Below are 213,795 nucleotides of genomic sequence, written 5' to 3'. Positions count from 1 at the left end.
AAGCTGTTTGTCACCCTTTGAAGTCAGCAGAGCGGTGGGGGTGATGGGCTGAGCCCCCCCAGCAGCCCCTGGCTCCCTGGGGCTCTCCCCCTGCGCCGTGCTGGGGGCGCGGGAATGCACATCAAAGCAGGCTGGGGAAAGCAGCCAACACTGCTCCTGCAACAGCTGAGAGCAGAGCCCAGCAGCCCCCGCTCTGGAGCACCCCACAGCCTCTTGGAGTGTTTTTTCCCTGCCATTTGGCCTCCTGCAGCTGTGCAACCTCGGCATTCAGGACAGGGGTCCCCTTCCTCCAGGGAGCTCCGATTTACCCCAATAGGCGCCACATGGGTGCTCCTGTTTACCCACACGTGCCGGCTCCTGCAAGGTGAGGCGAGGAATGGGGCACGGGTCTGATGCTGCATCCTCTGAGCCCAAGGCCTGGGCTCCCGCTCTCTGAAGTCTAGCAAGCACAGGGCTCAGCACAGCAACCACAGTCACGCCGGGAAGGATAAAACCACCCTTTAGTTTGGCTTAAAGCTCAACCAGCCTCCGGCCAAGGCTGGTTTCCCCGCTGCAGCAGGGCTCACACAGCTCTGCACCCAGCCATGCTGTGGTCACACTCAGCCCCTGCTCGAGTCAAAGCTGCGTCCCAGGATGGGGCATGCTCGGGCTGACAGCTCCTGATGACCGTCTGCCCACACACCCCGAGGCAGGAGCTCTGCCCTGTCCCAGGCAGCCGAGCATCGGCATGATCCAGATGAGATTTGGCCAAAGCAGTTGGCTCCTGCCTGTGCTCTCCACGAATCTGGACCTACTGCCTCCGCGCACAGCCAAACCTGAAATACACTGGCAGGGGGTGCAGCCATCCTGGACAAACCTGCTGCTGGAGAGCTGCTCTCCCAGGACACTGCTGGCCGGGATCCCCCGCACACCCGGCAGCTCTGCGGTAAAGCCGAGCACCCACCCGCCTTCCCAAGAAGCCAAGCCAAGGGCTTTGTTCATCCCTCCCTTTCCTGGTGAGGAGGGACGACTATAAATCTCTCACCTGCAGCAGCCACATGGCTGGGCTCAGCCTGCCTCTCTGTGCTGGGCTTGGCCATAGCAAAGCTGTGCCCTAAAAGCACCCAAGTCTTCTCCAGGACACCCCTTCTGGAGCAGTAAAGGGGAGAAGCTGGAGGCAGGCCGGCCTCCCCGGCCATTGTGCCTGGCTCTCAGCTCCCAGCACAGCCCCGCAGCGAGCAGGGGGGCTGCGGAGTCCCTCCTTGCCCTTTCCCAGCTCGAGCCTCCAGCACACACGCCTGGCCAGCCAGCTCCCATAGCAAGGAGCGACCCACGGAGGTATTTGCCCCACTGGCACTTACTGTTTACTTAGTTTCCTGGAGAAGGAGAAACCTTGGGATATTTTTCTCCTCCTTGCTTCTCACCTTCGGCATAGTGGGAACAGGAACAGAGGGCTTACAGGAGCTCCCCGAGCTCTTCATTAGGAGCTCCGGCACCTGAACCGAAGCAGTTTTACACACTGAATTTAACAGAAGCAAACATAAGTCATAAACATTGGAGGAAGTATTAAACATCAATTTTAAAAGCCTGGTTACAGCTTCCTTCCCTGGCCTGGATCAGCTGCATAGAGCCCAGCCGCGGAGCTGGGCTGGGAGCAGGCAGTGCAGGGTGCAGCACAGACAGCAACAGTCCAAGGGGACGGATCCTGCCCCAGGAAAGAGGGGGTGTCCGCTCCAGACAACAGCAGACAGCCCTTCTGCACGGGGCTGGAGCTCTGCTGAGCACAGATCCCCATTCCAGTGGCAGGGAGACAACTGCCCGACCGGCTCAACCCACAGGAGGCTGCCAGGCGAGAAATAACACGACACATGCAGGCTGCGACAGCGGGGGAGGGCTTTTATTGATATAAAAGTGTATATAAATAATTCTGTCCCTTTCTTAGAACAGGCGAGGAAGCAGTTCATCTCCAGCACAACCTCTGTGGGGGTCCCTGTGCCTCAGCCCCACTGCAGGTTAGGGGGGGCTGGCCACCCTCCAGGTGGGGGGGCCTGCAGGGATGGGGGCAGATCCTGCACTGGCGGCCAGCCTGGCGGGTACTGGAAAGGTGCTGGCTTCTCAGGCAGAGCACTGCGGAGGTGGGGAGATGGAAGGGGCAGAGGTGAGACAGGGCCCTCTCAGTTTGATAGCAAGGCCCTGCTTAGGGGCTGAGCTTCCCCGTGCCCCCTCCGCTAGCACCCAAAAGAGGAGGGGTCCAGCAGAGGAGGGTTTTGGTTATCAACAAGTAGGTATATTCACTGCCTCCCACCAAATCCAACAGCAGAAGTGCTGTGTAGCCACCCCCCCAGCCCATTCAAGCTTACTGTTACGTGCTTGCTAACGTAGCGCACGCCACTGAACAGTAAGGTGGGAGCAGTGAGGTAAGGGGGGGGGCAGGCGCAGCCCCCTGAGAGGGGCAGCAGCACCAGCTCCAGGAACAGCTGCTGGCAGGAGAGGCCTGGTGCTGGGAGCACAGCTGGCCCCGTCCCCTCCTACCCCCAGCTGCTCTCGACTCTTCACACAGCTGAGTTTTGAGAAGAACAAACAAAATTAGCAGATGTTTCTTTCCGAGAGGCCTGAATCCCAAGCCAGCTGTGTACTTCCCAAAGGACAAGGACCCCTCAGAAACGGAGAAACTGCCAAAATGATGGGGTGTTTTCACAGAAGTACCCTTCAGCAGAGGGAACAGGCTTCCTCCTCCAACTCACAGCCTGGGAAACCCTTTTTCTCTGTCTCTCTCCTTCAAGTTTACTAGTTGAGGCTGCTGCAAACAACACACCTGACTGAACAAGTGCAAAAGCAAGAAGCATTGCTCCCTTGTCTCCAGCTGAAGAAAGTGCTGGGCCAGGGCAGGTTTAAATTCATGGGAAACATACCTTTTCCATTAATTCTTGAGTGCAGGAAACTCATTTGTTCTTTAGCACAAGCCCTGACAGCAGCCTTCCAGCTTCTCAGGCCTCTACCTCCGATCCTGATGAATCTTTTTAATTGTTACGCCAGAAGAAATCTAATCAAACTCCTTTACATAATGCTCCAGAGAAGCAGCACCCTCCTCTCCCTGCAGGGCCGACGATGTGGTTGGAAGCCAGCTACAGAAGTTGAGTGCAGTGTTTTCTAGGCAACTAACACAGAACAAAGTCATTTGGTCTAATGCTTAGCTCCTTGATGGGGATTCTTCAGAGCCGAGGATGAGACAAGACTGCTAGGACACACACCAAGCCCCTCTCAGGCAGGAATATTTTTTGTTACATCCAGGCACTATTGCTCACGCAGGCAGGGGAGCCCCTGCAGCAGCAGTACAGTGGGGTGGGGAGCAGGACAAGGCATGCTGCAAGGTGGAACAGCACAGCTATCAACTGAGCTGTTCTGTGAGCAGCAGAACTAATCAATAGGGAAGATGCTGTCTGGGTACTCAGTTCCCTGGGGTCTCATAAGATACAAGTGCTATCAAAGGTTTACCTAAAGCTGGAGCATTCAGAATGGCTGTCCTGTGTGGATTCTCCAGTCTCTAGCAAGGGTCAAGAGTATTTCCTTTCTGAAGGCATTAATGGGATCCCTCTCCTCTACCCACTTCCACATTCATGAAACCTGTAGTATCTCAGTATCTTTGAGGCCTCAGACCCCTTTCTGATGGAAATCAACAAGTGGGCTCCGCAGCAGTTATGGCAGAAGCACACACTCACGTGCACTGACATGCTCTGTATCCTTTGGAAATCAGGTTAAAAATCAATCACACCCTGGCAGAGCTCCACTGCTAAGAGAACTACAGGAACTCCATCCAACTCTACCCCAGCTCTCCAGAAAGCAATGGCATGGAGTGAGTTTGAAAATACGCATCAGGTGGAGGCTTCCAAATGAAGATTGTCCCCTTGAGCCCAGCCAGGCTGGGAGAGAGGCTGCACGAACAACGGGTGCAAGGCAGCGTGGCAACTCTCCACCCATGGGGCTAATCTAGGTGACAGTCAGAAATGGTGCTCAAGGTACTGCCTTTAAGAAAGTGCTACCCTTCAGCCAAGGCAGTACCTGGCCACAAGGCCACTTCTAGTCCAGTGCGGCGTTTTCTTTGCACTGCGCCATACTTGGAGACCGTGCAAGGCAGTAGCTCCACCTGTGACTGCCTGCCAGGTGTCCTGCTAGAAAACCCCCAGCAAGGCAGAGACAGAAACTCAGCTACACTCACAGCCTGAGTCTTGACACAGCGACAGCTTCCTATCACACTCCGGGAGATCATGCTTCCAAGACCTCTTCCATCCCAGCTTGAATCCTTCCTACTCAGTGCTGCCAGAGAAGACAGAGGTGGAGCTGGGTCTCTAGCATCTCCTTTTGGAGATGACTGCCCTCGAGAGCACTTTCTCTACTGTTTTGTGCAGACTAATGGTCTTTACTGACATCACCAGCCAGGCAAGGAAGCCCCTAGGCACATTATCATCTAAAACCACAAATTCCCCAAAGCAGCGTTAGACCCTGCCAGAGATTCTGACACATTTCAGGGACCTCAAGGACTGCAGAAGGAGAGGGAGTTCCTTGACCTTAAAAGCATTTTCAGGAGGAACACTGACTCCCCAGGCACCAGAAGCACAGGGATCTGCCTAAAACAGGCCCTCTTCCCTGGCAGTGCAAAACAACTTCTCTGGCGGACAAAGCAAAACACACAGTTGCTCAGAAGGGCAATGCAGGGGCTGGAGAGCACAAGAGGAGAAGAGAAATGACAGGGACAGGCATTGGCAAGGCCAGATAGAGGAAGAGAAGCTTTGAATAGCTGGTGTTTCATTCCTGTAGTAGATGGTTTCTGAGCCTGCAGGGACAGAGAGGCTGGGTAGAAAGCAACAACCCTAGAAATCCCAGGTCTTGTGCATCTTTGGAGGCAACAGGGACCAAGTAGTTAGGAAGGTCTGGAAATTCCTCTAGGTATAGCGATGGCTATCTTCTGTAAGAGATGATCTACCCCAAGATCAAGGGATTCACTGGCAGGACAAGCAAAATGGGGCAAGTGAAGTGTACGGGGGGTAGGAAGGTTACGGCTGTCAGTGAGCACCACTGCAAGGCTAGGGGCAGCCAAGCTGATGGATGGAGCGAGCAGAAAGCAACAAGCCCAGACAAGCACCAGCAGGAAGATCCTGCCCAGACCAAACAAGAGAGAGGACAGGAGCAAACAGAAAAAGAACAAAAGAGAGATTTGGCACCTGCCCAAATGTCATCCAATTAAGCCTGCGGCACAGTCAGGTGAGCAAGGAAACAGCAGGCACCGGCAGGCACCCGAATCTGAATGAATGCCATGAGGAGGAGCTAATTCCACCCTCTCACTGGCAGGGACAGGCAGAGATGTGCAGACAGGGCAGGCAGAGGATGGGGAAGCTGTCAACAGATGAGACCAGGCTCCTGCCACTGACCTCTGGGCATTAATAACTGGGCACTGCGGTGGCACTGTCCTTCCAGGCATGTCTGTGCACTCTGGAAAGAGCACAGGAGTACCCCTCTGCTTGCCTTCCCCAGGGAAGCAGCCACAGGCAGCAAGGCCTGGCTTGTCCCCCAGGCACATGGGGAGACAGGTACATGCAACTTTGATGATCATGTATGATGCATGCAAGACTGGATCCATACGTGTCTGTAGCGTGTGCTAAGAGCAGGCATGCAGTGCTGGCAGGCCAAGTAATAAATGATAGCTTAGGGGGTCCCATCAAGTTGGGGCCTCTGATCACCTGCGCCTTCTCCTATCCCACTCAGACCCCTCTTGTGGGATCCCCCCTCTGCATCATGCAGGCCAGAAGCAGCAGCCAGCCCTCACACGGATGCTCCCCAGCCACCAGTACCTGTTACTCTGAGCCATGCTCAGTCTCTTTGCTCTCTTCTCCAGCCAGTCCTCAATGGTGCCAGGCGGGACATCTGCTCCCTCCTGCCGCAGCTCCTTCGATCTCTGCTCCCCTGGTTGAGAAAGAGAAGGCTATCAGATGCTCGCACTGCAGTCCTTTCACTCCATTAAACCCGCTGCTCATTACCCTGCACAGGTTCTTATGGTGGAGAGTTTGCAATTTGCCTGTGGCGGCCCCTCCTCCTCCTCCTCCACTGTCCACCTGCCATCTGATGCTTGGCTTCCTCACTGGTGACAGCTCCAGCCAGACAGAGCCGGGAACAACTAAGCCAGCGAGCACGGCGGCAGTTCGGGCACTTAACTGAGGGGAGTCTGACATCTCCCCCCAGGGTAGATCGTCCTCATCCTCGCCTGAAACAGCCTCTGCTGGCCCTGAGCCCTGAGCTGTTTCCAAAGACATGTACCTCCAACTGGCAGGAGGGACTTTGCCACCTCTGCCCAGTTAGGGCGGAGTGACAGGGACGTCTGTCCGGATCAATACAGACTTGGCAGGCCGCGAGAGTCTGAAAGGTTCAGAGTGTGCGTACAACCAGAAGACGGGATTTCAGAGATGCTGTCAGGTCTGTTTAAGGTGCACGCTGCGTGATGCATCCCCAGCCCCTGCAGAGACAGGGCGGGAGGCTGTTGCCCAGCCCTGCTCAGCCTAGGTGCAAAATCAGAGCAGAGCACAGCGGAGGGAGAGAGGGGAACAAGTTCCTGCATTTTCTCATGCAAGTTAGGAATGAGCAAGGAAACCAGTAGAAAACCTCTGCTGTCTACCAAGAGACAGGACAGCCTGAGGTCCTTTCAAGCTTTCAACCCCTCCATCACCCCGGGGGGTTGTGTGGGGCAGATGCCTGCAGGCACCCTGTCCTGCAGCACTGTCCTCTCCGGGCAGAAGGGCACAGAGCCAGCAGGACAGCCCAGCACTCACCAGTCCCTCCCACTGGGCAGAAATCCGCAGCTGCCCAGTTAGCAAAGCTCCCCGGTCCCCCCTTAGCACCAGTGACAAAGCAGGAAGGGATCCTAGCGGAGAACAGGGTCTAGCACAAGCCCTTGACACAAACGACACAGTCATGCTCCTGACAGCACGTCAGGCGGAGCAGGCTGAGGAGATGCTCAGAGATATTAGATCTCCAGCCTAGTGGAAAGTTCCCACCTAACAGAAAAGGGAATGTGATACTTTGAAAAACAAACAGTGATATTAATAAAAAGGAAGCCAAGGCAGCTGTGTGTCATTCCACTTTGCCCCACTCATCAAACGCTCTGGGGACAAGCACTCTGGGGGAGCCCTGATCCCATTTAGAGATCAACCTGCCAGCAGTCCCACCCCAGTGGCAGCCACCTGCAGCCGTGCCCACCAAGAGCCTCCTCCACACCTACCTGCCGTATGTCACACGTTTAAGGAAAATATTATACGTTTCCAGACAGGGTGTGAAATTAATATTGCTTGGGCAGAGTGAAGGATCACTTCATCCTAGTGGTGGCAACCAATTATTCATCTGCCTGTTGAATATTAATAAGGATGGCAGAAATGTGCTACACAATGAGCAGCCAGAGATGGATAATTTGTCATCCAGCCTTTTCATCTGCTGCTGCTGGAGGGGTGACGATGTACTCACTGCCACCACAAAGACAGCCTGCTGTGGTCCTGATGTCGAGGTGCTGCTCTGCAACCGGGCTATAAGGATACGGTTGGAGACAGGGCTGTTCAAGTCTCCTACAGTTGTTCCCAAGGAGCAAAGCCCCAGCAGAGCTATTTGGGGTCAACCCAACAGCCTGGACAGGTGAGGGCACTGGGGAGGCAAGAAGCTTAGTCTGCTGAGCTGGGCACTGCTCAGACTTAGGATATCTGAATTCAGCTCCCAAGTTAGATTTCCCTGGCAACCTTGACCACAGCCACCTTATTTCCCTTTATTCCAGGTTCCTCCACCTAGCGAGCACCTGGGCACATCCCACCTCAGCAAGGGGGCAAGCAGTGGTTGTGAGAGGCTTTGATAAGGCAGGTAAGAAAATCACAGAGAGAAACCTCTCCCGCCTCTATGTACCGCAAGATTTCCTTTTCAGCCCACTCCAAGCCCCAACACAGAACATACCAAAACCTGCCAAAGCCTCTCTTTTTACACCAGGGAGCCCCAAGGCCACTGCCCCAAAGTGCCACACCAGGAAATGGTGGGAGCCCACTCGATCAGCCATAACTCACTGTCTCAACCAGAAAAGCTCACCGGCTGCACTGGAACGACTCCAGCCTCACATTGGCCTAAATGAGGCCCCAGGTGTCCAGATTAGAAAGGTATCCAGCTGGCTCCCCATTCACGCAGCTCCACAAGTTACTACTGCTCCAAACCACTCCAACCCTTGGGCTGAGAAGTAAGGCAGCAGGTATGGGCAACTGTCTGGCTCTGTCCACCTTGATACACACCCATCAAAAAGGCAAATCTTTCATCTCATCTTCCTCTGAAGCACACATGTCCCATCCAGGGACCACCAATACTACCATGAGATTGGAAATACCCCCTGAATGTCAACAGGTATTCCAAGATGTAACAGAAACACAATTACCAGCACTTACTCCTCCTACATGGTAGTGCATCCAGCCAGACTGCAGCAGCATGACAGGCATGAAGGTGCTTCCCCCCTCTTTCTCACTGGGCTATTTGCTTCTAAGTCTAATTACAGCCAATTAACAGAGTGTCTGTAGTCATGAAGTGCCTCTCTAATGATGTCAGAGTGGGAGTCCAGATTTATCTTCTCTTCCCATGCAACTTCTACCATGAGTTTTCTTCCTGAATGAGACACCACCATATGCAAGATGCAACCACCAGCACCGAGCAGGTCACCCAGCAAAGAGATTTACATGTAATCCTTCACCTCCCGCCCTGGGCAGGAAGATGTGGCAGCCCAAACTCCTCCAGAGCACATGAACAGCGGCAGACTGCAGCTGAGAGATGAGGTTGATGACGCCCTGCAATGAGCAGCTTAAGAAGTTACTGCCCTGCAGCCAAGAAGTGACAGCCGACTGCGAGAGCACATCTTCTCCTGCTCATCGCTAAGTTAAACTGGTTGGCTACAGCCACCCCCAGCAGGGTCACGCATATTCTTTCAATCACACAGATACATTGCAAACACTCACCCAACTGTGCCCTTACCCTCCCCTCGCAGCTCCAGCTAGCTGGAGCTCACCAAAGAGGCTGGGTTGTGTCAATACTACCAGCAGAAGTGACGCAGATTAGTGGGGAGCCAATAACTTTAAGCAAGAAGATGGCAATTTGACAGTGACTTTCCTGACATGACTGTACTTAAAATGACAGCCTGGAAGTGTCTTGCTGATGAATGATGCAGCAGATGCAGAAGGCTAATGCTTTGATGCGGTAACAGCTGGGAATATGCCTCCCTCCCTGCTGAAGGTGGAAACTGTTGCTTCTTGATGAGTATATTCTACGGGGTGCAGAAATGCTGAAGCCAAACTAGGACACGCTCTAAGCTGATATAGAACAGCGAATCGTCCAGAAATTTTCCTACTTAACTCACAAGACTAACACAAACAACAGGGTGAATTCCCTGCATTAAAAAGGCCAAATGTTAAGATTAAGAATAATGTAATGTTTCCTTTGGCTGTAATAAAAATGCACCATTAGCAAGGGGAGCTCACCGACACAGAACTACCAACACCACTTAACAACGATTCAGGACAGGTTCAGTATTTATATGACAAAGAAAGTGCCATCACAGTTTAGCATCATTAAAAAAGGTCAGAAAAGTCTTTGCCGTGGTTTAGGATGCAAGCCCACCCCTGAACAATGGGTTAGTGGGCTACACTTCACTACAGGATTTCTTTGCACCTTTTTCTGAAGCATCCACCCCTGGACAAGGGGAGATGAGTTCAATGCAGTCTGACAGCTCCTCTGCTTCTATGCCCATGCACCAGAGCTGAGGAAAGCAGAGTTAAACAGCACTGTGGACCCACCAAGAGACCATCCACTTTTACCCCACCAGAGGCAGAGCGTGGTCATCTCCAGCATAGTCACACAAGGCTCTGCACAAAATGGTGACAGGGCTCTGGAGCTTCTAGCCTCTCAGCTCATCTCAAATCCCTGACCACTCCAGGCTGCGAGCATGTCAAAATCTCTCTGACGCTGTGGGTTCAGACGGGAAATCTATGAGGACACTGACAATTCAGTGAGAGGCAGTCTGATCCAGACCAATGCTCTAACCTGTACTGTATCATTTCACTGGCAGTGGCCTGTGATGCCTCACAGCACAGAAACACCGTGACTAGCTGCTAATGCATATAGGGACATTACTGACAGGCGCCTGATGGACATACTATGAGGATCAGGTCTCCCACATGACTAATGCAACCTGCAGTCCAACCTGCCATCACACAAGCTTGACTTAAACTCTGCCCTAAGCCTCACCACTGATGCTTCAGTAGCCTAAGGAGTGGCAAAATGCCCCCATGACACACTGAATGGCGGCTTGGCTTTTGCAGCTGTTCCTTCCATCCAGTCTACTGTGTTATGGGCTGCGCCTCTTCTCCACCAAGTCCTGCTGAGCTCTTCCCTCCATCAAATCCCTCCAAGCTCTCTGCAGGCTCAACTGATCAGATTTAGAGGTCTGTGTGATGCTCCGCCTGCTCGCTCAGTTCACACAGGATTTCCATGGAGCAACACCACAAGAGAGGTGAGCAGGATTTAACTCTACAACCAGGCATTCGTGTTAGAGCAGCACAGCCAAGGATAAGGCACCCTGCCAACCCCTGACCATCGCTCCTTCAAGTCTAATTGTTTAATTAAATGTTTGACTCAGTAATACAAATGCAAGGTTTCCAAGTAATCTCCCGGGAATCAGCTCTTTCACTAGCCAATTCTCCACTTACACCTGACCCATTTGACAGAAGTCAATATTCAATAACAAGCGTAATTGGCAAAGAAACCTGCCCAAGCGCAGAGGAGCTTGCCAGCCTTCCCCTGCAGTTCCACTCTGCTCCAAAGAGCTTTCACTTCTCCTGCAATAAACAGCCTTCAATGACTGGAAATGCTACAGGTTCCTGCAAACAGGCTGACATCCTATGCCACTTCTCAGGAGCCCAGCACTTAAACCCCGCAGCAGAGAAGGGTCGGGGAGAGGTTCTGGGCTAGCAGCGGGGAAGAGGAATGTGGCTGCCAGCCCGGCACTGCCACTCTGAGAAGGGCTGGCTGGAGTGCTCCATCTCCCGTGCAGCCCAACAAGATGGGTTTTATTGACTGCCAGCATTGTTCAGTGATTGATTCACAGAGTCGCCTCAGGGACTCGCAGACTGACTCAGCAACGGCAAGGACTGGAATAGCTCTGTAGTGCCTGCCTTCCTCCTGCTCCCCCAGGCTTACCAGAGCCCTGCCTCCTCAAATCTGATCCCTCGGAAGGCCAGGAGAGAGTCTCTACCCCACGCACACCCCAAACCTCATATGTATGCATACACATACACACACACACTTTCAACACTTAAGCCTGCTTTTGCCAGACTATTGGCAAAACAACAGTTGGCTTCAGCTAGCAGTGTGGGCACAAGATCTGCTCAGAAGTTGGGCTGCACTAGGAAAAGCATTGCCAGCAGATCGAGGAAGTGATCCTTCCTCTCTGCTCTGCACTGGTGAAGCCATGTCTGGGTGCTGTGTCTAGCGCGGGGCTCCCCAGTACCACAGAGACAGGGACATACTGGAGGGACTCCAGCAAAGGCAAGAGACAATGGGCACAAACCAAAATACAGGAATTTTCATTTCAATATTTAAAAAAAAAAAAAATTATTGCAAACGTGGTCAAACACTGGAACAGGTTGCCCACAGAGGTTGTAGAGTCTCCAGCCTTGGAGATATTCAAAAGACAACTGGACAGCCAGTCCTGAGCAGCCTGCTCTAGTTTACCGTGCTTTGAGCAAGGTAGGGTTGGGACTAGACAATCGTCAGTGGGGACCTCAACCATTCTGTAAGTTCTCACCAATGCCTCACTTTTTCTCTAACCACCAAAGTAATGAATCCTATAGAGAAAACAGAGCTGCCATGCCTTTTAGGGCAAGCAGGTGGTACTCCCAGAATGAAAAAGTTCAAAAGTGCTCTGGAGACTCACAGCAGGGAAGCAGCTGCCATTCATCCTCTGCCCAAACTTCAGTTCCACCCAAAGCCACATGAGCAGAGGCCATTTCTGCATCCAGGACCCCATGTCCTCTCCTCAGGACAACCCAACTGACAGCAGGCTAGCTCTTCCCAAGAGTGGAAGCAGCAACTCCCTGGTAATAGCAGAGAGGTGGGGGGAAATCAAATCCATAAATTTAAGGGGAAGTGATGTACCAGTGCCCTCTGCTGCTGACAGTTTTTATTCCCTGACTGAACAAAACCCGGAGGGCCCAGAAAGCCTACTCTCTGCTTCAGATATTTGCTGCTATGTAGTAACAGCATTGCTCAGCTCTAGGTTTGTGTCTGTGCCAGCAGATCAAGAGCAGAGAGCATATGAAAAACTGCAGCACTTACAGCCACGCTACAGGCTCACGTATCACTGAGAGGCAGGTGGGAAGGACCCAGGCTTGGCTTGCTGCACACAGGCAACACGGGACCACAGGCTCTCACTGCACAACCCCTCACGCGCCCCTTTGCAGCCCACACTCCCTGCAGCAACTCCTCCTCCTCAGAGAACCCTGGACATTTCCTTGTTCGAGGACTCACCTTGAACCTGGGCACTCAGCTTCTCCAGGTCCTGCTCTGTCATGTGGGAAAATCTGCAGTTGGACCCAAAATCACACTGTCCTGGAACAAAAGTCACAGAGCTCCATGACAGCCGCACACACAAGGCCTCCCCTCGTAAATGTGCGTGCAAACCCAAGATCCATTACACGTGCATGGTGCACACACAGGCCCAAGCCCTTCGCTCCCTCCAAGACAAGCACACATACCAGGGCTCTCCAGAACAGCCTTGGTCTGGCTCGCGAAGGAGCTGCCGGAGCTCAGGCAGTTACTTCTACCTCAGAAGAACTCACCTGTTTGTAGAAATTTCCGACAAGGTTTCTTGGTTTGCTCCTCTTGCAGGATAGCGGCAGCATCTAGGGGAGACAAGGGACAAAACAGGGTAAAGATCTCTTGCACAGCAATACCCCATCATATCATGGTCCCAAACAGGTCAGTTGCCTAGTGCAAAGCCATTTTACATGACAACCATTAACTTAAGCCACGGACAAATTGACAATTAACAGCCCCTATCGGTACCCCTGGCTTCAGCTTTTCACTGGCTTGCAAATAGCACCTTCTTTGCTTTCTGCTTCATGTTTTCTCCCCATGCCAGTAGGGGAAAAAAAAGCATGATAGAAAAGCAAGGACTCTGCAGCACTTCTGTGCAGCAGAGAAAGACCAGGCAGACTCACAGAGTTCTCAGAAAAGCTCTGTGCAAGGCCCCACAGAACCCTGTGCCGAGTCTCCAGTGAACACCACTGAAATGGTCCTTCACCTCCCGGAGACATCCCGGGGAAAGTGAGCCCCAAAGACACAGCAGCTCCCATAGACTGCAGAAGAACTTGCACTGGCTGATGCCAGGCCACAGAGTCTGGAGACAAGACGAGATAAACCCCCTAATCAGGGATGGGATGAGGAATTTTATCAATCAGAGGGAAATCAAGAGTTGCAGCCTGGTGAGAAGAAAAGTGCTAGGTAATCTGCCTCACCATCACTAACCCAGCTAGAACTGAGCTGGGCTGGGACTGCTGGTTGTCCACACTTGAGAGCCTTTCCAACTTCCACGTATGGTTAAGCAGACAGCAGAGCCACCCAGAGCTCCGCAGGGTATTCCTCACCTAGCTAGCCAGGAGACAAACACAGCCTGCAACTCCTGATCCTGAGGAAGCAGACGAACATACAGGCAATGGTTTCACAATCAGATGAACCCAAACTAAGTCTTTGCTGCTGTCAAAATACACAGTCCTGCTCTCAGGACCCTGGACGCACATTCCCACCGTATTCCACGGGCTGGTACTAAAACACACGTAACTGCATGGCGAGCCAAGTCAGAGTGCAGAGCTGAATGAAGAGTCAGTTAAACAGGCAGAGGACACAGGGCTTTCCTCCAGCGCATCCTGACACAGCCTCCAGCCCCAGAACTCCAATCCCTCCTCTGCCAAAGCCCCAGCGCATCTAGCCCTCCTGCTCTGCTCCCCGGCTTGGCTAAGATAGGTTTGAGCATACTGTGCTTTGAGCTGCTTCCCCAAACCTCTCACCCTTCTGGGGTCTCCAGTCAAGCAGCTGCATCCTCATGCTTCCTCCCACAGCCACCCTCAGAACCAACATCTCCACCCAGTGCACGGAACTGCTGCCAGCTTCCCGCCGGTTCATGCAACATGTGTGTACAGCCTGCCTTCCAGCCTGCTTTCTCTATCGACACACATACATGCCCATATCCCTTGCTCCTCGCATCTCAGAGATCAACTCTGGATTGCAGAAGGCACCTAACTCACCTTCAGAACCGATAACTTCCTTTGTTCACTCAGGTTTCCTGTCTCAGATTTGCCCATGATGCCAAGAGAGCTTTATCTGCAACTCCTGTTCTCAGAAACAACCTCCCTATTTCTTCCACCTCATTTCAAGTCCCAGCTGACATCTACAACTTCCCCTTCCCACATCCAGACACATGAGGGTTTTGCCTCTGAGACTGCTTGACAGCAACAGCATCAAGTCCACAGTTTACTGGCACAGACGATCTGAATATAAATCATCACTGCTGATTTATTTCATCTATTCCCCCAACACACACCTCATCCATCACCTCCCCAGTCCCAGAAAGGGAGTGGCAGACAGTTGGTAGTACCCACCTCGGAATAAGTCATACCAGACTCTTTTAGCCCTGAGATGCTGCACTCCATTAAGGTGTTTCTTCCTGTTGTGAAGGTTGTCCTGAAAGGACCTGTCACAATAGTCACAGAAGTATCTTTTCCCCATCTCTCTTCTGGCAGAGCAGCATCAGCGCGGCCTGGGAACCATCAGACAGATCCTCGGCGCCCAGCCATGCCCGCCCTGGGAACGGAGGATCCAAGATTTACAGCACCTGCTTCCAAAGGAGAACAACTCAAATCATTTAGGGTTGGCAGACAGAGAAAGAGGTGAGACCCAATAGTATATATTCTTGTCCATCAGAGACTGGCAAGGCAGCATCTGCTGCATGTACATGGGAGAGCAGGCTCGGATCTGCATTTCTTACCTCTGTTACCCAAAGCAACAATGACTCTGCTGAAAGAATTCTCCTTCCCCGAGTGTGCTGGAGTTCAGATCGCACAAAGCAGAGACCCCCAGAGAGCCAACAGCTCCCAGCCACCACCTGCACCAGGGAAGGTGCAGCAGAAACCATCCAATGTACAAACAGGAGGAGCTAGACATCCATGCCATAGCCTCCACCCGGGGCCTCGAGATTTTAATCCCAGACCACAGACAACCTCCACAAGCTGCCATGCAAGAGGAAGGAAATTCCCCCATGTCCATCTCTACAAGGTAAGGAAGAAACTCAGCAACTCCTCAAAGATGAAAAAAAAGCCGATCTCACCTGTACTGCAAGTGGGAAGCTGCATCACAAACACTAAAGGACCTAACATTTTGTTCAGTTCACCTAGCCACCTATTTACTCCTGTACATCAAGGACTGCTGTCCTTATCCTCCCCAGCCTATGGCAGCAAGATGAGTCTGCTTCACTGAATATAGCACTTGCAATAACTAAGATCACAACAGCCTCATAGCTAGGAGGAAAGAACCCCCAACTCCATGGCCACCAAAAGCAACCTGAAGGTGCCTGGTCCTTCTCGTCCCACAGGGGAGAGGGGCTTATCACACACGTATTTGTAGTCTGGAGGCTCTGTGTGGAGTATCAAGAAGTTAACAGGACAGAATTTGGGTGCTCTCATCTGTGCTGGGCCTGGAGCAGCCCAGACCCTGGCAGGGCAGATGGGGTTTGTGATTAAGTGCAGCCCTGTCCCCATTGGCTGTCCTTGCTGGAGGTGCAACAGATACCCCGAAGGAGCTATAAGTTCTCTCCAGAGTGATATAAAGGTACCTGATAAATGCCAAAGATGGATGGACTGGGAGATAAACTCCAAAAGCAATTCTCCAGTTTTTGACACTTTGACAGCCAAATGCGTTTAAAAAATAGCACGGAGACCAGTGCAAGAAATAAAGATCTTATAAATAAAACAGGGTCAGAATCAATCACAGCCTCCCCAACAATTCCTCAGAATCAGCAGGAAGAGCAGCAGCAACAGGCAATCCCTCAGAGCTGTGCACGCTGAGCTAAGGCAGTTCTGCCAAGCCCTCCTGCCAGCCATCCATCCTGGCACTTCATGAGCAACTGCGCCAAACTCCCTTCCTTCCCTGACTCCTGAGAACTGCTGCTTCAAAATCACATCCCTGGAAATCTCTCAGGCCTCACACCACAAGTTAAAATGTAGTCTCTTCCATCTGCATCCAGTTGCATTCAATGGAAAGATCTTCCATTTTTTTGAACGGGCTTGCAAACTGCTTCACCTGCAAACACAGTCAGACCTGGCTCCTGCTTGGAAGGTGCAACTGAGTTCTGTAGGGCTTGGGGTCTGAAATTGTCCTACTCCAGCCCAAGAAAACAAAACCAAATGCTGCTTAATGAACATTAAGCCATAATTACCCCCCATCCTTTACTAGATCGTCCCAGAGTTTTGCAGCCAGCCTGCCAGCCAGCTCTGCTGCACGAGTTTTGCAGCCAGCCCTGCCAGCCAGCTTTGCTGCACTGTGGTGGGAAACCACAGTGGAAACCACATCCAGAGGGAACGCTCTTACCCTCAGCTTCTGGCCCACTGGCAGGGTCTGCTGTGGCTTTTGAGTACTGAAAAATCCCCCTTCTGCATCTTATGCCATAGTCTCCCAAAGTTTCTGTAACATAAAAGCCTCCTGGTTCAGCTGCTGGCTCCTGCACTCCATCTCTGCAGAAGCAGCTGCTGTGAACGGGGAAAACAAATGAGATTCTGCAGCGGTCCCACATAACTTTCCACAGATCTCAATGGGAATTCTGTCTGCAGAAGCCCAGCAGCAGCCAGCCTTTGAAATCGTATTTCAAACTTTTCCTTTCATCACCCCGACAGCAATAATTGCAGAAGCTTGTTCCCCCTCCTTCCCCAACAACAAGGGCAGAAAGCTCCTACAGATTTTAGGTAGCCAGATCCCATACCCCAGAGGTGCCGGCTCCCAAATTCTCCTAGCAATTCCTGTTGCAGAGGAAGAACGGAATAAAAAAAGCAGTTAGAGGAGCATCAGATTCTCCCAGAGATCGCCCCCTCCAAAGATTACACTGAACACTTATTTCCATCTTTTTAAGAATTCAATTGCATGGATTATCTTGGCTGGATTCTGACAACTCTCTGCAGTAGCAGCATCCACAGTGCTTTGTGCTGAACTAATACGTAGGAATAAAAGCTGCTTGTGAGCAACACTGGCTAACCTATTTCCATTTTCCCAAATGGCTCAAACAGTAAACAAAGAGCATTATTCAGTTGAAAACAGAGATGTTTTCTAATTAAATCCATCTTAGCCATTATGAAATAAAGAAAATGTAGCTGCTTTATAAAGAACTGCTTCAGCTTGGCCATTTCCTCTTAACATTTCTAGACCTTAATTTGCAATTGAATTCAGGCAAATAGACCCCTGGACCCACAGGCAGCCATAAACGATTTCAGACAGGCTTTGTTTGAGCTTAAATGTCTTTCTCAATAAATCCAAATACAAAAAAACCCAGGGCTTTGTCTTGTATCTCGATGCTTAAAAGTATTAACAAAAAAATCCTCCGCTGTAAGCCTCTTGGAGCAATGTTTTATAAGAAATAGCATGTTCTAAGACACCTAGCAGGTGTTTCACTCAACCAGCTGAGGTGCTTGGTAAAACTCCAGGCAAGATCTCATGTGCATTATCCTACATTTTCCCTTCTCAAATTGCTTCCAAAACACTCCACATTGCACTCTACTAGCTACAGATTTTATTTAGGACTCTCCAGGGGTTCTTTCACCAATTTCCCTGAGATGTGGACAGAGGGAAGAAGGTGACCCAGAAACGGGCATATGGCAGACTTGTTTTTGTCTGGGTGTAACTGCTTTTCTCCACGCTGAACCCTGAGAATTGCTGCTGGGCCTTGACCTCAATTTCCTGCTTTCTTATAGCCCAGGCTCGGGGCCCTTTCAGCCACTTTGGATATCCAGACAGATGTGAAGTCAATTAAATCCAAGTGTCAAGCTTATGATACTCAGCTGCCAATTTAAATGTGCTCATATCTCTGTGGGAAGACGCAAAATGCTGGCAGAGTCTGCCAACACCTTCACAATGACAGAGGGACAGATTCTTATTTCCATTACACCCGGAGTAAATCCAGAGCCACCAGCTCGATTCAGGATTAACATCAACCTGTCTGTTACACAAACCCATCCTAGTGGTGGCAGTTTATAGGCTACCAGGGAGATTTATCTTAGAGACAGTTAACTTCAAAAAATCATAACTGATCTTTTCAATGGGCTGGCTTAAGGAATAACACTATACATGGGGCATGGGAATACATTAGGCACCTCACAGCCTCTGTATGGGCTTCCAGCACAAGCAGAGGTTTTGCCCTACCCCAGAAATCACACAGTAGCTACATGCAGGGAACCAAACATAAATAGAAATGACTATGCAGCCAGACTATATGCTCATCCTGAGTGGCCAAGACAAATGAAATGACAGAGTGAGTGTCACTTGAGGATCTGTTCTGAAATTTGATGTAGACGCTCATTTAACAACAATCCTGCTGCAGGATGATTTCAATTTCAAGATACCCCACCCCCATTGTCTGTCCCCACTTTCCAAACCCAAATCTATCTCACGTTCCCACCGGTGCTGAAGCCACCCCGGGGCTCCTCTGCCCTCACTGAGGTTAAACAGAAAGAAAAACACAAAGTGAGATGGTGGCAAACAGGAATATTTCCACTTCAGTTATGCCGCATGGGGCCATGACATGCTTTTCCCGAGGCCTCTGGAGCAGCCGTCTGAGCGTCCTCCAGCTTTTAGGAGCCACAGCATCCATCTCCTGCTCGGACTATGCTGATGACGCTTACTGCCCTCCGCAGCGGGCCCAAACAAGAAGAAACCACCCAAATTACCCCCGCCCTCCCCGAGGAGGTGAACAGAAGAGGACATTAACACAACCCCCTTTTTCTCCTCCTTTCCCCCCTGGCAGGGGGTGCCTCCTGCCCCCCAGCAAGACCCGCTGCCCCCGCGGCCCCACAGCCGGCGTTAGGCCCGTCCTGCGGCCGGGGAGGGCTCACCCAGCACGCCTTATTTTGCTGTGGCAAAAATGAGGACTTTAGCCCGCCGGCCTGCGCTAACTCTACTGATTTCACCTCAGAAAGCCACAAAATAAAGACTCGGGTTGCCTAGCGGAAGCCGCTGAAGAGAAGAGGTGCCAGGAGGGGATAGTGGTTCGACCCGCAGCCTGACCAAGGCCCTCAAACCGCCTCCTCTGGAGCCGAGCCCCCGCCCGCCGGGCCCGGCGGCACTCACCTCCCGCCGGGCCTGAGGCCTAGGCAGCGCAGTGCCTGCCGGGAGCGGCGCCTACACCTCCCAGAAGGCCCAGCGGCGGGCGGGGCCCGGCGCCTACATCCCCCAGGAGGCTCCGCGCCGCTGCGCTACCAGTGCCGTTCCGGCGGCGCATGTGCAGAGCGCGCGGGCAAGATGGCGCTGCTGCGGCAGGCGTACAGCGCGCTGTTCCGCCGCACCTCCACCTTCGCCCTCACCATCGTCCTGGGCGCCGTCCTCTTCGAGCGCGCCTTCGACCAGGGCGCCGACGCCATCTTCGAGCACCTCAACGAGGGGGTAAGGAAGGGCGGCGACGCGCCGCGAGCCCACCTGGGCACAGGCCCGGCCCTGAAGGTCAGGCCGGCCCCGCCTGGGCCCGGCCCCGGGGCCTGCACCTCGAGCTGTCCCCAGCTTCCCGGGCCCGCGGCTTGGCCCCTCGGCGTGCGGCAGGCGCTCCCCCGGCTGAATTCGGACCGTGGTTTCCCCAAGGAGGCCCCGACCGCCAAGGCCGCGGGCACGGCGGCCCTGGGGCCGCAGTTCAGCGCTGCCCTGCGGCAGCTGCCCCGTCTGTGGAGGCTTTGCTGGTGTCGTGGCGCTTGGTAGTCAGGGCTTCAGTGTGTTCTTGGGCTTCTCTGGCTGCGAAGGCCGCTGGGGAAAAGCTGTCAAAGATGGTGAGATGCAGGAAGGTTAAAATGGATTGAGCTTGCTTTGCGCTCCGTGGGTAGCACTCTACCTTTCATGATCTGCCCTTGGCAGAGAGAGGGGATAAGGGCTGGTGAACGTGCAGTGCTGTCGAGTTGTGGCTGGGACATGCAGTGCTGTACAGGGCAGCAGAGTCTGCTGTCCTGGGCGTGGCGTGAACGTTAGATGAGATGGGTCAAGTCATCCTTATATTTCAAAGTAGAGTTGTGATAGAATAATAATTGCCTGGACGCTGAGTCACATGGTCAGGACATAAAACAGTGTCCTGGACAGGATGAGATCATGCAATGCATGCCATAAGAAAAGGTGCTGTTATTTCCATCTTGCACTAAGTAAAAAAAAAACTAAAACAAAAAAAAAAACACCAAAAACTTAGTCTGTTGCACATTCTCTGTTGCACAGTGGTCCTTTTCCCTGTCTTGCAGTGCTGACGTGCCTCAGGTCTCTCGGAGCATCGAGGGCACAGTTTCCCAGGATAGCCAGGTCATCTTGATGGCCCTGGTGCTGGGAAGAGCTGCCCTGCGCCTTCCCTGACAGCATGATGTCTGTTCTTTGGCCTCGTGAACCAGGTCATGAAACCAGCTGAAAACTGGTACCACACAAAGTGACATCTTCACTGTCCTGAAGTAACTCACCAGGGGTTGGGTGAGCTGAGGAAATAAAGTAAGAGCAAGACCAGGGTCCATGTCTCCTCCTTTTTAGCAAGTCATTTGTTAAAAGCTGACATAAAATCACATCTGAATTTCAGCTTTGCACTCAACTCCTTTTTTTTTTTTTTTAATTGTAGCATTAATTTTCTACATGCTAGTGTTTTCTCAAGGAGGGTTTGAAAACAAATCATCAATAAAGTTAACTTTTTTTGAAAATCTGAAGCATTTTCTACAACAAACAACAAAGCACGGCACGCGCCTTGCCCTTGTGCAGCGGTTCCCTCAGTCCCCATTGTGCCAGCAGATTTCAGTGCCTGGAATAGGATTCTTCTGTGCGTCCTGTATCTCTGGGAGCAAAAATACCTTGTCCAGTCTGAGTGGGAAGCCAAGGCAATGCGACTGGAATGCTCATAATCTCTGGCTCACAGAGTAGAACAGGGGAAGTGGGATGTCTGCAGATTCCTTCCTATCTAGTCTAAAAGCCGTGGAGCCCGCTGTGTGCCTTCCCTGTCCCACAGACCTGGGTACAGGACTCCATCTGCTGCCTTCTCCAGGGGCAGCATGAGTGTGAGAAGCTGAGGCATGGCAGCATCAGTGGGTGCTGTTCTCACTAAGCCCTGAAAGAAGGGTAGGAAGGTGGAGGGGGACAGACAAAGCAGTAAGAGGACAAACTGTTCCACCATGTCCATTCCACAGCAGAAAGCAGCTTCTTGCCTCCAGAGTGGGCTCATGGCTTCTCAGCTGCCACCTAGCTGCTCCTCCTGAAACCTTTGCGTGGAACTGTTGCTGTCGTGGAGCAGGGCATGCCTCTGCTTAGCAGGGAAACGCAGGATGATAGTACCCATGCTGTTGTACCCTGGTGATACTTGTGAATGTGTTTTTGTACAATCTCTTCTTTCCTCTCTTGCTGCTGCCTGTTGAGGATGTAGGTTTCATGATAACTTGCATTTTAAAGTTAAACTTTATCCCATGATCACTGAAAAGCTGGCTAAGATTACCATTTAGGTGTTTTTTTGTTTGTTTGTTTTACATACAGAAACTGTGGAAACACATCAAGCACAAGTATGAGAAAAGTGAAGATTGAAATGCTCGGCAGCAGCATCCAGCTTGGAGTGGTAAAAGACACTGCAGAGAAGGATTTGGTCTCCTGAAACTGGTTGTGTCAAAATGGAAATGGATTCCTGATTGAACAACTCTGAGCTAGATTATGTCAGCCACCTACTGATATGCTGTAAACTAAGATGGACTCAAGGAATTCTGCTGTTGTACTCAAACTTACTGTGTTAAAATAAAAAAGTCTTCATCTATGTCTCATGCCTGTGTGTTCACCTGACATCCTTTGGCCTCCTTTAACTTCTCCTTATCTAGGAGATGGAGAATGCTTAAAAGTGTCCCTCCACCTTAGTTTCAAGACACTGTAAGGAATCACAATATCCTAAAAACGGTTCGAAAGACTTTATATATAAAAAGCATTTATACAACTGTGGTCTACTGACACTACCCTTGGCTTCTGCCTGATGAGAACTTTGAGAGGGGTAAGGAGCTGTCTGTTCTCTTCTAGTCTTGTTCAAAGAAAAGTGACTTAAAATCATTTACATGCTCTTTTGTAAATCATTTACATCTTTGATGCAGGACTGTGCTGGTTCTTGGCCCATCATCCTTTCACAGCTGCAGCAGATGCTGCTGCCACCCCTGCCTTAACCAGTGAGAAACCTGCCTCACCACTGGCCCTTTGAGCCTCTGAGCCACTGCAGGCAAGTGCTGGTGTGTGCCCATCAGCCTGCCGGGCTGAAAGTGGGGAGTGTGTGTTAACTTTTAGCTTGTCCAAAACCTACTGAAATGGGATGTAGGTCTCTTTCTTAGCTATTTCTGTGCCTTCTGGCTCTTCAAGCAGCTTGAGGAGCAGAACTATCTTGTCAGGCTTGTGTAGTACACTACAAGCCTGCCTCTGTCCTGACTGATCAAAGGGGAGCTGCTGAGAAGGGAGGGGAATCACTTATCTCTGCAAGGAGCTTTCAGCCCTACGCTCCAGCAGCTGGCTGTCGGAGGGGAAGGAGTAATTCTTTTCTCAGCAACTTCACTGAAGAGTCCACCCCTGTTGTTCTCAGTGGCTATTTCAAACACATCTTTCTTCACTGGGAAGGGCTATTCAGGTACTGTTTGGGGGTAATGATTCAATTAATTACTCTGGGCACTCAGGTGGCTGTAGGAAGATCTGGCTGAGTAACTCCTGCTCTTCCCACTTTCCCACTATACCAGCCCTGAAGCCACATCTCTCCCTCCTCACTATATTTTCACTAATAAGGAAGAATTTCAGCAATGGATGAGGCCGAGCAAATTAGAGCCAGTGCTAATGAAAGAAGCTTTATTGGGTTTGCAAATAGGTGTCAGGAGTAAAACATTTACTCTAAGAACGAAGAGGACTTAAAAAACATTGTGCTTGTGTTTTCTGAGCAAAACACAACTACAGCTTTCACAGTCCCAGCTGTGCTTTTATAGAGATGCTTAAGAGGAACAGTTTAAGCCTTTTTTGGATAATTTTATACAGTATAAGACTGCCTGCTTTACTACCAGCTCTGTCTGCAGTGCTGATAGCTTCATGCTATGCTGAGCAGGTGATAGAGATTTGCAGCTTCTTAGAAGCAAGAACTAAAGATGAATACAGTATTAGGAAGGGGGAGACAGCATTGTAGCGGACTGGCAGAGAGTAAATGAAGCTATTAGTCCAGAGAACAGTAGCTACAGAAGAGTAGAGAGTTAGTTATTCTAGCAGGTGATTTTCCTTGACAGTGGATTTGGGGAAGTTGGTAAATCTAATTCCCTTTTTTCTATGCCTTGTCATTAGGGGGTTTGGGCAGCACTGACATGCAAAGAAAAATCTTGTCCTCAGAGCGCTCAGGACTTCATCTTATTTGCACAATGGTGACAGCCATTTCTACACTTTCTGAAAACAGCCCCAGCACAGTAGTGTTTGGCAGCAGCACCGATCACACAGCCCTGTAGTCCACATCCTCTGTGTAAAACTAGGCAGCAACATACATGCCTACAGAGCTTATTACCAAAGTGCTCCTTCTACAGCATTTGGAAGCGGGAAGGCAGCACTAGGTTTACCCTGGAATGGTAGCTCTAACACTACATAACCCACTGCTAATTTACTCAGTATGTGGATGACAACCACAGGCACCTTTGCAGTACTAGAAAAAACAGTGTGGTGGTGGGGAGGTGGCCCTTGGAGCAGATTAACCAGGCAAAGCCTAATTGTTTACCTGAAAGTTCGTCTCCGTGATGGGGACAGTACTCCAAAAACACGCTAATGCTCTGTGACAACAGCGATTGGAACAGTTTTATCACCAGCTGCTGGCAGATACTCCAGACTCACCTAGGCACAGTGTAGCAGCCATTGCCATGCCATTTGAGCACCTTACAAACAGGTTACAAAGTAAACTCAGAAATTTGTGTATCTCCCTGTATAGGGAAAGTCCTTTCAGCAACTACAAACTGCTGTTTACTATTGGCTCCCAGCCTGCCCAACAGCAAACGTGACGATCAAGGGCAGTTCTCCTTCACAGTGTGACAAGTATTTATTGAGGAAGCAGCTCCCCAGGGACTCTGACCCTGCTGCCTTCAACTCTGATTTCCGTACTACAGTCATCTTGCTTAGGATGCCTTGATCCCGATTTTCAAGTATCTTTAATCTCAGTGGCTGCGGCTAGATCTCATTTCACTAAACCAACACAAAACAGCAACTGAATTTCACTGCCTGCAGATACAGCACATTAAAAGGCTTGTTGACATTCCTCCAAGTTAAAGATCAATACGATTTGTAAGAGCTTAAAACACCAACTAAAAGATTTAAATCATTTATTTGCACATTCTGTTTTCACATGCCTCACTCGAGGGACAGAAATTTATGATAAGGTCTTATTCACCTGAACTCCTGTGCGTCTGTTGGCAACGGGAATAGCCTGAGCGTTTTCCTGTCAACTTTCAAGTTGTACTTCAGGATAAGGCATTTCAGTGGAGCAGAAAGCTGTGAGAGCTGTTCCAGGGAAGCCTTGCTCTCAGAGCTGCCCGCTGCATGGCCTGGAAGCCTGCTTGAGTTGCAGAGATGGTGCAAGGAGCCAGTATGAAAATAAAATTCTCAGAATTATAAATAGTACTGAACGAAATGAATGGCTGGTGCAGCCTGTCCGATGCGCATCGTGGTGCAGCCCACTGTCATACACACGTCTCTCTGTAAACTGAAGAGCAGTCAGGGTCTGCCTGCAGGGCAGTTCCTTTCTGTGAAGAGGCAGCCCTCCCACAGGGCGTGCAATTCCTCATGAGCTGAAGTGCCAGGATTTGAACCACGACATCCAGTCCCCTGAGCAAAGCAAGTGCCGAGGGAATGGAACACAACTGCCTCCTCCTAAGCAGAGGGCTGCGGATGATGCAATACCTGCGCTAAGAGTCTTTCAGGAAGGAATCATGCCTTTATTCCGCTTTCTGTCAGCCATGACTCGTCGATTATGGTTAGCTCTTGTGCTTTTGTTTGCTTCCTTCTTCCTTCGTTCCTGTACTGTTTCCCGGTTCTGCCCATGGCCCTTCACATTCCCAACAACAGCAGAGCTGTCATGCTTGTGCCTGAAGTACACAGAGAAAGGACATCACAAAGAGCACACTGCACACTTGGGGGACAAAATATACTGATCCCAAGAAACAACTGGGTGTGAGGAGTTCAGCTGTCAGGCCTCGAGCCTCAGCTTACCCCAGCTCTGCAGGGCTTCTGCAATAGCTGAGTATGAGCATTAGCCACAGACTGACTGCATCCTCCTACACATTGAGTCTGTCAGCTAAAGCCAGCTATTAAGCTGTCCTGAAATCCCTGTGGGAGCTGTTCAAGCTCTGGGAAGCTATGCTCTCCAAGATCCTATCTTGCACAGGGTTCTGCTGCTTATGATAAAGGGACATGCCAACTCATTTGATGGGTTAGAACAACCAGCAGTGAAGTAAAAGTTGGGTGAGGAAGTCAACACCAGTGTGGTAGTGACCCTGACGTACAGGAATGTTAAGGAATAGGTATGCCCTCAACAATTCCAGTCAGCAGCAAAACACCTGCTGACTGCAGAGCCATGTTTTCATCCTGCAGAGGGAGATGCTTACTTACCCCTTCCTCGCAAGGTAAGCCTGCCGCCTGGCTTCAGCTCTCTCCCGCAGTACAGCTGGGTCCTGCACAAAATGGTCCTACCATGGGAAGGAAGGAAAGAGGTCAGTAAACTCATCAGCATCATGCAAAAGGCGAGAGCAGGAGGTGATTCTGTTGGACGATGGAACAGAGTCAATTCATTGTTCATTATCTCTTCCAGCTGAGCCAGCAGGATTGGTGTCAGCAACTCTAAACAGAAAACCTGGCAGAAAACCTGCCTGAGACTTCTTCCCCCATCCTACCTCTGCCAGCAACACCATCAACATCACTATTTCCAGTATATCCATGACAACAGAGCGTAAGTGACCCTCAAAGTGTTCTGCTGCATCGTCTATCTATAGAACAGAGGAGATTAAACCTCTCCACGGAGTAAGTGTCATTGCTCCAGTATGGTTAGCCTAGGAAGCAGTGGATAGCTGTGCTCAGGGGACATTTCACAGTCCAGCAGACCACAGAAGTGGCCACTCTGAAAAGCAGCTTAGACTCCATGCTACTGTTAAAAGATTCACTCTCTGAAAGAGGAAATCTGCTCCGCATCACTCTGCGGGTGAAGCAGATAAGACATGGTAAATCTTAATGCAACTCCAACCACAAACTAAACGTCACCTTTGTTCTTTCCTTTTCAGCTTCCTCCTCCTCCTCTTCATCGTCGTCTTCTTCCTCAGGTCCTTCCTCCTGTCCTTTAGGTCTCAAGACCTGAGGAATTGTGAATGGCCTGAGAATTAAAGACACAAAGAGTCAGCAATGAAGACAATACAGCCACAAACATTTTCACTGAACATCATATCCTTTTTGGTTTGCATCATATCTTTCAAAAATGAGAATCCACAAATTTAATGGACTTGCTTCTTTTTTTTGGGGGGGGAACGGACAACACGGGACACACGGACTGGGACACACAACACGGGGACAACAGGACGGATGGACGACAGACATGGGACAGGACCCAGTAGCTAATGACACATTTATTATGGGCAATTAACAAACACATGTTCTTCGCTGGGGAATGTTCACTATGAAGTTGTTGCTGAAAATAATAGTAGTTAAAAAAAAGGAGCAGGTCAGGAAAAACCTGAAACTTCACAAGGAATTTCTCCAAGGAAACAACTGCTTCCTCTGGGAGAAGGGGATCCAGGCACAGCCACAAGGCATTAGTAAGGAGTATAGTTTGCTAGGGTATAGCTCACCAGTCAGGGAGCATCTATTGTACAAAGACAAACCCTCAAACCTTAAGCTCAAACTCAGAGAGAAACATTAATGTTCAGAAAGTGCTGTGCTCTAAAACCTCTATGACTGGTCAGTGGTTATCCACGCAGCCCCAATTTCATTGCTGTGCCCCAGTTTCATAGAGGGGGAAATACTTAGAGAAATCCATCAAGCTTTATGAATCACCCTGAACACGCAGGGCAGCAAAGGGCCTGGGGGGGGTGGAGGCAGAATTTACCACATGCCTATAGCTCTTCTTTAATCTATATATATGTGTGCGTGTGCTTAAATTCTATTGGAATTCAGATCCATCATTCCACTGTCAAAGAAATAAATGTAAAACCAGAAAAGCCTTTGTTACTTCAGACCTGTAGATCTAGTTTTCAGCAGTAACATCCACTAATTGTTCCTACTGCCTCTCTAGGAGCAGTGAGCACTGAGCACCTGAAATAAGGGAAAAGACCCGAGTGCCACACTGTTACAGGCAAACCACAAAAAGGATTTAAATTGAAGCCTCGCCATGCTTTGGGGTGGGGTGGGGGGAAGCAAAAGGGACAAAGGAACCCCAAAGATGCATTTTGGTTTGAGGTTAGAAATGGTGACATCTTCATAATACATCACAATTTAAAAGGCCACTTTCAGAAATGTTAAGTCAGCTTTTAAAACACGTCTTCTATCTCTAGCTCTTACTTCTAAAATAAATATTCTACAGCCCCCATCCCAAACTAACCCTTGGCTTCCTAAAAGCTAACTGTCTCCAGCTGTCACTCATTGTGGACAGTGCTGTGCAGTCCATCAAGGACTGAATTTCAGGTCTCAGCACTCTGAGATGTCGGAGGGGACTGGCAAGGAGAAGAAGTCTGGCTGTACAGTTTTCCAAATTCTGAAGTTTTCTTTTGCTCACCAGCCATTTTATGTTGCACAGCTACACTCAATCCTGATTATTCAAGATAGCCCATTTTCCTCCACTGCAGGACAGTTTTCTATAAGCAGAAGCACTGGTGAGTACAAGTTTCAACACAATGGCAAACTCCCCTCTTAGATTTGTTGATTAGTTGAGGCAATGGCTGAGTCCTGCAGACACAGAAAGTGGAAGCCTGAGAATGTCTTGGGTGCATGCCACGGCAACACTCCCTACCAACAGGAGAAGAGAGACCCAAATCTCCGAATCTCCCTCCTTGCATGTTACAGAGAAAGCAGCAGCAGCAGAGAAAGGGGTGGTTTGAAGCATGCACGTCCTCATTGAGAAACAGAGCCAAAACCCAGTGTTGAACAGGTTTGTGCGAGCCAGACAACTCTAGGTGGCGATTCCCATCAGCCTCCCATTCACTGAAGCCACAGCACCTACCTCCTACTGATCAGCTCATCGTCTGAGTCAGCATCATTTGCCCCCACTTGGTTTCCATCGTAAGTGTCATCGTACTCATCTTCATAGTCCTCCTTGTAGAGTTGAGCTTCTCCCTGCTGCACAGGAATCTCCTCTACAATCACACTGTACTGGCTGTAGCGCTCTTTCTGCTCAGCAACCAGGCGTTTGTCATTCAGCAAACTCCTGGTCGTGTCCTTCTCCCTCCTGCACTCCACAGCATGGAAACAGAGAGGCACACACAGAAAAGCAGGGTAAAGATCTTCTCTATAAGTTACTTTTTTTCCTGTTAGTAAGTGGAAGCTGAAGCAACAGAAGTATCATCTCAAACTCCACAAGCACTACTTAAGCCTACCTATTTCCCTTCTGATTTATAACAGTGCTGTTTGTCCAGCTACTAAAACCAGCTACCCCTAGCTTGGAACAAAGTCATTTTTAAACAGAAGCCCAGCAAGATTATACAGCAGATAAAAACAGGAATTGGAGACTGCCACTGTCATTTGAGACAGAAAGGAAGTTTTTACAGGAGGTCAAATGCAATTATACTCAAGCTGAAATTTGGCCAAGATCCGAATAACACAAGTAGTCCCATGAATCTCAAAAGGCAAGCTGTTAGAGCTAAGACTCCAGTCTATGAGACAGCTCTGCAAGGCCCAGAGTGCCCTCTAACACCGTGCTGCAGTATTGTCTCACTGCAGTAGCACGCACAGCTGCAAATCACGGACCAGGGCTGCGTTAGAGTAGCTGCTGCATGGACATGTATGTTCCTGTAGTCAAGAACCTCAGCTTACAAATGTGAGATGCAAAATATGACTGTAGATGGGGAGAGACAAAAATTACCAGTGTAGCAAGTAAGGATTAGAATAAGCACAACTAACAATGGAAAGAACAAAACAGAGTAGACTAATGATTCTGATTAAACCTATCTCAAAAGCACTCCATGTAGTTTTTTTAAAAATTTAGGAGGCAAGTAAATTATAGTCATTTTAAAGAAGGGAAGACCAAGAAACAGAATTTTGACAGCTGTATTAAAAAGCAGCCACTGAGATGCTCTGTCTCAAGCTGCACAAGCATAAACTCTTTGAAGCCCCATTTTTCAGACCAGCCAAGTACACGCTTGCAGCAAAGAAACAAGGGATTCCACTGTCAAGTATTCACAGGACAGTCTGCATCCCTTGAAGTCTAGGAGGAACACACATCAGTGGTCTATTCGGCATCTGAATATTATCAGAGAAAGAACCCGTCCAAGGCAGACTGTCAGTGACTCAAGAATGGATAGACTTATGTGACATACTAGCAAGCAGTGGGGAAATGATCTAAGCAGCCTGATTTTCATTAAGGATCTCAAAACAAAGTAACATTACAGATAGATGTGGTTCCCCTCTCTTCCATGACTCACTCTGTTACATGCCTGCATTTAGCTGCAAAATGCCCTACAAAGCATGTGGTTAGTTCACACATACCTAGGCTGGGATAACATCTTCTGTTGGTATTCAGCATGAGACTGAACTAAGTATTTGATAATTGTTTCCTGTTGAGCTGGTCTGATGACTGCAGAAGAGCTGTGATGAAATGTTTCAGACACCTATTCCAGGAAAAACAGTGGGATAACTCCTCTAGTCCCATGGTGTTCAGGACATGCTCTGACTTCAAGAGGCAGATTCAACTAGCAATTATGACTGGACAGGCAGAGGCAGGTGAGATCACTTTTCAGGATCAGCAAAGAATCACATATATGCTAGTATGTTCATTTCCTCATGCTTGTTTCTCTCCTCATCCTGGTGTGGCTTTCTCTTTCACATTAACAGTCCCTGCCCCAAACTGCTTACGCTTATCTGCATAGCAGCTAGTGCAATGGGACCCAACCTGATCTGGCTCTTGAAGCACTATTGCTACATCATGCTTAGGCAGCAACAGCACTCTAAACACAAGCAGAATTTGGTGAGCAAAAGATTTTATGAAGGAGAAAGGGAAAAAACAACCCCAAAAAACCAAACTATTGATATTCGAATCCAAAGCAGATCTCAAACTAGGCTAGGAGAACCCTGTTACCGCAACGCTTGGGTAAAGCATCAGGCTTCTTGTTGTGGAACAAGGACCAAGGAAGTTGCACTTTTAGTGCTGAAAGGACATTTTTCATATTCACGGAGTTCTGAACATTAAATCTAGAGAGCAAGGTGCTATAGCTTATCCTTTGATTTAGCTAGAGATGGTCAAATTTGGGCATAGGGTGTACATTGTTGATCCCTCCCAGTTTTCAAAACCACTCAAAACAAATAACGTGTCTGGAGTCCCGCAGAGAGAGTGTTCTCAGTGTACGAAGAACTGTTTTGAAATGAAGACATAGCCTGAGGGAGGCCAAGAGACACCAGGAACAGCAGCAGTAAGAGGATAATCCCAAAAGGTCACCTAACAGTACAGAAGAGATGGCAACTTTCTCAAGGAGTGATGTTACCATTGGAGAGTTGACACAGCCTCCCTGGCAGAAGTCAGAAGGGCAATGACATGGGAGCAGGGTCCCACAACCCAGCTCAAGGATGACTTGCAACCTTCAAAGCTCTCTAAGTGATCTGCAGAGGGAGGTCCCAGCAGGATTATTCCATATGCTGGATGCACTGTGTTGAACGCAAGACAGTGCTCCCTGGCTTTGTCCAGCTGCTTCAGCAGCCACCCACATGTGCAAGACTTCGGGGAGATGGGAGATAACCAAGTACACCTGTGCACAAGGCTCCTGCTCACCAGGTGCCTGCCTGCCTGCACTCTGAGCAAGGCAACACGATGAGAAGAAAGGAGAGATTGTGTCTGTGAATTCTTAGCTACAGACACTTCAAAAGGCATTGCCTTGGCCAGAGAGAAAAGAAATTATTTTCTTGCCTAGCCAAGCCAGTATAGACACTATAGCACTGCTGCTGAGAAGCTGTTTGACTGGACTTTGGGATACAAGTGGTTTTCTCCTGAGAGTCTGATGCAGCTTTGCAACCAAAACCTTAATCAGGAGCCAGACTTTTATTTATGTTCTGTGTAAATACCAACATAAAGATCACAGCTGGCTGGTTAGAGAAAGTGTTTAAAAAGAATCTGAAACAAGTCAGCCATATTATAGAGATACAGTTGACATCAATGGGAGCCAGAAGGGCAATGCCTTAACCTAAATTTGCATGGAGCATGGCACAGCACAAGACACCAAACTAGGCAGAAAGCATAGTAAATGCCCTTCTGCAGGAAGCTTACCGCAGCAGGAACAGCAAAAAAAGTAGTCTAAGCTACTGGGTGTTATCAGACTTTGAAGTAGATGGATATTGAAGCTTCACTTGGATCTAAACCAAATCATTATTTATTCTCAGCTCCGAGTCACAATCCCAGGCTCATAGAGATGTTGCTTTTCGAGGTTTGCTGTTCAGTACAAGTTTAACGTTAAGACCAAGAGGCAAGAGCCTGACATTACAAATGAGCTTGGCAGAGCAATCTCTAGCAGCATACAGAGGAAAGCCCTTTAGGAAAAACACTAACTGAAACCAACCCCCTAATAATATTTTGTTTTATTTTCCCAGAGAAACAGAAGAAACAGGTGGGAAACATTTTTGATAGGTCTTACCCCCTGCCAACAAATTCCTGCAGGAGGTTTGTACAAGAAATAAATTTGCAGGTTCACAGATATTTATTCCTCCTGACAGACAAGGTTAATTAACGGTGCACAATACTCACCGCTTGCCTTTTTGTATCCGAGAAACATCCACTGAATCCCTACTGAAAACATCAAACTCATCATTCTGGAAAACATTATAGCGAGAAGTGACTAAAGGAGTAGGGTCTGGCTTCAGCTGTCTGTTAACAAAAAAAGACAGAGAGAATAAAAACAAAGGTGAACTGAGGAAGACCAAGTCCTCTCCTTCCTAAGACCTTGGTTTATTCTTTGACAGTCTCAAAGTCATCCACAGCATGCCCAGATCCTCTTTGTGGTGCTGGCTGACTGGGTCACAGATTGCTATTCCTTTACTTCACAGCCACACTATAGCACGTACATGACCACTACATGGCACTGGTCTAGGTCTAAGATAAAAGGCACAGTTTTCAAAGCTTATCTTTGTTGGGAAACTAAAGCAACTTACAGAAAGCAAAAAGAAAATTTGTCTATTCATTTAATTAAAACTGTACAGGAGCTTGGAATATTTAACAGACTGCCTGGTCTCAAAACAGTGACTCAGTAAAGCCAAACACTAAGTATGATGAATTACATACTGGAAAAAAATTCCAATAATTTACCGCTGTTGATTTCAGGATATTTATCTCCCTATGGTTCCTTCTTAATTCTTTCTCAGGGTTCCAGGGTTTACGTTTCTTCAACTTATAAGTCAAAAGACCATTATTTTTACATTGATCTTGTTGGTGCTGTTAGCTCAGCTGGGCATCTGAAAACGCTGCTATGCTCACTTTTAAAATCAGCAGTGATCAAAATTCTACATTTACTACTGAACTGACAGTTTTGCTTCAAGATGCAAAAGGTAGGGGGGAAATCCAGCCCTATCTTCTGTAATTGCTGGCTTTGCAGAAAAAAACCAACCCTTCTAAAATCCCACCCCACATCATTTGTGCCAAAGTCAGCAGATCTGACTGTGAGGGCATGAAGATTGTTGCAAAAGTAAGATTTTTTTAACATAATTTTTCTGATAAAGATGCTTTCCTTTTTTAATGCAACAATGAGACAGTCTGCCCATTCCTCCATGAAATGTGAACAAACAGCACATTCACATCTTGACACTCAGTCAGAAACTGCTGTTGCAGCACAAACACATGCTAGCAGCTGCAGACAAACTAAAACAACTCAATTCCACTGCCAGCTATAAACCCTACATTCCATGTACAACCCAGAGAAGCAAGCAAAAGCCTGGCAAGTTTGTCAAAGGGTAGATAAAAATGGATCTAAATTGTCATTTGCAATCTCTCTCTGGTTTATCTTCAATCGCAAAACAGTAGCCTTTCAAATACTGTACTTGACCCTGCAGGTTGAATTTCAGCTGAATTAGTTCCTTTGAAGATACCCTTTCCTGCAGGACAGCTGGGATTTTAATACCTATGACCCTGTCCTCTGCCAGCAAAATAACTTTTGAAGGCAACACATTCTATTGCCCAGCCCAGGCTAAGCCCATGTCCCCATGATGGACTTTTAAAGGTTCTTATTTGAATGTTTAACGTACAAGTATTTTTGCCCCCCATCACAAAACATGACCAAGCATCTGCTCTATGGAAATTCTGAACAGTGAATGTTCTAGTCCTCTGCAGGGACACAATGACGGCAGAAAGCTAGTGGCAGTTGGCAATAAGAAGCTCTCACTGCAGCTATCTACCCCAAGAAAAAGCACATGCAACTTCTCAGAGCTCTACAAATGTCTAACCTTCAATAAGAATGATGCTAAATGATAACCCACAAACAAAAAAACAAAAGGCATCAAAGCTGTGCCAGAAGTTGTCCCACACCTTTGCATTGTTCGGTCCAGCTTATCCAAGTATGGCACCAGTTTATCTTCTAGAATGTTGTTGATCACTTGCTCTGCATTGTAACTGTACTCTTCCAGGCAGGCCAGGATGAAGCCCTCACCAAGGTCTGGCAGCAGGTCTTTCACTTGAGAGATCAGAGAGTCCAGCTCCACCCCTGACACCTTGACAATGGGCGCAGCAGCTGCACCTGCACACTACATATACCAGACAGAATTGGTGGCATTACGGGAAAGAGACAGCAGCTGAGGGATGGCAGGTATGCACATTAAGAAAGGGAAAGGAGCAGTCTGGGTTATCAGAATTTAAACACAAAGAAGTCAAAGACTGAAGTCAAAAGAAGAGAAATCAGCTAAGTTGTTTATACTACACAAGCTCTATGACACAGACTTGGGCACACAACTACTTCTGTCTGTCCCTGAGTCAGCAAGGATACTCTGGAGAATCCCTTCCTCAAATAACATACAAGCTGTGCATTTAAAAAATATGCACATGAACTACAGTGATGCGGCACAGTATTTAAATAAGCCACAGCAAGAGGAAACTCAGGCCAATGGAGTTAGAAGCAATTTGCTCAAAGATAAAGCCAGGATTGAGATGTAGCTTTGTTTCTCATTTCCCAAGGCACATTGGACTGCACTAAAATCTAGCAAAGGTAAGAAATGAGACTAAATCTCATGTGATCCCCACAACTGAGCAGACCAATCCTCTCTTCACAGACAAATGAAGTAAGGACAGAAAGAGCAGAACCCAGTCCTATCCATACAACTCTACTCACCTCATCCTCTGATGCATATGCAGCCCCAAGCTCTTCCATGTCCTCAGCAGTGCTCTCCACTACTGCTGATGCTCCGTTAGATGCTGCTGGTGGTGTTGGATCTTTAATGACTTGTGCTTTTTTCCTGTCTACCCCTTCCCATGCGCTTTCCACTGCTTGGAGGATATAGGCTGTCCTGGTCTCATCTCTAAGAGGACAGCATTAAGGACATTTCTAGATGCACGTATTCAAACCTCACCTTGAAGCAACTATGCAGTTTTCAGTGACTCCCAAGCCTGTGCCTACATTAACATTCCTCCCTTTCTTTTTTTAAGAGAAAACTTTTCATCACTCTGCCAGTCATGCAGATTAACCAGAGGCAGCAACGCTGGAAATGCCACTGGCGTGAAGGAATCTAAGAGCAGCCAGGTCTGCAAAACCCCAAGATGACAAAGGATACAGTGTGGAGGATGCTTGCTGAAGCAGACTGACATCATCCTCAACAGGAAACAGCTCATCATAGTCACGGAGAAATCTGAAAATGCAGAAGTAAGTTTAATCAGTTGAACTCAAGAATAAATTACCAGCAGACACACCACATCCCTGCTATGCCACTTTGACTTCCTTCCTTGCTCAGGTAGGAACATGTACAACCTCTCAGCCAATACTGAATTCCAGCATGGGTTGCCATGTCTGATTTTGCTCCCATTATACTGCAGCAACACTTCCCAAGCCATAAGAGCCAGCTGCAACACTCCTCATGATGTTGAGACCTGTAACCCAGTGCCACATTACAGAGAAAATATGGTTTATGACTTGAACATGATCAGAATGACAGCATTGTCATGAAGACAAGATCAAATTCCCAGTTCTGCCACTTACTCACTTTGCATCTTCAGCATTAGCACTTAATATCTTTCTGGTCTGGTCACCCCAGTTGAAAAGCACAGATTAGTAATAATAGCCTAACTTGCCAAGGTAGCTAATGGCTAAATTGCTATCCTCCACTTTGAAAGCCTGGATTAAAGAGAGTGAAGAATAACATTCTCCAGTGTCATCAACATCCTCCTCACCTTTACAATAATGTCTGTACTGCAGTCTGAAACCCTCTCACAGCAGTTCTCCCAACTAGTTAAAATGATTTCTAACTCCCAAATGCATCGTAATGCCTCATAATAATGTCTCGGGCAACTCTGTTGTAAAGAATGGAAGAGGAAGGCAAGCTGACCCTCCCTTCAGGCCTCTTTCAGCCAGACTCACCTCCTTTCCTGAAGCACAGAAGTGAAGATCTGTAGAAATTCCTCAATAAAAGGCTGAATATTCTCACAGCTGCAGAAAACAACGGCATAATAGAGTGAAAAACTCAGTGGTAAGCCTACCGCATTGCACAATCTCCACATTCTGCCTCACTAGCCAAACTAGTCATATTCATACATCAAGGGAAAAATCCCATTTGAAAACAGATTTTAGTCCACTTTTTGGGTTTCACAGGACCAAAGGGTCAAATGGAAACAACTTTATTTTATGGCTTCAGCAAACATTTCAGCCAGCTAGATCTAAAGCTGTATGACAGTTAGAATTACAGGACTTCTGACAGACTTTACAAATCATAGTTTGATGTGTCAAACTTGCAATAAACAGAAAAGGGTGTGTAGGGCTTTTGTAATTGCACTCTTATTATATGTCTTGGGATTATACCAGTGAACCTCCCAGAAAATATGTGCTCACCTATATAAGAACACATGCCAAGCAAACTCCTATTGCAACCTTTCTGTTATAACACCTAAACCTCACATTGCTGCTGATGCATCAAGCCTCACAGCAAGACAGAATACCCTCTGCAGTAGATCAGTGTTAAGAAAAAGGTACTTCCCTAGAAGTTGGACATACTGTTTTCACAGTAGTCTCAGCTCTCGTCAAACTGGCAATGAGTGTCTGGAGCTGTCCTTTACTACCTCTGAAGTAGACATAGTTCTTAACACTGTGGAATCTGAACGCATTACACTCTTTGGTTCCTTTATACTTTCAATATTCTGGTGGGTACTGAAAGGCAATACTCAGGTAAGCAAGGGTAAGGCAAGGCTACTATTGCTCCTTTAAGGATTGGATTCATAGCACAGACAGATTGGGTGATTTAGTCCAGGTCACAGAGGAAGTCAAGGAAGCAAATCCAGGTGTCTCATAAGGAATTCCACCAAAAGACACCCCCCCCCATCTTCTTGGACAACTCTCCTGATATCAAATCAGGGAAAATATTCAAGCAGAACAGGAGCCACAGAGACCAGCCATCTAAGAAACCTGTAACGAGTACAGGCAAAGAGAGACTAGCCCAAGACAGCACTGGCCTTCCAATCAAGATCCAGGTTCTTGGTTCTGTCCCCAATATGCAGCATGATTTTGGGTCATTTCACTTCATTTCTCTATTTTAAAATGAGGATAGTTATACTTGCCCTCATTTTCAGATTACTCACAGAGCTACCAGTTAACAAGTTTCACAATAGGAGTGGGGGTAGGACTAAGCAAAGGCACCAGTATCTAGATTTTAAATTACTGTTTTCAGTGATCTAACACTGCATCACTTTTACTGTGGTGTCTCAGTCAAGGTGTCTATACGCAGCATTAGAATTTGCAACTTAGCCATAAACTGGGGTTAGAATGCTTGTTGGACCACAGCCTTATCCCACTTTAGTGGGGTCAATACACAGCTCAGCACACCAATTCTAGATCATATAGCTTCATCTGGGATATTCCTGTTACGCAGGACAACAGACTTCTGATCTTAGCCAAAGTCTTTGGCTACGACCCCAAAACAGATAGCAGTATCTGTTCATTTTCTCCAATAAATCTGAAAACGAGGAAGCAATCTCCCCCACAATGCCAATCAAATAACCGGCTAGTACCACAGAGCTCAAGTGCCAATACCTGCTTTCTAAGATGGGCTGCAGACAGACTTGGTTTATTAGGATGTGAAAAGCTTCTATCATCTTCTTCCTGGAATGTGAAATTCTCCTCCACAAATCAGCAAAAACACTTCAGAGAGAATAAAAGAACACACTGTTGGTGTCAGCACAAGAAATCCAAATCTAACACACCTTTACTACAGAGTTATCCCTCCAGAGGGGGGATTTCATTAGCAGAATCATTTCTTTGCTGCAAGGACCAGAGATTAGAGCCATTTCATACCCATTAAGGAAAAATCCATGCTTTAAACAAAGTTGGTCTCAATCACCAATTGTCCCAACAGCTAGACACGATACCTCAACTGTACCAGCATAGTCTGCACCTTAAAATGAGACCAATCTATACATAGAGATAGCATTCATGTTTTCACACTTTGTTACAATTTGAATGCATCTCCCATCGAGCTGCTTCTTAGACAGCAGTGAAAGAAATCATTAGTCACCTCACTGCCCAGGAAAATTTGGAATTAGAAAAGCCATCTCTTCACAGTTCTTTGAAACAGCATTAAAAAAAGATAGAAAGACTCTGCAGAAGTGGGTAAAGCAACATGAAGTGAATTTTTAAGTAAGCCCTGGGAGACTTTTATCGAAAAGAAAGTGCAAGCCTTTGCAGATATTTTCACCTTTTATCCTCATAATGCCTCTTCTTAATTGCAGATTCCAGCTCAGGAATTGCCAATTCATAAAATGAAGCTAGTCTGTAGAAAGGGGCAACAAAACAGTATCTGTCAACTGAGGTTTCAAAAATCATTTGCTAAAAGCCAAATCAAATGGTTAATTTCATTAAATTCTCCTCACTAGCAGTACTCATTAGCATGACCCCATTTTGTTATTTGTTCCCTGAAACACAAGCAAGCAAATACGCAATAGACAAAGAGCAGTGCTCTAAGGAAACCATCAAGGTGTCTTTGAAGACATAGGCAAAGAAACACATTTGAAAAGCATCATGCTACTGAACAGAATAACAATCTGCCTAACCAAAAAACATCACAAACACAAATTTGCAGTCTGCAAAGAGCTGATATGCTTGAGTCCATCCCAAAACACTGCCTCCCACTCCAATATCCTTATGGCCCTATCTTGCTGTATGCTAAAAACTGGATATGAAACAGGATGTTTCCAATAAAGTCTTACTGGTCTTGCTATTCAGCTGTGCTCTAGATGGGCATTTAGATAAGGTATCCAATATGCAGAAAGCCTAAGAGGATGTTTCAATAGGATGGGACAGGGAGGAAACAAAGTTAGTTTGGTCCGGTTCCACAGTTTACGTGCCAGGCAGCCCACACAGATGCTTTCCTTCAGGGACAGAGCACCAAGAGATGTGGAGAAACACCCTCACAGAGTAACAGCCAGTACTGCCTCATCAGTAGCTAGATGTTACAAATAATGGTTTACAGCACTTTGCACAAAAGCCAAGCCTGCTGAACTGAGGAGCAGAGGCTCCATTAGGAACATTATGTCCACATCTGATATTAAGAGCCAAACATGTTAAATGAATATCCTTGAGGCAAATGTAGCTGAAGCTGGTTGATACTTAGTCAGGGAGAGAAATTAGCAAGCGCCAGCAGATTGATTCAGACTCACAGAGGTTCCAAAAAGATGACACGTAAATCAGTTTTCCCTCCCCACATGCCAAAGACCCAGTCATTAGTCCATATTGAGAAGTAATGAAAATGTTGCTGTTGTCCCACTGCACAGAGATCAAGACTATTTTAGCACATCTCTGACATCAACAGTACAATTAAAAGCAAAAGGCTTTCTTCCTATGAGTAACCAAGCATGTAAGTGGTGCTGCTTGCCAATCCAAATAGCCACCAGCAATCCACCAATCTGCTCTTCTTTCAATAACCAACTCAACAACAACATCCAAAGACGACAGAAACCTACACACACCAGAGCAGCATTACTCAACCTGTGGTCCATAAACCACTGGCAGCTGTAAGCCTTCAGAGGCCTGCAACATGATTGGAAACAAAAGCAAAACACAAATGTGCATTCATTCACACTAACAAGCAAACAAAATGGGAAATAAGGACAATAAATTAACACTTCACTTGGTCCGAAACAAAGGCTGTTATGGCAAGACTCTACAAGACGATCGGGTGGGCTTAAAACAGCTGGAACAAGTCAGGTAAGTGCCACTCAAGGACTTGCAGCCTCTGTGGGAACACACTCTGCTGTCTGGTCCTTGACACCATCCTGACTCATCGCCACTGTGACCCAGAGTTGGACAGGGAATTAGCTGTCAGCCCAACTGTGATAGTGCTGGCTTGTCATCCTCTCCCAGGCACTCAGCTTTTGCCAAACCTCAATAATATTCTCCAACACAAAACTTAGGCAGAACATCAAACAAAAAAATTTATTTTCAGACCTTGATGGACTATCACTCTGAAATACTTTCTACCTCCCTTGCTTCGGGTCCTATGGCAAGAGGTATTTTTGTCCACAACTCTTTTCCGCTTGTCCTTCTCCACCCTTTCCAAAGCACACCGAGTACTGTTTAGCTGGGTTTTGAAATTGTCATGATTGCCTGGCTCTAGGATCACTCATAGATAATAATGAAGGTGAACACAGACTCTAGACATCCCTATATTCATTTATTATTCTTTATTCCTGTCCATGTGAACCTAGCAGTCTCTTGTTGCGTTAACTCTGTCTACTCTTAAAGATGAAGGGACTGGGTCAGGACACAGCAGCACATTCAGTATTTTTACTTTGCCAAGACAAGCTCTGTCTGCAGTCCAAGATGTACCTGTAACAAAACTCATGTTTTTGGAAGGTCTGGCAAGCCAATGGGAAGACATCAAGAAACGCCCAGAGTGTCGTGCAAGTGTCGCATAAGTACAGCACAATATCCTTCAGCTCCTGAGAGAGAGAGAGCAATTACTGAGAGAAAAGCCAGACAAGTTTTCCTAGGAACATAGTATAACTCACTAACAGGGACACATCATGTTCAGACCAAGCCTTTTTCCTGACTGCACACTCTGTTATCAATCATAAACACACTACATGTTACTGGGTCTAGAGGCAGAAACGACATCTCCACTAAAACTTCTACCCTTTAAAGATCTGTAATGCAACCCCAACTGCTCACTCTCATTAAAGATTTTGTGAAGTTACGAGAATCCTCATCATGTCCCATTTTGGACAGTGGCTTTGTCCTCAATATATCCTCCACATATAGTAGCCTTCCCCATGCAGCTGGAAGCACTGCACAGCAGTAATACAGGAATTAAAGGGATGATTTCAGCAGTCCATTTCAATGCAAGATGCATTTCCAGGGTAGCTGTAACAACTCCCAGACACAAACTGTATAACTAAGATTTTGTAGAAGACCATGCTCACTGACATAGGACCTTTGTACAGCACCCAGCACAAAAAAAATCCCCTCTTAATTAACTGAAGTACACTGTTGTTAAACAAACTTTTCTGAAAAAGGAAAAAAAAAAAAATCATCAACTCTGGTCACTGTCAGGGTTACATGGAGACTTCTGTCAGATACTCTCTTACACTACTTACAAGCTGGTTAAGAGAAAAAGATGCCAGGTTTAAAAAGAACCCACGATACAATGGATATAATTGAAAGGCACACAAGCAAAGCAACCAACTCATGGTGGAAAGGCTTTATCATCAAGTCATATGACAAACAGTGAGACAATGACATGGAACCATGTGCTGTATGAGCCACCAATATGTGGGAACAGGATGACCCACTGTGGTCCTACTGCTCCGTGGACTGTTCAGTCTGTGAGACTACAAACAGTGAAGGGCAAGGAGCAACAGTTCTACCTGGAGGGGCATGTTCCCTGGAGTCACGTTTACTTTTTCTTCCAATTTCTGGGGCTCAGCAGAGGCTCCTTCGCACTGCAAACCACACTTATGCAAAATATTGTTGAACACCTAAATCAAGATAACAGAACAGTGTTAAAACAGACAGGAGAAAGCAGTGGGACATGCTTTATCTTGTAAACAATCGCTGCTATGATCACATACGCAATATGGGACTATTTCCATACAGCATGGAGCTGTGTAAGATGAAAGCTGCGACAGACTCTTGCAGGCTACAGCAGGAAGGGCTAACACTGCACTTCTGAAACTCCATGCAACTTGCAAGCAATTTCAGTGCAGCTGCATATGGTTGTGGTGCTGAGACAGGGATTGCAGCTAATCCAAATCCTTAGCTGTGTGAGAAAAATCAGCCAGCAAGGCCAATACCGGGAGGCCACCCGGGATCCCTATTTGCAAGGGAGTAGTAGGACAACTGGGAAGTTAACGCCACCTCCTGCTTCTGAGCTAGTCCTAAAGCCTTCCTGCCCTCTCCCCTGAGGTTAGCAGGACAGATTTTGTGGCTCTTGGTTATAAACAAAGAGTCTGGGGAGAAGCTGATATAATTAGGTTCTGGCTTGCTAACCACCTTTGGTGTAGGACCAACTTAAAAACAACTCCTCTACATTTGCACCTCGAGAGATTTGTCAAACCCTCCACCCAGAGACATGTGAATGGGTGGCTAAAGGTACTGAAGTTCCATACTTGGGGTTAATACTACTATTCTACATGGCATGTAGGCTCCTAAACCTGCACGGGTATCAACTCCTTTCAGTGGCACAGTTTTATGGATCAGTAATGACACATCTTTGAGCTGTTACATCCATACACTTGAGATACACTGGCAGCACCCTGCAATGGTTACCAAAACACACAGTAAAGAAACCAGTGTTCTGCAGAGAAACTGCTCTGACATGGTACAAAACAAAAAGCAAATGGAATCTCTGCTGTCCTCCCCAGTAATTCATTTGAAGGTTTGGTCTTGCATCCAAGAATATTTTTTAAACATAATATCACCTCTGAGATTTACCTCTAACAGTTTCTTAACACACAGGAAAAAAAAGAAGAATGTGGGCTTTCAAAAAGTCAACTGACATTATAGGTGTCTTGGGGTAAACAGTATCTTGGGTTTGTTTACTTTTGTGCATAGGTGAGCTTTTTGAGGACAAAACATGACATCTTCAGGGTACAAAGATGTCAAGGCACCTTGATTTCCACCTCAGGTTAAACGTGAATCCTGCTTACTGAGTCTGGGGAATATAAAGGCTGGTTATAAAAATAAAAGCTTAGACATGGAGAGGTGCTAAATACCTTTTGTATGGCAACAATGCATCCCTTCCAGATTTTAATTTATTCCTGAGAACCTGCAGTGTTAACACTAGCCCATTCTACTATACCAAGTCTTAGCTACCTCTCATGGTCTCCATTTTGTTCGTTTCAGTTTCAATGCTTCCCCCACTTGGGGGCAGGGGATAAAAATACTTTTAGAACTGCTCAATGAAAATTCCTTGAGATTAACTGCAGAGATGGCCAGAAGCTGAAGGAAGGTAATAGGAAACGGTCATCACGTAACAGTTTTAGATAAAGGTTCAAAACCTACCTGACACACGTGAGCATAAACTAGAGAAAAGTAAGCAACAGCAAATACAATCTGCCTGCCTATGACCACATAACGCTCCCTTCCACCCTCTGAGCTGTGCCTCATTTCCAGATGAAATCTGAGCCCTGGGCCAAGCAGGAAAGCAGTACCTGGAGGACAGTGGGCACAGTTTCATCTAGGTCACCGAAGTAACTTGGTTGCTGAGTGAAGATATTTTCTGAGAAGAGAGGGAGAAAGAGACCGTTTCCCGTTAATTCAGACATTCATGCCAACAAGCAAATTTGCACCAGAAGATGTACTTGTATTATTACCAAACACCCCCCCCCCCCCAATACAGCTAATAATCATTTAGGACATGGGCACAGGCTCACTTCTCAACTCATGCACAGGGCCTACTCCTATAAAGCTGGCCCATCAACTCTTCAGTGCAACTGGAGAACTGGTAATGAGAATATGCTCATCGGAGCAGAGCAAACGAGATGTTAGATGATTCACACCCCAGAGGCTGAATCAATGAATAATGCAAATACTATCGCTAAACATTCCTAGTTCGTTATTTGACAACTGGAGTTGACTTTTAATTACTGATAACAGTTCAGCATACACCGGAAAATGTTCTGCAGAATATTTCTTAAAGGTAATGAGGCTTTAGTAATACCTGCTATTATATTACTAGGACTTCATTATCTTTACAAAATACTCCACTGAGTAATGGCGTACCATAAATCCTCACCAAGTAAGCACAGAGGCTGCCTATTTTCCTGTGAATTACTGTTCAGACGATGAAAATTAACAGAGTTCTCCAACAAGGACAGAGCATGGGTAAGAGTTATGAGACAGGTTTCAGAAAAATGTATACCCTGAGAAGAACCTGAAGTTTATCAAGTTAAGACTTACACAGCAGAACTGCTCATGCCATTACTGTCACAACATAATGCAAATAATCAGGTGAGCAAATCATTGGTCACTTGCGTGAAGCATTACTGCATTGCACTCCAGAGCATATGTATAATTCAAATGAGGTTTCATACACTTAGGTCTTCTTTGGAATATTTCAGGACCCAGATAATCTAAGCTTCACATCTGAAAGAAAATGATCTATCTTGTCATGCCTTCCTTCCAACTCTGAGGCTTGACATGTGAATGTAGAGTGGAAGTAACTGAAAAAGGATAAAGGGATTAAAAAATGCAAAGGTTTATCTAAGCTTTTCTGGTCTGGAAATTTGGCTGCATCACATGATCTCTAACACTTCTCACATTAGTCAACTTGGAAATGAGACAAAAATAACTACTAAAGAAAGAAAAAAGTTTCATTACATGAACTGCAGACAAAGTGGGTTAGAATTGAGGAAGAGCTCACTTAATCCAAGGTTAGGTACTCTTCCATCTGTGCTCAGGTGGATGTTAGGTTCCCTTCTGAGGGGAGCACAGGATAAATACAGAAGCTAAACCAATATTCCCTGTCTTCATTACGCAGGTTCTAGCATCCAAGGCTGAGATGTTACTTAATATGCACTTGCCACTAAGACTGTCTGTACAGATACAGAGAAATCTAGGGATAAGCACAGCTTGAGCAATGCTCTGAAGTGCTTTGTGGTTTGAAGGCACTGTGTAAATCAATGTCTGCACTGAAATTTCAAGTTCTCCCACTTCATAGACCAGTGATTACCTCATGTTGCACGCTTCACTTGGCTCCCAACTCTGGGAACAAAAGCACTCATATGAGCAGTTGGACTGTGCCCCATCTTCTAACCCTCCCCCACTCCCTGCCCAGGAATTGAGTTGTTTGCCCCTTCCCATCTCTACCCTCATGGTCCTCTTACAGTGGGTGAGGACACACTTAATTGGCATGGGAAACAACCGCTGAGGCATAACTGAGCCCTGGTTCATGCCTAACGCCATGAGCCCAGCTCAGGACAGCTAGGCAGCAGGCTACAATGCTTTCCTTGACATAAATGAAGTTCACAAGAAAAAAGAAAAAAGTAACCTGATCTAGAAATAGATCTAGAATATAGATTCTAGTTGCTACCAAACAATTCATTTTCAGAGCAGTAACACTGGTATAAAACCCCACTTGTCACTTGCCATTATACAAATAAGCAAAAGCCTAAATGCAAGAAGTTGTTCCTTGGCTTTAACTAACCAATCATCTTCTGGAGCAGGAGACCATTTCCCTTCCCAAAAAGCACACAGAGATCCAGAATCTTAGGGATGTCGAACAGGAAGTTATTGTAAATAATTTCTCCAAAGACAGAGGGAGTGATAAAATGATCCTGCAAAGGGGAAGAAAAAATAAAAAGTATTTTCAAGGATAATCCATATCTTAGTCTTTAAGAACTCCAGCATTATAATGACACCTGTAAAAACGTCTCTTAAAGGTGTATTAAGGATTTTGTTTCATAGAAGGCAGCAACTCTGCTTACACCAGCTTCTGCAGAGCCCTCCATCTCCATGTTCCCAGCTGCTCGTCACTGCCACTACACCATCCACCCCACTGGCCTCACACCACTCACGGGGCCAGGCTGCACTATGAAGTGAACCAATCAACCTAAAAGTTAGAACAAAAACCTACCTACAGTTCGTTCAGTTCCCAGACCTGGCTCGTGACATGACCAAACAAACAGCTGAGCTGACACAAGAATGGCTCAGCTCAGGAGTAGGAATGAGTAACCAGGCATAGGAAAAGCTTAACTGGCACTGACACTGAAAAAAATACATGTGAGATCACAGCCTGAGATTATTTGTACCCTGGAAGAGTAGAATCAAGGCACCAAAGACAACTGCATCAGTGACAAGTAGGAAGAAAACCCAGGAACTGCAGCTCTATACCCTGTCTGCTAGAATACCGTGTCAAAAACAGGCAACTCATAACATTGAAGGAATTTCTTCTAAAATTCCAGGTAACAAAAATTCCATCGTCTTTGACACTGAGAAACAGGCAAGCTAAAATGTGATTTCAGATTTTTAGAAGACAAATTTGCCTATGATAGCAAATGTTTTCAATCACAGTGAAAGGTAGTACACACATTTTCCCTGCTAAAGCAGAGGGACAGGGCTTTATGCTGGCTAGGTTCAATTTCTAGAACTCCTGCTGACTACCTGCATGACAACAGACTATTCATTCTCTTCAAATTACTCAACTATAAAATGGTTTCAAATGCTTGTCTGCCTCATTGGAATGGTAAGATTTAATCAGATCCTGGAATGAAAGACACCATAGAGGTGTCAAGTACTTTTGCTGAAGTGGTGCCAGCTGCAGGCTCCAGCATTCCTTCTACCTGTTCCCACCCCAGTCCTCCAACTCCCACTGCAATAACTTTCCTCAAAATGTCCTGAATGTCACCATTGTGATAATCAAGAGAATCAGTACATCACTAAATAACACATCATGAACCAATGAGGATATCAAGGGAGTAACTGCTAAAACACAAGGTGCCTTACTCATCCTGCCCAAAGGCCTTACGAAAATTCCACGGCTGCTCGTGCGAGCTGCACTCACACAATTAGGGCTGAGTATGTCTTTCTATTATGATGCCAAGAAAACAGTAATTTAGAGCAATTTCACTGTGTGTCCAAAACTTGGGGAAAGTTCAAAGAGCAAAGTATTAGCACAGATTACGTGACACTGCACAGCACAGAGGAAGTGGCGCTGAGGGAGCAAACACTCAGCTACTGGTGGCCTGAAAAGCCTCTGTTCCATGCAGCCGTACAAAGGCCAACTTGCTCTTTTTTCTCTTACAGCGATGTATCATAACACCACACGTAGCTAACCTGCTATTACTTAGTTGATTGCCTGGATCTCCTTCCTAAGAAGTCATTGCATAGTTCGGATAACCACTCAGAGCTGAAGTATCATCTCCATACAGAGAAACAGACTGATAAAAATAACCAGGGAGAGGAACGCAATTGAACATGCAAGTAAGAAACATTTGATTTCTCCAATTGTCTTTGTCCCTACGCTATACAGCCTGGAGCACCTGCAAAGCAAAGAAATATTTACCTTGGACTCCTTGTGAGTGGACATTCTGAGGAAAGTCAGGAAGACACTCCGATGAAGACATTTCTGCATGTCATTCACCTCTGGATGGCAATCCAATAACGCATCAAACTTGCGAGGGGCATAGCACAGGTAGGAATCCAGACATTTCTGAAGCGTCTCATCAAATATTACCTTGCACAATGACATACAAGAAAATGGAAAGGAGAGAATGTCACACATTCATAGGTTGCATTCATGGGCAGCCCAGTTAAATTTAAAAGCAAGCTAAAACATTCAAGAGCACTAAAAGAATTCACATATGCATCAAATAGAAGCAACCTCTTAAAATCCACAATGAAAAATCTATACGGGAATACTACTTTCTTTGCAGTAATTAAAATTAAAATGCTTGAGAAATGACATAATGAGCATACACAAGTCTTCATGAAAACAATTTAAAGTTTGTGGCTTTTACAAGCACTTAGATTGTTCACGCTTTTTCTCAGTGTCCACAAAACAGCTATTACCTGGCACCAAAATTTGTCATGAGGCAAAGCCAGAAGCCAGTTCAGGTCATCTGCAATGAATTTTGCTCGCTCCAAGAATTCTTCCACTAAAGCAGGGTCTCTGACAACAGGTGGTGGTCTGTATAGCACAAAAGACCGATCTGCTTTTATTTCTGGGTGCTGCAGAAAGCCAAAACACTGTTATTAGAAACACAGATCAAGTGACAGGAATGCCCAGTTACCATTTTCACCGCTCACTGAATTTTAGGAAACCAACACAAAATTACACTTTAATACAATTTGACATTCAGTTCCCTGGTGACTTCCCTTTTTCTAATCTTTCAAGGCAGCAGATCAGTGGGTTTGCATCCTTATTTATCAGCAATATTTTCAGACCTTCGTAATTTGGTAGATGTTGCTCCTTGCATTCTATTAACGAAAAGCCTTGCAAAGCAATCCTCCCACACCTTCAAAACAAACAGCAAGAGCTTAATGTCATGCCTTTGAAATGTGGCCTGCACTCTCTTTTTCCTCTGAGCTGGTTCTTGCACAACATTCCATGAAGTCAAACTGACATGACCACCAAATACAGAGAAGAAACATTTCACTACCCTTCCCAAGGGTTACTGAACAGGTTTTGCCCAAATACTCCCATCCTAGAATGAGAATCATATTCAGTAGCAAGCAGCAGCTTCAAGCTCTGCCTCAACCCACACATATGCCCAGGGTAAACCTCCTCACAAGCAAGCAGCATTAACGGCAGGTCCTGCTTCTGCAACATGCCCAGAAGGCTCTCTCCACACCTTCTTATTTCGGGGAGAAAAATGTAACCGTGGATTTAATTTTCTGATTTCACCAAGCTGAAGCCACAGGGTGGGAGGTCACGGATACAGTAAGTGGACAGACTTATCCCAGCGCTATAGCTCAGAGGTAAACTTCAAGAAGAGTTTGCAAAAGCTCCCAAAGCATTCTCTCTATTGCAGCAAAGTTTACATTGCTAATCGGGCTGTTCCTCAAAAGAATAAGGAGTTCCCGGAGAACACAGTTTACTACAGATGTTGAACACAGTAAGTTTTCATTTACCCATCACTGAAATAAAATTCTCAACTATCTGAAGGCACTAAAACACAAAGAAAACAATTTCTTTAACATGGAAGCTGACCAAATTTCATCATATACTGGACCAAGGGCTAGTTTTGCCCAGGTCTGAATATATGAAAATTATTTGCTAAAGATCTTATTTGGCTTTCAGGAAAAACACAGCTCACCAGTGCTGGTAAAGTTCTCAGCTTCCCTGTCTTGGGATCCTTTTCTGTCAGCTGGAGTTCGTCCAGAGGCAACACTGGCATCATGATAACTTGTTCCTGTCTTCAGCAAACAGAAAAACAAAAGCAGCATAGGATGCATTTCACAAGGTCAATCAACCAAAAGCATAACAAAAGAGGCTACAGCCTTACTGGAACACATACACACACAGTGGCTGGAATTATATTTCTGCAACAAAATTTATACACCACCCAAATGCCAAACCTCAAGGGAACACCCAAGATCCAGCTGCACGTGCCTCAGAAGAAACCCGTAACGTGGTGCTATACTTTCATCCCTGTTCCTTACCGAGAGGCCATATATATCTTCCAGAACAACAAAAAGCATTTTGGGACATTGTTTAATATGGGAGCTTGATATTTAAATCTGGTTCCTGAAGAGTTGGGCTGAACTCTGCTTTTGCAGTCTCTTTTAATGCTTACAGTCTATCTCTTGACATTACAAACTCGAGAGGCAATCAAAAGACATCCTGCCAACATACTATTAAGAGAATATTTTTGGCGCTTATGTGGCAGAATCATTCAGTACTCATCCAGATAAGGCACACAGGGCAAGCCTACAAAACACAGCCTTCCTTTCCCTGGCCAATTTCCCACGTGCTCACCTTTTATTCTACAACAGCATTTTTAAGCTCAGAAATATTTCAATTAATTTTCGGGAATTAACTGTAAGTCACACCTTAGAGTAATTTGAAAGAAATTATTATTATGTGCACTGTTTAAGAAGTTCAGATATTAACAAAAAAATGAAAACTGCAGGTTAGCAGAGCTTTTTGTTTCTTGGGGTTTTATAGTATTATGATTTCTGTGAAATAGTACTAAAAAGTTATGTTCTTGTTAAGATCCAAGATCACAAGTCTCCTTATATGCACATTTAATTGCCTGGGCAAATAACAATTAAAACCAGAGAAGTGTCCCTACAGCTGAACAATACTGATTCAGGAACAAGATCACAGTTTAGACAGCAAATGAGAGAGTAACATTTTTGGTTCCAGAGAATGTCACCTATGGACTTCAGCAAAAACTGTGTCACCTAACATGCAATGCCAATATACTGGGCAGCTTAGAAAACTTAAAATAATTACGTCTTTCCAAGAGATTTTAAAGATTAGAATACTGACAAGAGTGTTTTCAATTTTTATGAAAAGCAGTTTCTTTGAAAAACACCCTTTTCAGTGGAATACTCCAAAGTGTTTTTCAGTTCTTGTCATATGTTTAATTTGGCTCTTAGAGTTTCTGGAGTCATTCTGAAAACTGCACATAGAAGCGTGTGTTGTTAACAAGGAAAAAAAGGTCAAGTGTCTCATTTCAAGCCTGCCAAGCATCAAACTCTCCAGTCCAAATCAAAAATATCTTGGGAAGAGACAAGCCCCCTGACAAAAAGCTTATTCATCAGGAGAAGAGAATAAACCTGCGTATGGAATATCCTCAACACAGAGAATCACCGCCGATCACTGTCATATGCTTTTACCCCAAGAGCTTTGGCCTGCACTGCAAGGACACAATTAATTTGTGGTAGCCTGTGATTTCAGGCACGCAGCGTAAAAGCCCAACAGCCCCGACAAAGGACACAACAAAGCAGACTTTTGCCAGGGAAACTTGTTTTCACAGCATCAGTCAGGAACGTCCCCTGCCCCGCACTTCCCACCGCGTAGGCAGCCACGGGGCCAGCCGGGGCGAGGTGCGGGCGCTGGGGCCCGGGCAGCCGGCGCAGCGCGGCTGGGGCAGGACGGGTGCCACGCTGCAGCCTCACGGGCAGCAGCGGCGGGCGTCGCACGGACTGCCGGAGAGCCGGCCGCAGCCCGGGCAGCCCTCTCCCCTTTGTCCGCTTTGAAGTCGCCAGCCCCGATTTCCCCCTTCTGCTGCACCTCAAGGGCCTCCGGCCGGCCGACACCAGGCACCCCCCCGCTCCCCACCTGTGCCCAGGCCAGGCACCGAACCGAGCTCTGCCTACTCTCCCCGCACACCCTCCTCCCGTGTGCCACCGCGGCCACCCCCTCCAGGCCCAGCCGCTCTCCTGTAGCCCCAGACACTCCCTCCAGCCACCGCCACCAGCCCCAAGCCCCGTCACCCCACCCCCTGCCCCAGCACCCCGCCGGCCGCTGCCACCGGCGCCAGGCCCCGCCGGCCCCTCCGGCCCCGCCGGCCCGGCGCTGCCAGTCCTACCACACGCCCCTGCCGCTGTCTCTCTCGCCAAGCCCCGTCGCTCCACGCACCCCTTGGAGTCGCTGCCGCCGCCCCGCCCCCGAGCCACGTCCCCCTGCCCCGCCACCCCCACCCCGGGCCGGGCCCGGTCACCCTGCCCAGCCGCAGCCACGCACCCACTTCCAGGCCCTATCCCAGCCACCTCCACACGGCACCCCAGCCCCGTTACCGGGCAGCCCCGTCCCGCCGCCGACACGCGCTTCCGCAGCCGAGGGGCCCTTCCGGTGCCGAGCGGAAGTGCCCGGGGTGGGCGGAGCCTGGCGCGCCCCCGCCCCCGCCCCGCCCCGCCGGCACGCGCCGCCGGAGCCGCCGAGCCGCTGCCCGCCCGCCCGCCGGGCCCCGCCCGCCGGCCCTCCGCGCTGCGCCTGCGAGGCGGCTTCGCCCTCGGCCGGAGCCGGCCCCGAGGGGCTCGGCGCCGGCCCCGGGTCTGAGGGACAGAGGCAAGAGCCGCGGGCCGCGTTTCAGCCGAAAGGGCCGCGCTGCAGGCAGCGAACGGGCGGGTTTGCACCCGAATGCCGCGCCTGCCGTCCCGGCCAGGTTCCGGCTCGGTTGTGTAATGACAGCTACAGTCCGTAACGTTGTCCTGTGAGGGGAAGAAAGCCTCCATCTGCGAGGCAGTTGCTTGTCCTCGGAAAGACAACCAGCTAGTTAAAGAAGTCACCTTTTTTATAAGGGAGACCTTCTTAACTTAATTGTGCTGGCCCATGCAGTGCCGCAGACGGGAGGGAGACCCGGGAGGGGGTCCCCGCGGGGACAGCGGGGTGGCCGGAGCTGGGAACCCGCACAACCCCCTCGCCCGTTCCCTCAGCTTTGGCTTCTTGATGGTTGTTAGGGAGATCACTCTGTATTACCTTTGATGCTGCAGAACAAGCGTAACTCTTGTTACAAGCACAATTGATATTACGAGCAAGTTAGGTTAGTCACGCTTATACCGCACTGAAACCCCGGGAATCGGGCATTCCCAGCCTGTGGGAGGACAGAGGGATACGGGGGGGTGGACACATCCAACTGTCACTAATTTAGGTGCTCTGAAGCGTCTTGGTTCCCTCCCTTGACCGCAGGGAACTCCTAGACCTAGACCAGAGTCCAGGTTTAGATGGTAAAGTAGCCTAAAATAGAAACCATGCCATGCCCTCTGTAGTGTAGCTAATTAGGAATGGGACTGTAACGAGGTTCCAGCTCCCGATCCCCCAACCCAGGCCCTCGCAGGCTATGGCTGATCGGTGTTTCGACGTCCCGCCTTCCAGCTGTGTGCACTGGCATTGGGGTGCCAGTGGCCCCGCAGCAGGGGAGAGGGGAGCGGGCCGCACAGCGAAAGGTCTCCCGCAGCTCCGCGGAGGAAGCCGGCTGCTGGCTGCTGCTCCCCAGCGCTGTCCTGGCCAGCGCTGACGTGTTCTCCCTAGCAGGAGGCCAACACGGATAGGCTGTGCTGCTTTCACGTTTGGTCGGGTACTATTGATTTGCACTTTAAATGTCATGACGGGTTGCCTGGAACCTGCCATTTTCACCATTCTTTTGCCATACCTTTTGAATTATTCATTTTAAAATGAATTATTTATTATTTCTATTTCTCAAACATCACCTACACAAATCAGGCCCTCGGACTGGAGCCCCAGCACCAGCACGCTGTGCAAAACAACCTACCAGAACAAAACTCTAGTAATCATGCCAGCTCCAAGGTTTGCTCCGATTGTTTAGCAGAGGATAACATTTGGCAACTGAAACATGATTCCTTTGCAAAGGCGTCTGTTTATCTCCCCTTCTTTGCCAACCTTCCTCCAGAGCAGCAGTGGCAAGACTCCCAAGTGACTCAGTGGGCTTCGAATCTGTCATCAAGCTGTTTTGAAGCACTATTCCTCTTTTTGGTTTTTTTTTTGTTACCTTACCAATTGTGCGTTTGATTTCCTGAAGACTGTGAACTATTGGAGCCTCTGCCCAAAATATTGGTGATATTAATTATGTATGTATACCTCAGTTATGCAATTATATGTGTATGCATACAAATTAAATTTAATCTGGCAAATGAATAGAAATTAAACAAGTCAACCAAAAAGTGCATCCGTTCACTTGTGTACAACATGCCGGAGACCTTCACAACAGTAAAAGTCAAATCCGAAATCTTAATGCAAATCACAACTTTTTGATCCCAGCCGCGCAGGGTAACTGCTGACCCCTCTTGCACAGGTAAGGCAACGCATTAAAAACAGCTTGCAGGCTGCTGAGCTCTGCTGAAAAATCCCGCTTTCAAGGTTTGATCCAGAGCCATATGAAGTTCCTGGGCAAGCAGGCTTCGGATCAGATCCGAAGTGGAGAACTTCTCCAGACAAAAGCTTCTGGAAAAGGAACTTTTATTAAAAGGATCCTTCTTCGGTGTGATTGATGGATGGGAAAGTTGTTCAGTGCTGAATGTAACCATGCAGATTATCAGATGTCACAAGTCAAAGGCTGGGAAGAACGCCCTGGTTCCGGTAGCACTGTCAGTGTTTTGGCAGATATACAACCATAATCTCCTTGACACTGTTTGTGTCGTAAGGACGCTTCTGACTTGGCTAGTGATAAGACACAAAAGCAGCCTTTTGATTTCAAGCAGTGCAAAAAGCACAAAGAGGAGGATTGAAATGCTGGAGCGACCCCAGAAACGTGCTATTGGAGCTCAGTCTGTTTTCTTTGTTGCTGCAATACGGCATTCTGCTTCCTGAACCGCACCAAGGTTTCCACAGTTCCTGCATTTTTTCAAATTCCATCTCGAAGTCCCAAATGACAGCCTGGGGGCTGGTTAGAATATCTGCTTCACTTCTGCACAGTCACAGAAGATAGCTGTATTTCCCCTACTTGCACAGTAGTGTCAGTGGTCAGTGGGCCAAGTGACCTTTTTCCCCGCATGCAAACCAGGCGAGGCATGCCTGCTGTCCCCTCTTTTTTTCCCAAAAGGACATCACAGAGGGTTAAAGGCAGCAGCCTGCCTGTGCGCTGTTTACACGCAGGACTGAGGGCGCAGGAACCCTGAAGGACCATCGCTTCTAAACACATTTAAAAAATAGAAATAAAATGAAGGAGTTATGAAATGACCAGAGGAAAATGTCAGTGTAACCTGAAAAAAGACATAACCATAGCATTACATTGAAAAGTTGTGGAAATTGACCGTTATCTTTTCTAAGCAGCTGAAATACAATTACAGTAATAATGATGAATCGATATAGCCCTGGGCTTTGCAATTTTTCAACCCAGCTCTACTTTTTCCTTTTTTACATTTTACCTTAATGATATATACACTAGCTTATCAAGGACTAATGGAAGTTGTAAGCCTTCCACAGCATGTTCTTTGTAGTCATAGAGACAGAGGTATTATCATTAAACTATTGACCTGATGGATCCTACAATAATTTATTAAATGTTTTCCATTTTCCATCATTCTCCAATTAACTACCTCTAAGTATATTCTCAGCATAAAGCCTCATCAGTGGATATTTTTTATCAAAAGACACCAGTGATACTTCTTAGCTCATTCTCTGCACAGCATTGCATCTGCACAGGGGCAGAACACCAGTTTCCTCTTTTCTCTGAGAGGCTGCCGGCACAGCGTTCGCCTGGCCAGTGGAACGAAGGAGTTGCTCAACTTCTGAGAGCTTTAATGGTGCAAGTTCCTGTGGGTGGGAACTCCCTCCTCTGACACCTGCGCACCACAGTGGGCACAGTCCTGAGTGGGTTACCAGCATGCTCCTACAGTATAAAGAATTATCAGTTAAGATAATGAGTTAAAATAATATAATTTTCTGAAGCTGCTCCTCTGATCAGCCAGCCTCTTGGCCTCTGGCTGCCTTGTGTTTCTCTTTTATACAATAGGATAATAACTGTCTAACTTCAGGAGGAAGGATCTTAAGTGTGCTTCTTAAGAAAAATAAGTATGTGCTTTATTATTATTAATAATAAAATAATAAAGAAAAATATATATGCTTTATGATTAAAAGCGTTTTTCAGGCAGCATTGTTGTAGCAACATAGTACACGACAGCTTAAAGTTGTGTCAGTTAACTTTTCCAAAGAAAAGACATGTTCAGTATAAAATACTTTGAACATTTTACTTATTTTAGCTCAGTAGGCAAACATATGGATTATTAGTCTCTTAAGTGTAAGAAAATAATATAAGCGGACATAAAACAAGACTTCCAAACACTCTGCCTACACTGAACTGGTGGCATATCTTCAATATTGATGTCTTCAGCTTTTACTTCCAGGTACAGAAATGCCTTGCACAAACAAGGTGTCATCCATCATCTGCAGAGCAATGCTCTGTGCTCATGAACCTGAGCAGAACCAGTATGTTCCATGTAAATTCTATAATGAAGTGCTGTCCTGCCCTTCACCGTCGGGCATAGTATGTCTCCGGCTGATCTGCTGGATGGAGCTGGGTTCTCACGTTCCAGCCAGCTCACGCGTCCTTGCAGAGCCAGGCTCAGACAGCTGTGCGCCTACCTGGAAACACTGTCCCCAAAGCCGTTTTCAGTATTTGCTCAAAAATGTTGTAGCTGTTCCACTGAAGTTTTCAGAGTCCTCCAAAACTTTGTATTTGATTAATTCTGTAATAATCATCTTGATGTGTAGCTGTAGCCAAGACAGCTTTGTTGTGCTAGCTTCCCTTCAGCAAAGTGTCGCTAATAGTACATCTTGTTTTAAAACAGGGTTATTACAAGACAAAAAATCCTAAAATGAGACTGTTGGAAAATGTTCTGACAAAAATGATACGTACGTAATAAAAATCTCACTATTTTCAAATTATTCATCCACTTTTCAAGGGAATGAGTCAGAGCATCCATTTTTTGGGCCTCATCAGGATGACTGACAGAGTGGGTGCCTCTCACCTGGGATATTTTAATCAGGGATGGCCTCACGCTGTGCTGACCCTGATGTCCTCACTGCCTGCCATTTGGATTAAAGGAACAATGAAATAACTGCTTGTCTGATGGGAGCAGAAAGAATGAAAGTGCCTACACAATGAGGAACACAGTATAAATACAGTGGTCAGAGACAGGTCTGAGCACAGCATTCTGTTCAGGCATTCGTAAAAAAAAAAGGAGAGTAAAATGAGTAAAACATCAAAGTACAGTAAAAGATGAAAAAACAAAATGGGAGAGAAAGGATGAAGAAAGCTGCTTTTGGGTAGAAAACTGGCCAAAGAAGCCAGTTTGGAGTCCTGAGAAAGGAAACTACCCTGCGTTTCATGATCTGACTGTTCTTACAGAATCAGGACTTGGTGTGTTGTTTGTTTTTTTTAAGACATATCTGATCTTACCATCAGTTTTTCATCATAACAGAAACAGCCCACAGAGTCTGAGGTTGGCTGTTTGGATCACAAGAATGAAGTGTATTAAAGGTTACTGGATGGCAACAGGGGCAGGAAAGCGCCTGACACACATTTGGTTTTGCCATTTCTCACTGCGCCAGGTGCAGATTGCTGCAGGACTGCATCTCATGTACAGGATGAGCACAAGAGCCGGCCTCTGTGGAATGATGATCTGAGGGACCAGGCTGGGATGATCCAGAACATGATGCTGTCAGCCTCCACCACGACCACATGCAGATTTTAAACGTGCCCTTAATGAATACACCCAGTAACTAAAATGACATTTGGGTTGCGACTGCAGCCCAAAGAGTATCTTTCCACATCAGGTATCTCTTTTCGTAAGAAGCCAACTAGTAACTGAGTGGCTGTGTCTGAAGTGGTAAGAGAGGTTTGGAAAGGACCTGTTGGGCCTTTAGGGTCAGTTCGCAGCTGTTGGTGGCAACTGCATCAGTGTAAGGCAGCTCTGGGAAGGATGACCCAGAGCCTCAGGACTTGAGCTGTTGGAAGCTCTGGTGTTCTCATGTTTCAGCCCAGACTTTTCATGGCCATCGGATACTTGTTTTCTCTTACACTAACATTACCCTTGCTCTTAAGGGAGATGTGTTTACTTCTGTGTTTACTCCCTGAAGTTTCATAAAGAACAACTGTATCCCTTCTCAGCATTCAGTTTTTTTGGCTAAACAAATTATTTCAAGATCCTTACACAAGAAAAAAATCAGGATTACCCTGTAATTATTCTCCAGTCACATTTTAAGTTCGTTTTCCTTGATTAAAAGTGACCAGAGCTGCATGCATCATTCCAGAGAAGGTTGCAGCAGAGCCTTGGATAATGGTATTATCATTTTCCCCTTCTCCTGGAAATATCTCTATTGATATATGCTTTTCGTCAGAGCTGCTTCATATTGGGAGTTGTCAGTCATCTTGAAATCAACAAATACACCCAGATTTTTCTCTTCTTCTGTCATTTCCAACTGATGAGCTCCCAGCTTGCAGCAGAGATTCTTGTTAGTAATTCCCAAGTGCATGACCTTGTACTTTCCACTATTAATTTCATCCCATTTCCAGTGTGCCAGCACTCAGTGTTACCCAACTCTTACAGCAATACAGATATTCCCTCCGTAGCACTGATGCCTCCCAACTTTGTGCCATCAGCAAATGTCATCACCTCACTCCTACCTTTTGTTCCAAGGCCTGACTGAAAAATATTGTGCAAGATCAAAAGAACGTAAGACATGCCTCTCTGGGTCAGCCTGTGGTCCCTGTGGTCTAGCACTCTGAGAGGGGCAGTCAGCGATGCTGTTCAGGGAGAGCGCTGGAGCCCAGCCACTTTCTGCTGTCTCTTCCCTTTGCACTCCCTGCGCATCCGCAGGTGGTGTATGTTTGAGGTGACTTCCCTGCCTTTTCGATGTAGCTATTTTTTAATGGACCTGCCCTCCATTAATTTGTTGAATAAATTTTTCAACCTGCTGATAGTCTCCAAGCCAGCTCTTAAGGAGCTCACCTCTACCCTCAGTGTCTACCATTCCACCCAGAACTATTGTCATCTGTCTGTAGCTAGCTTCTTAGCTGCCAAATAGCTCCCCAGATAAATTATACATCTGCCATGTAGCATTGTATTTAATATCCTATTAAATCCAGTTAGATTAAATCTATTGTATATACACTGTCTAGAAAACAATTATCAAAGGTATAATCTTCATTAAATGCAATCTATCTTTAGAAAAGCTATGTCGCGTTTTACTTTATTTTCCATTTACTTGTCTGTCCCCAACTACTTTTTCCTTTACATTTTTTTCTAAGCTTTTAATGTTCTTGAGGTCAGATTAACAGGTGTCTAAATGACTGAATTGCTTTTCTTCTTCCTGCTTAAAACCAGATAGTGCTTCGGTAGTTCCTTGGTAATTCATTATCACCCTCAACCTGACAAATTAAAAACTTTGTTCTGGATGAGTGAGGATGTGTTCCAGGTCCGTCAGAACTGCGGGCTTGGGAGCACCGCATTCCCTGAGTTGTGTGTCAGGTCCTCACAGGCCTTGCTCTCCCTTTGGGTACAGTAATTTCCATTTCCATAAAATAATTCTCATTAGCTATCATCCTTTGCCCTGATCATCATAGAAAATAGAGGCAAAAGTAATTTAACATGGGGCCATACCTAACATTTATTAAAAAATAGACTGGAACACAAGCAATTGGGAGACTCGGAACACAAGACATGGAAAGTCTCTGTGCAATGTGTTTCAATCAGTTTCAATCAATCAGTAAAGATATGCCAAAGAAGATAATTTGTGTCACCGAAATAAGCAGCTGGAAGTGCGTAGCTTTTCCTGTCACAGTGATGGCACTCCAGTTAGTTCCCCCTCTTTAAAAAACAGAAGGAGCAACCAGCAGGTTCTGCTGTACAAAAGCCCTGGGTCTCCAGGATTCAGCTTCCTGAAGTAGGTCACATTTGATCTCTGTCCAGGCATACTGCAAAAGGCAACCATTTAACAGGGTGGTTTTCAAAATTCGTATTCTGCTTCCTAATGCTGTCAACACACATCCTTTTCAGATACAGCTAAATCGGCTGAACATTTTTTCATTGCTTTTGGGTATAAACAGGCCAGGAATCCTGTTTTTCCCTTGAGTTACCTGTATTTCTTCCCAAGTTCCTCTGAAGGTACATATTGACATTCAGATCACATTTGCATTCAGATGATGGCTTGTTGTTGGAAAAAATCCCTTTAGAGGGGCTGATTAACTTCCTTTCAAATGTTTACTGCCCCTGACCAAGGGAGCAAAACTAGAAAACAACTCACTGCGTGGCTTATATCCGAGTTTAAAGACATGGGATCCTGTATTTTGTATTGTTCTCTCTGAACATTAACACTAGTCCTAGCTTAAACGTGACTTAATGACAGACTGAAGTCCATCTGTTAGAATGACTAGCCTTGGACTCAGAGGGAGAGTCCTGTGGATAATTTAGGAGTGCATTTTATAGTTACTTGCAAGCAAGAATTTCATTTCAGATCAAGGCAAACATGAGGAGCAGGTGGAACTATCTCTCAAAAGTACAACCTGACCTACATACAATATTGTAAATTAAAGATATGTATAAAAATAAAGCATTAATGATCCATCACACTTGCAACAAAACCCAGATATAAATCTTGCTGCTGAAAAGGAACTCCATTGCACAAGGCTTACTTAAAAGCTTCATTCTGGAAACTGCAGCGCTTCCTGCCAACCATACCCTGCTACCTCTGACACTGCTGCCATTTGCCTCTCAAGCTTTCTCATGCCTTTCTGTTGCTTAACGCTCATTTCCCTTTTGCTTTATCACTTGTCTCTCAATTTCCATGTATTTTTTGGCTCTCATGCCTTGCGTTGGCTCCCTGCTCTCCATTACCTCATGCTCTAGGAGCTGCAGGCTGCTCAGGGTGGCTCGGACAGTGCGTCTACTGATGGCGTGGGGCCACACATGTTCTTACAGCTGAGCTGAATGTCACAAAAGCAAAGGAGGAAAGCATTGGCCAGAAGGCCTTGTGTGCAACAGCAGCTTTTATAGTCAGACAGGGTGCTTCTCCAAGGGACGCACGGGCTTTGGAGGACTGCTAAGGAGAATCCCAGACTGCAGGCCCTGCTGCCAGCCGGTGCTGTGGGGCATGGGCAGACCTCCGCTCGCGGAGCTCCTCGGCTCCTGCAGCTCCCCTCAGCACCCAACTCCAGCCCCCCTCCACCTGCCCCGCAGGTTGGCCAAGGCGGCCGCAAGACCTTCTGGGACACTGCCTCTGCCACCGCATCGCACCTCCCGCCTCAGTGCGGCTCTGGGCTGCCGAGGGGCCAGCTGCGGGCGGTTAGGCACCCTCACGGGGTTATAAAAGGAGGAAGGGGCAAGCCAGCTTCACCTGCTGAGGGAGAGCAGCTGCTGGGCTCTGGGGATGGCCGCGGCTCTGGCCGGCCGCCTCCTGAGCGGACGGGGACCGGGACCCCGCGGCGCTGCCTGCCGCCGCCTCCCCTTCGGAGCGGGGGGGGCCGGACCCCCCTGGGCCGCGGAGGGCGGGGACGGCGCGCGCCCGGCCCCGCCCCGCGGAGGAGAGGAGGCGGTGGCGGGAGCGCGCCCGGCCCCGTCGTGCCCGCGTCCCGTGCGGCCGCCATGTTGTTGTGGCTGTGAGAGGCGGCGGAGGCAGCCAGGAGCCCAGCGACCCCGGCCCAGGCGGGAGGCCGCGCCCCGGGAGGGGGTGTGGGGGCTCCGCGCCATGCCCTGCCCCGCGGTAAGGAGCCGGCGGGGGCGTCCGGGTTCGCCCGGCGTCTTGCGGGGGGGTTGGCCGGCCTGCCGGGCCGGGGCCTGGAGGAGGGCGGCCGGGCTGTCAGCTGCGGGGCCGCGGCCCGGCACGCCCCCTCGGCCTGCGGGGTGAGGGCCAGCGGCGGGGACCCGGCGCCGGCTCCCTCTGCTCAGCTCCGCTCGGCCGGGGCCGCCGCGGGAGGAGGGTGGCGGGCTGAGGCGCTCGCCCGGCACCGCGGCCGGGGGTGGCGGCGGCCTCCTCCGCGGGCAGGCAGCGATGCCGTCCCGGGCGGCGGCGCGTCCGCGGCCTGCCGCGGGGTGATGGCGCGTCCCTTCGCTGTGGGGCTTGGGCTGCCGGGCGGCGCGGACGGGGGAAGGTGGGCTCCCCCCTGGGCGCTGCTGGTGTCCGTGGCCTGTGGGCCTCACCTGGCGCCAGCCGCCTCCCTGCCCGTCCCGCGGGGGTGGCTGTCTCCCTATTGCCAGTGTAGCCGAGCTGAGGGATCGCCTCATGCCGGTGGCAGCCGTGGTCCAGTGCTCGACTTCTCCTGCTGCTTTGGCCGTGCTATCGGTTGTGTTCAACTGTCTTTATGCTTGGGGAAAAATTCCGGTTCCCAAGTGGGACTTGTTAAGGCTTTTTATTTAGATAGTTTTGGGGCTTTAATTGTGCCTCTCCCCCATATTCCTCTTAGCAGTCCTATTCGTCTGATGGGATCTGAGCAGATGTTGCCCTTCTCTGGTAAGTAGTGTTCTGTGTGTCCCTCCCTTCTCCCCCTGCTCCCCCTAACATGGAGTTTAAGTTTTTTGCATTGCAGTTGTTCCCTCTTCTGTTCATTCTTTTAAGGAATGTTGTTTTATCAACAGATGAGACCTCATGTTCCTTCGTATCTCTCTGTACAGGAAACTGATTTCTTTCCTTCTCATGTATACTTCCCTGACTTGGGGGAAGGCTGGGTATGAGCTTGTAACTCTTGCAGACTCCAAGTCTGATAGGCAGTCTTCTCCTGTGTGCTTCATCTGTTTGTTTTCTTGTGTGATGAACCCATGTAACCATGTGCAATAAGGCTTTCTTTTAGAAGAGAGCTTGTCTAGTGAATCATGTCAGGTAGTGCTGAGTGTAGAGGTACAGCTTGGCTTTATGGTGAATATAAAGGTATATTTAAATGCCTAGGTGAGTCCATTGGGAAGGGATGGTAGTGTGACTGAAGGAACTATGGCAGGTTTCTTGTAATACCTGTCATGCTGTAAGCTTTAGATAAAGAGCTGAGGTGCCTTTTATCTGTTATTAAAGCATGTGCTGTAGTATTTTAAAATTAACTTTTTTGGTGGAGGTGAAGGTTTTTATGAAGGAGTGCTTGTAATAACTTGAGGGGAGGAGGCTGATATCTGCATTGCTTCAGCTGTTTCTGATCACAGTGGTTTTGGAGGATAGAAAAAGTGCTTTCTTTCATAGGACAGGAAATATTATGAACTGTAAGTGTTGAAACTTTCTGCAGATAAGCAAAGGCAGGGCATGGGACTTTAAAATGCTCCAGTGACAAGTGTGCCTGCTTTGGAGTTTGGGGAGGGGCAAATGTGCAGAAAGAGTAATGTTGAGCAGTAGTGTGTTTTTTGAGCAATTGCACTAAAAGGTGATCTTGTCCTGCTTCAAATTGTAGGTGTGATATATTGAGAATCAAGCTTAGTTCTCTTGCTGGCAGTGTTATAGGTACCTATATAGGATACTGTTAATATCTATTACAATAGTTGTCTGTGTTAGAAATTATTAAAATATCAATCTTAGCCTGCTGAAGTAATATGCTATGCAACCCACAAATGATACCAGGTATGTGGAATAGGTCAGCTTGATAAGCTCTTATGGTTTTTTTTATAAAAACAGCCATCCACAGCTGGAAGACATGGAAGTAGAGCATGCCCAAGCTTCTGAAGACAGAGGATACAGTATTTTATCTCAGATCTCATTCCACCTACATGCAACCCAGGATGGTGGAGAGAAGTATGTTTGTCAGCCCTTCAAGAGTAGGAGAAATGTGGCTATGCAGTGCTTTGCTGGCAATTAACCCGTAAAAAAGGAGTAACTTGAGGAGGGAGGGTATTGTTAGGCTGCTGGAGTAATGGGCAGAAGCCTGACAAGCCTGCAGTAGCAAGGAAGAAGGAATTGTCTCCATGGAGTGAGTTGGAGGAACTGGGTTAGCATCCAGCACAAAGTTTGGGATCTTTTCACTTGCAGAGATCAAAGGGATGTGATGGCTGTTCCTGCTCTGATAGCTTCCTACTGGGATGTGTAACTGGATATAATAAGGTAGGACTCTTGTATGTGATACCAGTGGTGTCTTCCAGAGCATGTGACTTCAGATAGTGCATAGTGCTTATCAAATGTTGTAAACTAGAATGAAAAGTACAGATACTTAAATATGTACTTGTTTCATAGTTGCTTTCATTGGCTGAATCAAAGTAATATAAGTTATGTTTCTTTCAAAATAAGCTTCTAAGTACTAAACTGTCTAAGCCGTAATGTGCAACTGCTCTGCATTTGTCTCTAGCTTGAGTAGCTGGTGGTGTAAAGATCTGCCTGTTAGATCCCATATGGGTTTTAATTCTCTGAGAAATGAGCTTCATGATTTGTAATTCCACCCCTCTTCTAGATATTGGTGCCATAACTTCCCAGTGCTGTCAGGAAAACTTTAAGAATATGCCTAGCACTCAATTAATGCTGTAATTCTTGTGAATTAACTGGATTGTTAAAAGATAACTATATCTTTGTGGACCTTCAAAATTTCAGGGTGATTAAGTGGCTTGCGTGAAGGACCGAAAAGTGAAGTTAGTGCTAATTTGAAATACTGACTTTTTACTGGGGCTTATTATGCCCAGTAAAGAACAAAGACCTCAACTTTTAATGCATTACAACTTCCACCTTGGATGCTTTAATCCTGAATGGTGCAGGATTGCTGTATCCAGGCTGGTGTACTCACTTGCATGCATGTCAGCTTCTTGTGCCTGCTGCTTGTGGGATGGGCAAAGGTTACAAACTACAGCATCATTTGGTGTCAGCTGTCCTTATTCAGAATGTAGTTGATAATGGAAACAGCCAAGACTTTGTCCCCTTGCTTTGGGGTGAACAGTTGAAGGACTGACAGAATATACGTGGTATCATAGAATCTAATTGTAAGCTAGAGTGTGAGTAGCCCAGACCTGTTCTTCCCCTTGTCTGTTTAATAGTTTCTGGTAGTGGTGTAAAGGAGGGGAATGCCAACTGGCTGCTGTGATTCTGGGAGGTAATGCTTTATCCCATGAGGAAGGCCTAAGGTCAGTCTTTGATCAGAATTGGAGGGAAGAGCAGCCTGTAGTAGCAGGGCAAAGTGTGGCATTTTGTTGAAACCAGTGGTATCTTCCATCTTTAGTCTGTTATGAAGCATCTGGATTGTGTTGCCCTGAGCTAAAGGTGCTCTGTTCACCTTCAGTAAGTAGCAATATGCACCTAGAAGTGTGTTGGAACTGCAGCTCCATACCATGCAAAGTGAGCTAGGGAAGAAGAGCACAGCAGAAGGCTTTCCGGAATGTTAAGTGAAATGGATAAGCTATTTTTGGAGTCATTGATGTCCATCAAAGAGCACTTTTTTTATAGGCTTAACTTAAAATACAGTTGCTGATACCTAACTTTGGTTCATCTTCTGAAACACTTGTGACTGAGAATCTTAATCTAAAGTTTAGAAAGCAGCAGTTGGTTGGACATGTGAATGTGACTGCAAGTTAAGCTGTTAACTGGAAGTATGCCCTGTAGGTCTTACTGGGGGGCAGCTGAATACTTCCAAGGCATTGTTTCTCTTCGTGGGTGTTAATGCTGGTTGGTATAGTTGCAACAAAGTAAGCTTGGTATGATCCAGTTTGAAGTTCTTCTGAAATTTGTGTGTATGTATATATATGCATGAGTAAAGCGACTAATGACATTGTAGTAGCTATGATGTAGCTGGTGGAACCCTTCCAAGCTCTGATAAGGAAAAAAATAGACCAAACCCTGAACACGACTGCCTAAATAGTGGTTCTTGCCCTTCCTTGGGAGAGTTGGATTTCAGAAGACTTGAAGCTGGATGGCCTTTGTTAAGTGATATTGCAAGTAAACTTGTGCAAGCTGCTGTGCTGAAGTATTACCATGTCTGGAAAAGTTAATACTTTGAACAAGATTCTAGTGGAACTTAATTTTAGAGAACTTAGTCTGTTATTTTTCCTCTTGACTAGGAATGAAGTGAAAAGCTGTAAAGCAGCATTGGCTTGGGGGCAGGCTGTTGTACTAGCTACGAGTCATGTCAGTAATGGAATGATAGCTTAAATAGTTTCCTTAGTAACACATGCTGCTAGATCTTAAGTAGTATTAAAAGCCTTTTTTTAGAGAAATGAAACAAAAATTATTGAATTGCAAATACTTTAAAATATAACTTTGCAGTTCAGTGTTAGTTGAAAGTAGACAGAACATCAAAGAAAACAAGCCTTAGAGAAAGCAAGGCAAGTTGTCTTTTGCCTTGCTCAGCTGATCTCACTGTCATTTTCCATGTTCGTTTTGATGGACTAACTAGCTACAATGAAAATGAAGTTGGCTATGCTGCTGATGGCTTTCATCTGAGATGTTGATCTAGCTGATGCTTTTACTGACTTTGTGACATCAGTTCTTCATAGAATTATTCTCCAGTGTATGAATAGCATGGTAGTAGTGGTCAACTTCAGGATTCTCAGCTATTTTGTATCTTGTGAAGCATTAGAACTAGTACTAGCTGTGAAGCCTGAGCTTAGCATGGAAAACAATCCTGTCAGCTATGGAATTAGCTTGAAGCTAGAATGAGATCAGAAACTTGGTGTCAGTCTGTGGTTCCTTCGGAAGAGCTGGCTGTTTGGAAGGGCAGTCAGAACAGAGAACCACCCCGACTGGGGTGTGTTCTTTGTAGTGAGAGCTGTAGCAGGGAATGTTCAAATGTTTGAACTTCTGAGGCTGGATGGCAAGGCAGGCTGCTATGGGCCTCTGAACTTCCAGAACATGGTGTAGAAGACCATGAATATCCATGTAGGAAAGAGTTGTTCTGATAATTGAACTTTGGTATTTTTTAACTGTTGTCTTCCTGTTTTGTATATTGATCTCAAGCTGTATGTTCTGTGCTCCCCTCCATTTGATTTTAGTCCAGTCACTCCTGCGTCTTCTGCAGAGTGACAGTTTCCATAGGCTTGGATAGGGCTTCTCTGCAGAATCTCCACTAGTGTGGAGGCTGGTGTGTACTTCTAGGGAGAATATGTGGAAGCCTCCAGTGTGAGGGGAGCTAGAAAGCTCTACTGCTTCATGGGCAAGCAGATGAATGTTAAAGCTCTTATAGTATTGTCTTTTTTTATCTTCTGGCAGAGCTTTAAAATAAGAAGCTGTGATTGCATTTTAACTTGGTTATAGGAAGAATCAATTTAAATGTGCTTTTCTGCCTGATGGATTAGGTCCCTGAGAAGGCTTGGGCTGATCAGCATACCTATTACATCCTGTGAGGTAGAAGCAGGATTTAGGTACTTGGTTGCTTGAGCTGGGGCAGTTCTGCAGACATGTAGTAAACTCAAGGGTGAACATACTTGGGGAATGTTGGGTATCTCAAGCTGGTTTTTTTTGTATTGGTTTAATTTCAGGATTAAAGTTATTCTTGACTGGTGCTATGTCTAGCAGATGTGCAGGATCTACCCTCTCAGGTCCTACTTTGTTTAGCTGTTAGTGGGACAAAGAATTGGAAAATGCTTTTCACTTTAATCTTAGCTTCCAACTTTTCAAGGAAACATCATTGTCAAAATAACTTACTACCTGTAGGTACTTCTCCCATGCTGTGAGTACACTATCCCCAAGGATGAGACTTCTACTAAAGGCTCTCTTGTTTGTGGTCTTTCTTACCCTATTTTAAGTGTGTGGAAAGGTTTTCATCAGGGAAAACCAGTGACAAGCTATGCATCATGCTTTAAGTGAGACTTCTGAAAACAAAATAGCTTGAAATGGAGATCTCTAACTCGAGTGCCTGTCTGTAGGATGAGTTCTCTTGTGCATGCAAGTCTAATAGTCTCTAAGTATTTTTGATTGTTCTGGTACTCTACAAGCTTTAGTTCCTAGAATATATAGTCAGTATGGGGGGGGAGTAATATACTTTGAGTTGAATTTGTGGAGGAAGACTGCTGCATTCCCATAATTAAGTCTTTGTAGTTTTTCTTTCTAATACCAGAGACTTATGCACTGGCATAGACATTATTTATAGAAACACTGTTAGAACAGTTTTCTGTTGCCCTTTTGTGGGCCTCACTTGCTTTTCCAACTTTGGGACTAAAACCAGGACTATAATCAAAGCATTAATTCTGTAGTGTTACCTGAAAGGACAGAGCTTCAGGAAGAAATAAAAATAGTTTCCCTTTCCCTATGCCTTTAAAAGGTTTTGACTCCTGTATCAACTAGGAAAAGGCAGACTCTTGGCAGAATGAAACTGTTCTCTCTAGAGCTGCCTTCTGGAAGTGCCTGTGGGAAACTGTTCCCAGCCACCTGTGTGAGGAGAGGACAAAAATGCCTGTCTGCGTGCTGGAAGGTGTAGGTAGAAAAGAGTCTGTGAAGACAAGATGCACTTGGTTGGCTTTCTGACTGCCCTTGGAGAGCGGAGCGAAGGCAGCGCTTGGCCTGCAGGGCATGTTGCATTTGCTATCTCGCCAGCTCACCCTGTGAGCAGCCTTATATGTAGGGGTGATGTGGATCACAAGTCTTCCAAGTCCTGTGAGTGAGTCCTCAGTTTCTCTGTGGTTTGACTGTTCTGCAGAAGTAGGATTCTTATTTTTTGGTGTTTCTGTACAGCTGGTGGCAGGATTTCAGGAAACAGATGGAAAATCAGAGCTTTCCTTGAGTCTTTCTGTCATGTAGAGTTTAGCACCTCAGGTCAAGGGTAGACTACTAGAGTTTTGATTTCAGTTTAGTTGCTAGAAACTGTAGTTGAAACTGTTGAAGAGTTGAGTGAAACTGAAGGCTGAATTAAAGAAATAGTAAAAAAAAAAAACTGAGCATGCAGAGAGATTAGGAACAATTTATTTGCACCTACTGTAACACTGGAACTGCTTATGGCTATGGAATCTTAATACCTTTAATGTCTTACAGCAGATCTTACATGAGTAAGATAACTTCCAGTAGTTCTGAAATTAAGCCTCAATTTTGTTGTACAAAGATGTTAGAATGATCAAGTCTACTAGTTGATCTAGTATTAAGCTCTGTCGTATCATTCTTATACGACCACTGGGTGCTTTCAAAATGAGTTTAAGTCCTAAGCTGCTCATGAAAGTGCTTGCAGCTAGGTTTGGAATTGGTGGAAAGCGTTTCCCTGGAATTTCCTATCTGGTAGTTAGAAGGGGACCTGCAGCCTGGCTCCTCTTGTTTTCTCTGCAAGTAGATCAGGAAAGGGAGTAAACTAGTTGCTGTGGCTGTCTGATTTCATCTCTTGTAGCTGTAATTGACCTAAATGTATGCCTGTGAAAGCTTTACTTACTGCATTGCTATCTGTAAGCTTGTAATTGCTATCATTGAAACTTAACCCTGAGATAAAATGAGATGCTGTGAAGTTCTGCTGTTTGTAATTATACTGTTTGTTGCATCCTTGATAGGCTGTTTGCTTTGAGACCTTTTCAGACCTAGTTCTGGATTTGGTGCAGCTGAAAACTGTCCTTTTTTACTTACCTCCAGCCTTCAGTGTCTTCTAACTTTCAGAACCACTGTTATCAAAGCTGACTTTTACTGTTCTGTGGGTTCTCTGCAAGTTCAGGCTTTTAAAATACTTGTCTATCTCCTGACAAAGAGCAGATGATCCAAAATGAGAAGTTATGAGAAGAAAGCTCACCTGCCATATTGCAGAGCAACTTTTGCTTGAAAATTAATGTGAGGACATTGCTGTATCCATTCTGCAGTCAAGAAAGCTTGCTACAGTCTGACTAGAGTAGAAACACGTTCTCTAAGTGTTGTGAGCTGATAGCTTTGCTTTTATTGTTCTGTTTGAGTTTTTCTTATTTCCTTTTTTCACTTCTGAGAACAAATAAGTTAGTGCAGTGTAGGCATTGTTGAACTTTTGATCCAAGAAACCTGACTAAGCAGACTGCATTTCCAGGTTATTTTTATTATTTTCCTTTAATAAATAAAAGCTGAAAGCAAGTAAAGTATACTTCATGTAAACTTGCAAGTTTATTGCCTCTGCCTGCAGACCTTTTACTTCTTTCTGTCTAAGCACTGTGCATTTTTTTGAGTGGGTAAGCTTTTAATCAAATTAATGACTAATCCTTATTAAACAAGTGTTCATCTTTACAATTAAGTGTTCCTGTTCTTTAATTGTATGGTGATTGGTGGACATACTAGTCATGAGTACATTTAGGAATTCAGATTCTTAATTTTCTCCCATTGCTGGTAGCAGGAATTTGCTGTGAACAGAGCAATATATTCTGGTTGGATAGCCATTGTAATTAAATGATCATCTTTGTTTATGTTCAGTGAACCTTTCTTTGAGTAACTTCCAAAAGAATGCACCTTTTTGCACTTTGGGAAAATCTGAATGCTGAGGAAAAAGGAGGAAGATGGAAGAAGGTAAATATTTTGAGGTCTGCTAGGCTTTCCTTGTAGGTTTGGCTAATGGATTATGGTCCAGGCATAGTTGTTTTCCAATGCAGAATACAATAGCTTGCTTGTTTTCTTTTACTTTGGACTGGAATCTCTTAAGCCCTTCAGACTCAAGCATGAATATCACATGACTTGGAGGTGTTTGGTTAGTGTACTTCACTGCTGCAGAGCATCCCTGTACGTACCAGATGAGTAAATTGGGGCTGTAGAGGGAAGCCATATGGAAATTTTCAGTTTTGGAGATTCATGTCTAAGTGTTTAGTATTTTGTTTCTGGGTTGTGTTCTGGTAAAACCAAGGGGAAGCATCTGGTCAGTTAGACTTCCAAGTAAGGAGATCAGATTTCTGCTCTAAACCTCCTAGTTAATGATAAAAAGGACTACAAGATGAGTATGTTGTCAGTGTTTTCTAAACTAGAATAGGATTCCCTAAAATGCTGAAATATGGTAATGAACTGAGGATGGTAAAAAAACTCCAGTGATTTAGAAGATGCTGATCTTGACTCTTGGTGCTGCTTTTGCAGAATTTGGTATGTTAAGCACAAGGTCACCATCGCTTTGCTTAGAGTAGCTTCAGTAGCTGATTCTACCAGCAGCTGAAGCCTGCTTCTTCCCAAGCTGTTTCACTTGCATCGAAAGAAATGCAAAAATAATTGGGGAGCTCTAGTCCTGGTCGCTCTATACTTAGCTCATTACTCCAGGCAAATTATCTTTTGCTTCTCAAGTGTTGACTGGTAGGCTGGTTTAAGAGCTGTCTAGCTTTCAATTGCTAGGTCATTCTAACTCCTCTGCAATATTTTTATCACATAGGAACTTCTTCCTATGAACTCTTGAAAGGCTGGTTAACCTAACAGAGGAAGGGTCTAAGGATGGGAATTCTTTAGTAATTCACTGAGAGAAAATGCCAAACCTGTTGTAATCAACTTGGGGTAGGAAGCAATCTTTAAACTTGCTTGATATGATGCTTACCTGCAGAGGGTAGTTAGGTTCATTACTGTCACTGCACTGGCTGATGCCTGAACTGCATGGGTGTGGTGTTCACGTGGAGGACTCAGCCTGGGGAGTTGTGGACAAAAGGATGAATGGATTTTCCTTGATTTTACAAGTGTAAGATTGATATAACAAGGACAATAAGAGCTATTTCTTGCTTTCATTTAAGACTGTTTTTAATAAGCTCTTTGTATAAGGTACAAGTTTAGGTGCTCCTGTTGTTTGAGGGTCACACCCAGAGAGCAGTCCTATTAAAATTAATAGTGCTATTGCATCATTCCTTAGACCGCCATGTTCTCATTCAGCACTAAGGTATGAAGACTTTTCCTCTTGCATAAGAAAACTTGATTTGTTCTGGTTGGGGAGGAAACAGTTTGGTAGCTCACTAAAGAGTAAGTTGCATGCTGCTGTGCCCTGTAGCTTATTTTTCTAAACATTACTAATTCAAGTTATTGTCTAACTTTCTAAACTGCCTTAGCAGTATGTACAACTGCCTGAGACTAGACCACTGTTCATGCAGAGGTACTGATTATCTGGCCAGCCCTTGCGCAATGCAGTTCCTTTACTGCTCCTAGCATACTTCTTGTTCCTAGACCCAAATTGTTTGGCATTCAGATTAGGGGCCTAGTAGGACAAAGCCTCATGTACTTGAACATATTTCAAGGGCCCCGAAATTGCAATGTGACTTAATCTACCTTGTCTCAATTTCTAAATGTATATAACTTACTGGTTTTTCTGGTTCTTCTAACAAAATACAGTTTTTGGTCTCATAAACACTTGCTACCATGTGCCAATCCTAGCAGACCAAGCAGTGTACTGGTTAGGAAATAATTTTTCTGAAAATACTCTGGAGATTCAATAACATTTGTTATTGAGCTAAACAGACTTTGCTTACCAAAGGCAAGGAGTGATAATTTAAAACATGCCTTGTCAAAAGAAGTCAGTCTTAAGTGACTTGTATGATAAGGGCAAGAAGGGACTTAAGTTTTTTGTGCAAGAGTTACCATATTAGAAGCAAGCAGGTGGGCTGGGGAGAATCTAGTTAAGCTTACAGTTTAAATAAAGGCCTAATAGCAAAAAACCCCTCCAAAACAGAGTTTGTGCTTAAACTCTACAATTTTTATATTGACTCTTGCCAAGACAAAGAATTCCTAGAGCTAGTTTGAATTTCCAGACTGGGTTTGGAGTGCAGTAGCTGCTTCTGCAGGTGCAGAGAATACTGAAGTCTGTTCAGGTAGGTTGAGTCTTGATGGTTTTATTGCTGGAAAGATTTTTAGGAGTCTGAAGATGTTGCTGTGAAGCACATTCGTGGTCCAGTTGCAGATGTAGCCAACTGGGTGTTTTACTGCTTGTAAAAGGTCAGCTTTTGAACTTTCATGAATTGTTGAACAGTAAACTTTAAACTGGTGGTGTAGCACCTGTTTTCTAGAACTTCAAGCCTCCTGTTTGACTCTGGAAAACTTAGGAGGAAGAGTAGGGTCCCTGTGTGGGGCTGGTGTTCTTAAGATCTGCTTACTGTAGCTAGCTAAAATGCAAAAGTTGAAGGAATACCCTAGGGCCAATTCAGAGAAGGCTTGTTCAGCTGAATGAAGATTAATTGTGGTAAAACAACTCAGTGCATCTATCATGTTTGCAAAAGAAAACACAATCAGTGCCATATTTCAATAGCAATTAGTCAGGTTTTGCCATTATATTTTCCCCTAGGTGACTTTATGCTAAGTATTGTTGAAAGATTTGACTGAGCAGAGTTTGTACATGTTGAAGCAAGTATGATGGCTTGAAACTTGTCTGAAGAATCTGCTGCTTGTTAGCTTACTTCTGAAGAGCTGCTTTACCTGTAACCCCTCAAAAGTCATGCTGATGACTTGGTTACTTTGATTTTTTTTTTATGACACTTTAACCAGAACTCAAAGTTTAAACAACATACTTACAGTTTATTGCATATAAGAATGTGGAAAAGAAAGTTGTGAATCTTTCTGTGAAGCTGGGAATCCATAGATCATGCTGTGTGAGTGACAGCCCAGCCTCTGCATGGAATTCAGTGCATCTTTGCCATGTTATAAAAAGCTTGTTGCCTGGTGCTGATCTGTTCCTCCAACATAGAGCTTTTTGTAACCTTTAAACTTTGGGTATAGAATAGGAATTTATCCTGTTAAAACCTGCATTTGTTTGAAGAGTTAGCTCCTACTTAGTCACCTATGTCCTACATTTCTACATCTCAGTTATTTAAATACCAAGGTGTGTGTCACTCTAAACTTACTGGGTAGGTAAGTTTTTCTTTTAACAGAAAGAAGTAGATGCGACCTGTAGCAAACAGCTGTGCCTGTCTTACACCTTTTTCATTCTTCAGTTTTGTTTACATAGTGTTGAACTTCTAAATTAGGATTTAGGAGTTGGTCTGCCAGTGAGTTTTTGCCTGTGAAATCCTGGAGATTTGTCCAAATACTTCTGAGATGAAGAGTGTCTAACTTCAGCTTTATCTTGGAAGTGATGTATTCTATGTTGTATCTGATGTCAATTTCATGGGCTTTCTTTTTGGGGAGGAATGGGAAAAAGACTGTACTAATGTCCCATTGAAACAAAATGGGCTGGGTGAATACTATAACATACACTGGGTATGTGGAATATCTTAAAAATGAAGTGCTTGATGATGAAGTAGGTTGAATGGAAGGGTCCAAAGGCTTCAATTCTGAAGTAAGGAGTATGTCTTCTAATTAGTCTAGTTAGGTTTGCCCTACTTTCAAGCCTCACTGAATTTTCAAAGGGAGAAGTAGCAGATTTTTTGTGTAAGATAGTAGGCTTGAATTCTATCCTTTCTTAGTATTCTGAGGTAGCTTGGTATAAAGTTTTCACAGAAACATTGCTCATACTGAGCTGGTGGGATAGGAGTTAAGGTGAGTTAAGTTAATCACAACTCAAATGTGGTTCTTTCTCTTACTTCCAGTATTTTAACTCTTTGTCACAAGTGACACAGCCTTCCTTGCAGACAGATTTGAGGTAGAAATCTGCAACTTAATGTTTGTTTCGGTGTTGCTTCAGCCCATTGCATCTTCTGAATTTAACTTGCAGTCTTAGTGCCTGTTCAACATGACTAGACTGATACACTCTGAAGGTGGATTTTTTTAATACAATGCTTCTAGACCAAGGCTGCTGCAAATAAAGTATTTAACAAATGCTTTATCTTGCTTCTGTAGGTAAAATGGTCCTTATTCTAAAGTAAAATTGCTGGTTTACAGTAGCCCTTGCTAGGTAGAGCGCTGCTAGTGTGCTGTAGTCTAGGATAGGTGCAGAATAATAGGGCTGCTTTGCAGATCATGCAACTCTGGAGCTAAGAATGCAAGTTGCCTTATGGCACTGCGATGTTGGGCAGAACTTCTGGTACAGGAAAGCTTAAATACTGAAAGGGTAGCAATTACTACTGATTTCAAATTATCCCTCAAAAATGCAACTCCTGAAACTGTTCTGTATCTCAAACTGAGTTTGAAAGTGTCACCTGGAGAACATACAGCTTGCCTAGGGTTTGCTGTATGGCACTGGGTTGTGTACCTGTGGTGCTACTTGAGTTGTACTCGAGATTTATGCAGGAAGTAGAAACAGATGCATTCCTTTTTCTCAGAACTATTTTATTAATTGTTAACTGAAACAGTTGAATTGCTGGCTTCTGTTTAGTATTTGTGGTAGGATTTGGTATGTTACTTGATAAATGCTCATGTGTTTTCCACAGATAAAATGTGCTTAGTCCTTGTGGGTTATGGAGTAGTGGTTTATTGGATTTGTGGATGTTAAGGTGGCTATATATTCAGTAGCAAGAACTAATGCACTGAAATGTCATACTGGAAAGTTATTCAGTAACTCTGTTTTGGTCTCTGAGCTGCAAAAATAATGCTGGTGAAGTAAAATGTACAAAACACAAATGCATGTATTTTGGAGCCTGTTCCTAGAGGTAATAAAGCCCTTGTGGGTAACTTTACCCACATAGATATTCCTCCTGGCTTTAACAAGACTAAAAGTGTTATTCATGCTGTTTAATACCTGTACAGTTAGGACCTCTAGCTCTTATTTCTGAGGTTTTATTTTACCTTGACTGTAAGCAAAATGATTACCTGTCAGCTTACTGTAATACCAAAAAGGCATGACTTGCTTCAAACTTCTTACAAGGCAAATAGAACATATGCATTGCTGTGTTTGCTCTGGTGTAAGTTACTTCAGAGTATTGGCAGATCTCTTCTGTGAGATCATGTATCAGTCTGTGAGGTAGAAGCTAGTCTGCTAGCACATTTAATCTATTTTTGATTTGTCAAGATCTCAAGGGTGGAAACAAAAAGCACTTTGTCCTGGCTAGTCTCATGAAGACTGACACTTGAATCGCTCTTTCTAGTTGTCTATTCACTTATTTTCTTAGCATGCTGCTCTTGCTGGGTGAAACTCATTGTTTTGTAGAAGTCACTTCCACTGTCTTAAGTTCAAAGGCTTTCATCTATAGGTTGAACATCTCATACTAGCACTTTCAAATGAGGTACTTGTTTGAACAGTTTTGAGTTCAACCTTGTCAGCATGAGTTAGTGAAACTTCTCTGGCAACTGGTAGCCCTTCTGTAAAATAAGGCTGTGCCAGGGCTGAATCTTACTGCTGCCTTCCATTAAATCCTTGATGTTGCATCTCCTTTCCCTCAATTGAATGAGAGAAGAGTATGACTGAAGGTACTTTTTGATTTGTGTGGAAGAAGCTCTAGGGAACCAGTATCTCTGGGGTTTTGGTGGACTCTCCAGAGAATCATTTATGCTTCTTTAAGCTTTATTGCTGAGAGAATTGAAGCCTGACAGAATATCCTGGAAATATTGCATCCAGGTCCTAGTTCTTTTTTTATATATTACAATAAATCTTTCTTCATTGCTAATCCCAAGTGTCTAGATACATAAAGTCTGAGTCTTTACCTTGCTGTATAATTTTCATGCAGCCATTTTCTGAAGCTCTAATCATCAGGGCTTTAAATTTCTCATGTATATTAGAGCTGTGTGAGAATTTCCCTGATGGTTGCAGGCGATCATGAAGTATTCAGTTTATCTTTAAGTAGTTGAGCTTGGTTTCCTGCTGTTTTTCATGCTTTTCAGGTTTCTGTTTGCATTTATGTTAGTTAAGCAATAATAATTAACTCAAAGCATTGAACTGATTGAGTTATATTGGGAGAACAAACCAATAACCACAATGCAATAAGCATTATTGCAAGTTCCTGGTAATGAAAATTCCAGTAGTGGAATAATTGATTTAATTTTTAAGCTTTGAGAAAGTAGTGGTGGTGATAGAACAACTTTATAACTGACTCTCACTTAGGCAGCTACTTAATGCTAGCAAAAAGCTTGGGGTGTGTAGGAAGAATTGTAGTAGCTTTACAGCTGTTGAGCTGTTTGTTAATATAGGGAATGTCTGAGCTGCTTGTTCTTTGCATTTGAACACCAAAGGATGTGGTGTGCATGTATTTTTTTAATTACTGAGGCTTCCACAGACACTGTGGATGACACTGTTTACTTCCTTCTAGTGATTCTGTCTAGATGTGTTTAGGCTGGAAACTGCAGAGTTAAGGACACTTGGATATTGCTGTCCTGTCCTCCCACCAAGCCACACAGTTGAATCAAGCATGTATCTGTCTCCTGAAGTGGGTGTCCAAAATAGGTAAGAACTAATTACTAGGTGATAGAATGTGGGCTTCTTTTAAAAAGCCAAGGTCAGACACAAAATCTGGCTTTAGGTGAAAAGAATCTGACTTAAGGTCTCTAGGGCAGTGTTTGTGTACAGCTGGTGTGGATATGACACTAAGGATGCTTCCAGTAGAGATTAATGTCTTTTGGCTGCAGATAGCTTTGGCAGTTTTCTTGGCATGAAAACTTGGTTAACTGACCCTGCTATAGAAATAGTATAGGTACAGCCTCTTTAAGACCCTACTGAAAAGCTCTGAAGAACTTTGTCTTGTGTAAGGACAGCTCTGTCTCAGTGGGGAATGTAAGCATGTGATTAAACTTATAGTAGTACCACTGTACAAGTCAGAATTGTTAAGGCTTCCAGCCTCACAAGTGAGGGTATCAGTCTATCCCATTACACTCTTAAATTGCATACCATCTCAGACTTGTTTCTTACCTCACTCTGTATTATTGTGCTTACCTTTAGGCACTGATTTCCAGCTATGTAGGCTGAAGCACAGCTGTATGCTCTGCTGATCAGCTGATAGGTGGATGGGCACTAACTGCTGGGTAAGCATCTCAAGACACTGCTTGGCAGTAAATGTCTGTATGGAGATGACAACTCAACGGCTCAGGCAGTGTCTGCACACGGATGCTCTTCACATGCAGGGAGATGCTGTTCACTGGCAGAGCTGCGAGTAGGTGCTGTTCCATACCAGTTCAGAAGCTTCTAGTATAATAGAAACTTGCCCCAAAGCCAGCTTTTGATAGTTTATCTTACTGAATTTTCTATCAATTTTACAGATACTGCCATGGGAGTAGTTTGTATCTTAAATATAGGTATATTGAGCAGTTATTGAAGAATTTAAGATGAATGCTTATAGCACAATAGTGGTTTTAGTCTAGGATACCTTAATGGCATTATGGAAGCTAGCTGTTGTATTAACAGAACCATTCTAAATATACTTCAGCATTGCATTCTTGATAGAGTAATTATGATACCAGGACTTGAATACAAATACATCTTACATGTGCATGCTCATGTGAGAATGATAGAACAGCACATGCTAGGCTTGAAGATTGGTCCCCAGGTGTAAGAAATCAAGCAAGGAAGGGAAGAGACCAGCATGGCTGAGTCAAGACCTGCTGGTCAAACTAAAGATCAAGAGGGAACTGCACAGGCAGTGGAAGCAGGGACAGGTGTCCTGGGAAGAGTACAGGGAAACTGACTGGTTGTGTAGGGATGGGGTCTGGAAGGCCAAGGCAAGGATGGAGCTGAATTTGGCAAGGGATGTAAAGAATAACAAGAAGGGCTTCTACAGGTATATCAACCAAAAAGGAAGGTTAAAGAAGGCGTACCCCCACCCCGATGAACAAGAATGCTGACCTAGAATCAGCAGATGAGGAGAAGGCTCAGTACTCAACAACTTTTTTGCCTCAGTGTTCACCTGCAACCTCTCTCCTCACCCCTCCCAAATTGATGGACTGCAAGATGGGGATCAGGGGGGTAAAGCCCCTCCCACTGTAAGGGAAGATCAGGTTCGAGACCACCTGAGGAACCTGAATGTACATAAGTCTCTGGGACCTGATGAGATGTATCCGAGAGTCCTGAGGGAATTGACTGATGTAGTTGCCAAGCCACTCTCCATGATATTTGAAAAGTCATGGCAGTCAGGTGAAGTCCCTGGTGACTGGAAGCAGGGGAATGTTGTGCCCATTTTTAAAAAGGGAAGAAAGGAGGACCCTGGTAACTACTGACCTGTCAGCCTCACCTCTGTGCCTGGGAAGATCATGGAGCAGATCCTCCTAGAAGCTATGCTCAAGCACACAGAGGACAGGGAGGTGATTTGAGACAGCCAGCATGGATTCACCAATGGCAAATCCTGCCTGACTAACCTAGTGGCTTTCTATGAAGGAGTGACTGCATCAGTGGACAAGGGAAAAGCAACAGATGTCATCTACCTGGACTTCTGTAAACCCTTTGACACAGTCCCCCACAACATCCTTCTCTCTAAATTGGGGAGATATGGATTTGATGGACGGACTGTTTGGTGGATAAAGAATTGGTTGGATGGTTACATCCAGAGGGTAGTGGTCAACAGCAAAATCTCCACATGGAGACCGGTGACAAGTGGGGGTCCCTCAGGGGTATGTACTGGGACCAGTGCTGTTTAATATCATCATCAATGACATAGACAGTGGGATCAAGTGCACCCTCAGCAAGTTTGCAGACGACACCAAGCTGAGTGGTGCAGTTGACATGCCAGGAGGATGAGATGTCATCCAAAGGGACCTGGACAAGTGGGAGAGGTGGGCCTGTGTGAACCTCATGAGGTTCAACAAGGCCAAGTGCAAGGTCCTGCATCTGGGACAGGGCAACCCCCAATATCAATATAGGCTGGGGGATGAAAGGATTGAGAGCAGCCCTGTGGAGAAGGACTTGGGGGTACTGGTGGATGAAAAGTTGGACATGAGCTGGCAATGTGCACTTGCAGCCCAGAAAGCCAACTGTATCCTGGTTTGCATCAAAAGAAGCGTGGCCAGCAGGTTGAGGGAGGTGATTCTGCCCCTCTGCTCTGCTCTGGTGAGACCTCACCTGGAGTACTGCATCCAGCTCTGGGGCCCTCAGCACCAGAAGGACATGGACCTGTTGGAGCGGGTCCAGAGGAGGGCCACAAAAATGATCCGAGGGCTGGAGCATGTCTCCTATGAGGCCAGGCTGAGAGAGTTGGGGTTGCTCAGCCTGTGAGGAGACCTTATTGCGGCCTTTCAGTACCTGAAGGGGGCCTGTAGGAAGGATGTGGAGAATCTTTTTAGCAAGGCCTGTTGTGACAGAGCAAGGAGTAATGGATTTAAACTGAAAAAGAATAGATTTAGACTAGACATAAGAAAAATTTTTTTACAATGAGGGTGGTGAAGCACTGGAACAGGTTGCCCAGAGAGGTAGTGGAGGCCCCATCCCTGGAAACATTCAAGGTCAGGTTGGATGGGGCTCTGAGCAACCTGATCTAGTTGAAACTGTCCCTGCTCCCTGCAGGGGGGTTGGGCTAGGTGACCTCTAAAGGTCCCTTCCAACCCAAAGCATTCTATGATTCTTTCAGTACGATTTGGAGTATGGTATGATTACCCTTTGCTTTTGACATGTTATGCAAATGCTATAATGCATGGCTGTTCAGAAGTGACTGCAAGCTGCAGGTTATGTGAAAATCCGACTCCTTCGATAGAGAATGCATCTCAGTTTCTGCAGCCCATGTAGAGAAAATGGCCTGCAAAGCTTGTGTTGGGCTCTTACATTGGGAATGATGTTTCAGGAAGATGGTTCTGTCTCCATTTGCATGAGAAGTCTGTCTTCTAGCTTTGGTCTACCAGGCTTTCTGAGTTTTTCCTCTTAGGTTTTTAGCTTGCTTGTGTACTAGTTTATTCCTTATCAGTCAAGTTGTTAGAGGGGAATACCTGGTAAGTAATACTTGCAAGCTTCTGTAATGGGTTGGTATGAAGTGTTCAAATGTCTGCTGCTTTCTTGTCTCTGACCTTGCTCCTCACTGCATAATTTAAAGGAAGTATGGGAGTGTTCTGGACAGGAAAGAACATGTATCCCAAGAGTCAAACTATCTGAAGGGCACTGCCTAGCATAGCTGTCCTGATATCGGTGAGGATGGACTTTCATGGTTATGAAATCAGTAAAGTATCATCTCTCTAAACATGGTCTTAAACTGCCTGGTCTCCTTGGCAGAACTGGACACTTTCAAACATACAAAAATCTTCAGGCAATCTAAAGCTGTTTGGTTTTTATTGCAGGCAAATGTCTTTGTGACCTGAAGGAGGACTTAGGCTGAGGAGGTCTTTCTTGCAGTTGTCTTCCTTGCTACCCATACTAGCAGGAGATGGGTGTGTCTTTCACAGGGGAGCAAACATCTACTTGAAGTCATAAGGCATCAGGTTCTATAGTGAAAAGCATTAGTTTAACTAAGAGTGGAAGTGAGGTAGCCTTGAATGCCAGAAGACAGGATTGCCAATGACTGATGAAGGGTCTACACCTCACTTTAGACTTCCTTTTAAGTGTCTTGGGTTTCTGATGGAGTTCAATAGACAGGCTGACTTAGGTAGTACCAGAGACGGGTGGTAACTTGGAGTGGGATTGAGACTCTGTAAAAGTGGAGGTAAGACAAGAGGAAAATGTGAAGAGCTGACATGCTATTACTGCATTGATTTCCATACCTTTGCAAGGTCTATATATTAAATGTATGCTGCTAAAAACCTCCCCCTCCTGTCCTCTGTTCTGTGGAGGTAAAATGACAGGCTTCAATTCCTCACTCTTGCTGCTTTAATTCTTCCTAAGGATGCTATCAGAGTAGCTTTGCTTCATGCTGTGGCAGTCTTGCTTAAGCTGTTCATGCAGTCTGCAAGCCTTTCACTCTGAACACCACTGGTGTAGCAGTTGAGCAGTGGAAGCCTGAATAAGCATCACTGACTGGTTCAAGTCTGACATAATATCCAAGAATTAGATGGTGCTCTCACCATGGGGATAATGAAGTAATTCCTACTGTGTTATTCATTAACTCACATTTCATTCAATGGCTCCTTCAAGGGTAATGAGTATGTTAGAGGTGAACTTGCATAAGACTTCTGACATCCTTTTGATAAGATAAACCAGAGTTAAAGCTATGGCGATCAAGTTTAAGCGTGGCAGTGAGGCTTCACTGAGGCAGGTGACATGTGGTGTATCACATGTACTGACTTTAAAACTAATTTAATGTCTTTTTCTTTAATGGTTTAAAGAAAATAGCCTGCTTCTAAAGTTAACTAGAGCTCAAAGCCAGAGGAAGGTCTTCCTTAGTGTGGAGGCTATACAGAAAGGTGATGTTCAGCCCAGCACTGCAGTGCTTCAGGGCAGGTGTGGGAGCCCAACAAATAAATTGGGGGATGTGCAACAATGAAAGCATATGGAGGGAAAAGCATCTTGATGAAGGCCAGCTGCTCCTGATTTGTATAAAAATTTTGGTACAAGAACCTGTTGAACCTTGTTGGGTTTCTGGTTTTAGCATTAATGTAGCTTGAGCATGTGTAAAAATTTGAGTATCCCTTAAATGTTGGTGTCATGCACTCCTGCCCCTCATGTATGCAGTTTTGTCAACTTAAACTGCTGTGTGCTACTCTGCAGGAGAACTTTAAAGGGGAGAAAGGTTACCTAATTTGCTAAGGGATTTTCACTAACATTATGTTCAAAAATAATAAAACTGGACAATTCCACCCCTAGCTAGGGCTGACCATTTTAAAGGAGGCTATGGGAATTAGGTATATTGACTCATTTTGTCTTCAGTGTGAGTCCTTGATGACCTGGGCTTCCTGATAAATATGGCTGTGGCTGTTGATCAAGCTACCATATCAAATGTGAGTACTGTTCTATTCTGAAGACTTGCTAGGGAATTCATCTCCCTCCAAAAGAAGTTTCTGTGCTGTGCAATTGAGCTAATAAACTAGTATGATCAGATTAGGCTGTTTGTGGGAGGAATAATGATTGCATGTTCAAATGCATTAACAAACTGTTTGATCTTTTGACTTTGAGTGCACTGGCATCAGTAGTTCATCCCCACAGGTAATAAGTGAGATCCTGTTAAGGAGAGGCTGCAGTAGTCTTGGACATCTGAAGAAATCCAGAACTGCCAGCTGGCCCAGTAAGATCTTAAATTGCCTGGTATTTGTGAAGCACTGGGTGAGGGAATAGCAACTTTATCTGGGAGGAAGTTCTACGTGGTGGTCTGGTGAGTCAGGTGGTTGCCAGTGTGGGGAACTGGATGTGTCCCTGCCCTGTTGTGGGTTGTGGTGTTGGCTAATAAGTTACTGGAAACGTCTACAGGTGTGTGTAGAGTTACAGTTTTGGTGTTAAATACACAACTCCAGGCCTGAGTGCTCATCTCTGCAGCTCAACTCCCAGCTAGTGGAGTTGTATTTTCCAAATACAGAGCAGAATGCTACAAAAATTGGGAGTATTTGAAGAACTGTACTTTAGACATCTGTTCTGGGTACCAAAACTAGAAGATCCTTCTGATACCTTGAACTCTTACTATACTTAAGTTTTTCAACCTTTTAAAAACCCATTGCTACCACTTCACCATATGGGACAGTGTGAAAACTGTGGTAAGCACTATGGATCTTTAGCAGGAGAGGTGCTGTAAATTGAGCAGTGTAGAAAAGATTGACTTGATTCAGAACTCCACACTGACTGCAAGGTTTAAGAAAAATGAATATGTTGAAAAGTTCTGGGTTCAGGGAGTATTGTCCACCTAGTTCACTGCGTGAGGATGGGGGTTTATGGGAAGGAAAGGATGGAGAAGGAAATTAGGGATCATACATATTCCAAGAGAAGCTGAACTAAAGCTTCACAGGTGATCATAGTGCTTTTATTTCTTAATGTGTAATTCTTCACTCCATGCTTTTTATATATAGACATTTTAAGATGCAATTACAAGTTGATTTCCATGGCATGTATGAGTAGTGAAAATATCTGCTGTGTCATTAATAATGGGTTTCAGGCTGTCAGCTTTGCCTCCCTTGTTTACTTTATTGTGCAACTACCTGTAACAACCTTAACTCCTAGTCCAAAAATCCATCACTAAAGCATGCCTGCCCTGTCAAGGATCTCTTCACTTACAGCAGCATTTACACACCAGTGCTCTGGCTTCTTGAGCTGTTGTATGTAAAGTAGTAAAATACCACAACAGGCCATTGTTTCTTACCTGTCCTGGGAAGATCTGTTTTTCAGCACCCGTGGTAATGGTAACTGGAAAAAAGAACATGATTGGTTTATGTCAAGCTTTAAGTAGTTCAGAACTGAACAAAGAAGTTTGGCTCTAAGTGCTGCTTCATGGATTTCACTGGTTATTCTGGAAGCCTCTACTGGCAGGGAGACTTTCAAAACAGTTCTGTCAGCTGGACCTGAAACTGATGCAGAGATGTTTTATTTCCAAACTAATGACACAGATGTGGTACTTTTAATAAAACATACATACCTTGGATCCTTGTACTTGGTTGACAGATTAATTTAAGTTTGCCAAGTAAGCTTTCCTACATAAAGATGTAGTCTTTCATGCTGGAAAGGCATTTGGCCATTTTTTGGCATTTGAATCTAGATGTACAAAACTGCATGCAACTCTTTCAGAAATACAAGGCCTGAATACTGAGGTTGTTCCTACAGTGAGCTGTTATTTATCTAAATTGCAAATGCTTTTTCATCTCAGCTCTGCGCATTTGCTTCTAGATCTGTCTTCATATGTAGCTTTATTATACCAACTGCATAACCTCTTGAAATAAAGGCTTACAAGGCAAGTGAGGTAGACTTAAATGTTCTGAACATTCTTATCCTTGTTGTTTTCTCTGGTTTTGCTTGGTGTGAAGGCTTCCTGTGCCTTTGAGTATTTTTCTGAACTTAGTTTAATAAATATTCCAACCTTAATGTTAGAACAGGTTGTCTAGAAAGAACATGCTTGGAGAAATTCAAACCTTGGCTGGACAAGTCTTTGAGCAACTCGATCTAATTGGAACTGTGTCAAGTAGGGGCTTGGACTACCTGGTGTTCAGTTGTCCCATTCAACCCAAATTGTTCTGAATTTTTTGCATGTGTATCCTGGTTCTTTATACTTTTCCTGTTTGGACTTAAAGGGGCAGAAGTAACTTCAGCTTTTTTGTAATTGGGTATTGAATCTTGTTCCTGTGATTAACAGCACAGAAATCTCTGGTGTTGAATTCGAGTCTCTTTCGGAAGGAATGATTTCTGTGAAGTTCAGCCCTCCTGGACCTGATAGCAAGCTTTACTGCAGGCAGCATTTATTTTTATAGTGATGGGGAGGAAAGAAATTCCTGCACTTTTTTGGTTTGGACTTGGACCAAGGTTGACACCTTATAAGATCTTTAAGGAGATCCTTGAGTACCTGAGCAAACTGAGTTTTAGTATTGTGTTCATATGTTGTCAGCAGCTTCATCCTGCTTATGCATTGTGAAACAAGACATTGTCAGCTGAGCTCAGTTGAGGTTGATAGTCAGTTGAGGTTTTTGCCATTTAATTTAATCAGGAGCAAAGCAGTAAATTAGGACCCAAAACTCAAGTACTGAACCTCTTATGCTCCTTATTTGTGTTGTATCTGCTTCTTTGCCAAAACTTTCCTGACTTACTTTTTGAATCTAAGCAAATGCAAATTGAGTATTTTAATCCTCATGGGTTGAAGACAGACATCCCTGAGTTCACATTCAGTTAAGTACAGACTTCCTTTTGCTACAAAGTCAGTTACCAGGAGGTACTTCAAATTGAAAGATAAAGAATAAAAATAGACTAATTTAGTTGATCTTAATTTTTACTGTGAAATGCTACTCTCTGTGTTTAAATGAAGCTTGACATCTGCAAGTCACAGGTAAGAATTCAAGTGTTACAAATGTGTAACTTCCGCTATTTTCATATCTTTAAGCAAGCTTGTAGACTAATATGCACATGTTCTTGCATGTCCTTAAAATAGAATTTGAAGGGGACATGCTGTATTTACTGTAAGGATGGTTATAAATCTTTTTTATATTTCTTTAAAGGAAGGTTAAATATAGCTGGCCAATAACAATTCAAATGCAAAACAAAATTAAAGTGGATAACTGAAGTTTCCTGCATATTGATGTACATCTTTTTTAAAATCTGGGATTAAACCATATTTAAAATGAAAATTACCTTACCTGGTGCATCAGTAACAGAATTAGCAGTTGAACTGCACTCACTTCTACAGTGCCTGTGGGAAAGATGTGGATGCGTTGTGTTTAGGTAACTTGAAGAGCCCAAACTTTTTGTCTCTTTAAACTGATGGTTTAGCTCTTAATTACAACCAAGTCTTTTTCTAGTAAACTAGGTTTGTTTTGAGTCACACAAGGAATGTTCTGTAAAGGATAAATTACTTTACCTCTTGTGTTCTTTGTATTACTAGTGTTCTTCCTTCTCTGGGTTTGTTATATCTACCAATATGAATGAGTTTCTCTGGGGAAAATGAGAGAGAGGTTAAGTCAGGGTTTGCCTGACTTGAATGAATCCACACTAAACCAGATTTTGGGGAAATGTGTGTTTAGGATAGTCCCATTAGAGTTCACCAGGATATAAGCATCTGTATATACAGGCAAATGCATTCCTACAACATTTCAACACTAGAAACAAAGGTTGCTGTGGATTAAGTGCTTCTAGTGTTGAATTGTTGTAGGAATGCATTTGCCTGTACATACAGAAACTTGTTACTGTCTTGCATTACTAATTTGTCATTTAAAAGGGCATTTAGTATAAAATACAATACTAGAGTAATACCTCTTTTTGGTCAAAACTGATCAACTCTACAGAACTTGGTATGGATTAATCTAAGTGAACAGGTAGGAAATCCAGACTTAATCTTCATGTTCTCTAGAGAAACTCATTCCTGTTGGTTGATTTAGCCATTGAAACAGTGATTTCAAAGGGGATATAGTTACCATATAGGATTGATTCTTTTTTCCAAATAAGGCAAATATCTGCTGGTACCCTCTTAAGGAAGCTTGAAAATCAACAGATTTTTAACTATTTAACTAAATACAGGAGTGTGGAGGGGAGAGACTGTGGCTAGTAAATATTAACTTTATATAATTTGATTATATGTCAAAGCCTGTTTCACTAGCAGAGTTGCAATCTATTGCAGAACTTAATTTTAATTCTGACTGAAGCTCAGTGTTTTGATATACACGTGTGCTTTGGAAACAACAACAAAACCTTCTTTGCCTCTCTGAAATGCCTAAATATGTTTAACTTTGGCTTGATGCTATTTAGGTTTTTTTTAGAATAAACATATTCTATTAATCCAAGTACATTATTTCCTGGCTCTGAATGTCTGTGCAACTTCAGTGTAAACTGACAAGCTTGTGGACTTCCAGTATTATGGAAGTTGCTATACAGAGGAAGATTTTAGGGAGTTGTCATGACTGAACTCAGCCTCCCTGGGTAGTCTGGAAACATGACTTTAGGAGTTAATTGTTCTTGCCTTTGACATGTTCAAGATTTGAACAGGATGGTTGCATAGCATACAACCTAGGTTTAGTAGCTGGAGGGCTACTGGATGTAAAAATAAACAAGCTTAAAAAAATTTACATAATAGAGCCAACTGGTTCTGAAACATCACTGTTGTGACTTTAGAGGAATAAATTTTGCAGTTTGACAAAATTAACTAGTCTATTTGAAGACCTCTGTACTTAATACTAGATACTTGTATGTAATTGATCTTCAAAACTAGTTACTGAAATTAAAACATTAAGACCAGCTTCAAATTTCTTTAGGTGATCTTGATGCAAGGCTACCTGTTGTGCTTCATGCCTCTCATGTCAAAGAGCATGTACAAATGCTGTTTAAATCCCTGGTATTTGATTAGGCTCTCAAGTGAGATAGTCTTGGCTATTCAGAGCTCCTCACTATAGTTCAGTATGCAGATGGCTCAGTGTCCCTTTTTCTGCATGTTTGTAGGACCCTTTTTAAGGCTATCTTCCTCTGCTTGGCTTTTATTTTAGTTGTGGAATCCCATCTCTAGTCTTAATTCAGTGCAACTTGCAAATGGAAAAAAGTATTTTGCCAGTTATATTTCCTGCTTCTGAAAGTAACTGACTTTCCATGAATGGAAAAAGATGGGAATAAACAACTCCTAATATTTGGAAGATATTGAAGTGATTTAACCATAGGAGAAAAGGCATTTGCTCTTCTGCTTTTTCTCATAGCTTTAGTAAATTGAATCAGCTGACCAAGAAAGGACAGTAGCAGGTTTCTTGGAGGCAGTGTGCTGGTAGATTAGCCAAACCAGTTTGTCCCTTGTGATCTAAATACAGGAAGCCTCTGTAATTGGGGAAGGAGTTCTGTGTACATCTTAACATATGTAGGGAGTGTAAGCTTTTCACTGCTGTGCCTAGCTGAAGGGCAATGCTAGTGTGAGTCTTCTCTCCTGCTGTAGAAAACTTGGCTAGTAACAAGAGCATACTGTTGAAAGTTTGGAGAAGTTGAAGCTGGAAATGGATTGATGTGATAACCTGTTTGTTCTAGTCTGGAAGGGGTTAGCTGCTCAAATGTAAGGAAGGCAGTAACCTGTTTGGGTAAATCATGTGTCTAGCTTTAAACTGGAACTTGCTGTCTAAATAGGAGCTAGCAGAAAATGCCATATACTCACTTAAGCTGCTACTGTTTCCTTACCCAGCTTTTGCTGGTCTCCTTATCATGCACAAGCAGACATGGTTTTATCTCTTCATAATTTGACTTTTGCCTTACAGTATTTACACATATTAAGTGGCTGGCTGAATAGTGACTTCTGTTGATGCCTTGGCAGCCTTGTGGATGATGCCCAAACAAGTAGTTGGACTGCTCTCTGGAAAACAGCTGTTTATGATCCCAGAAAAACTAGCCTAATTCTTTATGAACTCCTGAAATACGAAATTTGGGTGGTCAGTTCATTAAAAAGGGGTCTCTTGTGACTAAAGCTGGCTGTCTGCCTGGGTCAGCTCTTTGAATATGATGACTTGGTTCAGTTGTGTTACCAGGATTGTTTTTGCATGTACCAATAAAGAAATACCTGAACTCAATGCTTTTTTGTATTGAATTAACTTACTATTTTATACTGTAAATATCACAGCATTAGTAGTACTGTTTCAGACAAACCTATCCCCTGCCATGCTTGGTTGGAAGAGATGAGTTCACAGATGCTGGCAGAAATAGCATTGCTGTGTATTATACCTGAAGACAACTTCAGTTCCTGTTGGTACAGGATACAGTTGTATGCTTAATAGCACTAATGCAGATCAGGGCTTTTTCAGGGTAACTGATATTTGAACTGTAAACTCTGCCATTTAAACTGAGTTTACTTAGATATTTATTTCCTCAAAGCATTAAGTAGCTTGAAATGAGCAAGCTAATTGACTAGTTCTGTAAAGAAAATTACTTCTGCAGGTGTTGAAGTGGTTCTTAAGCTACCTCAAATTGTGTAAAAACTCAATGTCATACAGTTGCTATCAGGCTTTGCTTTTTATCAGCATCTGGTCTGGAAACAACATACAGCATTGTAGAGTAGCAGTGCTATAACCTGACTTCTTTCTGGATTAGTTTTGTCTTGCATCTAGGAGTTGGATTATGTCATGAGGGGTCTGAAATGTCAGAGTTGGTGTAAGATAAGGAAGGGGAGGATTTTGTTGGGGAGGGTATGGGAGCAGTACCATTTCTGATGGCTTACCATGTTTCAGGGAATGCAAATGTAGTCTATTTTAAAAGTAAAAACATCTTAAGTGTCACATTAAAAAACAAAAAGGCATTTTTAGAGTGTGCCACCATCTTACCAAGTGCTAGTGTTAGGCCATTTGAACTTATTAACTTTCACACTTTATAAGGTAGTCCAGTGTAAGTCATTGAACACTGAGCCTCTCAAATGGCCTTCTATTCCTAGATGAAGACAGTGAAGCTGTATAGGCATCTTACCCAAATGGCCTCCTTGACAGAACAGGTATTTTTAATGCAACTTAAGAATTAATGGATTAAAACTTTAGTCCATAATTGCATTGTGCAAGGTGTGCAGTAAAAGTGATGTCTAGTTAATAGGCCTTGATAACAGAAAACACTTTCCTGTGTCCTGCCTGTTCCTAGCTGTGCAGCTGATCAGTGCTATTGCTCTGAGCCTCTGTGGGGTGGTGGACTTTCCTGTTATGGACACCTTATAATAACTTAACCTATGTAATGCATTGAGAAATAAATGTTTATTGATAGCAAGTACTTGGTATTTCAATAAAGTTGGCTTATGACAAAAGCAGTGAGTGGTCTTTTGATAAAGAGGTTTTAAAAGCTTTGTGCCAAACAAAGTATGGTGAAAATGAGGTTAACTTACTAACTTAGGAGCTAATAGCTGTAACTGCATGTACATTGTCCTAAAGTAGTCCAATGGGAAAAAATCCCATAGGAGTGTAACTTGAAACTCCAAAGGAGTCTTCAAATCAAATTTGCTTCTTAGTTCTTCCTATTTTCAAAACTTTCCTTTTAAATTACTTGTAGATCTCTCTAGTGTTGCATTGACTTTCAATAAAATATGACATGTAAGGAGCCTGTTTTATGGGTATTGTGTAATGCTGCTCTTCCAGAACAGCAGCTGCCTCTGTTCCCAGTACTCATCCAGTTAACAGAATGGATTGAGTTAAAGCAAAATGTTACTGGGGGAGGGAAGGGGGATGAATAGGAGTTTTGGGAGGATGAGTGAAACCTTTGAGACTTTGATTAACAACCTCTTATCCCTATTTGCTTGTTGCCTGTCTTCTAGAAAGGAAGAAATAAGTGAGGGAGTGTTGACTCATGGCAAACAGGTTGTGAGGACCTTAGTGGAAAAATGGGAAGTATGAGGAGCAAATTACTCCCTTCTTACTCTGCTCTGCCATTTCAAATGGAAACTTTTGCTGCCTGCTCTCAGTCTTGCTCACTTGCTTTTTCTGTTTTGTAACTTCAGTCTAATATTGCCCTACTTTTCATGGCTTTTTGGTTACCTTTTGATGTAATTTTCCCTCCCCAACACACTTGGTCGCCTTTCTAGCTTAGAACATATGCAAGTCCACTTGGTTTCCACCAGCTCAGGCCATGGTCAGCATTCTGTGTCCTGTCAGCTTTCAGATATGACTACTAAATTCAGATCCAGTCCTTGTGGATCTCTCCACAGTTCAGACTGATCTGTGTAGCTTGTTGGTCCTTCTTGGTAGATGTTACCTGTTTGTCATGCACATAAAATTGAGGAATACAGAGTAATTGAAACAAAAGGAAAATGATAGAATGGGTTATTAATTTAAACTTTAAACTTCCAGTGATTCATCAGCAGATCTCTGGGTAAATTGTATCCTGGCTTATGTATGAACAATTGTGGCATTTTGATCTCAGGGTTTTATCCAAATTAAAAAGGAATTAAAAGAAAAGAAAACCTGAAGTCTTATAAGAAAAAGATAAATTTTCTTCAGATTTTGGTTTCAAGCTTGCTGTGGTGTTCTGGCCTGGGTGGTTTTGAGATCAGTGAAGAATACTGATATATAATGTTTTATTCAGAAACACTTTCCTAAAAAAAAACCCAACCCTCTTATTTATTGGAATAATTAATGCTCCCACCTAAAGTTCCACTGAGTTTTATTCTTTACATCATTTAAGGAGAAATGGACCTTTCCTAATGCAAGATCAAATTTCTCTTTACTGCTATTATCTATTAGAAATCTGCAGTCTCAGCAGTACTTTTGCTGCCTTTCCTACTGCATTCGTCCATTTCAATTTTTGCTTATTGTTTGAGATGTTTTTCATTTTAACTTTGAACACTTGCTTCTGCATTTCATTTTTGAAGAATGTAAGAGAAGTGATCTTTAACTCATATGCAAAGATAATCAACTTAAACTGCTTTAAAAACAGATTAATGCCTCTTCTGAGTGGGAAGATGAAGGAAACTAATATGCCTACTTACTTAGTTTCCTGTGGAACCCTTTATTACTTACCATTAATGTACGAGTGAGTCAGTGCAGTGACAGATGTTGACAAAACTCTTTTGATGCTTTGGACTCTTACAATTAACTTTATTCTTCAGCTGTAGAAGCACAGGTAGAATGGAAAATGGAATAAGGCAGTTCCAGAATGCTGTTATGTAGGATGCTTCCCATCTGTGTTAAGGGAAAGTAAGATATTTGGTGTGGCTCTTGAGCTCTGCTTACTGTGTCATGCATTCAAGGATGAATGGGTATGCTTCATATTCAACTGCTTTCCAGGCTGGAAATTATGTAACTTGATCTGGGAAAGTGTATGATAGAGGAGAATACACATGGCAGCATAAACAAGAAAATACCTCCTTGAATATCAACATTCCTTCTCTGTGTACATGTAAAACTTTTTATAAAGTAGTAACCTTGCACTATCCAGCCTCAGGAGCAACTGTATTCAGGGTAGCAGTCCCAGTGCTTGCATCCTCTGTGGTTTTTAGCTCAGTTACAAGCTAACCACATCACCCCAAGCAGTAGGTAGCTGATAGTAGTACTCTGTTCCTATTCCTTAGCACACTAAGAATATGGTAAAAATAGTTTTAGGGGAAAACAAGCCAAAACCCACTAGGAAGACCATAGAGGACAAGAGCAATCTATAACCAATATGTGAGCTAAAGCTGAGCAGAAAGCAGCCAAACAAAAAGGTGAGGAAATGGTAAGTGTGTGATAATGTGGTGCAAGAGGAGGTTCAGTCACTGCAGAACTAGGTTACGTGGGACTAGTAACATTGTGAAGTTAGAAATATAAACAGAAATAGAGAACTTCTGATTAGAAGCTGTACTTGCATAATATTAAGGTTGTAACATGGTATGGCATAACCAATGCAGAAATGCTGTATTTCAGCAAAGGGAGGAAAAAATACACCTTCAAAATAGTCAGTTACCAGAAGAAAGTTTGGTTTGTTTTGTCTGTCTACATCTTAATGAGGATAGCTTTGTCTGCAGCTAGAGAAAATTTGGATTTATTTTTTTCCAAAGCTGCTATTCTTTTCTGTCACTTCACTTCATGCTTATCAAATCATACCTCTTCTGTTCTTGCCTAGATACAGCCTTTCAGCTAAGTAACTGAAATGACAAACTTCCCAATCTTCTGATTAAACAAATGTTTGTTAAAACTTCTGAAGAGTGTTTTTCCTAACTGTTTGCCAATGTTTTATTTAAATGTCAAGAAAAACATTGTCAGAGACTCATGGTATAATTTAGGTTGGAGGTCATGTAGTCCAACACCCTGCTTAGAATAGGGCCAACTTTGATGTTGGATCAGGTTGCTCAAGGGCTGGTCAGCTTTGGAATATCTCCAGCGATGGAGGTTCTACTGCTTGGAAACCTGTTGTAGTGCTCAACTGTTACTCTGAAGTTTCCCCCACAATTATATTATTACTTGTTTCACTGTTACAGTATGATTGATATATCATTACACTACACTACTTCTCCATAGCATCTTCCAAGAAAAAAAAAAAACAATGGAGACAAGGCCTGTGTGCTAGTTAAAGCGTTCACCTAATGCCCAAGTTCCCAAAATAGTCAACGGAGAAGGATCCTAAGAAGATGGTTCAAAGCAAAAGCTTAAGTACTAGAGCCTTATGACTTCTTACATGTTTAAAATTGGGCAGTGTTAATATGTCCTTCAACACCTGTGCTTAAAACAAAAATCTCAAACCAGTTACAAGAATGTGACAGCCTAATAAGAAAGATGGTGCAAAGCCAACTCCTTTACTAGACATGTTTGACTTTGTAGGATTTACTGAAAGAAATGGTTCTGTTTCCTTTTCAGTCTTCTACCCTTTGCTTTCCTAATGGTGCCAAATCTGTTCTTTGTGGATCAAACAGAAGAGCTAATGCAAAGGAAATGGAGCACATGGGCAGGGGGGAGGCTGCATTGCCCTCCTCAGGGGTAGCAGACTTAGATGTGCTTAGCTGTATTAATTAAACAGTTATACACCAGTACTTGGGATTGCTCCTTCCTTAAGTAATTAGTATTGAGATGGTAGTAGAATTCATAGCGATGTTTCTTCTTACAGTCAGCTTTTTTTTTATTTTGGCACAAGTTGTTGACTTAGGAAGTGATAACATTTGAGGTGCTTATCTGTGACTAGCAGCCTTGCAAAAGGAATGCTGATGAGCGTGTCGTGAAGTGTTTTCTGAATACTGGCAGGAATAAAGTGGAATTATTAATGCTTATATTGGAACATTTTTCTCCTGTTTTTAAACTTCTCTACAAAACTCCTGAGATTCAGTGGCTTCTTCCAAACCTCAATAAATTCAGTAAAAACTTGTTGCAGATTTTGTGAGGGCTTTTTGTCTTGGACCTAAAACACCCAAAATAAGTCTATCTCCTGCTACCCTAGATGTGTATCTTGCCTTTTTAAAAGCAAGGATGTGGCCAGAAAACTATCTCTGAAGAGTCATTCTAGAGTTGTGTAGTCTGCCTTCGTAGCTTTTTTGTTTAGTAAGCTTGCTAAGTATTCCCATCAAAGGTGACTTTGTACAGCCAAGCAGCTGTAAAGTTGATCTTGTTGTGTGATCACGCTGGTACCTCAAAGTAAAACTGTGTTCTTTCTGCATTGTGTGCCACATTTAATTATCAGCCCATAAAGCTATTGGAATTGGTATTTGTTGATTGAGAGATACTTTAAAATAAAAAAAAAGTTGACCTCTGTTGCAGGTAACTAAATGTTGCTTTTAGAAACTATTTTATAAAATCTTAATTCATGATTAGCTGAGGTTTTTAATAGCTGTGATCATTCATAGGGTGTTTCCTGTTAAAGCAGACCATACTCATATCACGGTTTTTTTTAAAGAATAGCTGAATGTAGATACATATGAGATTCCCCTAAAGCATGCCCACCATGTGAAATGTTAGGATTTCTTTTGCTTGATGTGTCTTAAGTTTGTACTTTTTAAACTACCTTTCTACTATGTCAGTCCTAAAATTATATATCCTTTTTTGTGTACTGAAAGCATTTTTTTTCCCATTATAAGCCATAAACTAAAGGACATAACAAATGCAAAATAGAGTTTGTTTTTTGTTTTTTTTTTTTTTAATGGATCAGAATGTGAAAAATATCACATCACAGTTGTGGCACATCAGAGTACAAGCAAACTATTTCTAGCAGCAAGATTGTATGTTTATATAAGTTAAGACTTTCCAGGCTCATACATATGCAGTATGCTATTGGGATAGCTTCCAAGTTATTGCAAAGAGCAAATCTCCTGGTAAGCTGGATATAAGGGAGTGGTATTCCATCAGTTTGGCTGCTTGCATGCTTTAGGAACAGTCAGTTTCAGTCCAGAACTTCAAGTTTAGGTTTTGGGTATTTTAGTTTAGAACTTGGTGTCCCGTGTGACTTAAGCTGTTGGAGCAGTCATTCAGATGCTATAGAAGACATCTGTGAATACCTACTGAAGTGACTGCATAAGAATGAGGCAAATCAGATATTTTATCCATACAATTTTTTACGGAAAATGTATATTTGCGACACAATGCTTAAATTTTATTTTTTTAGGAAACAATTGTACAGCACTTGGAAAGTCAAAAAGATGGGGCTTGGGAGGAATGGCATTATATGAGCATTGCTGTTCACCTTGGCTTTTTTGCAGCTTTGCCCAAAAGTACTTAGGCAATAACCAGTATTTAGGGGTTGTCTTCTGCTTTCTTGGGGGGCAAAAAAAGCTATTTTTAGTGTAAAATCAAAACACGCTTTTGAAGATCAATACAAAAACAGTTGGATCCTCTATAAAAGAGCTCTTATGTAGCTTGTGTTGGTTTTTTTCACTCCTGTGTACCAAAGAAGTTTAAAAAAAAAAAAAAAAAAATTGCTTTGTGGCCACGATTTCTGAACTGTTCCTTACCAGAAAAGAGGCCTTAACCAGTAGATGTGTGCCTGTCAGAATCCAATTGTTGAATTCCCTCTTTGGGCATATTAAGATCTCAGTAGTTATGACTTACATAGTAGTTAGTACTTTTTACTTTTTGTCTTTAAGACAAACTAACATAACAGTTGAGTTTCTTCTGTAAGTTGCTAGTTATTTAAGACTTTTTTTTTCAATTGAAGGTTCATGTCTTAAAATACTGTCTTTTTATTTGCAGTTGCCAATGTGAAGTATCAGAAGAGTATAATTTGAAACTTTCTGGGACAGAGGACTGTTTTATTATCTCTCATTCTTCGGTAAGCTAATTGTATTATTTTGGTAAGACGAGCTACCTGTTGAATGTGGATTCTATGGTTATCATTGATTACTCTCTTAAAGCATTTTCCAAGATGTTAGACAAAATCAATATTTTACCAAGTTGGAATTTGCAACCTTTAATTATTAAAAAAAAAACCCAACACCTTCTGATTCTTAGTTGTACACAATCTTCAGACATGATTCTTTGTCCATCCTGCTCCTGTTCCTGAGTAATGTGTAAATGTCCATATTGTTAGCGACTTCCCTAGTAAATACTTTTGAAAGCTATTCAGTTACTTCTACGTGCAGTGCCAGGAAAGAGGGGGAACCTCGCTGTCAGGGATTAAAATGTGGGAAACTAAGTGTTTATCCTTGTCTCAGAACAATTTCCTTCCACCTGAGAAAGGGGAAGAAGTGTTTTCACTTTGTAACAGAGGCATCTTTTGCTAAAGCCAGATTGCATTCTTGAATATTTCATGCTCAAGTTTTCTGGTGCTTCTTTGTCAAAACCTTTGGATTCCCATCTGAAACTTTTACAGGGCAACTGTGACACAGCATGTAAATAGCTATGTTTTGAGACTGAAGTTTAACTCAATTTGATTTTGACACTAAAATAAATGGAATTCAGGATCTGGACAGGGAAGAAATTGTAACACTTGGGTACTTCCTTTTTCCTTTTTTCCCTTCCAGTTTTTCTTTTTCCTTGCTGTAAGTCCAACTACATTTGAACATATGTTAATTTAAATGATCCTTTATTTATATAATCTTTTTTGTTTAGAATCACTGGCAAACAGATGGTTATTGCTAGTCTTAATTATGTACATAATTTAGACCAGAAGGCACATCTAAAATGAAAGGTAATTAAGATGTTCCCATAGTGGCTGAACAGAGTCTGAGGTTACAACCTTTACTAATCATTTATCCTTTCTAGCAGAACATAAGGATGGAGAATTAACAAGACTAACCTCTTTTTGGTGTAATTTAATATATGTGAAACTACAGTTGAAAGGGCAGCACAGTAAACCGATAACATAACCTCCTTTGGCCTCAGTCCTGGCAAAAAAAAAAAGTTATTTCTAACAGCAAAAACAAGTTTCACTACACTATTTATAAGGTGTCTATTCACTACACTACTTATATGTGATCCTCTTTATAAGTGGGAGCCTGAATTTGAGGGTGCTTTTTATGAAGGTGTTTTCTTGGTCAGTTATTATCTTAGCTGTTTGCTAAGAAACTTGAATGTTTCCATTTAATTTCTGGGAAATGTTTTTTACTGTCATGGAAGAGCTGATTATTTGCCAGCTGTAGTTAAACACAATGGGAATTCTGATTCCATTCTGCCACTAATCAAAAAAGATGGTATGCGTCAACTTGAGAATAGACTTCTTCAGCCAGTCTCACTTTGTGTCAAGATGTCTTTCAAAGTAGCACAGTGTGTTAATGATCATAGGTAAAATTCACTGGACTGGCTTGTTGGGGTTCACAATATGAAGAATATCCTCGTTCTTACCACTAAGGCAGGGGTCTTAAAGTAAGGGTCAGAAATCCCTGTACTAGGTGTCACAAGCACTGTGATCCTTTTTCTATTCACATGACTAACCTGGAAGGGTTTGTTAAATGTCTGGATGCAAATGGATTAGAAAGCTTTGGTATAGAAATAAATTGAGATTGAAAGTGTGTGTTTCAGAGTTAATTCGCACAATCTTAGTATGGGCTGCTACTGAGAATAGTGTGTGGTCCCCATCCCTGGTCCTGGTGTTGTATTTTCTTCCCCTTGTGCTCAATCTAGTGATCCTGAGATCATGAAGGGAGTGGGATCAGCTTGTTGACATGATGGGAAATATTTCTTGTACTTTTGTGTTGTGGCAGTTAAGTTGAAGCATTTCACTAATATCTACAAGCAGTGTGAGTGTGCAAACTATTTGTTTTAGAACCAGTCTTATAAGTTCTTGTACCATTTATCTTGGCGACATCACAGTTTATATCTCATAACCCTGATTAAAACTGAAACTGTCATATTTTTTCACACAGTTTCCCAAAATTCACATTAAAAAGGAAGATTCTTGCATTCATGTAAAAAGCCACAGTATTATAATAGAAGCTGTTTTGTGGCTGAATGCAGCAATTAGAATAAGAAACTTATTCTGCAGTAATTTGGATAATCTATGCTGATTGTTTATGTTGGATTTTAGGAGCACAGGTATAAAATTTTAAAAGACCGAATTTTCTAAGGTAATAAATACTGTTTTTATTAATACATAGATGGTTATATAGTAAACTTTAAAAATAAATATACCCAATCAATCCGACATGTAAAACCAATTTTGTTACAGTACAGTGCCTAATATATTAAAACTTTTCATCACTGATACTAAGCATGCTTTAGATGTGTAATAAAGCTCGTCTTTTAGGTCAGTGTTTCTTTGATAATTGTGCTTGAAGGAATTTTCTGAAATAGCAAGGTGTTTTTTATGTTCAGAAGGCTTTACTATTAACGTTTAAAGCTTTGTTCAAGTTGTACATAAATTGTCCAGATTAATTGATCTGGAAATGTTTGGTCTTAATGACCTTAACAGTGGCTTCTATTCTGGAAGGGCAGAATTGGCACTGTTGAAGTGGTCATTGGTTGCAGAAGGCAGTTGTGCCAACAGCCTGCCTCCAGCAGCCTGCAGAAATGGTAACTGAGATGCCTGCCTCAAAAGCGTTCATGTAAATATGCCCTAACTCTTCATCGCTCTTCTGGCTGGCTGTAGGCCTGATAGCTGAATGTGTAAGGTTATCGCTGTTTTAAGGATGGAGAGGAGATTTGTGTTTATTGTGGTGATCCTATTTAACAGAGGTTTTGGGGACAGTGTAATGCTTTCTTCTCATTAATAATTTTAGATAGTGGGATGTTTTAGTTTCAGAATATGTGTATCTGCTGCTCCTTTTCCCTTTGTAAATATTTTGTACAATATACAGGATGTAGTTGGTGCTTCCTGCAGTGGTGGTGTGCTTGTGAGCTGATGGATTTGAAGTGGTTTTCTCTGCCAACCACAATGCTGATAATCTGAAATATATTTATAAGTAAGGTGATACATGAACTGAGAACTGACTGAACTTGACTGATATATTTTTGTTTGTATCTTTTATGTGCTGTAGACTGCAAAACCCATAAAATACCTGAATGAATCCTTTTTTTTTTTTAAAAAGGGAAGAACCTACCTGAATTTAAAAAATTGAATGCAAGATAAATCTCAATCAAATTGTAACTCCTGTATTCACTTCAATCACTAAGTTCCTAATAGGGTCAGTTACATAAGCTTCAAGACTCTTTAATATTTCCAGAAAATTTGCAGATGATAAAAGATCAGGGGATTGTTACATAGTAGAGAGAACAAATCGCTAGTGTATAGTGATCTGGAGCGCTTGGAAAGGTCTGTGCAAGAAAATGGATATTTTGAAACATCCATGGATGTAGAAAGTGAGTCATAACTGTAAAATGAGGAATTTTATCCATATATGAGTTCTAATTCATATGCCATAGTTGAATCAAGATTACTTCAGGAGTATCCGATAACCTGTGTTACATAACAAATCAGACTAAATGATCACAGCGATCCCTTTTGTTTTATAACCTATGTGTTTGTGAATCACCATCTGCAAATGACTTGGGAGAAAATTCAGGGTGATCTAGAAAGATGAACATGTTTTAATTTAAATTATATAAAGTGGTCTAATTGCTGCATTCAGATGGGTATTCTCCCAGCAGTACATTCAAAGATGATTTTTCAGAACGAACAGAAGGAGCCAGACACATTTTGAAACAATTGTGTGTCTCAGGAGAGTTAGTTTATATGGATTTCATCTTTTCATAATTACTGTTTGCTTGCAGTTTTCCAACAGCTGAATTCTCAGTCTTTAAAAGTTAATTTGTACTTATTTGCCAAAAGAAAATTAATCTAACTTTGTCTTTATACTTTTCTGGTTTTCTAGATTTTAATAAGTGAAGAAGAGCCTCAAAGTATTGTGAGTAAAGACGAGGATTTCTCCTCCTATCCAGGGCCTGTCATGGTAAGCAAAAGGGGTTTGTAGTGTCTGTTACAGAGCAGAATAGGCTAAAATCTGAAATACATTAGAGGGTTAATGTTTACATGTGGGGCTGTTGAATTTTAAGTGTAGTTCTAGACTAAGCTAGGCTAATGCCTTTTTCCTAATACTATTACAAGTCAGTCTTTTTTATTATGGCTTTATTAATCAGGCTGCAGGAAGGAAACCTGTTTCTAATATATTTAGTTGTTTGAATGCTTGTCTTTGAAAGTTTAGTAACTTTAGTAAGTTACTGGTACCTGAATTCTCTAAACGCTTCATCCTGTTTGAGCTTTTCAGTGGTCATTGATAGCTTGTGATGTGGTGAAGAAGGCAGCAAGTGACAGTGCTGAAGTTAACTGTGATGCTTTGTTTCTCAGGATGAAGAGACTCAGCACAGCCTTGAATGCATCCAGGCTAATCAGATTTTTCCCAGGAAGCAGCTGATCCGAGAAGATGAGAACCTTCAGGTAATTGCCACACTGCTCCTTGCCAGTTAAGATCACAATATCTCTAGTTGACCTATGTATTCTCTGGCCTCTCCCATAGCATTTTCATTCACAATTGAGCACAGTAATAGGAGAAGCACGTTTTCATTTTAAATAGTCATGTACTGTTGGTAGGATATAGAACTTTTACACTATATTACAAGAGATTCCTTAGAGTGTCTGAAAAATACAGCCATTACTTGTGTAGTAACTTCAAGTGCTACGTTTTATTCCATAGTTTAGAATGCTTTGTTTTTTAAAAAAATAACACTAAGCTAGTTAAATACTACCATTACTTCTTGTTACTGAGAAGCCAAAAGTCTCATTTTGCACAAAATGGATACATTTTTTTTCTTAATTTTCCAAAGTACCTTTTGAAATCAATTTAGTTCAAGTGATTTATCCATGTAGACACTCCTATCAACTGAAGAGGTAGTTTGTTTGATTTTAATAGAAAATATTTTTAATTGATTTAAGCTAAGTTGGTGTAAAACCAGATTATTTTCAAGTTGAGCATTTACACTTTTCACCCAGCTCAGCTAGATTGGGCTTAAGTCACATTTTAATTAAACAGTTGTGATTTTTATGTACAGTGTCATAGAACTGCAGGTTTTCTAACTTTATAAAACAGCAGCATATTGTGCATTTTCATATTTGCAGTGAGAAATATGAAGCAAAAAGTATGATTTGTCCAACTGACTTCAGCTGTGTAGCATTTAGGTATCCAGTCTAAGCTGGTTACCTGAGCTTGCTTAGTGAATGTTGGGGACCAGTAGCATAGATATTAATCTTACATGTTTTGCCTACTTTAGGATGACTTAAATAACATTATGGAAATGCCACTCTCCATTTGGTAAGGAGTGAGACCATAAATCAAAGGGTTGGTCAGACTGCTTGCTGAAATGTGAGGATATTTTGCTCAGATTTTTCATAAATTCATTGTTTTCCCTGACCAAGCACTAACTACTCAGGAAAATTAAGAGAAAATGAGGAATCATTTTTAAAAAAGGCCACAATTAACCCCTGAACCAGCTTTACCCAAGACTTTCCTTCTTAGCAGTAATAGCTAGGCTGAATTCTCAGCAGTGTTTCATTTTGATTTTATGATGTTTTGTGCTTGAGTGTATGCTTGCAGGAGGTACATTTTTGGTAAATGGTTTCTGAAAGATTTTTCTTCCCATTCTGAAGGTCCCATTCATTGAACTTCATGGTGAGAGTACAGAGTATGTAGGACGAGCAGAGGATGCCATCATTGCACTTTCTAATTACAGGCTTCACATCAAATTCAAGGAGTCTGTTGTGAATGTAAGTGTTTATTCATGCTACTATGGTAATAGAGGTATTTTGAACTCAATCCAAATAAGAGAATTTAGGATAAAAGTATGGTGATCCTGCCTTTTAAGGTTAGTGGTAATGAAAAAAATCTCTTTATGATGTTCAAAACACATTTTTCAGGGAGAACAGATACATATTTAGGCATCAAAAGATGACTCAGCACCTCTGAAAACCTGGCTTTGTAAGAAAACTTCACACCACTCAACTTTGTTCTCTTTACAGCTGGCTATGTCAGCCATTTGTTCTCCCTAAGCTCTGTATATACTCAGTAGAGAAATAAAAGGTCTTCCAAAGGGCTGTTTGGAGCACCGAAGCTGGATTTGTGCCTTGCTTGGATCTTCAAAAGGTGGAAGTAGGTCCAGCTACTGAAGTTATATGCCTGAAGTTGGATAGTATGAGTACAGTCATTGATGCAAGAGATCCAATTCGTATTGGACCTCATCTTCAGATGCCTACACATTTTTTTAAAGATCTTTAAAGTATCCATTTTTAAAAATTGTTACATATCCAGCTACTCATGATCATAGACATAAATTAAATAGGCATTGTACAGTCTTTTGCAGTAGTATAATGCTGACATATATTAGTCTTACTGGTTGTAATACCATTTGTGAACTATATAGAATTTGATAGGACATTATACATGGCACAGCAATATTTTTGTGGATATTTGTATGAAATCCAAAGAATTAAAGCATTTTTTCTCCCGATTTTTTTTTTACCAATCTCCTTATTTCAAGACAAGTCCTGACCCTGGCTGTTTGTTAATTGCCACGTGTCAGTCACAGATCCTGAACTATGCAGTGGTGAGTTTAGTGTAAAACACCAAAACTGCATGTTATTCCAAAGCTGAGAAAATCAAGGGAAACAAAAGATAAGAATTGACAAATGTCCAACACATACATGACTGAGACACATACGATACAGTGGTCTGGAACATCAGCGAGATCTCCTGTGCACCTAACTGATTTAATTTTTGATGCCATGTCAATCTTAAAATTTGAATTGTTTTTATTGTTTTGTGCCAGAACCAAATTATTAACTCTGTAAAAATTTTTTACTAACTAAAACTCAAATCTTTACAGGTTTGTTGTCTCTAATCATATAGCTATGTTATCTACAGACTTTGAAATGTGCGTGTGTCATAGTCATCATTAGTCGCTTTAAGTGCTATTTTAGTTCACGAATTGTCAATGTAGTAGGCTGAATAGCTATGTCTGCTAGGCTGGTGAACATCTGTGTACAGCATTAAAGTGCTAAAATTCATGATGATGTGGGGTTTTTCAGCAAGTACAGGTATTATTTCTGAACATGGCAGTTACTCAAAACAATGGCAAAAAATTTATGATGACAAAAATGGAGATTTAAGGGCTATTATCTTCCACTGCTGGCCATAGAAAGGAGATGATACAAGTGTGTGCATATGCAGAGGTAGCATAACTTTACTTTTCACTTCTCTTATTCTGTAGTCAATCCTGAAGTAAAACTTAAGACTTAAAAGTTAAGCTGTAAGTGCATCACAATGGTAGCCAAGGGTCAGCTAGGTACTGGGGTGCCTCAAGTGCAGTCCAGCCAGATGCATCTCTACATGCTGCTGGCAACAGAGAGAAGATGCGTTACGAGGCATGTGTTTTCTAGGATTCCTTTGCTGCTTTGTGATACAAACATGAATTCTAGGGCTGAATTCTGCCAAGGGGCCTGCTACAATAAATCTATATTGTATTACTTACTGTTAGGGTTTTTTTTAAGTTCAGAGTCTGAATGTTGTATGAAATTGGTGACTAGAATTGACAAAGCAGAGGACTGAATATTTAAAAACAAGGAGCTGAGACATGAGAAACAACAGTATCCCTAGAAATCAAGAGTTTGTCCTGAGGAATGCCAGGAAATGATAGAGTTACTTTATTAGAGAAGCCACTGATGCGTGTACTGCACTTACTGTTGTATCTGTCCTTAGGATAATTAGGGGTATTAATTTTTAAGAATTTTGAATTTAATATTTTTGAGCAGTAACAAGAATTGATGTTTTCCTAAATAATATTCTGTCTTTGTGTTCAGGAAAGAGTCCATAAAAGTTTGTCAATATTACCATGTTAATTTTGCTCCCCTGACTTTCATATCCAGTATTCTGCCCTCTCACTCTCTCTGATATCTCCAAGGTTGTTAGTCCTGCTTCATATGTCATCGTTAACCAGAAAGATTCAATTAGGTAATGTATGAGTTAGAGCAGAGAATATAGATTATATTTCTGTAACCATATATGACCATCACTAATAACGTAGTATGAACTCTACTGGAATCCAAGGCAGACAGGATCTGGAATATCTTTAAGAATAAAAAATACTTGCAATAATTAGAAACTATATTTAAATTATTAAATTTTGGAGTAATAATAACTTTGGTGGTTGTTGATCAAAATTATTGATCAGATGGTGATTTTTTAAATTAAATCTTCACTGAGTAATTTTTGATTGAGTTAATCTTGATTCTTTCCTACTGTTTTTATATTGCTAGAGCTGTTCAGAAAACACCTTTTAAACGACCTTTTTAAAACATATAAATGTTTACTGATATTAGGACTTGGGGTTTTTTTATTATTTTGAATGATTTTCATAAGAATCACTATCCGGAATAAGTCCAGCCACACTAACGACCTTGTCACCTCGGTGGATAGAAGTACTTCTGTGTAAGAAAGAGGATTTTTAACAAATATCTGTATTATAGTACTTGTAAAATTAATTGATTCCCCATGTCTGAATGTGCAGCTGTTACTCTTGAAGTAGGTGGGATATTCTCATGGTAGAAATGGTCCTCCAGAGAAAGTAGTATGCATGTCAACTACTTGCCCCTTAGTAAAGGCAACTGCATGAAGGAAATGGAATCCAGTTAAAAATGGATTCCTGGTCTTTGGGTTTTTTTACCTCACTGTTCTCTTTGTTTACAATTCAATAGACTGGCTGTCAAAATGATGCTTGTGAAACTTCAGTAAGTAGCACAATGCTGCTAGATCACTTGCTGCACCTGTGCTTGAAAATAAATACATTTAAGAGTTGATAATGCTCACATTACAACACTGCAGAAAATGGCTGTATGCATAAATCTTTTCCATGGCTAATTTCCTAGATCACAGTAGTAATAGGAACACGGTGTTTTAAATGCAAAACCAAAAGATGCAGTAGACCATGCATAAATTGGAGGGATTATGACATTCAAAAGTGTTGACTTATATTTATCCATGGGATAAAAATGCAGACTCAACAGTGATCTCTCAGTGCACATGGGAAGTTTGGTTCCCAGGCCAATCTCTGATGAGCTTTCCTTAAGAAAATTTCAAACTTTGCAGCTGATGAGTGTTTCTGTCTAACCATTTTCTCCCTGTAAGCTAATTGCATTTATAGGAGAATTAAAATGTTAGTGTGGTTTATGAAACCATGGATTTGTTTGTAGCCTCTTTCAAGTAGTAGATTCTGGACACAGTAAGTCATGCCAGCAAGATGAGCAAGATTTTCAGTCTTGGCAATGAAGTGAATTTTAGTATGAGCTTTCCCTTGCTTGGACTTTAATGGAAAAATGGTTGATTTGGTGTCTTCCTTACGTATGTAGCACAGTTGTGGTTCATCTGTGCTGAACAGTAGCTTAGTCCTTGTTTTGTTCTCAGGTCCTGATGATCAAACTGTTCACATTGCGCACATGTTAATTGTGAAAGCAGACGGGGGACTAAATAATTGCCTTCACGAGAACCTAAGTGTAATTAGTTGTACTTAAAAGCAAAATTTCCTACAGGTACTCCTTGTACATTATATGAACAAGATCACGCTTGGGGGGATTTGACTCCGTCCACCTAGGAGAGTCCTTGAAGACCACCTGAGCTGATCTTGCATCCTCAGTTCCTCCATATGTCATCTTATACTATGCTTCAGGACATAACAGCACATAGCCTTGGCCTCGTGCTCTTTAACCAGTCTGTAACATAACCCTGACATTATTTCAGACTTTGACCTGGGAAAACAAGAAGAAAGTACTAATTAAAGCTTGTGGCCACTGGGTGCCACATGGTACCCTGGAGAGACTCAGGAAATGGTATACAGGGTAGTGCATATAGCATAGTCACACATGAAGGGGCTGGCTTATAGCAGCCTGGCCATGGTCCACTGCATACGACTTGGCATTGTGGTCAAGGATTGAGCCATGGGGTGGGTTGTTTCAGCAGTGTAAACAACTTGTGCTTTTTTGAACTACAGAGGTGTATTTCTCTAAATATATCTTGTATCAGTAATTAAAATAATAAAAAAAAATTTCAAAAAGAAAAAGCTTGAGTTGTATAATATTGCTGTTGTTTAAAATGAGATCATTTTAAAGAAGAGACAGTTAAGATACTGCAAGAGCACAATGCTGTAGTACTCTATGATGCGATATGATTGGCCTCGGATAACAATGCATGTTTATTCTTATAAAAGCAAAAATGATTGCTTCTCCACTGCTTTATTTTGATAGCCATTATTATATGGTGAAGTGCCTGCAAATGGAATTGATGGCTCTTTCAAGAGCAAGCTAACTGCACTGGGTGTCTGACTTGCTGCATGCATCAGCCTGAAAAACATAACCATGAAAATGGAAGGTTATCAGTGGGAAAGAATGGGGAATGAAGGCAGATAATTTTACAGAGTTTTACTGGGAGAAGAATAATGGACAGGAAGGAGACTGAAAATGCAAGAGGATCAGAGGATAGATTTTTATGACCGGAAAAGAAAATTAAAAAGATTGATATGGAAGTTGCCCTGAAAAAAAACTGGCAGGTTCTAAGGAAATAGATGGTGAGCTGCATGTAGACTGTCAAGAGAAAAAAGAATGGCTGTTGAGCAGAGGGCAAATTGAAAGGGCATAGAACAAAGAGTGACTTTGAAAGAAGGAAATTAAAAATAATGCAGGAGTAGGAGAATACTTAGTATGTCATTAGAGTGCAGACAGGAGGAAGAAGAGCCAGAACCAGACTGCTAGAAGGAGGGAGCAAGGTGAAGAACTGCTTAAAGGAAGATGGACATGGGAAAAATGCAATAAAAGAGGGCTTGGGGAAAAAAAAACAATATTAACAGACAAAGCAGTGTTTGAAAAAGCAAGTCTTCTAGAGTCTTAACTCACTTAGTTGGGGAAAGGTACCTTACTTTCCATGTTGGTGCCATGTAAGTCAGTGGTAGATTTAAATTATTTATTTGGTGTATGTGAGGGGGTCCAGTTGGGAAGAAAGAACGGAAGATTCCCCTGTCTGAGGTCCATTCCAGTTCCTTAATTTATTAGGCAAAATTATCACAACAATTGATCTACCCTGCAGACTAGAATCAAGTAGGAGAAGGTGTGGAAGAAATTACCAGTTAAAATAAAAATATGAACTATAGCAACAGTACATCTAATCTTGTCTGTAATGCACTTAAATACTGTTACATTGGTATCTAAGTCTATCAGCATCTTCACTGTACTTATTCTCTGCAGGTGACTCTGCAGTCAGTTTGAGCTTAAGGATGGCAAAAAAAGGGGGGGCTTATCTCACAGGAGGGAATCCTCATTTCGTGTGCCCCTTCATGTTGCTAGTTATGTAATTTATATTAGACTATCACAGATCTTAAAACAGTAATAATACTGAAAACATGGACCAAAATTCAAGTTCCAGCTTTATTTGAATACCCAAACCACTGGGCTGTCGAGTCAGACACCATCTTGTCTAGTGTCCTTGTGCATGAATTTTCTGTTCTTTAATGGCCCAGTTACAGCAAAAGGAACAAACGGCCCTGTTAACAGCAAAAGGAACAAAGAGTAACTTACCTGTACCAGCCTTGCTGATCATGGGAAATGAGGGCTATTAGTACTTTCTCCAGCTAAGGGGAGTCCAGCACTGCTTCATGTTTGTGGTCTGGCAAGGGCAAGGATAAAGGTTGAGTATTAAGACAATACCTGCCTGTTGTATTTTGGGGATTGTGAGCTCTGGGCAATTATTTGAGGTTTTACATTCAGAAGAGGACTCTGGACTCTGACTTTTGAGTTGGCAGGGAAACATGAGGTGCAGCTGTGAGCTGTGTGCCTGCCTTCCCAAGAGACATGAGAGTTTTGATCACTCTCCTGGGCACAGCATTTACCATTAGCTTTCTCTAGACATCATCATGCTCAGAGTAAGTTTTCTTGTGGTTCATATTTCTGAGACATCTCTTTCCCTTGCCTACTGTTTTTAGTTCCATTTCCTTTTTTCATTCCACTGAAATCAGGTGGTACTTAAGCTTTGTGGTGCCTGAGTGGAAGCTGTCTTGATTCCTCACCCAGATCCTTGATTGGAGGTGACCTTCAAGGACTTGCTCAGAGTCTGTATGGAAAGGCGCTGGCAGAGCAGGGTCTTACAGCCACATTTTGTAAGCCCTCAGCCAGAACTTAAACCGCTGGATCATACTCCTCTGATGGCAGAGAAGATAACAAGAGTATTTGAATGTTTCTCTGATAGCCTTTGATTGAAGGATCTTGATGGCAGAGTTTTTGTTGCCTTGTGTAGTGTTCAGTATAATCTAACAAACAATTCAAATGGTTTTACACTTCATGTTTATTATAGGTATTAGCTAAATTCTCTGTGTTTGGAATTTAGATGGTTAGTTGAATACTAACTTTTATTTGTTTAAGACAAGAATGTACATTTGCCTGTCCCAGGTAAAGGTCCAAAAATGTTAACGAAAACCAATATTTTCATCTTGTGGCTTCTTATCTTTAAAGGTACTTGCATGTGCTTATGAGTTTCACCTGAACAAGCTTCTGCTAGTTACATGTGCCATAAAACATAAGTGCATATAACTACACCTTTAAAAATGAATGATTCAGCATTATTACTGTAAATATGGCTGCTTTGATCACAAGTGTTGGTCTAAACAGGCCAAATGGTTTTTCCCTGAAGAAGAAATATGGAATATTTCTGTATAACAAACATGTAGACTGCAGCAGTCTGTTAAGGGGGATCTTGCTTAGCAGTTCATTTTTTACACCAACACCTAGAATTATATTCCCAAGATCCCTAAATTTGGACCTATAAGAGAGAAGGATGCTTCCATAAGAGAGGAGCATGTGGGTTTCTGCTGCTTTTCCTGCCTTCACCTTTGTTACCAATGCTGCAGTCTCTCAGCTGTTTTCATGTGATCCCTTAAGGTTTTTGGACTGTACAGCAATGTAGCTGAAACGACTGATATATAGTACCGTACTTCAGAGCTGTTGAAGTCGTTACGCTTAGTTTTCTTTATTTTTTCTCTCTTTTCAGATTCCACATAGTTCTATAATAAATCCTTGTGAGATACACAAAGAAATTACAGTGTTAGTGCTGTTTGAAATAAAATTATATTATCTTTTTAATTGCAGGTTCCATTGCAGCTTATAGAAAGTGTTGAGTGCCGTGATATATTTCAGCTTCATTTGACTTGCAAAGACTGCAAGGTTATAAGGTATGAATAGGCTGAATGGGGAATGGGGGGTAACTTTGCTTTCTATATGCTGTGGACAGCTGTGACATTTTAAGGAAATGTTTTTTCTTACTTAGTGGACTTGCTTTCCCTCAAAAGATTTTCTTTTGTCTTGATTTTGCATACAGTAGCTAGGCATTTTCGTAAAGAGGATGTGAGCAAGATGGTCTGCATTTTTGCTTGCTATGATACAGTATAGCAGTAAATCTTGGTCTGAGCCCAGGTGGCTGATCTTGATTTTATTCTGAAATTAATTTTAGTCTCACTGTGTTTTCCCTGCCCTACAGTCAGTTATAATGTATTGCTTCAATTAGTTATAAGTTACAGAACTAGATAAAACCACTGAAACACATGCTTCTTGGAGAAGTGTTTAATCAAGATTTGGGGTTTGGAGGGTTAAGGTATGGGCTTGTACAGTTCTACATGAAACCTTCAGTCTGGATAGCATCAGCCACCCTGAATTTTTAACAGCTCTGGGGTACAGCAGCTATCCTTAAGACATAGTAGCCTATTGGAAAAGAAAGTGAGGGACTAAGGTAAAGCCAGGTCTGCAACCCACTCTGTAACCCATTGAAGTAGATAGCATCATGTAGAAGGGAGTATTTATTTATGTCTGTCCTTCAGCAGACTTTAGAGTCTGCCGCAGGAGTCTCTGAGCTACTGAGCCTGAGCTACAGCTATTTCCTACTTTTTTGCTGCAGAAATCAATTTTGATCTATAAACTTTAATTAACAAGAAAGGAACATTTCTTTTTGATTAAATGTTTGCTGGCAGTACCTTTTGTATAATGAAATGAGCCCCAGTCATATCTGAGCACTTGGAATGTTTAACAGGCCAGCTGCTTCCTGAAATGCTGTATTTTGATGAGGACTGATTTCACTTTAGAAGTAATATTTAGTTTAATTTGAATTAAATATTTAACTTCCTCTTAACTTGTAGCTCTTGACATTTAAAAAAGTCACTCTTCCTCTCTACATTAATTTGTTATTTCTCTTCAATTGTAGAATGAATACAAATTATTTGTATTTATGCCCTTCCCTATGAATTTGCTTTCAAAATTGCATCTCTGAGAATCAGTACTTGGTGATACTGGCCATTGGAAGATCATGAAGTATGGGGCTGAGGTACCAGATTTAGAACATGTTCATGTTCTTTTTCATGAACAAAGTAGTTTGTGTTTTTAATCATAGGGCTCAAGGGAAGATAGAACTTGTTATCTGCAATGCTAACTTTAAAAGAATTTAGAAAATGGGGTCTTTAGTGTGAGAGGTATCTTGTCTGACTATGGATATTTCATAGAGAATTATCCGGCCTAAGGTAGTCTTGTCTTGCTTTATAGTCAGTGATAGGAAATAAACACCTCCAGGCTGCAGTTCCTCGCAGCTATTTAGACACGTTTCATGAGTAGGACATGTCTTTTTCCTTCCACTGACTGACTTTCAGATATTGCAGGTAGGGGTAATAAATCCTGCCCTTAGAGAATGCAAATGCTATCATTAGCCATGAATGCAGTAGAACACAGACTGAGCTGAATGTAAATACTTTGAATATTTTATAACTACAAAATCTTGAAGAAATCTGACTGAGCAAAATAAATCACTGATCTTATTTCCACCCTTTTATTCTAAAGGGTCCAGGAATCCTCTTTGAAAAGACGAGTCAATGTAATTTTAATATACTGCTTTGAAGATTAGTTTCTCCTGTGCAGGGAATATTCTTGTTCGTTGTTGTTAGTCTGTAATGTTAGGCAAAGTTCAGTTTCAAAAATGTTGTTTGTGCTTCCCACCAAGGCCAGAAAGAGAATCTTAGCATAGGGGAATAATGTAAGATTTCAGATACTGGAGTTTGTCCTCATTATTCTCAAATTAAATATATTAATCAAATGGATATTTCTCCTATGTCTGATGAAAAATGCATTCTTGTTTACAGGAATATGATGCCTAGATTATAATGTATGTGATGGTTTTGTGAGTTTTCATCTAACACCACCAGTCAGCAGGTTGCTGTAACACATTCTTGTCTTTGTGTGAAAGTCTCAGACTGAACTCAGTGATATTGTCCTTGGTTTTATAGTAAACATATGCATAAACATCTCCCTCATTCATGACTAGTAGGGCATACCACTGATTTATTCACAATCACAGAACACTGCTTTCCTGCTTACAGTTTATTTTGATTTTGTAAGTGTGTATTTCTTTACTGATATCCAGAGCTTTCATTTTTACTATCCAGTAGAATGTACATAGAAGCAGAACTAAGTTATCAATAAGATGTTCTCACTTTTTGCATTCACAGATGTTTTCATAGTTAGCCTGTCAGATCTTAGTCTGGCATCTCTTACTGAAAATTAATAGATAAATGTTTGTTTCTGGGACAGGTGTCAGTTTTCTACTTTTGAGCAGTGTCAGGATTGGCTTAAGCGACTGAACAATGCCATACGCCCTCCTTCGAAGATAGAAGACCTTTTCTCATTTGCCTATCACGCTTGGTGTATGGAGGTATATGCTAGTGAAAAGGAACAGCACGGGGATTTGTGTCGGCCAGGTATGTGGAAACATTTTGGGTATCTTGGAAAATGCATTGACTAGTAACTGCCTGTTTGCTGAAATCCAGAACTTTCAAAAAAAGTTGTAAACAAATTCAGTCTGTGGTGGTGTAAACAGAACCTGGAAAATTCCAGTATAGAATTTTTTTGTATATAAGTTTTTGTACTTCACTAGCTGGTGAATATACTATATGTGATAATTATATAGGTATATTATGCCATCACTTACAGCGAGGTGTCCTTTAATGTCTTGCATGTCTGCCACAGTCTGAGTTCTGTCTGAACAAAGGAGAGATTAGTTTCAACCATAGCTACTTTGGGATCAACATGCAAAGCAGTACCTGAATATCCTGAGGAAATTATTGTGGTGGATTTGATTTAGTCAGTCATGTATAATACTAATAACATGTTGTTCACCATGGCAGCAGCTTTCAATCTAAAACATTCTGTATTGATTGTGCCCACATTTTTTGTAATTGCCTAGAACAGTGGTCTTCAACATGGGTGTTGAGGAGCAGGAGGTGAAGGAGAAGGAAGTCCCTGAGCTGCTCCTGAGGTTCATTCACAGCTGCAAGACAGCGACCTACTTTAGTGAAATGTCATCCTTGCTAGAAAGTTTTAGAAGCCCACAAGTAAATAAAAGCTAAAAATTGGGATGCTGGCGGTTATAGCACTTGTTTGAATATAAGGAAATATGAGTTCTAGACCCGCTCCAATCTGAGGCTCTCTTTGCTCGCAATTCACATGTCCGAGAAAAGTATCCCAGTTATCAGGTTGAGGAGTGGTAGTGTGATTCTGTCCTTATTACTGAAGCTGGTCTGGGGCTGAGCAAAGACTATGATCTTGTTGGTGCCCAAGGAAGAGCAGTCAACAGGTAGCACACAAATGGGAGGAGGTGCTCCTTGGTTCTGGTTCCTGTTCCTGCACTTTACACCCTTTATGTTAGCAGTTACTGAAAAAAGGCAAAAACATCTTCAGAGCAGAATTTTAAACTCAGGTCTTTTCCCTCCTAACTAAATTCAGGAACTGGAAGATAGCAGACATGTAGATGGCTTGCTAAGTCTCCTTGTGCAGTCCTTTTCTTCACTGAAACAGACGGCTTTCAACCTAATACTAGGTTAGGTTAAGAAGCAGCATTTACCTTTTTATTAACTCTTAGACATCAATTTTTTTCTTGTAGGTGTGTCTGTCAAATAATTTTCTTTAATGTAGTAACTTTTTCTTCCCTGTAGCTTGCTTATTTCTCGTGGTAGATATTCTCCTAAGAGTTGAATTATAGTTGAAATAAATCTACGGGAATGTAATTGAACAAGTTAATCCCAAGACATTGTAATATATTTTTTTACATCCAAGGAGCCCAATATTTGGTAGATATGGACAAAAATGCTAAACTGTTTCAAAACCTATCAAAAAGTATCTACTTCTGGGGGGAAAAAAAAAAATGTAAGTTGTTATCAGTGTGTGTAGTGGGAGATATGAACAGTGGCTCACAAGCTAAGCTTTTATAGTCAGAAGGCACAAGTCCACAAATGTATACCTTGCTTTTTCTCTGATTTTGAGAATTGATTGGGGTGCTTTGAAAATATTATCCATCTTGGCTCAAAATGCTTCTTAAAATAGCAGCATTTCAGGAAGAACGACAAAATGTTAAGGCTAGGATTTCATTTCTCAGGAAAATCTATAATTTCATGACATGCACAGTAGATGAAAAATTAAGAGGGAGAAATCAAATGGAATATTTCATTTTCATATCGCTTTATGTGTTTCTTTTAAAACCCACTGGCAGTATGCAGCATTGATGATTGGGGATGTTTCCAGTATTCTCATTTGCTATCCAGAAAAATCCTTAAGTATCACAAGTTTTAATGACCATTCTTCAAAGCAGCTGATAATGAAGCCCATCCTCAGTGCTGCAAGAGCATTCTGCTGTTCCAATAAAAGGTTGTTTAAAAAAAAAAAAAAGTCGCTGCTAAGGAAGAACATGACAGAAGTGGTTGTCTGGCTGGAATGTATTGTCCCAGTTTCACCTTTGCACTTGACAGAGGATCAGAGGGCTCCTCACAGAGCTGTCATCTCTATGGAGCCATCCAGCTTTTGTAAAACAGGGACTCAAGCAGCTGATCTATTTGAGTAGGTGGCTAGAAGATAATAAATTCAAGCTCATGCAGAGTTCACTTGAGAAGTGGGAAATTGTTGGCAAGCTCCAGTCTAACTGATCCAGCTATAGGGAAGGTAGGGCAGAACTACAGTGCCTGTGTGATACTGAGACTAGCCTTCTGCAGAAAATGCATGACATAGGAGGCAGAACTATTTCTTTTTTATGGTACTGTTGTACCAGTGACATGACGTTAAGGGAATAAGTGATGAAGGTCAGTCAGGTCCATAGATTTTACTGCCATGTGCCTTGAAGAGTGAATATTCTCCCTTTGCACACAGTGTCATTCTCACATTTTACATTTCAAAAAGCATAGGAAAAATAATCTCATTATGCAGATCTCTTGCACATTGTCCATATTGTAAAGTATGTCTAGATGTACCATTTTCAAAGTACCATTTTTAGTGTATGATCTGAGCTGTAGGAATGAATAACATTATAGCTTTTCTTTCACAGTTAATTAAGTCCTGTAGTTAGGCTGCTATTTTTATTCTTAATTTACCTATTTCTCTATATTTATCTCTAATTGTTCTGTAATGTCACATAAAAATTTGTTTCAGGCATGTACATTTACATCTTTGAGATAAATATGTATCTACATATATCTCGGGTATTGAAAGACTTTAAGGGTTTTCTGAAACATATAATGGAAAGATGAAAAATTAATGCTTTAACAACAGATTCCCCCCACCCCGTTGGGTGATGCTCTGCCTCATGATTTAATGATACAGTAATTTAAAGAGACAAGCAATGGACAGACTTTCAGAATCATTTTATCTGGCATTGCTCACATGCTCATTAAATTTATCACATTTCTTAGCTCTGTGAACCTCAATTTTATATGTTATTCTCTTCTACAGGTTGAGTACCTTCTAATTCTCTAGACTTTCTGTCTATCAGAATAATTATTGTTTATTGCCATTGTATATTTTCCAGTTGTATTTTGATACTTTTAAAAAAGAGTCTAGCAAATAAATGGAGCTCATTCCAGTTCCTTTAATATGTTAATCTAGGAATTTGTGAGGAACTAGTGACTGATGATTGACACAAATATTTATGCATTGTATCTTCATATCTCCACATGACTCATGGAGGAATAATGCCCAGTTTACAGATGGAAAACTGAGGTTAAATTACAGGGCTCACCTACAGTCATACAGGAAACCTGTGGCTGAAATTGCATCCTAAATGGAGATTGCGCAAGTTCCAGACCACATTCCATATATTACCCCTTCACATATCAGTCAGACCAGAGCTTCTCCACCTTCTCATTGATAATTCTTCTGAACTTCAGAAAAGAAAAACTACTAGCATTTTCCCACTAAGACTACTGATGGATCTAAATTGCTTTTGCGGATGTACTTGGTTCTGGTCTGCAGCGTTACTGTTTCGTACAGGAATTTACAGAAGCTGGTCATTTCAGAGAAAAAGTCCTTGATGGAGTTTGACATTTCTGGAGAGCTGACCAGGGAGCGCCATCAGTACAAGCTGTGGTTCTCCTGATACAGATTTTCAAAATAGGGTTGTGAACTGTAGATTATGTTTTTGGACTGTTGCTTTCTCTTTTCATGTTTTAATAAGTGAGTGCAATGGTGTTTTTCTGTAACTATTTTGAGGAATCTTACTTCTTATTTCACATTTGTTTTCTTTCTCTGCTTTTGATACCCAGGAGAACATGTAACTTCAAGGTTTAAAAATGAAGTGGAGCGGATGGGTTTTGATATGAACAATGCCTGGAGGATTTCCAACATCAATGAGAAGTACAAGTAAGTTATGTGGGCTGCTGATTCACAGCCAAATGGCATCTCAAAGCACCAATTTTGTTATAGCAGATTACTGGAACTTTTTCCAAGTTCTACAGTTCCTAATAAGGGACAATTAGAATTATGATTTTTTTGTTGTTTTATAGAAAAAGTGTGTTTTTGAAGTATTGTTTAATATTTTATTATCTGCTACAATTTTTGTAGGCTTAGAAATACCAGATTTTGATGTACTTGCTGGAGGACTTCTTGGAGAATAAGCATTCTAATGGAAGAAAGGGAAGCCTTAAGTGAGCAAAAAGTGGCGTTTGATTGAACTTCTAGAAAACATTTTTTATTGTGTCTTTTTCTCTTATCTTATGACAAAGACTTGTATTAAAAAAAAACCAAAACAAAGGTCGGTTTGGAAGAGTTAAGCCTCTAGATCCTGAAAATAAGAGAAAACACTTTCTGTGGTCCTGAAAGCATAGACAGATGTCCTCTTCTTTAGCTGCTGGAGCAGAGAAAGGTGTTTCTCCATTCGGGGTTGGTAGGACAGAGTGTACTGCCTGATCCCTAATCCAATTCAGAGCAAAACCAGTGGTAACACTTTGTGATGAAAGCTGTTTCATTACTCTGTTTTTGCAGGATAATGACTTGCAGTTGATAGTTGATGTCACTGCAAGAAGAATATATGTCTTGGTCTCTAAAAACCTGGGGAAGAAAAAATAGTGCTTTCCTACATACTTAATACTAAAGAAAAAGGAAAAAACCCTGTGTCATATGGAAGCAGAATGATGCAAGCTACTCCTTTCCTTCTTGTGGCCAGCACTTGAGAAAAGAGCACTTTTTCGGGATGACTGATATATTTTTCTAAATGGACATGTGTTCATGTCTGTCCTGGTGCAGTAAATGCACCTTTTTAAGAGGATGGACTGGGGATGAACTAGTTTGATTCAGCAATATATTGCAGTCACTACTGACTGCTTGCACTGTTCTCATTGGCAGTCATGGCTTTATTAGTTAAATCGTGGAGCAGGAGGTGCATCTAGTAGAAGAAAGTTCCAGTTAGTCAAACATAAGCCAGTGCACTCAGATTCCTGCCTTCAGCGAGGGTTGATTAGCCAATGTACTTTTTCCACACTTACACAAGTTTTCTGTCTTGAATCCAGTAGCCCAGGGTGGCTCTGCTTCTGTGTTTTGTGACCCAGAAATGGAGTGGCTATTTCTTTAGCATGGAGAGATGTGTAATTTCTTTTCTGTGGTCCAGTTTATTTCAGCAGCTGGAGTTAAAAATCGCCTACGTACGAATTTCCCGAGAAAGCACCAGCTTGGTTCTTCTAATTCTGAAATGCATTTATGCACCTTGATGTTCACAGTGCTTTTTGTATATGTGAAGGAGAGGGAAACAGGAATTAACAAAATGGCAGTTTGCTGAGATTAACAGTTGTCAGGTTGCTTATACTGCTTATTTGTGTGTTGTCTGGCAAGTGTGTAACTGCTCTGTATTGCTCTGTTCAACCCTTTGCACCACTTTTCTTACAGGCTCTGTGGTAGTTACCCTCAGGAAATCATAGTTCCTGCCTGGATCACGGATAAAGAGCTAGAGAGTGTGGCAAGCTTTCGGTCCTGGAAGCGTATCCCTGCTGTTGTGTACAGGTGAGGCTCTTGCAGGTGGAACAGCTTTTACCAGGCTGTAAATGGGGTGTTCTAGCAAGTAAAAGCTGAAATAAGTTGTAACTGGGAATCTTGCCTTGTAATGAAAGGTATTCAGGTGCCTCTGGGCCCCAGATGTCCCTTCACTGAGTCTGACAGACTTTAGCAAAAGTGTTAAAGGTATTTTAAAATAATATTTTTATAATTGAATCAGAGAGGTCTGGCTTGCATCTTGTTGTATTTTTGCATGTGTAACATGATGTGGAGGGGTGCTGCATGAAGGCCCAAGACCTGCTAGGGTAGAGCTGGAGAGCTAGGCTGGGAAGAGGCAAGAAAACCTGGCACAGTCCCCTTCGTGCTGCCTGGTGGAGCGATACCCAAGCTGATCCACCCTGAGACTCTGTCTGCAGTGAAGTCCTGCTCTTCCACTCCAGAAGGATCCCAGCAGCAGTGTGGAGAACAGGACCTCAGAACAAAACACAAACCACCCTAATGGTTTAGATATCAAGCAAGGATGACAGGGAGCTCCTTGCATGAGAAAACCTTCAGACCTGTATTGAACCGACAGCAAAGTATGACCTGTTAGGCCTGATAGCTTGGGGTCTTTGACTCTACATTTGCTACCTATATGTGTATTGGTTTATACCTATTCAAAACTCCAAGAATGTGTGAGACAGTAGCACATATTGGCCCTTGTCAAGCCATAAATGAGGTAAGACATGCTTACTACACATTCACTCTGAGTGGGAATAATGTTTTGTTTCTTTTAATTCCAAACACACATTGTAGGAGCACTCAGCATTTGCATCTCGTGCAAGTCATTCCTAGGGCAGTCACCTCAGTTAAGATTGATTTTATTTTTTTTAATATGAAAATGAAAAAATGTAAGATGAAGACATCAACAAGAAATGATAAATGGCATTTCTAGCTAGGTAGTCCTTTGGTTTTGTTCTCATTCTCATCTGGCTAATACTCAGACTGCAGAATAAACAAGGACAAATACCAAAATTATTTAAGGGCAATATAAAATTACAAAAGAATGTATGTGTTAGCTCTATCTACATATTTTAGATAGTTTTAATCAGACAGTCTCTTCCTTAGGTGGAGTCCAGCAATTCTCCATAATGCTTTTCTGAGATACTGGTTTTTGGCAGCTTCTTTAGTAAGAAATATATTTCAGCGTATGTTGTTTTAAAATATTCTGGAACCTGTCATTTAATACCTTGGCCACTTTCCTAGTGTAGTTACCCTCCCATAAATGTTTAAAATCTCTTTATAAAATCAGATGACAAAGGGATTAAAAAGATAATGAATACTGATAATTCCATTAAGTCTGCCTAGCCACCCATTCCTTCTAAACAGACAGAAAGGAAAAGCTGTTCTCGAGTGGCAAGCTAAATTTAGAGAGCAGTGAAGTTGACAAACTCTCATATGGCCTGGATTGGAGGAGTAAGTGTACAAGAGTTAAGAGCAGGCCACAAAACATTATTTACCTAGCTTAAGAGTTCTTGTTCTGTGAAAGGAGAACAAATTAGCTTGTGGCAGCAGACCATTATCTTTAAATCCTCCTATCTTTTCTCCTTTCTTCCAAATAATAAAGGGGTTAGCATAGTCTCTTTCTGAATGTTAAGGAATTGCTCCATCCTCTGTTCAGCTCTAAAGGGGAAAAAATGCTTTCCAGCATATGCTAATTTTTTAAGACTCAAGGTATTTTATTATTATGGTAGTACATGTAAGTGTGTATATTTTATGTATATATATGTATAAAGGAGAATAGTGTAATTTATATATGGTTTTGTGTTCAACTTTGAACACTGCATTTCAGGCCACTTTGTGCCTTTTATGCAGTTGTCACATAATTGGGGGACACCTTCCCTGCAAGCGCACTTAACACAGGGAAGCATCCCTCCTTCTCTCATCACTATACAGGAGAAAGAAATCACTTTCTTTGCATTCTTGGGTACAGCTTGCATTCTGGGGGATTTATGGGAGAGTGATTTAAATGTTCAAAAGACCTCATAGACTGAAATTGTTTAATCCCTGGCATTCAATTTTCTGCAGTTCTGATGAGACTATGTACGTTAAATTACTGCATAGTTTTTCCTTTGTAGTCTTAAAATCAGGGGGAGAAAAAGTTTTTCTCTTTCAATTTCTTCTTTCCTTATCTTGACATTTAATAATAGATTTTTCAAGACATCCAGTTCATCATTCTGTGCTCTAATAGAATTCACATCAGCTAGTGGTTGATGATCCATATGATTGGAAATCCATGTATAGTTTTCTCTACATATGTATGTTGCCCTCAATACAAGAAAGACATTGAGGTGCTGGAGTGTGTCCAGAGAAGGGCAACAAAGCTGGTTGAAGGGTCTGGAGCACAGGCCTTATGAGGAGTGGCTGAGGGAACTGGGATTGTTTAGCCTGAGGGGAGACCTTATCACTCTCTACAACTACCTGAAAGGAGGCTGTAGTGAGGTGGGTGTTGGTCTCTTCTCCCAAGTAGTTAGCGATAGGATGAGAGGAAATGGGCTCAGGCTGCGCCAGGGTAGGTTTAGCTTGGATATTAGGAAAAATTTCTTCACAGAAAAGGTAGTCAAGCATTGGAACAGGCTGCCCAGAGAGGTGGTGGAGTCACCGTTCCTGGAAGCGTTCAAAAAACAGGTAGATGTGGCACTTTGGGACGTGGTTTAGTCTAGTCTACCCTTAATTGGTTTAGTGTGGACTTGGTAATGTTAGGTTAATGGTTGGACTGGATGATCTTAAAGGTCTTTTCCAACCTAAACTATTCTATGATTCTGTGCCATAAAAATAGCTTTTTTCTTACTTTTGGAGGAGTAAGGGACGAAGGCTCATTCAGCATTTTTTATCTGTTGAAGGTGATTTGGGGACTATTAGTTTCATTATTGGTCACATTTTTAAAATCTGCTCTTTTTGCTTTACCTCAGGGGAAAAAAAGTAATAATGATTCTTTAAAATTTGTCCAATAACTTGTGTCAATACTGAATACTGGGACAGAGTGAGACCAGAGACACAGACACTTGGCAACAAAAAACTCATTGTCTGTTCTTGTAAAGCATTGAAGAGCTATGACTATGCAAAGGCTGAAAAGCTGAGCGGGCTGAATTCAGAGGCAAACTTCAGAAATACTCAGTTGAGATTGGACTGTCAGGAGAATTGCTTCTATTTTATGATCAAATTTCTAGAAAAAAACCTCACACCCAGCTTCTGCAGTTTTTCTCTGTGTTAACAATTTTTTAAAATCTACGCACATATTTATGTAGATAAATCTGGCCTGTAACATGTTTTTTGTAGCTTATCTGTTTTGGTCCCAGAAAATCAGTGAGAAGCCATTTTGGATTTTGTGGAAAGACAATAGAGAGGACTTCATACATTATATAAAGAGTGTCCTAAACTCATGAGAACCTTCTTGGAAATTAGCTGTGTTGAAGGTGTTTTTTTGTCTTGCCCACTGCTGCAGGTGACTACTCATGCAGGCAGTGTTTCTGCCAGCACAGGAGGCCAAGGTAAACAGAAAATTGCTGTGTATCATACTTGCTGAATTACATTCATGAATTGCAACAGTGATTTTTTTCAGTTGCAAGTACTAGTAGTTAAGTAATGCTATGGAGGGAGTTATTCAAACCTTCAGTAGTCCTCCCTGTCTTTGTGGGTAGAAGGACTTAGTGGATTTATTGTTGTACTCAAAAGGTTGCTTGAACAAAAGGAAGATTAAGCATGTGCAGAGGTGTACCATACATCATACAGTTATATGACGGTTTATAAAGGGCTTTAGTTGTGGTGATTTACTATTTAGTTTCTGTAGGGAGGCTGCATGTTGCTTTGTCTCTAGAGAGTTAGGAAATTTGCAGTGAAGGGTTCACTGTAATTTTTTTTTAATCTTTTTTTGGGTACTGAGATCTGAGTGACACCATCTTATCCCCAGCCCTATCTCTAGGGACCTCAGAATCACACTTAAACTATTTGCTATTTTTTGTTCCCGTGGCCAGTCTGGTTGGAATGAGTGTGATTCCTCAGACCTCCAATATTACCGTAAATAGAATTGTTTGCTGATTTTTGCTGGTACATCTGAACATAGCATATTTGTGCAGGCTTAGGAGTGTTAGGTCTTCACAGCTATCAATGAACTCAACTTTTGGCCTAATGATTCTTTCTTTGTGATATAAATGAGAGGCAAGAACCTAGAGATGAAAATATAACTGGTTATGAACCTATGAAAATGATTCCGCAGGCAGGTAGTAATGAAATCTGGGAGAATATATGCAAAAACAAATGAGCTTCTCCGAGTGTTCAAAATAGATTTCTTACACATATAATGATGTTTTATTTTCTTTTGTTATTTGTGCAAGCGTAGCGGGAAACTAGGTGGCCTTTCAGTGATTGGCACATATTTTTTTCTGAATTAATTTGATATCAATGGAGCTGTTTCTGGAAGGCTGTTCATTTCAGGAGAAATACATTTTCCTTTGCATGCAGTTGGCTGGTGCCTGGTGTAAGTGCCATGGCATTTAGATTGCTTTTCCTTTCGTTCAGTTAATGCAGTGTGTCAGTTCCTTCCTTTCAGTGAAGGAATTTTATATGAAACAATTACAAAAGAGCTATGAAAAATACTTAAAATACCATATCACAACTATTTTATCATTTTAAGTTTTTGCAACACGGAGCCTTAACCCGATGCAAGTGTTGCTTTTGAATGAGTAGCATGAGGCAGTTGCTGCTGCCTACTGCTGTGCCCCACAGTGACACTACAGAGGTGGTGCTGCTCAGCACCTGATGGGGGCTTGATGGCTCTGACAAGTTATAAACCAATTTGTCACACCTCCATAAACATTTATTAGAGTGGTGAGAGGGAAAAAAAGTTAAGATTTATAGGTTTGGGTGGGCTTTCTTCCTGTTCAGGGCAGTCCAAGCTGACTGTTGAAATTTGCTTGAAGATTCAGCTGACCCCTCGCCATTCTGTGCAGTTGCCTTATTAGAGGGAATTAAACAACTCTTGGTTGACATGAAGCTGAGATAGCCAATTTGTTTGCAGGAACACTCTAAAATCCTTTGCTGCATCATAACATGTAGGAACTGTAATTGGCATGTGCATACTTTTATAAATACCGGGTTCTGGTGGGACTCATGAGCAAGAACGGCATTGCCTAGAGGTGCATTTGCTTAAAAGGGATGTATATCTACAGGCCATTGAAACAGAGAAGAACAGTGTGTGGATAAGTGGTAGGATATTTCAGACAGGACATGAGGCAGGGAGTAAACATTTCTAGGTGACCCATTCTTCAGCATCGTTGACTCGCCATGTGGCCTGAGAGAAGTTGTGTCTCTTCTCTGCGTTGGCCATTCCACCTGCAGCTCTTTGTACTGACAGCTTGGCTTCCTTTCCTGCCATGGCTGAGGTCCTCTAATTCAGGATACTGCTAGTGAAGGTGAAGGAGAATGTTGTTAGTGCCAGATGTAAACACTTCAGTGAATGGGGAATTACATTTCTGTTGGCAGCAGTGGGATGTGCCAGCATGGAGGCAGTAAGTGAAATGGCAGTGATAATGTTTCAGTACTCTTTCTTTATAATAGATTATAGGGGAAAGTTTTTAAATCTTTTTCAGGGTATGTTTGCAATGGTTGGATGCATTTTAATTATTTCAAATATGTTCTTTATGTGTAGTGCAAGAAGCTAGGTCAAATTGAAGAATTAGTATTTTCTTAAGACATTTTAAAAAAATTCTCTCTTCCTTTTTTTTTAATGTCACTCACCAGAAGAAAATAGCTAAGTTCAAGTTAGGTCATTCTTCAGTTATCTCCCTGACGTATTTTTTTATTGATAGACTTGGCTCTGTACTCCATTTGCTAGTCCTCTGAAGTTTATCAGTATAGAGTGCTTGCAATTTATATCACATTTTAGAAGAAAATATTCTGCTTATAAACAATATTCCTTTTTCAGTGCTACTTCGGTGTCTATAGCAAAATTTACTTGGTTGTGGACTTTGTTATTTACCAGCCTGGCACCGCACTGGTGCTTGCACCCTCTTGGCGCCTCTGGTTGTCGCATCCTTGTTACTCTTCTACATGCGCTGGAACGAACAGGTGGAAAACGCGGTGTTGCTGCTCTCTGTGTAGGAGGAGGAATGGGAATAGCCATGTGCGTTGAGAGATAATTTTTTTTTAAAAAAGTTTTATTTTTTTTAAGAGGCTGCACCTGGAATACTGTGTCCAGTTTTGGGCCCCTCACTACAAGAAAGACATTGAGGTGCTGGAGCGTGTTCAGAGGCGGGCAAGGAAGCTGGTGAAGGGTCTGGAGAACAAGTCTTATGAGGAGCGGCTGAGGGAACTGGGGTTGTTTAGCCTGGAAAAGAGGAGGCTGAGGGGAGACCTTATCGCTCTCTACAACTACCTGAAAGGAGGTTGTAGTGAGGTGGGTGTTGGTCTCTTCTCCCAAGTAGCTAGCGATAGGACAAGAGGAAATGGGCTTAAGCTGCGCCAGGGGAGGTTTAGACTGGAAATTAGGAAAAATTTCTTTACGGAAAGGGTGGTCAGGCATTGGAACAGGCTGCCCAGAGAGGTGGTGGAGTCACCATCCCTGGAGGCGTTTAAAAAACGGGTAGATGTGGCACTTCGGGATATGGTTTAGTCTGGTCTACCCTTGATTAGTCTAGAGTGGGCTTGGTAGTGTAGGTTAATGGTTGGACTGGATGATCTTGGAGGTCTTTTCCAACCTGGATGATTCTATGATTCTATGATTCTATAAGAGCTACTGTTCTACTTCATCAGCTCCTTGGTGCTCTACTGCTAGATACAGTCGGTGTTTGAGAGGCAGCAGATGATGAAACACTACCCAAAGAGGGTCAGGAAGAGGGATTGAGAAAACCCACACATAGAGAAGAAGCTGAAAAGGGGGTGGAAGAGCCACTCCTTTCCAACAGACGCTAATACCAAACTTCAGAATGAGTAAAACTGCAGATGTTTAGCATCCTGAGATGTGAAAAGCTCTTCTCCTTTTAGCTAGTGAAACAATACCTAAAATACACTGGCTTCTAGATATGGTTCTGCAGTGTTCAAGGACCACCTCCTGTGACACTGGTGATGCCTAGAAGCGGATACCATCAATGTACAAGATTAAGGTTTTGGATTACCATTAGACATCATCAGACAGAAGGCATGCCAAATTCTGCCAGTACCAAATTTGTATACATACAAATTGTATACCTACCAAAATTGTAACCTTCTTCAGATTTAATCAGTGGTATGTTTTGATTTAAAAAATCTCATCAAAAAGTGAATCTGGTTTTACTCCTGTCTTCTAGCTTTAAAATTAGCATGGGTTAAATTTAACTTTCCTATTTACTCTGGCATTACAGCAGTAGACCTGACTATCCAGCAGGTGTTGAATACCTCTTTAATGCCTCATCTGCTGTTCCAAAATGTTTCCCAGCTTTCACTGGCCAACAGGCAACAATATTGAGCAAGAAAATGCTTTGTTTTCTCTTATTGACCTTGGCTTTGACTTTCACCTTTCGGTGACTGTGCGGTCACAGTCAGCATTTTGAAGGGAAGCATGTGGAATGCTGCCACTGAATCACAGGTTGAGGATAACTGCTGGATGATAGAGAGGTCCCCGACAGGAATTAAACTACTAGAGTGCACCATTTAATTTTTCATGCCCTCTGTGTTTTTCATCCCGATTCTTCAAGTTATGCACCGCTGTTCTTTTTATTTTCTTTTTCAGGCACCAGAGCAATGGAGCAGTTATTTCCCGCTGTGGACAGCCTGAGGTCAGTTGGTGGGGCTGGAGGAATGCAGATGATGAACACCTTGTCCAGTCTGTAGCCAAAGCCTGTGCCTCAGACTCGAGGTCCAACAGTAACAAATTAATGAATGGAAATTGTTCCAGAGATTTCTCCAATGGAGGGGACCTCTCTGATGTGGAGTTTGGTAAGTTTGTCACTGTTGCTTTTCTGTAAAGGGCAGAGCTTTATATAGAAGCTTAATTTCTTATATGTACTGTAACAGATTCAATCCTTTGTATTTAATCAGGCATTCTCCAATTTCTGTATGTGCAATGCATATGCATTGTGGGACTCGAGTGAATCATTGTTGTAAACAATGTCAGAAGCATCCCTTCAGTTATTCACCAGTGGCATATCCTCTTCCCCAGATTCCTCAATCTCTAATGCTTCAGGAGCAGAGAGTTTGGCAATACAGCCTCAGAAGCTTTTGATCTTAGACGCACGATCTTACGCAGCAGCTGTGGCGAATAGAGCCAAAGGTGGGGGCTGTGAGTGCCCAGGTAAGCAGTGGTTCTTCTCAGTTTTCTATTAAGTTAACCAAAAGGATTTGCTCAAATATATAACTGCACTGATATACTTCAGTACTGCATATTTAGCAGACTGCGTGGATGCAAGCGCTGTTCATCTATATGAAAGTTCTGGATCATTGCAGCTATCACACAGCCCTTCAAAAGGACAGGTTTAGCTGTTAATTAAGTCTGTTTCTTAGAGCATAAAACCAGCTGGTAACAGTGTTCAGTAAATGCTGAACTGTGTGGAATATGCTGATTAGCTTTCCCCTGCTGAGTCAAATATATAAACCAGAGCAAGACAAAGGTGTCCAGTGTGCTAATGTCTAAAAAAACCCGAACAAATTTGTAAAAATCTGCTAACTGTAGAGGATAATAATATTCTAGAATGGTTGTATGGAAGACAACTTTTCAGCAATTTTTCTAAAGCTGAAATGTTTTTCAGCATTTATATCACGACCCAAAGCAACTGAAATCCTGATTGATCTTGCATTTGTAATACATTTGCAATTATCACTTTCTGTGTTCATTGGCACTTGTAAGTTATTGGTATTATAAACAAGATATTATTTTATGGTCACTGTTGGATATGAATGCAGTCTGTTAAAATTCCACGGGTGGAGAGTCTAGAAAAGAGTGCATCTAGATAAGATAACAAAAGCTATTTTGACCATATATTCTTATTTTGGTCTTTGCTGCAATAGTTGCACTTTGATATGTAGCTACCAGTAACAAAAGATGAATTTTCCATTTAACACCTCAAAACTACTAAATAACTTATCAGAGTGTAAAATTTCACAACAGAAAAGCAGAGCATACAAGATGTTTAATTATCTTCCTGTATACTGGTTCTTGAATTCTTTGTAGTAAATTTCCAAACGGCTTGTCACTTTCAATAAATTTGATGTGCATTAAGTACTTCCTTTTTGCTGCTAAGCTTTCTCCAGGTATTGCCAGGTTTGCTTTGCTCTCTCCATATAAAAATTTCAGTTAGATTATGCTTCATTTTATATATAACATAATTCACTAAAAAGACAAAAAAATGCTTAAATTGTCTGACACTGTCAGTCGCTTCTGTTGTGGTTTAACCCCAGCCAGCCACTAAGCACCACACAGCTGCTCGCTCAATCCCCCTGCCCTGGTGGGATGGGGGAGAGAATCGGAAGAGTAAAAGTGAGAAAACTCGTGGGCTGAGATAAGAACAGTTTAATAATTGAAATAAAATAAAGCAAAATAGTAGTAGTAATAATAGTAATAATAATAATATACAAAGCAAATGATGAACAATGCAATTGTTCACCACCCCACTGACTGATACCCAGCCAGTCCCCAAGCAGCGATTGCTCCCCACAGCCAGCTACCCCCAGTTTATATACTGAGCATGATGTCATGTGGTATGGTATAGCCCTTTGGCCGGTTTGGATCAACTATCCTGGCTGTGCCCCCTCCCAGCTTTTCACTGGCAGGGCATGAGAAGTTGAAAAGTCCTTGACTAGTGTAAGCACTATTTAGCAACAACTAAAACATCAGTGTGTTATCAACATCATTCTCATGGTAAATCCAAAGTGCAGCACTATGCCAGCAACTAGGAAGAAAATTAACTCTATCCCAGCTGAAACCAGGACACTTCTGACCACAGTTACAAAGTCCATCATTAACATGATGTTCTGTTTTGGGTCAGAATTAGTTGGCCTGTTAACAGTTAAGAAATCAAATTATATAAAACATGCTCTTTTTTAAAAGACTACTACTGCATTTTCCTGTGCAAGCACTCAATATCTGATATTCTGAATCCTGAATTTTTTCTGTTGTAGAAAAAAGTCATTTTAGCTATCATGTCGTCATTTTTGTGCAGATAGAAGCATCAGGACAGAGGAAAGCTAAATCCAGGAAAGACTATCGAATTAGTATTTTTCTGCATCTTCTTAGGTGCTCCCTCTGACTAGTAGACCCTGTCTGTACAGATACTGCTTCCCCAGTGGAGCAGAGTTGCATGAGTACATCCCATAGCAAGGTCTGAAGGCAGGCTCAGTAATTCCATCTATCTTCTGTTTTCCTGAGCTTTGAGTATTTCTCACATGTGTGACGCAGACAACACCAAGCTGAGTGGTGCAGTTGACACGCCAGAAGGACGGGATGTCATCCAAAGGGACCTGGACAAGTGGGAGAGGTGGGCCTGTGTGAACCTCATGAGGTTCAACAAGGCCAAGTGCAAGGTCCTGCACCTGGGATGGAGCAACCCCCGATATCAATAAAGGCTGGGGGATGAAGGGATTGAGAGCAGCCCTGTGGAGAAGGACTTGGGGGTACTGGTGGATGAAAAGCTGGACATGAGCCGGCAATGTGTGCTTGCAGCCCAGAAAGCCAACTGTATCCTGGGCTGTATCAAAAGAAGCGTGGCCAGCAGGTCGAGGGAGGTGATTCTGCCCCTCTGCTCTGCTCTGGTGAGACCTCACCTGGAGTACTGCATCCAGCTCTGGGGCCCTCAGCACCAGAAGGACATGGACCTGTTGGAGCGGGTCCAGAGGAGGGCCACAAAAATGATCCGAGGGCTGGAGCATGTCTCCTATGAGGCCAGGCTGAGAGAGTTGGGGTTGCTCAGCCTGTGAGGAGACCTTATTGCGGCCTTTCAGTACCTGAAGGGGGCCTGTAGGAAGGATGTGGAGAATCTTTTTAGCAAGGCCTGTTGTGACAGAGCAAGGAGTAATGGATTTAAACTGAAAAAGAATAGATTTAGACTAGACATAAGAAAAATTTTTTTACAATGAGGGTGGTGAAGCACTGGAACAGGTTGCCCAGAGAGGTAGTGGAGGCCCCATCCCTGGAAACATTCAAGGTCAGGTTGGATGGGGCTCTGAGCAACCTGATCTAGTTAAAGCTGTCCCTGCTCCCTGCAGGGGGGTTGGGCTAGGTGACCTCTAAAGGTCCCTTCCAACCCAAAGCATTCTATGAATCTGTGCTTGTTCCTCATAATAGAAAAACTCAGAATAAAGCAGTAAATGAAGTAACCTTTTTGAGTGGTTAGGAAAAGGAATCTATAACTTGTATAAAAATGTACATTAGTTTACCAAATTTAAGAACATTCATAAATTATCAGTTAAATATTGTTTATGCTTTGCAGTATCTTAGGATGTTTCTCAGTCTTTTTAAAAGCATTCTATAATCTTGACCACAGCAATATCACTATTCCCATAGGTTTGTACTCTGCTTTTTGTAATGTGAAGTGAAACATTGAAAATAAATACACAAACGCTTTGCTAACTCTTTCCTGTTTTGCTATTCTAGGCTGTAATGTCTGGAATACCTACTGAACTTCAAGTACTAGTTTCTCCTTACAGAATATTTGTAAACATTATTTCATCTGCCCACAGCAACAGTGGTTTGTTTTTATGAAAAAGCTTCTTTTAGAAATTTAAGTTAGTGTAGTTTTTAGTTTCTTCCCTCTTCCTTGATATTTCCCTACAGAATATTATCCAAACTGTGAAGTAGTGTTCATGGGGATGGCAAACATTCATTCTATCCGGAAGAGCTTTCAGTCACTGCGTTTGCTCTGCACACAAATGCCAGATCCAGGAAAGTAAGTGGATGTTTGGTGTTTTTTGCCTTCGTTTATGTGTTTCTGCAACTGCATTCTTTTGCTACTGATTTGTAAACTGAAACTCAGTGGCTTTTCCCTTGGTCAGTTCCCTGTGTAATAATGCTAAGCTATATATTTTTTTAATTTCCACAAAATTTGAGCTAAAGGAAGCAATTGGTTTATTATCATGGAAGTGAACATAGAAAATGAGATCTGGGATTATATTGTAACCTTGAGTATTGATACTAGAATGTTACTACTTTCAGGTGGGCTTCTAAGTGCTAGCACTTAGGGTTACCTGCTATTCCTGGTTCTTCAATCTTTACAGCTTGGCTCTCCTTCAGAAAATTCTAGTGGTATTCAATGTACTTCATGCATTTATAGTGTCATTTCAGGAGATGTATTTCATAGCTCTCCAGTGCTATGGGATAACTACCCTCTAATGGCCCATCATCTCAGGAGCTACTGAGGTTGGGTCTTCACTAGGACACTAGTTGCACCAGTCCTGTTTCCTCTACCACATCTCTGGTTTGAATTTGCTGCTAAAGCATGGTTTCAAAGTGGATCCAGAATGGCCACCCTTACTAAACTGGATATGTAGATCTTCATAGGATAGAGATTCTTAAGATACCTGCAGCAGACCTTGTAAAGCCTGGGAATAGTTGAAATATGGGAGATTTCAAAGGCATCTCAGGTTCCACCCTTTCACTAAAGCACAGAATTGTTAGGGGCATATGGCAGAGTCCCAAGATATGCTGGTGGTGCTGGGACTGCTGGGTAATCTGAATCCTCAGCTCTGAGGAAGGGAGGCAGCAGAGGCTGCTGAAAGTAATGATTACCCAGTAGCGCTTACATTGTCCATTGCTGGTGATGTGTCATGCTCTTGTCTGGGAAAATGTTGTTTAAGCTTCTTGCAAGTCTTAACGCAGCAAACCGCATACCAGAGACTGACTGTTCCTCAGGCGGACTGCATGGCTTTGTTTCTTACAAATCTGGGAAAATGTTAATGAGACTTAAATGAAAAATGTTGAAAAATTACATTCACAGCTTATTAAAATAGGAGCTTTGACTTGATAAATTCAAAGATCCAAACCTGAAAGCATTTTAAAAGAGCAAAAACTGTCTTCCCTTGTTTTCCTCTAGTTGGTTATCAGCTCTGGAAAGTACCAAATGGCTGCAGCACTTGTCTGTGCTTCTGAAATCTGCGCTACTTGTAGTTCATGCCGTGGACCGAGACCAACGACCAGTCTTGGTGCACTGCTCAGATGGCTGGGACCGAACCCCCCAGATAGTGGCGCTGGCCAAACTGCTGCTAGATCCGTATTACAGGACCACAGAGGTTTGTAAACCATCTGTTAGTGCATGAGGTAGTTAACTGAGTTTGGGTCCTTTTCTGAGGAAGTCTGTCTATAAATTATTTCAGTTTTTTCCAGTAGAAGCAGCACTAAAGCTAGCAGGAGTTTACCAACAGTAGTCTGCAGATACAGTTACATATAGGTATAAATAGAGTCCGTAATTCAAGAGCAGATTATATTTTTCCCCTTTGCTGTAACTGCATAGTCATGGTCTATGCTTCCCCATATTTAGCTTAGGAATATGTAGTACAAAGTGATACATATTGCAGTTTCCATTACACCATTGCAGTTTCTCAGCCAACTATTGATACAAAGCCTTTCTCTTTTCTAGGCTTCTCAACTGCATGTTTTTCCAGTTTCACATTTTTGTTGTCCTCTGTCACTTAGTTTTATTTCTCTTGGTTTTTCAGCCTGAATTTTTTTTTCCTCCATCACTTTTCAGCATTTTGTGATATGTGGTGGCTGGATTCTGTCTGCCAGCCCACATGGAAGATGACTTTTTTGTCTAGAACAGAAGCGTATGTCTGAAAACTGCACAATAAACTGCTGCTTGAAGCCTCAGACACATGAGGACCAGAAGTTGAAACTGTAGCAATGCCTTTCTCGGATCTTTTTTCACATAGTTTCTAGAAGTCGCCATCCATCAGGTCAAAACATACAGCTCTGTCCTTGGCACAGAACCTCCTCCTGGTCCCTCCTAAGAGTGCTGTCATTCCTCTTCAAAGTGCAGAGTTCTTCTGTATGCTCCCTTTGCCTTACTTCTTGTCACCACCACATCAGAGAAAACCATAAACTGTAGCTGTCTATACAAGGATCAGAAATGTTTAGGAAAATGAGTCTTCAGCATTGTCACATTTCAGACTTTTCAGCTCTCAGCTATTATTTTTGCTCTAATTACAACTGCTGACTTAATAAGCATGCTCTACAATTTTTCTTTCCACTAAGAATCAAAACCTTCCTAACCTGCAATGGGTTTTAGGTCCTGTAAGATGAGGTGTTGCATTCAGGTGCTCAGCTAGGTACTTGTTTTGAAAGGTTCTTTGCCCTTTTCATGTGCATAAGAAATCTTGCAACTTGACCTTTAATCAACCCTGTGACTGTGCTACATTTGGTATACACACAGGCAAGCACCCTCTCCAAGCATGGATGTCCTTTTGTGGATGAATTGTTTTCTTTTATGACAGACGGATCTGCCCATCATTTTCAAGGGAGAGCTTTAAAATTTCCTCTCCTGTCCAAATGTTGGTTACCATGATCCTGAGGGTTTTGATCAAGGTGAATTTCCTACTCACCCCTGCCTGGCCAAGATAGGTCTCATATCTTCTGTGCCAGTCACTGAGGACTTAACATGCCTTATTTCCTTTCCTGTTCATGGTGGCTTGGGAATTCATATCTGTCCTAATTTCATTGTGCAGCATTTCAGAACACAGAGGCATTAGGTAAAGCAGTAAAGATAAGTAATGAGGCCAATGCTGAAGGGAAATGGGAGTGAGTGAGGACACAGTAATAAGGTGATTCCCACGAGTCTCAGACTGTCTTAGAAAATTGAACCAAAGAAAAATAGCAACTTTTCATCTGTACTTTCATTTCTGCAGGGTTTCCAGGTGCTAGTGGAGACGGAGTGGCTGGATTTTGGCCACAAGTTTGCAGATCGCTGTGGCCATGGTGAGAATTCGGATGACCTAAATGAGCGCTGCCCAGTGTTTTTACAGTGGCTGGACTGCGTCCATCAGCTCCAGAGGCAGTTCCCTTGCTCTTTCGAGTTTAACGAAGCATTCCTTGTGAGTTGTGGCTTGAGAGATTGCTGTTTTATAGCCTGCTTCTAAACCAGTACCCAGTACTAACATACTATAGAGCCCCAAGGGGTTTCTGATTTTCCCATCTATCTGTGATATGCTGCTGCCTGATAAAGGAAATGGGAAAACTGCCCAGATACAGTAGACAAAAGTACTTCTATACTTCATGGGACCTGAGGTCTGTTCACTCTTCAGACCAGAGCAGGACCCTTGAGGACTTTTAAATTTTAAAGAAAGAATAAATTATATGAATTTAATAGTCTCACCTCTAAGAGGTGCTGAAAGAACTCTGGAATAATACATCCAGACAGCATGAAAAGAGTCATAGTTACTGGCAAATAAAACTACCCCCTACTTTGATCTTGTTTTGAGTTGAAGGCTCCTCCTCTAAAAACCACCTCTCCCTTACCTTTCCATTCAGTTTTTCTGCTGAAAATGTGTAGGATATACGAGCTGTGTTTATTTTCATTTGAAGTGGACTGCTCTCCTATTAGAAATTTGCCTAGGATGATCAAAATCAGTTCTCAAGGCTGGAAAGTAGGCCTCTGGGAAAGTGGCAGTCACTGACTGCAGGACTGAAGAATAAAAGTTTTTATGAAGTGTCTGATCCACTGAGAGATTTAAAGCACATTCCTGTGATTGTGGTTGACTTGGATTGCCACTTGCCAGCTCAGCCATGTAACTGAGTATATGTACAGCCTTAGCTTAGCTCAGTTGTGAAATGAGATACATAAGGTTATAACTGGCTTCACAGCACACTGCTAATCTACAGGAGCTGTGTGTGAACATACCCTTAGTATTCTGGCCTTTTTAGAGTAACCACCTTCATTTATTAGAGTATTGAAGAGTTTGTCTTCATTTAAATGTCTAATGCCATGGAAGTAATTTATATGCTTAAAGTTAAGTTCATGTTAAGCTATTTTGTCAGACTGGGACCACAGCATGGAGTAAATAATGATCAGGACATGTGTGCTGTGTGCATTTATACCAACGTACAGAAATCAACACTTTTCCCCACCATTCTTCGCCATTCTGTGCTGCATTAGTGTTTTGTAACAGTATCATGGTTCTCTTTGCCTGTCCTACAAGGCTATGAGTTTGAATCAGCAAGACTTTTATACTTGATTATGAACAAATATTTTGTCTTTATATTTTAAATTTTTCTTGAATTATTTTAGTTATTTTTTTAGAAGATTACACTATGCTTGAGTTCTTTGGCAATTAGTTTATAAAGAGGTATGCAAAAAATGCTAGGTGTATTTCTATGTCAGTCTTTAGGAAGGGGGTGTATTGCCCTGTGAAGGAAAGATTTGTTACTTCTTAAGCCTGAATGCTGATTCTCACATTAAGCTGATACCTTCTGCCATATGACAATATTTGTATTGGTCTGTGCAGGTCAAATTGGTGCAGCACACCTACTCTTGCCTCTTTGGAACATTCCTGTGCAACAATGCGAAAGAGAGAGGAGAAAAACACACTCAGGAACGGACCTGTTCTGTCTGGTCTTTGCTGCGGGCAGCAAACAAAGCCTTCAGAAACCTGCTCTACTCCTCTCAATCAGAATCTGTATGTATCCTTCGTTCCCCACCACGCGGGGAGAGTCCCTTTAGGGGCTCCCAGGTACAATGTTCTCAGAAGTGTGTACCTTCAGAAAATACCCAAGCTTGTAGCAGTGGGACATCATAATGGCTTAACTGTCATGAATACAGTGTAGAGATAAGCATTTCCAGAAGAGCGTGCTCAGCTCTCCTCATCAATGTTTAAGGAATGTCAAATGCAACCTTAGAAATTTCTCTATGCTGGAAATGCATTTTCTGTAACTAAATATTTTGCTTTATTTTTTGTAACAGAAAACATTTCAGTTCCTGCTCAGTGGCGGGGAAACCTGACTGGTTCTCTGCCATTGCCTGCTTTTCCACAAGGAAGTTTCCTGGGAAAACAGTGGAATTGATAGAGAGACCCAAAGTGTCTTTAAACTGAAACAGAAAGCATATTCCACAGTCAAGGAATCCCTTTTAAGAGCAAGCTGCCTCTTCAGCAAAGTATTTCTGCATGTACTTAATTTTTAACATATGAGTGCTTCCATTAAAGACAGGGTTAGCTTTGATGAATTGGAGCCTGTAGAAGGAGGTTATTAGTTCAGCTCTCATATGGCATGGTGTAATACAAAGTACAAGGATATCTCTGCACTAACAATGGGCCACTGAATTCTTCAGCAGTTTAAATTGCGCAGAAGCATTATTAAGGTGTAGATTCACACAGAGCACATTGCAGTAATTCATTCATGAGAAGCTGAAAGCTGGCATTGTTATGCCTCAGCCTCTGTCTCTGAAAGAAAAGATAATTATCTATCCAAGTGTAGCTGATTAAAAATGTCATAGCTGCTCACTGGCCTTTAGAGTTATCTAGAGATCTGGCAAAGCCTCCCAGCTGCAAACCTGAATAGTAAACTACCACAATCAGATTTGAACACTTCTCTGCATTCTGGGAGTGAGCAGTTTACAGTTTCTGAACACTGTGTGTTCTCCCCTCTCAGGTGCTGTATCCAGTGTGCCATGTGCGTAATTTAATGCTCTGGAGTGCTGTTTACCTGCCATGTTCTTCCCCCTCTACACCCACGGATGACACCTGTGCCCCATACCCTGTTCCAGGCTCTAGCCCTGAAGATCAGCCTCTGGGCAGGTGAGCCTAGAGCCCAGAAATCCCATCCTGTAAAGTAAGATCAACAGAGAATATTGTGGGATATAAAGAGGAGAATAGCTGTGGGGGGAGGGAAGTAATTTGCACAGGCTTATTTGTGGGACAGTTTGACTGACCTACCCAAAAGCAGTTTGTCATTGTTTCAGTTTTGAAAGCTGTTAAGTTTCAGAGGTGATAGTGAACAGAGAGAAGATTAACAAATAAAGTTAAGCTCCGGGTATTGCATTGCCTTGTAGGATCCCTTATATCCTTGTGAGATACAAGCTTTCATTTGGTTGTCTTGAATTTGAGTTATTTTTGTGTTGTGTAACTATTTCTTTGCTTTTTTGTACAATCATTCTGAGCACATTTTAATTAGGAGGTGTGACCAGACTGTAAGCATTTGTGCTTTGTGGTAAAGGGATTATTCTGGAATGTTTGAAGTCTGAACATATTTTCCTCATGGCAAACAAAGAAAGTACTGAAGCAGTTCTGCACTACAGATGGTCAAAATGTGCTCCGAGATAATACTTCACGGAAATCCATTAGTTAGCAGACTGTTACTATTCTAATTGTGAGGGGAGTTGCTAAACCATAGTAGCTAAGCATTTAAAAAAAAAAAAGAAAAATCCCCTGACTTTGGATTCTGATTATTTGTACCTTTATAGGTTACCAAAGACAAGATCATTTGACAATCTGACGACAGCCTGTGATAGCAGCGTGCCTACAAGCAATCGACGTAGTAGCGACCCCAGCCTCAATGAAAAGTGGCAAGAGCACCGTCGGTCTCTAGAGCTGAGCAGCCTCGGTAACCCTGGGGATGATCCATTTGATGGAGATAGCCTGAGTAAACAAGGCAGGGCTCCAGTTGGAGCAGAACTCTCTGTTGCAGCTGGTGTGGCAGAGGGACAGATGGAGAACATTTTGCAAGAGGCCACTAAAGATGATGTTGGTCTGGAGGAGCACTTAAGGGGTAGCCTAGAGACAGTAGGTAAGGGGGATGAGATTGCCCTGGACAAGGAGAAGAGAACTGAAAATCTACATGGGTATGTCAGTGACCTCTGTGAAAAGGCTGAGGCAGATAAAGGTATTGTAATGAACAATCCAGCATCCAATCCACATCCAGTTTCACAAGGTGCTTCTGAGCTTAAAGGACAACAGGATGACCATACTGATCTCAGTAACACTATCCAGAAGTTACCTCAGGTGAAAGGACTACAGACTGTTCCTTTGGAGGGCTTTGTAATTAGAGACACTCAAAAGAGTATGGAGGAAGAAGGTGTTAGCAAACTTGAGGGAGAAGCAGACAGCCTGTATAATACAGCGCAGGGGAGCCTTGCATTACCTCTTACAATCCCACACGAGGCAAGAACATCCACCATTGAAAGTTCTACGGAAACCTTAACAGAGAATGAAGCAAACCAGGAGCTCATTCCTAAGGGTCCCTTTCATAGACCTCACCTGATCGACAACAGTGCTGATGAACTTTCTCGAACTATTGAAAATAGGCCAGAGGGGGAGAGCACACTAGAACTTCAAAAACTGGGAACAAAAGTACATAGGACTTCTGGTAGCAGCAACACACACATCCCGATGCCTTCCCCTTGTGCCTTGCCTTTAGCTGAATGTAAAGATGAGATTGTGTGTAACGGAGAGCTGGAGCCTGAGAACAAGATGACAGAGAAGCCTGCAGGGTTTAGTATCACCCAGAAATACCATGTGACAAACGGACACTGTGTGAATGGAGAGGACGGTCGGATCAAAGCTGCTCTGAGTCGGCAGGTCTCCACAGCTAGCTGTAGTTCTGCACAGTTTCACTTGAGGAACTTGCACCAAAAATGGATGTTTGGTCATCTTGGTAAGCAGCAGGCAGCCAGCAGCCCAGACCAACCTGCCAGAAGTCACCTGGACGATGATGGGATGGCTGTCTACACTGATGTTATCCAGCAGCGCCTGCGCCAGATAGAAACTGGCCATCAGCAAGAAGTGGAGACCTTGAAGAAGCAAGTGCAAGAGTTGAAGAGCCGGTTGGAGAGCCAGTTCCTGAATAGCTCCTTACGTCTCAATGGTGATTATGGAGATGAAGTGGTAAGTGAAATGGTAATTGTGCCACTGCTGGAAACTGTGGGCTGGTTAGTCATGTTCTGGATCTCACCATATTGTCAGCTCTTGGTTCATTGGGTCAGGTAGTGATTTTTTGGCCATACAGGCTTTTATAAAACTCTCAAGGTCATTCTGAAGAGGGCAAATGACTGACTAAATACATGGCAAATGGCAATTAATGATGACTAACACTTTCACTGTATTTCAGTTTGACCATAAATGTAGCAAAGGTTTATCTCAAGATGGGTGTTTCACAGCGTACTCGCACATACCTGGATGTACTTAAACACCTTCATTGGCCTTATTAGAAAAAAACCCATTTGTTTTACTGTTGTTTTCATGTACAGGGAAAGATTTTTTAAGGATGTGAACATGTCATTTATTGGGATAGGAGCATAGGACTGATCTCTTGGTGCTTTGCATGTTTTGGGTAAGAAAGATGCAGTGGTAGCTGCTCCGTTAGCTCAAAACCATGAACTTCAAGCCATCCCTTCTTCAGATGCTGGACAGCTCAAGTCTTAATAGCTGGAATAAATTAAGAGCTTTTGTGACAGCCTTATGTCAATGAGGGCTTTTTCTCAACAAATTAAGAATTTTAGGGGAGCTTTTAAACTGTTTCTGCTTTTACTTTGAAGTGTTTCAAGTCATAAAAGTAGAGACTTAAGTTTGAGGTGTGATTCAAATACAGTACGCTAATTTCTGTAGCGATTAAATGATCTATGTAATTGTGGTTGCAAAAGAAGTTTTAAAATCAGAAATTAAATAAGTGTAATTCCAAGTTCAAGATCTCAATAGCTAGCAAGTTTTCTAGATGTCTCTGTATGTCTTGGGTGGATTTTTGAGTTGCTTCTCCCCAATCTAATTTACCTAATTTCTTGTCCTCTTTTGACTAATAAAGAATAATAAAAAGTCAAAAGAAATTCAGTCACTGACCTTATACTGTTGCTGGAAGGTAGCACTGATTCAGAGAACGGGCAGGAGTCCTGTTCTGTAGAGGCCTTTGAGCACAGAGCAGTTCTGCGGATTGCTGCAAAACTTGATTTTTCAAAGGCCCAGTATTATTAGGTAAATAAAAGAAATGAAGAGGGGAGAGCTACTTGGGGAAGCAGGTAGGCACAGGAGGAGGAAAGCGGTGTGAAGGGGAAGGTGAGGAGATGTAGAATCCCTGAAACAAAGTTGGTATCTTCCTGTGGGTTTGAACACCGGGCAGAGCATTGGCCTGCAGTTCCTGAGGTTGATGTAGCACCCATCAAAAATTTTCCTTTTCCTATGTGCACATTGTAGTGTGTTTTATATGCCTGCAAAATTGGGGGGGAAAAAAAAATTTACAAGAGGTTTCCAACTTTTGTTTATTTAATACTGTTTAGAAGTGGCAGAGGTGCTGGATAGTCCCAGGTACATTTGTTGTGAAAAATACTCTGAGCTTTCTTGGCTATTCACATTGGAGGTAACAGCACTAGATGCTCCTTTTGGACATCCATTTCAGTTCAGTGTCATTTCAATTGCATGTGGCTTCTGTCGCTGGCAAAAGCTTGGATTCCTTGGAGAAAGTTGGTGATTTGGCTTAATTTATTATACTCCTATTTTTTTTAAGGGCCTTCACAAACTGCAGTGTAGGGCTGGATGTGAGAGCGCGCTGTTCTCTAGAAAATTCACTGTTTTTAAGAATCTGATCCCTAACTTCTATTTGTGCCTCAGCTTGGGAGTAACAGGTTTTCTTGTGGAGCTCCAGAGGTGCCCATTCCTCAGGCACACAAAGACATTAACTCAAGATTTCTTGCTATCTTTAATGTATTTTGAGGGCTGGCTGAGTTTTAAGTCAGTTAAAATACAACTCTACCTGACTAGACTATGTTAAGGAAGCATTATTCCCAAAAAGCTATATATGGAATATATATGTCTCAAATTCTGAGTTTCCCATGTGTGATTTGGCTTGCATTTTCCAGAATTTTTGCTGACAAAAGGATATATGTATTACTAGTATTAGCTTTGAAAGTGAAACAACCTTGGAAAGGCAATGCAACCATGAAAGTGGAGCCACAAATAGCAGCTTTTTTTGGTTAATCACCCAAAGTGTTGCCAGAACTCTGTGCTAACACAGCAGAAAACAGATTTTTAAATCCATTCTACCTCACAGCATCCTGTCACCAGAGGGTCAAAACCTGACCTGTTCAGGTTTTTTTGCTTGGCCTTTTTTTTTTTTTTTTCAGTTCACCACTGCACAAACTGCTTCAGTGTGTGGCATTTATAGTACCATTCAAAAAGGTACTCTTGCCTTTGCCATGTGTGCGCTGTAGGTAGCAGACATAGCCTGCTCCTTCTTAGCAGGAGATACCCTCTTCACTCCTCCCCACGACTGCCCGGTATTTATTTGTACAGAAGTAGGAATATGGGAAGGTTCTGTTCAGCTGTGTTTGTTTGCCAACAGACTTCTATACCCGACTCGGAAAGCAATCTGGATCAGAACTGCTTGTCTCGCTGCAGCACAGAGATTTTCTCTGAAGCCAGCTGGGAACAGGTGGATAAACAGGACACAGAGGTACAGACTAAATCCCTGTAAATCACTCATTCTTCTGGTAGGATGGGATATTCATAATTCAAATTAACTTACATCCTTTGGTCATGTGCCACTTCTTGAGAACTACCTTCCTCGTATTTCACTTGTCTCTCATACTTTAAATATCAGTACCTGTGCCTATGAGCCCTCTGTCTGTGTATGAACTCTTTGAGAAGGTGTGGAAGGGATGGTTAGCTAAAGGAGCCTTAGGTGGACACATACTTGGTGAATATTCTTGGCCTGGATATTCTTGGCTTTTAAAGCACAGAAAAAAGCCCAGGTTACTGGACTTTATGATTTAATTTCTGTTTGTCTGAGGGGAGATTAGTGTATCTGGTCTCAGGGGGAAGGTTTCTCTGGTCTGTCTTCAGTTGTTGTAAACACTGAATTTGTGCTCTTGAAATAGAACAAGCACTTTCCTCATGGTGCTTTGCTTTGAATTTGTGAGCGCAAATGAGATGGGTTTGCTTCTAATTAATTGTCCTCTCCTTGATAAATTTGTCTTTTATTTCTTTCAGGTGACACGATGGCTTCCAGACCACCTTGCTGCACACTGCTATGGCTGTGACAGTACGTTCTGGCTTGCCAGTAGGAAGCACCACTGCAGGTAACCTGTGCCTCGACAGAGGATAGAAGGGGAGGGAGGCATGGTCATAGCTTGAATTGTTCCCTCTCCTGTTAAACCAGGAAGGGGTTTTCTTTTGATACGTAGTGCCTTTCTCAAGGATGGATGTCAGACTAAGTGTTCTAGAGCAGGACTGTGCATGCTCCTTGAAAGAACAGAGCGCTTTGGAAGAACAGAACAGTTCTCCTGTTTAGTTCCAGTTCATGCAGAGTATATATTTAAAAAGCCAGATCTGGGATCTGTTCCACCCCAGCCTAAACAGATCCTGCCTTTCTTCCTCAAACTGGATTTGGAGGCAGCTAGCCGTTAGCTTAAGAGGATGTGAATAGTAAAAAATACTGGTTTGTTGTCTTAGTGTTCAGTAATTCAATACTGCAAATATATGAATAGCATCTTCTTCTCATTATTGTTTGTAAACCTGCTTCTTTCCTTCTCTAACCATTCTTCCCTTTTCATTAAATTGCTCTTGTAAGAGAATCTGAAAAGGACACCTATGTGAAATAAAAGTTTTCTGGATTATTCTTTGCCAAACATATTGCCAGCAGAGGCTACAACAGATAATGCAGGCAGCAGGGGCTTAATGAAGAACAGGTGGCAGAGGCCTTTTGATTAGATTGTGCTCTAGTTAAAGACAGAGGATCTCAGATTTCTAAGTTATATTTCAAATAAATCCATATTCCTGATTTCTGGACATGAGAAAATTATTACCGAAACAGTAATTTAAACAAATGGCAGTTATCACATTTTGATGCTTCATTGCTTTTTGAAGTTGTAGAGAATTATAAAAATCTTTCTTGGTTCGTGTCCATTTTGTATTTTGCTCCATTTAGTGTTCTTGTAAAGATAAACAAACCCAGGAAAAAATGAATAGAAGTTGAATGGCTTTGATTTTTTTTCATGTCCACTGCCTTTGTGCAAATGTATGTCTTAAGGCTTCAGATGAAAAATATAATTACTAAGCATACAGTTGTACCCATCTGAAGGGTTTTGTAAGAGTTAAAACGGTGTTTTCCTTTGTCCTCCTAGTGGTATCTGTTGTGACATGTACCCATTCAGCACTGCCTCCCTTGGCTGACTGACAGTTGGCATCTACATTTCAGTTTCCTAGGCCTGGGCTCTGGAGAACTTGTAGTGCATGGATACACACAGGACATCCTCAACACCATGAGGAGTTAAAATTTGACTCAGGGTTTCAAGTTTGGTTGCAAATTTCCCTTTAGTGTCTCTGTTTCTTCAGCTTTCAGATGTTAAGCTGGGTCGACCAGGCTATCCACGTAAGCTCTGGTTGTTTATGGTAGAGACCAATAAGGAATGGCAACCAACAAGAAAACCAAGTATTTCCATAGTATACATTTTCAAAAAACTCGGTGATCAGTGGCAGTCTGCTCAACATCTTAACCTGAGAGTGAAAATGAGTTGAAACCCATATACTGGAAGGCCTTGAGCAGCATAAAAATATCCAGCTTTCTTCATTGCCACTATTTGCTTCTTTTGCTAGTTTCCCTCTGAGCTCTTTCTCCCCTCCTTGCAGGGACATTGAACGTGTTGATCAAATCTGGTGAGCATTTACAACAGCCTCTGCCTGTTGTCTGTCTGTGTTTTCTTGGTAATTTCTCCAAACTAACTTGGTCTGTTCCCCCTCTTTGTTTTTCACTTGCCTAGAAATCACTAGAAATAAGTGGTGGGTGGCTAGCACAATCTGCTGGATGTTTAGATCTGTATAAACAGGCCTCTCTCTTCACAGAAAGGCATTTAGGACTTGGCTTTTGGTAGCTTAAACTGGGATGTGGATCACACTAACACTCACCATCAGTTAAGTTGTATGTCTGAGTAACAGAGAATGCTTCACTTCTAACTGAGAAGAGACTGTCCTTCAAGTTTAGCCATATGCATTTGGTTTTTATTTTCCCTTTTTTGCCTTATTTTTGGGAGAGGTCCACATGTTGCCAAACAATTCTAGTATCACTGTGCAGTGTGTTGGCAAAAACCTGCCACTTATTTTAGAAGAACTGAAAATACTGTGGCAGTAACAGGTAATGCAAAGCTGGTGGAGGGTTAGTATCACCAAAAAAATAGATAAACATCCATGATTTAGTAAGAAGAGGCAGTGTCTGTAGCATGACTTTAAGTCTCCATCCCTCAGAGGAGCAAGATTGCTTTTCCAGTGTTTTTTAACATCTCTTTTTAATCGAGTGAAGCAGAGGACCACCAGGATAGAAAGAATGAGTTGTTCAGAGCTTTCCAAAGCTCGGGGGAGAACAGTTACAGAACACTATTTATCTATCACAAACGGATAAAACAACAAAAAAAACCCAAGCATATGTTAGGAAGCTGGCGAGCTGCAACAAACAGATACTTGTTTTAATCCCTCTGGTTCTTTTTTGACCTCATCTGTCAACAGTGAGCTTCTGCTGGATAATCGTTCTTTGAGCAGCAGAGATGTGGGTTGTCAGAACTGCTTTTCTGCAGGGTGTTTCTGTATAACACCTCGTGGGACTGTTTTTACTCCTGCTCGTTTTTCTGATAGTAATTTCTAACAGGGTCCTTAAGAAGACTTCAGAACCACTGCAGAAAGGCTAGCCATTGTCACCTCCTAGTGCTAGGGTTACAGCTTTGAGACCAGGAGCCACTGTGCGGAGCTCAGAAAATTAGCCCATTGAAGTGAGAAATGGGATTTCTCTGCTGACTCTTTCCCCATCAGTGACCAGCATCTGGAAATCTTGTCTCTTGGCAAGGAAGGATTAATTAAAGCTGCTGGGTGTAGGCAGAATTCTCTGTCAAATCTCTTGGCAACAGCAAATCCCTTCAAGCACAAAACAGTAATGGCACAAAATCCTGGTGCCAAAGAGTTAATGAAAAGGGTGTCAGGCATGGAGGTAAACTTGCAAAATTCAGGTCCCTGGAGTGCTCTTCTGAACTCCTTAGAAGAATTGATGAGTTTGGAGGACAGGGCACTGCAGTGCTCACCAGGCTAGCTTGAGCAGCAGCAGGGTTTTGAGGGGGGCTACAAGAAGAGAAGGTAATTATTTTCAAGATTTAAATTTTATCCCTGCCTCCTGTGAGGTGCATGTGCCAGCGTGCCTCCACCAGCTGACATCTGACAAGAATGCGTATGAGACTGCTCACCCTGCTGCAGTGTTACTGCCATTTCTGAGCATGAAATACCTGGCTGCCCGCCTCATGGCTTTGCATGATCCTTGTTGACTCGGTTTACTTTATGCAGAGGTGTGGGACCGCTGGGAATGCTGCAAAAGGGACTGTACTATTGGGGCAATGGGAGGATTGCATCGACCAAAACTGGTTTTAATTTTTTTCATTTGTCCCAGGCTTAAACTTTACAGCAGTGCACTTAAAAGGTACAGAAGAAAATGTCTCTGTGCTGGTACTTAGCAGCACACACTTTTTTAGAAGAGTAAAGGAGCAGAGACTCCCAGGACTGCAGTACCCAGTCTGTCTCTAACACAAAGCTGGATCAGTGATGTGAGCAGGGGCCAGAACACCACATTCCCCACATCCTTGCAGAGGAAGGCCCCTTGTTTGCTCTCCCTTAGCCCTTCTCTTAGCCGTGTGCCCCCAAGGTAGCAGTGACAGTGATGAGTAGCACCATGCCCGAGCTCCTCTGCAGGACATGGGAGAGAGCTTACCCCTGTTTCACGGAGGGGTAGGTTCCCTCCAGTTGGAGATGAGACAGTTGTTGTACAGAAGAGTCGTCACTGTAGAGACGTGTAATGAGCTGTAATTTTGTACTGTAATTTGCTTTGTGCTCCTTTCTGGTGTCCATTCCCTAAAGCTCCGCTTCAGTTTTAGAAGCGGAGGGTTGTCTTTGCACGCATCCTGGTGCTTGGGGAGGAGCAACTGCAGTCACCAGGGCTGACCCCATCACAGCACTGTGAATAGTATAATTTTAGAACTCGGGTAACTTTGTCAAACTGCTTCTAATTGTTTCTTTTCCATTTCTTCTCTGTTCCCGATGCAAGGAATTGTGGAAATGTGTTCTGCTCCAGTTGCTGTAACCAGAAGGTGCCCGTTCCCAGTCAGCAGCTCTTTGAACCGAGCAGAGTCTGCAAATCGTGCTACAGCAGCTTGCACCCCAGCAGTTCCAGCCTTGATCTCGAACTGGATAAACCCATCACTGCCATGTCAAATTAAAGCCCCAGCCTCGAAGCTGCGGGGGAGGAGCCATGCCGACCCTTCCCCAACCGACACGCAGATTCTCGGTGGACTGAGGCTGGGAGGATGCGGGAGCTGTGGAGCTGTGCACTTTGGAGGTTGGGGCATGGAACACTGCTCAGCGGGACAGACCTTGAGGATGTACCGCTGGATTGTGGGATTCTCCTGTTCCAGCTATTCCCCCTTCCCTTTCTGTCCTATCTGTGTGTATGTGTCTATGCGCGTGTGTGTGTGTATATAATAATATATATGTATGTTTGTTTGCTGGAAGATTGTGGAAATGGGAAGGGAGCTGGCACCAGAACCAGATTTCCCTTTTGCATTTAACTGTCCCACTGCTGAACTGCGTTGCAGACAGGCAATTTTGTGGAGAAAAGGAGAAGAGGGGAATCAGTCCAGCCAGTGTGCAAAGTGAATACCTGTAGCGTCAGTGCTAGTGCTTTCAATCACTCCCGTTACTTCCAAACAAGAAACTGCTGTTTGGGAACCTGTTGCTGCTAGAAGAAATGGGAATGTCTTTCCCAAGAGAGCACTCTCCCTCTCTGTTCTTAGAGCGGGCTTAGTTATCCTCGCTGTGTGAAGGGGGAATCAGTCATGGATTTCCATACTCAGCAGCTCTGTACTTGCACACACAATCGATGTGTTTTGTTGCCATCAGCTGTGCTGCTGTGGCTTGGAGTGGAAACACCTGGACAGCGCTGGCTAAGGAAAGTGCGTGCTTGTTTGTGAGAGGTGAGAAGGGGACTGAACAGGCTGCCGAGCTGAGATGGGTTTTACAGTGGCACCTCTCTCTGAAGTTCTGTAAATGCAATTCATTATTTAAAACTGAGTGGGAAAGTGGAAGACCTTCGACTTCTATCCTTGCCCCATCTGTAGGATGGTTTACTCGATGCGAAGCTACTTTTGGAGCAGAGCACTTGTGATTCATACAAACAGGCCGTCGTGCTGTTGTTCAGACTCGCACTTTAATGAGACTATCCAAAACAACAAAAGAGCGACTGTGATATGCTGGTGTTTTTGCTGGGCTCGGTCCATGAGGAGTGCACTGGTGCTTGTAATACTCCTGGGATGTCTTTTCCTTTTTCAGTCTGTATTCAGTATACTCCAGATAGGAAATACCTGCCTGAAGATTATATAAAGACCTGAAATACATCATGGATTCCCCTTCTTCCTTCTGTCCCAATCTGAGTCGCTTTTAAAGTCACCTCATTAAAGTGTGAATCTCTTGAATATATGTTTTTAAATGAGTGTTAGGTACTCCTCCCTTCTTCCTTTTAATAGAGCCTGCTTAGTGCAATTTGGCAAGGAAGAAATGTAGATCCTGCTTCACAATGCCTTGCCTAGACAAAGTTACAACTTCTCTTGTGATATTCTCAAGAACAAAAAAATCCTGCTGGAGTATTTGAGAGTTTTAGATACAAAAAGCTCAAAATCTAAGAGACCTAGGGTGCTTCCCTTCCCTGGAATGTCAGAACCACATAATCCAAAGCGTGTGTCACACAGAGAAAACCATCTCAGAATATTTGTTAGGTCTGATGGGGAAAAGAAATGTCAAGGTATTTTTATTTTTCACTTTGAACTTCCTGCACCCTTTGCAAGGATCATTACACTGCTGTGGCGTAAGTTGAAGATTCACAAGACAAAAATGAATGTCCAGGAGGCGGGTTTAGCATAGCAGCCTGTGTCCTTACAGGAAGGGGGGGGGGGGGGTCTGGTAATGAAGCATCTTGGGATCTCCCCTGGTATGCGTTTTGAAATGTTTTTCAAACCATCAGGAGAGAAGAGCAAAGAAAAAGATGGGTTCTCCGGTTGAGTTGTATCTAGAAGTATTTGTTCCTAAACCAGTGCAGCAAATATCTGGAATAGAACTGTAGGTATTGCTGTTCCGTGTAAAGCGGAGACAGCTGGAGCAGGAAAAGGATAATCCATGGCTCTTGTCTCTGGCTCTTCCACAGAGGGGGCATTTAGAAGTTTGACTTTAGGGGACATGGTGTAGTTCTGCACACTAACATTGTGTGGGTTTGTGGTGCAAATAGACAGTCAAAAATAAGTCTAAGATTCTGCAGTTCCTAATGACAGGTGCCAAGAGGTTATGATACGGGTTTTTGGGGTCTGTGATGTACAGTGTGAATAAATGCTTGCAGCTCTTAGTCTTTTTTTGATCAATGAAGCACTTTTTTTATTAATATTATTTTTCTTTGTATGTAAAGGAGGAACCAGTATCTCTCCATAGCTGTATATATAACCCTTCTCTGCTAAAGAGAGTAAAGTGCTCCTATATTTTTCATTTTTGTCAAAGCAAGAAGTAAATACTTTAGAATTGTTAAATATATAAATAAAAGTGAATAAAGTTTAGACTCTTGCATGGGAGCATTTGCTAACACACTTTCTAATTTTTTATTTTTCTTCCCTGTCCTTTGTAGGGGATATATTTGAGGTTCAGCAGAAACACCAAGGCCTTTGAAAAAGGAGGCTGCAGCAGGCCTCCTCTTGCTTTCTTTTCCACTGTGTGTCTTTGCAAGGAACAACAAACTGTTGCTCCTAAACTTAGAAGAAAAAATACTAAGCTTGGTTTTCCTGGTGCAAGAGTCCCAGGGAGGGGGAAAGGACACAAACCATGTGCACCACCAGGTGCTGTCAGTACAATCGGCACGGTTTTCTGAGGCTGGAGAACTCTGTAAGAGTCTCATCTTCCTTGGCACCTCGTTTTTCTTTTTCCCCTTAACTGACCATTATATTTCAAAGTGTTGATCTGATGACATTAGCCCAAATGTAGGAGCGGCCCAGGTCGCCAGGGAATTCACCCCCCCTTTCAGTGACGTTTGGAAAGGGAAGCTCGATGTCTCCCTTCCCCCTGCAGCGAGCAAGCACCAGCACTTGCGGCAGTGCGGTGGGGAGATCAGAGCTCGGTTCTCATTTGCACACTTTCTGCCTTATTCTCAATGCTGGATGGTGGAGCCGTGGCTCTTTGGGAACAAACCAAACTCACTCAGGTTTAATATCTTTCAGTCTTTTCCCAGAAGGTGGAAAACTCAACTACTGTTTGTCCTGCAAAAGTCTCCTGCACAAGGGTCTGATTATTCTCATGTTCCTAGGACTGCTGGCTCATTTCAGTCACTTGGCTGCATGCACTCCCATCACATAAGCTCATACTTCTTTTCTTACATATTTGAAGTCCAGAGAGAGGATTTGCCCTGAATGCTGAGGGCAACTGAAGAGCTTCTTGAGCAACTGTGAGTTATTTTGGGACAGGCCAGTTCTAATCGCAAGACGTTGTGCACAATTGCTTTATAATCTCATGGTGTTTATTTAATCAAATAAAACAGATTGTGGGCAGAGCAGTGATCACAGCTGCTGGTAGTATTTATGGCTTCAAGAATAAAAAAGAAAAGCACATATAATGTTTTGCACTATTAAGAACATGCAAAGGAACAGCAGGTTTTCAATTATACACCAGAATTTGATTTTGTGTAGCTCCTTTCATACTTGAGTTACTTTTAAGTGTGGTGGCTGTAGATGTTATGTGGACACCGGTGCTCCCAGGCCCGGGCACTGCACTGCTTGGATGTTCTCTGCTTCAGAAACACTGAGTGAAACCCTGCAGGTCTCCTCTGCCACTGTCAGGGGAGTTAGAGAACTTCTTAACTTCCACATAGCACGAAGCCATTATTGTGCAGAAGGGCTTCACGTCAGGGGCATCAATGGCCTGGCAGCTCTGCTAGAGGAGCACACGGCTGCCATTGTGTAGAAGCTCATGTCTTGATGATCAGTTCTTCCTAATGAACATTGTTTCCTCTTTTCTTTTGTTACAGCTCTCAAACAGCACAAGAGCCTGAAAGGAGAGCAGTGCTACTATCGCAATACACAGCTTTAGTGCTGCCTTACATGCTGTAAAACAATCTCCTTATGCAAAGGCAATTTGTACAGTTTATCAGGAGTCTTGCAAATAGTATTAGTGGCTGAGGAACGAGACAATCTTTGAGGACTGCTCCTCTCGTCCCCAGGTAGGACAGCAGCAGCAAGCCCAGCCTCTCCTTGCCAGTGGAGGTGGCACACGTACTGCAGCATGGTGGCACAGGAGTCGTTCAGCAGCAGTGATCTTGCAGGCTGGGCAGCAGTTAGTTGATCACAGCTTAATTGTATGGGTGAGGTATGGTGGCGGCAGCACATAGGGTGAAAAACCAAAGGCTCTTTGGCGGTGAAGGGGAAGAAGGTGTCAGGAACAACTCCACTATGCAGGAAAGGCTGTTGGCGTGGGACGGAGCCTGCACTAGGAGAGGTTTTGAGCTATTACGAGGCTGCAAAACCGTGTGCGGAAAAGCTGAGCAGATTCAGAGCTCATTTAACAGACAGGGGTGTGCAGGTATTTTATGGTTAGTCTATAATTGTCCCCCTAATAGATCCTGAATTACTCAGCATAAGGTTTTGAGAAAATGGTGTCCAGAGTGTGTTAGAAGACAGTGTTTCACTGGGCTGTGCTGGGGGTAGATGCTCACACAGTGCTGACTGAAAGCCAGCTCTCATGTTTGCTCAGGTGCAGGATCCAGATCAGGTTTTATGTAGTCCTTAGAGCTGCCCTCAGCCAGATTCCATTGCTGGCATCGCTCGGAAGTGGCTCGTGAGTTCCATGGAATCACCTTCCTTGGTCAAACAGCAAAAGCAGCAATTTAGGCTCTTTTCTGAGTTGCGAGGAAGGTGAGCGATGCAGCCTGTGCTCGTGCAGCGCCCGCACAGCGGTGCAGTCTGCGCTGCCAGGCACTGCGTTTGCTCCTGGTGTTTTTTTCTATAAAAACCAGACCAGCGATTCTCCTGGGGCAGCTCAGTACCTTCACAGACAGACGTGCTGCTGGAAGAGCAGGGCAGAGCTGAGGAGGCAGCCCAGAATGAGCCCAGGCAGTGTGAAATTTCTTTTTTGACAATTCAGCTCAGTTTTTTGTTAAAGAGGGAATCCACCAGCACTAGAGCAAGGATGCAGAAAGAGAAGTGTAACCTTTTAATACAGCCACGTCTGTACAAGCATTTGTCTGTCTTACTGTCCCTATGCCATATGGACGTGCCATTTCCTGGGCAGAGGAATAACAAATTCCCATCCCTTCATTTTACACACATAATACAGGTATTGGAGCTTGGATTGTTGCATTTAGGGATTTAAGATTACCATATTCTTCGGACTTTCAAATTTTTTAAATGCTGCTAAAGTTTTATGTTACTATTTAACAAATATGTTTTTTAAACTGATTTCCCATAGTTATGTTATTAAATGATTTTTACCTTGCAGTGGCAACAGGTGATGCATTTGATTGTACATTTTTTTTGGTGGAATTTGTATTAAAATGATATCTGAAGTCTTGATTAATTGCTTCAAGAACATTAAGTGTTTTAAAACATGCAAACCTATGACAGCAGAGGGCTGTTTAGCAGCAGTATAAAGTGTTAGACCCTAGTGCTTATTTGTTTGTAACAGCATTTATTCTGCTGTAGCCTCAGAGTGGATATTTAGATCTTAATAAATTTGTCATTTTCCTACACAGTGACAATTTTACAGTCCCTTGTGTTTTCTGTATCGGTGCATCTGCAGGCGGTCCCAGTTTGTGGGACTTATTTTTAGGCAAATTATAGCTCATAGATAAGGAAAAAATAATCCTGGTGTTCAAAAAAACATAGGATATGTATTCATAAAATACATAGGAAGAGGTGATGTGAAATCTCTCTGATTTGAAATCCCAGACGGGCAGCAAGTGTGGAAGGCACCGCTGCTTGCCACAGCCCCGTGCTTTGGAGATAAGCACTTAGTGACAATGGAGGATCCCCATGGTGTATCAGCACCTCTGCAAACAATTCTAACATGATGACTTTCGCTTTGTGTTGCATTCATTGCGTGCTGTCAGACCCTTTGCCCTTCCCACAGGCAAATGTGGTGATGGACTTTGCTGCCATCATCGTTTAGGTTAGAGCCATGTGTTGTTCTCTCACTTTCCCATTCTCCCGGTTTTTGACGCAGCACGACAGGTTTCTGTGCTTTGACACCTGTAAGACCTTTGACACCAACTGCAGGGACGTAGGAGATTTTTCAAACCCAAGTATTATTTATTCACTTAAATGCACATATAACGGACACAGAGAAATGCTGCAGTGGAGAGCCCTTCGGTGCTGCGTCTGGCTAAACGGTATTTGTGCAATTTGAGGGAAGCTCCGCTTGGCTCAGCCCTGTGAGCGAGCCCGCAGAGCCGCCTTTGCCGCGTCCCATAGGGACTGCACCCCCACACTGCTTGGCTCCACCCTGGAGGCGTTTGGTCGCTTGGGTCCTCCTGGATCTGCGGGCTTTGGCCTCGCGAAATGCTGGACAACTTTGTGCTCAGCAAAGTGCTCCTTTCCTCTCATCCCACTCAATAGCCTAGCTGCTGTAGTACTTTGCAGCTATATGTTCCAACTGTCTGTCTTCTATTGTTGTTTTTCTTCTTTTATTAGCAGCTTTTTAATTAAAAACTTTTAGTCATCAGGTAATACCAAGCAGGCAGATTGATGGGCTGAGGGTGAAGAGAAGCATGTAATCGATATTTAGGTGTTTGTTTTGGTGGAGGATTACTGGATTTCAATCTAAAACTTAGGTCAGAATTTATGTCAGTATGAATTGCAGCATCATTAGGACACGCGCATAGGGAATGAATAAGCCTTCTGGAGATCATAAGAGAGTAAAAAAACCTTTCTTAAGAAAAATTAAGAAAATGTAATTTTTTTCTTTAATTTTGGTACCAACTTGTACAGTTTTGATGTAATCTGAGTGAGGTAATTGAAATTACCTCCTCCCCTAAGCTGTTACAGAACAGCTTTGCACAGCAGTATTGATGTTGTTGCTGACCATTTATGGAGCTGCAAATAGCAATTGACTGTATCCCGTGTTTGAAATGCAACAGGTTGAGAATGTTTTTCTTGCCCATCTCAGCCAACTGTGGAGTTAAGTTAACAGCTTTAGCAGGGATAAGGCACCCAACAATTCACGTGAAGGTAAAGCCTCTTCTCCAGGTTAAAGTAAAAGCAAAGCTTTTTTTGAGACAAGGTAGAATGTAGAAGGAAGAATCAAAAGCACGAGCTAGACTAAGCAGTGCCCTGTGACTACCTTGCTTAACAATAGCCTTGGCTAGGAAAATGGAAAGTTTGGGTTACAAAGCCTTTGTTTTACCCAAAGAATTGCCAAGATCAGCTGCTGAGCTGGGGGCTCCTAAGCCCAGCGCAACAGCTCCCGTGGAGGTTGCCTGTACGTACCATCCTCGCAGCCGCGGTGGGCATAAGAGGCTGGCCTGGAAGACAGTCCCATCCCTGGCAGGTGCCAGGGTGGAAGACTGTGTATAGCACTGGAAAGCAAGAAGGTGAACAGGGAAAAATGGTGTTTTTCTGTATTTAATCAGCTTCAAATAATTTTCAGTTTGATTTTGGTTGCTTTTCTTTAAAAAGAACACCAGTTGGCACTTGAAGAGCTGCTGCTTCAAGTCATTATCTGGATTTGATCACTTAGATTTTGCCTAAAACACGGTAAGAATATTTCAGCGTCTCAGACTGAATCTCAGTGGCTGTCTCTGCGTTGGCAAGTAACTCAGTGCAGAAGCAGTGGATTTCAGGCTGGAGCAGGTGGTGCAGTTGGGGGTTACTCCAGAAGTATGTGCTCTGGCCCCTGGTGGAATGTCCCCACCACACCTGTAATTTGCATCTGTCTGAGGATTTGGGGATTTTTTTTTTGGATTGCAACCCACCTTCTGTTTTCCCTGGGGGCTGGACTTCCCAGTTGCCTCTGGCCAGTCACAGCCTGCTGCCGCAGGCAGGGCTGCCCTCGTACACCAGCGCGCTGTCCATGAGCGCTTCCTCAGCCTCGTAGCTGCTGTTCTCTAACTCTGGGGCCACAGGGCACAGCTCCTGGTTGCACCACCTGAACAGAGAATGCAAACAGTTTGTCCGAGACCCGTTACGCAGACAGTGCTGGTTTCAACTTGAGGTCTGCCCAGTTTGGATCCCTCCCATCACTGCTAGAGCGGAGATTCCCCGTGGCAGGGAAAAGCCATGATGTTGACAGCAACCAACCCAGAATGCTGTTTGTCTCCACCTGTGATGATACAAAATTTGGGTCTCACCATGGCAGGGGATCAGATCGCTCAAGAGAGGCAGAGCAAAGCCTGCTGCATTGCACAAGAAATCATATAAAACAGTTAGGGCTAGAGGAGGTTTTTGGTTACCTTTGAGCAGCGGAAATATCTGTGGAGGAAGCATCTGGCCGAGCTGCATGTTCAATTAAAAGAGCTCCTGTGGAAGAGTAGGAGACATCAGTATTCCCAGGCTCCAGCCAAAACAGCAAGGGCTGGTGAAAAGTGGGTGGTGGTGACTTCCCAACAGCGTTTGCCAGGCTGAGCTGCCTCAGTTTGAAAGGTGAGGACAAGTTTTCTTTAAAACTCCACCCTTTACCCAGAAGGTGTGAAACCAGGCCATTCTAGGAATGATTCCTAGCCCTTTCCTGGTCTGAAGTCCATCGTTCCTGTCTTTCCCACTACCTGCATAGATCCTTGCAAGTGTGTAGGAGAAGTCTCTTGCTGCTAGCTCCATGGTCACTGCCCCCTTTGAGCCAGCTGCTTGTGTGAACTGCACAAGACTGCTGATGGCATCCCGCATTTGCTTCACGGCAGGTTCCAGTTTCACAGTGCTCGAAGCCAGCTCCAGTTTTTTCTGCAAAGAAAACAATCACAGGAAAAATTACAGTATATTTACCTTCTGCAAGGAAACGGGGCTGGTGAAATCCTGAGCACACGCAGCAGCTACTAACAAAAGCTTAAATCAAGGTGCCTGTAACTCGCACTGCCATAGGTGGAGCGGCCAGAGCACCACATGGCAGCAGGAAAGGGGACGGTGCCAAAAGGAAACTTGCAGCCTTGCCTTGAGGATGGAGAATTCCTGTCAGCCAAACCCAGCATGTTGCTGTTTCCTTGCTGGCTTTCCAGCTGCATGTGGGGACCAGTCACATCCCCAATTCTCTCTAATTGCATACCTGTATCGGGTTCTAATTCTCCCGGTTCTGTATTTTTTCTTCCACAAAGATGCAAGAGCTGTGCCCAGGCAGGAAAACTCAGATTTAAAGGAGCTTTCCTCTGCAAGTTTTGTCAGTGGGAAAGGCCCGAGGCCCAGAGCGGCTCCCTTCTGATGGATGTCAGACATTTAACTGTGCCTAAAAGCACGACCTAAATGCTGCCTCTGGTTGAGCTAAGCTGCTGTTTCTCCAGTGTCCCAAACCTCTTGTGAAAGCACACGCAATAGTTTGCTGAGAGAGTCTAAAACAGTTGCTCTTTTGACAGGGCATGCCCATGGCTGCCTGGATGCAACGGCCAGAAGCTAGCCTTTCATCTGCATTTCCCATGTTATCTCCTCTTACAAGGGATCAAGTGAGAAGAGCATGCCTTCTGCATGGAGCTGCCAGGCTGGGGTGACAGCTTGGTCCCTCTGAAGTCACACACGCAGAGAAGCAGCCAGCTCTCACCCACGCGGCCGTCAGCGACCTCAGACCCTGCATCCCCTGCTGCAGCACTTGCAGCTGGGCTCTGCTGCAGCAAAGTAGTAGGCATGGTGGTAGTAGCATGCTTAGTAGGCACGGTGGTGTTGGTTTGATGGTTGGACTAGATCATCTTCGAGGTCTTTTCCAACCTTAATTATTCTATTCTATTCTAAAGTAGGCCACGACCTTTTGGCTGCCCCCGGCACCTGCCCGCGCTGCCTGCGTTCAGGGCTGGCCCTGCTTTCATCGCTGGGCTCAGCCCAGGAGCCTCGTGTGCTGCGATAACATCTTTACAAGATTCAAACCTGTCTCTGCAGCAGAACTAAAGGATTACCTTAGACAGAATTGCAAAAAAGGAACTGTTACATATTTAAGTAGCATAGCAGGTGGTAGGAGGTGCTTTTTGCTAATTAGTCTCATTTGTGGGTTATTTATGAAGATAAAGCCTGTAAGTATCTGCTGCACAGAACTAATTCTTTATGTTTTTGAGGCTTTCAGTGCTTCAGTGATCACGCATTCCTTCTTGCTAGTATGTGAAAATACAGCTTATTTGCACAGTAGGACTCCAGACTGCACAAACTGAACCCAGTTTTGTTTTCTGCAGTACATCTGTGCATGACACCGTCTGCCTAACCATTGCCCTGTATTTGCTGACTGTTAATACAAGAAAAACACAATCCTCAATGGATGCTATTCTGTGCTCTAGGCAAAGCAGTACATAAATACTCACAGCATATGCTGTACAAATACAAAAACATCATCATTAAAGTGGTTAAGTCTAGTGCCAAGATAAAGTCCAAAGAACCCTCCAAGCCCACAGAATGCTAATAAGATGTTTTAAAAGCAGCTTGGAGCTTGTTGCTAACAAGGATCAAAGACCCCAAAGGCATAAACATATTCCCAGCAGCTTGGGTGGAAGCCAGCATCACACAGGCCGAGCACAGAGATGACATATGCGCTTCTGTCAGCACCCTTGTGCTAATGGCTGGGGTACAAACAGCTACATCCTACGCTGCCTTACTTTTTAAGGTTTAAAGACCTGGGCAGTACGGATTAGGAATATAAAAGCATCATTTTAACCTTAGGGGAAAAAAAAAAGACATTGTATTCTCCTTGCTCTGCAATAATTTACACTTTTTTTTTTTTTTTTTTAGATTGCACTCATTCTTTTCCTAACCAAAAGCACTGAATCTTCTGAAAGATCAAGCTGGGTTTTTCCACATCCTCCCCTGCATTTGAGAGCAAGAGGCTGGAGAGCTGCTTCAGGGACGATGCTGGAGGCAGAAGCAGCTCTTGCTTTCTCTCGTGCATGTTGATCTGCTCCAGTTCCTGTAGGGTGTAGCTGAGGGAAGGCACACGCACATGGCATCACTGCGCCAGTTGTATGGTTCTTTTCTGACTGAAATCATCAGAGAGCAAAAGAGCTTGAGATGCAATATTTCCGATTCCTTCATTTTTTACTGAGGAATTTTAAGGTGCCACTCATTTGTTTGCTCTTGCTAGCTACCAAGCAAGATTGTCAGAATGTTTTTTACTTAAAAGATTAATCATGAGTATTTAAAAATACAGCAACAGGAAGAACATCCAAAACAGGGCTAGAAGCACAAGTCTCATATTAATGCTTCAAGCAAATATGTAGTCTCACTTCAATAACCTAGATTTATTTCCTGCTGTGTTAAAATTGTGGTTATGGTCTGAAAAGGACCTGAAAACACTATCACATGTCTTAGACTGTATGTCCTATTTACAGCTAGAGTTTCAGCCCTACACAATCATTCTTGATGTATAGGAGAGTTGATTCTGAGCTCTGCAAGATGCTTGCAGGACTGGCAGTCAGAAACACAACGGTACTGTGATGAGACCAAATTTAACCTAAACTGACTAAAATGCAATAATCGAATAATTCCCTGGTGCTATTTTAGAGTCACTTTTCAGACTGTAATTGAATTCAAAAGTAGACCCAATGCTCTGGCTCAAAATTCCAGCTAATAAATTTTTAGTATAACTTGAAATGACCGCCCCCGTGCAGTATCCACCTGAAACTCCCACCACGGCTGAGCTGGAATCCAGGACTGTCTCTCACACTTGCTCTTCTCACCAGGTGTTCTCCTGAGACTTTGCAGACTAATTACCTCTGGACAGGGTGGTTTGTAACAAACTTGCCTGTGTATCAAGAACCCTAAAAATTCAGCTTCTCCTAATCATATTGTGCAAGGATGAGGAAGTTCTCTGTACTTCCCTTTTCCTGAGGATAATTACGACATTGGGTTCCTGCTCCTAAATCACACCACCATCAGCATTAGGTATCCCACCATCAGTAGAGGCAACTGACACAAGATAAAAGCAAAAATAGGTAGCAGCAGGGTCAGGGGGAAGTTATCCTGAGATATGACCTTCAGAGAACAAAAAGTGCTATGCTGTACTAACGAAGTACTAATGCTGCTTTCTCCAAAGCAGCCTGTCATTGGGCACAAATCCTGCAAACTGAGACCTTGATGGACAAACATAAAATCAATTGTACTAGTTTTGTGAGCATCAATAAAAAGGAAATGGATTGGAGCAGTAAAAATCCCTTTATGAAGGGCTAAATCATTTCCTCACTAGATGGGAATGGGAAGGATGTTTCAAAATGAGCCAGACTCCCAGAGACCAAAAGAATTTGGACACCTGGAGCTCAAAAGGAGGTTGTTTATCACCCGTGAGTGAAACCCTGATTCTGGTGTAGAAACTCAGCAGGTTCCTGCCTGATGCTGCAGAGGCACTCTGCAGAAGTACCTCTCAGTCTGCCTTTCCAGTGCCCAGCTGCTGAAGGCATAAGGGAAAAGCCTTCTGACTTGTCCAGGTTGAATTTGCCAAGTATGATCAATTAGATCCAGAATCAGTGCATCAACACTGCTCTCCCAGCTCAGCCCTTTCCAGCCACTCCATTGCCATGCTCCATGGATGCGGAGGCAGCCTCAGCGTGACATGAACAGTAAATGCAACGGCACTTAGCAGAATTTGGAGACCTTTAAACTCAGTGCTCACTTGTTCACCCTCCGGTCTCATATACAGCGTGATTTGTGGGAGTGCAAGAGCAATGATGAGCTTGTTAATTAATAAATCTCAATACTTGGTGTTACTGCTGTGCAGGTACCTGCTCTGAATCACATTGCTGTGTTCTTTAATGCTTCTCTGATTATGCAGTTGTTAAGAAGCTGGAGGGGCCCTCTCAGCTACACCAGTGAGGTGCTCTGAGGACTGCAGTACGGCACCTTTGTGGGATATTCGTTTAAATTAGTCTAAGTGTAAGCCTGTGGAGGCCAGCTTCTTTCCAAGTTATTTTTAGAGCCTACCACCTGCTCCTTTCCTTCTCCACTCGATTACCTTCAGTGTCAGACTAAGCTGCTTTTAATCAACAGCTGGACCCACTGGCTTTTTAATTAGCAGGTGTGCAGATTTGGGTTTCTTGTTTGGTAGTCAAATTGTTTGAGGTATTTTTCCTTTATCAAAAGTTTTCTGAGAGGATGGTAGGAAGACACTCATCTCTGGAGGTCAGAGAGGTGCTCTGTACAGAATACAGCCAAGTTGGGGGTTTGAAATGTAACAGAAGTTGCCAACTGCGGCCACTGGTGAGAAGGAGACAGGCTCTTGCTCATGTGTTTTTGAAAGACCTATCCAGTTGTCAATGTTGCAGGGAGTGCAGTGACCCAGACCCTTCCCTTCTCATGGGGTCAGGATGAGAAAGTGAAAGCTACGCATAGTCAAATCCAGCACTCCAGATGCCAGGATTCCCTCACTGTATCTGGGCTAATGTAATCTGGATTGTTCTATCTGGATTAATAGTCTAATCTCTGAGACGATACCCTCTGCTATGCTGATCAAGCCTTTCAGGCTGGTTCCTGTCTCCCTTTATGGGACATATCAAGTCAGCTGATGCTCATTTACCTTCATGAAATTCTGAGCTGCTTTGAACTCTCCGTGACTGCCTGTCATCTGAGCACCTTTAAAAGAACAGCCTGTAGGTAAAGCCAGAGAACTGTAAATCTAAAGAGGCAGCAATGGAATTCCTTTGGCTCTTTCCATCTTTTCAGTGGGAATAAAAATAGGAAGTCATAATGCAGTAAGTAGCCCTAGTGAAGGTTTAATATTCAGCAGTCTTGTGGTGTTTTTCTAGTTAAGAAACAAAACTGCAAAATTATTTTGGATTCAGGAAGGTGACTCTCTCACATTAAAAATATACTTATATTGGTACCTGTCATTCTCACAATGCAAAACTCTTCACTGCTGAGATGAAAGTACCTGCATTTTTTTGCAGCACACAAGGATCCCAAAATGAGCACTGCCTGCATTCTGCTTTTGTAAGTGCTATTTAAAGAGCAGAATTGTAAGACACCTTCTGAATACTTGTCTAAAGTTTTCAGTTTGGTCATACTCCCTACCAGTCTCAGCTAGGACCATAAACACCAAATAAGACTACCAGGGTGGGAAAATCGGGCTGACCAGTGCTTTTGATGTGGGCTCACCTGCACTGTGGAGAAGAACACAGCCATCACCTGTCCTTGACTCTTGGTGAGGGATCGCAGGACATCAAGTGACAGGATATTTGTTGTTCCCTCCCATATGGACAACACCTGTGGGGTAGAAAAGACTGTGGAAGAGCATGAAGGAGCCTTCTGGAGCAACTGAAATAAAGGGAGGAAACAAAGACATGGCGCAGAGCTAAGGGATATCAAGGAAATCTCCAGAGATGTCTTGCCTCACCACAAGTGGAAAGGAGCAGTGGTGATGAGAGCTAGGAAACAACCCCAGCACCAGGAACAAATCACGTCCCCTTCCCTGGTGATGACTGGGCTCAGAAGGAAGGCAACTAGGAAAGAGCTGCAATGCCTGGAGTGGGTCTGGGGAGGACCGTGTTTTCCCTTGAGCATATCTTTGGCAGGCAACCATGGAGTACTGTGCAGGGGACTAGGTGACACATAGGAGCTGCTTCTGTTTATCCTGCTGCTTTCTTACCAGAGTATCGCGGACTATGACTGGCAAGCCTGTATCCTCCATGTAACCTTGTCCTCCAAAACTCTCCATTGCCTCAACAACAACAGCAGAAGCCTGCAAAATGCAGAGAGCTGACATGATCCACTTTGCACAAGGGGAAAGAGCGGCCAGAAACCTGTAACATCATACAGCGGTTCCTGCTGGGATGGGACTGACTGGATCCCACTGATTTGCTGAGGCAGGTTGCTCATTATATGTAGGAGGAGCAGCCTGGGGAATGAAGACTGAGTGACACCGAGAGAGGACCTGCAGGAGCAGTCAGACCTTGGGAGAAGATCCAGGGGTAGTCTGTCTCAATACAGTCCTCTCTAGGTAAGGATAAACCTGTGGTTTGCTTGCTATATGGGAGTACATGTCTCCAGTCCAGCAGAGTCTTTACCTTCTACTTGCGTATGGTGTGTAAGCTTCTGCATATTTAAGCTGAGGGCAATTAGAAGAGGGACAGACCCCCAAGTTAAGGATAATGCTAAGCTATTAACACCTTCTCTTCTATTTATTCATAACTAGGGGAAAGAGATTCCCCATTGCTCAGTGCCCCATCTTGGTCTCGGGGCAGCCTCAGCAGCATTCCTCTGGCATGTGGAGTACTTCACAGACAGTGCTGGCTCTGTCTGTTCTGATCAGATGGCTGACCTGTGTGTGGCCTTGAGAGCAAAGGGACAAGTCTCCTACCCACAAAGTCCAGCCTCAGTGCAGAGCAACAATTGCTGCTAGAGGTCACTGCTGGAATCCCCTGCTATCGCTGCCCTTCACGTTGGCCATGTTAATCACTCCTCTTTCCAGCTCTGTGGTTGCTAATGTGCCACGCAGCCCCACTCTGGGCTACTTAAACTGGTTGTTCCATACCTGCTTTCCAGTGTACAGTTTGGCAACTGGTATCAGCAGTCTCAAGAGAAGCTGGTCTTGCTCACTTGCCATGTTGGTTTCTACAAGTCCAAGCAGACGAACGATTTCCATAAGCAGAAGAAACGCCCCTCGTGTCTGCACCTGCAAGCAGAGAAGCGGGAAGCTTCACTGGCAAGGATCTTTGACTCAGGCTGATTCCAGCCTGGTCTGCTGAGGTGCCTTGAGACCATCTCGAAGGGATGCGCAATACTCAAGACCTGGACAAAATGCCACCCCTGCCTGTACAGACCCACAGCTTCAGAGACAAAGACCACTGACCAGTCAAGGCACAAAGCATGAAATATTAAAGGTAGTCTGGAGCTGCCGCTCTTGGACACTGCAATCTAGTATGAGGAAGGGGCAATGCCATTTTATCAGGCCTATTCAGAGCCTTATCAAAGCTTCTACCAGCCATCCGGGTCACAAATCCACATCCTTTCCAAGGGTAAAGGACACGAGACTAAACATCTGATGGTCAACCTCTGAGCACCAGGATCTGCAAGGTCTTTGACAGATTTCTTGCTAAGCAACTAACTTCCCTGGCTCAGAGGTGGCTTCAGAGGTGGAGTTCTGGCCAAAGGCTAAGAGATGCTGGAGCTTTAAGTTATGTTTGACAGAGCTGACCACTTTCCCTCTCTCCCACCTTGCAAGAGGATTTTTAAATACTGTTTTAAAAATTTGCATGAACCTACTGCAGCCAAGGGCAAGCATTGGTGTTACACCACTTAAGAAAATCAGTGCCTGGATGGGTGAGAGGAGAACTGTGTGCCTTCTTTTTGAAGTTTTACTAGGGGTGGAAAGCCACCTGTGTCCTGTGGATTTAGTGAGCTGCTACAGCTCAGCGTTGTGGCAAAGCTGTGAGACATTCTGCAGTGAGCAAAGGCGCACACATGAAATTCCTCCCAGAGCCAGAGTGCCAATTCATGCTGCTCTCTCTTCCATTATCTGTATATTGCCTTAGATGACATTCACATCTAGAGGCTGTACTCAAGCTCGGTGTCTTGTGGTGGTGAGCACTGTGCAGGTACACAGTGAAGACACGCTTGTCTTGGAAGCTAAAGTGCATGGTGACTCCTCAGGAATTCTTCAAGCCTGCTAGGAACAGTGAGAACAGCCCATCTCCTGGTGCATGAACTATCAGGGAAGTTGGATGCGTCTGTATCAGTCTTGGACAAGAGTCTGTTAACCGCTGTTTAGGAGACTGGTGTCATGCTTGGACTCTGATGCTAATGACCAACTTCAGACGTCATGGCATATCACAGTAGGTGCATGCATGAACTTTGGCACTCCTCTCAGAATAGCTCCCAGGTTAACTGTTGTTTAGGACAACCTGAAGTCCAGCAGAGAAGCTAGGCCTATTGTCAGATCAAATCCCACTAGAATACGGCAATTCCCCTGCTGCATACATCTCACTGTAGCAGGAACAGCCTTCTACATCTGACTTGCACACAGAGGCAGGCTGGCTGTGCTCATTAGCAGCTGAGGATCCCTGCCCTCTTTCCTCGCCAACAGGTTCAGCTCGGCTCCCAAAAGCCTTACCTCCATCCGGGCTATCGTCTGCATGTGCAGGGGATGGTCCTTGAGAAGCTTCCCAAAGGCAACCCGCCTATGGGCGTACTCCCTGCTCAGACTGATCATTCTAGAGAGAATACAGCCAGGGAAAGCAGTTAGACCAGCAATCTTCCACTTCTGAGCTTTCCCTTCCAGCCACCCCCACTGGAAGAACCCTGCTCAGCTGCAGCACACCAGCCTAGGTCACCAACACACATGGCAGCCTTCTCCAGCAGTGCTGGCTTCCAGACCTGTGCCTGCAAACGCATTAGATATCACTCGGCTGCAATGCTGAGCATTGCAAAGTCCCCTTGTCCTGATAAGCTGCTCCTTCAGCTCTGGGGGATCCATGCTGCCTTCACCTTCTCATGGAAGCTACTGCAGCAATGACATTGTGGATCCGAGTTATGTTCAGCATGTTGGAGATGGAGGCCACTCCACGACCCTCTGCAGAGATCTGAAAGCATCAAGGAACAAAGGCTGATGTAAGCTTTTTGCACAGCCTTGAAAGCTGATGCGTATCTAAGTGAAATTTATGTCAACAAGCAGATAGATACAGGCTGTCCACTCCATCTCTGTCTGTCCTCAGGCGCCACAAAGATCTGCTTGCTTTAAAATATGGCTGTCTCATTTTAGCCAAGTCTGTGGCATGAGCAGAGAGGTGGTTTTGGAGACCATGTCAGCATGATCAGTTCTGGTCCCTGCTGCTTGTTCCTACCTGCATGCTACACAGAACTGTCCCTCAGCTGGGCCAATGCGACTGGATTAGGGAAACGACAAGCTTAAAATTACTTTCTTTTTTTTTTTTCTTCCCTCCTGTCTTTTCCTGAGCTCTTATCAGCTCTGTCCCACACACAGCCGTGTTGATGAAGGGTTCTGCGGAGTGAACAGCCAGCCACAAACGTGGAAGAGAAGAACTTTTTCAGTTGGTATCACTGGCAAAACCCCCACGAGTGGTCTGCCATGCCAAGTCAGCCCAGTCCCAAGAGGAAGGCGAAACTTTACATACCAGCTCTGCTTTAGCTCCATCTAGCCATAGCTCTGCTGTTGCCATCTGCCGCGTGCCCAACTTGTCTTTCAGCCTTTGCACTTGGATGCTGTTCAGCTTCCCATCCTCATCTCGAACCTTCAGGAAGAACAGGGACAAGCCGCTGGAACCCTAGGGCCATTAAAAAGGCATGCAAAGAGGATTTAATTACAATAAAACAAGGACGTAAAAGAAGGCCCCTGCTCCTTCACCGGGTTCCACCATCAAACAGACCTCTTTTACTTGTCCTTCAGCATCCACTACCCTGGCCAAGGTTAATGTCACATCAGAATCAGCAGCTGATGTAAACCATTTAAAACCATAGAGACGATATGTACCATCTGGCTGCTTTCTGGCCACCGTCTTGGTGCCGTTAGCTGCAAGAAAGGAAAAGATCATCTTGGCTTTATGGGAACTTCTGTATCAATCAATGCTGATTTTCGGTTTAAGCAGCAGCTCTTTGAAGTCACATCTTGCTATCAAGATGGAATATGGATTAGCTGCTAATCTCTTTCATTGACCCTGGATAAGAAATGCAGCCAGAGTGAAGTACTAGAAAGGAAATATGCTCTGTTTAACTGCGAGCCTCTCCAGCAACTGCTCCAGACTATCAGCTGGTAACGGCAGTGCTTTGTGGTATATAATCCAACACCTCCATTTCTGTAGGACCTACCAGACCCAAGAACAACAAAGGGTGCTATGGAATCCGGAGTCCTGCAATGATGCACAGCTTTCACTCCACAGCTGACCCTTTCACTTCTTCCACCAGGAAAACAACTGCAGCTTCATCAGATGCAGGTGACTCCTCTTCCACATTTCTGTCTCCACAGCAGAGTTCTGAGGTTTCCTGGCCCATCATGCTTTTACTAACATTAGCCAAGGAATAAAAGTTGAAGGCCAAGAATGCTTTCTCAGTCCCAGCTGGGATGGTTCTGGCTGTCTTGCTCAAGGTTTAGATTATAGAGCTAGACATCAGTGTGTTAACTGTGCAAGGAACACAGCTCTGTACCTGCGTGTGCGTACTGCACGTATCAGTGGACAGAAGTTGGGTCTTTTGCTGGTTAAAAAGCAGAGCTCTGCAGAGGATTTGGATGACTTCTGCTGAAGTTTCCTAAACCAGCTACCCGGTTTTGGAAGCAACCCACACCCTTCATTTTCTCAGTTCTCGCTAACACATCTAGCTGCTGCTGCAGTTGCTTCCCACCTCAGAACACATACCAACATCAGAGCCTCCCCTGCGCTCTGTCATCCACTGGCCAGAGGTCCAGAACATTTTGGGGTCACGGGATGTCAGATGGTCAAAAGCATTTTTCAGAGATCCAGGAATACCTAGTGACTGTTTTGGGGGAGGAAAAAGAAACTAAGACGATCATAACACAGTAGATTAGACAGTTGCCTTAACTAACACAGGTGTGTCCTAGGCTCAGAATGGACGGTCTGCAAGCAGGCAAGTGGGGCACTGAGTGTCCTGCACTGCAGTACATCTGCATGTACTACTGAGAGTCTGTGAAACTGTCCAGCTACACGGCTGCTGGAGCACTGTGCAGACAGAAGGTGCAGACGTGTGTCAAGAAGGGTGTCAAGAAGATGTGTGTCAAGACGTGTGTCAAGAAGAATGCTGAGCATCCCTACCCCCCTCAGATTTCTGCACTGCTAGACATCTGGACAGATAGCTTTCAAAACAGCACGTGTCAGGGTATCAGCATATATTCATATACGCTGGATGTCACCAGCACCCAAAGAGCTGCAGGAAAGAGGTAACTGCCTTATGCTTTTTTTCTTTTTATTGAATTAAAATGCCCAGGGCTAGCTACTTAAGGGATAGCTTTTCTCTGCATCCTACATTGCCACTGTCATAGTGCAAAGGGTGTTGCTAAGATGCAGAGCCAAATCTTCAGATTGGGAAAGTCCTGCTAACTTGGTTAATTTACATCAGGTATGGATCTGGTCAAATACATTTAACTGCCACTCCACACAAGGAACAGGAAAACAAACTATCTCATAGGAAAAACATATGGGACACCTTTCCAACTACCTGCAGTGCCCCGGGTTTCATGTGCAGCAAAGGCCTTAATGTACATAGTGTTTTAAGTAAACATAAAAGCCTGGGCACAAAGGCTTTCTAACTAAAGGAGGAAGGCAGTGGGAGACAGAGCTGAGTCACAGAGCAAGGAAGGGCCATGCCCAGAGCCAGATGGCAGATCAGCTCTCCTGTGTCCTTGGCCAGTGCTCCAGTCTCTAACCAGTGCTGCCAGTACATGGGCTGTGCTCTCAGAGACCAGCTGAGCTCATACCTCAATGACTTTGGCTGCCCCATCAGTCATGGCCAGTGGACAGCTGAAACCCCCAGAGAAGCTTGAAAATAAGTACAGTTTGACAGCCTGATGCAGACGGCTAGGAAAGAAAGAGAGTGAAAACACACAGGTTATGCAGCAGTTCAGCAGCAGGAGGATAAAACATCTTGACTAGGAAGAGAGGAACAAAATACAGCCCAAACAGGTGAGAATCAGACCACTCATTTCTGAGAGGGCAAAAGCTGTTTCAGCCAGGAAGAGAGAAGAGGAGCAGCAGAGTTTCTTAGTCCCAGAGGGACTGCCAGTATAAGGCTGGGTGGAAGGCATTGCTTGCCAGCTGGTGCACATTAAGTGCACTTTTTCAAAATAAGAAATGTGGGTCTATCTCCAGAGGCTGCAATACAATGAAACTGCAAGTAAAATCCCAGACCTTCAGCTGTGTTACAACTAACACACGTAAAGCTGGAGCAGTGCAGGGAACTGCCAGGCCCCAGAACCAGGAAGGTGACATAAAAGAATATTATGATCAGCTGTAGGCCATTAGTTATGGCTTATCATTGCTGATGTGGAACATTACAGCAGACAGACACTGCTGTTCAGTACAGCAGTAAGTGTGCTTTTGTCCATGCATCATCTGTTACCCATTATACAACAAGAAGTTAAGTCCTACAAGATGTTCAAAAAACCTCTGCTAAGAATAACCAGCAAGGCACCAACTCACTCCCATTCTCCCCCAGTTACCTCCAGTTGGAGTATCTTCTCTCATAGGCCTCAGCAATCAGCCCCTCTTCTGCTGCAATCTCTTTCATCCTCCTCCAGGCCGAGCAGGTGATGATGTGATCCACCCGCTGCCCCCAGGCATCATACTGCCGAAACACAGGGGGGTTTAACTCGCATTCCCATCCTAGAAGTTTGATCTTGGTTAGCAGACGGTTTCCAAATCTCTCCAGGTCCTGATTCACCTCCTCCAGTACCTATGAAGCAACAGGAAGAGCCCTTCAGCACGCCCCTGGAAGGCAAGGAGCCTTGGTCCTAGCTAGAAGGGCAGAGGACTGACCATACTGTCCTGCAGCGCTAGCGGTCTCTTGCCACTTGGCCCTTCCATGCATTCTGTAATGCAGCAGGACAGCTTGTCTCTTAGCGTCTGCTGGCACAGCTGAGCTCAGCTGTCACTTTTTTTTTTATTCCCCCAAAATAATTTTTTCAAGTTACTTTTGGCAGCATCTCTGGATTTTACAAGAGACAGAATAGCTTTTGTATCAGGGCTGAGAATGACACAGATGCACATGAGCAGGGGGGTTGGACGAGATGATCTCCAGAGGTCCTTCCAGTCTCAGCCTCTCTGTGATTTACTGCTGGAGAAGAATGCCAGGGGAAGAGCTGCCAAAACCAGAAAGCCTTCATCTGTATAGGAGAACTTCCACTGGGCTCAGTAGTTACCTGCCTATCAGATTAGAAAAGGAGGGATGGAGCAATCATTTGAGCTTCAGCCTGGCACTCAGGGTGTCTAGATTCAAATTTCCACCCTGCATCCAGCTTTCTGAATGGCCCTGGATAAGGATTCATGTGCCCTCGTTTCAGCCAGGCTTGGCTGACTTGGACGGAATAGTCTGTCCATAGTTAATGGAGGGAAACCGGCACCCACAGAGGAGTGATTCGTTCCAACCCTCTTAGATACCTATTTTAAGGTGATGGGAATTGCCTTCTGCAAGTGCTCTTCACTGTCTGTGGCCAAAGCCTAGTGAAGTTGTCTAGACTTAAATAACCTGACTTACAGATGATTAAAATTAGGCCAGGTGGACCCAACCTCTAGCACTGTTGGACCCTTGTTAGCATAAATACATCCAACACTGTAATGAGGGTCACAGAAGCACCTGATCTTTCATCAGAGGAATATTTTTTGCTGTTCTCTACCCCCTCAAGAGATGCTAATTTCCTTCTCAATATAACAGTTGTGCAGATGAATACCATAGTTGCTGTACCCAAAATGGTGCAACTATAAAACACGTTAATTTGCTGTTGATGAAACACAAACAGTGCTTCTTCCTTTCCCTGCTTCCCCCTGTATTGACTTTTCATTAAACTACATCCCACATGATGGATTCTTTCATCACTCTGCTATTCAGTGTGTGTAATGAGGATCCAACACACACTGTCCAGTTACTCTCGAAGTCTCCATCCTCAGACCAGCCAGTTTTCCTTCAGGCGAACGGTGAAATACTTAGCATTAAAAATCACAAAACAAGTCAAAACCATGTATGAGAGCCTTGTCAACTGGTACAGCTCACGCTGCACTCCCGTTTGCTGGTGGTAGAGCTCAGCTGGGATGGGTGTATGCCGCCAGTGCTTATCATATCTTGACAACAATCGGAAGGTTGTTTTAGAGGCATAACCTAAGAATCCATGCTTCATGGACTTTACTGATTCCTGAAGCACAAGAACCTTTGAGCTGTTTACCTGGTAGGTTTTTTTGTGGGCAGAAAAATATGAGTCTACCAAATAGGTCTCTTGGTCAGCATACTACACTACACACTACTAAACCTACAACAGTCCCTTCACCTCATCAACATTTTCTAAAAAAAATCCAAACCTGACTGCCTAGCTGTGAGCTCATGCCCTGACCACACTTAGCCTTACAAACCACCGTGTTGCCCAAGTGAACGTGTTTATTTCCAAGGTAAAAGAACAAACTCAGAGCTCCTACATTTGTGACTGCTGAATGTAACACACAGCAGCCTGGGCATACCAGAAAAACAGACACCAGGATATGGAGGGGTCATCTGTAAACCAGCAGGGTCAGGGCTGAAGCTGCTACCTAGCAGCATCTGCTGGGTGGTCTCATTCACCCTAACCTGTCCTCTGATGTCCCAGGGATTAATATACTGGAAATGTGCAAATTACTGCACATTATGAGTGCAAACAGATGCTCCTTTATATTAAAGGACATATTTTCAGGGGGATCAAAGACCAACAGATACCTCTCCCCAATGGAGCCCAGAAAAAGCAGGTGCTTTCTTCTGTGTTCTCCAGAAACCAGCTTCAAAGAAAGAAAGAAATCTGTTGCTCCATTCCAGGAAAATTTCTGTGTTCACCACTGAACACAGGTGAATAGTACAACAGGAATCAGCCTCCAGCGTCGTGTCTGCTTCAGTGGGACACACAAAGCATCCTCTGTTGCTGCTCTCCTGGAGAGGAAGGTGTTCATATGGAGAGCCAGCTCTCAGGCTGCAGGCAGGCAGGTGCTGCATGAAGCAGACAGCAGTGACCGGGCTCTCCCTTTCAGCGATGAGGCAACACTGCCCCACTGGGACCAAGCACAGAAACTAAGGGAGATGCTGCTGATTCTCTAGTAGATTTTGCAGCTGCTTTTGTCTCTTTGGGGACGGAGTGGAGAGCAGCTCTCAGCCTTGGTGAAAGACAGCACTGATCCTTTTATTCTTTGGGAGGTCTGAATCATGCTTCTTCCAAAGGTGCAGATTAGGAGCAAGATTTTCATGGTTGCCCAAAGGCACCCTCCTTTCCCCTGTCTTCTCTTCTGGCAAGAAGGCCACAGTGGTGCTTAGGGAGGCCTCGTTCCTGTCTTTCGGGATGGCTGTGACAAAAGCAAGCTCCCAACGCTGCCACCACACTCTTACTACCCCATGTCTGCAAGGCCTTGCAGACCTGGAGAGCAAGCAGCGGCAGGAAGAGAGCCACTGAAAGCCAGGTTCTGCCCCTCTACTCAGCCACTACCAGTGGCTTTACAGGTCATTGTATTGCCTCTGCTGGAATAAATCATGGAGAGAGGTCACACTCTGCTCCATGAGACCTGGTCCTTGAAAAGTGGGAAACAGTTGTGGTCCTTGGGGTGACAGCAGAGGACAGCCAGTGAGATGAGCCGCCTCCTCCCAGGGGTTCCTGTAGGACTGGACCTCACAGAACCGAGACACACAGCTCAGGGTCTTACCCCACCTCTCTGCACCCCTGCAATCTGTACAGAGCCTTCCCTGTCTGAAAATCAACCCAGAAAAGCCAACGACCCGTGCTGAGAACAAGCAAACCTCAACAGGCCTTTGCATCCTCTCGAGTGCTGCAAACCGCCCTGTTCCTTCAGAAAGGAATTTCCTTAAAAGCTGCCCTTCCCCAGGGGGAGAGAGGTGGACTTGCACAGCAGAGTTTGGAAGCACCTTAGTTTTTTCCCTTTCTCTGAAATTTCATTCTCTGGATGACCAGACGAACAAACACCCGCACTGATGATCCCAAAACAACCTCTTGTTGCAACACCCAGACCAGTCACCAGAGTCTACTAAGCCACTTACTATTTCTGTTTATGTCCTGGCAGTATTTTTCACCCCTGCACTTATTGAAAGAAAGCAAGTTTTAAAGAATGCTGATAAATTCCCCCCAGTTAAACGCTTAAAGGCACAAAAGTGCTCAAGGAAGTGTTCAATTCAGTCTTAAACAGTGACCTGGCCAGAATTGTAGTGTGTACACACAGAAACACGAACATGCATGCCAGACCTTGGGAGGAAGGTGTGTTTTCAAGTAACTCCGAAGCAAAGCATCTTCCAAATACTGGTTCCCAGTCTGGGGCTGCTCTTGGAAGAGCGTCTCGGCTTCTCTCCTTGCAAGGGGCATTTCCAGATCTTTTAATACATGTTTCTCCTGCATGCCAGCCTGCTGCCCCTGCCCCGTGGTCGTGTTGATTCCTTTATGGCTCGGCGGTTGGCACCTCTCCCAGACACGAGGCAGAAAGCGACCCGACTGCCATGGCTTGCAGGTAGCACTGGATCTCCACCAAGGCAGGCGACAGGTAAACATGATCCTGCAACGCCCTCAGCGTGTCACGCCAATGGCGCTCACCTCCAGACCCTGCCTCAGTTGACAGCAGCACAAATCCTGTTTTGTTTTAATGTTGTGAAGTTATTCTCGAAAAGTCAAGTGTCTTCTCTCCGCCCTCGGGGAGGAGCTTTCCAGCAGCTGTTGACAACTGAACTAGGGAAAAGGGCTTTGGAAAGAGATCAGAAAACAGCCTGGAAAAACACGAGTACTTGGAAAACACTGTGTCCTCCCCTACCAGCTGGGCAAACCATCATAACCAGCTGGACCGACATTTCCAGACCTGGGGGAACTGGGGGAGGGTGTTCCCACCACCATCCCCCTGAATTGCTTGGGATGATAACGGGGTAGAGATGAGAAGAAAAAAATACATTTCCTCATCTGAACGATAACAAAATGCCTGGAAATGGGAAGAAGTGGTTTAGGCAGGTTATTCTGTAAATAAGGTACTGGTGAAATAGGGAGTTCATCCTCCTTGCCTGGGTTGTGATGCTAGCTGCAAAATAATCTGCTGCTTAGAAGTCCCTGATGCCTTTGAGTTGGGATGGTATTAAAAGCCTCCCTTTCCCTAGGGAAGTACCAGAATATTCTAAGAACACGTCTTCTGGCTTTGAGTCACTTAAAACCTGCATGTAATTTGGGACGATACGCTGGTAATAAAACCAGTATTTTACTTTAAAGGGATTTTAAACAGGTGTGACGCCCCCCCCCCCCCCGCCATGGCCGTGCCGCTATTTCTTCCCCGCGGTCCCCCTGTCCTGCCCGAACTGGCGAGGCGCGGCACTGGGCCGCCGGGCAGGGCCTGGGCAAGGCCGCGGAAACGTCCCCCCGAGGCCGGGCCCGGCTGCCCTCGCCCCAGCCCCGCCGAACAGCCGCAGCCCCGCTCGGCGCTGCCGGGAGGCGGCTGCCGCCGCCGCAGGTTTTTAGGCGGCAGAGGCGGCCCCCGCCGGGCGCTCCCCCCGCGCCGGGCCCGCCACAGCGGAGGCCTCGGGCCGGGCCCCCGGCCTGCAGCGACGGCGCCCGGGGGGCCGCCCCCGCCCTCCGCCCGCCCCCAGCGCCGCGCAGCCCCCGGGAGCCCGCGGCACCGCGCCGAGGCGAGGCGAGGCAGCCGGGGGAGCCCGCGGGGCCGCTGCTAGCGGCGCAGGTACCGGTACCGCCCGACCCGACCCGACCCGGGGGAGGAGGCGGAGGCGGAGGCCGCGCCTCAGGGTGAGGGGCAGGACCCGGCGTCGGGTAGAGCCCGGCCGGGCCTGAGCTTCGACTCAAAAAAACAGAAAAAAAAAAAAAAAAGAAAAAAAAGACTTTTAAAACTACATTTGGAGCCATGGCTGCTTTTTTAGGGCCTGCTGTAGCCTCACATCGCCTGAAATGAGGCATAAGGGGCAGTCAGGGTGTGGGCACGGGGCTGAGGGGGCGAGGTCCCGGGTGGAGTGGAGTGGAGTGGGGTGGAGTGGAGTGGAGTGGAGGTTGCTGGGCCTGCAGGAGCTTTGGTTCGTCCCAGTTAATACTGATTTCCTGACACTTGGTGATAAAGTGACTCGAGAGCGGCAGGGCTGTGGAGGGCCAGGACAGCTTCTTTCCTCTCTCGCAGTCCCAGAGCAGGTTTGGCAGAGGTGAGACAGTGGTGCTGAAGCCTTGGAGGATACCCTGTACCGAAACAACCCGCTTGGAGTAGATAAGCTCAGTCTAAGTGATGTTTCCTTTGCACAATAAATCAATTCTAAATGTAGCATGGTATAGAAAATGTTTTCTTATCTCTCTGACTCGCTTAAATCAGCTTTATTTAGCTAATAACCTCGCATTGGAATAATGCCTTTGTCTGCTTTAATTGCATTCCGGTCCTGTTCACGGTGCTTTGCCAATCATGAGTAAAAAAAAAAAAAAAAACGAAAAACCAAAAAAACTTTGCTAAAATATTTAACATATTGAAAATTTTGCAGGTGTATATTTGTTTCAACATACTTTTATAGCTGTAATCTGTCCTCATTACTAAAGGAAGTGCTAAATTTAGCATAAAAGCTGTCAACATGTTCCAATCAACATGTCTTAATGACTGCCAACAAATGGAAATGAGGCTTTCATGGAAAAAAGCTGAAAAGGTACAAATGCAGAACAAGAGTAAATCAACTGTTTTGATAAAAGTCTGCTGGTCACTGGATTACGTCACGATTTAAATCAACCCACAGTGATACTATTTTAATTGTTAATAGAAATATTGACTAGCTGCAGACAAGGCAACATTCCTCTGGGGACCTGTTTGTGGTGTTTCCTTTCATTAACATCTCCTTGTTAGCAGCTACATGGTGAGATCTCCCAGAGACCCATTTTTCAAACCAATTAACGTGTGCCTTGTTAATTCCATCTAATGGAAGCTTTTAATCAAGATGTCAGACGGTGCTAGATCAAGCATCTCACCAACGTGCGAAACATATACTGTCCACGTTATTGCCTTTATCAATCAGCTTTCCATTCCTGTAAAAAATATTTTCCTCTTAAATCTAGGTTTGTCTAACAAGGCCCGCTTTCATTGAAACAATGTGGACTTCTCTCTTTTTTTTTTTTCCTCCTTTTTTTTTTCCTTTTTTTTTTTTTAATTTCAAGGTGTCCCAGAAGAATCATTCCTTTATTCTGGCCAAGATTGATGTTAGTGCGCTTCGTGCTTACCCTTGCTAAAATATTGGCTGCTATTGGCAGACTTCCAGTTCTTTCACATTGCCCCTTCACACTTTTTAATGGTTGTAGGAATTAACATTTGTGGTTTGGAATATGAGAAATGCATTTTGAAGTGGCACCAGCTGACACGAGGTACAGTTGTGGCCCTGAATTTCAAATACTATTGATCATTTACCAGTGAATAAGGAGTTTTCTCACTCTGCAGACTCAGACAGTGCCATAGAGTATCCTTGGTTTGCTTTGCTTTAGCTGTCCTGACTGGCAATTAGCTTTTAGACTTGAATAAGGCTGAAGAATCTCATTCTTGGCTTAAGGAAGATGAGAAATAGCAATGACTGTGTATTTTCCAGGTGTCTCATGTCTGGGTTTTTTCCCCCCCAGGTTTTAATTACAAGTGGAAGGCAGGTCTTTGAAATATAGGATGGCTACTCACCAGCTTCTACATACTAGGCAAAAGAAAAAGTCCTCTAAGGTAAAAACCTTGAAATGTGATGGTACTGACAATCTTAGCTTTCAGTTTTGGACCTGGCATGTCTGTGCCTGGTGAGGTGGGAACACTTTCTGTCTGCATTGTTCTTGGTTGGATTATTTCCAATCTAGTAAATCCAGGAAGATACAGCATGGGGCTTTGTCATGTATTTGACTAAATAAATGTAGGCTCATTAGGTGTGCACAGAGCTTTATTAGCAGGAAAAAAAGCAACAAACTAATAGAGGAACTAAATTTAGTATACTTTCCACTGAGATAGTTCACGCTAAAATCACACTGTGTTTAGATTTACATGTACTGTTTACAGCTCTGCATTAAAATCACTCTGAAGATTAGGTCTGCATACAGCCTTGACAGGTTCAGTCTGCTGTCAGATCTCAAAAAAAGCTGTGGCAGGCGGTGAACTTCGGCTCAGCAGTGAACACCACACCAGCAGTGGCACATGTTTGACTCCACAATTAACTCTGTAGAGCTAAGCTGGCAGAAAACTATACACTTTTTTTTCTTTTAGGGCTGGTTGTCTGTTAAGTGCCAGCATTGGTGCAGTGGAGAGGGTGGGAATGTTCAGCTGTGATAAAAGGGGAGGGAATGCAGTCTGCTTGAGTAAATCGTGCAGGATCTAACAATAACTGTCCTTAAAACATTTAATCCCACCCATGTTAGACATTAGTCTTCTCTGTGTAGTATGAAGACCAGAGAAATGTTAGAATTATGTTTCTAAGTTACCTGCTTTTTCCACCTGCTGAGAGTTGTTTCTAAATATAATCCCTGTGTTACACTAAAATGGTGCTATTTTTGGCTTTGCCCTTCATTTTCAGGAATCGGTGTTCCCCAACAAAATTGCTGCTGAGCAGCAGTCTGTGGTGCTGGTGAAAAGACTTCTGGCCATCTCTGTATCCTGTATAACATACATGAGAGGGCTGTTCCCAGAGAGCTCTTACGGAACTCGCTATTTAGATGGTAACATTTTCAATTTGTGCTGAATTCTTATTTCTACTTGCTTTATTTTAGCTATAATCTGCTTTACGTGCTAGCTTCCAGCTTCTCATATATGTATGAGATCAGTTTATTAGGAAGTTAGCTAACAGGCCTTCTCAAGTCTGGATGCAGACAATGCTTCTGCGTCAGATAGATACAGAGCACAGAAGACAACCTAGAGCTACTGGCAACTCATGGCTTTTCTGTTAGTGTTTCTTTCAGTTTGTAGTCATTCTTTGGCATTACCAGCCCTGTGAATCAGGTCTCAGAGTCGGGAGATTGACTTAAAAATCAGTAAGTTTTAAAAAACTAACTCTGATTGGTGTGTTTTATTTTCCCTTGGATTTTTGAGCCCTTGAGGTTCACATTTTCAGCTTTCCTTGTGAGACTGAAAGTAGATTTGTCTGTTTTATTGTTTGGGTTTTTTTCTGTGAAAACTCTCTCCCATGTGCTTGGGAATCAGAACTTTTAAGAAAAAAAGAACTTTAAAAACCAAAGTCTTGTCATAGGATCACAAGAGTTAGTGAGGCTTTCATTCATCAACATCTTTATGTTCATTTGAGATGTGTTAGTAGGGTGTGAAATGTCTCCATGCATTCCAGTCTGTTTCCATGTTTTTACTTACGCAGTTATTTGTCCTGAAACATGGTCAAATGCACTTTGTGGACTTGGTTGAGGGCACAGGAAATCCCAAATTGGCTCTTGATCACCTAACCCTGAAAAGCCACTAGTCTTTCCAATCAGACATCAGGTCTTTCAAGTGCCTTTTTGATCAAGAATGTTAACATCTGACCTGTTCATGCCTTTGAGGGCTCCTTGGTTGAATCCTAAGGTGTTATTAATTCATCTCTTCATTTGCAGGATGGGTTTCCTCTTGCCATTCTGAATGCCTGAAAACAGAGGTAGACTGAACTGTGTGGAAAAGCTTAACAGAAGTAGTTTAATCTGACATTGTGGTTTAACCCCAGTCGGCAACCAAGCACCACACAGCTGCTTGCTCACCCTCCCCCTGCCCCTGGTGGGATCGGGGAGAGAATCGGAAAAAAAACAAGTAAAACCCATGGGTTGAGATAAGGGCAGTTTAATAGGACGGCAAAGGAAGAGAAAATAATAATAATGATAAAAGAATATACAAAACAAGTGATGTGAATTGCTCACCACCCGCTGACCGATGCCCAGCCAGTCCCCGAGCAGCAATCGCTGCCCCCTGGCCAACTCCCCCCAGTTTATATACTGAGCATGGCATCATATGGTTCTGGCTGTGCTCCCTCCCAGCTTCTTGTGCACCTGGCAGAGCATGGGAAGCTGAAAAGTGTTGACTACTGTAAACACTACATTGCAACAACTAAAACATCAGTGAGTTATCAACATTATTCTCATACTAAATCCAAAACACAGCACTATGCCAGCTACTAGGAGGAAAATTAACTCTGTCCCAGGCAAAACCAGGACATCTGAGCACAGTCGTAACTCATATGGATATTGGTGAAGGCAATGCAGAAATGAAGGTGCTGTTAGGGAATGGCGGAATAGATGGGAGCAGAGAAAAGGAAGGAGGAGAGGACAGAAGCTGCTGGTGTTTTGAAATTAAGCCGTAACTCTAGCACTTTTTTTGGGAGAGCCCAGAGCACTTGAGGAAAGTCTCGACATTTGAAAATGCAGCAATAAGCTTGTGTCAGCCCACCTGGGACTCAGTGGAAAACCAGCATTTCCGCTCAGGAAGGACCTCCAGATAACACATTTTATCCAAAAAAGGGAGGATGACTGGCTTAGTTTCAGTGTTTGCCCAACAGCTGTGATAAGGATTGTAACTATGTGCTAAATCTGCTTTTGCAGACCTCTGTCTAAAAATTCTCCGAGAAGATAAAAGCTGTCTGGGATCATTGCAGATAGTCAAGTGGTAAGTGAGTAACAGTGAAACTAAGACAAGATTGTGCTGAATAGCAAGACATCTACCCTTCACATTCTGCTTCCTGAATTTGAAAATATTATGCCTGGTAGTGCTATCGACTATGCCAGTGCAACTCCCACTGCTGCAGTGTATGTGCTTGGCCCTGTGCGTAAGCAAGACAGAATTAGCTGACCAAGATCATGTGAGTTCAGGGTCTGTTGAAGTGTTGGCTGCAGTGAGGTCATGGGCAGGCCCCAGAGCACACACAGGCAGCATAGGTACGGAGAGAGGGTAAAGACAATCATGAGATTGATTCTGTTGTTTAGTCTTTTCTAGTTTCATTTTTATAGGGATTCTTGTAGCTTGTTTTTTAGTATGTACAATATTTTACCTTCCTGGATATTGTGTGTCTTAAGTATCCTACACCTTTCTTTAGGATGTATTTCAGAGTTGGCATGTTCCCAACAAGCAGAGTCTGACTTTGACACGCTAAGGAGATACCTAGCTGCACATCCTTTGACTCAAAGAGTAAATATCTGACAATTGCTACCTTAAATAGTATTTACTACTTTGATAAAGTCCATAGCTCTAAACTATGCATCAGATAACAAAAAATTTATAAGACCAGAGATGTCAGGCTGTGTTCAGGTTAAAGTTTCAGCCAAACTCTGTACACTGCCAGTGGGAAAAGAGCTGCTGGAGAGCAAGCTGGGGAGCCAAAATAGAGCACTGAGCAAAGAATTACTCAGAGCCCGCCTTGGGCCTCAAATCCTTGTCTTTGTCAGGATTTAAGTGGGTTCCAGGCTGACAGGATATGGCCCTAGAAGTATAAACAATGCGAAAATGCAGAAGGGAGGACAGCAGCCATGATGGTTGACCTGAAAAGGACTTGACAAGCCCAAAATGTTGCTAGCTGTGTTGTCTTAATTCCAGAAGAAAATGCACTTTAAACTGTATCTAATGAGCATGTGTTTACAGATCAGGAGATAAATATTGCTGGTTAGTATTAACATGTTTTTTCCTGGCAGGATTCAAGGTTGTTTTGATGCTTTGGAGAGGCAGTATGTAAGTTTTTCCATGTTTTTTGATGGAGTTTCCTATTTCTTCATAAAGTATGGGCAAAACTATCTTTCCATTCCTGCTTTATATTTTTGTAGTGATCTTACATGCACACAATGCACATTCACACCTGTGGGATAGGGGGAAGACCCTGCCCTGAGTATATACATGTGAGATTTGGGATTTTACTCCTTGAGCCCAACTATTGACCACTGTTGCTCTCTAAACTTGCCTGTACATGGTGTGTGAACTAATTTGCAGCCTGAAAGGGATTTCCCTTAGTTCTGTGTTCTGTGTTTGCGTTCTCTAATGTCTGGATAGAGACACTGCCAGTCAGAACTTAGATCTTGATCTCCATGCCTGTTTTCCTGAGACAGGTTATTTTGTGCTTCTGCTTTCCTTCATCGCCTTTTCCCTAGTCTTTCCTTCTTGTCTTCTCTAACCCTCCTAGCTTTTCTCTTGGGTCCGGAATTTATTACTTCTTTTGGAAAGCGATTCATCAAGTAAGGTATATAACTGGTTCCAGGACAAAATCAGCTAGTAAGTAATCATATTCCTTGCTGATACTTACATAAAAACTGCTCTGCACAGGAAGAAGCACCAACTGTTGTTATCTCTGTCAGCACTGTTCATCAAACCAGCTCTCATCTAGATCAGATGAAGCGGTGTTAGTTTCGGCACTGATGATCAGATGGGCTCTTATACCTCAGTACAACTGTCAGTGTGTATAAGATAATTCAAAATGTTGTGAACTCAGTTTATTGCTTGCTGACAGTTCTAGGAGGTATTTAGTCCTCTGCTATTGATGAGAGACATAAATTAATTGTTATTTGACAAGGATTAAGGAAAAAATTGAGATATTTAATGCATGTTCCAGGATTGTTTTAAAGAGTAGTCCCATGTACATTTTCTTGCTATAGGATAAATTAAATACCTTTGGGGAGTTTCATAACAGAGAGCAAATACTAGTCTTCAGCAGGGATGGGCACTCTTGTAAAACAGTTTTAAGTCGGCATAGCCTCTGGAGGTTTGTTTAGAAAGAGTCCCAAGAGAGAAGTCTGAGCGTGCAGTTGTTTTCTTGGGAAACTGCAAGTAAAGCCAAGTGAATTGGCCACTAGGTGTTGCTGATGCTGTGCTATGAAGAGTCTGCATAAAGGTTTTTATCGCAGTTTGTCGACTGTATCTATTCCTTCACTGTATGTAGGTAGTTAAATTTTAATAGGTCTTTCTTTTCCTTGCCCGCTAAGGTTAGATTTTGATTTTGTGTTTTGTTTTGTTTTTCCCTCCTTAGTTACACATTGCTGTCCTTGCAGTAAGTAAATGAATACAAGGCATTTTTCTTCCCCCACCCCACTTGAGAGAGATACGGAGTCAAGGTTGTGTCAACCCCTTTGTGCCTTTTTTAAGGGGAAGTCAAAATGTATGTGGTTTTTAAGAGAGTGGTGACCTTTCTTAAATATGGTAAATATGAACTTCCTAGGCTGCATGGGAATATTTTTCTCAGTATGTCAGGCTTCTGACTGAGGCCTTACATGCATCCTTAAACTCCTAGAAGCGCTTTCATGTGCTTCATATCACTGCTTCCTTTAAACTCTTGCCTCCACCCTTGGAAGCTGCTGTGTCTTCTCCATTTCTCCCTGCAGAAGAGTCCTCCTTATTAGTCTAATCCTGAACAAACCACACACTGGTGGTTGCATAGCAAGTCTTTTGCCCTGGTCCTTTGTAAAGCACCAAGAGCTATGCTATGCATCTATTCTGTGCATAATCTGAGTAGTTAAATCTCAGGCATCAATAGTTGCCTGCGAGGGTTGGAATGGGAATTAACCTCATTCCTCCACAACTACACAGATGAGTGTCTTCTACCTGTCTTTGAAGTGGTAAGTATTGACTGCTGATAGAGGAAGGCTGTTTCTCAGCCATTCCTTTCTCTGATCCCACGCTAAAGATAGTACAATCTCTGCTGTAAAATGAAAATATCATTGTTTAGTCACTTTTCACTGGTTCAAGTTATCCAAGGGCAGAATGCCCTCACTGTGCTTTCTTATAACAGATTTATACCAATCCCAAGGAACCGGAGGTAAGAAAGAGTCTTAATTAATCTTTGAGGCAACTGAAGGCATGGGTGAGTAGATTTGTATTCCGAGTGGACTTGTAGGCTTAAATTCTACCCTGACATGGCTGCTTGGTGACCCTGTTTCTCTTCTTCTTTCTTCACTCAAGAATGACAGCTCAGTGAGCTGGATTGTGATCAAACACTCCTACCAGGCACTAGGCTGCGGGCCCATTTAGGGCCTCAGGCAGGGATGTTAACAGGCAACTAATGGGCATGTTGGCGATTTTGTTTTTCTTTCCTGAAGAGAAGAAATGGGAAGCTCAAAATAGTTCTTTTACGAACCATAGTTTTAACAGCAGTGTTGAAGAGAGAACTGTTTTTTTGTGCAGAGAGGTTTAGGACAGAAGATCTGGGATGTATGTGTTGCATAATGCCTGTACTTATCCTTTCAGTGTTCTCTGTTGTGTTTCTATTTTGTCTACACCTAGCCGGTGGAGACAGACCAGATGGTGTGCTATGTAAGCGAGGTTCTGCATCCATGCTGTCTCCAGAGAGCAGATGCAGGGAACGGCTGCAGAATCTTTGCTCACCTGATTACAGTTCTGCTGTGTATGTGTGTGATGCACCTTAGCATCTGGGTAAAGAGCAAGAGTTTAGTCTGTACCAAGGCTGGGATTTGTAAGGAAGGCTCAGAGTTAAGGGCTCAGCTGAGCTCCTACTAATCAACCTCATTGCCTCTGGAAAAAGTGAATTATAGGCATGGAATTGGACTACAGTAGATCCTTTCTCTTGTGGTGAAGTAGTCTGTTCTTCCTAATTATTTTATTCCCTAAAATCATAGCAAATACTTCCTTTTTAAATGGAAAATCATCTACGTTTTTCTATTTCCCTCATAAAACTCTGGGACCAGTGAAATTCAGAAACTTTTGCCCATGCAGTATTGTTTGTATTTCCTAGTAGGAAGAGTCCTTCAGGCCCTTATCTCCGTACAGAACTCTGGGCCATGCTTCCCTGTGACATTGCATCACCCGTGAAGCCTCCCATTTCTCCTTTCAGTAAGGGAGGACATACGTACGTTGTGATGGTTGGCTGGCTCTAGTGCCTCATTAAGAGATTTAGGCTGGGGAGTCAGGCCCACAGAGGAAGTGGAATGAGGAAGCAGGAAGTTTCTTAATTTTTTTTGTGATTCTTTCAGTGCTAGGTAAGCTGTGGTTATTAAGAAAATTTGCCAAAGCCCGTGCAAGCAATAATAGAGTTAAAGCTGTCATCATGTGATTAATTTAATGCTGTGCTCTGGCATAAAGTTGTGAAAGAACACTGCTAAGTTCAGTACACGTCTTTATACTTGTTACTGAAAGAGACCCGTTTCTTCTTTTCCCCTCTCTTGTTAAATCTCTAGACAGTGACTGAACTGTATCAATTCAAATTCAAGTACAAAAAGGAGATGCCCCAGATGGACATCATCAGGTAATGGTTTGCTTTTATTTCTCAGAATTACACGGTGAAAACTGTGTTCTTGAAGCATTAAGAAGAAACTGCACTTCATGATTAGAGCATGTCTGAGCCGCTAAGCAGCTGTAAATATCATCAGAGTTGAGGATAATCTCCCTACAGGATATGAACTGCCGAGCTGATGAGTAGAAATGCTGTTACGTAGCTACGTAGCACAGTGAGGTACTTAAAGTGCACCAGAACTGAATTAAGGACATTTTACAGAAACGGTGCCTAATCAGGGTAGCGATGCAGAAACCAAGCAAACTCTACAACAGTGCTTGCTGCTGTCTCAACTAATAATGAGTGTTCTTCCATTTTCACAAGGCAGCCTTGTGCTTTCACGTGGAGCTTTTTCAGGTTTGATCCCTTTCACCATGATCCTGTACCCAGGATTTTTTTCCTTGGACATTTGCATATGTTAATTCTGCTTGAGCAGTCTTTCGTGGGTGACGTGAGAGAACTTTCACTTAGAATGCCTGAGTTGATGCAAAATGTTTGGCAGGAAGCAGCAGCTTTTTGCATCTTCTTGGCTCTGTCTGTCTGTTAGATATTTTAAAGCTGTGTTTAGTAGGCCATAATCCCGTGTAGTTTAACATAAATACTGTCAAAGGCCGTTGGCTATAACCAAAGCAAAGAAAAATAATTAACCTGTTTTTAGTTTGCTTCTGCAATTGCCCTTGGTGAAAGATGGATCTTTGGGCCTTGGAACTTGCCTGTACAGCAAGAGAGCTCTGCTGTCTTGAATACTCCTCAGGAAACTCCTCCACAACGCTCCTGTACTGTGCCATTTGCTGCTCTTTCTCTAAATACATCCACATAATTTGTAGTATGTGGCAAAGTGATTTTCTATTGGGAAAATCTGAACTATGTCTGAGTCGGGAGTGCCCTGTTGACTGTACCCACTGTTTCTGCTTTGAAGCTGGTGTCAGTTGTCCTTGCTACACTGGGGGAAAGAGAAGAACTTTGGGATCTGAAAGATAATAGATAGCTCTTGAGTACTTCGGGTTTTTAATCGGCCTTACTCAGATCAGTCATTAGGTCCTAGAAATAACAACAGTCCCCAAATGGAACTCGGCATTGTTGATATCTGTCATACTGGCCAATGAGAAGCTAAGTAATCTTGCTGTTGTGTTTATATCTGCTCCGTCGAAATCTCATTACTGCTCTGAGGCTTCAAAGCCCATGGCATCAGATTCCTGGGCTCTGTTCTGTTTCCTCAGTGACTGACACTGCTATTGCAGGATCATGTGTGTACCTGCAGTCGTTAGTAAACTGATGTTCTGGCATTGATCATAGTATTGTGTCATCTTTGCAATCAGCTCCTTCAGCTGATACAACTGTTTTTACATACCTGCAAGGTTTATTGTCATGTGCAAACTCCGAGTTAATCATTCCGTGAGAGGTATTTTGTGGGTCTGCATCATTGTATCTGAGTGGTAAAGGGAAACTTTCTCCAGGATGGTATCTGCCTTATTTTAGATGAATTTTGGAGGAATTCCTCACCACTGATCCCAGTCCTTCAGAGAGGTTCAGTTCTTCAGCTTCTACTTTTTGACACATTCATAGAATCATAGAATCATAGAATGCTTTGGGTTGGAAGGGACCTTTAGAGGTCACCTAGCCCAACCCCCCTGCAGTGAGCAGGGACAGCTTTAACTAGATCAGGTTGCTCAGAGCCCCATCCAACCTGACCTTGAATGTTTCCAGGGATGGAGCCTCCACTACCTCTCTGGGCAACCTGTTCCAGTGCTTCACCACCCTCATTGTAAAAAAATTTCTTTCTTATGTCTAGTCTAAATCTATTCTTCTTTAGTTTAAATCCATTACTCCTTGTCCTGTCACAACAGGCCTTGCTAAAAAGATTGCCCCCATCCTTCCTGTAGGCCCCCTTTAAGTACTGAAAGGCTGCAATGAGGTCTTCCCACAGCCTTCTCTTCTCCAGGCTGAACAACCCCAACTCTCTCAGCCTGCCCTCGTAGCAGAGGTGCTCCAGCCCTCGGATCATTTTTGTGGCCCTCCTCTGGACCCGCTCCAACAGGTCCATGTCCTTCTTATGCTGAGGGCCCCAGAGCTGGACGCAGTGCTCCAGGTGAGGTCTCACCTGAGCAGAGGGGCAGAATCACCTCCCTCGACCTGCTGGCCACGCTTCTTTTGATGCAGACCAGGATACAGTTGGCTTTCTGGGCTGCAAGCGCACATTGTTGGCTCATGTCCAGCTTTTCATCCACCAGTACCCCCAAGTCCTTCTCCACAGGGCTGCTCTCAATCCCTTCATCCCCCAGCCTGTATTGATACCAGGGGTTGATGCCATTCCTGCAACAAATCCACAATGTTATTCCTATATTGAACCAGTACTTGACCTGTTAATTCCTATGGAAATCTCATCTCTTTTTTTGCTTATACACTTTCCCCTTACCATTTCTGTTCTGCTAATCCCAAGACCTCCAAAGGTGATGTGTAAGAGAAGGCCTGCCTTCTCTTTACTCCACCTTAGGCATTGCCAGCATTTGTCCTCTCGCTTCATGTACATTTCTGAACATGCAGAATTAAATCTAATAGCACAGTGTGCTCAGCACAGAGTTTTGCTGTTGGCAGTTTGGAGCCTACCAAATCATACCCTGTGCACCCTGCAAATTCAAGCTGTTCAACAGCCACTCAGTTTTCATGATGAGCCAAGAAGCTTCAACTGGAAGGGGAAATCAATCTTAACGAAGCTGTTCCTTCCAGTGGTTTAGTCAGTCTTATTCAGCTCTGGGATCCTCTCTGCTCTCTTGGGTTACTTACTGCTTTTGAAGCAATTTGGGATGATTGTGTTAGGGACCATCCAGCCTGTATATAGTGTCATCCACCTGCCAGTGGTCTTCCAAAGACGTAATGGAGGAGCTACATTTTTTAAGGCCCCTTCTCATTGAAAGCTAGGGAAGTTTAGGTTCCTTAGTCACACAGTGATTCATCTAGTCCATCTTCAACTGTCTAAAGTTAGCTGGCTGATCTAAGCTGCTCATCTCATCTACCTCTGTAGTCAAGAGAAACAAACTCCTCCAGAGGGCGATTCATCCCACTTCTGTCTTTATCTCGGTCTAGACTGCTTGCTTAGACTAGCCAGCTGACATTTGGATGGGTGAAGGAGGTGAGAGGAATGCCCCTTAGTCACTTTTGAAAAATGTGCTTCTGAGCTAGTTTTTCTTACATGGAATTGAAGTGAGAACATGCAATTCACTTCTCTTCAAACTGCAAAATGGACTTGAAAATAGCCCCTGTGATGAATCAGCTTTATATGGGATTCTCACCTCATTCCTCTCATTCCTGAAATTGCTTAGGTGAAAGGCACTTGTTTTATGGTCCTTTGATCCAATTTAATCATGTTCAAACAAGTGAGTCATGACATTTGTATAATGGGGTCCATTGCCCCAGCTACAAAGTCTGTTCAAATGTAAATGCCATGCCTCTTAGTTTAGAGCTGTTGTTTTGCTGATGCCCCCCCATCCCTGGAGTCTGTTTCACTTCCCTGTTTATCTGGAAATTACATAAAGGCATTGTAGCTTTGTTGCTGGTGGTTTCAGACAAGTCAGTGGGCGCACTGTATTTGTAATTAGATCGTGAATATTCATGATTGAGGAAAACAAATCTGTTATTCTTCTTCTGATTTTAGCAACCAAATGAACTTTGTGAATGGGGTGTGCAGCGAGGACATTAAACAGGCCAGCAGACTCCTGATCCGTAAACTGTACCTGTTAATGCAAAACCTCGGGCCACTTCCCAATGACATTACCCTGACCATGAAACTCCTCTACTACAGTGATGGTAGGTGGAGGACAGTGTGTGCTGTGGGGAAAAATTCCCTTTCCATCAGTTTCTATGCTAATCATGAACCCCTGTAAAGTAAGTAAAGCATAGAAAGGTGAAATGATAGAAGCTGTTAGCTGGTAACAGTGAGATATGGTGTAAAACATAGTAAAGCCTTCTGACACACAGGGATGGCAGACGCTTTTTAAGAAAGGGTTGGACATCCGTGTAAGAAGTACAGCCATGCAGTGTGAAAAGGAGACATCCTTCTCCTTCACAGTTTTTGTGTTTGTTTTTTTAAGGAACAGGCATCCTGTGTTTGCCAGGTTCTGCTCCAGAAAGTTGAGCACATTAATGGTATCTCAGCATCCTAAAGGCATTATTTCTTTGAGCTCCCTGATAACATTTGCTCAGCTTATTTTTTCCTTTGCATTCTCTCCCTTCTTCCTGAAAAAAAAATGCCCAGAATATTTTTTAGTAGTTGATGTTGTTGCTTGAGGCTGATATACACTTGTTCTTTATAAATCAGATTAAGGAGATGGAACTTGATTTCTCTGACATCAGTGGGTTCTTTCTCCCTGTGTAGTAACTCCCAAAGATTACCAGCCCCCAGGCTTTAAGGAAGATGGCAGCCCTGGTGACCTGGTGTTTGATGGCGATCCTGTTAACCTGAGAATAGGGTCAGTCTCCACTGGGTTCCACCTCATGAAAGTGAGAGTGACAACTGAAAAGAAAAGAATGGGGACAGTTGAAAGCAACCTGATCCGGAAGAATGTCCCTACTGAGATCTCCCATCAAGGGTTAGACTGTGATGAAGAGGAAGAGGAGGGGAACACAAAGGTATAGAAACAGCTCTATTTGGTTCTCGCTGGAGGAATGGGGTTTATCTAGCAAAACTCTCCTTAAAAAAAACATTTTCTCAGAATCCTAGTTTAATAAGGGTTTCAGCTTGTGTGTGGCAGCAGCACTACAGCAAATTGAACACTGAGGCTGAAAGTCCATAGGCATAATGTGAATTTCATTCCAGTGTATCCACTGAGTCTAGTATATTCTCCCAGAAGAGGGCAGTGATTGTACAGAGAGGCACAGCACATGGGTGCACGCACGCACACCACACACACACTTACACACAGACATGCACAAAATGGAGAAAAATGCAAGGAGTTTTGCATTTCCACTTGGCGTTTCTCAGGACTAAGCCATGTTCCACTGTGTAGTTAGGTGGGATTCCATCCACTTAGGTCTAGCCATCTAAAAGCTATGGGTTGTGCCTAATTTCTCTAGGCCCGCCCCCCCCCCGCACTTAGTGGAGGAGGAGGCATCTTTAGCAGGTAATTCAGATAATTTCCTTAGACACCAAAGTAGGCTGGAATGAATGGTCCTCTGGTGGTGCCTCTCCAAAATGACAGAAGGGGCAGCCTGGACTGATAGCTCAGACTTGACGATTTAATTTTAGGTGGTCAGTACCAGGGAATAAGCCCCAACATAACCCACTCATGAAGATAGGAAGCCATTTAGGTTGGAATTCTGTTTTTTCTTAGAAAATTTCTTTCTTGAAAGACCTGTAAGTTTGGGAGAAAGAAGGCCTGGACACTGAGGAGCTGTGAAAATCTTATCACTATTAGTGCTGGGTTTATGGAATTACCACCTTGGCATATTTTTTAGGTTATGCTGTTAAGACAAAGCATCATTTGCTTTACAGAATCACCCTCTCCCTGTCAGAGCAGATTCAAGTGAGCGTGGAGAGGACAAAAGTGACACCCATCCAGGCTGGAAAACGGAAGCATCTTCTTTTTACCTTCAGGATACAGGTAAATGCCCAGTTTCAAAACTGAAGGAGCTTGTGCTCATGACTGTATCCTAGCATAATATTTAGGTTTTCTCACTTACTGTGAAATGAGTGAATAGAGGTGGTCAGGCTGTTTGGATTTTGTGTCAGATCAGACTGAACTATAATAAAGGGCTTGTTGTATATGCTTGGTTTGTTAACAGAAACATTCAATTTTTTTATCAATATCTTTCCACCTCTTTATCTCAGCAGTTTTTTCAGATATGGAGGAAATGCACAGTTCATCAATACTGAGTTACATTATCTACATTTTCACCAAAGCTCTTTTCCTTTAGCTGTTACAGTTTGGTTTTGCTAATGACTCCCATATGTGAAAAAATACACGAAAATATGTGAAAAAAAGCCTTTTCTCGCACTTCAATCAACCTAGCTTCTGATATACCACGCTGTATTTGACCTTTGAGGCTTTCAGATATAGCCTGTGGAACAATACCATCTAGTGACAAAATGGTAAATAGCATTCCTGAGAGCCCCAAGCAGTAGAATAAAGAAGCGTGTCTGCCTATGAAGTCACCTTTTCAGGTCTTTCTACTGCAGGGTCTCCAATGACTAATAAAGGGTGAACTTATACTGCCACCTTTTCCATTGTGGGGATATTAACAGGATCTTCCTTGTCTAACCAGTTGCCTGCTTTCTTGAAACTGAGGCACTTTGGGACCCCCCCATCAAATTTTATTGAAACTGCCTAATAAGGTCAATAGTCAGGGGACAGCCTGACAGACAGGGCCAGTAGTCCCCACACATGCACACACTTGGATAGAGCACATGCAGGCATAAGCTTTGTTTTCTTAGGAAACCCGGTTAAAATGGGGTTTAAGTTTCATTGATAGGAGCTGCTGCAAGCTGATGTGTTGCACGTTCAGATGACACTTTATTCTGAAATCTCTGTTTCCAGGAATAAACTGCCAGTGTTGGCAGGGCCTGAGAGCAAAGGTTACACAATTTCAGATCAGGCATGGGTTTTTGCTACAGTGGTTAGTCAGGCTTCTGGATTTTTTTTTCGAAATGTAGGGTTTTAACTTCAGAGGTAATTTTGATTTGATGTTTGGATTGTAGGTGGAAAGAAGAAGAGGGAAATAAAGGAGGCAGGCAGGATGCCTTGCTCAAGGGCATCTCAGCAGGTGAGCAAATTTTAGTGGCTCTGAGATACACCAGGCAAGATGGAATTCATTGCCATGGAGCATTATGTCATCTAGGATGGCACAAGATTCAACTAACATTAGTGGATTTCTCGTGGAGTATCAAAACACATAGAGGCTACAAAGTATTGTGGCATAGGGATATAAGCATGAACTGGAAGTATTTAGGAAGAAACTTTCCGTGGTCAGCTTATTTCATATGTCCAGTACAAGAATTTTGTTCTGTTCTCTGGAGCTGGCACTTGTGAATTACACACACAGACTAAATGTATCAGTGTCCCAACCGGGTTGGTTTACCAGTGTTTATGGATTAAGGTTCTGAAATTACCACCCAGTTTTAGGTTTGAAGCGTGTGTTTGGCTGTTGCCTAACACGGTCTTCACCTCTCCTTTCTTGCTTCCAGACTATCTTTACATGTGAGACACAGGTACCTACTGGATCCTATCCCTTTTTGGCTACCTCTCTAGGATAGGAAGAATTATCCCCTGGAGGTGCTGATCTCTTTTTCAGTGGTTGTTGGGGCAACCCAAAGAACTAGGGTAGAGCAGACATGTAATTTTAGATAAGTAAATTCTGTGAAATCAGTTCCATCCTGAAGGCTGCCCAGGCCAAACCCTGAGTCAGAATCAGAGCTCGAATTCATGGGCTTGTGCAGAGGTTTCTTCAGTGACAGGGCAAATCTCTGAATACCACCAGACTTGCCACTTGATCCTCCTTCCATTCAAATTAGTTGAAAATCGTGTGAGCTTGAGTGCTCAGAAACTGAATCTTTGCAGGATAAGTTAATGAGAGTAGGAAATTGCTACTAAAATTTTCCCCGCCTCTGTTGAAAAGAATCCCGGGGTGTCTAACCCAGACAGCAACTGGAGACTACAACTTAACGTGTCATTCAAAAGGCATCTGTGAAGTATTTGCCTTGACTCTGGATCTTAGAAATGAACTTCTGTGCCTAGGCTGGTATTTTTCAAACTTTAACCACATTTTTTTTTGTGTCACATCCTCCAGTTCCCTTCTGATCATTGTTTATTCTGTCGTCTGTGTGAAAACAGGAGCCTTTTTTGTTTGTAACTCATGCTGTCCCACTGATTCATGCTCTGACATTCTTTCGGGTCTGTCGCGATTGTAAGCAGAGCACCAGACACCTCTCTCTTGCAGCATGTGAATTTCATTAGAATACAGTAGCAATACTGAGAGTGTCTGAAGGTGGTGGAAACAGCATTAGTTGCTGAAACATGGAAGAGTCACTTTATCCATTGTATGTGTCCAAAGACTTAAAAAAAAAAAAAATCCCAAGCACTCTGCCTGGTAGATTCTGCATGGTAGAGGGTTTTTTTAATGTATTCTTTGATACTATTTTTTAAACCATCATAGCTTAGAAGTTGGCTAATATTTCAGTCAGTTTAGGGAAAAACAAAGTCAAGTCACTAGTTAAAAAAGTACAGATCATCATTGTAGAGCCAGTGCTAATAAAAATTTGACACTATTTTCCATATGAGAGGGACTTTCCCTTCTTTTCTAAGGGAAGTGGTTAAAACAAATGACCATTGTGTATTCCACTTGAATCAGGAAGCCAAACTGGTGAGTGAAGTTTGTCTTAAAAAATGAGGACAAGCTTGGGTGGATGGGAAGTCTGAGTTAGTTATTATCTAACAGGGTCAAGTATCGGTAAGATGGGTAGAAGTATCCTGTTGGGGTGTGAATGTGAACACCTTGTTGCTATCCAGACTAGAGTACAGTCAAGTAATAGCATTTTCCAACTGTCAGGTGTGTTCAGAGAAGCTCTCTGCTTTAAGGAGCTATAAGGTCTCCAAAGTGACTTGTTTTCTCCTGGATTTTGGAGTTTAATCAGTTTGATGTGTGAGGGGCCTTGGGGAGCAACCTAGCCTGGGCTATGGCGGTCTCCCTTTATTGGGGGCAGACATGAGCCCTTAGACTTGCAGTGCTAGTTGCGTGACATTGAGTGTTAGGTTTCCACCAGAAGAAGAGCCCCGTGAACTAGCTGACAGAATGATCGCTCATGTACCAGCACTACCATAAGGGAACCGGCAAGACTGGATGGCGAGGAATGGGCAAAGAGGGTCCTGGAGGGAGACCTGCCCTTCTGGTGGCAGCGCAGTGTTAGCTGTTCAGCTGTCTGTGGAGCAGCACCTCAGGGAGTTGGGTTTAAAGGTGCTCTCTGTACAGTTCAGGCCAAGATTTTCAGAACTAACTAAAACAATTTGGAGTGTCCCAGAATTTGGTATTTGTACAAGGATTTGATATTCAGGAAGTGCTGAGTTCAAAAATGGTACCCAAAGTTGCAAGTTACTTTTGGAAATGTGGATGAGCCCGTTACTGCTCTTCATCTGAAATGAACTGCTTTATACTTTCTGGTTCCTTGGTTAGCAAAAATAAAAACTGTGCTGTTGGCACTGAGTTTATTGGTCATTATCTTCCTGATCTGTAGCTCTTCAGGAAAACGAGGAATGAAAGTATTAAAGGCTTATTTTTATCTAATCGACATGGGAGAGGCAAAGGATGTGGATCTGCCAAAAGAGAAGCAGCTATTCCTGTCCAGTTAGAACTGTAACTGGCCTTTAGTAATGGCCATGCAGAGTCTCTGACAGAGGGCTTTTTGGATTGGAGAAAAATTTACATGTACTCAACTGGCTTGTTATCTGCAATCTCATGATTGATGATACTTAGGATCAAATGAGAGATTGCCCTTTCCCAGCAAGGCATCTCTGTACTTAATCATCCAGAGTTAGACACCAGCATGTAAATTAGCCTACCTCTGCTGTCTTCAGGAGAGGTTTTCTGATTGCATCAGCCAAGGATGTGGCCCAGTGTGCTATCTTTATGCATCTTGCTACTTTCCACTGGCATTCTAGGAGTTGTGAAGAATTGGGTAAAATAGGGAATTTCTGCCCATTGATTTAGCTTATAGAAATCTGCTGATGAGAATGGAGTCCTGCACAGAACTTAGATAACTTCTTGAATTCTTCAGCATACTCCTTTATCCTTTCATGAATCCTTTAATGTTCTTGTCCCGCAGATTGATTTTGGTAAGCTTTGTCTTCATGTAAGCAAACATGTTGCAGTGGAATGAGTTTGGAATGAAACAGAAGATGAGTAAAATCTGACCATGTGGACGCCTCTGCAGGCTTTTATCTCCCATTAGGAAGCTGTGGGCTGAAGTTCTGGGGTGGTCCTTAGAGCACGGTCTCACTGCACAGTGAAGCAGCCGTGCAGGGAGCCCTGAATTGCCCCTGACTGAGCCTGTGCCAGAGCTGGAAATGGTGTGGCTGTATCAGCACAGCACAAATCAGTTCTGCCTCCCAAGTTTCTGGCTTCATTAGCTAGGACCAGACACTGCAGACAGGCCATGCTTATGATCCTAGACTGCTGTGGGACATGAGGAAGCTTGTTGACACTTGGCCTTGTGTGGACATAATCAGTTTGGATCAATGGTAGCTCAGGCATCTCTGCACTGCGATTCACTGCCTGCTGTAGGCATACTCCTGCCATGCGGATTAGCTCTCTTAACTGGAGCTGTCTAAAAGTTAGATGTCTGGGGAGAGATTCATCCCTAAACGTTGTAAATCAGTGCTGGTTTAGACCTCAGAGGATAGTCTGTCTGGCCTCCAGCTGCTGCTCCCATGCAGAAGACTTGGCTACCTGGCCACGTCCTCTTTCTCCAGCAGACTGTGTCAGTGATGGAAGCCAGTGTGAACACAGTCTTTCATGGATGACATGTTGTGAGTGATATCTGCTGTGTTTGCCAGTGATCAGTGTCCTGTTGGTGCCCAGGGCCCTGGTCACTCTGATGGAGATTCTTGTGCCTTTGCTGAGCTTCCGTGTTGTATGCAGCTTCTGTCTGAAAGTGAACGTCACTGCAAGTGGATCCAATTGCAGAATAACAGCTTGGAGATCAAGACCTTTGTTGTCTGATTTTTCCCAGGCAAAGCACTTTTAAAATTGCCATGACAGAAAGCAGTTGAAGGGTGAAGCCTACCATTTGCAGAGCAATAGGAAAGCATTTTTCTGTGGCAATGTCATTATCTTGAACTTTGCAGAAAAGAAAAAAAAAAGAAAGGTTTATCTCTAACTGTCTATCAAGAGAGCTGTATCTGATGAGAAGTTCCCAGAACATTTTCTCCTCCAAACCAGCTGAGGCTACACAGACCCAAACAATGAAGAGAGAAAGATTCAGAGATGATCTTGCCTCTCTCCTTCCTGTGAGCTCAGGCCATTCTGGGAGGAGTGAGACAGGGAGGTCAGGAAATTCCTGGCTTCTCTCAATTCACGTCAGATCCTTAGCTGTATCTTGGGGCCATTCATCCCTTGCATGAGTTATCCCTGTCTAGTGTGCAGGAAACAGTTTCCTAGTGATCTCTTCATTCAGAGGTGAGGCCCATCATCCCACAGATCCGGGGAGATTTAACCCTTGTGTCCTCAGATTGCCTGACAGCTACCCCAGGGACATCAGCAGGAAGATATGGAGCTTCTGCGCTGGCTGCCTGTGCCTATATTCATAACGTACATGCTAGCAACCAGACCCTCTAGAGAAATCTGCATAAATTAAGGTTGGACAGATCTAATATCGCATGAGGGACTAAGCTGGGTAGCAGCCTAGTAGGCGGAAGGAGCACCCATTGCTTTTTGCCTCCTCGATTACGATGCTGCAATCTTATGGGGGAAGGCTTCTGGTTTTAGGAGGCATATTGGGTTGTGATCCGGCAATCAGAATGGCTGGCATGACAGTGTACAGTGTGATTGAGGGCCCTGGAAGAGATTATAAGGAGAGAGATTGATACATTTTTTTTCAACAGGTATTTTTGAAGAATTTTTTTTTTTTTACACTCTGGAAAAATCTGTTCATTAGTCCTTTAAATGCTACAAGATACACGAGGTATACAGTAGGCCTGTAAGCCTTCCAGTTCGCAAAAAAAAAATTGCATTGAATGTCAAAGATTTTAACAGTGAGCAATGGAAAAGGAAGAGGACTAGTGGTAGTCAGTGATGTGTTGGCATGGCTTCCTGGGGACAAAAATGTGGCAAGTTTCCATAGAAGCACCACAGTAAGTGTCTTTCATTCTTCCACCTGCATAGATTGGCTTTCATGCTAACCAGCATGATTCTCCTCCACTTGTACAGATGAAAATCAGGATTAATGCTACTGATGTCAGTGCAATTGCTTTACTGGAAACTGATAGGAGACCAGTGCTGAGCCCTGCGTCGAGCGTTTAACCACTGTGCTGCCTTTACAGAATCAGTGAGGTCAGAAGGGACAATTGGAGATTGTCATGTCCAACCTACCTGCTCAAAGCAGGGTGAAGCAGAGCAGGTTTCTGAGGGACCTTGTCCAGTCAGGTGTTGAATATCTCCAAGGATGGAAACTCTACAACCTCTCTGGACAATTGGTGCCAGTATTTGATCACCCTCACAGTAAAAAAAATGTTGTCCTTATGTTTAAATGGAACTTCCTGTGTTTCAGTTTGTGTCCATTTCCTCTTCTCCTTTCACTGGACACCGTGACATACCTTGTGAACCTTGATTTTTGCTGTGCTTGGAGAGCGTGGAGCAGCCACCTGTCAGTGAGTAGATGGGAATTACTGCCTTCAACCAGAGAGAAATGGCTGTTCACCAGGGGTGCCTCAGGTCTTTGAGATAAATTTAAAGAGTCACTGGCTTGATTTTTGAAATTGGCAAGTGTTTGCTGTGCTGTCGAGTCAGTGTTAGCTGCAGCTGAAATCACAGGATGCATCAGGCACTGGCTCTCTCTGATTAAAGTTTCCTGATGATGATAGACATCCCCTGACACCTGAGAACCATTTTGCCTTATTTCAACAGTTAAGTCTTGTATCTCAGTCCTTATTCTCCTGGCCCACTTGATGGAACTGGACTTCTTTTGACATTAATGTGCTTCTGAATTTGTCAGGATAGTTACAAGGTACCAAACTAAACACTCCATGTCCCCTGTTTGCCAAGTGCCAAACCTCAGCACGGGGCAGGCCAGGGACAAAGAGGGACACAGTCGAATGCTCTTCTGCAATTTTAGCTTTTCTACATAGGATGCCTTGGGAAACAAAACACATGTCAGAAGAGCTGTAAATTTGCTTCGATTTATGCTGGGAATTTTTGGCCGGAATACATGGGGACACTGGGGATTGAAAATTGCAGAGCACAAAACTAGGTCCTGATTTTGTCTATCTAAGAATAGCAGCGTAGCTGTGGTCTGCTCATTCTGTTTCATCCACCAGTCTGCCTTGGGAAGGCTTTAATCTAAGTCTAATCTATTTTTAGCCTGATATCTTCTCCAGACAATGTGCAGCTGTCCTGTTAGTTTTATGCCAGAAATTAGTAACACTTGTATGATTCACAAGTTAGCTGTATTTTTACAGAAAAATTCTGCGGCAAAATACTACTTTTTTACATGTAGTGCAGTATTGTAAAACAGGAGATTCAAACTCACTGTGTGTTCATGTTATGACCTAGACCCAGAACTACGCCTTGGACTCAAGAGTCAGGAGGCCATGGGTCTGTTCCTGTCTTTGCTAATTGATCTAGACTGCTCCCACCTGTCCTATTGTCAGCATGGTCCCTTTGCAGGGTAAGCATGCGAGGGCCTGGGCCTTGTCCTATATGCTTTTATAGCACCTGGCTCATCAGTGGAGCCGAGGGCCTGTAGTGGTTGTGTAAGCCAAAAAACCAACATTCACACAGTGCGAGCTCTCCCATCAGTTATTCCAAGTCAAGCATCGCAGTACATGGGAAAAATTAGAACTAATCAACTTCTGGAGGCTTTGATTGTATGTTTAGTCAGTGGGAGGGATTTCCTGCTTTTCACCACACCGTTTAAGAGTTTACTTTCTGGTTAAAGTCAAATAAACGTATGTAGGATCTGACTTAATCCCATTTAGAGCGACATTTCTGGGGAAGAAGCTTGAGTGTTTGGTTAAGGATAGACCTGGAAGTTGGACTTGGGGCCTTTTCCTGGCTCTGAGTTCCTACGCGAACGTGTAGCTGGGCAGGGGCAGGACAGGACATGTTGGCTTTGGTGAAATACCTCACACAGTTGACATCTTATTCAATGGATGAATAGTGTTGTCTAGAGCACTTGATGGCTTGCATAGATGTTTTTACTCTTCTCATGTCAGGTTCCTGTTAGGTGGTCATGCTGCCTGTGGTAAAAGGGAGGAAAACTGTGGGGGACTTGCAGTGGGCTCTGTGTGAGCAGCTGCTCGTTGTGGCTATTTCTCCCCCCTCAAAAGTACCCTGTCCATGCAGAAAATTTAGGAGGAATAGCAAAGGAGTAAAAACTTTACTGAGTAGTTGCCTGTGCTGCAGAAGATCCGTTCCTCAATAGAGGAAATAAAAGCACCAACTCTAGCTGATGGCCTCTTTATGCAGTTCAGGCTAAAATAGAAGGAGAGCTGCTTTATTCAGGTGACTGGGGGCCGGGAGACTGGAGATCATTCCTTTGCTTTATTGTGTGGCCAGCAGGACAGGGTACAAACCCTGCAGCTGTGTTAGCACTGGAGAGTTTTTGGATGCAGTATTTCCCCCCTCTGGGCCCTTTACTTCAAAAAAGGAAGCAGACAGGTTAAAATGATGCCAGGGAGAGGAAAGTAAATAACTGCCTAAAATGCCAGTTTGAGCAGCTGGATATCAGGTCAGGAGCTGTAACACAGAGATCCACTCATCACTCTTTCCTCAAGCACATACGCCTTGGGCAGCGTGGGAAGTTTTGTCAGCCTGAGTGTGCAGGATGAAGGAGAACCTGCCCATCCCACTTTGGCAGATTCTTGTTTTCTCTGTTTTTATGGAAAGGAAATTGTACTTTCTGCATTAAGCAATATTGTGTTGCTCATAATGGGGAGCAAAAACAATTTAAAACACGATAGAGAGGCGAAGTGAGGTTGTTTCAAATTATTTTGTTGTTAATCCATAATCAGAGTTATTTCACACATTAGAAAGACCATGTAGAGATTACCAAAGCCTCATACCAAGGTCAGATAGAAAGCAAGCCTTGATGACGTGAGTGGGGAATTCTATAATGACCACATCTTGTAATCTGGAGACCTTGTGCTTGTCTCCAGGATGCATTCTGGAATAGCTCTTTATTAACTCCTTGTGTTTATCCTGCTTCAGTTACGGGATTCCTCATGTTTTATGGTTAAACTGGAGTAAGGTACTCCTTGTTTGGAGCAGGAACTCGGTTAGCACTCTCTTCCCTCTTCATTCACCTTACTTTCATCCAAATGAACTTTCTGGAGGCAAAGTTGAAGCGGTGTGCTGTGGTGTGTCCTGTCAGGTTGGTTCCAGTGAGCACAAGAGAGGTTACATTGCCAGACTGTGTGCTTTGTCCCTTCTGGGTGGGCAACAACACACATTGCTCTCTGCAACTCCAGATTATTATTTTAAAAATGCGAATATGTTATGTGATAATGAGAATAAGTGAGTTTGTCACTTGGCACAGCCAACACTTCAACTGTTGTTCTGGCCTTCCATCTCTCTGTGGTCTGTCTGAATTGACGGTACCATTGACCCATTTATATTCTAACATATATTTATCCATGTTTTTTAACCTCTTGGTTTGTAGGCCCCCGAATATTTTTGAGGGAGGTTTGTGTCTTTCTAGAAGGAAGTTAAGCCTCTTGGAAGAAAGCTTGCTTTGCTTAGTTATTTTTTGCAGACTCACAGGTAGTCTCTGAAGTCTGAGATCAACCAACTTGTGTTGAATTTCCCTGATGTACACATAGAGGTACTGTATGTCTCCTCCCGAAAGCCTGTTTCCAGTGACCACAAATTTGACATGTGCCCTGCTTCTTTTCCATACTTTTATGATTATCTGAGGTCGGTGAAAAAGGCTATGCCCTATAAGCTATTATATTTCTCAAAGGTCTCTTTGCTCCTCGTGGTTTTTTTTGGCAGTGGGGAGATGGGTACTATTCCTTGTGCCACCAAAACCATTCTCTGTCCCTGAAGCTGAACCTGTTGCTTTCACAAATCTTACAGTCCCAATTCCATCCAGTATTCCAATTTTGATTCCTTGCCTAATTACTTTTCTGGAGAGCAGGATCACACTGAACAAGCCCAGGAGGATCCAGGAAAACACATTGTAGTTTTGGAAGTTGTATTTCTTGACTCATCTAGCAGGAGCCTGTACCGTGAGAATGATCACTGTTTCTGATGGTTCTTACAGATAAACTGCCTGAACCTTGCATTTAGCCAGGAAGAGGTAATAGAACCCAAGAAGAAAAGGAAGGTCAGTGAACCAGAGAAGCTGCTTCTGGAAGGCAGGAAATGATGTTCATTCTGACACACAATACATTTTGGAAGGTGTGAGTTTGCATTGTCATCTGAGTAGTAAAGACCTTTACTCTCTTCCAATATTTAACTCTTCCACATACCACATGTATTTCTGGATGTTTATTTGTCTAGTACAAACTTTGGATTGTGAAGAGACAGCAAGCACCATAATTGTCATGACAATGTCAACCAACAGCACTTGTTTGATGTTCTAAAGTTGAGGATTTATGATTCCATGTGAATGGTGTCTGTGTGCTTCTTTCTCTCTCTCACACACTCCTGCCCCCCCTTCACTGGCTAATTTTCCTCCTCTGTGGCTGGACTGTCCTTTGCCAATATGTCATCAAATATTTAACGGCACTATTTCAAGATGAACCCTCTGAGGTAACAATGCCAGCAAGCAACAAGTCTCATGATTCACTAGATTGGGCTTAACTTCATCCTATCTGCTGTTTCCGGAGCATAGATTTTTTTTCAAAGAAGGGTTTTTATCTATATTGAATACAGAGATAAAGTAATCTATACATATTTTCTGCTGGTGCTGGATTTTTTTTTCTGACTCTGCAAGTAGTGTTGCTATGACTATATTATCAGCTTATTTCTAAAACAGCAACCCACCATGTGCCAAGGGGCTTAGACAGTGGTGTGATACAAATTGTCTTGAAATACAGCACATTTAAAACCTAACTTTAATAAAGGTACCTTGTGGTTGCAAATACAGGTAAGCAGAACAGCAGCAACAAAAGAAAAAAATTCTCTGTCCCTTGGAGCAAAGGTGCTGTGCTTTGTGTCATGTAGATTGCCTGGCAGGCACTCTGTCAAGACCTGATGGCTATTACTGGAGTGGAAGGAGGAAAATGGTCTTAATTGGTCTTAGACATTTTAAAAGAGATGTTCGGGGAACAGCCTTTGCATTACTTTATACACATCGCAGAAGAGATACTGAAATATGAAACAGTGAGGAAGGGAATGCAGTGCACTCTCTTCTCAGCGTAATGTTGCTCACCTGGCGTGTTCAAATCTTACAGTGATGGGGAAATAAAAGCACTAGAGTACAACAGAGTAATGTACACCCAGTAGTGTAGCAGCATCCGTGACATTTCAGATATGCGGCAAAGATATTTCAGGACAGGACTTGAAGAGCAGCAGTGGTTTTGGCTGTAAGGTGTTTCTTCCATGGTATATGTCAGACAGCTCTGTAGAAAGCAGTGAGGATCACTTGACAAATATCTGACCGATAGCGTCTAGGGCATCTGACTGAAGGACCTTGGCCACCAGTGCTATCGCTTGACACACGAGGTTCCCTGTCACCATTAATATGGTGATGTCTTCTGCTGTGGCAGTGCTTGAGGTTGGCTCCTGACATCAGGGATCCTCATCACTGCTGAAACAGTGATCTTTCCTTGACTGGATAAAAGGTGGGGATTGATGCATCTCTCTTGTGCTTTTACTCTGGTTGGCCATCTGAAAGAGGTAAAAGCCAGACTAGAACTGGTTGACTGGGTAGAGGTAAAGCTGAAGCTGAACACCCCTAGATGTTCCGTTGACCTCCTTCTCCAGGTAGCTGAGTAATGCGTTGCAATCCTAATGCTAATACCACAGCTGTCCTTACTCGGCCCTAGGCAGACAGACCACTGACTGTCCCTGAGCCTGCAGCAGCGTCTGGCAAGTTTCATGGCTTGATGCCTGTTTCACAAAACTTGCAGAACATGAGAGTTCTCCATTTTATCCTCACTTTCAGTCCTGTGTTCTCATTTTTGCACCTATGGCCTAATAAGCCAGTTTGTTCACATGCCAGAGCAAACCAGAAATCTTCCTTCTGCCCAGATTTTGTAATGATATTTGCTCTCACGCCTGCACATCCATGGGAGTCCTGCGTTCTTCACAGAACAGCTACAGCTCAGAACCTGCCTTGACCTGAAAGCTCTGCCCTGGCACTGCTAGGCTGTGTGGCTTCCATCTTTCTTCAGCCCACTGACTCCTGCCTGCACCCAAAGCCATGTCGTGTTGTGTTGTGCGTATAGGAGAAAGTCAAATGTGTCTGTGATTATGGCTACTCAAACAAGTTAAGTCTTGCATGATACCACAAGGCTTAGGGGCATGCCAGCTTGCTTGGTGCACACTGCAAGATGCAGAGTGTCTTGTCCCACAATGAAAGTGAGGTAAGCTATCTTGTGTTACCACATAGTAAGAGTGTGCACACAGACACCACGAAGTAAATCCACAGCTTAGTTGACTGCACGATGTCTTGGTCTTGTAGCCATGGCCAGAGACTCACTGTCTCAGTTCACATTGGCTTCTAATCAGCTATTTTACGGTAATGACTTTTAGTCATTTTCATTTCAGGCTTGGTTAGAAATAAAGTAACTTGTGATGAACTGCCACAGTAAGCGTCTGATTTTTCTTTCCCACAAACTTGTGGTTACCATCAGATTCTAAGAAAAGTCTTTCCACTGCAGATTGGAATCATATAAGCCACTTACACATATCCTTTTATTTATTAGCAATTCTGCTTGGCTAGCTAAAGGTAAAAAAACCTTTTTCTTGTGTTTCAGTCGCATTTCTAGTTAATACTCATTAACTGACTTAATGTATGTTACACATCATCAACCTGATTCACTACTGACATAAAACAGAAGCAATTCGTTAGTAACGGTCCCTTGCCAATTAGTGAACTAAATTACGTTTGAACAATTTTCTTCAAAGATTCTCCTCCTCCCCCCATGCATCATTTGGCAAGTCCCCTGAATGCTTACAGTAATTATGTGCGTGCAGTGAAAGGAGACTGTTACCTCTTAAACCAAAATAAATGAATATGTGATCTTTGTGCTAATGTAACAGTGAGTAATACAAAGAATCTCAGACATCCTCCCTTTGATCTCCCAAAGATATGAACAGCAATTAAGATTACAAGCTGCTTTAAAAACCAGAATATTGGGAACATTCTGTAAGGGGGAAGTGAATGCTTCACAGGGATTTTCAGAAAATCAGTGAAGAAGGGGAACCCTTTCTCATCTATCGTGACCACAGGCTTTTTAAAAGGTGTAATGTGGATATCCTTAACCTGCCAAAGCCACAAACAGGTTGGTGGTACTTCTAAAAATCGTTCCTTGTTTCTGGGATAGTGTTTAACAAGAAGAGTAGTATCTCTGTTTCAAACTGAAAGTCAAACTGAAGTCAAACGGAAAATGCATTGTCTCAACCACATCCTTAAATACACTGTCCTCAACAAGAAAATAACCCCAGCCCCTGGTACTGCACAGTGATCTTACGGACAGGTGTCAACATTTCGTTTTTCACCTGAAAACTGAGAATTCTTTCGGGATTTCCACTGCCGCGTGCGATCTAGGAAATCATCTGATCTGACTGCTGCTGCTTTCAGTTTTGGAAGGAGAGCAGAGAGAAGAAATGAAACGTGACACAGGAGTAGGAGAAATGAAGATTCTTTCACACTTAAAACAGGAGAGTTTTGCCATTGATTTCAATGGAGCGTGGAGGGACCTCTATCTGTGGTGGTAATACAAAAATCATATTGTAACACTGGCTAAATGAGCTTAGCAATCATTTTTTTCCTCCAGTGGATTTCTGAAGTGATACCAGTGTAATACCTTGGATATACCTTGCTGTAAATTTGATTAGAAATCAGCTAGTATTTTCATGACTATAATTCTAATCATAAATCTTTACCTGAAGAACTGTTTGTGAGATTACCATCTCAGGATTTTGGCTGGAACTGTAATTTTTGTAGGTTCTGCATTCTTCCTCTTGAGTCAGCAGGTAAAGTATGTGGTTGTGGCCTGCTGTAGTGGAGTTGCCTGCATTTGTCATGCCACAGGGTTGCTATACTTGGGGGCCAAGATCCTTGTGCCAAAAGCATAATGTCACCCTACTGGAATCCCGCCCACGTGTGTCGCTGGGCAAAGTCTTTTTTGTTAATGGATGAGTAAAATTTCATCAGGCTTTTGTTGTCATCACGAGGTAAGTAAGAGAGATTTGCATCTGAGCTGGCACACTTTCCATAAGCAGTTTCCAAGGCTAATATAAGTCAGGTTGGCACGTGTATCTTTCCTTTAAGCAGAGGCTGAGATTCCAAAGCCTCACAGGAGTTTTCCATAGGAAACACCACCCTGGGTATCTGTGTGCCAGACATGCCTATATGGCATTTCCCGGAGCATCAATAAACCTACTGTTCTAATGCAGAATCGATTGGCTGCCTTGAGACGTCTTCTAAATACCTTGCTGCGGAGTTTGTCATTTATGTGCTAGAAAAATAGGAATTAAGATACTCTAGCTGTAGAATATCCATGGATTCAACACAGTGATTGTATGGTCCAGTTGTAATAGGAGTAATAAAACTGTCCCTATTAATACAACTGTCGTTGTAATAGGAGTAATACAACTGTTCCTATTAATACAACTGTCCCTATTTACTTTGTTTTGGAAGGGCTGTGCAAGCGTCTTGACAGTTTTCTTGTCTGATTAGCTAATGGATTTAGCTCTGCATTTAACACCTTTTTAAGGAGGGGATCTTTGTTATGGAGAAGTCATACCCTTAAGCATAGTTCAGGAAGGTTCCATGCCTGTTGCTGCTGTTACAAGAAGGCACCCAAGACCTGCCCTGGAGGACTTTGAGAAAGCAGTGACCATTTGGAGAAGGGGGATGTGGTAGGCAAATATAAGGTACTGGTTTCTTTTACAAGCATGTCATGATATATTCTGTTCATGTTACTTGTATTTCTTTACAGGACGTGCAGTGAAGGGATGTTTATTCTGATGAAAGTCTAGGCTTGATAACAGGAAACCAAGTCCTTTGTGCAGTAAATTGACCTTGAATCACACACAGACCTTTTTTCAGTAACAGAGGGTAAGACTGTCTAAAACACAGGAAAATGGTGTCTCTAGAAAACAAAGTGGCATTTTGAGTTGGCTAGAATCTACCCAAGCCTTTGCCAGCCTCAGAACCGTGAATGTCAGCCCAAGCAGGTGGTAGAGATGCAGCCGCGGGTCAGGGACTTGCCAGGAGAGCCAGGGGGACAGTTGCTTTTTGTCCCTGAATACTTTTCCTTAAAAGTTCAGTCTAACCAGCAAATTGATACTGCATGTTGCTGTGGGTGAGGCACAGCCCTGGGATGCAGGAGACCTCTCTGCCTGCCCAAGTGGGGGCATTCAGTAGTTTGTTGAAGGACTCCCTCCCTTCCACTCTTCCCTGCCTGTAGAGAGTGCTGGCCTTTTGGGGCAGGAACCACATCTCATGAGCCCTTGCAAGGAGATGCCATTACAGGGCTTTGATCTTGTCAGACTTTTCTAGATGCTTCCACAGCATTAATAAAACAGCATAATGGGATGCAGTTTCATTAATTACCAGTATTTCCAGAGTGAAGGAGCTCTGCTTACACGCAAAAAAAGGTTATTTTTTTTTTCTCTCTGCTGTTCCATCCTGGCATCTGAGACCTTTGCTGAGCTCTGCTCACACATGTCCAGCTGTCCTCTGCTAGAGCTCTCCAGTCCCAGCATCTTCCCTCCCCATTTATTGAAGGCTGGATCTTATTCATTGGAGGCAATTACTTGCCACTGATCATTCCTACTAGGCCACAAGATCAGGCATCAGCAGGGCTTTGGTGATTCCTAGCTGTGTCCCCTAAGCAGAGAGCTGGGAAGGGTCACTACAGGTAGTTTACGACTGCTGCATTCCCTGCCTATTCTCCTAAAAGCTTAGGTCAACTACTTATTTGTTGGATTACTTTTCAGTCGGAACCGTTGCCTGATCTGGCTTATCCTGTGGCCAACAGGCTAATGATGGTGCAAGGGGAATGGTGAAAACAAGCTCAGGGGCTGTGGGGCAGGGGGCAAGGACCTCTGGTTTTGGCACTGACCTCCATGTAGGCCAACTTCAAGAGGAGCGACAGACTGTAGCACAGCACAAGGCAAAACTCCCCTGAAACAATCTTGGTGTTATTCTATGGTAAAGAGGTTCTGAATCAGTGCAGACTTCAGACACATGGAAGATATTGGTAAGCACAACATCTAGGCAAAGCGTAGTTGCCTGTACACAACCAAATATTTCCTTTGGCTTGTGGTTGGTTGGCTTTTACCTGGTTTCCCTGCTGATGCAGCGGAATTACATTGAAGTAAAAAAAGAATTGGGCCAGTCGCCTGGCAGCCTTTGCTTTCTATTTTCAAAGTACTGCAAAGAGAGCTCAACCTGAGACTTTGGGGCAGGAATATCCAAAAAAAACCCCCAAACATTCTCAGCATCTCTGTACATTTTGGTGAGGCCAGATGGGCTCATCCAGAGATGCTTGCTGCTTGTGTAAAGTTTGGGGAAGCTTTGTGTGCTTAAAAGCTTCGGGTGACTTGGAAATTGGACTCACAGTCAACCCACAAAGTTTTTGTGAAGGAAGTCCAAGCGTGAGCAAGGATTTGACACAGATGTGTCAATTTTCTGCTTTAAAAGAGACATCAGTTTGAAAGTAAATTTGCCATGTTGGTGGTGTTTTGGAGGGCCATTACCTACTTATTTTCAGAAATTATTTAGCCGATTGGCTGGCCAGCTTTCTTTTTCCCAGGCTGTTAGAGAGCATGTAAGAGCTGAGCTACTTGGCTACAAGAGATTTTCTTCTCTGAAATTGGCAGCTGCTCATTCCGGAAGAGAATCAGCATATTTGGCCACTGATTGCAAAGGAAAAGGGAAAACCATTATTTTTCCATTTCACTTATTTAACTATCCAGTGGGAGATACTGACTGTATTTGGGTGACCCTCATTACTAAGGCATTGCTAAGGCTTCCCTCCTCTGCCCTTTGCTTAAAAGTAGAAAATAAAAATATTCAGTTCTCAAAAATGCATATATTCTCCTTGGCTGGATTAGGAATTAGCTGGTGCCAAGTATCTAATTGTATCAGGCCTTACACAGCAGTATATTCAACGTCATGGCTTCATGAGTCAGGATTTTCTGTCTGAAAAGGATCACGTCAAGAAGCCCAGGACAAAAATTCCCTATAGCCCAGCAACAGAGCTTGCCTGTGTAAGAAGCTCTATTAGGAAAGAGAGTTAGATGTGACAGTCAGATATTTCTGCCTGGGCATCCTTCCACATTGGACAAAGGAAGTACTCAGTAATGGTCAATGAGGCTTCTCATGACTCAAGTGCTTTGATAATTGCTCCTGGAGCACAGTGTGTGAAACTCCACAAACCTGCAACGCAACCGGCCACGCCGGTGGAAACGCGAAGGGTGGGTTTGCTGATGTCAGGAAGCCTTTGAAGTCACTCCACGAGCGTCTTGCCACTTGGGTTTCTCAAGCTGAGGAAACCATGTTGGACTGAAGCGTTGTGGCTGTTGTTCAGACTTGCTGTGATCTCACAGTACTGTGCCGAGAGCTCCTTGTCATTACGTCATGAGGGCTTTGCTTGTGTCATAGTCAGCCCCACGTACATCACCATGGCAGGAAATGCTGCCCGTGGGCAGACTTGGATTTTTCAGTGTCTTGCAATCGGTATTTCCTCCACTTTCTGACAGTAATTCCATTAATCCATCAGTACTTATTTCATCCACAGATCACAAGGTTTTTGCAAAGGAGATTCAACATCTTTATTCCTGCTGTAAAGAGGGAGAAGCTTAAATTTAAACTGGAAGTCACTCTCCTGAGGTCACACAACTCTGGCAGGAGTGATGTGGCAGAGTTCTCGGTTCTTCAAGGTGTTGTCATCAGATGCTTATCTGGAGTTCCTGATACTGCATAGACTTCTGTTAAGAATTTCCTTTGTTAATCTGGAATATTACTAGAGAGCCTTGTGAAGCAGGGCTTTGGGAAACAAAGTTTTCACTGAATTTGGCTCTTCACTGGATGCCATCTCACTTTCACCTGTGGTCTGCACCTTAGTTGTGTGTTCTGGTGACATTTTACATTTGAGGGAGGCATCTAAGAGAGGTCCCTATAGAGGGATGTTTCACTGAAAGCTGAAACACTTTCTGATGGTGATTCACCCTAATTTGAGGTGTTTGAGGGGTCTAGCTGAAGGCCAACAGCCCTAAACTCCGTATTTGGTCAATGAAGAGAGATCAGCTCTTCCCCAGGATGATTCAGAGCAGAGATGGACTCTTCTGAATCACTGCAAAGGAAGTCTTTCATCTCTCTTTCTCTGTTACCTGAAGAGGGACGTTTCCCCCCTAACGTCGGTCTTCGAATGAGCTGGTGTGAATACCCATCCACGTCATGCCAGTCTTTTGGACTAGCAAAGCCAGTGGACTTGCTTCTGTGCCCTTGTATGGGATGATGAGAAGTCATGCACGAGCAGATTATTTTGCATTTATGCACCAAGGAGACTTTGCACCTTCCTGTGGAGCATCTGGTGTGAGTTACTGCCAAGGGCAGAGACTGGCTGGATGGGCTTTAGGTCTGATCCGGCCATTCCTGTCTTCCTTTGATCTAAAATAAGGTTTAGCCATCACTTACTGGTGCAGCAAAGACAAGAATTTTGCTGACTTCCGTATTTCTGCAGCCTTTTGAGAAACAAAGAGTCACTTTCTTTGGCTTTGGTGATCCTGGAGATTAGAGTTGATCCCCATAAATCCTGTAGTGTATACAGCATTCCTAGGAGGTGTGTATGGGCCACCCCGTGCCTGCCTGGCCCCGTGCGAGCACAGCCTGCCTTGGACAGGCTCATCAGGGTGGATGCGCGGCTGGGGAGAGGTGGGCAAGAAGATGGTTTGGCATATGACAGCAGAGCAAAGATGGTGTGAAAACATACGGGAATCATTCAGGAGTCTGACCTTTGCGTTGTCTTCAGGTGGTTTTGGTGACTATTTCCCATTCCTCAGAAACTCAGTTTTCTTCTGAAAAAACTGACTCATGGAGAATTTGTGGGAGGACACTGCCATGAGGTGCTTCGGGAGCCACACTGCACTTGGGAGAACAGATTTTTGAGCCTTGTCTACCAGCATTTTCTGAAGAAGATGGCAGGGGAAGGAGGGTGATAAAGTTCCTCTGGGTCCAGCCTTCTGCTTCCAGGATGCGGCGAGGGCTGCTCTGACCTACTTAAGCTGAGGAAGGAGGGAAAAATGTTCTTTATTCTTGGGGGCCCACCTGCTCTTTTGCTGCTGTTCCCGCAGCCAAGGAACATACCTTTGCTGAGGAAATGCATGAACAGGCAGCTCTTTGCAAGGAACTAAACCCATCTGTGTGGGCTGGGAGGAAGAGGGAAGCCAGCCACAACAGCTGCCCCTCTGGTAGGCAGGAGGTTACAAAGAAGCCTTGATGCCTTCTGAGTAAGAGCAAATTCTTAAGCAAAGCGAGGGTGCAGATTCCCCTTCGCTGGGAGCGAGGCAAGTCTGTTCTTGGTGGGAAGTTCCTTCTCGGAGACTCACCTGGGGAAGAAGAAGGGGAATATGGAAATCACCGGGCTGCGTGGGACCACGGGGCTGCAGCCTGCTCCATTGATGGGGCAGAGCAGGTCCAGCCCTGTGGTAGGCAGTGGTGGAGTGGCTTCCCTGGTATGTCAGGAGCGAGGTGGCTCTGCGCCCTTGGGCTTTCGGGCTAGACGTTTTACCCAGGGACATAAATGCACAAACAGCTTTGCAAAGAGGGAGGAGGACCTCAGATTTCCCCTTGCCCAAGCTTCTCTGCTTCCTGGTGCTCTCCCATCTAGAGTCAAAGAGGAGAAGCTACCTTGCTCTTCTCATCCTCCTCCCAGTGCGGCACGCTGCTGGGAGGGAGCCACCCTCATGGACTCAGGCACTCGGCTGTGTCCCTGTATCAAGGGTGGGCAGCACCAAACAGCCTCCTCCACTCTTTTTCCCCAAAGCAACTGCAGTTCAGGGCTGAGAGATGCCTGCGCTTCAGGGAGTGGTAGGGTTTCACACAGGGCCTCCCTCCTGCCCTCCTCCTGAGTGTTGCTGCTTGCTTGATGTTGAGGTGCTTCATGCTTAGACCAAAATCCTGGGCTCTAGACCGGGCTTGGGGCCTGGAAGTTAACTGTGCCAGCACCAGCTCATGAGCAGGTCTGGATGTCTCCCAGCACATCACATTGAGGGCTGTGGGCTGACCCCACAGGGCTCTGCTTGCATCTGGCATCCACACATCCCAGCGCGCGCCGGGGCTCTGGTAGGTCATCACTGGCCGGCATTTCAGGCTGGGATGGAGCATCTGCCACCTGTCTGTGTGCGGTGGCCTGTCCCTCCCTGCCAGCTGCCTGCGGCACCCCGAGGAAGCGCCTTCGCAATTCAGAGCAGCGGAAGTGGCTGCCAGCATGTCAAACCGCTCCGCAGCGGCACAGGCCACCTCCAGCCCTGGGCGGCCGCATTTCCTTCCCCTCCAGCTCCTGGGAAGGGAAGCTGCAGCGCCTTTGCCCTCCAACACTGCCCCAACAATGTGGCCATCAGCAAAAAGGCTTTGGGTGCTGCAGGGGCACGCCGGCTCCTTGCTGCCTTTTGGACCAGCCCCAGACAAACTTTGCAGAAATTGCCCCAAAAGGAGCGAACAGCAGGGTCAGGAGAGCAAGGGGATTTTGGAGATAAAAGTGGGATGAATCCAGTGAGCCGGCTGGGTGCATGTGGGGCCTGGGGAGGGCTGGGTGGGGAGCATTATTACCTCAGGTTATTTTTTTTGAGGAGTTTGGATATTTCTAGGGAACTGCCCTGCTTGTGTTTTCTGCCCAGCTGGCTCCCTCCTCCTCTGTGGTTATGAAAAGATGTTTTTCAGCCAAAAATGACTTGGTTCCCCAGCCCCTCTCTGTGAGCCTTGTGACACTGCCTTTAGCAGAGGCAAAGTGGTGATCGGTGCTCAGTGCTTTCCCACAATAGGCTGGACACTGCTGTAAGGAAGCCAAAAAAACCTTCCGGCTCTAGAAGGGATTTAGACCAGAAAACCCATTCTGCTGCCTGAATTCAACCCCTCGCTCTGGATGTCTCTGAGCAGCTCTTGCCTCCATCTGCTCTCAACCAAACTGGTTGCACATCCCGGCCAGGAGGTTGAGGTTGGGGGAAAGTCTGTGGAATTGGGGACCGATGCTTGGAGCTGCTGTGGCAAGCGGCACCTCTGCAGGAGTAAGGTGCCTGCTCTGCATCCCCGTCCTGCCTCTTCTTGGGGCTCTTCAACAGGCAGCAAACCCCCGCCTGGCCATAGGAAAAACTCCCCTAAACATCTTTCACTGTGGTCGAAGCCCAGGGTTTCTTGTCCCATCCTCCACTGACAGGTAACAGATCGCTCTGCCCTGCTCTGCTGCAGCCCCTGCAACTCCCACCCCACCTTTTCCAGGCTAAGCAAGCGCTGGGCTTTTCCATCCTTTCTGGCAGGCTGTGTTTCCCATGCCGGCTAAGTCAGGGCTTTCTTGAAGTGTTGAAATCATCCCACGAGCTGGCGGCTGAGTGAAGAGGGGTTCCCATGCCCTGTCGGCTGCTGTCACGGTCACTGCCAGATCACGCTCATCCCTGCTTTGAAGCCAGCCTGTACCAGCCCTGCTTCCCACCGTGCTCCCATCCTCCAGCACCATTTCAGTGGTCCCCATCCAGCTCAGACCCTAAACCTGTGCCACCACCTTGCCATCCCCCCAGCTTCGCTGGTTACCGAACCTGTGCCCAGCAGTTACCTCCAGCTGGATGCCACCGGCCGCGTGCCCGCTGGGACAATGGCGGCAGCTCTCCTCCCGGCTCGCTCCAGGCGTTTGCTGCACAGCGCTCACATGCAGGCAGCTGGAGGAAATCAGAGGAGCTGGTTAGAGAAAATCTGGGCAAAGGCAAGGGAAAAAAAGTCCTGGGACCTGGCAAGTTCCTACACAAGTTTCCATGAGAAATCCAACGTGGCCACCGCCGGCCCGAGTCTGTGCTGGAGCCCTCCCAGGCCTCTCCCAGGGCCAGTGGCGCTGCCAATGCCCACCCAACTTTCGGCCGAATCCCAGCCAAGCCCGGTCCCATGTCCGCAGCTCCAGCGGCTCCATGAGCCCCTTCCACTGCTGCCGGGAGGGGACAGTTCCCAGGCGCCTGGGGAGCTGACTGCCTCTTGTTGCTCCCGTGACACATTTATTGCTATCAGTATAGTCTTTAATTTCCTTTGTTTCAGAATATCTGACGGCGCAATTAAGAAGGCCTGAAGGGAAGCGTGTGTGCTCAGTCATCAGCCCTGCGGTTACTGTCTGTCTGGAAGCAGTGCTGGAGCTGGGCTCAGGGAACAGCTGCCAGGCTTCCAGGCTTGTTTTCATTTTCTAAGAGGTTAGCTGAAAGCCCGATGCGAAAAGACACCCATACACACCCAGAAACCCCGCCACACACACTGAGCCACACGCACACATACGGAAACACACACATAAACACAGATGCGGACCGACACGCGGAGACATAAACAGACCCGTGCGCGAAACCGGCTCCAGGGATGTGGGACGGGACCTGCGCTATCTTTGCTTTTAACAGGTCAGGGCGTGGCGGGACAGCGATGCTGCCAGCTCGGGGTGGGGAGTGAGGAGCCTGTTGCACTTTGCACCTCCAAGCCATGAAGTGCAGCTTGTTCTGCCCCAGCTCTGGGGCGATGGGGCAGGCCCCTCCCACTGCTTGTCCGAGACCTTTTGGGGGAAGAGCCTGGTCACGGTAGCTGTGAAGAGGCACAGCTGGGGCTTGTTTCCTCCCAGGCTTGGCCACGAGGCGAGCATGCGAGGATGCAGGCGAGGATGCACCCGGGGTCGGGGCTGTGCAGCTCTCCCCACCAGCACCGGGAGCCAGGCTGGTCCCCTCTGCCCAGGCACGCTGGAAGGGGTGAAGAAAGCTTTAATATTAATTGCAGTGGGGTTAGAAAAGAGAGAAACTTTCACTTTGCCCCCAGGGGATGGTAAAACCTGGTCCTCGAGGGGCTGCGGCTCCTGGTGTCCTGGGGACCGGTGGTGCCGGGGTGATGAGCACCGGGGAGAGCCACTGCTGCCTTGCACAAGGCTGACGTACAGCAGCACCGAGGTGAGGTGTTTGGCAGCACTAAGGTGGGGTGACCGCAGCTTCCGCATGGAAAGCCCCATCCCAGAGCCCAGTGGGCATCTTGCCATGGATGCCAGGAGGAGACAGACTGCCCACCCCGTGCTGCCCTCCCTGCCCCACAGCCATGCACAGAGCCTGTGTGGGAAATGCCAGGCCGGGAAAGAAGTAAGCAGAAATGTTTCTAGGAGCAGACGAATGAGTCAGGCGCATCGTTCCCGGCAGGTTTGTGCCTTGCGGCACCCCAGCTGCAGAGGAGGAGAGTCTCCAGTAGCTGGTAAAGGCAGGGTTCATGCTGCAGCTTCCCCGCTGCCGTGGGGGCTCATTTGGGGCTTGCTCCTCTCCGGCTCCTGTCTTCACAAGACGTGTAGGAACCTCCTATCTCTGGAGCCTCGGGCCCTTAGTCAAATCCCGCACATGCTCGCCCAGCGGAATTGCACGCACACCTTGTTTTCTTAGGAAACGAGACTCAAAGAACCAGTTGCTGGGGAGAGGAGAGCGTGACCTGTACCGCGTAGCACTGTCAATGCACTTCATTTTGTTGCAATAAACAAACATGTCAACCATTCTGACCCTAAAAAGTATCCCAGGTGCAGCTAAAGCCAGGGGAGATGCTTAGCATCCTTGCGGCGAGATCAGCACCCAGGTGAGGGAGGTGCAGCCGAGCTCGGCAGCGACAGCAGGGCGCCCGCTGGGGCTGAATCGCTGCCCTGCTGCTGCCACGGGCTGGGGGTCTCCAGCGGTGGGGTGCTGCTGGGGTTGGGTGCCACACGGTGGAGGCAGTGAGCAAGGTGCTATAGGGTCGGGCATCCCCCAGGTTTAGCTGGAAGCGTCTCCCTCTCTCCCCGCAGTGCCGTTGGGCTGGCGGTCCTGCTGCTCCCTGGGGTCGGAAAGCTTGGGGAGAGCAAAGAGCAGGTGGACACTTCAGAGATGGACATATTCAGTCTCAGTCCTGGCTGTTCTCTTCTGCCATCTCCCTTTAACAGCAAAAGAAATCTCTGCTTTCCATTTTCTCTGTTTCTCCAGGAATCTCCACTGCCTTTGCTAATTTTCTGACTTTTTCTCTGTCTTAGTGGGAAAAATAATGGCAGGGACTCGTCTTCCCACAGAGCCACACTGATATGCAGCCAAAGATGGCACAACCCCCTTTGTTGTCTGGGGCCAGGGACCGCAAGTTGTGGGCAGCAGAAGGGACGTGGGGGGCTTTGGCAGCATGTTCCCGCTCAGCCATGCTGTGCCACCCTGGCTCCAGGGACCACAGGGAACTGCCACGGCTCCCGCTCAGTCCTGGTGGGTCTCTCCCAGTGATGCCCGCTCCTCTGGGAGCCTGCCTGGGCCTTGGTTCCCAACCTTTCACCCGTGCCAGCCCTCTGCCTCTTCCCCAAGTGCCATCCCTTTCCTTGGGTGGCATTTTCCCCTTGAGCCCTGATTTTTCCCCTCCCTGGCCAGGGGCTGTGTAGGTTCAGGCCATCTGAAATGCCTTTGTTAGGCAGATGCACCTCAAGTGGCTTCAGCCCCAAAGGTCCTGCCACATTTTGGGCTCTTTGTCTGTAAGGGAGACTCAACGTCACATGAGACCCCAAACAGAGTGGGGTTGGAAGAGCAGGGTGTTCGCTCCCTTTCTGACCCCGCTGGCTGGGTGCTCTGCACACTGTGTGTCTTATCAGTGTCTGGGTGGGGTGCCGAGTACTTTATCGAGGCTCCTCCATTAGTGGCGAGAGCACCCAGGGCTGCAGAAGTTTCCCCGTCTTCTGTCTGAGGGTGCTAGCTGTGCTGAGATAACCCCTGCCATCAGATACCTGGGTCCCGCCCCCACGCATCACTCCTGGCAAAAGACAAGGCAGCATGTCCCGTCCTCAATGGAGGGTGATGGAGAAGGGTCCCCTAAACCCTGTGCAAGGCATAGGGGAGTTCCCCAGCCAGCCCCAAATTGGGGTGCGGCAAGGAGAGGCCTCTCCAGCAGCTCTGCTGGGGCTGGATTTGACCCCTCTCCAAGCTCGCTCGCCATGGGACTAAACACTTGCTTAGCAAAGCTGCCGACAAGGGTCTCAGGGGACCACTGGGGATGTGTCATCCAGCTCCCGAGCCAGCCCCGAGCTCCAGCGGTGTCACACAGCGAGTAGCTCTGCCGGGGGGTCTGGATCCAGCCCCCGCCCTCCCCCTGGCTCTTGCTGGCCCATGCCAAATCCCCCGCCGGGCACGGAGGCGATTCTCAGAGCCAAGTCCTGCGACAGAGGTTGCGTTCATCTCGCCTCCAGCCCATTGTCTTGTTTATTTGTTACGGTTGCTCTCCAATTAGGAGTTTGAGCCGTTTGGGGCAAGGGCTGTTTCTTCCCATGCGAACGTGCAGTTCCTGCGCCACCGAGCTGTGATGTGGCTGGGGACCCGCAGGAGCATCTGCTATTGCAGCAACAGTGCCCGGGGACGAATGCGTTTCAGATGGGCTCAGCTCTTCTTTCCATGCTTGGGCTGGCAGCCATCCCAAGCCGGTGAGGAAGAGCCACTGGCCAGCCCTTTGAACGCTATGTTCCCCTCCTTGGGGACCCACTGGGACCTGGCTTGGGGTCAGGGGCCTGGTGGGGTGATCATTACCGGCCTAACACGTCTCCTGAATATTGAGCCTTGGGAGGACCTTCTGGCTGGGGAAGGGGCTCTGCCGTGGGCACCAGTGGGTCCGACCCCAGCCCGGGTGGACACAGGGGCAGGTGGGATGCTCCAACCAGGATCTTTCAGGGAAGGGCCCAACTGCCATCCCCAGCTTTGCCCGCGGGATCAGCCCCGGTTGGGATGCTCGTGTCGGCTCAAGCCCCGGGGTTGCAGCACAGGGCACTCACCGCCCGCCCCGCAGGGGATGCAGAGCTGATGGTGCCCCAGCATCGCACCTGCAGCCCGCGGATGGCAAGTCCGGTCTGGTCGGTGGCCCCGGGGCAGCGGTGCGGACCCGTCCGGCCGGGTTGCGCGCAGCGTCAGTTAGCACATGATCCATGCCGCGGGGCCAAGGTCTGAGGTCAGTTAGTCACACCCAGGCAGCGGCACTGACTTCACTGCGAGCAGAAGCAGCTCCTCACGTACCGCGCTCCCTGAAGGCAGCGCTGACCCGCTGCTCGGGGCTGCACGCCGATGGTCAGACCGCTCCGTTATCGGGGTGCAGGCATCGCTCTCATTACAATGAATGGCTCCCCGGAGCCCCTCTTGGCTCTTGCCCCAGCCAAAATAGTTTCTCCAGTCCTAGGGCTGGAGGGGAACTGCTAAGTGAGTCCTGCTGGTCCTGCGGGGGAAGCTGCAGTGCTGGTTCCCCCCCGGTGCTTGCAGTCCGGCTCACAGGGCTGGCCTGCTTCCCCTGAGCGCTGGCTGGGTGGGATCGGCCGCTGGCTGAGGTCATTGAAAGCCCTTTCCATCTCCCCTGAGTTTGGGACGTTCGCTGAGCACGGGGCGACGTGTCTTGGCTCCCAGGAGCTGCGGTGCTGGCATGAGCCAGGGGCTGCCTCCAGCCCCAGCCCTGAAACCCCAGGGTAGGGTAAAGGATAGGGTTCTTGGAATTTTAGGGTCTCATCCACACTTCAGTGGGAGCCATGTTTCCAGGGAAGGAAGAGTTAATCCCCCGCCCGCCGCTAATGAGCCTTAACTGGGAATGACCCGACACTGGGGAGAAGTGAACCCATTGTCCTCGCCTGTGTTTGACTGTCTTCCAGGGAGACTCATGAAACACAGAGCCCGGGCGTGAGTTCCCAATTTATGTCAGGAGGCTCAGATTTATTCTATTTATTTATTTTTGCCATCTGGTTGAGGAGGGACATCGAATGCAAGCGTGAGAAATCCAGATGTGCACATCTCCTCGCTGCTGCGCTCGCTGCACAGGACCTTGTCCCCAGCCCAGCTCCCGTCCCCGCAGAGCTTGACCTGACTCCCCGGCCCACTGCCACCCTGCAAGCCCCCAGGGACACGTCAATGGCAGCCCTGGGCACCTGCCATGTCCCTGGCGGGGATGAGGTGCGGATATTTACATGCAGACGGGCTCAGCCTGGATGTCCAGCCCTGGACTTCCAGCATATGAGATGTTGGCCATACACTGGCCTCGTAGCGATAGCCATGGGGACACCCAAGTGTCCCCAGCCATGGGTGGCGGTGACCCTGGAAGCCATCATGGTGCTGGCATGCGCTGCAGGACCTGGCCCAGCTGCATGATGCCCATCCCAAACAGATGGCGATCTCCCCCCTGAGGCTGCTGCTGTGCCCTGCCCCATCCCTGTGTTTTGGAGGGGTTTGTATTGGTTTCAGGACGTCTGATCTCACAGTGCAGGCAGGAAATGGGCCCCACAAATGGGCTGTGATCCTGGGCACCCTCCAGGGCAGTGGCACAGGGGACGCCCAGGGTGCCTTTGCTGGTGGCAGGATGGGATGATGGCAGAAAGCCACACCATGCCCAGGGGATCAACGGTGGCATCCAGGGATGTCCCTGGGTGCCTCCACTGTGGGGCGGGGAAGCCGGTGCCTTTTTGGGGCTCATTCATCCCCGTGAAAGGACAGCTCCAGGCTGGAGCTGGGCACCGCTCCTCCTGCTGTCACTGCTGGCGCAGCACGAGGCTGCCCGCGGCGGTGCCATTTTGGGGGCAAACCGATGCCATGAAACCTCCCATAGGAGCCAGGCGACACGACTGGGCAGTGTGACCCGGCGGGGCAGAGAAAGAGAGGTTTGGGGGGGGCTTTTGAATTTTTGTGATGATTTTTTGGTCGGGGCTCCTCCAAGACATGAGAGATGATCACACAGGATCTTAGCTCATCCGCTTGCTGTCTCATGCCTGGGAGGTTTGGCCGGAGGCCCGAGGGCTCCGGAGGAGGAGGAAAATTTCATCATCCTGCTCCAACGTCTCCTGTATAATCAGCCTCTTGTTAACCGATACGGCCCCGTGTGAGACGCTCACGGAGGACCGGGGCGCTGGTGGAGCCTTAGGTGGTCTTGGCCCCAGTGAAGCTTTGCTGAGCCTCTCCCAGGGCTGCCTGGGAAGCGGCTGTGATTTTATCTGCCCCTCCCCGCACACACTCACTCACCTCCCTCTGCCTCTTCCCAGTTGGCTTCAGCATTTCCCGTACCCCCAGGCACTGCCAGCATCGCCAGAGTGTGGCTCCCTGCACCACAATGCTCCCTGCACCGTGATGCTCCCCATAGCATGATGGTCCCCATGCTACGATGCTCCCTGCACTGCGATGCTCCCCACACTGCGATGCTCCCCACACTGTGATGCTCCCCAAGCCGCAATGCTCGATGCATCATGATGCTCCCTGCACCCTCCCGGTGCTTTTGAGCAGCCAGAGAGTGTAAGTTTAAGCATCCTCTGGGGAAAATGCCTTCACAATCAGCCATCCCATAGGAGATGGGAAGGGATGAAGGAGCAAGGGGACAGGGGACAGTGACCCCCAGCCCACAGCGATGCCGGCGGGGGGGGTTGGGGCAGCACCAAGGGTGTTTCAGGGGAGAAGCAGAGATGTTTGAGGGTGAGCGCGAAGGGAACCCAGCAAAGAGGAGCTGAATACAGTCCATTTCTGTTG

At 44.3% G+C, this 213,795-nt stretch overlaps 6 protein-coding genes across 16 annotated transcripts; 3 read left to right on the top strand and 3 right to left on the bottom strand.

Annotated features, from left to right (window-relative positions):
• Positions 1–1,879: 1,879 nt before the first annotated feature.
• On the bottom strand, positions 1,880–19,434 carry ZMAT5 (zinc finger matrin-type 5). Of its 3 annotated transcripts, none has more exons than XM_075718368.1 (6): positions 19,417–19,434; positions 14,691–14,926; positions 12,873–12,935; positions 12,562–12,642; positions 5,826–5,937; positions 1,880–2,106 (listed from the first exon to the last, which is right to left on the bottom strand). In XM_075718368.1, the coding sequence occupies exons 2-6, from the start codon at positions 14,815–14,817 to the stop codon at positions 1,977–1,979; spliced, it is 513 nt and encodes a 170-aa protein (XP_075574483.1). In that variant the 5' UTR covers positions 14,818–14,926; positions 19,417–19,434; the 3' UTR covers positions 1,880–1,976. The 3 variants fall into 3 exon arrangements, with proteins under 3 accessions (XP_075574483.1, XP_075574481.1, XP_075574482.1); XM_075718366.1 differs by having other exon boundaries at positions 14,691–14,923; XM_075718367.1 differs by lacking the exon at positions 19,417–19,434 and adding an exon at positions 15,077–16,175 and having other exon boundaries at positions 14,691–14,923.
• Positions 19,435–19,581: 147 nt separating this feature from the next.
• UQCR10 (ubiquinol-cytochrome c reductase, complex III subunit X) lies at positions 19,582–22,097 on the top strand. 6 transcript variants are annotated; one of them, XR_012831496.1, is made up of 4 exons: positions 19,695–19,728; positions 20,559–20,796; positions 20,921–21,708; positions 21,820–21,857. XR_012831496.1 is itself a non-coding variant. In XM_075718661.1 (2 exons), exons 1-2 carry the CDS (start codon positions 19,588–19,590, stop codon positions 21,865–21,867), a joined length of 189 nt encoding a protein of 62 aa, XP_075574776.1. In that variant the 5' UTR covers positions 19,582–19,587; the 3' UTR covers positions 21,868–22,097. The 6 variants fall into 6 exon arrangements, 1 of the variants encoding a protein (XP_075574776.1); XR_012831495.1 differs by lacking the exon at positions 20,921–21,708 and having other exon boundaries at positions 21,820–21,853; XR_012831498.1 differs by lacking the exon at positions 20,921–21,708 and having other exon boundaries at positions 20,559–20,725; positions 21,820–21,852.
• A 2,220-nt stretch (positions 22,098–24,317) lies between these two features.
• Positions 24,318–51,389, bottom strand: ASCC2 (activating signal cointegrator 1 complex subunit 2). Of its 3 annotated transcripts, none has more exons than XM_075718575.1 (19): positions 51,360–51,389; positions 48,929–49,028; positions 47,682–47,840; positions 47,176–47,346; positions 45,319–45,448; positions 43,325–43,392; positions 41,540–41,650; positions 40,503–40,615; positions 38,374–38,448; positions 37,713–37,820; positions 36,051–36,119; positions 35,251–35,325; positions 34,812–34,998; positions 34,016–34,230; positions 32,246–32,365; positions 28,523–28,747; positions 26,575–26,683; positions 25,930–26,006; positions 24,318–25,406 (listed from the first exon to the last, which is right to left on the bottom strand). In XM_075718575.1, the coding sequence occupies exons 2-19, from the start codon at positions 49,010–49,012 to the stop codon at positions 25,238–25,240; spliced, it is 2,265 nt and encodes a 754-aa protein (XP_075574690.1). In that variant the 5' UTR covers positions 49,013–49,028; positions 51,360–51,389; the 3' UTR covers positions 24,318–25,237. The 3 variants fall into 3 exon arrangements, with proteins under 3 accessions (XP_075574690.1, XP_075574692.1, XP_075574693.1); XM_075718577.1 differs by having other exon boundaries at positions 28,523–28,744; XM_075718578.1 differs by lacking the exons at positions 37,713–37,820; positions 38,374–38,448.
• A 9,367-nt stretch (positions 51,390–60,756) lies between these two features.
• On the top strand, positions 60,757–144,899 carry MTMR3 (myotubularin related protein 3). 2 transcript variants are annotated; one of them, XM_075718364.1, is made up of 22 exons: positions 60,757–60,780; positions 61,481–61,527; positions 69,304–69,396; positions 94,741–94,819; positions 98,796–98,873; positions 99,269–99,358; positions 100,565–100,681; positions 108,092–108,174; positions 110,570–110,736; positions 114,562–114,658; positions 116,177–116,290; positions 124,026–124,231; positions 124,455–124,586; positions 128,061–128,172; positions 129,316–129,511; positions 131,123–131,308; positions 132,719–132,889; positions 133,860–134,005; positions 134,671–136,090; positions 138,534–138,644; positions 139,181–139,269; positions 143,265–144,899. In XM_075718364.1, the coding sequence occupies exons 3-22, from the start codon at positions 69,365–69,367 to the stop codon at positions 143,434–143,436; spliced, it is 3,798 nt and encodes a 1,265-aa protein (XP_075574479.1). In that variant the 5' UTR covers positions 60,757–60,780; positions 61,481–61,527; positions 69,304–69,364; the 3' UTR covers positions 143,437–144,899. The 2 variants fall into 2 exon arrangements, with proteins under 2 accessions (XP_075574479.1, XP_075574480.1); XM_075718365.1 differs by lacking the exon at positions 116,177–116,290.
• Positions 144,900–151,251: 6,352 nt separating this feature from the next.
• LOC104037376 (acyl-CoA dehydrogenase family member 11) lies at positions 151,252–168,577 on the bottom strand. The gene is made up of 14 exons (XM_075719002.1): positions 168,278–168,577; positions 164,519–164,751; positions 163,778–163,877; positions 162,702–162,819; positions 161,718–161,860; positions 161,466–161,615; positions 160,819–160,913; positions 160,445–160,544; positions 158,867–159,007; positions 157,982–158,074; positions 157,492–157,599; positions 151,995–152,166; positions 151,683–151,749; positions 151,252–151,378 (listed from the first exon to the last, which is right to left on the bottom strand). Exons 1-14 carry the CDS (start codon positions 168,575–168,577, stop codon positions 151,252–151,254), a joined length of 1,947 nt encoding a protein of 648 aa, XP_075575117.1.
• A 3,112-nt stretch (positions 168,578–171,689) lies between these two features.
• On the top strand, positions 171,690–195,298 carry HORMAD2 (HORMA domain containing 2). Its single transcript, XM_075718983.1, has 12 exons — positions 171,690–171,740; positions 172,576–172,717; positions 174,572–174,635; positions 175,655–175,691; positions 176,977–176,997; positions 177,736–177,762; positions 179,138–179,205; positions 182,885–183,036; positions 183,605–183,858; positions 184,721–184,829; positions 185,924–185,988; positions 195,194–195,298. The coding sequence occupies exons 1-12, from the start codon at positions 171,690–171,692 to the stop codon at positions 195,296–195,298; spliced, it is 1,095 nt and encodes a 364-aa protein (XP_075575098.1).
• The last annotated feature ends 18,497 nt before the right edge of the window (positions 195,299–213,795 follow it).

The sequence above is a fragment of the Pelecanus crispus genome, chromosome 11 (assembly GCF_030463565.1).
Source record: "Pelecanus crispus isolate bPelCri1 chromosome 11, bPelCri1.pri, whole genome shotgun sequence".
In the NCBI taxonomy this organism is placed as follows: Eukaryota; Metazoa; Chordata; class Aves; order Pelecaniformes; family Pelecanidae; genus Pelecanus; species Pelecanus crispus.
The sequence above is the reverse complement of the archived record's forward strand: the minus strand, read 5'-3'. Positions and strand labels throughout refer to the sequence as shown.

Coding starts and splice junctions, on each gene's coding strand:
- HORMAD2 (XM_075718983.1), top strand. CDS start 171,690: ATGGCTACTCACCAGCTTCTACATACTAGGCAAAAGAAAAAGTCCTCT. Junction 174,636..175,654: donor TCATTGCAGATAGTCAAGTG/GTAAGTGAGTAA, acceptor TTTTCCTGGCAG/GATTCAAGGTTGTTTTGATG. Junction 183,859..184,720: donor AAGAGGAGGGGAACACAAAG/GTATAGAAACAG, acceptor TTTGCTTTACAG/AATCACCCTCTCCCTGTCAG.
- MTMR3 (XM_075718364.1), top strand. CDS start 69,365: ATGCTGAGGAAAAAGGAGGAAGATGGAAGAAG. Junction 114,659..116,176: donor AACATCAATGAGAAGTACAA/GTAAGTTATGTG, acceptor CTTTTCTTACAG/GCTCTGTGGTAGTTACCCTC. Junction 129,512..131,122: donor CGTATTACAGGACCACAGAG/GTTTGTAAACCA, acceptor TCATTTCTGCAG/GGTTTCCAGGTGCTAGTGGA.
- ZMAT5 (XM_075718368.1), bottom strand. CDS start 14,817: ATGGGGAAAAGATACTTCTGTGACTATTGTGACAGGTCCTTTCAGGAC. Junction 12,643..12,872: donor TCGGAAATTTCTACAAACAG/GTGAGTTCTTCT, acceptor CTTTTGTTCCAG/GACAGTGTGATTTTGGGTCC. Junction 5,938..12,561: donor GCTGAGTGCCCAGGTTCAAG/GTGAGTCCTCGA, acceptor TTTCTCAACCAG/GGGAGCAGAGATCGAAGGAG.
- LOC104037376 (XM_075719002.1), bottom strand. CDS start 168,577: ATGTTTACCTGTCGCCTGCCTTGGTGGAGATCCAGTGCTACCTGCAAG. Junction 161,616..161,717: donor CTGAAGGACAAGTAAAAGAG/GTCTGTTTGATG, acceptor TAATGGCCCTAG/GGTTCCAGCGGCTTGTCCCT. Junction 157,600..157,981: donor TCATAGTCCGCGATACTCTG/GTAAGAAAGCAG, acceptor TCTACCCCACAG/GTGTTGTCCATATGGGAGGG.
- ASCC2 (XM_075718575.1), bottom strand. CDS start 49,012: ATGATGCCAGTGTTGCCTCTGGACGAACTCCAGCTGACAGAAAAGGAT. Junction 47,347..47,681: donor ATGACAAATTTTGGTGCCAG/GTAATAGCTGTT, acceptor TCATTGTGCAAG/GTAATATTTGATGAGACGCT. Junction 26,007..26,574: donor CTGAAAAGGAAAGAACAAAG/GTGACGTTTAGT, acceptor TTCCCATGGTAG/GACCATTTTGTGCAGGACCC.
- UQCR10 (XM_075718661.1), top strand. CDS start 19,588: ATGGCGCTGCTGCGGCAGGCGTACAGCGCGCTGTTCCGCCGCACCTCC. Junction 19,729..21,819: donor TCGAGCACCTCAACGAGGGG/GTAAGGAAGGGC, acceptor TTTTACATACAG/AAACTGTGGAAACACATCAA.